Here is a 245,778-nt window from a genome sequence, read left to right on the forward strand (position 1 = left end):
AATGCAGTATGTTCATGTAGCTTTTGTTCAATACTTTGAAAGATTTAGAAACTTCATCAAAACCTTACATTTTCCTTTTCCTTTTGCAGGAAGTCAATCTGATCTGTTCAGAGCATGACCGAAAAGTGGAGGGAGATCTGGCCAGAGAAAGAGCCAAGGACATCTTTGATCGGTCCAAAGGGGAGCAGTGTTCAGTTAAGGTAATTCAATACACATGTTACAGTTCAATCTCATTTTCACAAAACAAGGTCATTTTTCTACTCCCAAAAATGACTTTTTCTTGTAACTTTCTTGTTACGCACAACTTTTCAAAAATAGAAGGCTAGTGGTATGGCATAACTTTCTCAATAATTATAAGGATGATGATGATGATGGTGGTGATGATGATGATGGTGATGATGGTGATGGTGATGCTGCTGTTGATGATGATAATGATTATAATAATCATTATAATGACAATGATGATAATAATTATAATAAAAAAAATAATAAATAAAAAACAATAGTAATATTAATAAAAATGATAAAAACAGCTCTAAAAATATTTTGTTTAACTCTATAGATGAGAGACCACAAGGTTGGAGGTAGGCGGAAGGGTCGCACGTGCAAAATCCAAGTACGCCAGATTACATGTGATAAAGGTATGTAGAATAATCTTACTATTTGTATTATCCCAAACCTTTTTACTCTTCCATGATAAATAGAAGTTTGCTTCAGTGAAATTGCATTTTTAACATTATGCATACATGTATGTGCAAGTATTATTTTTTTTTTTTTACTTCAATGCAACTTTGGTTCAGTGGAAACGCATGCAGATAATATTGAAGTTTTGTACATTTGATTCAATTTCATTTCAATTGCATTGCAGCTCGAGGGTGTTTTTCTCATACACATCTATTTAATACTTGTAATGAATGTACAAAGATATGTGTTATTAATTCTGCATTAATTTGTAATTTCTGCTCAATTCCCCTCCAGGATCGCAGGCTGGTGTCTTCATGAAGCCGACTAAGCAAGGTCCAGTGGTCCTCTACAGTGATGCAGCTGTGCAAACAACTGAGAGCAGTTTCTCTTCTCAGGATGAAGAGACAGAAGCAACTTCGGATGACTTTGAGGTGGTGGACGATGAGAGCAAGGATCCAGTCTACAGGCCCAGTGATGACCTTCCATCAGAAGAAGACATTGAAGCAGTTCATAAACAGTAATTCTTTTTTCTGATTTCAAACTGTTCCACAACCAAATTGTGAAGCATGATTAGTAATATCTGCTGGTGGTATTCTGACAAATCTAAGGTATTGGATTGTGTTATCTGTCATAACAGATCGAAATGGAGCAGTATAGCTTTTTTTTAAGATAACTTGTGCAGATGTTTTTAACATACAAACATACATGCAGTGGCAGTTTTGCAAATATTCAGCTATTTTATGGTGTTTTGCCATATTCAACGCAAATAAGATTACGAAAAAAATATTATCCTTTGTTTCTGTAAAATTGATTTATTTTCAATGCATACAGAGCACATCCAGACAACATCCTGGAAGAGGGGAAGTATATTGTGTTTGAAAGGAACCTCATCAGCCTGTTTGAGACTTGCCTCACCTGCCTCTCCAAGAAAGTGATCATCGAGAAGGTCCAACCCCAATCATATGGATCTCAGCTCAAGATTCAGGCTACGTGTGAGAGCTGCGGGGCATACCGCCAATGGTACAGTCAGCCCAAGATGGGGACTGTGATGGCAGGAAACTTGCTGCTCTCTTCTGCCATCTTGTTTGGAGGAGCCAGCCCCACAAAGGTTATCCGTGTGCTTGGCTTCATGAATCTGAAGGGGATATCACTTTCAACGTTCATGGAGCATCAAAGCACATACCTTCAACCTACAATCATCAGGGTGTGGGAGAGGAAACAGCGGGAGCTGATCAGGAGAGTGAGAGAGAAGGAGATCATACTAGGAGGGGATGGACGTGCCGATTCGCCTGGCCACAGCGCCAAATATGGAGCATATACCTTGATGGACATGGAGTCCAAAAAAGTCCTCAATATCCAACTTGTCCAGGTGAGATTGATTATCAAAATTACACAGAAACGTATTTATATTGGAGGAAAGTTTTTGAGGAGATTATTAGTACAAGTTTCAAGAATTAATGTTTCAGTTCATATGAACGTGTGTATGCTAGCATGTTAACCAATGCTGAATGGATCAATGTACATACCGGGTATTCATGCTTTTGTTCTACATGTATTTAGGTACATTGCCAGTCAGCTTGGACTTTATTTTTCGACAGATGTTTTTTTTCTGGTTCAATCAAAATCTGAATAGTGAGTTTTAAAACATTTATTCGATGTCTGTGTATTATACCTGACACAATCTTGTGCTTCTTGCTCCAGTGGTAGTCTAATTTTTAAGTCCGTATTTTGGATGTTAGGTTGGGGACAATGGCATATTAGATTTAGTTAAAATTCCAAAAAGGAGCTGTTGAAATTTAGGAGCAATATTCACTATGGAATTGTGTTTGTTGTTATTTTAAATGAGCTTATTTACTTACATATATATGGCAACATAGAAAATAAATTGGCTTGTTCATTTTTATGCAATTTTTCTCTTTACAGAGCAATGAGGTGACAAGCTCCAACGCAATGGAGAAGGAGGGGCTTGTTCGAGGGCTAGCGGAACTTCAGGAATCTGGAGTGAAAGTGAAGGCCTTGGTCATCGATCGGCATTCCTCGGTAGCAAAGTGGATGAGAGAAGAGCATCCAGACATCAAGCACCACTATGACATATGGCACATTGCCAAAGGTTAGCAAATGCAAACTATGTTTGTAGTTCTAAGCAAAGTTCAACGGACTTATTTTAAATGCATCTAGACTTTAGATATCAAAAGGTCTGTTGCCATGACATTAAAGGTGATGATAATAAAAGGCGACAGGCCACAACTTTATTAGGATCCCTTTGTTTCACCTTGTTTTTTGATATCTCAGCCATTTCAAAACCGATTTTCGTCAGATAAACTTTTGATACCCCTAAGAATCCCATGCTTTTTGACATCTCATAGAGTGGTTTCTAAATATCTCGCAAAACGTTAAAAGCTAAATCCTCACCTCGACCAGAACTGAACACACCCTTCAATAGCAGTTTTAGGGGAAAATAAGTTTTACAGTTTACAATTACTATAAATTGAAAATATTTGGTTCTAGTTTGGATATTGTCTTGTTTCTCAATGGAGTAACTGATTAGCGTTGTGTTTAGAATTGGCATCTCCATTTGCTCATGTATGAAAGGTATTGGTCTGTAATAGGAAATGCAGAGATGCGTGTTAAAAGTAGTCCCATATTGCACCGAATATATGAAAAGATGTGTCAAAAGATGGAGTGAGACACCTGGGAGGCATTTCATGAAGCGTTTTGTCAGATATTTCATCAGACAAAATGCTAAAAGCTACTGAAATCCTTGCATCTGATTGGCTGAGAGCAAATTTGTCCGACAAGTTGTCGGACAAAAATGCTTCATGAAATGCCCCCCTGATTTGTAACATACATTTGTATTTGACTTCCTATCATATTTGAACGTAAGCTGACAAACTTGTCCATTGACACTGTTTGTTTCAAATATGTTAGCCATTTCCTGAACAGATTTGTTCAAATGCATGGGATTTTTTTTTTCTTCAAAATTAGTAATCTCACAATGTAATTAGATACGAAGAGGGTTCTCTCTCATTAACTATAAATGTACCATTGCCATGTATGGCTTTCAGCTTGAATATTGATCAACTTGAAGATGAACAACTAAAGATAATTTATCCTTTCAGAAATACCTATCTATTTTATGTTTGTTTCTAATCCTTCAGGTATGCAGAAAAAGATTACCGCTATTTCCAAGCTGAAAGACTGTGACGTGGCTGGCCTGTGGAAGCAGTCTATCATAAGGCACGTATACTGGGCAGCTGCATCTACGCAAGATGGCAATGGTGAAATGATTGCTGCAAAATATGCATCCATTTTCAACCATATCCGGAATGTGCATCATCATGATGGCATCTTCAAGCGATGTGAGCATGCAGAGGACTACCCACAGCGTGAATGGATGAAGGAAGGTTTGTAATATAGAATGTTCACCCTATTAGTTAGTCTAATTACTTGAGACCATGTAATGTAATGTTATCACCGAGAAATATTAAAAACCAATACGAACTTACGAAAGAAAGATAATAAAATACATAAGTAATTTGGATTATAACACAAATTATTGGTGTATCTTTTTTTGTGGTAAATTTTCCATATGAAATTCTAGATTCATTTTGAAATGAAGTACAAAAGCAAATAATAATGAAACTAGAAATGTCGCTATGGCGACTGGTGTATGCCTCCGCCATAATGCATAGTTCTCCTAATAGGTCTATAGTGCAATGTCTTGACAATGTGTGATGACAGTTTCACACATTTTGCAAAATACTAAAATGACAGGTTTGCCACAAATGTGCTGAATGTTCACTTTCCTAGAACTAGGTTCTATTGGATGAATGATTAAAACGTCAGAGTGCAGGTATTTGGGGGAACTGATGATTTTTACTTGACTTTTGACCCTTTTATAAGTTTATGCATTGAGTAATTTTCAAGCTATTGAGAAAAAGTATGATTTCAGTATCAAATGGTAAAATAGTATCATCAAAACCTGGCCTTTGACCATTGACCTCACAGTTCCAAAGAGAATCACTGTTAGGTAGAACATGCATAAATATGTAAGTTTCATGATAATACCATGAGTTACTTTTGAGATATGGAGTAAGAAGTGCAATTTAGCACTTTCACTTGACCTTTGACCTTTGGGCAAGAAACTTCCCACAGAATATATATTGGGTTATACATACATACAGTGCATCAAGTTTTAAAAAAAATCCTTCAGGCATTGCATAAATATAAGGAAAGTAGTAATATTTTGAGGAGTTGACCTTTGACCCCTGACCTTTGACCCATGACCTCCAACTTCCCTAGATAATCACTGCCCATCGGTACATGCGTATATACTAAGTTCCATGAAGATACCTTGAACCATTTGCGAGATATGGAGAAAAACATGAAATTTCAACCTTTTTTTTCACAAAATACTAGTAAACTGTGACCTTTGAACTTTGACCCCGTGACCCTAAAATCCAAACAAAGTACTATCCCCCCCCCCCCCCAGGATATACCCTCATACCAAGTTTGATGCAAAAACAAAACGGGACGGTGTTATACGGACGGACGGACGGACGGACGACCCGAAAACATAATGCCTCCGGCCACTAGTCATAATCTACGAAATTTATGGCTGCCAGAATGGTCAGTTACATTATATGATATGTTATAAGCAAATCTGGACATTGAACTCTCTCGAATTTTGCCCTGGCAAGTTATGGCAGCCATTTCCAAAATGGCCGCCAAATATTATTGCACTTGCAGAAAATTGGTTATTATCTACATATTTGTGCTCGGAAAATTTAGTATGTAGATTCATCTGATATACTCTAAGCAGGTATGAATGTTGGTTGTGCTTTGATTTTCCGAATGAAGCCATGATAGGCCATATTCAAGATAGCCATTGTTATGTATGGCATATATGAGATATGTTCATATCTTCATAAGATCTTATATAGACAACAAATTTCAGTACCTCCCCGATTGTTGTGGACAACTCTTCCCCCTACCTTTTTCTCCAGCCTATGTGGAAGAACTGATGCATGAAGCCATGAACCTAGTGACCAGGAAACTCAGACTGCGGAGCGATATCCCAGCGTTAGAAGGCAAAGCTCCCCTCTGCTCAAAACACCAACGTGTAGACAAAGATGAAGCAGTGAGGCTTGCAAAGGCGAATCGTCGCTTTAATGAGTTCGAGTAGTTTGTAAGGAACAGTGCACCTAGTTCTGTTCGAGTATGTCACTGACGACTGATGAATCACCTTCCCATTCATTCCACTATATGGAGGGATTGAATAGATTTTATTATCACTGGTTCAAATTAACAGTGATTATGATGTGTTTATCTTGCAAATGCTAACCATCGCTGCAGAACTATACACAAAATAAATGATAAATCTGTTTGTTTCATGAAGCAAAAATTAAGTAAGTAACCAAGCAATAATGCTGTATTTGCAATTTTCATATGCTGTCAGATATCCTCTATCATGTAGAGATTTTTGGTGCATGATCGTAAAGGTGTATAACAGTGGTTGCTGACTTAACTGACGGCTCTTGGAGAGGGTCTTCAGTGGAGCGGGGAAGACGGCGCCATGTGATGCATCTTTGGCGATCATGGGAGTCTATCGAAGGCAGCGATGTCCAATGTTGGAAGGGGTATGGGGGTGGAGATTGGGTCTGTGGGGCTCAATTTCCTGGGGTTGTGGTTCTTGGTAGGAACTGGTGCCAATTTGTGTGATAGGGTATTAGCAGTCTCCATCAAAATGATGTGTTTCGTTTGAAGTTCAATAAAGCGTTACCTTGTTTTCAGTGAACACCAGCAATGTAACAAACTCACAAAAGCATGGTTATTTGCTTGACTGTACTCTTTAACATTCTATATAGTCTTTCCATCATGTAATCAGGCTTTGATGTATAAAGGTAATTTTCTTGTGCACAAGGTATGTGGTAAAATGATATTTCACTCTTCTGGGGTTGTTAATGTTTGATGTCATTGTGCATATAATGACTGTTCTGAATGAAATTGGATTCAAAGTGAGTAACATTTGAAGTGTGATTGCAGGGTCTGGAGGTTACCGCTTCTAATTGGGTATCTTCAAATAGATTGTTATATGTTATGAGAAAATATTTTTTCTCATAAACACATGGACAGTTAACAGGATGGTACTTGATTCCTATTGTGCTTGTTAGTCATTAGATCTTTCAGATAATTACTGATTTCCTCAAAGAAGTCAATTGCTATTTACACAACTGTGAGTAAATGGAACATTGCACAAATATTTAACCTATTATGAGGACTAGTCTTGTCCTATTTTCTGTGGAAGCATTGAAAGAATCCTTTACGAGGTTAATTTGTGTAAGTATATTCTACCAAGCTTACATCAAAATATTTTGATGTGTCACAGAATTGTGTCATGTGTAGTAGAATTCCAAATCATTATTTGGGAAATCTAGGATGATCATTGTATATTGTATAAAATGTCTTCAGAACCCTCTCAGGTTTTTTGCATCTCGTACTATGTTGGTTACTTCAATTATCTAAATTTGCATCTGCTGTCAAGCAATATAAGTAATCATTCTTGCCAAAGAAATTTGTCTTGAGTAACAAATGAAGCGACAACATTTGAAGACATCAGTGGAAGAAGAACCTACTTACACAAAACTACTGTGTATTTTTTCAGAATTTATGATGGCCTCAGACTTCTTTCTTTTCAAAGGGCATGATTTTCAACTTGTGTTTATCTTATACTTTATTTGCTGAGCATGAAGGAGTGGACCAACAGAAACATGACTTGCAGGCTTTCACAATGAGGTTTGAAAACATGATTTGGTCTGATATGATCTGTAGAATGGGTAAACTATACTTTTGCCTTATCTGGTCCCCAGTCTGATTGAACCATTAAGAATAATGTATCATTTTTAAACAAACAATAGCCAGCAAAAAAATAAATACATGTACATTTGACCAATGATGTATTGAAGGCTAGAACCAGATTGATACATGATTGTACTGGCTGCTCACTGGAAGTCCTTGCCAGATGAATTTCATGAACCATCTTTTGTATGACAGATGGTCACAGTTTTCATGAGGGATGTAAGTGCCAGGAGCAAGGTATTATTTGCAAGGGATTTCCCTTTTGAACATTGTTCTTGGAAACTTCTATGGTGATATTTCTGGAGCCTTCGACCATATTAGCCTATAATATTTTTTGAAATTTGCATGTACAGAAAGTACTGTTGGCTATATTTGCCAGCGTTCACTTTTTACAGATTAAACGAAGAAATTTTGTCAGTGCATATCTCTCTGTCTATATTTGCAGTGTATTCAGTGGAACGGAACAATCGGAAAAGGGTCTTCTCTTTGGGGTTGCGGCATTCACATAGGGGTCATTGGTGGTGGACAACCATACAATTTTTTTTTGTCCATACCTTGGTGTTGCTGGAATGAACAAACATTGCAGTTTGTTCAAACTAGCAACAGCTAACATATGTAATTCACATTCTGGCAATTGAAATGCTTTTGTTTGTTGTCAGGTTATATTTTGTTTTTGTGCACTTGACAAAGGTGCCTGTGTAAAATTTGACATAACGTAAAAGGTCTATTGATGACAATTTTCTAGCAACAGCCCTGAAGTTGCTTATCATCAGGACCAAAGCTACATCAACAAGCATGACCAAACATACAAACACAACACAACACAACACACACACACACACTCCACACCCACACACACTCCACACATATACAGTTTGTTGCAAATGGCTGAACAGCTAAAACCCCTTCAAATAAAAAATGATAAAGTGAATAAATACCGGTAAATAAAAAAAAAAGAAGAAGAAAAGGGCAATAAAAGGGTGAACAAACACATAAAAGGAATGCATTGTAGCAATTAACAGCTCTCATGTCAGATATCGATTTTATTCATACATTATGCACCAAAATTGTTGCTTTCACAAAATGTTAACAACCTGTGTCGATATTTAACAAGATAATGCTGTGAGATACAAAGATATTAGAATCTGAATCCTTGCTCACAAGCTGTGCGATAAATGGATCATAATGTGGATGACTTTGGGCAAGAGTAAGTCGAGCTGTATTATTGCTAATGTTGTGTTTCAGAGTTTATAATGATTCATCATCTGCATAACACGTAAAAATCTATTCACGAGGCAAGTGCCGTAATGTGTCTCTCCATTGACAACAAAAGAAGCAGAAATGAATGGAAGAGGAAGGCCAAGAGTGAGAGTGAAAAAATAGAAGGCAGGAAAGTGGAAATAGAGCGGGAGAGAGATTACAAGATATGAGAAGAAACATAAAATCACTTCAGAGAAAAAAAAAATCATTCTTGGGATCAGTTTCTGTCAAGCCTTCGTAGTCTCGTCCCCTTGTACACGTTGGCTCCGTCAGGGTAAGCATGTTTGATTGATGCCTGGACGCAGGCTGGCAGCTGAACACGGATATCTCGCCCAAGCCATCCCCAACACCACCGCACAAACTGTCTGTATGCAGTGTAGCGATACTTCCTGTATACACGATAATTGAAAAGAAAGGAAAAAAAAAAGACATGTTATACATGTAATAATAAGAAACTACACACCAATTACATTACTTTGACTCCTTTGAGCCTGAAGGGTTCTCGCATTGTCAAAGAGTACATAAATTACATATCTAGCTCCAACATGGCTACATTTTTTATGGTAGTTTGTGCAACAGAACTCAAAAGCTGGTGAAATTGTTTGGTTGTCTAATGAGTACCAGTTCCTCAAAATTAAGTTGATGAGTCGGGGATCAAAAAAAAAAAATATTCATCCCTCCAAACTTCCAACACATTTACAAAATTACATGGTACGTAACTTCTAAAAACATCAAATACATTCTATCCATTCTCACTTTAAACCTGTATTCATATTTTCCTTTGCAGTTATACATGTATCGTGCACTGACAAGTCAAACCATCCGCATTACAAACACATTTTTTCTAAGTTTGAAAGAAGCATGATTTTTGATGCAAAGCTATACATGTGCACTCACTCATTATTTCGGTCTCCAAATGACCTAGCTTGCTGCCTCCATCGCTCCGTAAACTGCTGCCAAGCAATGTAGAGTGTGGAACTATTTAAAATGGCAGCATGGTAGTCATCTGCGGTTGTAATGCAGATCATGTCATCACGATCTGCCTCATCCGACACCTCAGCAATCTCCCTACAGCACACACAATCCCCTGGCTGGAAGGAAAAAAAATATTTTGAACAATCATAGTTAATTTCAAAACAAAACATGTTTAACTAATGGTAAAATTGAAATGATAGTGGAAAAGTCTCATGATTTGATTAGTAATAGTAGGTCTTAGGCCTACAAAACATTGCAATCATTGATTATCAAATTTATAATTAAAATACTATTGCTCTTAGTGTGCGAATTGATCCAAATGTTACATAATAACTTCAAGGAAGCTACCCCAATCTTGCATGCAGTGCAAATCCGTCAAATCCATAAGTTACATTAATTGCTCCGGTGGAAAGTCTGTGTACTACTAGTAAGCCAAACTTCAAACTTTACCCCAAACCTAACCATAACCCTGGGCTAATCCTCACACGATTCAGAACCAAAATTCAGATTGCTACTCAATGTTTAATTGATTTGATGATAAAAACAGTAGGCCTAAAATAAATCGAGCAAGCTATATCTAGTGTAAGGCTCGGGTTCTCTCAGCTCTCTAGCACTCATCACACGTACACCAACAGCAGACTAGAGCAGCACACACGTGGTACCTGGAAGGAGTCCCCTGGCTAACTAACTTGTAGCCAGTTTATTCTTTGTAATTTAGCATGAGTTCACATGAAAATCCAGGTTGTAACATGAATATTCATATACAGAATCAACATAACAAAACATGCAAATAAGGAAACAAAGGTTACAGCTAAATATTCATAATATGTAAATGATGTGTAGGCTTGGGTGATTTTGGCATGTTTTCAGTATTACAGGGACCAATGGATGTGAAGTGAAAAGAGCGGGAAAATGTCATGTGATATGTGGTGTGTCTGTGATAGGTGGGGTGCGTGGATGCATGTGGATGTGAATATGTATGTAGTGTGGGTTGATGTATTGGTGAGTAGAGGGGTGGTACATGTTATAACAGAAGGGGGAAACACTGATAATAAATGGTTCAAAATAAGTCCCTACAAATCAGTCTTCCTCTTACAAAATAAAATGTCCTCATTTTCTTATACCTTTTTTTTTTTTTTTTCCAAAAAAATGAAATCAAACATATATCCTATTTTGTCAAACTGATCACACTGATCACATCAAAAACGCAATTCCTTCTTCTTTATATACTCCTTCCATCATCTCGAACTACTATTATTTCTTCTAAAATCAACTTTATCCACTGCGCTTACTCATCTTCTATCCTCCTTCCAAAATCACCAATCTACATACAATATATACTATAACACTAAACATCACTTTTCCCGTATAAATACACTTTCTCAGTCTATCTCCTACCCTAACCCTATTCATCACTTCCTTCTAATCTTCCTTCTTTCTATCCTAATCAAAATATACAGTAACATATATTCCTTCCTAACGACTATATTCTGTTAACAACAGTATATTCCATTTCTGTTCACAACAGTATATTCCATTTCTGTTCACAACCAATATTCTGTTTCTGTTAACAACACTACTTAATCCACTTTTACTAAATTACACACATATGTATTAAATTACCTCTCATAACTAATCAATTCTCTTTTCCGTACCCATTTTTCCATACTTCTTTCATCATATAAACACATCAAAATAATATCACCTTGTGTTATGCACTATACAAACACTGTGCTATACAAACACTATCAATTCATATACTATCATTTACTCTAATTTTAATTTGTTTATTTTTTTTCATCTATGTTACACCAGTTACCTTCCTGTGGCGTTTCTCATACTTATATAAATTTCAAAACCAAAAATAAAATCAATAGTTTTGGTTCATCTCTCTATATACACCCAAAATACAATTAATACTCTTCTCACTTTAATAGTGCTTTTCAACCACCATTAATCACTTACTGCCTTCAAAAACTAACTGCTAACAACTTTAACATAAACAAACTAATGCACCTTAATGTTCCTATTTTCTACCTTTTTTTTTCTTCAAACTTCATATTATCACAGTAATTACACTTTTGGCAAAATCTAACCAATCCTTCTGATAAATCCAAACATCTCACATTTCATAATCTCGAAATCTTTGCGGCCTATTAATCTGTCTACCATAACGAGTCTGGGTAACCTGTCTTTCCCTGGTTTCTCCCTGTGCTCGGGCTGCGGTTGGTTGGTGCGCTGTTTCACCAGATACCCGTTGCTGCGGTGTGGATTGCCCGATGTTGCCTTGGTGGTCGTCGATGTCCGGGCCGGTGGAGCTTTCCCGGGGTGGTTGTGGTGGGATGTTGCCTTGGTGATCGTCGACCTCCAGGCCGGTGGAGCTTTCCCGGGGAGGTTGTGGTCCCTGGTTGCAGTGGGCAAGGGGATGTGCTCGTCCCTCAGGGAGGTTGATCTGGCTGGGTCTGGGGTGCTGGATGTGCTGGTGGCGATGTACTCGTCCCTCAGGTAGGTTGATCTGGCCTGGTCTGAGGTGCTGGATGGGCTGGTGGTGCGTCTGCTGCCCCCTGGCCTGCTGGCGTGGTCGTTCAGCATCGTCTGGCTCAGCTCGAAGTCGAACCGGTTGGATTGGTGGCTGTGTGTTAGACTCTTCTGACCGTGACGAATGGTCAGAATCGTCTGCCGCCTGGTGATGAATGGATTGGTCATGGCGTTGATGTCGTGGAGCCGAGTCTGACCTAGGCTGTTGGTCAGTCTCGTCTCTGCCGGGGGGACCCTGGTGTTGACCTGCCGTCTGCTGATCATCTCGGGGCTGGAACTGGTCGGCTGGGTGAACCTGGCGTTGACCTGGAATCTGCTGATCATCTCGGGGCTGGAACTGGTTAGCTGGAGTTGGGGTGATGGCTGACCATGGTACCTCTATCGAAGCAGGAAGTGAAGTATATGGTGGAGAGGAAATTGTGGGTCTCCTCTCTTCACTTACAGGTGGTGATGAGGCTGGGGTGCTATTTTGTTGCTTACTCTGGTCACCTGAAGGAGGATGTGACACTGGTGATCCTTTACTCTGTAGAAAGGCTCTGGATCGAAACAGTTTGAGTCTGTTGTGATGAACCAATTTCTTCCAATTTTGGTTGTGGATGTCGACTATCTTGTAGTCCAAGCTGTCTGGTGATGCTGCGATGATGCTGTATGGTCCTTTCCAGTTTGGCTCTAGTTTATGCCTTGCATTAACAGGATCGTGTAGCCAAACGAGATCTCCTGGTGCATACCTGATGGTTCTGGTAGATGTGTCGTAGTCTCTTTTCTGACGGTGTTGGGCTTTGTCTGCATTCTGCTGGGCATACTGAAAGGCCTTTTTCAGTCGCGAACATATGTCGGTGACATACTCGTGCTGTGAATCGTATGGTTGAGTCATAACTGGGCATGTGGTAGTGGCTGGGGTTCTTGCTTCACGCCCGTGCATGATGAAGTATGGCGTTAAACCAGTACTGGCATGGACACTGGTGTTGTATGCTAGTTGGAGTTGATGTATGTGCTTGTCCCAGTCTCCTCCTTGGCCTGCTATGTACTTTGCAAGTTGATCTTTTATCACTCGGTTCGCTCTTTCAACAATGCCAGCTCCTTGGGGGTGATATGGTGAGGACCGTGACTTCCGAATACCAAGCTTTTGGCAGAGATCCTGAACTACTCTGGCTTCAAACTGCCTTCCTTGGTCTGTGTGAAGAGATTCAGGAACTCCATGTTCTTTGACATACTCTTCAAACAGGATTTTGGCTACTGTCTGGGCTGTTTGGTCTCGCATGGGGTAGATGTTGGTGTACTTGCTGAAGTGGTCGACGACAACCAGTATGTAGCGGTAACCATTTCGTGAAGTTGGGAGTTCGGCAATGTCGGCAAAGACCATCTGAAGGGGGTGATCAGTCTTGATGTTCTGGAGTGGGGCTTTGTGTTTGGGATTTGGTTGTCGGATTGACTCGCAGGCGATGCATGCTTTGCAGTGGTTGCTTATGTCTCTGTGCATGAATGGCCAGTAGCATGTTGATTCTGCCCGATGTAGCGTGCGTTGGGTGCCAAAGTGTCCCGAGGATGGATTGCCATGGATCTCTTCCAAGACTTGAGGGACTAGAGACTCTGGTATAACTGCCTGTAGTGTAGTTGACCCTGAATTGTTTTGCCGTCTTCGATACAAGATGTCATTCTCTAAGACGAGACGTGGAAATTGCCACATGAGACGCCGTAAACGAGGGGTCTGTCGACGAACTTCTCTCACCGTTGGATGATGTCCGTCATTGATATACATGATTATTCTCTGAATATCCCGGTCATGTTGTTGTTGGTATTTCAAGTCAGCATAGTGGTTGTCGAGGATGAAGTTCTCTGGCCCTGTACTGGATGTCATTTGACTTGCCTGTGGTTGAGTCTCGTGTTGGTCTGGCGGATGTGTGGATGACTTTCGTGTGGAGGACCGTGTGTTTACCATACTGATGGCCTGTGGAGAGTGCTCTGGTAGGCGTGACATGGCATCTGCATTTTGATGTGCAGTGCCTTTCTGATGTGTAATGGTGAACTTGTAGGCATTCAGCTCAACTATCCATCTCGCTCTGCGCCCAGATGAGTCGTCCTGGATTGGGACCTTGTTGTAGCTCAAGAGGGGTCGATGGTCTGTGATGATGGTAAAGTCCTGGCCTCTGAGGTAATGTCTGAAATGACGAATTGCTGACACAATTGCCCAGAGTTCCCTGTCATAGGTAGACCATTTTCGTTGTGTCTCTGTCAGCTTCTGGCTGTAGTAGGCAACTACTCGATCCTTTCCCTCCTGCATCTGAGAAAGGACGGCTCCGACTGCGTCTTGGGAAGCATCGGTGGCTAAAATGAACTTTTCGCCAAAGTCGGGGTATGCAAGAAGTGGTGGACTTGTGAGGGCCAGTTTTAGGTGGTTAAAGGCATCTTCACACTCATCTGTCCAGATGAACTGCCTTCCTTTGTGGGTGAGATCTGTGAGAGGGGATGACACCTGAGCAAAACCAGAGATGAATCTACGATAGAATGATGCAAGTCCAAGAAATGATCTTACTTGAGTCGGATTTGTTGGTCGAGGCCATGTTGACACTTTCTTGGTGTTGGCTGGATCGGGTAGAACTCCTGTCTGGCTGATCACATGACCCAGGTATGTCACTTCCTTTTTGAAGAGCTGACACTTTGCCGGTTTTAGCTTGAGTCCTGCCTCTCTGAACCGTTGGAGAACTTCGCGGAGGTTCACAAGATGTTCCTCAAAGTTTCTGCCAAGAATGATACAATCATCCAGATACACCAAGCATGTAGACCAATGTAATCCATGGAGGACACGTTCCATCAGGCGTTGAAAGGTCATTGGTGCATTTACAAGTCCGAAAGGCATTACGTTGAAGTGATATAAGCCAGTGCCCGTGGTGAAAGCTGTCTTTTCCTTACTGTCAGGGTGTAGTTGGACCTGCCAGTATCCAGATGAGAGGTCGATGACGCTGAAGTAGGACGATGAGGACAAGGCATCGATAGAGTCGTCTTGGCGAGGGATTGGATGGGAATCTCGCACAGTGACTGCGTTCAGTGCTCTGTAGTCCACACAGAATCTGAAGGTGTTGTCCTTTTTCTTCACCATCACGATGGGGCTTGCCCATGGGCTGAAACTTTCCTCGATTATGCCTCGTCTGAGCAGATCATCAACTTGACGTTGAATTTCAAGTCTCATGGTGGGTGAAGTTCGGTATGCTCTTTGCCGCACTGGGTTGTTGGTTGAGGTTGTGATAGTGTGGTATGTCAAGTCTGTCTGTCCAATATCATCTGCCGAGGTGCTGAAAACGTCTGAGCATGAGTTAAGTAGACATTCAGCCTTTTCGTATTCCGCCTTGGTCAGGTCTGATTTGGTGAGCATTGATGAAGCTTGGAAAGTAGAGTTCGGTTGTGTGACTGCAACTACATCATTTACGACTTCGTACTCCTCTCCTTCCTCTCCTGTGATCGAATGGAATTGCCCAAGGTTGGTCTTAACTGGTATCTCTACCACATCTGGTGTTGGGTTTATCACTCTGATCAGGATGACACCGTCTTGTGGTCGAGATAAGGACCGCGCACCTGCTATGGAAAGATGCTCATGGATGGAGGGCTCAAAGATTCCATCGTAGTCTCCTGGGATGATGTCAGGCTGTGATGGTACCAGTCGGCCATGAACATGAGTCTCACTCATTCCAGGGAGGACTGCCTTCCCGATAAGCGAAACATTGCACGTCAATGGAGTTTGGTGTTGATGGCGATCGACGAGTGGAATACTCACATCTGGCATGGAGAATGTTGAGGTAAGGGTGGATATGCAGGCATTATGTTTTGACATGAAATCCCATCCAAGAATGCAGGGGTGAGTAATGTTCCTTGCAATAAAGAACAGATGTTTGATGGCTCTGTTTCCAAGATGTACAGTCGGTGAAATTATGCCAATGGTGTCGATGGCTTCGCCTGTGACTGATGACACTGAGGTTGCGGCCTTCTGCAATGGACTTCGTTGTCTCTCTGGAATTGAGTAGTAGAAGTCTGAACTTATCAGTGATATATGGGCACCAGTATCAAGAAAAGCCAAAGTGTATGTGTTATCCACAATCGCTGGGATGTACGGAGGAGGAGATGAAGGATGACATCTGCCTCGTGTGTCATCTACAGACATAGCGGATGGCTGGCATGCTGGATTTTGGGTTTGGGTCTGTTTGTTCTGTGTTGACGTAGTTGATGACTGACCCTCATCACCAACTACCAATCGTTTCCCTGGTCATCGAAGTGTACTCTTCGTGAAGGACTGTGGTTCATGCGAGGATACCGAGGCTCTGTTCTGTCTTGCCGATGTCTATCACCCTGTGATGACTGCCAGTGTGGTGCCCTGGAGTACTGTTCCCAGTATGAACTCTGTGATTGGTATCTGTCGGGGCTCGATGATCTTCTGTTCCCATCAGATCTGTGTCTAGATGGGCTTGACCTGGGTTGTGGACTCCAATGTTCGTTGAAATCTTGTCGTCTGTGGTGAGATGGAGGGGGACTTGGAGACCGATAACGATGATGGTGTGAGTGGTAATGCGAGGTTGGTGACCTGAAATGACTTTGATGTACTTGTCCTGGGCCGGGTGATCTTTGTGGGCTGGATGACCGAGCTGACTGGTACCACTGGTCATTGGGATATCTGTGTCTCGGTCTGGAATGTCGTTCAAAAGTGTGTGGCATGGTTGGTTGCTGGTGAGGACTTCCAGAACGATGAAGGCTGGATTTCAGTTGCAGTGTTTCCAGCTTGAGTTCAACTTCATCCAAACGCTGTAAAACTCTCTCAAGCTTTAGCAACATGTGATCCTCTTTCTCAGATGTGGATGCGACTACTTGGTCTGGCTGCAATGCTGTCTTGCCAATGCTACTTGCTCTTTCCACCCGTACAGCGATGTCAAGTGCGTTTTCAAATGTTGTCGCTCCCATTTCATGGATTTTAATTTGGAGTGCCTTGTCAATACCTGCCACAAATCGTCTGAACTTCTCACCCTCTTTGCCTGCAGCATCATAGTTTGGAAATGCTTCCTCTACCAGTGTGGTAATTGCGGCTGCAAACACTTCGAGGGATTCATTTCCCCGTCTCTTGCGTGCGTCAATGCATGATTTGAATGTTGTGAGATAATTGGTATTCCCAAAGACTGCTGCCAATTTCTTCTTTACTAGGTTGTAGTCTTTCTGATCTGAGCTTGGGATACTTTCCCACACAGTGAACGCTGCACCTGCCAATCTAGTTGGGAGCAGGAGATGAAGCTTGTTCTCTGACTGGGGAAGGACTTCAGCTGCGACTTCAAGTCTACGTACCCATTGCCCAAAGTTCTTTCCATCTTCTCCCGTGAAGACTTCGGGGAGATCAAGTTTGAATGTACTCATATCAAAAGTGTGCCAAATGAAGTAGGGAGACCAAAAATAGCTGTACTGTATCCAATGCTTTCAGTCTTACTGCACTTAAGGATGTCCACTCAACCTCATCACAAGTCTCGTACCAGAAGGTAAGTATTAGGAGAGTGCAACAAGAAGCGGGAAACCAGCATTCATACAGCAGAGAAAATGTAGTACAGTCTTCCAACTCATGCACCCAAAGGGTTAAAATTCCAGGGGGGAAACAACTCTGAATGGCTCACCTCTATCAAAATTCACTCTTGTGTCTATCCTCACAATGTGTTGCAGTGATGAGGTACTTGCCTTCAGGTATATACTGGGTGTTCTCAACTGCTGTAGAGTCACGGTGTAGACACAGTCATGCGAACTCCAAGCAGAGTAGAATTGATCCTTCCAGAATTCACAGTGAAAACACACTTCCGAAATATCACCACTTTGCTCAAAATTCTGCCAACTCCTGGCAAAAGTGAAGTAATTCACGATGAAGGGCGAATTTCAATCACAGCAGGATGGAGTATAAATTCAGTATAGGTGTGCTGAACTGCATCCAACAAAGTGCGATGAAAATCCTTCAAAGCTGAGCAAAATTCACATGAAGCACGGTAAAATGCCAAAAATCGAAGAAGGGTGAAAATATAGCCTCAAATTTGGCTATTAGTGGCTGCTGGTCAACGCTGCCTGTTTCTCTGGGGAAAAGAGCGCTAGAAAAACACACCGCTGCCACCAGTTGTAAGGCTCGGGTTCTCTCAGCTCTCTAGCACTCATCACACGTACACCAACAGCAGACTAGAGCAGCACACACGTGGTACCTGGAAGGAGTCCCCTGGCTAACTAACTTGTAGCCAGTTTATTCTTTGTAATTTAGCATGAGTTCACATGAAAATCCAGGTTGTAACATGAATATTCATATACAGAATCAACATAACAAAACATGCAAATAAGGAAACAAAGGTTACAGCTAAATATTCATAATATGTAAATGATGTGTAGGCTTGGGTGATTTTGGCATGTTTTCAGTATTACAGGGACCAATGGATGTGAAGTGAAAAGAGCGGGAAAATGTCATGTGATATGTGGTGTGTCTGTGATAGGTGGGGTGCGTGGATGCATGTGGATGTGAATATGTATGTAGTGTGGGTTGATGTATTGGTGAGTAGAGGGGTGGTACATGTTATAACAGAAGGGGGAAACACTGATAATAAATGGTTCAAAATAAGTCCCTACACTAGCATGGTGAACTGAATCGAAGCAAGTTGACTCGTCCAACTCGGCTCGGTACGGTAGAGTCGAAGCTGCTTACATCCATTCACAAGTCACAGCTAGACCACACTAGATGGCTTTGAAATACAAAGTAGTTGTGTCTCTAAAAATTTGACTAGAATAAACAAGCAACAGTATCGGTATTAGGGGCTTGAAACTGACATTGTCAAAAGTGATTTGTTGAATTACGTACCAATTCGTCGAATCTAAGCGGGAGGTGTCTACCACTGCCGCTTGAGCATCACCGTCACCGCCATCTCCGCCCGCTCTACCGGGGTCCCGAGGGGCAGGTTCGTCCTGGTAAGGAAGGAGATGCAGCTGTGCTTCATCTTCAGCTTCCTCATCTTCGTGGTCTAAAACCTCTCCAACATCTCCATTGTCGTTCTCTGAGTCACCAGAATCTGACGAAGAAGCCTCTACCTCGAATTCAAGGTGAAGGGGATCGACAGGCTCGGGCTCGGTCATTTTCACGGTGATTTAGAAATGTGTCTTTATCTGGGCTGTGTAATGCACAAGTGAACGCTGTGAATGCTCTGGTACGTGTTCGTGTACGTGCACAGCTCCCTTCACTTACGTCATTAATCCTAACACTTTTCGCGCTCGTTCGGATTATTTCGGTAAAGTCCGGAGAAATCGCACTTTCTCGGCTTGCGAACGGGACTTTAAACAGAGCCCTTCAAACAAAAATTACCCCATGAACGTCGCGCATTTTTTTTTTTTTTTAACTCTGACTGTTAAAACGGTCCTCGTAGCATGTTGCTCGGACACCTTCTCTTGGAACAGTTAGTCATACAAACAGACAATCCAACTCCCTTGCTTTCGGAGAAAATGTCTCGCTCTGAGGCCATTTTCTCTAATATCCGCCTCCCGTCCCGTTCGCGAATATTTTTTCCGTACATGGAAACGCTACAGGACATGAATTATTCATAAGTTGAGCTGAAATTGGAAGTGCGCAAGCGCGAATGAACGGACTCGCATACTGTACAGTACACACAGTGTATGGTAAGGGTACACCACCTATCGGCAGGGTACCTTGACATCGGCACCCTGCGAATCATGGCTGTTTGCGTATAGAACGAAATGTACGCGTGGGATTAAAGTGCCATTTGCTATGAAAACAATAAAAACGAAGAAACGAAAATCAAACTCACAAACAAAATAACAAACCAGACTAAACACGTTTCAATTACACACCCGCTCACGGTAACGACGCATGGCTGTGAAATTCACGTGTATTACCTATGGAGGGAGGGGGTGCCGATCGTAAAAATGGTCACGACATTCAAAACTGCAGTACTTATGGCATATTTGAGATAAGATTTAGGCGAATTTGTTTTATACTTTTGGAATAAACAAGCTACAGATCCTTAGGGTGACGATAGGTGGTACCCTCAATCATACATTACATACAGTACATACGATTCGCAGTTCTTATGAGCGCCCTACGGAACCCCGCTGGTAAATATGCGGGGAGCAGATAGCATCGTGATTGTCAGCGCAGCCAGGGCAGCTGGCGTGGCGAGCATGAGCGAGCATGCAGGGTTCGAAGAAAGTGCAGTCGATTGTTGGAAGCAGGTACATACGCAGCTCGCGTGAAATGAACAGCTTTACAAGCTGCAACCTGAACTACAGCCACAGGCATGGAATTGATGCCACATTACCACTATTCGTATACCACTATTCGTACATGCATAAATGGCCAAATAAGAGTTCTTCCGAAATCTTTCGCACACCTTTTTTTGTCGATCGGGTACTCGTATTCGTTCGTAAATAAACCGCTACCACAGAACAGTAGGGCTACTTCGTACGTACTTGGCTATGAAGCGAATGTGCATTCACAATCGACTTCTCAGTGATGCCATGCCAGTGACTCGAGCATCGCGAGTGCACTTTCGAAATACAACGATAAGATCATGACCAATCCACATGTAAAGTAATAACAGTAGATCGAAATTCAGTAGAGTCTAGTTCTACGTTTTCAAACCAATTAGTCAATTAGAAGTTATACTGTATGTGAGCGTGATTATATCCAGTGTACAGAGGGCTACGTGTGTGCGATTAAAATGAGACGTGTGTTGGATCGCGAGCGACAGTGCAGTTTCCTGCAGCTGCAGCAGATATTGGTCGATTGTGCACAACACACACACACACACACACACACACACTCATACACAGGTACTAGTAGCTAGCTAGCTCGCTGCAGCATCATGTGCATGTGGCGTTCATTGTCCCAAGTCCATGCGCATGCGCATTTCATTCTTTCAGCTCATCTTATGAATAATTCATGTCCTATAGCGTTTCCATGTACGGAAAAAATATTTCGCGTCCCGTTCCTCCCGTTCTAATAACTACTATATGACATCGTGCGCATGTTCGTGCGCATGTTCGTGCAATCAGAGTGACCGTGGTCACCAGCGTGGGAGTTTCTGGAGTTATTGTGACGGGAAATATAGTAGTGCTACTGTACTGTGTACATTGCTCGCGAACTATAAGCTAATAAAAAAAATATATATACAAACCTACTTACCAAGCGACCTGCCGTGGAAAGACCCAACGAAGGTAAGAACCGAGAAGCTTGACCTACCCGGACTCTAGAGGGTGCAATTGATTAAGACGTTAAAATTCAGTGAGTAAAATACTGACAACAGTTACTGTATTAACACTGGATTTTATCAACAGGTTTCCCTTTTTCTTTGTCCATCCAAAAATACCTCAACCGATGTAACACAGTCAGTGTACAGAGGTGATTGCATAATGCACTTCCCCATGGTACATTGTTGCATTATGGGTCAATAGGTGTTTACGTTATTGGCTTGCGCCCCAAAAAAAAGGGTTTGATTTATTCCGCTATATTAACTCCGAATTACATTACATAGATAGGGAAACGGGGGTCTTTTGGTAGGCAAGGTATATATTATACCTCAAATATGATTTAGGTAATATCAACGGGTAATGTACTAAATATCAACAGAATAATATACATTCAAGGCAGTCTCTATCTATCCCATTAATGGATTTTTCCCTTTAGCAGCTCACTCAGTGATGCTGAAATCTGATTCTTGATGAAAGAGAGGTTAAGGTTATCTATGGGATATTGCTTTTACAGTTATCGTATGAACCAGAGCTAAAAACTCCTTCTGTCTCCGCTGCTTTCTTGCTCTCGCCCAAGGCACTCCTCTCCCCCTCCCCCCCCCCCCCCTCTCTCTCTCTCTCTATCTTTCATTTATCATTACTGCCCTCTTCTCCCAGAGAATTTTAACTACGAGTATTTCCAAGCGTTGTAGACAAACACACACAGAACACATACATACACTCTCACACACATATACACGCGTTATACAAACTCAAAAGAAGCTAAATAGGTTACTATCAATACATTGCCGCATGTAGTGAGTGCACATTGAGCGAGGATACGGATTAAAAAAAGGATTGAATAAGCAAAAAAAAAAAAAAAAAAAAAAGGAGTCTTACTTGATTCATCATGGCTGATTCCAGCTCCTTCTGAGTGGGTAGGGCTGTACCACGAGCATCTCTCTGAACAGTGCACCAAGAAATAAAAAAGAAACATTTGATGCCATCATTAATAACATTTAAGAAAGAACATTAAATGTGAACCAGATGAAATCTATGCCCAAAAATACCAAAATACCAAAATTTCACACTCTCTCCAGATGTGAGCATCTTTTTCACATATCTGCCCCACTTTATATAGCTTCCACATTACATGGGTATACATTCATACATACACAATATGTACATACGTGCGGACCACACTTTTTTGTTATTTTTTTTTTTTTGAATTACGTTTCAGTGCCACAAAATTCACATTCACCAAAACAAAACAAAACATTGCACAGTGATATGTCAATCTAACATTATAACTCATTTGACCGAAGGCGAAATCCTTTTATGTATAATATAAGCGAACACACACACACACACAATAGAGAGAGGGAGAGAGAAATAGATGGATATCGTCAGGTATTTTACAGTGTCATCCTGAGATTTTATGATTCCGACTCTTCTTACATTATGTAGGGCCTACTATGATTTTTATGGCAGTGGTGAAAGAACAGAGTGTCCGGCAGAGTGCAAAGGGGGTATCTCACTGTGTATGAACGGCTGGTGTTTGCGAACATTGCAAATTATTTCAATGAATTCAAGATTCGTCATTGCTCTTAAACAAAAACAACAAAAAAGTTAAATCAAATTCCTCAAGGGGGTATCTCACTGAGCTGCGAATGTTTGCAAATTCTAGAGAATTCCAGGGTTCTTTAACAGTTGCAATCAAATTCGTCATGTTCAAAATTTCTTTGCGACAAGAAAAATGTTTACGACAATGAAAACTGTTTGCAAATTTGATCGCAGTTGTTCACAAATTTGATTACAACGGTTATCGAATCCTGAAATTCCCTAAAATTCTCTACGCTCGTAAACATTCGTAGCTCAGTGAGTTCCCCAATTAAACAGTTGCAATTAAATTCGCCACAACAGCTTTCAATGTCGCAAGAAGTTTTTCTTGTCGCAAAAAAGAAAAAGGAAAAAGAGCATAATCGAAATTTCTTTGTGATATTGAAAATTGTTCGCGAATTTGATTGCAAATGTTTAATAAGATGATTGATGATGAATGTAAAATGTGTTACATTTGCATAAGGAGTAGGACAAACATACCGAGCTATAGAGAAATGCATGTTTAATAGCTGCTTCCACTGCGCATGCTCCACACATCAGTGTGTTCACATGATTGAGGCCTGGGGGAGCCACCTGGTGGAGAGGAGAAAAACGAACAAGATTTCTTATCAACCCTGTCAAAGTAGCATCATTCAAGATTTCATTCAGTCGAAAAGGCTGTTAAAGTATAAGTATGAAGTATAAAATGTATGTGCTAACAATGCGCCAGAATGTATATGTTGCAAGATTTATGTTGCAGTAGACAAAGTTTAGACAACCACAGATAATTTTCTAGACTAGTAATTCCACATAAATAGTTCTAACTGCATACCCTGCATGGGAACTCGACGAGTCCGAGCCTTTTCACAACTCTAACTTTGAGGTACACTTGTAAACTAACATTCCTTCTTTTTTATGCGATTGAACTAAAACATTTTTGCTCCACTCAATTCCCCCTGTCATAGTTAGTGGATACAGGGAGGAGAAGTCTCCTTGCAAGCCGCAGCTTTTGTGTAAGTCAGATAAATACAATGCTCTCACCGACAAAAGAGTGTTGGACATCCTGGCCAGGTAGTCTACGGATGGGTATCGACCCAACGACGGGCGATTTACGATTTCTGCCTGGAGGGACATGGGAACAGAGTGCATCAATGACGTCATGTCAGAATCAGTCATTCTTGTCTCTTGTCTAGTTTTCCTCTGATTAAAATATAAAAACTGCAGCCTCTAATAGCTCACTTTTTTCTTTTTCTTTCTTTGTTTTTCTTCGAATTTGGCTTTCCTCATAAATAACTGATTTAAAAACTAAAATTTCATACCACACGGGGAATTAAATAGACATTGATACTACTTTTTCCAAAAATATTGCATAAAATAATCCTAAAATATAAATTATATCCTAAAATATAAAATATATTACCATATCATTGCAATAATTGTTTCCTTGTTAATCAATCTTAAACCAAAAGCTTTGATGACAAAGTCACGAAAGTTTCAATTTTGATAAATATCAGAGCAAATTTGACGTTGCTTTTTCCGTGTGTGTCAGCAGGAGCAGCTCGCACGTTAGCTGGTCACATGACCATGATGTTACGCAATCATTATATTGACAGAGCAAAAAAATAAAAAAATGATGTTGACTTACTAAATTCTGTGGATTTGAAACAGCCGCAATGATGGCCGGATGGTTGTATCCTGGTAAAGGAAGGAATTAAAAAAGAGAGCTGAAATGATTGATGTTATACTGATGACAATTAGTATTGTTCGTGAGCAGCGAGGACATTATCCTCACAAACTACAACAGTCTCTCAATATAATAAAGAGACACAGAATGTTGTATAAATAACTTCAATAACTTTAGTAAATTAGCATTGAACTTGATTAGTGTTTCGAGAATATTCAAACAAGAAGAAGATCATTGAATATGTCATACTCTTAACCTTTTCAGTTATCTCAACGAAATTATCTTGCATAATAATGTATCTTTTTATTCGGAGAAAGTAAGAGAGATCTTACGACAGACGAGACCAAATGTAAGAAAAAGTTAAACAGACATACAGATAGACAAATAAAGGGAACAGATTTGAGAGCTGAATTTACCTAGAGATATAGAATAGATTTTACCAAATAAGTTTGTACATCGAATCTTTACCTAGAGGTACAGAAGAGATCTGACCAAATAAGAATGTACATCGAATCTTTACCTAGAGGTATAGAATAGATCTGCCCAAATAAGAATGTACATCGAATCTTTACCTAGAGGTATAGAAGAGATCTGACCAAATAAGAATGTACATCGAATCTTTACCTAGAGGTACAGAAGAGATCTGACCAAAGACATCAAGGAGTCTGTTTCCATCCACATCCACCAAGTAGTTTCCTTGGCTGGCCTGGTAATCCGCAAACACTTCCATAGTGTAAGTATTCTAGAGACCAGGGAACAATGAGAGCCTGTCATAACAATGATGGTTATAGCAGTGTTGAGGTTGCTAGTGAAAGTGGTAAGACAATCCTGTGGGCAGATGTTGTTTAGATTGTACAAATGTTGGAGGTAATTATTTTAAATTGCTGGAGATGGGTGTGTAGAATGCTTAGTATATTCTTCATTCTCAGTTTATTTCTTTTCTCAGAAGTATAAACAAACAAACAAAATATTGCACGACATGAGCTTACCTTAGTGACATCATCCAAGTGCTTGATGTGTTTCTGCAAAACGTGGAATAAAATGTTAAACAAAAATGTTAACATATGAACCGTAAGTGGAACCGAATTATACTCTACAATTTACAAGGCTAGTCAACAGGCCTTTTTTAGTTCATCTACTTTTATTCATTTATTTGGGTTAATACCTTTCACTGATTACTGCTAGTTACTCAGGGCGAATCACAAGACCTTTAGTGTTCATGCTCATTCCCTCCCTTGTCTATCACATGTCTGTGAGCGTGTCTTTTACTATTAAAAGGTGAGATCAGTATGTCACTCATCCACTTACCATGAGAGGTATAGGTTGAGTGAGTTTATTCCTCTTACAAGAGAAAATTCATTATCGAACAGTAGGACACATCCGGACACATTTGGAACTCTAATCAGAGCCTCTGTACTTTAAAACAGCATTATACATAATGCTAAAGAAATATGGTCGTCAAAGCGAGTAATTAGACTTTTTTTCACCTTGTGCGCCTATCCTAAACCTTCGGAAGAAAGAACACCACCCTTCTGATATAACCCTGGAGATTTCAGCGCAGTGAGACACAATTTTTCTTTAACAATTGAAACTCGTGCCTTCTGTAGACGAGAATCGTTTTTAATGGTTGACTTGGGAACCTTTCCTCTACATTGTCTTGCCAATCTAAGTTGATAATACATTCATGAACACGCATCAATACCTAAATAAACCTAACGCATACACAAATATTATCATCGTCATTATCCCCTATAGTAGAGCAGAAAAGCCGAAAAATTGCGCAAAATTTGACAAAAGCATGAAACTTTCACCAGTGTTAGTACATGTTATAAGATTCATTTTAAGATCGGGAGGTAAGTCTGAATTGACCTCTGATGACCTCCAAAGGTCAATGACCTCAAAATTTGATAAAAATAGATATTTTGCGTCATTGATGAATGTTAAAATGGTAATGATGTACTAAAAACTCATTTTCTGTTACAGTGGAATTGTCTTCATGTTCCATAGAACCCTGACAGATTTCTACCTTTGACCTCTGATGACCTCAAAATATCAGAATATTAATGTTTTGTCACTGATTAATGATAAACACGGCAATGATGTACTAAAAACCATGTTTGTTTGTTTGTTTGTTTGTTTACAGTGGAATTTCCTCAATGTTCCACCGATCCTTGACAGGCTTCTTCCTTTGACCTTTGATGACCTCCAAAGGTCAATGACCTCAAATTATCAGAATTTTGATATTTGGTGCAATTGGTTGATGATAAACATGACAACGATGTCCTAAAAATTCATTTGTGTTATAACTAAATCGTTTTCCTTTTCCTTAGATCAAAGGAAATTATTCTCATGTCTCTGCCTTTGACCTCCGAGGACTATGACAAGTCAATGACCTCAAAATATCAGAATATTGATATTTGACGTATATTCAATGGTTAACTGTATATCTGGTGTGCAATCATGCATTATACCATTAGCATTTATGCTACAATAGAAGTGTCTTCTCATTCCACAGAACATTGGTCATTACCCTGTGTATATCCAACTTTGACATCTAAGGACAATGTGAGGTCAGACTGTTAGAATATCAAAATTTGTGTAAGATTACAAATATTGATGTTTGGCTTCATTGGTTTAATCCTAAAAGTTTAATCATGTACAAATCACGCCTTGAAGTTATAATCAAAGCATGTATGCATATTCCACAGAGCATTGGTTCATAGTAAAATGCACATAAGGTGTGAAGCCAATAGTGGCAAGGGGATAGACAGAAATTGAAAGAGATAAGAAAATGAAAAACAGCTAGTAAACTACCTGTAACATGAATTGACAGGAAACAGACAGAAATATGGTTTAATGTACCCAAAAATGGAATCTATATAAATAAAAAGTAAAAGGGGTAAAAGCTGTGGGCTAACGGAGAAAAAAAAAATAAAGAAGAGACTGCGAGTGCAAAAATAAGGAGAAAAGGATACAAAGGAAAATGTTATTCATCTCGAGTTTTAACAGCTTTAAATCAACAGCTTTAAATGATAATATTAAATCTTAATCCATATGTCTCATTATGGCATACGGGGCAAGGCCTTGGAGTGGTTCAGGAGAACCGAAAAACAATATGTATCTCTGAAAGAGAATAACTCAGGTTTTCAATTTATTAAATGTGGCGTCCCTCAGGGTAGTATATTAGGTCCTTTACTTTTTATTGTTTATATCAATGACTTCTGCAAATCATCTGACATATTCTCATTTATACTTTTTGCTGATGATTCAAATGTTTTCTTTTCTCATCAAAACTCAGTTACTCTCGTAGACACCGTCAACTCTGAATTGAAAAAAAGTAACTCAGTGGATAAGATTTTCATAAAATCTTCAGAAATTTAAGTATATACTTTTTTTAAATCCTTAGAAATATTAATCACAGATATTATTTTTTATGATACTCGATTAGAACGTGTATCCCATAAATAAAATTTCTTGGTATCACAGTGGATGATAAACTTTCGTGGAGGCCTCATTATTATTAGCATAAGTAAAATAATTTCACGTAATGTTGGTATTATTAACAGATTTAAGTTTCACATTCCATCGTCTTCTTTGTTAACATTGTATTTTCTTTAATATTACCTTATCTCAGTTACTAAATTTTAGCATGGGGCAGCGCCCATCAAATTTTATTAGATAAATTATTGTTATTCAAAAAAAAAAGTACTTCGTTCTTCTGTTGTTTGTTTCATTTTGATTTATTTTTTGTATAATGTATTATGTACTTGTAATTATAATAAGTATTTTTGAAGATATTTTAGAGTGGTCCACAATCTACAAGCAATGCTTTTTAGTGGACCTCTCATTTTTACCCTTCAAACATAACTTTGTAATTCCAGTGTGTGCATATCTTTATTAGTTTGTTGATTACCATTGATTGTCATACTTTGTATACATGCTTATGATTGAATTTTTGATTTACTTTGTGTTATGTTTTGGTGAAAGAAAAATGAGAATGAAATAAATAAATGAAATAAATGCAATGAAATCAGCATGTATTGCTTCATTTTAGTCCCTTGCATGTTGATACACATTAACAATTTGTTTGCAGACTATAAGCAACATTCTTTTTTTTTTTTGAAGTACAGCTGTAACATTTCTTATCAGAACAAAGCTCATTGAAAAAGCATGTTTATCCACGCTGTACCCTACCAGCAAAACCTGCCTCTCTCTTCCTTCCCACTTCAAGCAGTCTCTTATAAATGTATAACTACAGTATTATCATGCTCTTTCGTTGAACTATTATTTGAAGTTTTATCTAAATAAAGGCTACTCGCATCACACCGTGACTGTCTGTGCAACGGCTCCAGATGATCGACTCGTACGTAACTATGTGTGCATGGTATTTAGCTAATACATTGTACAGTAATTCATTTCTTCGCGCCACTTGTTCGAGCGCAATTTAAGTATGAGGCTATAATATAATTCAGTTAAAGGGACATTATCAGAACGTAAAAACATGTTTGTCGTTGAAATTATTTAAGAAATGAAGAAATAGCTTGCTTAGATTTTTTTTTTCTTGGTTTGGTATAGGCATTCACAATAAACAGATAACATTTTGTTTTTAATGAGGCCTACTCGCACAACGCGGATAGGATCGGCGGTTGCGGAACGTTTCTGCATGCGTACTATGACATAGTATGGCAAGCCAAAGGAGAATATATTCATCTCTTGTATCTATATTCATCTCTGAGGAAATATATTCATCTCTGAAGAAATATATTCATCTTTTGAAATTGTTTATATTCATCTCTGAAGAAATATATTCATCTTTTGAATGTAGTCTATTCATCTTCAACACATATATTCATCTTCTAATAACGTTTGTCATTCTAAGATATCCATCTTTTCTATGTTCGTCTTTGAATTTATTCATCATTGTTTATGTTCATCTTATCACTATATTCATCTATTTTATTTATTCATCTTTCTAATGTATTCATCTATGGAATATATTCATCTTTTCAATATTTTTGTCTTTTTAATTCATTTATCTTTTCAATATTTTTATTTTTATTTATATTCATCTTTTTTATTTATTCGTCTTTTCATAATTATATTCATCTTTTAATTTTATTCATCTTTTTCTTATATTCATCTTTTTTATTTATCTTTTCAATTTATTCATCTTTTAAATTATATTCCTTTTTTTTCATTAGATGTCTTTTTGTTCGTCTGTTTAACATGGCACGAGATGGCGCTCGTATCTATGCAACTCCAAACCCCTTGATCTGTGCGACTCTTATTCATGCATTTATTCCGCCTCAGGTTTGTTCGTCTTTCAACTACGTTCAACTCTCAAATATCATTCGTCTTTGACAACATATATTCATCTTATCCAATAGGCACGAGATGGCGCTATACCACTCCGGAACACTCTCTAGGCCCGCGGCGCGGGACCTGCAAAATTCAATCGATCGATCGACGTCGCGTGGCGTCACGTCGAGCGAGCCGTCACATATCGTAAACAGATGGTTATTTCTGTCTACCTAAGTTAGCGTTAGGCTTGTCAGAGCTGACATAACAACTTTCATGAACGCTCCCCTGGAGTCTCCGAGACTGCTATTCTATTCTATTCTATTCTATTCTATTCTATTCTATTCTATTCTATTCTATTCTATTCTATTCTATTCTATTCTATTTTTTATTTTATGTGCTAGTAGCCATATGGGCTACAATTGTAAAACAGATATGTTTGTTTTGTACATCCTCTAAAGATCACCAGAGGTCAAAGGTAGAGCCCTGTCTGTGCTCTTTGGAATATGAAGACAATTTCATTGTAAAACAGATATGCTTGTTTTGCACATCTTAACCATGTTTATCATTAACTAATAACATCACAGATCAATATTATGGTATTTTGAGGTCATTGACCTCTAAAGGTCATCAGAAGTCAAAGGTAGAAACCTGTCAATGCCCTGTGGAAACGGAAGATTTGTAGTACAAATGCATATTTAGTGCAGCGTAACCAAGATCTAGGCCTATCATTCACAAATGCCTCCAAACATCAATATTCTGATATCTAAAGTTCATTGACCTCTGGGGTCATCAGAGGTCAAGTCAGACTTACCTCCCGATCTTAAAATGAATCTTATGGTATGTACTAACACTGGTGAAAGTTTCATGCTTTAGTCAAATTTTGCACAATTCTCATGATTTTGAGGGCTTAACTGCCCTACAACTATCAAACCCACTCACCGATGTCATAGGCCCTGGTATGGCCGTGCGGACGAGGGGACCATCAAAGTGATCCCTGGTCGGAGCGAGGACATGTTCCACGGCCGAGGTTCCTTGCACACGTACTGTGGAGTTAAATCAAAACCTTGTGTCAATATCTGCCTTCTCTGTTCTCGATCAAATCTTAAATTCCTGTGCAATATGTAAAGTATGCTTGAATTATCTTTTAATCTTTCTTAATGTTAACAGAATTGAAAACATCAATAATTTCTTTTAGAAAAGATAATGACAGTGCTAGAGAAGAGTATCTGAGTTCTCCGTTTACACTTAATAATCTTATCTTTCTTAGATTCCTTAGTGCCGTCCAAACGCCTTACTGGTTATGAAGCATTAACTACTTGATCTCAAACTGCTGTCAATCATTTTCTTTCAACAAAATTCATTAAGAATTATTTCTTTCTCTGCTCGAATATCTTTTTATAATAATGTCCCATAAACTAAATCGGTCCCTCTAATTTGGATGTTTGAGTTCTTTCTTATATATTCTCACACTTCCTAGCTTCATATAATTTTATCTAATTTCTCTGTGTTGTTTTATCTGTGCTCAATGTGTAGCTCTCCATCTTCCCTCAAGAAAGTTATGATTTAATGTCGCTTTATCCCTGACTCAGCTATCACTTTCTTCATTCTAACTGATATTCTTCATGCTACAGCCTTGACAGAAAGAGTGGTTGTAAAGCCACCACCAACCATCACTTACATTACTATCAGGATCACCATCATCATCATCATCATCTTCATCATCATCATCATTATCACTACCATGATCACCATCACCATCATTACGTCCACCTCATCAGCTATCACAGTATCTTCATCATAGACAGTCATCATCTGACTTCCACCTCTGCAATCATCACAGAACATGGTAATCAATACTCTCATCGTCATTGTCATCATCATAATACTAATCATCATCATTATCGCCATCATCATAATACTAATCATCATCATTATCGCCATCATCATCGTCATCGTCAATGTTAATTACATCATCTTGATCACCATCACCATCATCGTCATCGCCATTGTTATCAGGATTACTGTTTACATTGCTTCCATCATCATTGACATCATTTTAATCACCATCATTATTTGCTTTTATCAGCTTTTATAAATTTTCCTGAAGGAAAATAATAGTTAAGGGAGCATCATGACAACAAAAGTTCCCATTTACCCGACGGTGTTTCTGGAATATGCATTTGTTCATCCATGTAAATCTGATTTGCAGTCACTACGCTTTGTAAAACCAACCAACATTAAGCATGTTAAGAGAAGACTGGCTCTGTAATTGCCTCATAAGATATGCGTAGTAATAGGAAATCCTCTTTTAGACCGCCGCTGATCAGTGTCTTGTAAATAGAGCAACGGCTTTAGCATATTCAGAGATACAAGTTTCTAAAATCAGATTTCACACTTCTTATGATGGATTGAATGATTTTAGGAAAACTTTTGATATACCATTTCCACGTCAAGATTATATAATTTTGTGTTACAGAAGGTAATGGGCATCACACAGATGATTTCACATTTGCAGTCATGCCAGATTCAGTAATGCTCGAAAATGTGTGTGTGTGCGTGGGAGGGGGGGGGAGGTGGTAAATCAGGGCAATGAATCTTCTATCTCCAAACACAACTTGTGAACATCATTGAAAGTTATAGAATTTCCTTGGTTCACATGGACTTCATGCTATCATGAGGAAGAAAATTAGTGGGGAAAAAAGAGAGAAGTTAAGCAAAGCGATGATTTAACAAATAGAACAAAAACGAAGTTATATCATTCTCACAAATGAAATAAACTGAACTGAACTGAAGTTATATCATTCTCACCAACAATATGAAATAACATTATTATCAAACATACTTTGCGATGCAACGATAAAAACATTTGATTTTGTGTTCCATAAAACTACATAATTATCATTATCATTAGCATTATCATTATCATTATCAGCAGCGTTCTCATCATCGTCATCCTTCTACTAGTCACTGAGATGGCAACACCGTAATTTTAGCCACGTTGTCTACAGCATCACTGCACAGCACGTTTCTCCATCAGCACATGCGTTAGAAAAAAAATATTAAAAAAAGATTGTCGTCTAAGTTGCACTCCCTTTACAAGTGGAGTTCAAATTGGCAACGTCAGTGTGACAATTGAACATGAAGCATAAAAACAGTATCAAACTCCTTCTTCAAACTCGCCTTGGAGTAGACAAAACAAAACAAAACAAAAACAAAACGGGACTGAATGATGTAAACAAGACTGAAAATGAAGAGGAAATGAGCTGTTTTACTAATATTTTGGCTTTGGTGATGAAACGGCGGCCTATTGAAGAGCAGACAATTATTGACCGGTACAGTGTAGGTAAACGATCAGTATTTGGGGTCATAGAGCAAGATGTTACGTAATTTGATCATGCTCTCGTAGTATGCACGTGTGATGCTCGTGAGAATAGTTTGTTCTCCACCAAGGAGGTATTATACTCCTTAGCCCCTATAGGCCTGCAAAAAGGTTTTGAATAACGGCTCTCCCGTGAATCGGCCGGTAGATCGATAGAGGTCGATTAGCCGCATCGATCATAGAGTGCATAACAAAGGAGCAATAGAAATGCTGAAAGTTACAAACATTGATCAATCGTTCATGCTTGGGCCTCGTGACTTGGAAGGTAACTTTGTTGTGTATAACAAAGTCCGTCGGAACTTTCACAAGTATACACCAAAGATTTTATGAATGTAGGCCCTATATGATTTTTTCAGAGGTTTAAGAAGATTGAGATCGTCTTATAGCTGTGTTTCAAAACGCCTCTATTCATAGTGGATATGATCTTGAGATGTAAAAGAAAATAATTTTTTGGTTTTTAGCTGTAGTGTTTGTTGGTGTTTTTTTGCGTGAATCCTCCGGTACTTTTTTCTTTGCTCTCTTTCAGTGTCCAAAGAAGTAAACCTATTTCTAGTTATGCACCCTATATATCAGGGTGGAGAGAAACAGAAAATCATTATCATCATGATCATGCCTGAATAAATGAACTTACACAACTTTGTCAATATGACAAAAATGAAACATGATGTGTCGATTAGAATGGCATTATGAAATGGAATATATTGCATTATAATTTCTTGAGAATGTTTTGTCATGGGTATCATTTGAAATGTCACATTGTTGACTTAACATGGCAACTCAGAACACACCGTATTGAAAACAAAATGTACAACAATGTACAACATGAATACAACACAAGATATAAAAACAAGCAACTCAATCATACCACGCCCAACATTCGCCAGGGAAATGTCCTCCATTCACACCAAATTCACAATCTTACTGCTTCAACCAGTCGTTCGCTCGTTAACCAGATAAAAAGAAGTCGCTTCCTTTCTACACTCAGATCATCACCATTAACTCTAACATCGCACGGCTTGAAAGAAATTTCTCTGTCATTTTTTTTCTCCCCCCCCCCCCCATCTTTCTTGTTGCAATTCCAATCTTATTGAAACTTCTCCTATCCTGTTCGTCTGATTTTACTGTGTTTATCAAAGTTAATTCTAACAAAGTGTGGAATTACACGTTTAAAAGGTTTTGCTGCACATTAATTTGTTTTAGGCGAAATCAAATCCCCGCATTTAGAGAAATTTCGACACCAGAGCCGTGTAACCTCTGAACATTATCTCAGTGACAGGTCGCCACAAACCCATACACGAAAAGTTCGTCATCAGTTTTATCCTGATAATGTGGATTTCTTTCTAAGTTAGGAAGTAATCTATTTGACTGCTTCTTGATTTGTCAATGAATAAGGCCTATGTAAAGTTTTGTTTAATCATGTTTCGGAATAATATGTTTATTATTTCATGAACTCTTTTTGCAAAATTAGCAATTCTGACTTCATTTTGACCTATTCCTGGGATCAACGTGTATAATAAATAGCAAGTTGCAGTCGTATAACGTCTTGTACATCCAACGTGGAAGTATTGTGTGTCACTGTCTATGAATATTTTCAACTTCACGTATTACGTTAGACGATTTAATATACAGTTATAGCCTTCAGACATAAAATTTATCCTTCATCCAACTTACTTTCTTGTTCACGACAAGAAGGAAAACATAGAGAATTTTTGATCTCCTTCATCTCCTCAAACCATTCGGAACTGAGCTCCTGATAAAGTTTAATCTGGGTTTGTGACCAACCATGTCCCTCTCCACCAGCATTTCAACCGTCTGCTCGGATTGTAATGACAAGACAGTTACACACATCGTATACTCGTGTATTTCAAACTGTTTAGCATAATATACATACAGTTTTACAATTCATACAAGTTTCGATACCGCGTTATTAACAGATCATAATGACAAGCGCGCCACCAACAGGCTTTTAACGCCAAATGGTAATGTTCATATTGCAGGACCCTTACACTTCAATTAGATTTTCAGTTAGGAACCTATCAAGTTTTCGAGGGACTTATTCAATTATTTGACAGCTAGATACTCATTATTAACAAGCAATCATTAAGTTCTCTTAATAATCAAAGATAATAGATCGACGTGATTTTCCATCGCGGCTTCTTGCCGATTGAATACAGACACACAATTTCAATGATATACAAGTTATGGATTTTCAGAAGATTATACACAACATACTGTTTAGTAGATGTCATTGCAGGCTTGAGATGATCATTACCATACTCTTACGGGTCTGCACCAGTGCAAAGTGGCACGCCCTGCGGCCAGTCACTGTGGTGATATAGTGTGGTTGCGGCCGGGAAGCGGCCGGGTCTTTTGCACCTTCTTTCTACATCCTTTCCAGAGGACAGGGCATGAGGCTAGCCGAGTCCTCTATCACCCATGATCGCTCGCTGTCGGGTAAAGCAGGGCCACCATGGAGGAAAGGCCTCACCCGTACGCCGCTCTAAAGTAACATGCAGGCTGTTAACAAAAGAAACTTCAATGAATGCACCTCATGTAGTAGTTAAATTATGCTACGTTGAATTCCATGATTTTGTAATGCTGACATGAACCTACTGCACGGATACATACACATTTTAATCCATTGTCTCTGAATATCAAGTCAAATATGGTAACCTTAATTTCCGATGGGATACTTCTATTTCAGAATAATTCAGCGCCCCTGTAGCATTCGTGCGTGACCAGATTCCAGATACCGTTTGATACTGTCAAGCTGTATTTTACTCATACATTCCGTACACTTTTATTATCTAATCGTAGTATTTGCATTACGATGTATAGATTTTAAATGAAAATTGGTAAAAATGGCGAAAACTGTTATCGTACGAAAATACTTAAAGTGACTGTGGCACAAGATTATGTTGTAAGACCGTTGAGCTCTTTGATGGAGCGATATAACTGTTAGCCTTGAAAGGGGCGTGGATTACAAAGTACCACCTGCTGTAAACTTCAAAGTCATTGTTAGGTGACACGATACAAAGTAAACAATGTCCATTCGATACCATTAAAGATTCACATAACATACCACACATCTCTCATTATAAATGTGTCACAAAAATCGAACCAATCTGTGTTTAAAAATGATAAGAGTAGGAACTGATGGCAGGGGTATAAAATCTTGTGTCAAACATTGGCGCATTGTCATCTATGAGAAAAGTTTTTAAGTATCCATGTTTAGATCAACAAAAAAATAATAAGTAAATAAACAGCTACACAGAAAACCGTATGAATAGGTCAACAACAATATCCCATAGATTTGGTGATAGTACACTTCTGTCACATCAACGCATCACGCTCCTATGATCACACCATACTAAAAGACGGGATATCACCATCGACCTATCACATACGCCTTTCTGCTCGTCTTGGCGATCATTTCGTGCACCGTGCTCTGACTGACTGTTGGCGAATTGACTGAATTCAGTAAATTTGGTTCTGTTTTTTTTTTATATATATATTGCTTCTAAATATGAAAACAAACGCTCTAAAACTGGTTTTCTGCGTAATCAGTTTCTGTTTGTAAAACCGACTTTTTAAAAGTATTATTTCCATTCATATTCCTTATCTTGAACTTTTCATGTTCCGACAAAACTGGTATAGCTGGAAAGCTATCTCTAGAAAACAATTTTGGATCAAATTTAGGGAAATTGTACCTCTGCCATGTCTTGTCCATCTTATAAGGCTTGAATAGCTTCAGGAAACAAAAAAAAAATGAAATACTGACACATAAAGTGTGGGATTCAGAAAGTGGTGTTGAACGGTCTGGGTGGATTTTTGACAGCATCAAACATAGACACAATTTATGAATAATACTTGAGAACATGTCAACGCAAACGACGTAAGAGATGTAATTATGTTTTCTCTCCTATAAGAGACACCTCACTTCTTGATACATTGTGTATCCATATATGGAGAAAGCGCTAATTGATTCTCAGTCACAAGTGTATACAACGTTATCCAGTAGGCATAGTTTTATACAAGAGGTGCGATTGGGCTTACCTAACTGGGGTGTTGCCGGAAATTCCGGACTCCTGCCTTTCAAGAACGTTTGTGCAGCTTTGAGCCTCAAAACGTTCTTCAAGGAAGACATTTCTTGCGCCAAAGAGCAAATGTGATTAGCCAGAATGATGGTGAGAAAACTTGCGAAACTTTGAATTCCTGGGGTACCCTAAAGCCTTCACGAACTACAGTGAGTGGATGGTTTACTGCAGTGCTTCCATCGAGTAAGCTGTGCCTATGTAATAATGAACGACGAAGCGAAGTTTTCCCGCCTTATATCTGTTCAATTACAAGGCGGCAAAAAACATTATGATGGGACCTCAGCGAAAGAACTCTGACAATATGGAGTTTGTATGGTCAGTATTGATCACGAGGGACAATCAATGACATTCCTCTCTATATAAGCCAGGGAAGGGCAGGCCCTACAAACCCTTTATCACTGAGAATAGTAATCGGACATTCTATTTGTGTTTTGGTTGGCGAGTTCTGCTTTGTTTGTTGCATCTTATTGATATTTTTTGGAGTGTGCAGCCATGTGTAACCAAATTGCGGAGAAATATCAAAATGACAAGACTGCACCCAGCTGCAACGACAACAACAACAGCAACAACAAAAAGAATAGACTTGAACTCGTCAGTGGGACGAGTTATGTGTGATACCCCACAAAGGAACACAAACCGAAGGGGCTTCTACTGACCATGATACAGTTTATAGTATTTTTTGACCTTTGATACTATTTTTTCACAGCTATGATGGCGTGCGATCAATACGTCGCCATTTTATGAAATTATACATTATCCACATGAGATTGTGTAGAAAATATGGGGGAGATAGAGCATCTTATACTGAAAGGCAAAAGATAACAATTTTGACCATAGACCCATATTTACATAAGTCACAACCTAGATCGCATGTGATTAAAAAGTCGCCATCTTGTAACATGTCAACCACACACATGAGATATACATTGTTACGTCAGTAAAGGGATTCTGCCAAAGTTTGATTCAATCTCTAGTAACTCCCGATCTGTCAGGCAGCAGGCCTTACGGCGACTTCTTGATTTTGGACCGTTGGAGGATCCCGTCCGAGATGACGCAATGTTTATCTCGTCTTCTCAGACCCAAACAGCTCAAAAATTAGACGAGGAGTAGCGTGTCTTCTCTGTGACACTTATGAGTGTCAGCAGCGAGGTACTATAGACGAGCCTAGTAATGTACCTCCCTGGTTTATCTCGATTTATGCCATGAAGACTTAGGAAGCAGAGCGGATGGCACTCGGCAAGCGAATTTACGTGGCCTTATTCATTTGGTATGTAACCAAGGGATATAAAGAATGACTGTTCTACACTGTGGAGTTTGAAAGCATCATCATCATTCTTGTTCATACAGTTTGCTGTCAAGTGTTTGAGAGTCAGGACTCAAGAAAATGAGTCGCGTCCATTGTAAGCCTGTAATGTCACATTACTTTTACCACTGATTGGTTTTCACATTTAACACTGTGTCACATTTTAGCTTCTAACAGACCACAATTCATCGTGGATGAAATTGATTTCATTCATTGCTGCCCCCTTCATTTCTTTACCATTGCAGACCACATAGTGTGACAGCTTTGCACCTGGTCTGACACATTTTGATAATAATTTTTGTAGCTGGTTCTCAGTCGCCATCACTATACATGATCACTGAATAGTATAACAGTAGTGTCTGTCGTAAGCATAGTGCCCTCTCTTCAGACAGTGCCTTTCTTTTCCATGTTTCTCCCTATCATATACTTCCTCCTTTCATCCCCTTTCATTACTTGTTACTTCCTACCCATCTCTCTCTATATCTCTCATCCATTCTATATACTACCCCCTGGATGGTATTGATTTGCCTTTAAATCGACCTCTTGCCGTTGTTAGGGACGATGGGGAAGGTTGAAATCCCGCCTCCCTCCGGTGAGCCGACCGCGTCACTCTCAGGGCGTTATTTCTCATCGTGGTTTGACTCGCTGCTCGCTTAATTTGCTTTGCAAAATTCATAACTCCGTTCCTCATCGGTTTGCTCACAAAACTTATGAAAATGATGTGTGTGTGTGTGTGTGTGTGTGTGTGTGTGTGTGTGTGTGTGTGTGTGTGTGTGTGTGTGTGTGTGTGCGTGTGTGTGTGTGTGTGTGTGTGTGTATGTGTGTGTGTGTGTGTGTGTGTGTGTGTGTGTGTGTGTGTGTGTGTGTGTGTGTGTGTGTGTGTGTGTGTGTGTGTGTGTGTGTGTTTTACAATAACACATGAACTTTCTTCTGGAAGTCGTTGTTAGCTTATTCATTTATTAATCTATTTTGTCTTCCTGAATAAAAATACACAAGATCATCTGGTTCAGGGCTGAGGGGCCTGACCTACAACTACAATTGAGTAATGGCTTCAGAAAGCATAAATAGAACAGTCAAACTTGGAAGCATAAACCATTGGGACGAAAACAAAAGAACAATCAAGAGTACAATAACTGCAAAATAGCTTTCAGAATAAAAGTATTATGATAGAGAAAAAGGGAACGAAATGAAATAAACGTAGGGCCATGGCACGTTTAATCCAAAACTTACATACCAAACACGAAACAATATAGCATCAACACTCTCAAAACGCAAGCTTAACAGTAACCTTCTATGGCAAATAGGGCACAGCATATAATGGTGATAGAGGAAAGAAACGGCGCACAAATAAAACAACTATCATTTAACAGAAAGGCATGAATTGAATATTGAGTTTGCGACTTTAAATTCACATTGGTTCGTAAAGTTATCAGATTGGTAAGGGATGAGCGAGGTGCATCGTAAACTATAACAGGTTATCACGGCATGCTTTCTCACACACGTCTATATTCATGGTGGATTCTTGTATCATCGTTGCCAGATCATAACAAGACTACAATGATTTCATACAAGACGTATTCTCATATATTTCATGTCAGAAAAGGAAATTGAGTCACTATTTATGTACATTATGTTTTGTGGTAGATTCTTGAGATGGTAATATTATCACCTCCTCCAATAAAACGGTTTTTCCTTATTATCACTCTTTATAGATGTTGCTATCATTTAAAACATGGAGAAACCTTCACAGTTTTCGGTGTTATGTATCATCCTTCCTCAGTCTAGATGATATTCTGGATCGACTTCAGGTGTTTTATCCCACACTTGATATCTGATCCATGGTAGTTCAAGCCTCTCTGATAGCTTTGAAATATTGCACAAGGCAACGAACAAGTTTTCCCGGTCAATTTTATACGTTTGTCATTCAAATTCATTTAACGAGCATTCAAATTCACATAGCGCACGCATGCGGAAATATTCGGGCATTCAAATTCAGAATCCGAGCAATCTATTTCATTTATGGGCGTTCTTTTTCGTTTTCGTGAAATCAAATTCACGATTTGGCGTTCAATTTCCAAATGCGAGCATTGCATTTCCTTCTCGTGCATTCAAATTCACGCGATAGTCATTATTGTGATATAAGTCCCGATGGGCTTGTTTGGAGCGTTCAGGGTTTTAATTCCCTCCTTCTTTTGATCGCCACCTGTCTGATTATCAAGGTATTAGTAACGTGCCTCGTCTGGTATCACCATCTGGTTACAGTAAAGTCTGTACAATATATGAAAGTAGGATAAAAGATATTTAGGTAGGCGCAGGCTGCAATTATACGAAACACGCGTTTAATAGTGAGCATGTTTCCCACGCATAAGACATTGTAGGACGCGCAGACCACTTCTCTCTCCACTGTGGTGAGTTTAAAGCGATGACCCGGCGGCTTTCCCGCTTGTTGCTGGCCTGGAATCAATACCAATATTGGGCCATGCATTGGGTACATGCACACGTTGCTAGAGAGAGGCGCCATTTTGGTGTAACAATAGGAGGCTCTTTTATACGCAAGTCTTGTAGATGAAGGTTACCTCGCATAAGCTAAACCAGGGAGAGAACGAGTTATCAGTCCGCATATAAGTGCATGTGATCTTCAAATATACTCCAAGACAATAAAAAAAGGTTTAAAAAGTTAAAAAAAAAAACCTTGGTTCCACGCGTTATGCCCATTTTATAGAGATTGAAGGGTTTGGTAAACTCTGAAAGATGAGACATTCTCGCGCAAGTAGTTTTTCGCGCCCATTTTCGGTGGGGTAAGATGATTTTCACATGCTACATTCCGCGGAATCAAAATATATGTATACAATGTCAAAATAGTATTACATATACAACAAGCAAAAAAGAAAAAAAAAGATTAATGTCGTGCGAAATGTTCACATAAAAAAAAAAGTTTTACAGTGACTGCAGCATACAGATATCCTGTAGAAATGTTTTCATTTTTTCTTCTTTTTTGTGCTCTTCTTAGTTACTTTTCCATCGATGTTCTTATTTTGATATGGTACGGAACAGGAATAGTTAAAAGTCATGTTTTCCCCTCTTCGCAGACCCCTGGAGAAGGGTAGCGAGGGAGCTACAATGAAAATTTAGACCGTTCAAAAGCAAACCAGTCATACTAGTATCGCGTTATACATACCAGATTATCAATAGATCACAACAAAACAATAATGGTTGGTATTTATGTACCATCAAATAAAATCATTACATCAACTTGGAAACAATATATTTATTGAAGAGCAATCTGGACTGCTAAAACCGACGCCATAATGTTGTAGGTACAGCTTACTAGCGTGTTAAAGAGAGCTCGACGTCATTTTTTTTTCTCTCTGCTGGTCCGTCGTTTAAATCTTCAAATCTAAAAGTTAGGTGGCCGGGGAAAAAGGAGTGGTTCGACATAAACGGAAATATAAACAATCCATTTTGAGTCTTAGTTGTCCGACTGGGCCAGCAAAAGATAAATAATATTCTCATCAGATTAGCTAACTCTTTGAGGCATAAGACAATAGTAGTTGCAGTGTCGATTGCACCAGAAGTTTTTATCTCTCGTGTTTTAATCCTCACAAACCATGAGATGAAGCTCCATGTTGAAAAAAATTCTTTGATATTGTATAATGATGCTATAACCAAAACTCGCAATACCTGCAGTTATAGAGACGTAATATCATGTGGTATGATAGTTTAATTTGTAATATCTGTTGTTAAAGAAAACAAAGATTGAATGAAGAATCATCACAACATTGTGTCAGTTAGGTTAAGACCGCGTAGAGACGAAGTGTGTCAGGAAATAGGTTTATAACTCCATATATTGGATTTTTAAAAATTGAAATACATGTTGCGTTCAAGTGTAATAAGGTCTTTTATCATTGTTTTCTATGTAGACGTTTTTACATAATACAGAGATTATGTATTGATACCAATAATTATGTGAGAGTCAATATCGATTCACTTGTACAATGCCTTTGTCCTTTATTGTCCATGCATTTTCTATCTGCCTATGGAAGGGAAATTTCTGTATTTCATCAGACAATAAATAATCTTGAATCCTGAATCTTGAATATCTGCTTTAAAGACACATGTTCTCTAAAGTGTTTAACAAATATTGTAATCGAAACGTAAAAGTGTATATCCTTTTTTAAGGCTATGTAGATTTCTGTAGCATCTTGGCGTCTGCACTTCTGTTAATTTGTCGATATAACATATATACAACCATCACCTGCCATCTGGTAGTCTGGTTATAGAAGAGACGTTGTTTGGGAAGAATGATGTTAGAAAAGGATGAGTGTGGGGCCCAACACGGTGCCTTGAGAGACATTTGATGTGGCAATGGCAATCTGGGATTTGTTGTCTCCTCATCTTATGCTTACTTATCTTTTACTAGAATTTCCCCCAAAGAATGCTGCCGTAAGACAAGGAAAAATGAAATAGTCCACTAATCATTATAGTACATAACCTTTTCGGTAGAGTGTGTCCTAGCTTGTTCAATAGGCTAACTCCTTTGGAGACATTGGAACATTATCAAAATACTAGTAGTTGAGATACTGGAACATCAAAATACAACTAATCCTTACACGGTAAATTGGAATCTGTTACTAAACTAATTCCAGTAGATGGCGCTATAACATTCTGCTGTCCCCTCCAGAGAACCTGCATACCAGGGAGGCTCTCCCACCTCCAGAATCACTCTCGCACACCGTACTGGCTCTATTGTTCGGTACCAGTAGTCCTCACGCATTGCATGATTGTGGGCGTGTGGGTAGTCTGGCGGAAAGAAATCAGCCAATCGCACATTGTTCAGAGAATACGCCCCTACTAATCTACCAATCAAAGATCGAGACTCTAACACACCCCCATCGCACAAGCAACTGATTATCAATAACTGTTATTTATCTATCCCCCATTTGAGAGATCAGCGCTCGTGCAAGTAAGATAATTTACTGCGTTCCTTGTGTTTTATGTTAGGCGAATGTTCATTGACCACATTACTGTTACAGTGCAAACTTATGGGAGTTCAAACAGGGAGGTGTGCGCCTCCCTGGTTCAAATGGGGGATCTCAGAATACCGTATGGACTGGAAAATAATAATCATCAACATTAATAACAAGAACCAGGAAAGAAGTTAGAACATTACTTGAAATTATATTTATTTGACGAGGTTCTATTCATGATACGATTACATTATAGTATATAGGCAAATCACCAGCAGTAAGCTCACTCCGGACATCTTCACCAGTCCTTTTCTTAGTTTCATCCTTATCATCCTCTCTTCTTATCACAATGTATTTTACTCCGTGAAAACATTGTACAATCTGTGACAAAAAGTCTCTTCTGGCTGATTCCGTCGATTTTCGTGAGTAGTAATAAGTCAAGGTAAAGTTAGCAGTTGTGGACGGAGACCTCGACTGCTTCACTTTCGTGACCCAAACCTATTTGTCTGGCCAGTCACACAATGGACGTAGAAGTCCGAGCAATCTCTAGGCCGTAATCTTGTGGCTTCAGGGAAACTGGTGAAAACCAGAACTTCTCAGAACATCAAGTCTTCAACCCCATCCCCTTCCCTTTTTTATAGACTATAATTTAACTTTTTTCATTGTGTTGCATGATTACGCCATTAGAATGTCGATGTAAATCCAAGTTGTATTGTACTCCTTCTCATATCGTTCTGCCATTATCTGTTTGTTATCACGTTCTATCAGATTAGCACAGAAGTGAAACGTACATATACTATTGTGTGGGGCTATATGAAGACAGACCTATTAGGCTCACCTGTAATACTTCCTAGGTACTGACATGATCCAAATGTGTGTTGGGACTGTTAGTTTTAGTAGGGGGTTACCCAAACGTATGTGAATTCAGCGAATACAGGAACATTAAAACATACATTTTGGTAAAGTTTGAAGAAAATTTGACAAGTCTTTCAAAAAGTTACAATTTTCCAAGTTTTTGGGTACATTCATATGGCAGTTAGGCCTATGTGATGTGACAATATTGGACAACGATTCAAAGAATACAAAGATAATTCCATTCTTCAAACAAAAACTTATATGCACATTCCTTGGAATTGTTATTGACATAGTCATATCTGAGGGATATATATATATATATATATATATATACATGTATATATATATATATATATATATATATATATATATATATATATATATATATATATATATATATATATATATATACACATAGTCCCCTGCCTTCTCAACTAAATACAAGTAAATATAACCGCTATAGAAAAGTGAAAATATATGCTGAGTATCTGTAGCCTGGAGTTTATTCATGAAGTTGTTGTGTTTGGTCATAGCTCTAACCGCGGAGTTTCGAAAACGAACTATAGGCTAACCACCTACGGGAAGGAAAAGCTTGCAGATTTTGCATGCCTTGTAGAAATTCTCGAGTGACACATTTCTTTTACTAATCGGCCCACATAAATTGAAGTTTGAAGGGCAAATTCCGAAGAGATATGTAGCGATATACTATGCTCCCAATAACATCTCTTTGAACCAGGGTGGAAGAGGTCTCTCCTCATTGGTTCTAGAATGTTTAGGTAAACGTAGGATAGAACGAGAATAACGGGAAGAGAGATGAGGTCTATTAATCCACTCATCTCTAGCTTTATGATCAATGTAATAATATGTATTGCGCTGCAGGTGTGATTATAGGCATGCTATAACACCAACGGCAGTTGTCATTCCAGTGATGCCCGGATCGACAATAATATGACCGGATTTTTCTAACCCATGACGCATTAATCGCTTGATCAGCACTTATAACAAATCTGACAAACATCTCATTATGTCGTTTAATGCTATTATGAGGAGTTTTCCTCAAAGCATGCCAAATAACACTTTATATCCAAGATCGAACCCGTGCTGGTCGCTGTGACTGGCAGCAGGCCAACACAAGCCACAAGGCAGAGAGTGTGGCTCGAGGTGTAAACAAAGTCAACGTGCGTCCGTTCAGTAGATAGAGACCGCTTGTTGATAGTGGAACTGGGTTGTACCGGTTTGCCCGGGTTCGCTGACAAGTGCAGCAGGAAGGACGAAGTAGCATTGTGATATAACGTCAGGTAAACTGCACTCTAGCGAGTTAGACCTTTGAATTCAGTCCGGTCGCCTTCAAGCGAGGTTTTTGCTGAGTGTGATTACAGTTGTTTGAGTTTGATATCAAATGCATAATTTTCTTCCCTACCAACAGCAACAATTATAATCCGGCTCGTGCGTGTTGTGACGGGAGCCTGATAGTCAGCTGTGTGTGAACAATCATTGTTTACGGTGAGGATCGTGTGACCGAGCGAACAGAAGTCGACTGTCGTTCGTCAAGCATCATCACAGGTGGAAGAGAAGTGGTGTTTGGTAGGAGCAACCCGACGACTTGATCGAGCTTTGCGTGCTGTGCAGTCTGTGTCGCTGGTTGGAAAACAGTCTGGGAAACGTTGTGGTCTCCATCTCCACGCCGTTTACGATTTATCGTCTGCAAAGCTCATCATTTGAGTAAGACTCTGAGTATCATGGCATTCGTGAGCATCTTCCGTGCGAGAAACTCTACAGCACTTCAGAAGCTGATGAGAAGCGTTGTCCCAAACACAGGTAAACTAATTAATTTTAAACATTAACGATTAATATTCAATTTACTGTTTTATTTTTCATAGCAATATCTGACAGTAATGTTATGGCACACAAATACACGCATTTACACACACACACACACACACACACACACACACACACACACAAACACGTATGGTACATACATGATATAATCATAAGCTGGTATTATTATAATGTAGGCCTGTATCCCAGTAGAGTACTAATAGACTACGCTTGGACTAACTACACGCAGCCGCTGTCGCGAATCGCGACAGCACAGTGTCTGGTCAGGCTACGCTTGGACTAACTAGTACAAATGTGTCATTCATATATTATGCCACTTGGTGTGGCATAGTATATAGCCATTGGTGTTTCTACTCCTGTTAATATGCATGGCAGCCAAATTTTAAAATGAAATCTGTGTTACCCATTTCAGATCTTTTCATTCACCTAGTAGCATCTACAATGGTTCTGCAATCAATGGACTTGGGAATTCTGATCTATTCATGCATGCAATTCAATGCTTTTATCCATTAGGATCGACTTTGCATTATATTTCTTTTACACATTATCAAGTGGTTTACAGTATGATCAAAGGATCTACCCATACAAATAGTGCACACACATATACACATAAATATGAATTTTAAGCATTTTTTTATAATGAAGAGCAAGACTAATCAGCAGCATGGTGTGAGATATTAAAAATGTTGAACAGTTTTCCATTTGGATTGTATACAAAAATTCATCAAATGCCCTTTAATTCTCCCCAAGAAAAAAAAACATCAAGCCTATTGACATTGGTATTTAATAGGCCCGGGCCTGTATATATACTGGGAATCATTTTCCTGGTATGGCATTGCAATTTGCTGTGCATTTTTATACATCCTCCACCTAACCTACCTTATGTGTAGCAATTTTCTTCCATAAAATGAAGATAATATTTGAAATTTCATTCATCAGCTGAAATTGCTCATCAAATTCCAATTGAAAAATCATTCTCTGATATACATATTATAGTCAAACCTGTCTATAGCGGCCACCCAAGGGAAACGAAAAAAGTGGCCGTTGAAGACAGGTGGCCGCTATAGACAGGTTATCAACTATATGTGTGAATTGCCTGTACATACACACGTACTATCATTGTTGTATTAGTGTACATGTACATGCGTACGTATGCACACGTGTGTTTCATGCATTGAACAATGCCTGTGTTTATGAAATTGTTGCACAGTACTTAGCGTGTTGTACAGTCGTGAAGAAAGCTCTAATACTTACTAGCGCATTATTATGACTGAATGAGAGATGAATGCAGCGGTGGCGATCACTGAACGTTGCCCATGGATGACTGACACGGCCACAAATCAGAAAAACGCTATAGACAGGTTAAAATCGACCGCGGGAAACAAAATTTGTGGCCGCTGGCCGCGTTAGACAGGTGGCCGCTATATACAGGGTCTCTAACAGGGCTTTTCTCTCGGGGATTTTTCAGTGGCCGCTATAGACAGGTGGCGGCTATAGGCAGGTGGCCACTAAGGCAGGTTTGACTGTATGCCTATATCTTATAAACTGATGTGTTATAATTATGTATATATATATCTATCATGAAAACATACATTTAAATTCCATGTCTGCCTCAGCACAAAATATGTTTTGCCTGTGTCCAAACAATATTTGAGAATTTACTGAAAAAAATTTAAATTTTGTATGTACAAAATGAATGTTACATTGCTCACTACCTCCATCACATAGACTGCCTTGGTATTGTACTCTCTAAACTTTTATAATTGATTAATTCAAAACTTTTTTATGTGTCTGATTTTTTCTCTAAAATTTGAACTGATTTACTTTTCTGATTTTTCTATTTGATACAAAGCAACATGATATCCAGATGGAATCCCCCTTCAAAGAATTTCAGATGATGTTACAATGAATTGATTGAGAGAGAGAGAGACAGAGAGATTCTTTTTTAATATCTTGTAAAATCATCACTAAATATATTTCTATTCCTGATTTAGAATAAGAAATGCTAAAGGAGATTGTAGTGTGAATAGGTAACAGATTGTATGATACATCAGAGTCCTTCACATGAAAGGCCAAATTTACTCTAGTGCACTGTACCATGGTAACTAGTTAGTATTCAAATCACATATTGAAAACTTTTGCCCCAATTCATGCAGAAAATCCGAGGAAAGCACTGAGCGGACGCTCACGAAGGTGGATGTGTGATTCACAAATGATTGCGATCCAAGTTTCAAAATTTTTTTGAGAGTGAGAATGATGAATCAAAAAGATGCAACCCTGATCTCGACACAAATTTCAAAATTTGAACAGTGAGGACGTACCTCAAGAATGCAGGTGTGGTAAGATACTTCACGCATAGGTCTTCTACCATGACTACCTTTTCTGATCTTACTTTTGACTGTTTTCAATGATTGGTTAATTTTGTAATGTGTCATTACCAGGACAGTTATACCAGAGAGAACACCCTTTCAACAAGGCATGCTGACTTCAAGGCCCACACTGTTGTTTACTGAGATACATGCCTTGTGTAGAACTGTTGGTGCACATATAGATGATTTACGTTGTTAAGCTTTGAAAAGAGATAGGGGCCTACCAGCATATAATGCACCAACAATGGTTGAGAGTAACCTTGATTGTATTCACCCTATACTGGTGTCCAAAGCAGTCCTAATCATGGCTGTGATCAGATCTTTTCAATGCCTCTGAGGTCTATCATAGTTTTCTTTTGTTGTTGTTGTGTTATTTGTTTTCGTTGGAGGCCCTGACCTGACCTGATCTGAGAAAGAAACTCCTACCCCACTTATACATAAAGTAGGGCACTGGAACACTTCTGAAGCACTATACTTTTGCCCCTTTTCAGTTTGTTCATTGTAGAAAGTCACTGCTCATTGAGTGGCTGAGAGAGGCATTATAACTGTCATGGTAACCTTTGTGAGCGAGGGGATTATTTCATTTCAAAAACTTAAAGGAATAATGCAGCTTTCAAAGAGCACATCAGGATGGACATCAAAGCAATAGCAAAAACAACAACAAACAGAAAAACACCACAGCTGGACAAGATCTACTGTAATGTTTGCTTGCATTTTAATTTCCTGAATTTTGTGAGCGCCAAGATTTGCGAAAATAGACTGCATGCAAAAGTTCTTGTCTGAACTGTATGCATTGCATGCCAGTGGCAATTCGCGAAAATTTCATACCACAAAAGAGGAAGTCGGCTCCAATATGCGAAAATTTCATGCCATGAATAGATCATGTATGACAGTATCATTTCTTTTTTTATGAAGTTATTTTTTTCAAGGAACTGATTGGTAGCTGTCAAAAGGTATGAAATTATATTCTCTAAATCAAGTAGATTTTATTTGACTTTAAATTAATCATATGCAATCAGTTGTTTAATTAAATCTGTACAGTATATGCTCCTGTGTATTAAATTTGAGATAATGACGAAACTTAAAAAAATTTGTGGACTTCCAGACATCCTGTTGTAACTGTATGGCATACTTGCCAATGCCTTCAATAGTAATGGATTATCAAATATGCTTTTTTATGTTGGCAATTTTCTTGCAGAAATTGAACCCTATCTGTATTACGTACAGAATTTATGACAGCAATTAGTGCTTTGTAGATCATGTTACAGCATGTCTCATCAAAGCCTGGAAATAGCCAGCATAATGACATACTTCCGATATCATTTACTGTAAAAGTGGATATTTCTGGGCGAGTAATTTTCGCGCTCGGCCAGGTAAGATGGATTTCACATGTTTTTAATTCTGCGGAATCAGGACATTACTACTGGAACATATGGCATCCAAAAATATTAATGTGCTTTTATTTTCGCGCTAGCGTTTGGTTGCATGAAATGCGCGAAAATTTTCACACTGCGAAAATTTCTACTTTTATAGTGTGGGTGGCATTCCTAATCAATTACATAAATAAAATCCAAAGAGTAGTTACTGTTGGCTGAGTAACAAATACATGCATCATGCTATTCAAAGCATTGTGACATGCTGTAAGTACAGTGCAATTTGAATTCAAGGACTAGTTTATGCTGCAATTTTTGTATCTTAAAGGGATCGTATAGTTTTGGTTGAGACCTAGTTTCAGGTTTCTAACATTTTTTGTGAGATAATGAGAAACCTCTTATGAAATACGAAAGAATGTAATTCCATGAGGAATTCAACATTTATTTGATTAAATTGGTTTTGAAATGGCTGAGATATCCAAAACAGAGCGATTCTAATAAAGTGTGGGACCCACCTTTTATTATCTCTTTGTTTTACTTTGTTTTAGGATGTTTCAGTTATTCCAAGCCCGATTTTCATCAAATAAACTTTGAATTCCTCTTAGAATGGTATGCTCTGTACTATTCTAAGTGTTTTCTTGGTCGCGCAAAAAGTTGAAAACCCAATTCTCATCTCCACCAATACTGTACCATCCCTTTATAGTTACTCTACTGTTCAAGATATTGCATATTCAAAATGCCTTGTAATACATGTTCTGTGGAGCTACATAATGTGTTTTAAAATTTGTTTTTGCAGTACGACACAAGGCCTCAGCGAGTGCACCAGCTCCTAAGCTTGTGCCAGATGAGTATGACCTGCCCTATGTATGCACTGAGGTACCCGGACCAAAAACCAAGGTTAGTGTCCCTAAAAACTTCCCATAAAGAGAAGGGTTTATACTTCAAAAAAACTTATTTGGAAATGTATAGAAGCATGCGTGTGTTTATCACGAGACTGTATAAATCTGAAGGCAAACTGCACAATGTAGAATCATATTTCTCTCAAATTTACATACTGATCAAATCATGTGCAGCCCATCATGGTCCAGAGGTGCTGTTTAATTAACTTTTGCTTTATTTGAATTTGGATTTGAATTACAAATGTCCATGTGGATTAAGTGAATGTAGCAATATTAGTAGAATAGACCCTACAGAAGCGGATCTAGAGGGGGGGTTTGGGGGGTTGCAACCCCCCCCCCAAAAAAAAAAAAAAAAATAAAAAAAAATAAAAAAATCTGGGCACCATTTTTTTTTTATCTTATCTTTTTTTTTAACTTGTAATTTTATTTTTTTCTATTTATGGCAATGACCTCTATACCAAAAATAGTGGTGTTTTAGATGCAAGAAAACGCTATTTTCACACACAGATTTTCAAAAATTCTCCCTATGTGGGAGGGGGGACACCCCCCTCCCACACCCTCCCCCCCTTGCTCGCTCCGCTCGCTCGGGCTCGGTCGCTACGCTTCCTCGCATACCGCCCCCAACCCCCCCGTTCATAAAAAGCTAGATCCGCCCCTGCCCTATAAGTGAAGTTTAAAGAAAATCTGTTGAAAAGTAAAGAATATGTAAAAGTTTAAGTGCAGCCATTGCAGGATGAGAAGACTACTGTGAACAGTTTGTGACATCATATTTGTACATCTATAAGAAAAATATCTAGAGAATTCCATGAAATTTCATCTTTTTATGGAAGTAGGCACATTCCCTCAACTTATTAACTGACATGTTAATATTATTACCCCGGCTTTTTTTTTTTTTTTTTAACTTAGAGGTAAGTTAAGTGTTCTTATTATGCATGAAAAGTTATTATATGTGTTGAATTTTCTTTACATTTGAATATCTGAAATCATTCTGAGTATCATCACTGAGACTGGAGGGTGTTACCTTCTTCGACTTTCCAGAAAAAAATAATATATCTGGAAATTTCTGGGTCATTTTTGCTTGTGAAACAAATGATGAAAAGCACATCATATCCACACTCACTTTGTAGTGAGTTTTTAACAGTGTATTATGTCATATAGGCCTACTGCATTTGAAACAGTCAAACGATTGACATTTTGAATGATTTTTGCCATGATTGTAAATCACCAGCTGTGGTTAACTGAAAGCTTAATCAACCACCTTTCCTCTATGATGAACCTACATATTATTGTGTTCTTTGGTAGCATTGCAATACCTCTAAGGAATACCTCTAAGGAATCTATCACACTCTGGGTTTGGTATTTTTTTAAATAAAAAAGCAAAGGAAACACCACATTCATTGTAATTATGTTTTCAAATGAGGATACTTATGTTAAGAGATCTACTCCCCACAACAGAGATGGGACAGCAAGCTGAAGGGGAAGTCAAAGTTTGTATATTTTGAGTAGTCATGGCAATATAGGGTCTACACATGAAATAGGAATGAAATGCAAGTGTCAGATTCTTAATACCCTGTTTAAATTATACATGGTATGAATTAGATGTCGCTTTATAAATCATATTTCATCACAGTCATTCGGAAATCTGACTCTACGTCAAGAGAGTAGAGTTGTGAAATGGAGAAACAGAAGTGAGGTGGTCTGTTTGTCTAAGTAAGTTTTAGTCACAGGCCGTTCTGTTTTATGATACAGTTTCCTTGGCAAGTAGGCCTAAATACCATGGAACTATAGCTCCATGCATATAGGCCTACTGTGCTATCTATGTAGGCATTGATTCCCTACATGTAGTAACCAGTTAGCAATGTGAGACTGTCTTGTACGGAGTGGAGTGAGAGATTCATTCTGTGTTATACAAATGTCTGAGTGTGGTGTGGATGATAGGTGTTTGGGTCGGTGAGAGAAACGTCAAACAAGCACAGCTGTGTCAAGCTAGAGATGTGATGTACAATAGTGCACCAAGTTCCTTTAGAACCAGTGAGGCTACTGAGGTCAGGGCCAGGGCCAATTGATTGATTTTTCCCTTGCAGTAATTTATTCAGCAGTTCTCTTTTTCCCCCCACCAAACCCATTATAGTCTTTCCTGGCCAGCTAAGTTCATGGGCTCTCCCGCCCTGGATACTACCATAGTCTAGTCTATGGGGTCATGGGCTGTCAGTCGCTGAGGTTGCTTTGTGCAATTCTCAATATTATAGCTTTGTTGAACAACATATTATCTGTATAAAATGAATTGTAAAGATTTACAGTTAGAAGTGCAGTTTTGTAATCCATTCATAGATAATTTGTTTTCTTTTAATTCTTTTTTTAACATCTTTTTGATTCATTGTAATAGCTTGCTGTTTGCAAAGTCTAGAAATGAGACTACAAGGAAGATCCATGGGAAGCCTTTGCCTGAGAGTTTAGCAGGGACCTCTAGTATTTACACTGCTGTCTTTCTCGGCATTCCATAGTCTCAGTTCAAGGAACTAGTGGAGAAATTGTCTGTTCTATTTCTCTTTCTTTCATACATCTTTAGGCTCTCCTCCAGGAAATGGACTCGATAACAAAGGTAATCATGACTGACTTGTAACCATCATGTTCTGTATCTGAGCATTGCATTCCCATTTAAGTGACACTCTTGTGTGAGGGCCATTCATGACGCTCTGATGGCAGCTGTATCTCTACTGGAAATGCAGAAATTTCTATTAATTTTCACATATTCTGTGCTATACTTTTGGCTGGTGCAAATTCTAAAACCTGTGAAAATATCTTTACAATTCTGCACATTTTGAATGGGTTGATACTTGCTCATCACAAAAATTCAAGAATCTGCAAATATGTATGTTTATGAGCCACCCGGCATGAAAAATTAATCACGCAAAAAAATATTTATGTTTGTATTAAACAGTATGTTACTCTGTGAGTGTCAGAAATTAGGCTTGCATGCCTTGGATTCTCCTGCCAGGATCTACTTCAGCATAAATAAAGATTAGTGAAACATGGATAGCAAAAACTGATCAGATCACCAATGTTGGAAGTATACCAGTATTTGTACCTGAAAAAAAAATCTTGCCTCTGCTTAGAATCAATTTCAGTGTAGTCACCTTAAATTTGTGCCCAACTATGAAACCAACAATTTCAAATTAGTTGACACAAGAAGACATTGATTCACATGTGTATGCAGTTGTATGAATTTTGACATTGAAAAGGCATCATGAATCACTTAATCACTTAAGTTCTGAATTTGAGAAGTTGTAGAGACATTTAAAAAGTGTTTTGTGATACACATCTTTGCAGCAATAAATGGAGTTATTGGTGATGTGTCTCAATCGGTGGCTTGAATGATGCTGAGGATGTTGCCCCTGTACCTCAATGTTACCATCTCATCTAGCAGGGAGGATACATAGATCCCATCCCTCCAGCTAGTGTGCATTATACACAGAGAATAACTTTATGAGATGAGTGTAATGATAGATTTTTGCACTCTAGCTTGATGGTGATATTTCCTCCCAACCTATAGAACACGGGAACCATCCAGCTGTTTGCAGACTTCAAAGCCAGCCGAGGAAACTTTCTGGTAGATGTTGATGGAAACAGGTTTCTGGACTGCTTCACTCAGATCTCATCCATTCCTCTAGGTATGTCAAACTTCTTCATCTGGAGTGATTGGAATATTTGTTTGTTTGTTTGTTTGTTTGTTTGTTTGTTTGTTTGTTTGCATGTCTTTTTCTGATGGAATGGAAAAGAGTGGTTAGGGTACGTGATGTGGCTCTATCTGACTGTGGTATGTTATTCCTGTACCCTTCTTTAGGCTTAGGGGCAGTGCATCAAATGGATGATTTAGACGGTAATTCAGCAATGTCTGGTGACAGTTTAGTTAGAAATGTTCACATCAATTCTGCCCCTAAATATTTCTAATAAGGGCTACTGTCTGCATTTCAGTGTTTGTTTGGAGAAGTTCTTAAAAAGTTGACAGAGATCTACTGTCACATCAAACAAGCTTTTATCTACCCTTTTCTCTGAATTTGTATGTGGAAATTTGAAAACCATTAGATTACTATTCACATCTTCATAATAGGGAGATACAAAGGTCTTTTCTTCCACAATCTGCACCCCTTGGGTTTAAAGGGTGTGTACAGTTCTGGTCGAGGTGAGGATTTAGCTTTGAACGTTTTGCGAGATATTCAGAAACCACTCTATGAGATGTCAAAGAGCATGCAGTTCTAAGGGGTATCAAAAGTTTATTTGATGAGAATCGGTTTTGAAATGGCCGAGATATCCAAAAACAAGGTGAAACTAAAAGATCCTAATAAAGTTGTGGCATGGCTATTCATTATCTCACTTAGGAATGTTCAAAACATGAATCCCCACCTCAACCAGTACTGTACAGTCCCTTTAAAGTATACCAAAACTCTTCTTTTTTTTTCTTTCATAACCACGAGTATTCACAAACATTCCTTAACCCAGAATAATGTTTGGGCTTGCGTCAGCTTATGTTCTCTTTGCCTATTGCTCTATCAAGTGTTATAAAAAATATAATAATGACAATGAATTATTACAATCCAAGATAGGTGCTGCAGGTCATTAAATTCAAGGTATTTTGTGGCAATATAGTTCGTTGAATATCTCTGAGGACGGCTGATTCTTATTTTTACTGAGGGAGGTGTCTAAGGGAGAAAAAGTGTTGCCAATTTGATGTGTACACCAGAGCCACGTTAGCCTGAGCTCAAATCTGATGTCATTAGGCTGTAATCTAATTCCAGCACCATTGGCTGCCACTAATGCAGTTATGGTGGACGGCCATCGATCAGAGTAGCCGTGAGATGAGGTAAGAGAGCTAGCTGTATTGTGAGGGTATTAAACATATCTTCAGTGAAGTATGGATGCTGGATATGATATTTCAAACACAGAACTGCTACATGTTGAAAAGGCATAAAATTCATTTTTTAGAAAGGCTGGAATACCTTTGTACAATAGTTTGTATGTGGGTATACATGTATGTTTGTAGTATAAATTGTATGTGTGTTTGGGGTGGGGTAGGTTTGTGTATGTCTGTCACTGTCAGCTGTAAATGCATTGTGTGACCAACATACTGCAGCTTATCATACAGAGTGGTGCGTAAGATACAGTAGGCCTAAGCTTCCTCTATTCAAGTCTGTCAACACATATTGTGTGCGTGTATGTCCTTAAATCGAACCATTCACTTTTATGTGTCCTGTTGGACTACAGTAATTTTCAAGCCAACTTTTTGTTTCCATAAGTATGTGTATCATAACTGTCATCAATTCTGTATCTCAATGAGAGTGCAGTGCTTATATGACATATTGAACAGTGTGGATAAGAACCCACTCACTGTCGACACAGACATCATTTGTAAGCTGTGATAGAGAGCAATATGGCCTTTGCGACACAGAAACTAAAAACTTATCTCTGTATACCTTCCGGTAACAGGCAATATAAATGGACCTGTGAGAGAAAATTAAAAGCACAAAAGAAGAGAGAATATATTGCAATATGGTATAAAATCAATAGATTCACTAGACCTCATTTTACCAAGTTGAATTTCCTAGAAATGAATGACATATTCTGCTGTGAATGGCTTTTGTAATAAATTGTTTTATTTTACCTGAATAAATCATTGTAATGTTTTTGTGTATTCTCACATACACACATACACACACACACACACACACAAATGTAAGGTAAAATAAACCAACAAAATATATAAATGACAGACTTGGGAGCTGTTTAGAAGGGAGGATATGTAAGTTGTTATAAATTGGAGACACAGATGATTGCATAGATATATTGACAGTGGGGGAATTGTGTATTTCAAGGTGCATTCACTGCATGAATGCAGCAGTGCCTTAGTGCCTGAATTTGTCTCCAGCTCTGCTCTTGTTTTCCTAACATTTGCAATTGTTTCTGTCTCCAGGGTCTGTTGGTTCAGTGGCCTTCTGAACAAATAGCTCCCTGGAACCACAGACCTGTGATGCATAGAAATGTGTTCCGCTGAGATGAATTAGTCAATAACTTGGCTCTTTCCACCATTGGCTTGAACACTTATTGGGTAGAAATAATATCTTTTTGAAGCTAATACTAGAAAACTTACAGAAGTAGAACAGACAGCGAGAGAGAGAGAGAGAGAGAGGTGAAGAGAGAAAAAAAAAATTATAAAGAGAGAAAGAAACAAGAAAGGAAAAAAGAGAGGCTTAGAAAGTTGAGTAGTTGTGATCACTCTTAAAAAAGATTGCATGGTACTGCAATAAGGCAATGTACCACTGGAATTGTATTGATTTGGCAGTGTTCAAGGAAGACTGTGGTAATGACATGAGAGACACATACATATATGCCTACATGCATAATACATACATTGTACATGCATACAGTAGTGTATGTGTATGTGTGTGTATGTAAATTGAATTGAAAAGAACAAGCCAAAAAGATGGTGCACTGTAATTTTAAGGTACTATACATGAATGCTGATTTGGGTTGAAAGAGACAGAGTTCAGTTTGAGGACTGAAGCCAAGAAATCTACCAAGTATATTTCTGACAAATGTTAAATGCATTTAACTTTTAAAGGACAGATGTTATACACTCTTATTACCTGTATTAAAGAAAACTGCATTGTAAACAGTAAAAAAAAAACAAAATATAAAAAATACTTCAAAAATTTAGTAAACCATTATTTTCAGATATTCAGTTGTTCCACCTATTTCATATATTCTGTATCAAATCCTGAAAGGAATTTTAGATGGGTTAAAAGCTCAGTTGTGGTCCAAGATCATTTAACTTTGCCAATTTGCAACCAGACATATCTATTAATGGAAAGTGAGTGAGAAAGTGAGGACAAATCTTTGAGGTGCAAATGAGGTTTGGAGTGATGTGTGATCAGACATCTAGCCTTCAGTGTCTGATGATGCCAAACATGAACTGTAGTCTTCATTCAAGACACAGCTTAATCTTATAGAAGTTGGGGTTGCACGGTGTTCATCCCAGAAACCTCACAATTTTAAATGCTTGTATGGTCAGAAGCTTACTTAAACCAGACATAAACTCAAAGGATAGAAATCAATGTGGGGACAAATATGAGGAATCACCAAGTATAATTTTTGAGTATTGAGTAAATTCAAATGAAGGGAAATTGATCATGAAAATTTCAAACTAGGGCTTTCCAATGCTCAGTGGGTAAGAAGAGCACTGCACTAGCGATCAAGAGGTCTCGTGTTTGAATCCTCATGGAATCCCTTCTTTGCTCATTTTCATTTACATCATGTATCTTTCCAGTCAGTTTCTTTCTGATTGCTTTTGTGAAGTCAAAAGTTATTACCATGACAATAATAGCAGTAACTCTATTACAGCGCTTTTTAGGCACTTTGGAGTTATGAGTAGCAAGCCTTATCATGCAAATACTTAGTCACTTGCCTTTTGCTCTTTGGATTTTCTCATTTCCACTCTCCCTGCATGTTCTCTCTATTTTTCTCCCTCTAACCCCTTCTTTCCCCCTCTGAATCTGTATCTCTCACAGTCTGTCTGTTTCTCTCTCAGTTTTTTTTTTCCTTCTCCTTTTGTCTCTGTCTCTCTCAAGACTCATTGTATTGAATCCTGATTGTATCTTTCAATGCAATTACCAGAAAGGGTGATAACCCTATAAGTCTTTTCTTGAGAATAGAGTTAGATATAAAGACTTGAAGATGGAGATGACCTGTTGGAAATCAAATCAACTTTTAATAGTGCTTGAGAACTTTTCCCTGCTTTGATGTTTAAAAACTGAGTCTGCATCAGTTTAAAATTATGTGAGTCCCTATTGACCGATTCGGGTTCGTTGAGGGCAGCAGACATTTTATGGCACTGGGCGCAGCCATGAGCTCAAATTGCGGTGTCTCAGCCGACCCCCCCTGCTCTCCCCCACCCCCCGGGCAACAAGTTTATCGCGCACTTGTAACAAAGGTTCGCGCACTCAGCAAGCATTCGCGCACTCAGTGCGAGACGCCCATTGGCTAAAGCAACCATGCATCAGTTTTTCATTCTGCGCGCGTGCTAATGTAGGGAGAGGGGTGGGGAGTGGGAAGGGGGGGTCGACTGAGACACCGCGTAATGGCGCTGCCCATGCCAGAAATACACATAGCGCGTCACAGAATCGGTCAATACTGCGCAGTTTTCTGCATGTTGCATTCATACTTACATGTACTCATTCACTGTTTATTTTTTTCTTATTTCAGGTTACAATCACCCTGCCCTGCTTGAGACTGTCCTGAATCCAGAAAATGCAGTAAGTAGAAGTCAATTTGCTGATTGTAAATAAATGCACCTGTTTGAGGGTCTTGAATCAATGTTTTGAAACCTTTATATCAAAGCAACCATGTTTTGAAGTGGGTGTGTTTCATAAGTATGATCATTGCCCAAAAATATTAAGCATAAACTCACCCAAAGATATGTTCATGGCATGTACTCATACATTAGCACAGCACTGAGGAATTTATGATTTTGCTGTCATTCAATAAAAGTGAATTTGTGGCTTCATCACTGGAGGTTCTTGGAGACATTTTTTTTTTCTTTTTGTCATTATGGTTGTGTGTTCAGCATAATTTCTGTGGTGTAGTCATGTGTAAGGCATAATGCTACGATTAAAAACTTCAGCAGAGTAATATTTGATTGTCATCAACAACATAACAAGTTTCTGGTATCATAATCAATTATTTAATCGCTGTATGTGATATTAGTGTGTCACTAGCTGTGTTGAAAGAGGGTATTGCTGTTTGGTTAAGCTGTGTGACAATTTTTTTTTTGAAAAAAAAAGAGAAAATATCCATTCCAGCTTGTTTTCCCTTTGTCATGCATTGTTTTATATTCAGTAGCTATACAAGTATCTGTTTGATCTATTTTGAGTGCCAGTAATACCTAATTCTAGAGTGCTAACTGCTACAAAGGTTTTGGCTTTGTAATGAAAAAAATCTGGACGACTACAAAATTATGAATTGTCTGTTAAAATTGAAGAATTTGTGATTCATTAAATATTCCTAAAGTGAAATTTTGTGTACTGCAGTGGTCAACTGTGGTGATCTCAGGAGCTGAAGATCCCTTTAATGTGTAGACTGTGGAAGCATTTACTTGATTATGTGGTTTGGGGTGTGGGCATGATCATGGGGGGAAAATATAAACCGATTGACACCAATTTGCAACACGCAAAGGTACACAATCTTGGGATCCACACAAAGAGTTATCAAATATGTAAATCTATGGATCCACACTTGTACCCCCACAACACAAACTGTCGTATTGAATAAACCAGACAGCGACAAACAGGACAATGAAGAGGGAGATCAAAGGGTGAAGAGGGTGGGACAGGGGGAGGAAGAGGGGGTTGGGTGGAGAGAGGAGTCATGTGATAGTCCATATCCCACTGTAAAGTGATTTTAATCACAGCCGACTCTAGTTCCTCATATCCTCAAAAAGCTGCAAATATCCTCACAAAGCCTGTATGTTTGTACAAGTTGAAGGAACTATTTGTCAAGTTTTTTTTTATGTTTAGGATTGAGCAGATGTGCATTGTATTCAGAAGACAAGTACAGTTGTAGAGTATGTGCAGTTCTAGATAGCTTACTTTTAGTGACCGCTAAAGTGCACAGTGAACTTAGAACATAATTGTGTCACACAAGTAGCCAGAACACGTTCAAAGTTCTGTATACCTTTTCTGCCAACACAATGATATGATTATCAGAGGTGCGGAAGTTTATGGCAGTGATCCCTGATACTAACTTCTAAAGGTTGCACAGGTTTTGATACATTTACTTAACCATTGTGTGCTGAAGAGTTTTAGTTGTAAACACACTCCCAAATCCAAGCAATCAAATCACATTGTTTTCATGTTTGGATGAAAGTGGAGATATTTCTATTGTCATTGTCTGCAATGCTTTCTTCATGTAAATTGTGTCTATCTTGACCAGTAAATTCGTTCTGTTTAGACCAATGAATACATCACTCTTATCTTCAGAAAGCTGAGGAGATGTGGGACATGAAGTCCACTCGATTCCCATTGTCAGACCTTTCATCATTCATAATCAATGACACTGTACTGTGCATCCAACATTACAAAAAGTGCGGTGACATCCTCCATAGGAAACAAGCGTTTTAAAATACACCGCGCAGAGCGCACAATCAGGTATAGGACATTTAGACGGACTCTCGACTTTACGAACTCATATCTCCCAGAATATGTCTTTTTGCTTAAATGCACCTGGTTTTTATGAAAATCTAGATTTCAAGCTTGCTCTACATACCTCATTTGTAGAGTTTTGTGAAAATTCTACATCGGTACCTTTCAAGTTAAAAATTAGGTGTCATTTCTCACTCAAACGCAATCAGCTCTACCACAACACGCAATTTTACATTGACGGTGCGGTGTGCCAACTGTGAGCCTGAAGGCCATTTTGGGAGGGTTATTTTACTGCCATACCTGTTGTATTTGTACACTGCACCTGCCTAGTAAGTTGCAGCAAATACTCACGTGTATTCATACTGAGTTTGGAGGAATTTTGTGAAACTTCACCATCGGTACCTTTTCAATCTTCATAAACCATGTCAGTTTAGCCCCGAGTGAATAACCCACCAATATGTTCATACACTAAAGCAATTGCGTGCTTCTCACTTGAATACGCTACGCTGATTGGCTAAATGTCATTGGCCATACGAGGTCGGGTTAACGCGTGATTGTGACTTAGCGTGTATGCAAATTCGTGACGTGACAATAAGTGCGCGCGTCTATTACTATTTAGATTTCATTAATACATTAGCTCAACGTAGCATTTTCGGCGCGTGATTGCATCATGAATATGTATTATTCTTTAATGCTCAATGCACTGTGATAGGTGGTATGCAAATGACAGATCTATGTCATAGCTCATTATCTGTTTGTCACTGTTCACGCCATAGACTTTTTGTAATGACTAGAGATGTAAAATTAAACCCTAGAAATAATGACAAAAGCCCTGACTACTGTTTTTATTCTATTGATTGTCAGTGTTGTCATATTAAAGGCATTATATACCATTTGCAGATGAAACTAAAAACACAGGTTTAGTGCTTCAAAATAGTTCTGAAATGTGAGTTAGGGATATGAAGAGTTTGTGTGCAAAAACCGATAAGTCCATTTTTGAAGATTTTGAAGTACGGTCTCTGTCATAAAGTACAAAATAATACCTTTTGAATGATATATCGGTCACTACATATAAATGTACATTTTTAAAGTTATGGTGAAAAGAAGCAAAATTTTTCTTATTATTCTCTTTATTTTTCTTGACCTTTAATGGCAAATATCTCCATTTGACAAATATGGACTTATCGGTTTTTGCAAACAAACTCTTCATATAAACAACCAAAGTAAAAATCTTAATCAGTATAATCCATGTAAAGTATTGTTAAATATACAAAATGTGAACAGGAGTTATAATGAGAGCTTTTTCTAGAATAAACTGTCTATATAATTATTGTTTATTGACAAAATAGTGATATAGAGATGCTTATATTAGGCTTTATTTTGAAATTTTTATATGGTAGGATGTTTTGTGATACAACTGACCTACACATATGCATGAAATATGATAACTCAAACATTTTTTTAAATCACTGCTTCCAATGGTAAACAATACCTTGAAGTATTCAGGTGTTCTGCCTATGACACGTCATATGGTATGTTGACATTTCATAATAATCACTCAAGAGAACATGTGATATTGTATGGTCTGGTAATGTTTTGCAGTTGACACCATAAAAGTATTGAAATTGGAGGGTTACATAATGGAACACTTAACAATAAAGAGAGGAAGAAAAAGAGTAAATGAGAAGGAGTTAATCTAATTGCTTGATCAGTTCAGATATTGTGACTGTACAAATATTGATTATGATAAAGGAAAGACACTCGATGTAGTCATACATCCCATTGTTCTTCAGATGATAACAAACATCAATTTGAAATGAGGTCTTGATCTTTGTTTATGTTAGAGATAATCACTTTGAGGGTTAGCAGTGATTAGAAAAAAAAGCTGCAATAAGTGCAGTTTCCAGGATTTCATCAATAGATGACTAGTCCTCAATCTGTGAACCAGTTTAAGCTGGATTGTGGCCTATCTGCCCATAGAAAGTTTGTGTGTTTTCATTAGGAGACCTGTCACAGGTGATTAGAATGAAGAACCCACTTTATGATGTCTACGTGTGCCACATCCTTCAAAGATAAACCAGATTTGGTGAAAATCACCCTTCACTTCAGATAAGTGCAAAGTGTGAGGGTCACCAACTAGCTGGTAGGTCAGAATATGATGGCATGAAATCAGGTCAGAATATGATGCCAGGCATGAAATCAGGTCAGTATTTCAGGGCTAAGGACACAGTGCCTCAAAGCGGACTTTTTTTTTTCTTTTGCTGTGACGTGAATCATCTTTCACCTCGTGGTAAAGGACACTAAGTGGGCAAGTGAAAGCTCTCTTGGTCAGTTGCTCTCATTCTGACAATACACTGAGGCCCCAAAACTGAGGCCCAGTTCAAAGAAAAGGGTCATACTGGTGATTTCTAAGATTAATTTCTCTTCCCCAGTCAGAACTGGTTTTTTAATTGTGTGCTGGGGATGTATAATCTTTGGAATTGTCATAGATGTAGACTATCAGCAGTAGAGACTTGTGAACCATAGATACGGACCCCACTCATACCCTGGATAGCAAAGGTGGTTGATTGACAGTAGGCCTTGGATTATAGAAATTAGAAAGCTTAATAGTTAGTAGCAGGTCCTCAAATGTGATGGCGTGTGAAGACAGGTGCTTAGTTTTAAAGAGCAGTTCAACACCATGTTTTTAATTCAATATAAAACCAGATCTACAAAACATACAAAATGATAAAAGTGTCATCACAATCAAACAATATGTTAAGAAAGAACTTTATGAAACTTTAAATTTTCAAATGTTTTCACCATATACATAAATTTTAGAAGAGGTAATGACATCACTTCACACATTTCCTGATAGTCTGTGCACAAAAATATCATTGAAATTATGTGTTTAGTCAGTGATTATAGCAACTACAGCCTCTTTCCTTTATTTTTTTTCCCCCTTCTTGATTGGATAGAGGCTGTAAAATAATCTGATGCTAAGGATACATCTTATGATAAATATCAAATGTAAAAAAAAAAAGAATTACCATATAGTGTTAATTTGTGACCTGTTCATTTGGAAACTTATGAGATAAATGACATAATTGTACATGTATTTGAATATGTCTAAATATGTCATTTGTCTTAGACTAAATTTACCACTTGTTGTACATGGGGTAGGCCTCCCTAATATCAATTTTGTAACTGTTATTTTAGGTGAAATTTTGATGAAATGCCTTCTTATTTGTTTGTTTGGTTTTGACCATTTTTGTTGAATCCAACTATCATATGATGTGGATTTGCACTCTGGAATTCTCACACTGAGTCTAGGTGGTATGCATGGGGCCTACAGTATTATCATCCAGAATGGAGTCTAGATAAGTGCAGATGCACTGCTGATCAATCTTCCCCTCCTAGTGTAGTACCCTTCATTGATCATAACCTATTAATCAATCTAGGACCTCTGGCTCCAGTGAAGTTTGCCCGGCAGTCTGTCAAACAGGATATTTACCAGCAAAGTGAGATCTAATGACATGGAGCAAGTTGCTAGATAAAAACCTACTCTAGATAAACCTACTCTTGTACAAATTATTGAATGGTAACTTTCAAAATCACTGCACAAGCAAGAGCAAATTTTTTGCACACTGCATTATTGTAGCATGAAGTTGGAGCCTATATTTTAATAGCAGGAATGGTTGATATGCAGCATTTAGGAATGGAGATGTTATTGTTAAGAAGATTCACAGAATGTATCTATATCAGTATGTTACTGAATTCTAGCTTTCGCTGAATAATGTGAGCTTCCCTATATATCACATGCTGAATGTGCCTGTACAATATTGCCAGATACATTGTAAGACATACACAGGAGTATAGCCCCATCTCAAATACAGTAGCTCTTGCTGTGTGGAAGAGATCAGTTTTTATAAGCAAAAGTTTTTGTAAAGGTTTTTTTTTTTTTTTCTCCTGACCCTTCCCAGTGAATTACTGTAGGAGGTACAATCAAACCTGCCTTGGTGACCACCTATCTATAGCAGCCATCTACCATTTATGGTCACTGAAAAATCCCCTGTCCCAAGAAAACCCACATTATAGCTCCTTTGCCTCCTTTGCACAGCAGCCACCTGTCTTATGCAGCAACGGTCCACAAATTGTGTTTCCTGCAGAAGATTTTAAGCTGTTTATAGTGGTCATAGGCCCATAAGGACCTGTACAAGAGCCAGTTTTGAAACTTGTTGTAGTCATGCATTCTTCAGACATAGTAATTAACTCATGAAAAGCATGTTTGCTGAAAATGCAAGCCTAGTTGGAATAACCATTTGGTTAGTGTAGCTCCAAGGAATAACTCTATCTATAATGTTTAGTGTATAAAACATGCACACTGTACATGTAAGCACTTGGAATGATCTACACATGTACAGGATACTTTACTTGTATGCTATGTACACACAAAATTTTGGATGACATGTCTATACAGTGGCCACCTGTCTATAACAGCTATTTTTGTCTCCGTTGGGTGGCTGGTCTGGACGGGTTTGACTGTAGCTGATTGATGGAGTAAAACTCATCTGTGGCATTGTGAACTTTTCTTTGTGCTGCAGATCGCCATGGTAAACAGACCGTCCCTTGGTGTCTTTCCATCAGAGGAGTACCCAAGACGAATGGCTGCAGCTCTTCTCTCTGTGAGTTCTTTCTCATTACCATCATCATCATCATCGTCATCATCATCATCATCATCATCATCACTACCTACATTATCTTCATTACTGTCTTCTCAATATTATTGTCATCGTAATCATCATCGTCATCTCAACATCATCATCATCATTATCATCATAATATTCATCATCTACATCTTCAATGACAAATTTCATGATACCCCAAAACTGACTACAAAAAGATAGTTCCTCTTCCTTCATACACTGATAGTTCTCTTTTCGTTGGCATCATCATCTTTTTTATCATCATCTTCATCATCAATAAAACACAATACCCTGAAATTGACTACAACAAAAAAAAAATGTTTTAATACATGCATAGTTCTTTTTTCAACAGACTCCTTATTGCAGTACAGCTGAATTCTTCTCAGAATATACTTAAAATGAATTGGTTAAGATTTATCTGTATGCTTTTTTTCCCCCATGAATCCAACAGGGTCAGTTTTTCCCTTTTCATTATCACTCTCCTTTAGACACTTCTATAGTCACTCTCCCCTTTCCCAATTTTATCAGAACTTCCTTCAGTGTACATAATTATGTAGATGTTTATTCTCTTGTTCATGTCAGTGTTTCATATTTTTGTGTATCATGTTTACTGCCTGTCATTTAATCTGTATGTATACAGGGTGCCATTGAAAAGCAGTTAGCAAACTGAATGTGGTTGTCCTGTATTTGTAAAGAAAACATGAATGAATGAATGAATAAATTGTTGATTATGATCATTACTGTCATCCTCATCATCCTCATCATCCACATCACCACCAATATTTCTTGCCATCATTACCACCATTATTGTTATCATTTATCATAATCATGATATTTGTCATGATATGTAGCTTCATGATAATCTGTGAATTTTTCTTATCTCTTTTATAATATAGTGTTTAACCCAATGATCAGGAACAAAAATTGTAATCGTTTTCATCACAATATTCCCCAACTTTCAGAATAGTCTAAGACATTTGTATTAACAGCTGTATTACATTACATGCTTGTCACTCTGCCCATTGTGAATTCGCCTTTTGTTATTAAATGCCTAAGTACGAGTTTGCTGACTTTAAATATGCAGAAAGACCTGTTTGTTTACAACTTGACTTGGCTAGTGACTAGCCTGAAATCATCTTGATGGTAGGCTGTTCAGAATTAACAGGGCAAATTATGAATCATTTGGAAATGGATGGTAGTGTGCAAAATGCCTAAATCACAAAATGAGTCATATCATTGTTTGACAAATTCATTGGCTTTTGTAGCAACATGATACATTTATGAAGAGGCATGTTGGGGAAGGTACTGATTGTCTGTGTTCTAGGTAAAGATTATCAGTAATCAGGGATCAATTTTGTGAGATAAAAGTAATAGAGTGCCATCTTTTTTATCTCTCTAGCTAATCTCTTATTGCCTGCTGCATTATCAGTGCTTAACATCCAGTTTACTCTTGCCCTAAACCTGCTTTCCAGCTTTCGGAGTTTCACTTGGGAGTGATACATTGTAGCACAACAACTGTTGGTATGAGAGTCCTTGTTTACTGAAAGAAAAGTGTATTAGAGCTTTTTGATGGCCAGTTCAGTTGATTAATGGCTCAAATGGAGAGTGAATGTACATGTACATAATTAGAGTATATCATCCGATTCATTTAACATGTCTGTATTCTGTATCAAAAAGTCTGATTGTTTTGTTTGTTTTCTTTTCCTTTCTCATCCTTTTCTCTTACCTTCTTGTATTGTGTGTATATGAGTCCATTATTATCTTATTATTGTTTTTGTTTTTATTCTCTTTGTGTATTTGTCATCTTATCTATTTCTTCCCATATATTTTCTATTTCCCCCATATATCTCTTTATATTTCTTATCTCTGTGTATCTCTTTAATCCTCTTTGTATACTTCTGTCTCTGTATACCTCCCTCTTTCTATGTACCCCTTTGTCTGTGTGTTTCTATTTCACCTGCTGTGATACAGGTGGCTCCCAAGGGCCTGGATTGTGTGCAGACCATGATGTGTGGCTCCTGTTCCAATGAGAATGCTATCAAACAGGCTTTCATGCAGTACAGGGTAAGACACCTGCCATGCCTTGGCATCGGCCCACACTAAATATAACTGTTATGTAGCCACTTGCTGTGCTTTCATAACTAGCAGACATTTTCAACATGTGATGATTACCAGGTGCCATGATTATAAAATGCTGGTAACTCTGTTTTACTTCTCATGTAGATTGTGTTGAATTGCAGTGGTACAAATGTCCTTAAGATTACCTTAAGATTTTGAGTGTGAAGTTTACTGTACTAAAAGGTCTGTTACTGTCCTTCATCAATATACTCGATTATATCTACATGAGGTAAAAATTTGTGTTGTATCTATACCAGCCAGCATTTATACCGTTAACAAAAAACCTCCCTGTTCAGGTGCTCAATGTTAACATGATTTCCTTTACTATATACGGTATATTTTGCAATGTTTTTATTTGTGTGTTTTGTGTGTTGAATTGGTGACTCAACTGATGTACATAAAATAAACCATGTGTGTTATAAAGGAGGGAAATCACCAATTTTATTTTTCAGTTGTGATTAAAATTCTTCTTTCTCCATCATTGTGGTTTTATAAATCACAAAGTCAAACACTAGTAAATTTGCCTTACTCGTCACTATTCACAAAATGTCATACTTGCAAAATGTAGGCCTATGGCATATACAGTCCATTTTTGTTGTTGTTGTTGTTGTTGTTGATGATTTAATAGGTGAAGGAACGAGGTGGCCTGCCAAGTCAAGAAGAGTATGAGTCATCAATGCGTAATGAAGTAAGTCACTCCCTTTGGCACATTTTGTCGTGTTGTCAGCTTGCCAGCTTGTCTTTCTAAGCTCTGGTATTATCACTGTCTTGTGAAATCTGCAAAATCTCAGTGTCTATTTAGTCTTCAATTTATTCCAGCTTTCATGTTTGCACTCACAGGTTTGCCTCAATATTTATTTCAAATATTTATTTCAAACATTATAACCCATACTGCTTAATATAGTCACTACTCTGAAGCTTTAAGTTCATTTGTTTTATCTGTTCATGTAATCAGCGTATCTGAATAATGAGTGAATATCTAGATATTGATATCAGTCATTTGATGAGACGGCACTATAATGTTGGTAAAAAATTGAGAAGATAGACTTTGACCTTTAAAGAAGGATAGTCCCTTTTTGCATGAATCACTTTCTTCTAGAACTTTTATTCATTTCAGAAAAAAAGTCAAGCCAGTACAGATTGAAGTGTCAATGGAAATATGTACATTTGATTTGCTCTTGAGACAGTGCATGTACTACGAAGCTCTGTGAATATATATCAAATGCCTTTTCTTTCAGTCATGTTTTTAAAGTGACATGTCATGAAATGTTTGAAAGGATTATTGTTTACTGGAGGGATATGAAAGGCATATCAGCCCTATTCAGGAGAAATTTGTCATGTGTGAACCAGTCTCTGTGTGAATTGGCAACCTACTTGGTAGGCTTTACCACAAAAGCACATTGAAGGGATTTGTATGGATGCAATATGATCATTGAACCTGAGCACTCCCATGTTTCAGACAGCTTCAAGTAAGAATACCTCCCAGATCCATATTGTGAATGTATGTGTTTTTTGTGACTTGGTAAACAATCCTTGTTTATTTCAAACATATGAAATGAAATCTTCTTTCACCTTTTTTTCTTCTGCCACATAACATTGTAGGCTCCAGGCACACCCTCCTTGTCTGTTTTGTCCTTTAATGGCGCATTCCATGGCAGGACTGTGGGTGAGTCTCGTTCATATCAAACATCAAATAATGGATAATCTGCACTGAAAAAAACAACAACTCAAAACACATACTTATGATTATAGCAAGACTTGTACATTTTGCCAGAGATCTTGTTGATCTTGAACTCAAGTGTGAGGAAAATGTTCTGGTTTAAGACCCAGTAGCAAGGGGCTGCCATGGGAAGGCTAGCCCAGCTCAGATATTAGAGAATCCCCATAATTAATTGTGTAGGGGCTGCCATGGGAAGGCTAGCCCAGCTCAGATATTAGAGAATCCCCATAATTAATTGTGTACAGCTTTGTCACTGATCACTTTGTAAGTACACACATAACCAAGGAATCTGGATTGGAGTCAATCATTACCGGTAAGCATACACTTGAAAGTACATTGCGCAGTTCACCAAGTCCTATTTGTGGTTTTTGACTGTAACCCAGTGGGCAGCGAATGAATCCGGCCACCCATGAATCTTCATGCAACTGAGTCTGTAATGCATCTTAGTATTCTTTGTATCTGTGTGCATATCCAAAACTAATTTTTGGTCAGGTTATGCCAAACACTTTTGTCCCAACACTGAAATCTTACAAAAGTCATATCATGCCTTTAAACAAGGTGATTGCAAGAACAGCAGGAGAATGAACAAACAAATCACTGGAGCATTTGCAATAGTTAGAGATGTTGATGGAGGGTATAACCAGACAAATGTACAGTCAGTAGCCAGCTCCATAAGATGAAAAGGAGTCAGCAGCTTGAAGGGAAGATAGAACAGACGGGACCATGTTATTGGTGTAATGAAAATACCCTACCTTTCACAGGAATGTGAACATCTATCACTCAAAGTGACTGCTGAATAAGCTATCCAAAATGGGACAGATTGTTACAAAAACAGGATGGCTTTTCATCCACTTTATTTGTGTATGCATCAGTGATTTCCTGTTAGGATTTTCCTCTTTTTATGCCCCATTAGTGGAGGTCTGCATGGGAGATTGTGTTGGAAAGTAGTGTAATGCGATGGTCTCCACAGAACATGTCATGTCATACACATTAATAAGTGGAAATATTGTAATGTGTTATTGAAATATATCAATCTCTCTGTCTGTCTGGGGTAGATGCTTGTTTGTCTTCCATATATATATTTCCTTTCTCTTATTCTCTGTTTTTCCCCTGCAGTGACAATATAATTATAGTTATTTTTAATGTGGATTTACTTACCCAGGTACTTGAAAATGAATGAAATCTGGTAACTCTTTCCTTCTTAGGCATGTTGTCACTGACACACTCCAAACCGATTCACAAGGTGGATGTCCCAGCCATGGACTGGCCTTGTGTAGACTTTCCTCACCTCAAGTACCCCCTTGACCTTCATGTCCAGGAAAACCAAGCTGAGGAAGACCGGTGTTTGCAAGGAGTGAGTGGACATCTTCTTTATCCCCTTGGTACCAAGAGAAGTCAAATTTTGTGGAAACTGTGATATGGTGAAGGCACAGTTAAAAGTGTGAACTACTGTAGGGGGACCTATACACAAATATTTCACAAGGCTTTTATTTTTGCGAATTTCGCTTGTCAGGTGCGAATTTAAAGACAATAATGCAAAAACTTTTACTCTGACTCCCGATGCATGAATGTGACATGCACGTATAGAAATCTACATTTCTGCGTTCAGTACTGCACTCCTGATCGCAAATTTAACCACTTACAAAATCTTTGGGAAGTCCTAGTTCCTGAAAATTTAGACTTGCTAAATATATGGCATGTACAGTAAATACGTTTTGATCTAATGTTTGTATCAGCTGAAACAACACACATGCACACACTTCATACTTCACAAAGGTGAGAAAGAAAAGGACAAGCTTCACAGATTACAAGAGCTAGAAAAAAGGTATGTCATTTCTTCTTCTGTGGTAATCTCAGGTGAGGGACAAGATAGCAGAATACAAGGCTAAGGGCAACCCTGTGGCAGTCTGCATCGTGGAACCGGTCCAAGCAGAAGGGGGTGACCACCATGCCACGCCGTACTTCTTCAATGAGCTCCAGAAGATTCTCAAAGAGGTAAATGCAGTGATATAGCTTTAACAGACAATACTGAAACAATCAATTTATAAAAGTAGCAACAACACTTTGATTAAAAACTATATCAATCAACCCCTGAAGTTTGTAGAGATACAGCTGTAAACAGACAAGTGTTTTGCAGGGTTATGCATGAGTGCTTTTATGACATGAGACTGACGGGGGGGAGACATTACAAGACAAAGGTTCATGTTGACAAAGATGAGTCCCAGATGCTAGATAAAGAGAGATGATACGTCATTGCATATTTGACTTGTCATTGTATTCAATGCACTGTAGTATGCCATCATACAGTGTAAGATAGGTTGCAAGCATATGACATCGTTATGATAATTATGATATTGTTTTCAAGTGCTTCTATAGATATAAAGGAGATAAATGCCAAGTCACATGATTGTTAGCACAAATACTGATAAAAGAGATTATTCTTTGTGATAGAAGCCAGCTCTCTTGCAGGAAAGATTTAATGATTGATGTGTAGATTGACAGCTAGCGTTTGATCATGGGGTATGTTTGTCGTGTCATTGTTCTCTGCATTGCTTTTCTTTCTTATGGCTCGAAACCTTACTGTTCATGTCATGTAATAGATCCATGTTTGCATGAATGACTTCCAGTTCTGAAGTGAATAAGGACACGGGCGACACCGAGGCCAAGCCTGTGGGCGTGTCATGTGACCCTGTCCTCTTTCCGTTGTCCCATGTCAGGCTGGTGCTGCCTTCATTGTGGATGAGGTCCAGACTGGGGGAGGGGTGGCAGGAACCATGTGGGCCCATGAACAATGGAACCTTCCTGAGTCTCCTGACCTTGTCACCTTTGCTAAGAAGCTTATCACTGGTGGTTACTACTACAAGCCAGAATTTGCCCCCAAGCAGGTAGGCAGGCTCTTGAGGGAGCTGTTTGGTCTTGATGAAATCATATGAAAGTGGATGTGAGATTTTTAATGAGTACACATCTTTTACCTGTCTTGGTTTTAAATACAAAGGGCTGAGAACTCTCTTTCCATCTGTAATTGCTTGTAATGGAATGAGATGTTTTCACACCAATTGTACCAGCTTGTTTTGCTCCAAGGAATAGGCCTATCCTATTAGTTTCCTACAGACTGTTGCATGTACACCACTACATCTCTCCCCGCGTTCACATTGGTCCCCGCGACGCGGGGACAGCCACGAGAGATCTTATCTTTTTTACGACTGACCGTTCACATTGGTATCTCATCTGTCCCCGAGCTGTGGGGGCAATTTGGGGCTTTGAGCGAGCTCTGCCACTTGAATCCAGGCATAGCGCATGCGCACATTTGATGACCACAGCTGGACGCTATCAATTGCGCCCCAAGGTCACTCTCCCCTCCAAATCTTGTCCCCGTACCCGACTTGCTTCGCGGGGACGAGGGGACAAGTCCCAGCGAGCGTTCACATTATGGTTTTGGAGGAGAAAGTCCCACAGCTCGGGACTTTCCCCGCGTCGCGGGGACCAATGTGAACGCGGGGTGTTTGATATGCTTTTTTATGCCTTCGCCACAAAGTGGTGCCGGAGGCATTATGTTTTCGGTTTCCGTCCGCATTCGTTTACGCGATAACTTGAGTAATATTGATTGGAATTTTACCAAACTTAGTCCAAGTATGAAGTTTGATGGGGCAATTACTTGATTAGATTTTGGGAGAAATTGGCTAAAGGCCAAGGTCAAAGGTCAAGGTCAAATCATGAAATTGTATCTGTTTACGTGATAACTCAAGACTGGATCAAGCAAATTTCACCAAACTTTGTCTGGGGATGATGTATGATGGGACAATGACTTGATTAGTTTTTGAGTAAAATCGGACAGTGGTCAGAGGTCAACGATCAAGGTCAAATCCTAAAATTTATCTGTTTACATGATAACTCAAAACTGGATGAAGCAACTTTCACCAAACTTGGTCCAAGGATGAAGTATGATGGGGCAATTAGTTGAGTAGTTTTTTAAATGAAATTGGCAAGAGGTAAAGGTCAAAAGGTCAAGGTCAAATGCTAAAAATTTTGCTATTTCCCCCACATCTATGCAATGCCCCAAGGTATTTTGTTGAAACGTAGTGTAGACATGTACTACTGCGTATAGATTCTCGAGAGAGAGTTCCATGTCATAAGGCCAAAGGTCAAAAGGTCAAAGGTCAGGTGAAATGTTACAGTTTCACTTTTCTCACCAATTGTTCAATGTATCTTCATAGAACTTGGTACATATGCATGCACTGACTGACAGGGATTATCTAGGGAATTTGGGGGTCATTGGTCAATAGTCAGGGGTCAAAGGTCAAGGTCAACTCCTCAAAATTTCACTATTTATTTTATACTGTAATTACACTTTTTCCTCATACCTCGAAAATTACTCAATGCATAAACTTATATAGGGTCGGTCAAAACTCAAGTAAAAATCCTCAATTCCCCAAATACATGTACCTGCACTCTTAGACAATTATAGCAAACCTAGTTCAAGGAAAGTGAACATTCAAGACATTTCTGACAGACCTGTCATTTTAATATTTTGCAAGTTACATGTGAAACTGTCATCACGCATTATGAAGACATTGTACTATACACCTATTAGGAGAACCATGCATTATGGCGGAGGCATACCAGTCGCCATAGCAACATTTCTAGTCCTAGGGATAGAATGACATCAGTAACAAGATGTTGCCCTCTAGACAGATATATGAAGAATTTATAACTTGTCCAAAGACATTAAGATAAGATCATTTAAGGTTTAGTACCACAAAACTTATCTGGAGAGTTTTTCTGCTATGTACTAGACATGTGTCCAGTTTTCTTACACTCCTGAATGATGTGTAGGATAATGAACTATATGTAATATCAATGGTCAGAATGTACTGTCATGCCTGGAGTCTTTGCTTTGCACTGAATTAAAGCACAATTTTGCAGGACTTCTTTCAAATTTTCTGTATAGGTGAAAAATTAAGTCATTTTACAAGGATGGCACATGTCCTTAAATTACACACATAAAGTCACTCTAACTTTTCTCTTTCCTGGACTTCTGCAGGCCTACCAAGTGTTCAACACGTGGATGGGAGACCCCACCAAACTGATGCTTCTTGAGACAGTGGTCTATGTCATCAGGAGGGACAACTTGCTGGCTAACACCCAGAAGACTGGAGAACACGTCATGCATGGTCTGCAAGATCTCCAGGTTGGTGGCAGGGGAAGAAAGCTGGTTAAATAGGGCAGGCTGGTAGCGAGGGGTTAGGTTGGTAGAGAAGGGCAAGATTGGTAGAAGGGGAAGATTGGTAGAGAGGGGTAAGGTTGGTAGAGAGGGGTAAGGTTGGTAGAGAGGGGCAAGATTGGTAGAGAGAGGGGGCAGTATTGGTAGAGAGAGGTAATGTTGGTAGAGAGAGGTAAGGTTGGTAGAGAGGGGGAAGATTGGGAGAGAGGGGTAAGTTTTGAAGAGAGGGGCAATATTGGTAGAGAGGGGTAAGGTTGGAAGAAAGGGGAGGTTTGTAGAAAGGGGAGGTTGGTAGAGAGAGGTAATGTTGGTAGAGAGAGGTAAGGTTGGTAGAGAGGGGGAAGATTGGGAGAGAGGGGTAAGTTTTGAAGAGAGGGGCAATATTGGTAACGAGGGGGCAAGATTGGTAGAGAGGGGTAAGGTTGGTAGAGAGGGGTAAGGTTGGTAGAGAGAGGTAATGTTGGTAGAGAGGGGCAATATTGGTAGAGAGAGGCAATATTGGTAGAGAGAGGTAAGGTTGGTAGAGAGGGGGAAGATTGGGAGAGAGGGGTAAGTTTTGAAGAGAGGGGCAATATTGGTAACGAGGGGGCAAGATTGGTAGAGAGGGGCAATATTGGTAGAGAGGGGTAAGGTTGGTAGAAAGGGGAGGTTGGTAGAGAGTGGCAATATTGGTAGAGAAGGGTAAGCTTGGTAGAAAGGTAAGGTTGGTAGAGGGGGGCAATATTGGTAGCAAGGGGGAAGATTGGTACAGATGGGAATTATTGGTAGAGAGGGGTAAGGTTGGTAGAAAGGAGAGGTTGGTAGAGGGGGACAATATTGGTAGAGAGGGAGAATATTGGTAGAGTGGGGAAGATTGGTAGAGAGGGTCTATATTGGTAGAGAGAGGTAAGGTTGGTAGAGAGGGGTAAGCTTGGTAGAGAGGTAAAGTTGGTAGAGAGGAGCAATATTGGTAGAAAGGGGGAAGATTGGTAGAGTGGGGAAGATTGGTAGAGAGGGGTAACGTTGGTAGAGAGGGAAGATTGGTAGAGATCGGGAAGGTTGGTAGAGAGGGGAAAATTGGTAGAGTGGGGTAAGGTTGGTAGAGAGGGGGAAGATTGGGAGAGAGGGGTAAGTTTTGAAGAGAGGGGCAATATTGGTAACGAGGGGGCAAGATTGGTAGAGAGGGGCAATATTGGTAGAGAGGGGTAAGGTTGGTAGAAAGGGGAGGTTGGTAGAGAGTGGCAATATTGGTAGAGAAGGGTAAGCTTGGTAGAAAGGTAAGGTTGGTAGAGGGGGGCAATATTGGTAGCAAGGGGGAAGATTGGTACAGATGGGAATTATTGGTAGAGAGGGGTAAGGTTGGTAGAAAGGAGAGGTTGGTAGAGGGGGACAATATTGGTAGAGAGGGAGAATATTGGTAGAGTGGGGAAGATTGGTAGAGAGGGTCTATATTGGTAGAGAGAGGTAAGGTTGGTAGAGAGGGGTAAGCTTGGTAGAGAGGTAAAGTTGGTAGAGAGGAGCAATATTGGTAGAAAGGGGGAAGATTGGTAGAGTGGGGAAGATTGGTAGAGAGGGGTAACGTTGGTAGAGAGGGAAGATTGGTAGAGATCGGGAAGGTTGGTAGAGAGGGGAAAATTGGTAGAGTGGGGTAAGGTTGGTAGAGAGGGGGAAGATTGGGAGAGAGGGGTAAGGTTGGAAGAGAGGGGCAATATTGGTAGAGAGGGTTAAGGTTCGTAGAAAGGGGAGGTTGGTAGAGAGCGGTAATATTGGTAGCGAGGGGGAAGATTGGTAGAGTGGGGTAAGGTTGGTAGAGAGGGGCAATATGGTAGAGGGGGACAGTATTGGTAGAGGGGGGAGAAGATTGGTAGAGATGGGAATTATTGGTAGAAAGGGGTGAGGATTGTAGAAACGGGAGGTTGGTAGAGTGGGGAAGATTGGTAGAGAGGGGCAATATTGGTAGAGAGGGGTAAGGTTGGTAGAGAGGGGCAATGTTGGTAGAGAGGGGGAAGATTGGTAGACTGGGGAAGATTGGTAGAGAGGAGAAGATTGGTAGAGAGGTAGAAGATTGGTAGAGAGGGGTAAGGTTGGTCGAGAAGGGGAATATTGGTAGAGGGGGGAGATTGGTAGAGAGGGGTAAGGTTGGAAGAGACGAGAGGGTTGGTAGAAAGGTGGAAGGTTGGTAGAGGGGAAAAGGTTGGTAGAGAAAGGGTAAAGTTAAAAGAGAGGGAGAGGGTTGGTAGGAAAGGGAGGGTAGCTGTACAGGTTGAAGGTTGGTAGAGATTGGAAGGTCAGAAGAGAAGGCACTTGGGGTAAAGAGAGGAAGGATTGATAAGAGGGGGTGGACAAGACAGGGAATGTTATTAGAGAGGAGAAAGTTTAGAAGAGAGGGAGAAGGTAGGTATAGAGGGGAAGTTGACAAAGACGGAGTGGTTTGGCAATGTTAATATTTTAGTAATTCTCTTGTCATTCCATAGAGATACCAATATACGCTTAAGAAAAGCGTAACTCTGATTTGCAATGCATGAACTGTGGAGTGCCGTTTGTTGCTATCTTCCAGGAAAAACACCCACAGCTCATCTCAAGAGTACGAGGTATCGGTACTTTTATTGCATTTGATGCAGCAACCCCTGAGACTGCTGCAGACATTGTCGCCAAGGCCAAGAATCAAGGTGAGATTGGAATAGAGCAACTTTGGTTTGGTATGATTCTGATGGCAGAAGTTACCAATAACAGTCAACAGTTACCAGGATATCCCAGTAGTTACAAGTAACAAGTCTTAGATTGTAACTGGATGAAGAATACTAAAATCATGCCTGCCTGAATGATAGGGATTTTAGCTCACATTGGCATGGAGATCATATAACTGATGATAAAAACACTCCTTTATCATTAATTTGTCAGCAAACATTTGAATCATTAAAAAGAATCAAGATATGTGAAAACATGATTTTCCTGTCATGAAAAAATACAAATAAAAACCTGAGACACTTGATTTTCATTTACAGAAAACTCTCAAAGGACTTGACAGCTTGTAATGCTACCTTTATTTCTTCTAAGATACCTTTATTTCTCCTAAGATTTTCATCTTCATATCACATCATGAAGAAACGGCTAATATAGTAAAAATATCTGTACATTGTGTTCCATTCCTTGCCCCACCCCCACAGGTATCATCCTGGGACTTTGTGGCAAACAGACAATCCGTCTACGCCCCGCCCTCATCTTCCAGATTCAGCATGGTGACATCTTACTGGACACACTGAGCCACATCTTGTCTGACTTGTGAGAGAAAGAATCTCTGAGAGCAGCTGTCTCCCACCTTGCCAATTCTTGGCTCCAAAATGCCACAGGTATTATAGCATGCGGCTCTAATACATCTCAAAGTCTGCGAACTAAGCCAAGTGCACATAACCAGCCAAAGCCCGGTTTGAAAATAACAAAATTTTGTATCTATTCTGTATACTGTGATCCAAGATATGCAGGAGTAGCTTTATAAATGCCTTTTTTATTGCTCATTGCTTGTTTATCAATTTAAATGAGAGTCTATTCTTGGTCCCACTCACCAAGTTTGCTATGAAAGTTTGTATTGAGAGTTCCAATCTAAAGAACAAAAGCTCACTAATTGTGTTGTGTGTTTTCAAAGCTATACAACTTGATAACTGAAATTTGAACTTGTAAAGAAAGAAGGAAATAAGCTTTTTACATGTAATTGAATTGATATGTGTTATATTGTATGACTATATTTACTGCCTTGTACTTGTCTGTTTATTGTAGATTCTCTTTGTTGTACAGAGGTAATGCTTAATTTTCTTTAAAATGATTCAAATCTTAAAGATCCTTGAGAAGCCATAGAGCAAATGAAACCTGACCACAGGTTATCTATTTTATTGTGGTAAACATCTTTTTTCCTTGAGAATTAACTTGGTATCAAGGTTTCATTTCATCAAGCATTTTGTCAGATGTTTTTCCTGACAAACTGTTTTAAGCTACTGAAATCCTTGCATCTAATTGGCTTAGAGAAAATTCGTCAGGAAAAAAAAAATATCTGACAAAACGCTTGACGTAATGCCTTTCCAGATTGATGACTGTTGATACTGATCTAACACAGACTTGTCTGTCATTTATTTATCACTGTGCTCATGTTCAGAATTCTCTCTTCAATTTTTTAAGCATTCCTGTAATATGTAATGCACATGTCTCAATACCTCTTCCACAGCTTGTGGTTTTACAAGAATAGAAAATGTTATGGAATTTTGCAATTTAATTTTGCATGGAATGCTTTGGAGGAAAAAGAAGCAGGAGGGAATAAGTGGAAGACTTACCCAAGATTTAGAGATGAAGAATTTTAGGTCCTTCGGCTCTGTTGCCATCACAAGTTTTGAGATAAGAGCTTTACCATAGCTCTTGATGTCATGTTGATACTTCCTTACATGCTATGATTGATGTTTAGCTAGCAGTATATCATGTGTAAAGAAATCCTTCAGGAGACTGGTAACACAAATCCCAAGAACCTGTCATGCATAAAGCTGTAACTCAATCCCATGAGGAGAATAAAGTGTTGATGTGATAGGACCTTTCCAAGGCCTTGCATTGTCTGCCTGTGTGACAAGCAGTGTACCCAGTGCACCCAAGCTTGGCAAATAAATTAGTGATGGGGCAAGTCTCATTCCACCCTAAGCATCTAAACTAACCTCTTATGATGCTCTCAGATCTAGGATCCCCCCTCCTACTCCTTCAACCTACCAAGATAAAAATGAAGGATGAGTTATTGATATTACAAACTGCATCTTTACGCACATAATTTGCTGGAGGATCATCAGGGTCTCTTATGTAGGTTAGAGCATTACCAAGTATCCGTACCTCAAGCAATTTATGTATGCATGCAAAGTAGAAATAGCTTTTCTATTAAAGAAATGTTTTTAAGTATATTCCATGACACATAGTGTCTCTAAAAATGGAGCCATACCATGCATTCATATTTTTTGTACTTTGTGAATTTGTCCATTATAATTATGGATTTTAAAAAAAAAGAAAAAGAAAGAGCTAAAATCTGTTATCGTATAGCAAATATGAATAAAAATGATCATGTAATCACAAGCTCTTTTGATTCAGTAGAAAAGCAAAAAACAAAACAAAGCCAATCAAGTTAGCTTCTGCAGAACCACAGGGGAAATTGTGTATAGCCTAGTACTTTGCATCTACAGATATAGATATAGAGAGAAATATTCAGTTGTATGTAATACATGAAACTATGCAGCCTTTCATGAAAATTGTCCATTTGGTTTTTAGCTCACCTGAGCCAAAGGCTCAAGTGAGCTATTGCGATCGCCCTTCGTCCGGCGTCCGTCGTGCGTCGTGCGTAAACTTTTTACATTTTCATCTTCTTCTTGAAAACCCCAAGACCGATTTTCATCAAACTTGGCAGGTAGCATCCCTAGGGGGTTAGGAACTCAATTTGTTAAAATGGGCACCATGCCCCACCCAGGGGGCCCCCAGGGGGGCCCAAACCCCCCAAAATTAAGGAATCTGTAAAAATCTTCTTCTCTAGAACCAGAAGTGATAGAGCTAAGTTAATACTATGAGTTAGTACATTGATGACTGTAGTTTCAAGTTTGTTCATGGCAGAATCAGGGGTGCCCCCCTTGGGACCCAGGGGAGGGGGTGGGGAGGGGTCCTAATGGGGCCTAAATTGTACATTTTCATCTTCTTCTTGAGAACCCCTTGACCCATTTTCACCAAACTTGGCAGGTAGCATCCCTAGGGGGTTAGGAACTCAATTTGTTAAAATGGGCACCATGCTCCACCCAGGGGGCCCTCAGGGGGGCCCAAACCCCCCAAAATTAAGGAATCTTTAAAAATCTTCTCTAGAATCAGAAGTGATAGAGCTTAGTTAATACTATGAGTTAGTACAATGATGACTGTAGTTTCAAGTTTGTTCATGGCAGAATCAGGGGTGCACCCCTTGGGACCCAGGGGAGGGGGGTGGGGAGGGGTCCTAATGGGGCCTAAATTGTACATTTTCATCTTCTTCTTGAGAACCCCTTGACCTATTTTCACCAAACTTGGCAGGTAGCATCCCTAGGGGGTTAGAATCTCAATTTGTTAAAATGGGCACCACGCCCCACCCAGGGGGCCCTCGGGGGGGGGGGGGGGGGGCCAAACCCCCCAAAATGAAGGAATCTTTAAAAATCTTCTCTAGAATCAGAAGTTATAGAGCTAAGATAATAGATAATACTATGAGTGAGTACATTAATGACTGTAGTTTCAAGTTTGTTCATAGCAGATTCAGGGGTGCCCCTCTTGGGGGGGGGGGGGGGGGGTGGGAAGGTCCAAATGGGGGCCTGAATTGTATATTTTCATCTTCTTCCTGAAAACCTCATGATGGATTTTCGTCAAACTTGGCAGGTAGCATCCCTAGGGGGTCAGGATCTCAATTTATCAAAATGGGCACCATGCCACACCCAGAGGGCCCCAGGGGGCCCCAATCCCCCTGAAATTAAGGAATCTTAAAAAATTTTGGCCCTTATTGTACATTCTCATCTTCTACTTGAGAATGCCTGGTCAAATTTTAGTAGAGCTGTGAATAATTTAGATTAGTGACTGCGTGAAAGGTGAACTTGCGATACTCAGGTGAGCGCTAGACCCGCGGGTCTCTTGTTTTTTTTTTTTTTTTTTTTTTTTAGGGGACATTTTGTTTGTTTCAATTGTTTTTTTGTCTGTGACTTGCCAGACATTCATGTCTAAAATGATGAAAATATGAATTAATGCATTTAAATGATGGGGCTTCAGGAAGGAATCTCATTCAATTATTGATTCTGAAGGAATGTATCAATGTATGAAATTTGTATTTGGCACTGTTTTATTTCTCAAGATACTGTGTTGGAAAAGAGGCAAAGTTTTTTTTTTTTTTTTTTTTTTAACTCTTTATGTGCCACGTTCGCACGTCCGGCTCAGTCGACGGCGTGCCAACTTCGCATATTTGCTCAACAAAGAAAGCCGCCAAAACCGATCGATAAATCGCTAATCCCGCGGTACGATCAAAGCGTTTCTCGCGCTTTTGTTTCTCTCACATACGGCTTGCATTCTATGTGGTAATTGACTATCAAGTGGTGTTCCCAGCTAGATTTTCGTGTACATTCTAAGTTTCTGTCACTATTTTATGTGCAAAAGTCATGCCTTTACAGTAATGTAGCAACTGGTAATACAAAAGAAAAAATGAAAATAGAATTGTTGCCCATTGTATATGGAAGCAAAGTTTGGCATTTCTCTTTAACTTTGCTCACTATTATGTCCATCTTAACGGAAATTTGTAGAAGTTATACAAAATTGGAAAAACAGAATTCTTTCTCAAAGCATGACTACACGTACCTTCAGGTCTCAGAATAACGTGGCACACAGGGGGTTTCCAAAATGGCACATAAAGAGTTAATCAATATGTCTTGGAGGATAAGGGCTGAAAGAAATCGAGGTGGAATGGTAAGTGATGAACTCGGTAATAAAGAGGGAGGGACTTTGAAGCTGGATCACAATAATTGTAATTCTAATTTCATTTTATTTAAAACAAAAAAACACACTGCTCCATATTAAGCAAACCATCCGCAAGGAAGGTATGAAGCTGTTTGGAGTTGATGGCTGATTTGGGCAGTGTTGTTGTAGTTGAATGTTCAATATCCAAGATAGAGCTGAACTCAGCAGTTTTCATGTTTTCTCTTGTTGAAATCACAGAAAGATGGACACCATACACAAATAATGGTGGGAAATGAAAGATGGAAAGAGACATGGTACGGCTGGAAGATTTTCACTGTCCTTGTACATATTGACTTGCCATATCTTGATATCTGATTAGATTTGTTGTATTGCAGCACTGATGTACTCTAAATTATTGGTAAAACTCATTTGCACTGCATCCATTTAGTTAATTTTCACTAAAGGTTTATCATTGGGATGCATGTGTGTGCTTCCTTCTTTCTATGCTGACTGCAGTATAAATACGACATGTAATCACAATTCTTACAATATTCCTATCATACAAGAAGTGAGCTATGATTGGTATTCATGTCATTTGGAGGCCATTGATGGTTTATGATGTAGATGTGTTCAGGATTTGTATTAAAGGCATGATTTACCATTTGCTGATGAAACAAAAACCCAGCTTTAGTGCTTCAGAATAGTTCTAAAATGTGTTAGAGATAGAAACAACCAATGTAAAAAATTGAATCAGCGTAATCAATGTTAAGTTTTGTTAAATATGCAAATTGTGAACAATAGTTATAATAAAAATTGAGAATTGGTTTGAGAAAAACTGTGATATCTCCTTATACTTTAGGCTTTTGCAAATTTTTTACATGGTAGAATGTTTCGTGATACAACTGACCTACACATATTATGCATCAAATTTGATATCTCGGAATATTTTTTTAATCACTGCTCCCAAAGGTAAACTGTACCTTTAACAGTGGATGGACATTGAGAATAGAATCTAAAGATAATTTTGTATAGAGAAGTCACATGATGAGTTACAATAACATGTAGCATTTGTCATTGTTGAATTATCGCTGTACATCGATCCCCATGGTTGGACCTCATCCAGACAGCTAACACCAAATATGGGTCTGTAAACTGACCACATGAGATGAATTCTGGTTCTTCTAAAGGAACAGCATCCTCCTAACATACCAGCCTACACGTCCTTGTCATACTCGCTCTTTGTGTCATAAGGGATAGTCCTAAGTGACTTCTATCGCAATGTACAAGCTTTGTGCATTTTATCTTGATATTAAAGTGTGTATACTTCTACCCTATCTAATGTCTGTATACTTCTACCCCTATCTAATGTCTGTATACTTCTACCCCTATCTGATGTACAATGTGATGAGAGAATACTGTATATGCAGTTATTTTCGCGAGGGTTTTATTTATTATTTTTTTTTTTTTTTGATTACATCCAGCTATTGTAAAAGTCTTGATTTGTCTATATGGGGAATGAAATCACTTTGAAGTCACAATATGTATAAGCAACTCCACTTTACACCAATTAGCGAAGAGGCATTATGTATAAAACAGTAGCTATTGGGCAATGTCCAGTGTTTTGACATGATCTGCCTGGATGTGTTCATGAACTTGGTATGTATATAAGATTCAATTGCATCCATGCTTAACCGTTGTACTTGAAATTTATCTTGACTAATTCTGCTTGTGACTGCTTTTTACAAAATTGTACCCTTTACTGTGATGTAAACTCGGCAGTTTTGTACATACAATAAAGTGGAGAAAAGCACATAAAAGTTGTTATCATGATTCTGAAGTTGCATTGTACAGCATACTTTGATCATGGATACAAGATATCATCAGCATGAGAGGTTTTTATCATTTAGATTACTTCCCTTATTTATACAATTACATGCACACAAACATGTAGCGAATGCTGTATTTTGTCACACACAAATTAGAGGTACGCAACACTTACCATGCAGTGTATAATATGTAGAATGTTTGCATCTGTAGCATGCAGTTTATAGTGCATCAATTTACCCATGTGATCAAAGAAGAGAGTATTGCTGATTTTTAGGTTGTGACTAGCAGATGCTTCTGCTCCCATGCCATAGTACAGTGTATGTCATTAAAAATGGTATCATTCTCCCCCCCCCCCCCCCCAATCTCTCTTTACATTATGTATTATACTCACAACCTGCAAATAATCAGCGTACACCAATTCAATGTGTAGGATAGCGTTCAATCATCAGTTCTTTTAGCAACAAATGTCTCCTTTCCTTTTGAATGGAAAGCAGTTTCATCTGTGTTGAATGTCTATTCTACCAACTAAGACCATACACACTGTCCAAAATTACTCCCTCTCTGTCTCATTCTCTCTTAACACTGAGTAGAAAACGTACTGCACATACAAAGAGGAACAAAAAATATATGAAAACAAATGAAAGAGCATATGCTGGTGCTGCCGTACTGTTGAAGATGTTTTGACTTTTAATTCATAATCTCTTCTGTTTGTACAAAACTTACTATACAAATAATCATATCATGAACTTTCATTAATGTAAAGGTTGTAAAATCAAATAGTACTATGGCATACATATTTTGCTCCTGTATACATCACATTAACTAAAGTTTTGATCTACTGCTACGTGTAGTACTAATAATAATATAATATTTACTCATGCCAAAGACAGTTGCCTTTTAAATGCATCTTTACATTTTGAGTCATCCATCACAAAAGTTATGAAAGATGACATCTCTGGTAAACAAATTTATGAATTTTATTCCCTGCCAGTCAATATTTTGCTGAAGAATTCATGTTTTTTCAGACAAGTCAGAATTCATGTTAGAAGCAGCTCAACAGTCCTCTACAGCCAAACTTTTCAACCTTTTTCAACCTGAGGCCCACTTTGGCTCCCACCATTTTTTATTTATCTATTCATTTATTTATTTATTTATTTTTGAGGCCCAGCAAGATCAAATATGAACTTTTTTTTTTTTTTTTTCCTGACACTGCAGCCCTCCTGCGAGATTTTTTCGGCCAATTGGTTGAGAAGCACAGCTCTAGAGGATTCCCAACCAGTTCATAGGATCAGTTCACATCAACAGATCGACATATAATGGTCTAGTGAACGTACCTTTTAGCATACTGGTCTTGGGCTTTCTTTCATCATTCTTCAAGGAAGGTGTATGATTGTATATTTGGTACTGGAAAAATAATTTTCAGGCAATGACCTGAGAATGTACCAGAGTGTATATTACTGCAGACCAAAACATACCAGCAACACATAAAAACAAAAAAGAATGGACTTCCGTGTGCTGCCTTCTGGTGTGGACTGGGCTCAGTATGCTGGTTTGTTGTGTGAATTTGGTCTTGCTTGAACATTTATTTTACATGTACTATGCCCAAGCATGCCCCCCCCCCCCCCAAAAAAAAAAAAAAAAAAAAAAAAAAAGTGGAATTCCAAAAATTTTGGTAAACTATTTAATCTTCCCAATAGCAAATTAATTTCACAAGGCATACACCATACAGGCATTTACAATTCTTACTTATATGCAGTGTCTGCACAGTATGGCAGACTGATTTGTTCTCCCTTAACCCATTGAGGACTGACTGATTTTGCTACAACAAGCATTTCCCATAGACACCTGCACAAGTAAACTTGGGACTCATCCTCAACGGATTAACACATCAATCAGTCTCAAATGGTGTAGTAGCTTCTGCTACTAAGAAGTTTGTCAGTTCAATCAGGAGTGACGCTTTCAAAATGAATTATCACATGCATACATGTAATAACATTAGTTTCATCACCATAAACATGGAATTAATAAATTTGATGTAGCACAGTAAAAGAGGAGAAACTCAGGAGTTGCACAGTGCTGCAATGAAATCACACTACACATTATTCCATCTGCTAAAAGAAACAGTTGCCTTGATTTTAAACAACTGAAAAACATAGTGATGATAATAATAATGGCAATGATAATTATCATAATTTATCATGATTAACACAACAATGGTAATCATAGTAGCTGCAACAGTAAGGCTGCGTTCATGCGAAACTAGAATTGCGTTTCTAAACACGTTTAGTCGCTAAACGTGTTTAGTTGCATTGCGTTCATGCGATTTTTCCATTTAAACGCGTTTCAAAACGCCGATCTGAAACGCGGAAAAAAGGGCGTTTTGAATCATGATTCTGCCAGAATCACGATCGCAGAAACCGCATGAACGCAACCGTGATTTCAATCATGATTCTATGACGTCATTGTGCGCTGTGCGCATGCGTGTCTCATGGGGTATCCCACAGCTTCTAGTTCTGTTCGCGCGCTTGTGTACGTCTTATGAATCGTATGTTTTGATACCATACTTGCACTTGTCTGTTTACATCAACGCCATACACCGATTCTATGCTCGTATCTAACGTTAACTGTTTAATATAATGATACATGTAATTACTCTCCGATTGAGTTGATAAAAGTAATGGTTGCAGCGCTGTGACCAAGGGAAACAATTGGAGAGACGAAGAATTAGGATTATTCCTCGATCTGTTCCTCGATCTGTGGGCAGAGCCTGAATGCCACAGCTTATCGGAAAGTATTCACCGAAATAAAAACGTAACGGCCTGTACAGTTGGAATAAGGAGGTCTGGCTCGAGTTGCAGAGACAAGGTCAAACTGCGCAGTGCGCTGCGCAATGGCAAATGATGAGCTGAGCCAGAATCAGCGTTGCGAAAGCCCGCATGAACGCTCTTCCGCTGAGACCGTGATTTGAAACGCCGTTTTGAATCATGATTCATGTTTGTGATTCTGGCTACGAAATTCGCATGAACACGGCCTAAGAATACTAACAATGCTTATTAGACTGCAAAACTCTAGTGGTAACAATCACTGTGAAGTGAAATCAAGTTGCTTGAGAGTCAGTTCCTGGTCAGCTCCTAACCCCAGGAGTCACAGGGTAGTCACAGAGGTAATGGTGGTTTCTTTGCTAGAGTCAATTCCTGGTCAGCTCCTAACCCCAGGAGTCACTGGGTAGTCACAGAGTCATGGTAGTTTAAGCACAGACACTGATGAGCTAGTTTAACCACAACCACCTACTCTAGTATATTTAATTTGACATTCCTTCTTTATGACATACAAGGAAAGATTAAAAGCAAGCATTTTGCTTATTATTAAATGTAAATCAGATGGGTGCTACAGACAGTACAATTAAAGAGTAATGTTAATTGGTCTCGATGAGCACATAGAGTTTAGCCTATGACTAGTTACTCTACTGATGAAGACAGCAACCAGGAGAGATTAATTCATAAAAATAGTTGTGTGAGCAAAGCTCACAAATAGTCCTTTGTCAATACTACAGTACTTCTTTTGGTGACATTACTATTTTTGTAGCAGTTAATAGCATGGTAATAAAAGTGATGTTAGTAATGACTATAATGATGGTAAAATATTTTAATACGGAGAGGAGGAAACGGAGGACTATACCAAAGCATTTACTACAGTAATAATTTGAATTGGTGACTACAAATATGTTATCAGAATAAACTGGTTTTGCAGTTTGCTAACTGCCTATAGAGTAGAAAGACAATCTTCGCCACAGTAATACAAACATTCTTTGCAATTGTGTTTTTCATACATTTCACAAAATGTTCAAGAAGTGAAAGTAGAAAGTTGACGAAACTATTCAAATTCAATGGAGTCTTGACATTCCTATTTTTAAAAAGCATGTGAAATGCAAAATAAAATTCTGCTGTGTATTGACTGCATTGTACAATAATCTGGCAAAGAAACTGTTCTCTTAAACAGTGAACATGTTGCCCTTTGAAAATCTCTATCAAGCACTGGAGTTTTAAATGGTCATGTCATTTCATTTCATACATTTAGAACCAAAGCACAAAATTCTCAAATATTGACTGGTTCTGTCTCAATGGTATGGAAATTAGGTACCGGTATCTATAGCAGATTCTGTGCAACTTGGGAAATGCAAGCAAAAGCATAAACACAAAAGATTATGTATGCTCCAAATATGCATGTGCATCCATACACACACGCATACAAAGAAGCCATTAAAGCTGCCAGTATTTATACAGTCTTAGTCCAGTTTGTCCAGGTAATTTTGAGTCTGACAAAGGAAATGGTTGATACTTCTTAGCTTTGCTGCTTTGAAATGTATGTGCAAGGAGCTAGATATAGTATTTTACATGTATTGCTAGACTACTGGTACAAATTTTATGTCGTGATGCAAAGATCAGTCAAGAAAATCATAGATCAATAGATTTTTTGATTGGTAATGAACTAGAAGCCTATAAAAGATATGACCTTTGACCCTCATGAGAGACCAGTTTCCCTCACTTTCCTTCAGATCAGACAACCAAGACCATAGCTGATAGCATGGTACACACACTACTGGCTTCTTCACTGTGATTAAACCCTTGCCATGCCTTCGTAATGTAGCATGGTGCTCAGATTCAAGGGAGTATCTGTCCCAGTGTGAAAACACTCTCAGGTGAATAATGTGATAGGACACCACTCTCCCAGCTGGTTGGATGGCGATGGGGTGAAGAAGGTGGCTAGCTCTAATGTATCACAAGAATTCATCAGAGGTCACTGCCCTTTCTCAAACTGCCCGTACGTACACTGTACCTGCAGTATCTTACTCAGATAAATGTGCTGAAGGTAACTTCCACAGTTTTTCTACTGCTGTGCAATTCTGTACTTAACCCCTTCCACACTGAATTTTGAAATGCCCATAGACTTAATACACAGGCCACCAGGTTCCCGTACAGAACGGGTTAAGTCATATGAAAAATCTAAAACCTGAGATACCAACAGCACATCATGAAAATCACCAAATTCTTAGTCCACCCAATGTCTTAAAGAATCTTTGTAGGTCCTGTAAGCAGTGTGGGGAATTCTAGAATCTTGTTGCTACTGCCTACATCAAGTAAACAATGAGAATGTACGGAGAAAAGCATTACAGACATCTGTACAGACTAGACTGTGTTCTTTTTTGTTTCTTTGTTTCTTTTTTTTTTTTTTTTACTCCTTTTTTAGAAAGAAAGAGTCTAGTAAGTTACATATCAGAAATAAAATGGCAGGTTGACATATGGCAGACACTATTCATCTGTCACTCTTACTGTAGCTCTCTGTGATACACCACTGCCCTACACGATAGAGTGATGTAAGGTGTGTAATGTGATTTAAAACAATGACTAGAGTCATATATGCCTACACAACTATCAAATATATGCAGTTATATTCCCTGTACAGTGAAGATATAGATATGTACATTGCATAAATCTCCTACCATACAGAAATCCATCAGGAGAGTTGATACAATTTCCATCCATTACTTGGGCAGCATACAGATAATTGATTTCCAATAATTTGTCTTACACCACACATGATACATTGCCTTTTATAACTCTGTGATCACACTTTCTACATATGACATCATTATGGCAATTCTCACATTGTCTTAAGCTACTCCAAACCATGCACACTGGAAAAGTACAGTTCAGCCCACATCTCACTACCAGTAGCTTTCTCTCCATCTCTCTCTCTGTCTCTCCCTCCCTCTACAGTTACAACTCACAAATGTGTATCATTGCAGTGTGCTCTGATTACAGTCAATATAAAGACTGTACCTTCTTGAAACACTTGATAAATTGATAAAATTATGTCACATTCTACACATTTGTCTGAAATTGTTTTATTCATGAATGAAAACGATAATGGGATAATCAACCATATATTTTTTTTTTCCACTGGCTGTACTTCTCATGAAGAAGCAAGACTTGCAAAAAAGAATCTTTACTATATGATTTGATAAGTTAACATAAAAAAGCATTATTTGTAATCTGCTCACTAGAGTACTCACAAATTTATCTTTTATCTAATGCAGTTTTTTCCTTTCTGATTGGAAGTAAAATTGATGTGACTATAATGCACTGGCAGGATACGTTTGAGCCTGTAAAATCAAATAAGAATTCATCCCCCCCCCCCCCCAACCATTTTCCCTGAGATGCCATGGCGGTCGGACTATCTGCAATGTTCTCAAAACATTAAATTAGTGCCAACGCATGTCTAATATCTCAGTGTATTTTCTGGTCCCCAAAATGACACTAGACACATGACAAGGAGTGTATGACTGACCATTGTACTCATCAGTGATACACCTCAACACTGTCTGTCTCTCTTCTCATATTGTCTTCTTCTATTATCATATCAATATAGATTAATACAGCCAGTAATACAGCACAGCTCACACTGGAATGTACTTTCAAATAAAAAGACGAGCCCCTTATTCCCCCCCCCAAAAAAAAAAAAATAAAAAAAAATCATAAAACAAAAACATTAAAAAAAAGGAAAAATGACAATAAAGTGGCTATTATCTTTAGTATAATTCTTACTTCCTTCTGTTGGTTTTGTAAACCCCCTCTCTCTTTCATTCTCTCATGAAACACAAATACAAAGACATTCACACAAACATACTGTACCCATCTCCCTCCAACACACACACACACACACACACACACATACATGTACACACAAACACAAAAGTCCCACAAAGAGAATAACCTGAGCATCCGCCTGGTTGCACGTACATGTATGTCACCATAAAATGATATATCTTGGCACTAACATCCAATACGTGTCAAGGGTCTTGGACTGAAGTCGCAGAGAGTAACACATTCAAACCTTATACTTCCATCCTGGTACATTCATGGTCCACATACACATTTGGACTATTGAACCTAAAGTGGACTGAAGGCTCATTGCTTGCATACTGGGTACAATAGAGGAGGGCTCTTTAACACCCTAAAATGCTTCGAACTTCATCCTGATGACAGCACCACACTGAACAGCAAGCAGCCGCTGTAATCTTTATCCAGTATCACTTCTCCCTGATAGTTACTGATACAACATATACGGCAGAAGATACTTGGAAAGAAGACATGACATTTTCAGGGGCCATCCCCCTCTTCATTTTTTTTTTTTACAAAAAAAAAAAATATATAAAAAAAGCCCCCCCCCCCCTTAATTTTGTAAAGGCGCCTCCCCTTTATGGAATATATTTTCTAAATTTTGCTATATTTTCTGTTCAAAGCTCTTGAGATTAATTTGTCTGAACATCTGGGGTGGTATTCTGAGGTCGTACTTAAGTCCGTAATTAACTTCGTAATTAAGTCGAGAAGTTAATAGGCCCTTAATCATGGGCAAAATCGGTATTCCGAGGACGTAATTAAGGTATGATTAAGTCCCCTATAATTATCTTATGTTCCTCCCATCTAATTGTTATTCCATCCAATCAGACGTGTTGTTGGAAGCCAAAATGATGATTACGCACGCAAATATGCCATCAATGCGCGCTCCTCCACACACCTCCTGTAATTACAACCCAAGAGCTCCGTGCGCACACTTCGATCTTTGATTGCAACTATTGCAACCCTTCACCTACGCAGGCGAAGAGCTCGCATAAAATGACAAAATTCCTCGAAGATCGCCTATATTTCTTTTTTTTTCTCTGAATTCTATGGATACCATGACAAGAAGATTTAACCACTCCTCGGTTACCGAAGACAGTAAGCATCGTAGTGGCCGAGAAAATACGCTCTAATGCGTGATATCAGAGTAGTTAATGACACTCTTTGGTATCATTAAGTTTTCCATTAACTTTCGTACTTAATTACACCCTCAGAATACCGATTCGTCATTAACTCTGTGATTAAGTCCTCTCAGAGGTGCACGCGCATTGATACGCGCAAGCGCGTAAGCCTTTCCCGCCAAAACGCTTGTTGCTATAGTAGTTAATATACCCCCTACTTAATCATGCTCTCAGAATACCTATTCAGTAATTAAGTGCTAATCAGACACTTAATAAGCCCTCAGAATACGGCCCCTGCATTTACTCGACTGTGAAAGAAAATTTATGATAGCCTCATACTAGAGTAAGCCTTGAACCTTTTGTGTGCCTATGATGTACTTATTAGCAGGATTTCATCAAGCAAACATAGTTGGCATTTGGATAAATGAACTCACTTGCTTACAATTAGATGGACAAACCCACTGAGGTATAACAATGCATCATTCCCAAAGAAAGTATTAAAGTGAAATGCATCAGGGATTCACAAGGTTGTGTTGTCATCATTGGTTGGTTGGTAGTTTTAGGACACTTGCGACTGCCTAGCTCAAAACCCACAAAAATTAGGCTGAAATGAATTCACACTTTTCTGCATAGTTTAAAGAATAAGCTCTAAGCTTTAAAGAGATAACTTGTTGAAACTGGACCATCCTAAGCCATTCAAAGAGTGACTGACATAAGAGCAAGTTAGGAGGTGCAGTTTCATAGAAAAGGAAGAAATGAAAAGGATTTAAAGATTAGGGTCACTCAGAAGTGCTGTGCAGAAGTATCGGTATCAATCAAAAACATGTTTTATTTCACTCTGAAAGCAAAAAAAAACCTCCATAAAAACTGCTAATATAACAATTTTAGTTTTGTGCAAAGCCACCAAGTTTTGGCAGTAAGTACAGAACAAATTATCGCACCAGATGTGTCAAACTTGAAAAATTTCAGTCGGTCAACCCAAATGACATACCATTGGTACATATATTTTGGTCCCCTCCACAGAATTCTTACCTATGGTTTTTTGTGGGTTTTGAGCTGGGCGGTCACATTTGTGTGTATCAGAGAAACAGTATGCTGTAAATATCCATTAGCAAACAAAATACAAAATACAGTGAGAATTGATGGCTAGTGTTGGCTTATCATATGCTCAGAGCTAATACAGCTTTAGTAGGACGTAACACTGCACTGCCATTCTTCATTCTATGCTTTAAACCATTACAGCTTTAGCAGGGCATAACACTGCTTTGTCACTCTTCACCCTATTAAAATCAATAAAGCAAATAAGAGATTGGAAAATGCTAGTCTGCTAAACACGAAATTGGATGCTGCCACAAATGGACATAATGAATATGAATATATCTAGTGGACATGGACAGTTACCTGTAAAGTGCTGTGTGAAAACAAATGGTAGGGCCTACTTATGAGCCCTGCACAGAAAATATCGTCATTTGGTCAGTGATTTACTATGAAACTAAGGCGGCCTATTCTACTAACTACCACATATTTTTATGTACATGTGGCACTGACATGGCTTACGGCAAGATTTAAAGAAAATGCCACACAAAGAAATGAGCTGTTTGCAATGTTCATCACACGGTTATATTCTTTTGGGCAACATAGTACATCATCCTGTTGTAACTTTTTTGGCCTGATGTCCAGCATTATTCTACAGCAACAAGCTGTAACTCACTGTATAAATTATTTGTTTCTAAAGAAAAGAATAATTTTACAAATGTGAAAATAACCAAATATTACAAGAATTATTTGAAAAGATGTTAATCATTTAAGCTCCACAGCTTTAAATTATTTCTAAAACTCCTCACTTATGAGAAGCAATGATACCAATAACTATCAGACAAAATCTTCCTTAAATCTGTCTTTACAGAGTCTTTACAGATACCTTGAATTACTGATGAGCTAGTTTGCCATGTGAATCAAACCTTCTATGATTGTATGTAATGCGTGTTGCAGTACACTTTTGGCAAGGATTTCATACAACTAAAACTAACAAACAAATATATAGAACTGTCATAATCATCTTTTCTTTCTATCTTCCCCTATTATAATCTACAGTATACAATATCAGTCTTCTATGCTATGCATTTGTATATATCAAGCTTCAAATACAGCATATGAAAGAAGAAAGAGGGTGGTGTAATTGCGCCACATGTTAACTGGACAGAGCACATATTGGCTGATGCCTCTTACTGTGGGAGTTCATGTCAAACTGCAGAGTCTGTGTCTCACACTTTTCATGACCACAATAGTGTGTTTCAACAACACATACACACACACACACACCTACACTTCAGGGATAGATATCAATCTTGGTGACAGCCAGGAGGAAGTCAAGAACTTGGATCTCGCAACCAGGTGCGCAGTTCGCAAACATCTCGCTCCACAATAAGTAAGAGTTCACAGCCCTTTAGCTTGAGCTGTGAGCGCAAGAAGTCTTGTAAGGCAGCAGCACTGCCAAGTGCTTGAGGCTTGCCAAGTTTGGAGTCCAGGTTGTAGAAGACACCCTCAATCTGTCGCAGTGCAATCCAGTGCTTGCGCCGTATAGGCACACTGACAAAGCCAAGCTGAATCGGAGATGGCACATTCATGATGAAACCAGTGATGTTTTCCAGTTCTAGTTGATCCAGGCTTCTACAGACACAAGAATAAAGATAATTAGCCCATTACTCTCTGTTGGTAGGCAGAGGCCTACATTAGCTCTGTGTTTTTGCCTCCCAAATTGGGTTTGAGACAGAGAAAGGCTTCTCACTGCCTCAGCAGAAACTACAGGTACTAACCATTACAGTCTCTCTGACAGAACATTTGATTTCTACTTTAAAATATAACAAAACATTTATAGGACAAACTGAATATATTCATCACATGCCAAATAGGGAATTGTCATACAGTTCCGAAAAGACTAGAGTGAGTTTATGCCAAACAAGAGGGCACAATGGTCAGATATCGTATAACTGGCATTAAAGGACAAGTTCACCTTGATAAACATAAGGACTGAGAAAATGTAGCAATATTAGTAGAACACATCAGTGAAAGTTTGAGGAAAATTGGACAATCGATGCAAAAGTTATGAATTTTTAAAATATTTGTGTTGGAACCGCTGAATGAGGAGACTACTAAGGCTCATGATGTCATATGAGTACAATCGTATAAAGAAAATGTAAAGAAAATTCAACATATTTTCACTTTTTTCGCAAAATAAAAGAGCACTTGACTTGCCTCTTTCTAAAGGCAATGGGAATAATATTACCCATAACATATGTCAGTAACGAGTCAAGGGAATGTGTACTTTTTTCAAAAGATGAAATTTTGTGAAATTCTCTTTATATGTTCCTTATATTGTTGTACGCATGTGACATCATACACTGCAGTAGTCTTCTCATCCAGCGGTGACTGTTCAAAAATTCATAACTTTTGAACGGATTGTCCAACTTTCCTCAAACTTTCAATGTGTTCTACTAATATTGCTGCATTCACTCAACCCACATGTCTATGAAGGTGAACTTGTCCTTTAAGTATGAAAGTTAATACATCATGTGACTCACTGCCATTTAATTTCATCCCAATTTTCACCTCTTTGATACTTTGCATAAGGATTCTTTCAGTGTGTGTACATATATATGTCAACACATAAGTTGGTAAATACAACTACATGTCTACATGATTTATACATCAAACTAAGGAACACCATCAGTTTGTAGCTTCTATTTCTTCAAGTTAATCCCAAAGATATTTTGTTTTGATGAAAAAGAGGGGAAAAAATCAACAAAAAGAAATGGCTTGGTAATGTGGTTCAATTCTCTGAGGAGTTGACTAGTACCCACATAAAAATGCATAATGTGAATAAAGTAAATTGTAGTATGCATGTGTGTCTGTGTCATGCTCAGTAACATGCATGCTCAGCTGCTGTTGACTTCAGCCAAAATTCAAACTGGAGAGTTGGGGGAAAAATCCCGAAAATTCCTAGGTTTTCCATGTTTATCAATACTGGAAATAGTGCCATAGATGTTTAAGAGTGCTTGTTGTCTGGAAGGGAGTTTATGGTTGAAATGGTCGTAATTTGTATGTCTAGATTAAGAAACAGTGTTGATTGACACAGCTGATTGAGCATGTACTACACTGTATGTTGAAGGCCCAAAGGTCAATTGATATACAGTACTTCAAGAGCCATCGTATAACGCTATGCTTGCCTTTCACCTTTTTAGTCCATCAGGTTTAATCGTAAAGTGAAGACACAGAGATATCATAGACCTTACAATATCAGCAGTCAATTTCACACTATTGCCACCAAACTCTTGCTGGTCAACAACTGAAAATACAGACACCATAAAGGGGTTTTGGTTTGGGATTTGAGCAGTTTTAAAATGTTCATGGACGTTTTTTTTTTTTTTTTTTTTTGTTTCTTGTTTTTTGTGAATATCGTTAGTGAGAACTCATGAGAAACACAGCTCCGCTACAACTGTACATCAGCATCACATCAGAGCCAACTTACATCATACATTCGAAGACGGATGTCAGCTGGTATATGGATTTTACATCATAATGGAAGAGTATCTTGGTTCAATGCATCTTGGTGAGACCAAGGTATTATGCAATGCTGCACACTAGCACTCGTCTGACAGTCCTAGATCAGTAAAAATCACTGTTGGACCAGTAATTTTTTCAGAAATTGACCAGTAACAAATGGAAAAACTGGGTGCCTACAATGTGTACTGGTCTGACAGATTGGTCAGACCAATAGAAAAAATGGGTTAGTGTGCAGCCCTGGGAAATGACACCAATTGTCCATAAATGCACTGCTCTTTTTTGAGACTCATAGCTTCACTTGCCTTCCTCTTCATTCCAAATGTCACCCCCTCAAAAAGGAAAGGGAAAGAAATTTAAGGGGAATTCTGGTGACTGTTAAAATTTATTTTAAGGACTCATAGAGGTGTGTGGTGTTGTGTACAATGGCTCACATATGCAGCCCCTAACTCACCATAAAAACTAGTGTTTAGACTGTAAAAACAAAATAATCACAGCATGAAATTTTTCAGGAATCGGAGCATACACTTTGTACAGCCTTTTTCATGGCATGAAATTTTTGCAAATTGCAAAGGGCATTCAATGCATAATAGCATAGGCTTTTCATGCATTTTGATTTAGCAAATCTTGGCTCTTGTGAAATTAAAACGCACACAAATTTCTGGTTTTGCAGAACATATCACCCCACATCTCTCAGAGTGCCCCCCCCCCCCATGTCTCACTATTGGCGGGGGGGGGGGGGGGGGGGGGGGGGGAGGAGTAGGGAGGAACCTTAGCAGAAAAATGTGTTACCTCCTCTTGTCCCACCACACTGCTTCACACTCCTTGCGCTGCACAGCTGCCATGATGACATTCACATCATAGTTACCCAATCCCAGCATGCTCTTGTGAGGGTTGAGGACGGACCCTGGTGACAGACTGTGTGATGGGAGACATTCATACCTCTTGCTATTAGCTCTTTACTCATTTCAGAATAGTTTTAAAGTCTTTTTCTACAATGGTACAATATCAATTTATGTTCTATTCCATAGAGTGCAAACTTGCCAACAACAAAAATTTCAACAAAAAATAATCATTTCAGAATCAACAAATTTCACATTCCTAATTGCAGACCTACTCGTAGTCATTACTAAATGCTATGAACGAAACCAGACAGACATTAGCTTTTGAGCATAAAAAAAATATTCCACACTTGGCACATGCATCAAAGGCACATGTTTCTATCACATCAAAACCACTTGAATGACAGGCTTCTCTAAAAGGTTTTGCAAAGTTTTAATAAAACGTAATCACACATTACAAGACAAATTTCTAATTACAAGTATCCACAAATGAATTCTACACCCTTGTCTCTACACCCTCCCCTCAAAAAAAAAAAAAAAAAAAAAATCCTTAACCTGTTGAGGACGGTTTGATTTTGCTACAACACGCATTTCCCATAGACCTCTGCCCAAGTACACTTGTATACTCGGGACTCGTGCTCAACGGGTTAAAAACCTTTTATGATACATGTTAGAATAAACAGGATACCTTCACAAATGACAACATCAGATATTCTCATACAGACAGAAAGTGAACTGACCTTTGACACAGCTCATCCATTGACTGTTTGGTGAAGGCTTTGCCATCCTGAAACACATTATTGAGGGCATGGAGGGCACACAGCTCCCAACGCTGTTTCTCATGATAGATTGGCATGGCCACAATGGCACTGTCCTTGGACAGGTTAAAGGTCAAAGTCACAAACTGCAAGCAGAGGGCACAATTTAGTTGACAGCTATCTTCTCATGGTCATTTCTCATTTGCTGTCGTTGTTACTGGTTGGGAGGTGAACACTTGACGATAGCTTTAGAGAGGAGTTAAGCCTGACTGTCACACTTATCATGTCACATCTGCTAGGTAATGAGGCTTGAGGCGTGACAAGCTGAGGAATGTGAATGCTTGGTAATCCCTGCCACGATATGCTGGTGAGCCACAGAGCCAGCACGGCGGATGGACGGATGATCCCTGAGTTTAAGTCTCAAATATTCTGTATCCTACGCTGTAACATCTGGAAAAATCTGCAGAGGAAAATGACATCATATGATCAAATAGTTAAGTTCAATGAGATTACTGTCCTTAGTCATAACACATGACTTTTACTTCTGTTCATGACAGCCAGTGACAGATGCAACAGTGAAAAGTGCAAAAAAAAATAACAAACCAGTAAATATCAATGTTAGAACTACAATTTGTACATGACATTCTGCGGCAGCATTGAGTTGTACTGAATCAGATTTTTGTGGCAGCATCGAGTTGTACTGAATCAGATTTGTGTGATGTACAGTACAATTGTACATGCATGCAGGTGTATTGTGTGTCCAAGTGAGTGACTGTACACATGTATGAGAGTTTCAAAATTAAATAGTGTGTGTGTGTGTGTTGTGTGTGTGACTGTTAATTGTGCATGTTTATATTGGTAACTGAGTTTTTGTTTCTAATGAGAGGCTGCATTTAGGTAGTAAAATAGTAAAATTGTAATGGGTAGGGGTGGGAAGGAAGGGATAGGTATGGGCAAAGTAGGGTTTCTTTTTATGTGTTCTCTCTTTTTTCTGTAGTTTATAGTGACGTATAGTACCCGGTATATGGTTAGAAGGGTAATTAGGTTAGCTACATGTAGGTAGAATTGTTTTGGGAGATGGGTTTATTTCAGATATAATATACCTTCAATTCTTTTTGATTCTGTAATTGCTGTAATATTGCCAATTTATTTCTAATATTGAAACATGAAAATGCATAACTATTTCAGTTATCTTTAAAAGATTTATTCTTTTATGTTTTTGCAGTAACTAATACCAAAGCAAATTGGTATTTCTTGTATTATTTGATGGGAAGTGAATAAATATATAAAAATGTATTGCTGCAACAAGTCAAATGCACCGATAATGACAGGTAGACCTTTAATCATACTCCATACAATTTCCTAGCTTGTCATATGAACATATTGATTATAAAATTGTTAAGTGTCACTGATCCAACTTAGGATGGATCCAGATTGTGGTGTAACACCACCACTGCATGGTGGGGCCCTGTCATGTTTATAGTAGTACATATAGATATTTGGCATAATGAGTTGACTTTTTCTGGGAAAATCCAAGGTCATATGATTTCTAAAGGTAGAAATTTGTGGTTTTCACTGCCAGTATGCAGGGATTATCAATACAGGAGGTGACACATTTCATATCTAAGGTTTTATATTTCATATATCAAATCATAGCCGTTATGTGGGTGGAAGGGCGAAAAAAAATACTTTTCCCGGGAGGAAAAAAAAACCAACAACTCTCTGGAATATTTTCTAATGCCTGTCAGTGAGAAAGGCAAAATATTTGTATGTTGTCCCCCATTTACATCAAAGTCAGCCCTTGAACACTCCATCCTTGCAGGGAGCAAAATAGGCCACTTGTGTCTAGTAGTATCCAAGTTGTAAACAACAAGTCAGAAGTGGCCCCAAGTCTACAAATTTGAATACACCTAAGCCCTTCCATACTACACAAATCTGGCCTTGTACAGAGGAATGAATCTGAAGATTAGTGAATTATGTGAAACCAAAAACATTCGCAGCATGAAGCTTTTGTGAATTTCTTAAGTTTTGGTATTGGAACTGCTGGATGAGGAGAATACTAGAGATTGTGACATATTTGTGGACAACAATATAAAGAAAATACAAAGAAAATTCCACAAATATTCACTTTTCATGAAAATTAGACATTCCATCAACTTGATACTGACATGTTAAAGGTAGGGAATCCCATTTGCATGCCTTAAATGAAGAGTTGTATACAGTGGTATGTTGAAGAGATTATCATTTTAGAAACTCCCATAAAGTATTGAAAGTGGAAGGTAACATTTAGTACATTTTTATTGACCGTTAGATTTTGAATTGAATTTTTTTCGGGGCTCACCGTAAATTCCAGTACATTACTAGGCTACCTTTGCAGACCCATGCACTGCATGTGTGTCCATCATGTATATTTTGTGAAGAAAGTTCATCAAAACTTACAAACATTTCTATATACATTCTTGCTACACACTCTATATGTTATTACATCAGCTCTTATACTTTTAGATTTGTGTTTATAGATAAAAAAAATACAGAAGACTGCAACAAAAAGGCTTAAAGGTACTAGCCCACATTTGCAAACCCACGAAAATCAAAACTGCATAACACAGGTCCAATATGACTTCAAGTACAAGTTATAACAGTAACATACCTCACCTGTCGCTCTTTGTCTATACCATTCGATAAAAGAGAGAAAATCATCGTTTTAAAATCAATTTTCAAACCGGGTCAACCCGACCCAAAATCGAATTATGAGCACGGGCTATAGCTACGTACATTGTACATGTAACACGTACGTGGACCGGAGCTAGCGAGCGTTATACACACGTATGCATACGGATTACGGTGCATTTTCATTTATTTTTATGAAAGTAATGGACTAATTGGAACGAAATTTTGCACAGGTGTTACTGCAATCATGCCCAAACTCCATGCTAACTACAGTTGTATGAGACCAACTGCTGCAGGTTTACAAATGTGGGCTAATACCTTTAAGTGTGGCTGACACACAGAACTACTGAGTAGTTGAGTTTTGTGCATTATTCAAATTGTAGATAACTGTTGACTTCCAAATTTCTCAGCAGTGGCCTAAACAAGTGTTTAGTCCCCTGAGGTACATATTTAATGTTTTGCTGCATTTTGGGAGGTCTGTAAAAGGTATCCCCTACCTTTAAGGGTAGCAATTATATCCCCTGCTTTTTGAAAGCTGTTAGTCAAGTGTTCATTTCATTTCAATATGCTAGAAAATGAATTTTTTGTGGAATTTTCTTTATATTTTCTTTACATTTTCTTTATAGTGTTGTCCACAAATACGTCATAACCGCTAGTAGTCTCCTCATCCAGCGGTTCCAACACCAAAACTTTAAAAATTCTTAACTTTTGCATCAATTGTCCGATTTTCCTCAAACTTTCACTGATGTGTTCTACTAATGTTGCTGCTTTCACTCAATCCACATTGCTCTTTGGCTTTAGGCGGTCGTATTCTATCAAAATTTAGCAAATCCACAGGATTCCTCACTAAACTGTTTAAAGTCATAGTGACTGAATCATGGTGAATGGCCATTACAAAACTGTGTGTGTACATGATCTTAACTGGAAGATTCACTTGCATGCTGAGATGTAAACATTCATGAATTCATGTCACACATGAGAGGTGTAAGACGTCTCCCTGTGATACCCTGTACACGTACATGTGTACGCTGTGTATCCCAGGACGAATATACTGTACCTTTTTCTTCCCTTCCTTTATTCTTCCCTGTGAAAATATTTTGTTCTTTGCTTCTCTGCAGTCATATCTTCCATCCAAACCCTCATGGCCCTATCCCCCCCCCCCTCCCAAACACACACACACAAGATACATAAATGAATAATATGTTAAAATTAAAAAAAAAAATAATTAAAATAATTAAAAATATTAAAAAATAGATAAATAAAAAAACACAACAATCCAAGTCAGATGAACATGTGGCTCTAGGAAAGGCCTAATTTTGTCAATTATGCACACACATGGGTGGTTCTATAAGATACATGTAATAATAACAATATACAGCCTGTACATGTACATCAGGGCTCGACCTTAGCGGGAGCCCGAGGACCATTGGCTCCCCAGAATCGCTACGGGCTCCCCAGAAATGTATGAAAAAAGCCCGGCTGGCTCCTTAAGTTTTTTTGCCGTATAGCCTCACGTTGCAAGACAGAATCATAGTTTATGTACACACTCACAATATTGACGAGCGCGAGCGGCCCCGGCGCGCCCAGCGAGCCCTGACGCTCGAAGTTATTATCCCTGCAATTAGACTACACACTGTACATGTTTCATTTTCCAGCCGGCCCACGTTGCCCGCATGTGTTGTGTGTCTGTGTGTACCCGACGTGTGTGTGTTCGTATCTTCTATTGTAGAATAGTGTGCGCACATGCAATTCGATGCTTGCGTACTGTGTACACCGAACGGAACTTCGCGCGCCTGAATCTCTGTCGCCTACGGACCCTGATGTCTACATCGATCGCCGTGGTATCCCCATGTATGGCCGGCTGGGGAGCGTGAGTATAGTAGCTAAGCTACACACTGTAGCCAGCTGCCACTATAAACAGTACCCCGTTTCGTTTTGAGTCGGGGTAGAAGCGCTCCGTTGTGCAATTTCTGCTTCTTTTTCCCTACTTCTTCCGCTTTTCCCTTGCCTCCCAAGTACAAAATGATTTTTAGAGTGTTCAACGGTGTGTGTTTTTTTTTTGTGTAACGTTATTGCATCATTTTTCTGCAAGGAAGAGGTGAGTTTCTGTTCGTGTATTGATGTGCACTAGCTGTAGTATATGTGCAGGTGAAAAGCGTTCGAACTTTCCTTCCCGAGTATCGTGGAAACTCGATGTATTTCTAGGCCTATTGTTAAAGGAGATCTCATATAACAAAATACTTATAACAAACTATTTTCCGGTCAAAATGAATTAATTTCCTTTGTTTTGTATCGTTTATTGACGATCCCAAGGATCTCGTCGCAATACAGAGTTCCAATGTGTACTAATTTTTGCGTAGCTTTCGGTGCTGCAAACTTTTGCTGGGGCGTAATCCTACTTACTACAGTGTACTAAACTTATCGTTCTATTTCTTCGATTTCTTCCATTTTATATCACTTTATCCGTTCCCTTTATACTTAGAAATATTTGAACGTAATTCTTTCAAGTGTCTCGCACTGTTATTTTCGTAACGGCGATTTCTCCGCTTTGCTGCAATACTTTTTCGAATCGAAGCGACGTGTGTTGTCTTTTCTAAATATTTGTGTTAGAAGGTGTTGATACTTTGTATTTGTTATTTATTTTCCTCGGTTTTTATCTCGAGGGACTGTGCGTGTTTCTTAATGTTGATAGGAAAAGGCTAAAATGATCTGAGTGATGTCTGATATGTAGTGATGAAGAAAACTATGCTGGTAAAAAGACAGCTTACGGCATGCTAAGCGTACGTGCCGTTCGTTTTATTTCACTTTTCCTCTTATTCTTCTTTCCCTCTGACTCTTCTTTCCCCTCCAAAGAATGATAAAAAAAGAAATTACATACACCTCACAACGAAAAGATCCACGATCTACCAACCTTCGTAAAGTTAAATCTAAATGTTCAATATCAGCAAAGAATAAGGGGAAAGCATGAATTACAATAAATTAGAGCGAAGAGATTGTGAAATACTGAATACATGCGCGCAGTCTCTTCGGCTCGAAGAAACTTGACACCCCACCCCTCTCCCCTTGTGGAAATTTCCACAAAAGCAGGTGCCACACCCAGGTGCGTGCCAGACGAAAGAATGCGCGCACTGGAATAAACAGCGTGTAAATATCCTGGAAATATCGATCGAAGAACCAGCTCATTAGTTGAATTAAAGGAATCATTGCAAAGATATCGTGATTCTATAGCCTTTCTTTTGGCGCATAGCAGGAAACATCAAACAGTCGAATATAGTGTACTTAATCGAAGATCTTCTGTTCCCTGAACAATAAAAAAAAAAGGATCGATTAATCAGTCAATTAAAAAGGCAATCACAGAAATACTTAAAAGGTCTCGTATGCCCAGACAAAGTCACTATGAGTAGGTCCAATGAGATGCAGTCATCACCTGGTTAGACAGCAAAATATGACAATTAATTTCAGTTCATGGTCATCATAACTGCTTATTACTTTTCACAGTTTTGGCGATTAACATTCGTTCGTAGGTGTTTTTTGTTTGTTTTGTATGTTTTTCCTCGTGAAAGACGTAATGACTTCCTCGTATCGAATGTAAACTGCATGTTTACCGTAAACAAGCCATCAGCTCAGCTATGGCGCATTCGATCCATCGAACTTGCAGTAACCTCAGGCAGGAGCACATGGCGCATTCCTTTAAAAAGCGCATTCCTTTTAAGTACAACCACGTGTTTGCACATTGGCGCAACCACACACAGCGCGGCATTTTGCGATCATCGTTATAGCAGACTTTCCGATTCCATTCAGGGTAAAAGAAATTGGAATACCGGTACTTTCGGAAAATACTGATGTTTAAAATCCAGTAAAATTAAAAAGCCTGAAAACAAGGCATGATTATGTGTTATAGTAAACAATAAGTGGAAACACCGAACAGAGTTTTGCATTCACTCACACAGAAGCTTTCTTGAGAAGATGAAAGCATTCCCCCTCCCCTGCTAGATAGTGGAAGCTTCCATAACCAGCCCAGCAAGTTTCTGGAGGAACTTATGCACTTGTAGTCTTGTACACAGGCATTGAGAGAAATGTGCTGGTGACCACCTCGCACGCGCGCGCACACACACACACACACACACACTGTGTGTGTTATAGACTAAGAACAAGGTATCTCAGGCTTGTGTCTGTGGAGAAATGCATGTTATATCTAAAATCTTCTCCACCAGGTTGATACCACTAATAGACCTCTACTGCTGATTGTGACCGAGGGAAACGTGGCTCCCTCAAACTCAATTTGGCTCCCTAAAAAGGTCCCTGAGGAGCCCGGCTGGCTTCCTAGAAAAAAAGTTAAGGTCGAGCCCTGTACATGTACATGTATGAGACTTATTAGGCACAATCATGTGCAAGACACATTTACAAACAGGTATACAAACAGGTATTTAAGAGAAAGGAAATTAACAAAGTTAAACAGTACAGGATACACATGTACATGAAATAATCATAATCAATTATTGTAAGCCAAAATAAAGAAATACTTCTTAAGATTACTCTTAAATACTTCAACAGAATTACTGTTCTTAACGAATTGAGCGAGAGAGTTCCATTTTTTGAAGACCCAGCGTTTACCAAGGAAAAGTTTCTTCCCCCAACTTTGTGTGAAACCTGTAGGGATGACAAAGCAGGCTTGAATACTGAGAACAAAGATGTCTAGAGGGGATGTATTGGTTAACCAGGCCAAAGTTATACTGTGGAGCACAGCCATGTAAACAGTGAAATAAAAGCAAAAAATTTAGACTTTTGATCTATAGGCAACCAATGGAGAGATTTCAGAACTGGTGTGATGTGCATGTATTTGTTGGAAATGGTTACAACACCAGCAGGGTCTGCATTTTGTAATTTTTGAAGTTTTGCGAGTGAGTTGAGGTACAGAACAAGAGGCCATTGCTAAAATCCAGGTGGGATGAAATTAATGCACACACAATTTCCTCAGTGGCACTACAGTTAAGAAATTCACGGATGATACCTAAATTGCATACACTGTACTGTACAACTGCTGGATGCGTGTGACACTTGCACAAAAGGCGCCAAAAGGCTGAACCTGCATTACATATGAAGCAGGGGCGGATCCAGGAATTCCATAAAGAGGAGGCTCATTTACAAAATTAAAGGGGCACATGCCCCCCCCTCCATTTTTTTTTATTTCTTTTATTTAGTAAAAAGTAAAGTGGGGGGGGGGGGATGTGCCCCGTGCACCCCCTCCTGGATCTGCCACTGCAAAGTGATTATTTTATTGGTCTTATAGCGTGCAGTGGATGGGAGTATGCGTCGCAGGAGCAAATGTCATGGAACCCATATAGGCATATCACAATGGACCACAAACATACAACAAGAGAACCTGCACAGACTGGGAGAGGCAGGAATTCCATAAAGAGGAGGCTCCTTTACAAAATTAAAGGGGCACATGCCCCCCCCCCCTCCATTTTTTCTTTTTATTTCTTTTATTTAGCAAAAAGTAAAGTGGGGGGGGGTGCCTCGTGCACCCCCTCCTGGATCTGCCACTGCAAAGTGATTATTTTGTTGACAAATTCAAGTAACCACCTACTCTATTACTATCAGTGTGAAAAAGTAATTTGGAATTTTTATGCAAAAGATCAGGATAGTTCTGATTTTATTTCCCACTTTACGAATATTTCTGAAATGTCAGATTTCAGTTTCATGGGGCTTATTCATGTCCGCAGAGGTGAGAGCTGCAGAAAAAACAAGGCCGAAAGCACCAATGCTTGATGGGTCGCTGGCCATTGGTTGATTAAAACTTGTTTTTCTTTTTTCAAAATGAACAAACAGAATTTTTTTCTTTTTTTTTCATCATAGAATGTGGACATGTGTTTAACAGCAAATCACTGAGCAAACTTGCGACAACCTATGTGTCAGTCATGAGACTGATGAGCAGAGGAGGTCTCATGAGCATCCCCGGCTGAGGGGCCACGAGCGTGGTGCTCCAGGGGTGCTCATGAGTGGAAGATCTCTAGAGTATCTTATGAGCAGAAGCTTATAATGCTTATGAGCGGACTGATATGAATACTAGTAGGCAGAACACGGGTTGAGTAACTGCAGAATACCCCATCATAAGCAAGCACAGTGCACTTCCGTTATAACGAACACGGTTATAATGAAATTCCGGTTACAACAAAGTAAAAATTTAGGCCACAACATTATCCGCTCTATCTTTTTTTATTGTTTATTTGTTCGGTTATAACAAAATTTCGATATAACGTACCGTAAGAAAGGGAAGCATATATCCACTGCATTAGCAAATAAGGTTAGGGTACTAGTAACTACAGGTTTGTATCTATCTACGTATGGTAAAATTACGGCCTTCGCATCGTTGCTTCGTTGGCCAGAGACTTGGCATGGTAGGTATGTTAGTTTGTTGGCCAGACGGTCCACTGCAGGGCATGTATATCGTGCGTTAGCAAGCAAGGTTAGGGTAGTGTAGGGTTGTACAGTGTATGCTGAAATTATGGCCAGAGACTTCACATCATTGATTTCTTGGTTCGTCGGCCTGGCCACAGACTTCGGCAAAATTGTGAAATTGACTTAAAAGTATGTTTGTTGATTCATTTGCCACAGACTTCGGCGAAATTGTGAAAAAGCCCTAATCATAGGCTTGTTGGTTCACTGGATTGGTTCATTGACCAGAGACATTGGCAGAATCGTAAAATAGACTCCACAGCAAGGCATGTGAATCTGTGCATTAACAAGCAAGGTTAGGGTAGTGTATTTCTTAAATCATTTGAGGGATATTATTAGAATGGGAAAGAAAGATCAAAGGAAAGAAAAGAAAACAAGAAAGAAAGGACGGACGGAAGATGCTACAGATCGAGTAGAAGAAGCAACTCTGTTTGCAGCAGGATGCTCATTTCTGACAGGAGCACTTTCCATCCTTTAAACAGCTAGATCTAGATCTAATGAACAAGTAAACACCTGGGGTGGTATTCTGAGGCCGTAATTAAGTCTGTAATTAACTTCGTAATTAAGTCGGGAAGTTAATAGGCCCTTAATCATAGGCAAAATCGGTATTCTGAGGACGTAATTAAGGTATGATTAAGTCCCCTATGATTATCTTAGGTTCCGCCCATCTAATCGTTATTCCATCCAATCAGACGCGTTGTTAGAAGCCAAAATGATGATCACGCGCGCAAATATGCCCTCAATGCGCGCTCCTCCACTTGCACCCCCTGTAATTACAACGCAAGAGCTCCATGCCCACACTCCGGTCTTTGATTACAGCTCTTCAACTACCCACGCGAAGAGCTCACATAAAATGACAAAATTCCGCTAAGATCGCCTATATTTCTTTTTTTCTCTGAATTCTATGGATACCATGACAAGAAGACTCAACCGCTCCTCGGTTACCGAAGACGGTAAGCATCGTTTTAGCCGAGAAAAAACGCTGTAATTGGTGATATCGGAGTAGTTAATGACACTCTTTGGTATCATTAAGTTTTCCATTAACTTTCATACTTAATCACACGCTCAGAATACCGATTTGTAATTAACTCTGTGATTAAGTCCTCTAGAAGTACACGCGCGTCATTACGAGCAAGCGCGTAAGACTTTCCCGCCAAAACGCTTGTTGTCATGGTAGTTAATAGACCTCCTACTTAATTAAGCTCTCAGAATACCAATTCGGTAATTAAATGCTAATCAGACACTTAATAAGCCCTCAGAATACGGCCCCTGATTGTGCCTTTTCATCAATAAAATGGCCCCTGCCACAAATAGGCACCCTGTACAAATTCTTCTGCAAACGGGGTTCCTCTTCTAGAGTAATAGCCCCAATTTTCGGATGCTTAAAGTTTTTTTGCAATATTTGTTCAACTCAAATAATACTCTACAAAATTATATCTATAATAATGTATGTTGAATATATTAACCTACTTTTTCCCAATATTGATTTTTTAAATAGATCATAAAATTTCACAGAATCCCCAAATATTATCACCTTGTCAATTCCCCAAAATTCGGACAGCTCCAAAATTCGGACACGCGCCCAATGTCAATACGCATACAAGGCCGCTGAAAAATCCGCGTGCGCCATACCTTGTTGGCGCAAGGTTGCATCGGGGACGCTGCGGCGCTCATTCGTGTCCAAATTTTGGCGACTCTGCACTTGCATTCAGCCCCTGTACATTTATTCACTGCATCAGCACGTACGTAGATTTCGTTTTTTTTGTGTTTTTGAGGATACCATCACACTCTGAGCTTGCGATAAGCGAAAAATCTCACAACAGAACGGCGTAATTTTTCAATTTTTAGCGCTTTTTCGGCGATCCCGATTCTTTACACGGGACCTAAATCTGGGATTTTAGATGGATTTTTAGAGGTGACTCGGGCACTTTCCTGTGGTGAACGAGTGTGCCAGTATGTGAAACGATGTGATATGCGTGTGTTGTGACAGTAGAATTTGCTGGCTTGTGATTCTTCTTAGAACTCTCATGTCGCTACACTTTTCCCAGCCACTGCTGAACACAGCCTCTGGCACGTGGGTTATAATCATGGAGATCCTGTGATGTACAGGGTTCTAGTAGCATGGTGCAGTTTAGTAGGTGCTCCATATTGTCTGGGGAGCCTCCTGTCTTGTCTTCTCTTGTCAGTAATGCACCAACCGCCGCAGCTGGGCTATATAAATGTGCAGTCCCTCATGCATACAGTTGCAGCACTTTAAAATCTCATTTCATCAAAAACGCATTCGGTGGATCCATCACGGTTGTATTCCCATTTCTGTATCAGGGCTTTGCATCTCCCAACTCCAGTTCTAAGGCGATTCAGGCTTGTGATAAGTGGTAAGTGTCCGGATTTTGGAGGCCGGCCGAGAATTGGGGTTCTTACTGTAGGCCTATATCGTAGTTTTGTTGGTACCAGGTACGTTAGTCAGAGACTTCATATTGTAATTTCAAGTAGCCCCCGCCTAATGGCCAATGTTGCTAGTCTAACATTATGCACTTGTCAATGCAATGACGTCTTAGTAATCATGCAATAATGGTTTCGTACCAGAGCCGCCGTACGGCGGCGAGGTAGTACACGTATTGTACGAAACCATTATTGCATGATAACTGCGACCAGCAGCGTGCAGCCCCATACGCATACTGAGTAGCTAACTGTGACCAGCAGCCCCATACGCATAGCTAAATGGGGCTTCGCATTGTAGCCTACAGGATCATGACAGATTTAGTATCGCGGGTAAATATCAACTTAAAATCCAGAAATTTCTTCAATTTGAAGACTTACCAGTTAAGTTGAAGTATTGAAAACAGGCTTCGGGCAACGTTTGGTTTTGCCAATAGTCCCTTTCTGTTCGAATTGATGACTGAATGTGACTCGGTCGAGAGGACCTTGGGAGAGCTACATTGTACACTGAATTGACGGCCAGCGCATGCGCACACAAACATCTTATCCGTTCATGGATTTGAAATTTGTTCGCATGTGATGTGTGCGTATGCGCTGGCCGTAGTAATCAGTGTATGTAGCTCTCCCAAGGTCCTCTCGACATAGTCACAATCAGTCATCAATTTGAACAGAAAGGGACTATTGGCAGAACCAGACGTTGCCCGAAGCCTGTTTTCAAGACTTCAACTTAATCGGTAAGTCTTCAAATTGAAGAATTTATTGGATTTTAAGTTGATATTTACCCGCGATACTAAATCTGTCATGATCCTGAATGCTACAATGTGAAGCCCCATTACGCTATGCGTATGGGGCTGCTGGTCGCAGTTAATTGCATGATTACTCAGAAATGAGAGCACTTTGGGGCGAGTAAGTCTTACAGTGTTAGTTACATGAAAGGTAACTATACACAGCCCAGTCGCCGCTGTACATACGTAGCGCGACAGGGCTGTACCAACGAAGCTCCAAACACGAAGAGGGTCCAACGATCGCATGCGATCGGATTGAATTTTGATACTTTAGATCATTTTTTGCCACTTCAAACTCATCTGACGAACAAAATGATAATGAGACTTCATATCTATGCTATGAGTATTGAAATTTAGATTCAATAACTTACCTAAATTGATGGTTATATGCAGCATGTGTGAACGGTTCACGAACGGTACATCGTCTTTCACGCCAGGCCATTTCCAATATTCGGGAGGTCACATGATCTGAATGCCCTTTCAAAAGGTCGCACTGTCGACCGTGCTGCTACACCAACACTCAAGCAGCGCATCGCACGCACGCAAAAGATTTCCGCAGAGATCAAGGCGCCATTTTGAATTCTGCAATGATGAACCGCGACGGTGTTAGGGAATCCGCCGGAAAGTATCATTTTTTGGTTCCACGGACTTATCACGAGGGCTCTCAATGGACTTACGAACCTTCTGTAATACAAGCATGCACTTAAGGTGAGTAACGTTTGGTAACGTGTACATTGTTTATAAAGAACGTATAAATTTTCATAAGTTTTGTAGTTGTGTTGTGGTTCCCCACTTTGAAGGTGCCCGCTCGCTGGTCAGACGCTGTATTCGCGTAGCGTATTAACAGCGTCTGGTCGGGCTACATGAAAGGTACTTTAACCTGAAACACGGAAATTCAGGGAAACTTTTGAGGTACCAAAACTTTTTATTATCTTTAAGCTTTTTTGCAATATTTTTTAAACTAAAATAATACATACATACAGCTAGTGTACATCATATCTACAGCAATGTATGTGAAATATATCAAATTTCTTTAATCTCAACTTTCATTTCGTTAAATATCTCACAGAATTGCACAAAATCGCGAAAATATTTCACCTTGAAAATTCCCCAGTATACGGTCACCTGGTCCAGTATTCGGTCACGTGATGTGCGCGTTCAAAGTCAATGCTTGTTCAAGGCAGCTGAAAAACGCACACGTGTGCCACCTTGTTGGTGCAAAATTGCATCGGGGAAGTTGCGGCGACCGTTGGTGACCGAATACTGTTGCCTCGGCAATTGCATTCAACCCTTGTACATTGGGACACTGTATGTATCGGCACATACGGACATTTTGTTTTTCTTTTGCGTTTTTGAGGATACCATTACACTCCAAGCTTGCGAAAAGCGAAAAATCCTGCGAGAGAACGGCGTATTTCTCGATTTTTAGCGCTTTTTCGGCCACCCGTACTCTTAAAACTGGGCCTTATCCGCGCGCGCTTTTGGAAAGTAGTGCCGATTCTGCACTTTTGACGGTAAAATTTGGGATTTTGGATGGATTTTTGGAGGGGGCTAAGGGAGTTTCCTGTTGTGAATGTGTGTGCAAGTATGTGAATTAGTGTGATTTGCATGTGTTGTGACAGTTGAACTTACTGGCTGGTGACCAGTGATAAGTGACCGAATACCGGTGCCCGACCGAATACTGGTGCCCTTACCCTAGGGCCTGTATCTAAAGATTCTACCACGCCACGTAGACTGTGGTACAAATGTAACTAGTCTACAATCTAGTTTTTCTACCCCTCTACTAGTTCCTAGTCACTACTCACTACACTAGCCTAGTGCCGACATATCTAACAATATAACATTGGCTGATTAGCATGTAGCACACTGTGTAGACCCTAATATGTACTGTTTATTGGGTGTTGAGTTAGTGTGGTTAGCATGCATGGTCCTATAGTGGAATAGTGCGTATCAAAACATGCCACTTCACTGGCACCTGCAAACTGACTGGCACTTGTCTACACAGTACGGGTAACTATACACAGCCCAGTCGCCGCTGTACATACGTAGCGCGTCGCGTAGCGTATTAACAGCGTCTGGTCGGGCTACGGTACGGGCTGTTTAGTGAGTGTGAAGAGTTAATTAGGTGGTACACACTCGTAACACAGTACAGCACATTCCTGTGCAACTCAATCTCAAAGCTCGCAAATACGATGTCCAAATATAGTACAAATCACTACGGCATTACCTTGGTTTTCCCTGCCTCTGTAGTTACTCCTGCCACAGCTTCTTGATGTTTTTTTCAGAAGAAGGATCAATTTTGTTTGCATTCGTGACGGAGGACGACTTCACTCAACCTTCCATCATGTATTTTCATGATTGTCAAGTAACGAACTGAAGAGGGCGTTCTCGGGTGTGCAGGAGCCGATCATAGATCAACTCTTTGGTGAAAAATGGATACAGCACTATCACTGTGTTGAGAGTGAGGCGTTTTTAATGAGCATATATTGTGTTTAGGTGAAATGGGGGCTCGGGCTTTCGACCAAAATAGAATCTTCGTCATCAGATGCAAAGTGACAAACTATAGAAAAGCCACACTTGCAGCACGGTGACACGACATAATTTGGCTCCTAATGCGACATGATTGCCGGTCTTATTTCCACAAAGACATTGGGTACGGTTGTCATAGGGTATTAAGTTAAGTTTGATGTGAAGATTACGGATTAGGGTCCGGTTATGTTTGTGGGTAGGTATAACAATATGTTTGGTCTTATAGCGTGCAGTGGATGGGAGTATGCGTCGCAGGAGCAAATGTCATGGAACCCATATAGGCATATCACAGTGGACCACAATTTACATGCAACAAGAGAACCTGCACAGACTGGGAGAGGCTGGGGACACAGAACAATAAAACGAAAGGGCAAATTGGGTGTCATCAGCAAGGAGCCAATCAGTTATAGACAGGGATAAAGCAATTGAGGGGGGGGGGGGGGAGCAATCAAATAAAAATTTAGTGGTAATATCAGTAAGGCCGTACGCAGGATAAAGATAAATGGGGAGGCAACTGATCACCCAAGATCAGGAGCAACTCATAAGATGATGGGTATGAAGCGAGGTGAAAGAATAAGAACAGAATACCCATGAGTAAAATCAAGGGGGGGGGGGGGTCAAACATGCACACTGTGCAAAAGCCCATTATGCTGACTTAAAAAAAAAAGTGCACATGGCAGAGTATAGCTGTATAAAACGAATCATTCTTTAAGTAAAGTATATGTAAAGAAAACAAATATGAAAGTCTGAGGGGAAAGATATGAAAAAAATGAGGGGAAAATGAGTGCAATAAACAAAGCCTTTAGGAGATATCAATGGATATAATACAGCCTGAGATACTACAGGAAACCAAAGCCCAAATACAAAATGTGGATTGAGTGAAAGCAGCATATACAGTATACATATCAGTGAGAGTGTGAAAAAAAATCGGACGATCCGCTCTACGTTTTTAAATTTTTAAAGTTTCAGTACCGTCGTCGCTATGGATATAAGGATACTATACTATATAATGTCATTATGGACAACAATAGGCATATAGAGAAAAATGTAAAGGAAATTTTAACAAAATGTTATTTTTCATGAAATTCAAAGTACGAATTCCATCGACTTGTTACTGCTATATAAAAATGTGATATTTTCCCTGCTTTCTGAAAGAGATAGGTCAAGTGCTTTTCATTAAATTATGATAATTACGTCACACTCTTTATAACTTCTTTATGACATTGTTGTCCATAATGACGTCATGAAGTGTTAGCTGTCTCTTCATTGATAGACATTCTCTAAACCAAAATGCCGAAAGATTAGTATTGTGATATATATAGCCATATAATCCATGTCAGACGAACCGTAAAAACTCTATTATTGAAAGTGTGAAGAAGAAAAGGATGTTGGCCAATTCATGCTTGAGTTGCCCCACGTAGGCCCTAAATCAACGAAGAGAAGCCATTTAATTTGTATTATAATTATACATAAACATAATAATATACATCATATTTGGGATATAGGCCCTAAGTACTATCGGTATTTCATGTCATTGCTGACGTCACTATTGTAGACATTGTTGTCTTCAGTGGAGGTTCTGTGGCATCTGAAATGTGGATAAAACTCTTTGGCATTCAATCGGAGGTACCGAGTTCAAATCCCGTCAACTTGCCTCTGTCCTTATGATGGACGAGATGTTTTACCCATGGAGGAGTCGTGGCCGAATGGATAAGAGCGCACGTTTCTGAAACACATTAGCGTGGTTTGGGTTTTACTGTATGTCGATGATTGTCCTAAATCGATTATGATATAGGATAAAATTTTGTTGTTACCCTGACTCATCAAGTTTAAAAGTATCATATTTATATGTACACTTAGGTGCAATGTTTGTTAGTGTAATTAGGTGAGTATACGCAAATTTGCCACGCCAATGCTTGAATAAGATTATGTACCATATAGGTGGAAGTAGCATTAACCACAGTGGAATTAAATTGTATGTTTTCCTTTGTTGCAGTAAACCACCACCAACACCTCACCAAAACACACGTTCGCACCACCACAGAGTTCAAGACACAACATATCATAACACAACGACACCCGATTGAACTAAATTTCTCTCACCACTTTGGATACATATTGGTGTAGATACTATATTTGGTTGTGTTTCTTCAATGGAATGTTCCGATGAATCGAGCATGACAGCCCTTACAGTGAAGCAAACTATGAGTTGGACAATGTGTTCATTAATGGTTGGTCGTGTGCCGGTGTCTAAACACAAATGCAAGTGCGCGTTTGTAATCTCGAAACCCCTTCCAATAGTGCGAAGCTGCATTATCATTGTTGTTGTTGTTATTATTATTATTATTTATCATTATTATTATTATTATTATTATTATTATTATTATTATCATTGTTGTTGTTGCTGTTGTTGTGATTATTATTATCATCATCATTATTACTACTACTAATATTACTGTTATTATTCATTATCATTATCATAATAAATAATCGTCATCATCATTACATTAATCATCGCGAGTTGTCATGATAGTTACATCATGATTATCAACGTTAAAAGCATAGCTTTCATAGCAACGATAAATTCCATCAATATCCACTTTGTAAGAAAGATATCACTTGGATGTAGAATCTTAAGATTATTGTCACATGAGTTAATGAGAAAAAAGGTGTATAACATGACTAGAATCGAAAAACTAAGGCAGACAGTGAGAGACTCTATCGGAGATTCTGTAACGCACGCAGACAATGAGGGCGCTTCAACCTGTCAACTGTCACCGTTGATGTCGATGAGTTGCAGTTTATACTAAACGCCCTGTCACACTTTTCAGGGCAAGCTAGATACTATCATTTGCGGACCATCTGCGGGGAACTCCGGGTGGCAAGAATTGTCCCCCGCGACTCGGCCGTCCGGAAAGGTGTGACAGGTCCTTGAGCATGCTCAAAACCTGTTCTGTGCATATAAGTCGCGCAGGTCCACGTAGAACACCACTACTAGGAGGTCCATATAGCGGCAGCACCTTGAAGACAACTCCCACGCAGGTAACACGCAGTTAGCAGCAACGCACGTAGATAGGCCTACTTCGCAGTGCCCTGACGCGGCCAGCAGTCAAGACGCACGCAAAACTCGCCCCACACCTTGTCTGCCCGCAGAAGTATCCCGCGTGCTTGAAAATCTCTACGCAACAAGCCCGCGTAGTTTGCCCGGAAAGGTGTGACAGGGCCTTTCGAGCACATGGAGAAGAACGACCAAAAAAAAAAAAAAAAAAAAAAAAAAAAAAAGACGAATATGGATTTTTATAACTCAAAGCCTGTACAACTAGAATAATTTAATTAACCGGTATGATACAATAATCATTATTCATTTAGGTTTCATCAATCATAATTTTGTATTTATACTTTTTCCAAAGTTAGCTCATAGTACAATATTGTATCGCAACAACGGTATGACCCAAATTAATGTTGTATTATTGTATGTGAATGATTGCATGTTATATGTATCAGTATAAACATTATGACTGTATAGATGCATAAAGTGAGTGTGTGCGAGCGCAAATTTGTACAGAATATTGTATGGCTTGCATGGAAGTGTTTGTTTGTGTGCGCGTGAAGCTTCTGATGTATACCCAAGATAAGTTTATGTGTTATTTAAAGTTCATATACTAAAGATGAACCTGAAATCAATTTTTTAATGAAAAGATTTTATAGTTTTGATTACAGATTTAAGATACTTGGCCGTTTGCCGCTCGTAAGGCCTATATCCTCCGTATATAACCCCTCAACCGAAAGTCGTTTACCTTTCATTTATGTATGTGTGTGTACGTATATATATATATATATATATATATATATATATATATATATATATATATATATTATACGTAAGTGTTTCGCTTGCCGCCTGATTGGTTCAGGATATATTAATTGTACGTGTGGATGCAATAACGAACCATATGCGATACGCACAAGGTTAGTCAGAGATGCGATTTAAATTCTTATACCTTTGATTTGGTTATTCATGATAATTCAGCAATTCATAATTCTATTTACTGTGATTGTTGCCATCTATATGTATTCTTCATATCGTGAAGTAAACTTTCTATCCATGATCCTTTCACAGTTTTATCACTAATGAATATGTGTGTATTGCTATTATGTATTAAACCAGATTGAATTGAATTGATTTGAACTGTAAATCATACCTTGGTTTCAACAAATTTGTTTCGGCCCTTTAAGGAATTATAAACAGTGGCGTATCTAGGGGGGGCAAGGGGGGCACGTGCCCCGGGCGCCACTCCTTGGGGGCGCAAAAAAACGGAAAAAAAAACGAAGAAGAAGAAGGAAAAAAGGAAAAAAAAACGAAGAAGGAGAAGAAAAAAGAAAAGAAAAGGAGAATAAGAAGAAGAAAAAAAAAAAAACTCGCCCGGAAGGGGGGAGGGAGAAGGGGGGGGGGCAGAAAACCAAATCAAACAAGATAAAAACAAAACATGATGATGACGCGGACAAAATGACAATGTTTATTGTGTTCACACAAAAATTCCATGTTCTGTGAGCTGAAATACAAAAATTTTCGGCTCGCTCGCAGCGCTCGCTCGCCAAAATCTATATAAAAAAGAAGGTAAGAACAAAACGTGATGATGACAAAATGACAGTGTCTATTGTGTTCACACATGTCATTTTACATCTAGCAGGCAAAATGTTTCACGGAGCAGCGGCTGCAATTTCGTTCTGAAGCGATCGCCAATTAGATCAAAAGAAGGCGCCAACGGTTTCGAACATACGGGGGGGGGGGGGGCGCAAAAAAACCCGAATCAAACAAGATAACAACAAAACGTAATGATGACGGGGAAATATACAAATTTCGGCTCACTCACTCGTACTAATTTAGAGTATTTTTTTCAAGTCCTCATTTTGTTGGTATAAATCGTTATCTATAAGGCCGTCACTATATCTTGATTAGAATTGTAAGATTTAATAAGCAAAAAATGACAAGAGTTTCATGATTTGTAAGCTGATATACAAAATTTTTCGGCTCGCTCGCTGCGCTCGCTCGCCAAAATTTGTATAAAAAAAAAGAGAAGAAGATAAGAACAAAACGTGACGATGACGCGGACAAAATGATAATGTCTATTGTGTTCACTCATGTCATTTTATACTTAGCAGGAAAAATGTTACGCGGAGCAGCGACTGCAATTTCATTCGTTCTGAAGCGATCGCCGATTGGATCAAAAGAGGACGCCAACGGTTTCGAACATACGGGGGAGGGGGGCGCAAAAAAAATCAAAAAAGATAAGAAAAAAAACGTAATGATGACGCAGAAATATACAAATTTCGGCTCACTCGCTCGTACTAATTTAGAGTATTTTTTCAAGTCCTTAGTTTGTTGGTATAAATCGTTATCTATAAGGTCGTCACTATAATTGTGAGGTTTAATAAGCAAAAAAATGACAAGGATTCCATGTTTTGTAAGCTGAAATACAAAAATTTTCGGCTCGCTCGCTGCGCTCGCTCGCCAGAATTTATATAAAAAAGATAAGAACAATACGTGATGATGACGAGGATATATACAAATTTCAGCTCACTCGCACGCACTAATTTAGAGTATCTTTTAAAGTCCTCAGTTTTTTGGTATAAATCGTTATCTATATATGGCCGTCACTATATCTTAATCAGAATTGTAAGATTTGGTAAGCAAAAAATGACAAGAATTCCATGTTTTGTAAGCTGAAATACAAAAGTTTTCAGCTCGCTCGCCAAAATCTATCAAAATTCATTACATTTAAATCACCCTCAAAAGATCCCTTTTAAGTGCTTGAAAAAGCATCATATTGTGGACTTTGTTGAAAGTCCCTACCGGGATGGTGGTGGGGTTGAACACTTTTTCAGAAATTAGGGGCGCAATTTTCGTGCTTGCCCCGGGCGCCATTTTCCCTAGATACGCCACTGAATATAAATTATGATAGACATCAGCAGGTTGAAGTGATATGAGATGTGTCACCCTGAGTTGGGGCTCGTGTCTTAATTCCTTCGGCAATAATTACCAAATACAAGGGGTATAGAAGTAGGCCCCTATACAGATATTTCTTATCTTTCAATCTTTTTTTTATTAAAGAACATCAAACAAAATTACAGAGATCAAAAACATGATTATACAAATAGAAATAAACAAAAAAAAAAAAGAAAACAAAAATAAGAAAAAGCAGCATACAAAAACCAATCATGTCCATTATGAATTACTAAACAGTATACATTCTATCAAGTAAAACAGTGTTATAACGAGGTTTTTAGGAACATATTTTTACCATTAACCCTTTGCTTCATCAGGTCCGTAGTCTATGTCAAGATACAAAAACAAACAATAAAAGGGGACCAACAAAATAAGTGACACATCCGGGACTCCGGGTTCAACTACATAAATAAGTTAAAAATCCAGTCTCCATTTCCGAAAATGTAAGGCAAGCGTACCCTTTTTCTTTGCCAAAAAATACTCTAAATCCTTGTTAGTCTTAAGACAAGCTTTCAATCCCATGAACTCTGGGGTAGTACCCTGAAATTTACAAATATAAATATAATAATTCTTTGTTTCTCAGTGTACTGGTCAGGGCCGGCGCTATACGTTTTTCACAGTGAGGGCCCCATCAGTTTATGGGAACAGGGACGTCGATTCATTTTGAGAATGGTGGAGGGAAGGGAGGGGAGGAGACATTTTGACTGACAGTAAACTCTGCCCCAAAATCGGCTGGAAAAAAAGAAGAAAAGAAAAGAAAAGAAAAGAAAAGAAAGGGTTAGGGAACATTTTCTGGTGCCACTTCCGGGATTAATCAACTAAGAAGCAAAACTAAAAATAAATAAATAAATAAATAAATAAATAAATAAATAAATAAATAAATAAATAAATAAATAAATAAATAAATAAAGAAAGAAAGAAAGAAAGAAAGAAAGAAAGAAAGATCTTCACACTTTTGGATGCCATTTCCCTACCAAAATCGATATTTTTTGATGCCACTCCTCTAACAACATGGGCTCCTGACAAGCACAGATATAAACAACAAAAAGCAAACCCTGTATTTCCTGCCCCACACCCCCCCCCCCCCCAAAAAAAAAAGAAAAAGTGGGGCCCAAATGGTAAGACCCTTTTAAAAAAAAACAACAATCAGTCGTACGCGATGAGACTGCATCAAATTGCGTGCATTTGTCGACGGTCTCCCGCATGTACGCCATAATATTTATGGTTTTAATTCACACACGGGATGTTTCCTTTACATCATACATGCACTTTTATAGACTGATATATTTTCTAAAAAAGAAAATATATCAGTCTACTTTGAGTTTGGTGCTGAAAGGGGAAAAAAATCCCTTAGGCCCCTAAATATAATAGAGAGGTGGACGCGCTTTATACGAACACGAATGAGCACTCCTGTACTTTTTCTATCAATGCGACAGACATAAAAGAAAGTGTAGTATGATGATATTATTCCTCCCGGCCCTTTGTACCAACTGCGCTGAGAGAAGAGGAATTAAAAACAAAACAAAACAAAACACACATCTGAGACTTCTTGACTCGAACAGTGCTAGAGGATAGGCGGAGGAGAAGGAAGAAGAGGAGGAGGAGGAATAAGAAGAGAAGAAGAAGAAAGGAGGAGGGGTGAAGGGTATGCGTAATGTACGTGGGACGTTTACCGCGCGACAGCAGGAAGCTAACAGTCTTCAAAGCATCCGCGGGCTACAAACGCGCACACAGTGTGAGGTGCCCAAAGAGGTGCCCGAGACGGAGACCATACCAGACGATGAGCGTTTTGTATGCGCCGAGTGCAGTGCCGTACTTCCCCGTCCACTACTTACGGCTTTCCACGGGCAGTCTAGTCGGGATTCATCGAGATACTAGATACGTAAATGCACATGTACATACGCGCGGACGATCGTGATCGTGTCAATCCGCGATATACATACTGTGTACGTAGTATACTGTGGATGATGTATCTGGTCCTATGGTATGATGGTGGTCGTTGGAGCTGCTATGCTTTGACGGAGCATTAGCAGCAGCAAGAGTTCGAGCGCTGCGCTGGGTATGGATGATGCATGCATGCATGCTAGGTACATGCAGTAAATACGTGTAAACGTGTCGCGTCGTCGTCGATAAACGAAAGGCGCGGACAAAATACTCGGGAACCGATGGACGAATCTGGTACATGCGACTGCTTTTCTCTTCTTTTGGAGGATATGGACCTAAGCGATCAAAGTGTGTTACAGTAGTCCCAGCGATGTGTGGAGAAATTTAAGGAAAATATTTCTCATTGTTGTACTTCTGCAACCGATTGTATCTCTGACGTTATGCTTGGAATTGCTCCCTAACAACGCTTGCATTATTGACGGGTTAGGTTCGCAGATCCGATACCGTACCACGTTGCATGCTTGGCAAGGGTACGACGACACCAACAACGCGCATATTCACATCTTATGAAGATAGTAAAGCCCTGAAAAAAGGTGACGGATTGTTGCGATTGTACAGTGCAATTGTGCAAAATAATGCTGCAAAGCAGCAGTATCACATTCGAAGGATCAGCTTAATGCAGGTTTAAAACGGAATGGCATCGATTTGTTAAACATAGCCCTTGTTCTAACGTTACAGATAGATTTCTAGACGTTCGTCGAGAAGACTGGGGGAAACATGTGCGTACAATGCACTGTCATTTGTCAATGTACTGTCGTGAGTCGATCTGCAAATGACACAGAAATGCGATGTTGAGATGTTCGTTGATGCTGAATTCGAACGGGCTTTCTGTTATGTGACCTTCAGTTAACACTAGAATAGAAAGAGCTTTCTTTCTAACGTTTCACCTGTTGACCAAGAGCAAACCAACATTACACTAGTTTGGTGCAGAATCTCAAGAGTGCTTTGAAGTTTTGAATCTGCCCAGCCATACCCTGGGGTCCATGGGGGCCTTGCCAAGCGAGACATTTTAATTCTTATTCACATTCACTTTTTTTCTAATCTATTGGAACGTGATTGAGCAATATACTATTTAGGTAACGTTAGAGGAACTGAATAAGGCATCATCAATCATGAATACCAAGGCTGATGTGAATTTGGACCGCATCATTGAACAGCTGCTGTCGGTGAAGTCCACACCAGGAAAGCAGGTGAGGCTGAACGTACCGGGCGGGGTAATGGATATGTGTAACTAACTGTTAATAGTGTTTGGAATACATTTGTGTATACCATAGAGTCTCCCACAGTAGAACCCCTAAAGGGCCCTAAGTTAGTAGCAGAGAAGACGGGACACTTAACTGTTTGTAGTGTTAAACCTAACGTTAGAGCTCAATTACAATTCTAATGTGTTCTAGACACCACTGCTTTGGGGCAATTTTGTGTTTATCAACAGGTCTAACAGAGTTGAAAGTTGACTAAGACCCCGTTTACAGTGCGGGGCTGGGCTCGGCCGTGGCCGAGCCGCGGCCGAGCCCGACCTCAATTGCGCGGCCGAGCCTCGAAATTTTGTCTGTTTACACTGCTGGGCTCGGCCGCGCTTTTAATTCAAACCTTTCAATATTTTGTTGTAGTGGCGCTCTGCTTGTAAACAAACGCAATTTGGTATTGTCTGGTTTTCAGACCCTTTGCCAACTGAATTCTGTGGTGACGAATTCGCCGTTCGGGCAAAGGCCTTTGCCGAAGGAAAAAATCCTTTGCAGGACAAAACCACCTTAAACTAATTCTATACTAGTTTTCGACGTTTAGGGGATTAATATCCTGAATATCGAAATAGCACAGGCAGAGGGTTTGGAAGCCAGACTAAAATTGGCCGCGCATTTGGCCCAGTTTGCGTTTACACCAAGAAGAGGCCGGGCTCGGCCGCGGCCGAGGAGACCACCTCCAGAGCGAGGCCAAATGCGAGGCCAATTTTGGCCTCGCATTTGGCCTTTTGCGCGTTTACACTGAAGCGGGGCTGGGCTCGGCCGCGGCTTGGCCGCGGCCGAGCCTCGCACTGTAAATGGGGTCATAGACCCCGTTCTACTAACTGTTAGTTTTGAGCTTTTAATGTTCATCAAGATATAGAAGGTTCTAGGCCTAGGCCTAACGTTAGAAGGGATCTGCTATATCTAAACTATTCCAATAGTCATACTGTAGAATGTCCAGATAATACTGGAAGTTGGAGGCACATGATTGAGAGGAATGTTGGTCAGTAATAGAGATAGAAATCTAGGTCTACTTTCATTCATTGTTCTAAAGACTAGTTTAGGCACAGTGTCCCTATTCTAAAGAATCTTGGTCAATAAAAATCGAGACAGAATTTATCGGAGGGGAGAAAAAAGCCCAGAAAATAGGTCACTTGTGAGATACATTTGATGCATTAATTAGTACTCTAGGGTACCAAATAAAGATTTAACATTTTGAATTTTTTTCAGTGCTGTACCCTGGATTAATGTGTAAAAATGATTTTTATTAAGTCTATTATGCACAAAATTGTTTTTTGTTATGCAACAACTGAAACTAACTTATTTTCTTTCGTTATTCTTGCATTGAGTGAATGAATGATCAATTGTGTGTTATATCTTCACATGGATTTATGCGGTTGCTGATGATGAGCAAATAGTTGCCATGACAACATTGCACGACTGTATGATAATGGACACGAGATGACGCTACACAAAGCCGTGCCCCGGGATACAGCATGCTGAATCATTTGTGCATACATAACACTGATTGTACCACGGTATTACTAGTATAGTTGGACCTATAATACAAAACTATTTGTACCTCCGCCGAAGGAGGAGGTAGTAATGTTTTCCTTACCTTTGGTTGGTTTGTTTGTTTGTCCATGTGCAAAATAATCCAACTTGCAGGAAAAGTTGATAATGACACAAGGAATAAATCATACGGATTAAATTTTTGGTAATAGTCCGTAAATTTTATTTGATTTTATGAAAGATTTCTGATTTTTTGGCAGGCAGGGTCAATGAACTTGGGAGTTCAAGCTACATATTTTTTTAAGGTCTTCATGTGTGTACCAGAGGTGTGCTCTAGTTTCTGGTCCAGGGGGAGGCGTGACATGCAGCTGGCATCGACGTAACAAAAGGTTTCTACATTTGGAAATCATTCAGTATGCGCATGTATGGGTAGAAATCACTGATCTCCATGGAAGAACAAGATCAGTGGTGGAAATTAGCTACTTGGCAAAGGTCTGTACTCTCAGAGTGCTTCTCTTGCTGTTGATGTTGATCAAAAATCAATAGTTGGTTAATCAACCATCTATTCAGATATTAAAAGGAATCATTTTGTTGTGACACCCAAAGTGAGAACATTGTTCTCGTATGCCTGCAGATCTGTCCATTTTAGCAATAATACACATAAACATATTTGAAGGAAATGTGTGAAATGACGCTGTGATAACACAATTTCTATTGGGTAATGACGAAAACGTGAAATATTAGCAAAACAATTTTGTTGGCAAAACAACGTAAGCAGCGATACTCTTTCTTGCCTCTTCTCAACACGCCTCGTATGTATGAACTTGGCAAAACAGCCCATCTACAGGGTCTGCGTGAAATACGTTGTTTTACCAATATACAACACAGTAATATTCTGCTGTGCGCGGACCACAGAACCGTGCGCAGTCCAATGTGTTACATGTAGGCGCGCCATTGACGAGACTTACATGTACATTGTTTTGCCGTAGCAATAAAACAACAACGTAAAAACAAAACAACGTATGTTTCTATTTATGCAAATCATTCTAGAAATAAAAGGGTCTAGTGAACTCAGTTTTGCATGCAATACATTGTTGATACTGTTGCTCCTTTTTATAAGGTATAAGATAAGAAATACAAACAAAAAAAAACCCAGAAAAAGAGCTGTACCATTGCAAAACTTAAAACTCGATTCACAAAAAAAAGAGGTTCCATGTAGATACACTGTTTTGCCATCTCTCAGCTGTTGTATCCTTGCGAATCGTGTCAGCCAGGTAGGTTTCTTGGTAGACCCTCTCGATGTATCGCAAGCAAATTCCAAATCATAAAAGATGAATTTTGAACCCTTCTGAAAATATTATATATCAACAAGTATCTTTTTTTTTTTTGGTAAGTTAAAGCTATGGAAGACTTGTCTTGATTTTAGCCCTATAAAGCTCAAGGGGGGGGGGGGGCACATTGTGCCCCCTAGCATATTTTTCATCTGCCACTCCTACACCATTTACCCAATTTCAACCAAATTTGGTGACTTTTGACTTTGTAGAGTATGAGTTGCTCTACTTGTGTGCCAAATATGACGGTGATACATCATATAATAAAGAAGTTCGGGGGGGGGGGGGGGGGGGGGAGGGGTCAAAATGTGCCCCCCCCCCCCCCCCCCCCCCCCTTGGGCCTGGAAGGGGTCAAAATAGCTTGGGCTCTATAGGGTTAAACTGAAATCAGCCGTAGGACAGGATATGTACAAAGTCTGCATGACTGACTTCAATTGCATCTTTAGAGTTATTCAAATGGTTAATATTGAAGCAATTAAGCAATACTAAATGTAGTGTTTACCGGGGAAACCTAACCAATCTTGTCACAGGTTGGTGGAAAAACTGTACTCTATTCGTGTCGATGCAATGAGCAGGATTTCACTCGCTGAAATATGTGCGTGTTACATATTGATGGTACGTTTAGCAAATCATCAGTGTGATATAGTCGGGGTTTTTTTTTTGTTTTTTTTTTACTATTTCCCCAGGGAAATAGCTGAACTCTGATCGGACAAAGATTTTTATGGCAGAAATATGTTTTGTTGCTTTCAATGCTCTACATGTAGACAAACCAAAGGACAAGAAATATTTTGAGGGATATAATGCTTGATAGTGCATGCACTAAATTGAGTAGACTGAGAGGGCTGCATGATTTTCAACCTGCTGTTAGTGTCCATGTTATAATAAATCACATAGATTTTAATATACAATTATTGAAATGAACATTGATAACTCTTTTTAAAATTGATGATTTAGTCTTCTTTGGAACTGGACTATGGTGACAAGGACATGCTGTTTGAAACAGATGGCATTTTGTCTTAATGCGTTGAGGATGAACTGAGTGTTGAGGACGAACTGATTTTGCTATAACACACATTTTTCCATAGACACCTGCCCGAGTATACTCGGGACTAGCCTTCAGCGGGTTAATGCTTCTAATACAAAGATGTCTGTTGTATTTCAAGTTTGCATTTATGTGGTCAATGGCAATGCCTAGAAAATATTTTTTAAAGCAAGCATTCAAAAGGTGGTAGCTAAACACCATCAAGCTTGGAAGTGCACAGGTAGTGTTGAAATGAAATGTCACACAGGTGGGCAGAGTGTGAAGGTGTTACAGCCTAAAGTGACAATCGGTTGTCCCTTTATGAAGATGTACAGCAAACACACATTCCATAAAGTGTCTTTGCTTGTTTGCCCTCCACAAACACAATCCTGCTTCAACTGACTATGGAGACATCAACATCAAATCTACTTTTACATAAATTTTACTTTCTGAAAATGATGATTCACCAGAAAATAAATCACATGGTACATGTACACGGTAGGTCTACCTCTTGGATGATGAAATGGTATGAACTGTATGCATTGGTTATTTGATACTGAATCCTCCAATCTGTTATGCACTTAACTATGTGTTGACATTTACTAGTACTACTGTTCAAACATGCCTAATGCCTGCAAGGTGTCTCAAACTGGGAATATGGTCATGACATGTAGTGTCATTGCATACTGTATTTATAAGTGGTTATTTTTGCGAGGGTTTAATTTTCGTAAATTTCGCAAATCACAGTTGGATCGCAAATTTAACAACACACGAAAATGTCGCCATACACTAGGGTAACAATGCATGTAAGATAGCGTTGGTGTCAATTCATGAAAACAACATCTCGCGAAAATGTCTGTAACCTTCTAATTCGCGAAAATAACGGCTTATACAGTGTGTGTTGATGTCATTACTTGTGAACACTTGCGTTTCTAGCAACATTCTGAGTTTACAAACTTGCATTCAGTAGGTCCCTGTAGAGCAGTATTAACCTATTGAGGACGGATTGACTTATTGCTACATGTACAACACACATTTCCCATAGACACTTGCCAGGGTAAACTCGGGACTCATCCTCAACGAGTTATATCAATCTGTCTAATCACTTCCACATGCAGTATGCAGATCTTCTTTTCAAATGTTGTAGTGGTAAAACAGCTTGATGTTTTCCCTCTCTTGCTTGTAGGTTCAGTTACCTGAGAACCAAATTCGACACCTATGCCAACTATCCAGAGAGCAATTCTTGGAGGAACCCATGCTGGTTGAGCTTGAAGCACCTGTCAACATCGTAGGTGACATACATGGCCAGTATGGTGATCTGATTAGACACTTCGATAAGTGTGGTTTCCCGCCAGACACAAACTATCTCTTCTTGGGTGATTATGTCGATCGGTGAGTACCGCTAACATTGCAGAGTAGTAAAGGTGCATTTTTTTTTTTTCTGCAGTGAATATAAAGGCATTTCTGCTGTGTCATGCATACTAATACATTTGGTTTGTATGCATTACTATCGTACAAATTGCCTCTTACTTGACAATCTACATATCCATCCCAGGAAATCACTCCTCTCTAGGCAGAAAGGTTGTGCATGATTTAAACTTTTAATTTGATACTCTTTTATAGTAATCATTGATACCTAGAGAGATTTGATAGTCTTCTATAACATTAAATCAAAATCAAACTCTAAAGGATGAAGTAGGATTTTGTAGGAGGAATATCACATTTGTTTAGTCTCTTCAGGACAAAATCTAGGCTTTCTCTCTTCTTGTCACAATTATTATCTGATATACCAAAGAAAATGCTTCTATGTCAACATACATAGTAGTCTCCCCTATTTAGCAATGTACCCACCTCTGTTATTTTTTTTAATCTCCCATTGGTATATAGATATTGGCTGGTTCTTTGATGTTGTGATGAGAACAGTAGTCAAACCTGATCATATTATAAGTTCTGCAATAGTTGAGACAGTGCCTCTGAGCAGAGAGACAAAAACCTCAAAATGTTTTACATCCTACTGATATAGTAGCAGGCAAGAGACATGCTACCCATAGGACAGTTCATAGCACACAAACAACTCAAAGACAGATGACATGTACACAAATGTATAATGATGAGTGACTGGTACTATAACGAAGGCAGAAAATCTGTCCATCTACACTGATGTTGAATATTGAATGCACGTGGTATTCATTTTCAGAGCTTAAACCTTTTTGAAATAATGGCTACATCAAATGAGGGAATAATTTTTGTAGGGTGAGAATGCTTGAATGCCGATTGTTTCTAGTACATTTTTGATCAAGGTCATATGAAAATAGAATTTTTCATTCTGATATGCATGTGTACATATAGTGTAAGTGCTCGTGCCTCTAATGACTTGGAGGTATTCTCCTAATGCTTAGATTGTAAAATCATACATATGTACATTGCAAGAAAACTGGTGCGATGACCAAATTATTCTCCCACAGAAGATATTCACCCATACTTACAATCATAGTGATAAAACCAGAACAAACTTTCCTCTACATGTATGACCATCTTGACCAGAAGGACAGTGTAATGAGCAGTAGATATGGATGCCTTGCCAAGGACAATTGATGAAACTGCATTGGTATGCAGAGAAGAAGGTAACAGCAAAAACTAAGCAGCAAAGACCTCATTGCATGGGCTACCATGTTAGATGACACATGTAAGCTGGACACCATGGTGTTGAAGACATGCTATGACTATCTGTACTAACATGTTCCATGATGCATACATTGTACCATACTGGCCAGTGCAATGTCAACTCTCTAAACATAAAGTATTATATTCCACATACTAAGAATCTTGCTATAGGATTGGTCAAGAGCTGATCATGTGATAAAGCGTAGTTTTGCCCATCACATCACCTGAGAAGAAAAGTTTGTGACACTCTATGATGATAGTCCTTTTGTTTCGCTGATCTTTTAGTCCAAACAGTCCTAACGCGTGATATAACTTACAATTTTGATTACGCGCGAAATAAAAGTGCGTTGCACTGTGGTCTATCATATGACCTGGGTCAAGTGATAGACCACAGTACAACGCACTTTTATTTCGGTGCCACGCGCGGGGCGCAGAAAGTTTTGTCATCTACGCGCATACCATACGTCTAAAGTAAACTACGTAGCTTAAGCCCTGAGGATACCTAAAGACAGCTAAAACGGTTTCAGATGTGGAATAAAATGGGAATATCTAGGACCCTAGATGTGGAATGTAAAGCAAATAATCAACTTTTGGTTTCAGGCAGTGAGGCAAACTATCACTTCCTCGGCGATCTGAATGGCAATGCTATCTTTCCTCAGCTGCGCTTCGGAAAGATACGGTAGCTACATCCAGATCACCTCGGAAGTGATAGTTTGTCCCATCACCTTCACCAACGTTGATTATTTGCTTACTATCATTATGCCACATACATTGTATTTTCTAATCAGTACCATATGCTGTTTACATTCCAATAGATTTCAGAAGCCTTTGGCATTGGAGAAATTGACTGACTTAGAAATTGAGAGCTAGAGCTTACATGGTAATACAGTTGTGCATATAAAAGGGACAAAACAAAAAAGGAAATATGGATCATTATATCGTATGTTAAGATATACATGCATAAATTGATTGTCCTTGGTTTATCTGTGTGCTATGTCAAAGCAATGTGCAATATGGACAGAATAACTAGCGGTACACTGTTTTCCCCAGAGACCACTGTACTAATTACCAGGTCAGCATCTGTTGTACATGCATATTTTGCGTCATCTCATAATGTGCATGTGCAGAGATGATTTTTTTAGGGTGACTATTACTCAGTCACCACTTACAATAGTTGTAAAAGCTGTGTCATGGTAGTAGGACTCCCATGGAGTTATAGATCATGTATAAAATGTCCAGACTCACTCCATAACTTGAGCAAACCAGCCTGTATACATGCAGTACATTACAGCACATAATGTTAATATCCTACTGCTAATTTCAATCTCTGAAAAAGGGAAAAACTACCTGGTAGTTGTAATTCTGACAGGGTAAAGCATGAGGTGAAAGGACTTACGATTTTAATGGATGATCTTCTTTCCTGGAATACCAGAAAATATTGTTGCCTGTAGGTGCACATATTTTATCTGCTTCGAACTCATGCAATATTTTATACTTGTATGAGGCCAGCTTGTATGATTGTTGCTTCCCATCTATTGCCATCTAATGTAACGAATCTTGAGATGTGAATGTTTCCATACAAATAGATGGAGATGCTATGCAAAGTACTCTCTTGCCCTCACACCCAGGAAGGCAGACAGAGGATGGAATAACAAAGGATGTGAGTTCTGCATGCAGAATCAAACTGGTGAATATCGTGATGTAAAAAAAACTTCAGCAATAAAACTAAATCTGAACTTGTTTTACCATGTTTTTTGTTGCAGAGGAAAGCAGTCCCTGGAAACCATTTGCTTGTTGCTGGCATACAAACTCAAGTATCCAAACAATTTCTTCCTACTGCGTGGAAATCATGAGTGTGCTAGCATCAATAGGTAAGATTGGCCTAGTGACATGGTTTGATACTACATTTTGAATTGATATTCATTTTTATTTTTTATTTTCTTACAACAGTGAAATGTAAATTTTCCATTCCTAGTAACTTGAATATTTTTCTGAATAGCCATGTCAGCAATAGCTTTTGATGAATCTGGTCACAGGTGTCATAATGCATTGTGTCATCATTGTACCTCATTTTGTTTTTGGAATATCATTGTTGTTATTTTTTATGAATTTGTACTGACTCTTATGCATATCAAAATCTGACTAAACTATTTCATATGTACATGTCCGTGACTTGAAGTCAGAATGACCATTGAACTAATAAAATACAATAAAAATGGTAGCCACAGTAACGTTTATTAAAGAAATGCTTATACCAAAACAGTGAATATGAACTATACATTATAAGTTGAGTATGAATCATGTGTAGATGCATTTTATTCAGTGTTGCCTCAAAACATGGCAGTCAGTACAAGTATGTACAGAGTTGGAGTAGCTGCATGTGATTGCTGTGCAGCATGACCTGCATGGTACAGTGTAGCTGCACACTGGACATGGCTACATCATGTACTGAAGACCTGTCTTAGCTGATGTCAACTGTTAATAAATCCTGTCACTCAAGCTTGCAGTGTGTATTCCTGCTGGGCTCCTGAATGGAAGATGTGCACAGTATTGCCCAGCTACACCTATGTATACACATACATGCAGCTTGTGTCTTGGCACGTAAAGTGATGTTATACACAATGTTCACTTGTACACGCTACGAGTTACAATGTATCTAGTGTTAGCATATTCATATCTTTGCCTGATAAAGGGTTAAGCTGCAGATGGCTTTGTACAATCATGTCAGCTAGTTACCGTCTCATCAGATCTGATTATCATACGTGATGCACTCAAGTAGAATTTGACCATGACAACATATCAGGATAACCGGGAAATGGTATCCACTATTTTCACTCTTGTGATGTAATAAATCTACTGAACTCTTTTTTTCCTCATGTATTGTAGACTTCATGACAAAATGTATACTGCACAGTAGGCGCAGATGTTTATGAAATACACACCTTTGCAAAGTTTACTGAAATTTAATGTCTAACTACAGCTGTACATAAAGCTTTCATATTCACAGGCATACACATTAAAAAAATGTGCACTCTTTGGTCTCTAATTCTAAACTGACATGTCAATTTCCATACTGAGAGAAAATTCAACCACTCGTGAAATTGTTGGGAAGTCTTGATTGCTGAAAAACTAGACCCGCTATTAATGTGGCGTATACAGTAATTGCATTTAAAAGAGTAAGCACCATACAAACACACACACATACACACATATGTACGCATCATGCACATATACAATGATGGAGTACGAGGAAGCCTCTAGACAGATGTTCCTTTGTCTACTTTCGAGTTTCTTCAAAGGAAGCTGTGCAGGATTGCATTCCTTAGGGCAAGTTTTGATAGTGAGGAAAGTCAATAGAATGATGTTGATTGACATGGAGCTTTGGGTCTCAGTATTTAGAAAAGCTGAAACCCCAGGCAATTTGAATTATTTCAAAGTATACATTGTACATTGCACCTGCTCAGTCCATATCACATAATCGTTTCAGAGACTGAGAGAGTATGTGGATCAGTAGGCCTGCGATCGATAGGTCGTACAGTGTGCATGTTAAAGTAGAAACATCTATCAAGTCTGCAGAGACTGATGCCCTATCATTTAAACACAGGATGAGCAGTGAAGTGTATGTCATTATCACTGTGAAGGAAAGTAGTAATATCATGAAGGAGGACACTATCTTGGGATACGAGTAACACATGTTCAGGTTGGAATGTCAAATGTGTCTAATGATTGTCATTTCAAACTTCAGTTTTGGGGTAGGTAGCAAAAACAGAGGGGAACAACTGGTTGTCCATAAAAAGGATTCATAATTGGTGTCAGCTGCAGTGATAAAGAGAATGTAAACAGTATGTATAGTAAGAGGGTAGTTAACCCTTTTATTTTTCTGAAGAGTGTAGGTCTACCAAGCATTGGCAGGCATTATTGCCATGTGGATGTAATATTTAAACAGACTAAAATGGAGTCTGTCCAGCATATCATTTCTAGGAAAGATGATGTAATGAAAGCTGTGTAGAATAGTGATCAGTTTTGACAACTGTCTTTGATTTTGATAAACTGTAATTAAAATGAATTGAATTCATACACATTGGCAAATTTAACAACCTTTCTAACCCTATGGCTTTGACAGGAAATTTGTTTTTCTCCTTTCCTCCTTTGCCTTTAGAATTTGGGTTTCAGTTCTTGTTTTATTCATTAATTACATAAACATATAAGTATGATCTACAAATGTGAAATGTTGTGAAAAAAAGTTTGTCAACATCACAGATAGGATATGTAAGAACAAAGTGCGTGTTTCTATAGAACGATAATTTGAGGTGATGCGAGATAATGTGGACAATACCTCAAATTTTACCTCAGGAGAAACACGTCATGTAGTGGGTATAAATAAAGGTAATGCGAAGTGATTGGCCATTGTCTACCTTTTAAGGTGGTCGGTGTGATATAGTGCTATGAATGATAATGGTAGAAACATAGCGGTTATAAAATTTTGGAGAATTCTCGAACTGTTACTAAGAGATTCTGCACACTGCAGTCGTGGGTATGAGTGCACGTCATACCATGTAGGCAGACTTACATGGGTATTGTACATGTAAGGGTCAAAGGATCGAGGTACATTGTACATTATACATACTTTCTCACTGACATCTGGTGGTTGACAACAGTGTATTGTGAAATAGATTGTAAACCACAGAAAAGTGATGACCTAGTCAAAACATGATATCACCGTGATTACACATGTAAAGTCTTTGAGTTTAATACTGGTAGTTTGCACTAATTTAAATTGTACTATGCTGTGCATGCTCACTTGCAAGTGCCGGTTTGTGCCATAGAATCCCATCTGGCTGCACCGTGAAGTCTCGTGATAGATAATGTACTTTTTGCTTACTAACTATAATAACTCAATATCATTATTTGGCATGAAAGTATTGTGAGCATTATACAGCGTCGATGATTTCCAGTTGAAATATGTACCAAAGTGATCATATTACAAATATTATCAAGAGTTTCATTGTAAGCATGCACATGATTGTTAATAGATATTATCATGATATCCTTTGCACGTGTGTCAATATTGTAGTACATGGTACTATTTACCTTTTGATGCAATTGTGAGCTGTTCTTCTTTAGTACAGTTCTTCCATAAGAGAAAAATAAACATGAAAATGAAACATTACTGTTTTTGTAACTCAAGTAGTATCTCAAATTGTTTGGGGGAAAAAAAAGGAAAATGGATTATGGAAGTATGTATGAATTTGTGAAATGGGGAAAGGAGGAGGGTCTATTTAGTAACATGTATGGCAAACGATGGGTGCTCAAAATCATGACAAAATGCCTTATTTTATGTGATAGGTCACTTTGTTTCAGTTTAATAGTATTCAATGAAACCAGCCCTAACTGGCTCACCATACACTGTAGTTTTGGGCCTTGGTGTCTTCATTGGAACAGACTTTGCAAATACAGAAGACCAATTAGTTTTACATCGTTGGGCTGTGTTTGCATACACACACATCAGTAACAATGACAGGGAACTTGATGAGGGCCTATTGTGATACAGTAGATCATTACATTAACCATAACTATAGATAGCCAGCTTAGGAATTACACTTGTAGGATTCACATGGAAGTGTAGCTCCTTTAACTTCACACCCCTTGCAAATATTACTGACTCTTAAACGTCTCTGCCACAATGTTTACTGCAACATTTGATATCCAAAATATCAACAATGCGTATATTTTGTAACTTAGAGGTTTGAATGGTTTTCACCATGGAGGCATTATGTCTTCATGTTTTTGTCCCTTGCTTGACTTGACCTTCACTACAGTGAAGTAACATAGATCACAAGGACCTATATACAGTGTACATGCAAGAAATAGCTTCAAATTTTAGGTCATGCAGTGAGTACATACCTGGTGATGAGTGCAAAACATCTCTTGTCGGAAAATGTTGTACGATGTAGCCAATTTTTCTTTGAATCATGAAAACCGTAGTTGAGTAGTATTACTCTTATAATATCCCAACATTAAGAACATGCATGCAGTACCAGTAAAGATTCTCATGTGGTTATGAATAAAAAGCTGAAACAAGCACCCTACATACGCTATTGTACATAATATTCTGTCACAATGATAATGGCACAGGTGAATTGAGCCTTCATTTTGTCATCTTAGTATTCTATTCATTATCAATACACAGACTATACACGTTGGGACAAAGCATCAAAGTCTGTCTGTTGTCATGGTAGCAGCTGTCGATATTGATTTTTCCTTCATGTCCAAATATGGAATGGACTGTGCTGCTCAAGGATCTCTTTCATTGTACCAAACACACAGGCCATTTGATTTTTATCCAAAGTCAAGGGAAATCTGCACCATCGATCAAAAGCTCATTTTGTGCATTTTAATTGTCATGTGAAAAATGTGGATTTATATGATGTCAAAATTTTGCAAATTGCAAATCCTATGGTGGAGCTGAAGTGTGCAAAATTACCTACTTTTCACAATAAATTGTCTACATGCATTATCTGATAGCCGAATTTTGACCATACATGGCAGGAATCATGAATAGGGAAAGAGGATCATGGGTTACACAAATGATGGGAGTGCCCTCAGGAGCCCCTAGGGCAGGGCCCTAATATCCAAAATTAGGAGGATATTATTGTCAAAGAAGCTTGCAATATTCCATGAAACTCAATATATTTCAAGTAGTTTGCCTCAGGTAGAGTGCCATGAAGCTTTAAGTGCTCCAGTTGTTCAGGTAAGTGCTAGACCCACAGGTTTCTTGCTATCCTTTACTGATTTTTCACCATTATTCTCCTGATTTTTATATATCATTTGGTAAATTACTAAGTGGTGGGATTGGATGTTCCATTTTATTTGCAGGTGTACATCCTGTAAAGTTGGACGACATGAACTCAACATTTATCCATCAGAGGTGAACTTACTGCTTCAAAGGTTATTAGGCCAAGTAAAAAAAGAAACCAGTTTCTCGTCCTCGCGCGCATCGATTTTGGCCGCCGCATCGATTTTTTTACTATTTACTATTTTCAAAATGGCGCTGAAAATACCAAGAAATTCATAATTTTCGTCCCAGCCCGCTCCCCGCCCGCATCGATTTTCAGTTGCCGCATCGACTTTTTTGATATTTACTATTTTTCGGCCGCCGAAAAAAGATCGACAGTTCACCTACCAGTACCAATCGTGATGTCTCATTTCTAATTACGCCTTGCGTCCTCTACTTAGCTGTAGTATAGCTGTAGCTTCCGTAGTGCGTATGTAATAACGCATGCATTTCATACTGCGAGCTCGGCAAGAAGAAGGAATGACCCACAAAGCAGTCGAACTGTAGTTGGAAGGGCGCGGGCGGCCGCGGCCGCGGGCCTGGGCTGTGATGGATACAGCGCACTCGGTACGTCGTGAACGCGATAGCGGCAACATTTCTTCGAACAATCGCTGATATTCCACGCATATTTCGCGCATTGTTCGTATTTTCCCCGTTTCTCATATTTTAAGCGGATGAATTGTACTGTACAAATGCTTGTGAGGATTGTATCGAGTTTGTATACATGTTCATGTCATTGTGACTATGTGCATGTGTGTGCAGTGTCGAGGTACGGTGCCAGTGCACCGTGGCCGTGCCGGTCGCGTATGGCATGCGTGTCTGCACTGCACTGTCTATGTACCAGGCACCCCCGTACACTCTGCTCTGTAACGTTGCATCTGACGGCGATGACGGATTTGTTCTATTTTGAAGAGAAAATGAATGCGCTTTTCCAGCAAATGTAGAATTATTAAATGGGTGTATCCACAAAATAAATAACTTTTCCATGGATTCTGGTTTGTCTCGTATTTCTGCGGAATACATGTACTTTTCTTTACGATGTAAATTCAAGGACACGGCCGTGAGTCGTATCCCCTGTAGTGTAGTATACAATCATTCATCAAAATGTCGAACATGAAGAAACATCTTTAAAGGTTTAATGCTATAATGCCATATCAGCAAGTATCATTTTGACATCCATCTGCAATTGTACAAGCCAGTTTCCAGTTGAATGTTCTGCAATATATTTGTACTATGAAGAGATGCAGATATATACATACCAGCTGTGTGGACACAAAAAGTCACACTACCAATGATAAATAAATCAGTGTTTTGAATATCATGGAAATTATTTCAGTCGTACATTGGTATTTTGTTGAAAGACATATTTTATACCTGTTTCAATTAATAGCACAATACATCAGAATTGCAAGCTTACACTGGTACCGGGTATCAGAAATGCCATTACAACACTAGGCCTAGATACCATTATTAAGATGGTCATTTTCCCTTGACATCTGTAGTGGAAAGAAAAAGCACATGTATTCCTGCATGTATGAAGTTTCATTTCAAGTATGGTACATATATCTATTTGTTTGAAAAAGCACAGAGTGCAGGCAAGACATACACTTGGGACCTGGTCTCTCATAACACAGCTACCAGAGTGATAGTCATTTCATAAATTGGATATAGAAAATAGTAAAGCCCTCTCTCATTACCTTTCTCAAAATTACCGGACGAGAAACACATATTACTTCCATTTTGACAATCCTCGAAAAAATAGTAAGATATCAAATAGTAAGGACCTCCCTCATCGCCTTGCTCAAAAAACCCGGACGAGAAACTGCTTTCTTTTTTTACTTGGCCTTACATTTAACAACACATACATTGTTAACATTAATAACAAGTACCTATAACCCAAGGAACCCCTAATTTCACACGTGTATGCATGCAGGCAGAAAGAGAATCATGAATCAGTGTAAAAACTGTCAGAGAAGATATCTAAAAATACAGCATGTGATTACAACTTGATGGGTTCTGGTTTAGAGGAGTGTGTCTTCTGCATATTAAACTGATTCCTACTGAGATAATCCCAAGATTGCTGGATGTGACAGTTCATGTGCTATGTGGGAAGAAAAATTTGTTACCTTGATAGTGCAATTTGCAGCTTCATGAATGAATTTCTATGTCGCTTCTATTAGTTATCAATACTTTTTCCATATAATCTTATGGTTTTTGCTCTCCTAGTATACTCTGTACTATATCATATTGTCTCAGCAGCAGGTGAAATTGATGTGATTACATGGGATATTTGTCTTTCTTTAATAGGGGCTGAGTGCTAAAATTTCCACTTTTTCAGCATACAGCTGTAATTCAATCAGCGACACCGGCAGTAAATTTGCTCTCGCTATGGAATTGTGATGTAAATACATTCATGGTAGCATTTTAATACATGCAAGTATAATGTGAGGCAGGCACATACTTGGTATGATGCTAGAAAAAAGAGCATCGAAACTTGTGCTATCCCTCCCTCCCTCTCTTCCCACATGACATCTGACATACGTATCAGATGCTTAAGTGTTGTTACCAAGTGAAAGTCACGTATAACTCAACAGGCATCTGGGCAGATGTTTTGCTATCCCTCTGAGCACTGGATTAATAGTCCATTTACTTGTTGCCCTGTGAAATCCACAGATGCTGTCAGAAACAGCACTGGATGCTGGAGGCTTGTGAAGATGTCAGACCTCATCTATGTTTGGGCATTAAAAAGACAAAGTTATTCGGCTACCCATGTTTCTCCTCTTTTATGTTCCATTCAGCTGAGCTGCTGTCCTCTTTGGCACATATATAAAAAAAAAATCTTATATCCTTATTCTTTATCTAATGTGATTTATATCTTATCAGTTGGTTTTGATTTCTTTACTGCTGCTACTATCTTGTTGTTTCTGTCAATAACCGTAACAAAATGTATGTCAAAACTATGGATTGTTATTTCCATTTAAAGGTATTTATGTCACATTCTTATTATACCCCCGCCAAACGAAGTTTGAAGGGGGTATATAGGAATCAGCGGACGGTCGGTCGGGCGGTCGGTCCGTTGCAAATCTTGCGTCGCGAACTTCTTCCTCAGATTTCAACCGATTCCCATAAAACTTGGCACAGATGTGTGCCTTGGGTTGTAGATGTGCAAGACGTATTTTTTGACAGTACCCAAAAGTACGTTGCCATGGTAACGGCATATTATGGGTAAAAATGGGTACAAATCTTGCGTCGCGAACTACTTCCTCAGTTTTCAACCGATTCCCATAAAACTTGGCACAGATGTGTGCCTTGGGTTGTAGATGTGCAAGACGTATTTTTTGACAGTACCCAAAAGTACGTTGCCATGGTAACGGCATATTATGGGCAAAAATGGGTACAAATCTTGCGTCGCGAACTCCTCCCACAGTTTTTGATCAATTTTTATGAAATTAGGTACAGATGTTCATCTGAATATGTTAATGTGCAAGACACATATTTCCGCAGTGGCAAAAAGTGCGTTGCCATGGTAACGGCATGTTATTGGTAAAATATAGGGCAAAATGCTTCATGGCAAAACTGCTTCATCAGTGTTCTTCCAATTCTCATGGAATTCATATTGAATGTTTGTCTTAGGATATAGGTCAGCATGACACATCTCTTGACAGTTACAAAAAGTATGTTGCCATGGTAACACGCTCACATATTATGAGCCAAAATGATGGAAAATTTTGTGTTGCAAACTACTTCCTCAGTTTTTGCCCAATTTCCATGAAACTTGGTACAGATGTGTGCCTTTGGTTGTAGATGTGCAAGACGCATTTTTCGACAGTACCCGAAAGTACGTTGCCATGGTAACGGCATATTAATGGCAGAAGATCAAGGAAAGATCTTGCGGATTTAACTACTTCCTCAGTTTTTTGACCAAAGCTTATGAAATGTTGTTTTGACCAAAGCTTATGAAATGTTGTTTGGCGGGGGTATAACCAGTCGCTGTAGCGACATTTCTAGTTTCATTTGTCATAAGCTGTATATGGCAATGTTCAAATCACAGATTTATTATGCTTTGCAAAGAATATTTCCTTCTGGTAATGGTATTTCTCAATGAAAGAATTCTTTCGTATAAAAATAGAGATGTTTGAGAGTGCAGTACCATATAGTTATGATGGAAGAGATCATGTGCATTTTTTATACTACTGTGGACACTATCACAGAGTTTGATGGGATTAATGGGGGTATCTTTAAAAATATATTATCAACTCATTACAGTATACAGGGTTTGAGCAGGTGCTTGCTGCAGCCAGAGCATGAAAAGTTTATGCGCACATAAACTGTGTAGGCTTATTCTCTGACCCTATTTCAGTGTAGCATGTCTTGATTTCTAGCCATTTCCCCCCAAATATACCTGTACACATACTGTACATTGTATGTACTAATATGATGCGTGCTGAAGTCAAGGGGCCTAGCTTGAACAGATAGATTATTGTACACATAAGATTAGGCATTTTATTGTTCTGAATGTAGTTGTGCACATTTCTGTGCAGATGAGCCTTGTGTCCATGAAAGCAGGCCAGTACAGTTAGTCTTGCTAAGGTGGCTTGATGTAATGTGCATCCCTTGTGTCTCTGTCACATCTAATAAACCTACCTAGCTACCTTTGACTGAAGGATGTGATCATGGGTGCAAAAAGTGCACAAGGCATTTCATTCCCCCAGTCTTTTATGTCTATGAAACAACAGAATCCTTAAAGCATGTTTTAAGTACAAATTTTTTAATTCAAGCCAAAAGCAACTACACTGATAGGCTATTTTGTGCATGTGTAGAAGGTTTCATCATTATATTTATTACTTTATTCAACCCTAGATTATAGGCCAGATCTCCAGGCCAAGAGACAGTTATTAAAATATTTAGTTTTGCTTTAGAACACATGCCAAAGAAAGCTAGCAAGGCTAAGATTTCTGTGGAAAAAGAAAGTGACATTTAATTACATTACTTGCCTAATTTATAACAAATATATCACGTATACAGATTGTATGAAAATTTCCTGTGTGGCTATTGTCTATTCATGCATTTTCACCTGTCTGTCTCATCTCTTGATACTTCTGCAACAACAGCAGAGGTAGGTAAAATGCAATAGAAAAAGGAAATGTTGAGGTCTATATACACCGGTATTCCCCTCATTTATTCTGCCTTAGACTTTCATAGATCTGTACTTTTTTTTTGCATAGTATGAATTATCACAGGTGTACCACTGTGGCAGACCATGTAAATTGTTGACTTTGATTTGTTGATGAAAGTTCTGATGAACAAACATCGAATACAATCTATGTAATTATATGAGACTGCCAGTAATGTAGAAAACAATACTTGTGAAAAGGTTTCTTGGACGGGTGTAATCACTTACAAGTCACATTCAGTGTAGTTAATTCAACAAAACACAGGTAAATTTGAGCAGCACCAAGTTTACATCCCTCAGAACATCAGGTCACAACTCATGCACAAATGAACTGTAGATAAACTAGTTTATATCAGACATTTCTTTTGCGTTGTTTGCGAATGAATGCACGCAGGGCCCTGAAAAATATAGCCTTTGTTACATGATTGCATCAACTGATGTATCATTACAGGGTGTAAAAACATTTGTGCAAATGTTGTCCCATGAAGCTGGTAGGAATTTTTTAGATAAAAAAGAAAATGTGATATATGATTTTGAGCGTTGCACATGTGTATCTGTCATGTTGCAAAAACAAAATCTCAACATGATGGTGTCCTTTCATGGTACATGTTGTAAGAATACGAAGCATGAGGTCTTTTATTTTCTTTTAAAGAAAATGTGCATCACTTGAAATGAAAAGGGGGGAAAATGGTTGAAATACAATTAAATTGTACACAAAGGTATGTCCTAATGCTGTCATCACTGTTTAATTGGGAGTGAAAAGGGGAATCCCCTTATAAAGAACAAAATCAATTCAACATTTTCAAAGCATGTCACATTATACATTCTGTCTGACACTCGTGTTGAGCTACAACATGTCACACAACACCGTCAATTTTGAAAGACTTCTCATTCTGCCACCTAGTCACAAACTGCACTCAAAAGCTGGAACAGTATCTGTATTATGGCAGTATGACATTCCTATTATGAGAGACTGCAAAGAGGATGGTTATTTGTAAAAACATAACCTGAAGAGCAATATATCAGGGGTAATATGACAATATAATGATAAATTACTTTCCAGCTGAAGAGCAATAAAGATCATGTGTTAACCACAACATTGCCTTGATATTGCATCTGCCTTGTACACACCAGTACCACAATTTTCTCGGACCTGAAGAAATTACATAAATGTACATCAGATTGCACTCTCTTCTGTTACAGAGAATGAAGAGCTCTGATTACCTTGCACATTGGTCTTGAAAAAGAATCTTTCTTTTTTTTTTTTAAATAGAAAATATGTTCAGCTAGTAACAGTTCACATGTAGGATTAACTTTCATAGTATACAGAAATATATTTCACTTTCGTGTAAAAACTCATTTTCATGAGGGTTTGATTTTCATGAATTTTCCAAATCACAGTTGGGCAGCAAATTTTACAACATTTGAAAATATCACCACCTGATCTTGATCACATTAAATTTGCAGAGTGAATGGACAACTCATTAACTACACTTATGATAGCCTTGGTGTCAACTCACTAAAAAACAACATCTCGTGAAAATATCTGTGACCTCGTTCACAAAAATATCTGTACACCAAAATGACAGTTTTTATACACCATGATAATAATGGTAGCAAGAAGTAAGTATTTCAAGGGTAGGAGAATGGTTGTGAGTTCTTGCCAAATAAAACATTCATGAGGCAAAGTGTCATCATTGGTTGATGGATACAGATAGGAATTCTTTAATTTTGTTTTATGTGTGTGTTTTTGTCCAGTATTCCAGATTCCTGTTCTTTTTTTGACGTCTAGACTTAATGGCCCGAATTCAAGAAGGGGGTACAAATGAAACCATGGTTTAAACCATGGAGCACCAAGTGTCGCATGGAATATTTCGTTACGAAATCAGTCATTTCGTTGATGAAATAATTATTTTGTAACGAAATGAACATTTCGTCCACGAAATGATAATTTCATTAACAAAATGGTCATTTTGTCGACGAAATGACCAATTTTGTAACGAAATGTTCCAAGCAAAAAGGCGCTGCATGGTTTTTGTCCATGGTTTAAACCATGGTTTCATTTGTACCGGTACCACCTTTGTGAATTTGGGCCAATAAGAGTAACACTGAAGCACATGTACTGGTGTCCATGGGCAGTGTCATGAGTGTGTAATGACATCCTAGGTATACAGCTGTTTCAATAGAGAGGACAAAAAACAAGCAAAGTACAACCATGTGCATTGCACCACTTTGCACATTATGCATCTAGGATTCTTACCACTACATCCGTGGTATATAAAGTATGAAGATGTCTACTCACCAGATTATGTGCATATAACCACGTAAATGGTATTCAGGCAAATGTACAGTACAGACCGCCAATAGTTTTATTAAGTGCAAACGTGTTCCGTGCCTTATGAAACACTGCTTACTCCAACGTTAACCCGTTGAGGACGAGTCCCGAGTATACTCGGGCAAGTATCTATGGGAAATGCGTGTTGTAGCAAAATCAAACCGTCCTCAACGGGTTAATGCAAAAAGTTAATGTCATGTGTATCTAATATTTGTCATGACCCACAAGCTGTGATATATACTGCATCAAAGTGCCCAGACGTTCATATTGTCAGTTTGGTTATACACAAAGGCATTGCAAAACCTTCATCCATCTTAACTTTGTCCTCCCTTTCAGCCTTTCAAGGCTACATGATGCTATAAAAACCATGCTTTCAGGGTAGATGGACAACAGCATTGTGCATACAAATGGAATGCATGCACAGTCTTTTTCATTGTTTGGAATTATTGTTCTTTTTTCTTCACCCTGCATGGAGAATGCTGACCTGCCCTTCGCTCTCTCTACTCCCCCCTCTCTCCCTCCCTCTCTCTCTTTCCCTACTCTCTTCTGTGTGTGCACAATGTATGTGGATGCAAACGTGTGTGTACGTGCGTGTGTGTATGTGTGTGTGTGTATGTGTGTGTGCTTGTGTGTATGTGTGTGTGTATGTGTGTGTGTATGTGTATGTGTATGTGTATGTGTATGTGTATGTGTATACATGTGAAAGCGTATACAACTGTACTTCATGTAACCATCCGATTCGATTGAACGAAAACTGTATACTTTCAATGATTAGCTTGTACGGTACATGTATCGTTGTATTGTGTTATAAAGTCATATATAATTAATGTATTGTAGTAATGTAACGTAAGTGAGGGGACTGCAATCTATAAGTTCGCTTTTTAGTAGCCCCTCAATTTTCATTTCCATGAAGTTCTTTTAAGAACCAATATGTATTATTATGTTCCAATATATGTAATCATGTCAAAGTGTATTACCTGTGTTTGATTGGAAATGAAAATAAAAAAACATGCATGTTCAGTGTGAAATGAAAAATTGTTGCCGTTGTTCTTATAGATTCTGGCAATTCTCAAAATACTGTACACTGCATCATTTCCAGGCGGTTGATATACATCAGTGTGAATAAAAATGTTTTCTTAGAAACTTGCTTATGAATTGTATCAACAGCTATAAAGCTCTTCTAGTACTACCTACAGTAAAGTGATACATTTGATGGCACAATGAATGATGTACCTGACAAACAACTAGTTTGTACTTATCATCAATGTTTGCGTATGCAAACATTGATGATAAGTATCATACCTTGCAAGTATCATATAAGTATCATACCTTGCAAGCAATCAGCTATTATGTATTTAGATAACAGCTTACATGTTATTACCGGTAAACAAAATAATAGACATTGCAGCAGGAAAAAAAAATCAATCTCCAGCACATTTTATAGAAACTATGGTTAACTTGAGAACAGAAAAAGAATTAAATCCCATGCACAAGATATACACACTCGTAGCTTGTAGCAATGACTCTCTCCATTAGTCAGGTAGATGAAATGGTGTTATCTCAACAAACATCAGTCCAGCAAAAGCATTCCACATCCAGTGTAGATCAGAGTCTGGATACACCCCTTTTTGTGTCCCTTTGTCTATGGAAGCAATTCATGGCATAACAGTGTACGAAATGTATTCATTTTAATATCGTAAAATGCATCAGTCATCCTCACTCCCAATAACACAAAAATATGATAATTCTCTATGCTTCACAGGATATATGGGTTCTATGATGAATGCAAGCGGCGCTATAACATCAAGCTATGGAAAACCTTCACAGACTGTTTCAACTGCCTGCCTATTGGTAAGTTTATATAGGGCTACACACTAACCCATTTTTTCTACTGGTCCAACCTGTCTGTCGGACCAGTAGGTACCCAGTTTTCCCTGTTTTACTGGTCCATTCCTGAAAAAGTTACTGGTCAGGGACCGTCGGACCAGTGCTAGTGTGCAGCATTGGTAAAGCACACCTGGACAACCACTTGTGACAATGTTGCAGTCATAGGGATTTTGATGTAAAGATCTCATGTCCAATTTGTATCACACTGATCCACTTTGCATCATTCCTGAGAGTTGGCAATGTATGCATTTTGCATATCATATGCTTTATCAACTTTGTCATGCTAAACTGTATCACACGGAGAATACATTGATATAATTTGAAACAGAGTTGGAAATAATTTTAACAATCATTGAATTCAGGCACTACATTTGCAGTCAGTAGGAATTCTTTTGTTTTGATATGTTTTCTGGCTAAATGACCAATCTGCATGATGTTAAAGAGATGCTTTACATATATTGCATCCAGACAATTGTGTGGAATGGTGTGTACTGGTTTACTTGTGACTCTGTCCTCTGTCTTCATTGTATGTATGTTGAGTACCTTGTAACCTTGTAATGTGTGCAAAGCTTTGAAGACAAGACAAGAGTTACTACTGATTTGCAATATACAGAGGATGTAGTCTGTGAGAGGAGTTGATTGTATACTCATCTCCTATCATCCATTTGTCATTCAGTGAACCTCAATACTTTGGCAATCATTCTTCATAGTGGTTCTCCTAATTAGGATACATGATTCATGTGATGCTGATTAATCTTTAATTGACACTTGAGAAATAATGCATCACATGAATGCATGCATGCAGATCAGATGACAGAGTGTCTAGAAGATACTTTGGATTCAACAATTCTCACATGCATGAATTAATCATGCGGAAAAGAATGCAGTCCGGAGTTCTTTGATATCATGGTAGACTCTTTATACAGTAATCCCTAGATTGGGGGCCTACAACGATAAGTGATGTCATGACATTACAATGACAGAGAGAAAATATCGAGAATTCCATTATTTTTTATTTTTTTTTTTTTTTTTTTTGGGGGGGGGGATAAAAGTGCACATTTCCATGATTAGTATTTACTGTCGTGTGTATTGGGAAATATTATTCCATCTGCCTTCTGAAGAAGATATAATGTAAAGTGCTCTTTCATTATTAAAAAAAAACAAAAACAAAAACAAAACAAAAATCACCAAACCAAATATGTGGAATTCTCTTGCATAGCATGTTTTCTTTTTGTTTATTATTTGTTATTTTGCATCTGATTGTTTTACTGCTACTGTGGCATCATGGATTGTTGTGGTCTACGTGATACACTGATTACAGCACATAAGTTTAACCAAACCTGAATAAACTTCACATTTTCTCAACTTCCTCTAACTTCACTGATGCATCCTAGTAACTTTTCTGCATTTATGGAATTAATATGAATTATTCAGGATTCTGGTAAATTACTCTTTCAAGTGTACGTACCTACATTGTCAATGCTTCCCTCAACAATGGTCATTTCCCCGATTCTCTGAAGTATGCTCATATAGCTCCAATCCTGAAGTCATCTAAACTGAGTCCGGATGAACTTAGAGCTACAGACCGGTCTCTAATCTTCAGTTCCTCGGAAAGATTATTGAGAGACTCGTGTTGTCACAGTTTCAAGATCACCTTTCAGAGCACAATCTTTACTCTGAGATGCAGTCAGGCTACCGGCCATACCACAGTTGTGAAACTGCCCTGTTAAAAGTCACAGACGATATTCTTCTCTCTCTAGTCAAAGGTGAAGAAGCAATTCTGCTGCTATTAGATTATTCGGCTGCCTTTGACACCTGAGTCATGACGCCCTTCTTTACTAGTCATTTGCACGATAGATTTAGACTTAGTGACACTGCCCTAGAATGGTTCCGTTCCTACCTTACTAAAAGAACCCAGTCTGTCGTCGTTGGTGGTTCTGAGTTACAATTTACCTCCTCTAACTTCGGAGTTCCCCCAGGGTCTGTGATTGGCCCACTGGCCTTTACACTCTTCTCATCTCCATTAGAGGATGTCATCAAGTACCACGACATAATGTGTATGACTTATGCAGACGATACTCAAATTTACCTCGTGTTCAAGAAGCAGCATCAGTCTACTGCTATATACAAATACTCAGTGCATGTGTCTTATTGGACATTAAGAGTTGGTCAGTGGTTGGTTAAATGGTTTGAAGCTAAATGAAAGCAACACAGAATGTTTACATTTCTTAAGCAGGCACAGGATTTCAAGCCCGATTAGTATGGTTTCTTTAGATGATACTCGCATACAATGCTGCACAGATGCAAGGAACTGGGGTGTCATATTTGACCACAATCTGTCTATGAAGACTCATGTGAACATGTGAACTCATGTGTGCAGATCAGCCTCATATGCCCTACACAAATTTCTGACTAAAAGACAACCCAGGGACTCGCTCAGGCACTGGTTATATCTCGCATTGACTTTTGCAACAGTCTCTTGTATGGTCTGCCTGATGCGCAAATCAACAAACTGCAGAGAGTATAAAATTCAGCTGCCAGGCTTATTGCTAAACGTCGTTCACGTGAGTCGGTTACCCCACTACTGAGAGAACTGCATATGTTAAGAATCCGCGAACGAATTAACTTCAAGATTCTTTTGTCAACTTTTAAATGTTTGCAAAATATTGCACCGCTTTATCTTCAACAGTTGATAACGGAATACCTACCTTCCCGGAACTTGCGGTCAAACAACAAATTACTTTTAATACCTCCTCCTGTCAATACACAATCTTATGGTACTAGAGCTTTTCAGTCAGCATCACCTCAACTCTGGAACAGTTTACCTGAATGTTTGAAACAAACAGACTCGCTAGACAACTTTAAATCCATGTTAAAAACTTATTTGTTTATTGAGTAGTTTTATGACTATGACTGATGTCTTAGCGTCTCTGAAACTGTACCTTCTTCTTCTTTCTTCTTCTTCCTTTTGTATTTTTTTTCCCTCCGTAGCGCTTAGAGACATTTCATGTGATCATGCGCTATATAAATGTTGTGAATTATTATTATGATTAAGTGATACTTGGGGCTTGGTGACTGTGAAAAAGTAAGGGATCTAGTAACATGCTCCAGATAAATAAAAAGTTGAAACAATTTAATGCAGGATGCAGTTTTCTTGTTCTTTTCCGAAATGGCCTAAAGCAGGGTAAGATTTGTGACTCTAGTGACATTTTGCTGAGCAAATCCTCTTCCTCCAAGACTCCCACACCACTTAACATACCTTCAATGTGACAGATTGTCCTATGGCTCGTCCCCATATCCCCAGTGAGTGTGCACTCAGTTTTCTTCTCTACTCCACTATCGTTATAGCCTCCCTCATTCCTCCCACTCAATTTTCTTCCCATCCACACACGATTTAGCCAAACAGTGAAGCTCACGTTAAAGGCTTCTCTTTGGCAGAAAAGTGTCATGAGGTGAACCAGCTGCCTCGATTGAGATGCACAGTTTATTATAACACAGTAAAATGCTCTCTCCATGCCAGCTCAAGGTGCATTGTGGATATCATGGCCAGATTTGATATCCATTTTCTTTTCTTTTAAGCCTTTGAGCTGCATAACACTAGCAGTAAATAGTGATGGAGAGAGATAAAGATTGACCTAATAGCCAGCAAGGGGAAATTCCTGAAATAGAGTCATAAGGCAAGGAAGGAAATCCCAGTGAGTGGCTGATGGCTTTGTGCTGGCAAGCAGAGAAGACAGTATCTGCCTTTTGAGATGAGTATGCAGACGAATGTTTGAAGTGTGTGAAATGTAATTATTTCCACACCACTAGGTAATGAGCTAGTGAGTATCATCACACGGTTACTACAAGGCAAAGTTGTCAAAATTTGACGAGAAATCGCATGGAGTAGAAGCTGTAGAATGTATATTGATGGAATAAATCATTCAAGGTATTGGTATTAAATCCTCACCAAATTCAACATTCCTTTACCACTTACCGGTGTGATATATTAGGAACTTTATAGGCAACTGTGCATTCCTGATATCATACGTGTTAACTCTTATTGCGAAGCAATTCCTTACATGTACCTCTCTGCTTTCTTTATGTTGCAAGTATAAAATCTGCAACATGTAGATATCATGATTCAGCATAGGATTGCCACACAGAAGCTTTAAATTCACATTAAGGCTTGACATGAACTTGTTCTTTTTTGTCCACCCAAACCATCATTTTTTTTTCTTGGTGCCCCCCCCCCAAAAAAAAAAAAAAAATCAAGAAAAGCATTAAAATGCAATTTGATAAAATGTTAAGATAATGGTATACAACAACCATATGAGGAAGTGTGTCAAATACCATTTACTGTGACTTAGAAGTAAGGAAGTCAAAATTTAAATGATTTTGATAGAATATTGAAAATAAAATTTTAATAATTTATTATTACACGTATGCGAAAATTGGCAGGTTTGTTTAGGGGCTTCAAATGTCATGTTGGCTGACTGTAGCTTAGTCTAACATGTTTGATATTGAATGGAGGCATAAACATGAATCCATGACACCACATATAGTAGGGGGCCTTGCATGTGTTATTTTTGATTTTCAGTTCAAGTTGATGTAAAAGTTTAATTTTTGGTACCATTGTAAAGGTAATTGTATATAGATCAATTTTGGTTCGAGTGTCAAGCACACAAGTAAGAAATACTCAAAATGGCCGCCAAAATCCAAGATGGCCGCCAACTTCTAGACTTTTGTTAAAAAATTGGATAAAACTCTCCATTTGAAGTGATTTAAGTGCTGAACCTGATATTTTCAAGGGTAATGAGATTATTGGACACATTTAGAAATAAAAACAATTAATGCCTTTTGCTTAATTTGCATAAATTTACATAAATTCCATTTTCTAAGCTTTTTCCGTAAAAAATACAATTATTTAGAGACAAAATGTATATAAAAAATGAAATAATCACAAGGAAATGATAATAGGGAAAGAATTACAGCGAAGTCTTCCAGAAATGTCCTAAAATACATTTTCAGCACATCCGATGAATAGGAGGTCAATAGCTCCATGTTTTACAGAGGCATTATACTCCAAAGAAAGGTCTTGGAACTGCTAGCGCACCCATTTGAAGTGATTTAAGTGCTGAACCTGATATTTTCAAGGGTAATGAGATTATTGGACACATTTAGAAATAAAAAACAATTAATGCCTTTTGCTTAATTTGCATAAATTTACATAAATTCCATTTTTAAGCTTTTTTCCTTAAAAAATACAATTAATCTAGACAAAATGTATATAAAAAATGAAATCATCACTTTCAAGCAATGTATCAATACATTGCTTTGAAAGTGATTGCTATAGAGAATCAGAGCGTATGTGAGTTTTGTCCTGGCAGCTCATATTACAGGATATAACAGTAGTTGTTGAATTCATGTTCATGGAATACAGCAGTGAACACAGAAATGTACACATGCACGTTACATGATCAGGAGTTGATATTTTCACATGTTGTTAGATTTGCGAATAGTACCCAGATCGCAGAATTCCCACAAATAACCCCAGGAAAACAGGTACGGTATGAAGTCTCATTAATAAAGATTGTCTTTGATGCGTTTGAGGTGACAAAAAATGATGTCAAGTATCAAAACTAAATGCTGTCGCGATTTATACAGCGACTGGGCTGTGTATAGTTAGTGTACAGTGTATTTACATAATATGCACAGCCCTGTACAGTGTATTTACATAATATGTGTATGCACAGGCCTGTCACATCATTATCACAGCAAGTCATGACTGGTACTCTTAGTGGTCTCAGTCTGTTGGCCCCTGGCTGGGCCCCCTGCCTTGGGCCAGCACTTAGGCTCCTGGCCTCGGCCCGGCCTTGGGCCCCGTGAGCCCCTGGGCCCCTGGGCCACCGGGCCCCTGGGCCACCCCCCCCCCCCCCCCCCCCCCCGGGCCTGGGCCCACTTGGGCTCTGGGCCCCTGGTTCTGGGCTAAGGCCCGTGGCCTTGGGTCCGGCCTTAGGCCCCGCCTTTGGCCCGGCTGTACTTTGTACATGGTCTATGTGAAATCAAGCTTGTCTGTAACTGTATAATTACAAATAATTACAAATAATCACAAATGATCAACAGGTCCATAATATGAATATATAAATATATGAATATATGATTATATGATTATATGAATATGTGAATATATATGTGTATTATATAACTGTGATCAGGCGTTCTGTTACGGTGTCAGATCTGCAGTCATTCATGTATAGCAAATTTTATGCATACGTACGTATAAATGGCATACATTCATGTGTACAGTATGCTACACTACCGCTATGAAGTAACTGAATGCTCTACCGAGAAAACCGTTCCTTACTGGTAAAATATTGTCTTACCGATCTGCTTTCATTCAAGCATTACCGTTTGAAAACCGTTGCAAAGCTGACATGACTACCGGGAAAATACTCACGTAAAGAGAGGGCTTACCGTTGGCACAACTTTTACCGTACCGTACCGTTGTTACCGTACCTTTACCGATAGCGCACGAGTACTGCAGAGCGCGCACGCCCGCAAATCTGTACTTCTACCAAAGATAGTACAGTTGAACCTCTCGTATCCGGACAAGTCGGGACTGGGGCTCATCCGGATAAGGGATTTGGCCGGATACGGGAGACTCAATGCTTTATACATGTACAATGTACATAGACATACACATGTACTGATGTAGCCCATTGTAGTACCACATGTAGTAATGTGTATACTGCAACCTTTTCATTGTTACACTCAGTAACAGACCCCCAAATAGAGGTTCGTGTTTGCAAGAATGAAATCATTTTTAAAAATAAATTCTTGGGATGATTTACCTAAATAATTATTAGGAAATGTATCAAGTAACGTTAGATCTTGAAAATAAACAGTACGAGTCGACGAAACTACGCTTCAAAATTCGATCATCACGGCTCGGCAAAGTCGACTGTAGGTCGCCATTGTTAGATGGTCTCCCTCTCTCTCTTTGTGTGTACTGTGTGTGAACAATTTTTGAGTGTTCAATATCATTCGTTGCTCAGCCAATGACTCGAAACAATGCATGTCTATCCAGTCACATCGACGGCTGTGTATGGACCTATATGTGGCAATGCGATATGAGAGGACTCGAACGCATAATCTGTCCATGTTCTTGCGATGATTCGGGAATGTTTAGGGATGTTAAAATGTCTGAAGGTAGCAATTGGGAAGAAAATTTGATGTAATGTATGTTAATCATGTTGGAAGTAATGTGTAATTCATGTGTGTTTGTGTAGGATTTCTCAAGGAGTTGGGAATCCCCCTTTCCTCCCGTAATTATAAAAAAAAAAAAAAAACCAGGGGGAGATTGCGTCCAGATAATAGAGAGATCCGGATAAAGGGAGGCCGGATAAGAGAGGTTCAACTGTAGATAACAAGATACGAAGGCGCGCGATAAAAATGGACACATTATGGCTACCCTACATGACGATACAAAAGAGAGCTAAGTACAAACTCAGTACACCTAGGAACATCATTCATTTCCAAAGGTAGTGGTATCTTTATTATCTTAAAAAGATTTAAAAATCATAGTCGTAGCTTTTTTTCGATTAAGGGGATTATTTTGAAGAACGAGATTTTAGAGTAATAAGGATTATTTCGTGGAGGTAAAAAATTGGCAACAACATGATCTCACAATCAAAACGCTTGATAAACAACAACAACATCTTCAAAGACAGCGCGTCTCAGGCAAAAGACACACATCACCTGAGACGCGCTGTCCCTGAAGCCACTGCTGCTGTACATATCAAGCGTCAAGGCAGCGCGTATCAGGTGATGTGCGTTGAAATGATCATATTTAACATATTATTGATTAACTTCTATTGTTTGGTGGATAAGATTTAGAGGCAAGATAGAAAAAAAAAGAGCTTGTTAAACAGATTGAAATCGGCCCTGAAGATTATTTTGCAACACTGTACGTGGCAGCTGCTGGAATGCATGCAGTTATGATGCACTGAGCCATGAGTTATAAATTCTACTCCCCCTTCCTAAATGAGAAAAACACAAAATTACCAAATTTTGATGGCCTGCAATGCTCCCCTCTTCCTGATGAGAAGAGCACATATTCAGGCTCACATACTTACAAATAATCCACTGGTGGCCCCAGGCCACTGCTAAGTACATGTACCAAGTTTTGATTTATGGTTAGGATTTCAAGCTCCTAGAGTAAAGGATGCACCATAAAAATCATCTCCAAGCTGCACACTGTCTTGATATACCGTGGGGCCAGTGCTGGAAACAAAAGACTGCCGAAAACCTGATTATGGCTATTGTAATAAACATATTCACAACCATTCACCAGAAAGGAATCTGTAAAAGTAGAAATTTTCGCGGTGTGGAAATTTTTGCACAACCAGATGCTAGCATGAAAATGAAAGCATGCGAATATTTTTGCATGCCATATGTTCCAGTGCTGTTAATGTCCTGATTCTGCAGAATTAAAAACACATGAAATCCATCTTACCCCGCCGAGCATGAAAAATTACTTGTGCAAAAATATCCACTTTTACAGTAGCTTAGAACTTGGAGATACTGGTAAACATTTAATGTGCCTTGGTAATGTCCATGATCAATGCTATCCTGATGACTTTTGCTGCTACACTTATCAGTAGTAATTGTTTCATTGAGCTGGGCCCCGTCTTATAAAGACTTGTGATTGATTCAAATCAATCACAACTTTACGATTGAATGCAAATCCATCTTATAAAAAAGTTATGATTGAAATTAAGATGGAGAACTGCAATCAATCAATCACAGGTTGCGATTTATTGCAGCTTTCAAGAGATTTGTGATTGATTGATTTCTATCACAAGTTTTATAAGACCAGGGGTCTGAAGACAGGGCCCAGGAAGTGACTTGACACAAGAGAAGCTTTTAAAATTGTATAATGTCTGTTTTTCAGAATTTGAGTCCATTAGATAATATTATTTATAACCAAATCATCAATTCCATTGTATTTTCAGCTCCAAATGTTTACAATTGTTTCATGTAAAGTGTCTGGACCTCACACACTTTGATTGGATAAGCAATTTCATGTACTGATTGTATTGCTGAGTTACTATGACAGAAATCTATTGCAAAATTATGTTTATAGCTCCTATAAAAAATGTTAAAAAATTAATATGTGAATATTTTGAAGAAGCTGAATGAATCCTGCATAATCTTAACAATTATCTTGTAGTACATGTATGGCTGTTATGGTTGTATGGATTTTTTTTTGTGTGTCTTTGTTCATAATAAAGCATTTTTCACAATTTCTTCTGGGATTTCATCCTTCATTTGTGAGGTTTATGGCAAGAGGAATAACACAAGTCAATAGAAATAGTTCAGAAAGGAGATGAGGAAACCTTGACAGACAAGATTCATGAATGCCGGATAAAAGCAACTTTTACAAGTGAAGAAAATGACATGGAAGAGAGGGAATCAAATACAGCTTAGTGCTGTCAAATTTAGCACTCAAGTACAATCAAGGATCATTCAAATCAATTCCTTGGTAGCCCTACTGTGTGCTTCATGCAGATAGCTCTCTTCCAGCCTGCCTGCAGGTCAGTGCACTCTTGAGGAGGAAGTTAACAGCAGCTTGCAGTCGGAGTTATTGATATTTCAGTCATTTCAAATACTCGGCCATTTGTGCATGCTAGTGCTGGATGGGGTTTGTTATGTCCTTGAGTTTTCTCCTTTGAATACTATGATAACTACTTCATAATTGTTTGCAGTCTGTAAAAATATTACACTGTATTAGGTATTAAACTGCATCAATAGATTACACTGATAATTACAGTGAACCTTTGATAGAGATATATTAGCCAGACAAATCATATATATACACAAAGAATATACATAGGATCCAACTTCGTTGTCATGTGATGAAATAAGTTGTTTCTTTCATTTGTGCATAATGATTCTTGTTACAAATTCATATGTGACCCGCGACAACAGTTTCAGGCAAAAGTTGCATGAGCAAATTCCTTCCTAGGTGAGGTACAAAGATTTTGACCATTATTTTTTTTATTTTTGCAGAAGTAGAATTTTTCATATGTTCTGTACATCTATACTAAATTTCATGGCATTTAAAGACGTAGGTTTTCCTATTGAAAATGAAATTTTAAACACCCTATATTGGATCGCACTCGTCAATTTCGATCTTCTTTTGAACGCCGAGCGCCGAACGTTGCATCTCCCATGCGATTGGCTAGTGCGTCTCACACATTTATATAGTTTGGCTTTTGGAGACACGTCTCACAGCGTTTCGGGAATGTTTTGTCCACGCGTGCATGCTCCATTGTTGTTGCTACAATAGATACGCTCGCTGTGTAGTGTATGCTCTTCATTTGGCTTTCTGTCCGAGCTCATCTATATTGCAATGCTCAACCATGCATGGAAGTGAAACACAAAGTGAACAGTAGCACTAACTTCCAACATGAAAACATATACATGGGGAACATGGTTTGAACACATCAGAGTAGCAAATTGCCACACAAATCGTGCAGTGCGATCTGACACTCACCTGTCAAATGCAGCAAAATGACATAATCATGTAAAGAAAACTTATAAAATTCATGAAATCTGACAGTATGTGCTTGTAACCATTAGTAAATATAACAACAGGTTGACTGAAAGGACAACAGAGGAGAGGGAAGGAGCGCAGTTATAAATGACGCGATATTCAAATACAACATATATTAGTGCTAAAACATCAAGATTGCACCAAATTATAGCCATGTTTGTTTGTTTGTGTCTTTACACCCCCGCCACACATAGCGTGAAGGGGGTATATAGGAATCACCGTGATGTTCGTCGCTCGGGCGGTCGGGCGGTCGGTTGGTCTTTTGCAAAATCTTGCGTCGCGAACTCCTCCTACAGTTTTGAAGCAATTTAAATGAAACTTAGGGTAAATGATGATATTGAGGTATAGATGTGCAAGACATGTTTTTTTGTGTTTGTCAGACAATGCGTTGCCATGGTAACCATAGTTTTACCAAAACCTTGTGGATTGAATAACTTCCATAGTATTTAAGCAATCAATTTCAAAATTGGTATCTATGATGATCTTGACTGATCTATAGGTGTAGTTATGCAAGACACTCTGTGTTTGTACTTGACAAAGCGTTGCCATGGTAGCTGCATGTTTTCTTCAAAATCTTGTGGAGTAAACAACTTCCACAGTTTTGAAGCAATTGAAATCAAATTTGGTAGGCATTATGGCCTTGAGGCACAGATGTGGAACACATAATTTTTGTGTTTGTTTGACAAAGCATTGCCATGGTAACCATAATTTTACCAAAACCTTGTGGATTGAATAACTTCCACATCATTCAAGCAATTAAGGTCAAATTTAGTATGTATGATGATCGGGAGGTGTAGTTATGCAAGACACCAATGTGTTTAATATAAGAAAAATGTGTTGCCATGGTAACCACTCATTTTTGTATCAAATTGAACCATTTAATCTATGAAGGTGAAATTTGGTGTGTATGATGCTCTTTAAGTGTAGTTTTGCAAAATGTCCTTTGTATTTGTATCGGACAATGCGTTGCCATGGTAACTGCATTTTTTTTTTAAAATCCTGTGGAGTGAACTTCTTCCACAGTTTTCAAGCAATTGAAACCAAATTTGGTAGGCATTATGGCCCTGAGGTATAGATGTGGAACACATAATTTTTGTGTTTGTCACACAAACCGTTGCCATGGTAACCACAATTTTACCAAAACCTTGCAGATCGAATCTTTTCCATCATTCAAGCAATTAAAGTCAAATTTAGTATGTATCATGATCTAGATGTGTAGTTTTGCAAGACACAAATGTGTTAGTTTAAGGAAAATGTGTTGCCATGTTAACCACTAATTTGTATCAAAATAAATCATTCAAGCTATGAAGGTCAAATTTGATGTGTATGATGGTCTTTAAGTATAGTGATGTTGGGGGAAAGCATGTTTCCATTTGCTGTAAGTTTTATACTCGGTGTCAACTCTGTAATTGTAGAGTAAACTGAAATTATTCTGTTTCCATTTCGACAAGTGCACAAACTTGGTATTAACGTCATTACCCTTTATGACATCACATACTGTAAAGCAACACTAGGGGCGGGGGTATTAATCACCTTCAGTGATAATTCTAGTTTTATATGGTGAACAACTTCGCACAGTGCAACACATGCTTAAAGAAAAAAAATAACAGGAAATGTAACCCTTGTCAGCTCTAGCAATGTTTATTTTTTCTGCCTATGAAAGGGTGCTCAATTATGAAAAAAAAAACATGAATAAACAAATCAACCACAAAACGTTATGTGTAAAGATGTGGATACGAATGCGCCACATGCTCCTGTTACGTGTACACATGGGCATGACGTGTGGATGCCATAGGACAATGCGTGCACCATACACATGTACACCAGGAGGCTTGCAATTGAATAGTGCAATCATCGTATCCGCCATCTTGAAAGACATAATGGTATTAAACAAAGCCGAGCAAAACGCATTGTGCATTTCGGCTCCTTACGCTGAGTTCCGAGGAAATGTCCGAGAAATTTGACTCTCAGTGAGCCAATCAGAAGGTGCTGCGGTTGTGAGAGGCAGAGCTTAATCTCAATTCTCGCTATCGCCAATGACGTAAAAAGTACCCGAATGTGGCTTTTTCGTCAAGATTTAGTGCACTTCCGGGACTGGGGCACTTCCGGCGTGGGGCATATTTTGCACAGCGCTAGCGTGCGCATATGTGTACCTTACCTATAGCGCCGCGCCGACCACGGATACTAGTACAGTAGGCAGCTGTACCCGAGCCAGCAAGTGGCCAGGCCTGTACCGTGATACTCGTACACTGTAGCTATAGCCCCCGCATTGCCCTAGGCCGGCCTTGCATTAGCATGCACCACCATACAAGTTAAAGCTAACACATACCGGTACGTCGTACTGCTTGATCATGTGATCGATGTGCACATCACTGATCAGTCATCTCTGCATACGCTGAAAATATGCTGGAAAATATTCACCCACCTGGATATCGTCATGGAATGCCCATCTTTTTTTATTTGTTCTCTGTCGAGGTGTCGCGAACACAATTGGGAATGAACCGTGATCTCGAACTTATCCTGTCTCCGAAGCAATTTCTTCCAAGCAAGTACTACGTACACTACTGCGCTGCGCTGTAGAGTCACCCCCAAACTTCACCCAGGCGGCCACGTCACGTCTTGCATGCCAGTAAGGGACCTATTTCTGTAGAATTTGTTCATTTATTGTCGTGCGAACAACACATGGCAGCTTTGCAGTAGCAACCCATAGTCGTATTAACAGCAATTTCTTAAGAATGGAGAAATTTCAAATCATATTAAAGCTAAAATTCAAGTCGAGAAAACAGTAAGTACAAGTAGAATACAGTCGGTTGTATGTGTAAATAGCATTAGTCACGTATCACGTGCGTACGAACGGAAGTGACTTTGCTACCGGACTATCCCATAATGCACCATAAATGACGCTTAAATCAACATCCGGGTACTTTTTACGTCATTGGCGATAGCGAGAATTGGCACCAACATACGGATGGGTGATTCTCACCTCACATCGCTGCTCGGATATTGTCTTTGAGCAAGAGGAGAATCTTTAAAGCCTGTTTTCTCGCAATTTTGTCAGGCTAACAAATTAAAAAGTGCTTTGTATTTCGCTTTTGATGTGCCCACTTACGATGCCGAAGAATACAAGTGTTTTATATCAGTGCAAAGCTTTAGAAAATGGGCAATGTGACTCAATGAAAAAAATGAATTTTCAAAATTCCTGACTTTTGCCTCAAACTGTTGTTGCAGGTCACATATGAACCCTTTACGAGTGCAAGTGCTAAGCTTAACTTGCCAAGCTTTTTCAACAGCATTCAGGAAGCCATCTATACTGACTTGACCCTGTCGTAAAGGCGGGATGTAACAAGCTTAGATATACTACAAGAAAATAATATTTGCGTGCTTTTATTTTTGCACTAGTTTCATGTTGCATGAAATGCGTCAAAATTTCTACAACGCAAAATATCCACTTTTGCAGCATCCCAATTACGTGATGGCAAATGTACTTTAAAACTAAGCAACCATACTGGGCCAATTCTAGAGGATTCTCTCTTGTCTGTAATTTCTATAATGAGGTAATATTCTAACATATTTCAATATTTTCAAGAAATTTTAGTGTGTATTCATTTTCACATTACCAAAGAGCAAAATGTTTCTTGTCAGATTTTTGGATAGAGGTGATACTGGAGATTCTTTAACTATTCAATATCTATTTTCCACATGTGAAACCACTACACACATGTGCAGGTAAACGTCAGGTAAAAGTTTAATATTTGCAGTTACTTTTGACACTTTTTATGCATTTTAGAATAACTTTACAATGCTGCTGTCTGCGTTGTACGTATTGTTCTGACAGCTGCACTATCGTGTACTGTACATGTAATAAATCATGGACACAGGTATCATACTATGACCCACTGCCCAGTACAGCATACAGCTTCTATTGAAGCAAGAATCATTCTGTAATGTGTAAAAATGTCTTAAAATGTCTTCTACCAGACATTGCAGACTCAGATGTAAGTGTGATAGATTTGGAAATATCTAGGGTGAGTTTGGACATGTTTGAAAATCACTCATGAGGCGATGCGTCCTTGCGCAATGGCGCATGAGTATCCTTTGAAACCAAGCCAGGCTCATAATATGCATACAATGTACATAAGTGTGTGGAGACAACATGTCCATTCACAACGCACCGAGTACGTGCTGATGTTCTCAACAGCATGCCGCGTCCAGGCCCACAAACATTACATGTCAACGGCTGGTTTGTAGATCATTCTTGCCTAGCACAATATACACACTATCAGAATGCATGCATGACATCACAATTATAAGGTGAATTTCCAATGTTTTTTTACAGCTGCCCAAAAGTAGTAAATATCAAGAAAGTTGATGGCAACTCAAAAAGGATGTGGGCAGGGACATGAAACACACTTTTTTGTATATTTTCATCAGCATTTTGAAAAATAGTAAATGGTAAAAAAAAAAAAAAAAAATGGATGCAGTGCCAAAATCAAATGTGCATGGGGGCAACAACTACATAAACTTTATTCTAATTAATGATATATAATTTGTATTTGTTTTTACTGTAGTGAAGCTGTTGAGGGAAATTGAAGCATTGTTCCCTAAGTGTCAGTATTAAGGCCTTAGAATGGGAGTTAAGCACAAGGTCAACTACTCTAGAAGTGATTTTGTTTTTATCTTTCATGTGTAATTTGGCATTGAATACAAACATATTTTGAGGTTGTCTGTTTTTCATCCACCCATGCTTCAGTATTTGTTATTAACCCATTCAAACTTAGGAACGAGAAAGGAACCCCATATATTCAAAATCACAAAGTTGCATGTTCTTAAATAAACCACAAGACATCAATTACAGCCATTTTTGGACAAATCAAAGAAAGTCTTATATTTCTCTTTCTGTACAATGCTTTTAACCCGTTGAGGACAAGTGCCGAGTATACTCGGGCAAGTGTTAATGGGAAATGCGTGTTTTAGCAAAATCAGCCCATCCTCAACGGGTTAAGTAGATTTTAATCAACAGAACTGCCAAATCAAGCTTTTAGAAAAAGTCAGAAAATGTGTAGATGTTCTTAGTGGGATAAAAATTGTGCAAAATGTACGTGTCTGAGGCTGGAAGTCAAAAATTTAAAGTCCTGCAAGAATTCTTCATTATGTAATGTCAGATACATGGGGGGGAAAAAAGAAGTTTGATATTGAGAAAAGCTACTTTTAAACTAAATAGAAGTTGCATTACCAGTGATTCAGTTTTGGACTTAGTGTATGAAATGTTAGTGGTCAGAGGATGGGAATAATGTATGATGGAGAATTTGTGATAAGTTCGTTTGGATCAAAGCAAAAAAAAAAAAGAAAGACTTTTTTTTACATTTTAAAGCAGCTCTGCAATCCTTTGTTGGGGAGGGTCATCAACAAATTATGGATATTATTTGATTGGTAAATTCAGAGTAGGGGGTGGTGGCAGTTATTGAGCTGTGCATATGATGCAGGTCTAGCCTTTGATTAACAAAGCAGGTCAGTCTGCCTTTCATGGCCGCCAGCTTTATACCTTCTCATACTTCGACCGGAAAATTGAGAGCGGCCTTTCGTGGTCTGCGGGGTGCAATAATGCGGAATTCATGATGCAGTGAATTGAAACGGAGAGGTAAAATTGTGTGCAGCTTAGACTTTGCCAGACACAGAGGGCTGTGGCATGATTATTTAGGTTGCACGGCCCAAGATAGAATGGAGAGCCATGCATTTGATTTGTTTTCCTCCCACATTCATCATTTTGAAGATAATGGAGGAGAGGGAATTGAATTCTGAGTTTGATGTAGTGTTTCATTGTTATGGCCTTTATTTTGTCAATCTGGTGGTCTAATGAAAGCACTTTTGGGGTGTTTAAATATACAATCACTGGTCAAAGTGCAGTATGTCTTAAATGTATGATTATTAAGTGTTTTGAATGAAAAAACTGTATACTGACACAGAAACAGTGGTGGCATTGAAAAAACCATGAACACTGCCAAATGTTCATCTATTGCTGTATACTGTGGTTTGCATCTTTTCCTGTTGTAAAGAATAGAGAGGAAAGATGAGATTCAAGGGGTGTAGATACACATGTAGCTGTTTGGCGCCACGTGAATTACATTCAATGATTGACTGTTAGCATGATTGATCCATATGTTCAGTTTGTTTTTCAATGCAATGTAAGAGTACTTTTCTTTTTGCAGTGCACCTTGAATGCAGAAAGCAGAAAAAAGGGCAAAATACTATCAAACCAGGTTCAGTATATTGAAGGGAAAAAAATCAAAATAGAACAGTGTCTAGGAGATCAGTAGTTACTTGAAAATCTCCATCTTTGCAGAAACAAATGAATTAGATCAAACTCAAAAAAAAAAAAAAAAGAATCAATTCAGCCATTTCCATTAGTTGAAGCACCACATGAGGGTGTCATGTCCATGAGTTGATATGAGTAATGCTGTCAACTCTTATTCTTTATTATTAGAAATGGCTAACAAGGGTCATATATTGAGCATGACATTAAGCACATGTCACACAGTATTTGGATAGCTCTTGTATTCAAACAGCTTACCGGTATTCAATTTCTAAAGGAGATGTTTCTCATTGTTATGTCTCTACCCAAAAGGGTGCCAGAAGCATTGTATTTAGGTAGCTGTTTGTCCGTCTGTCCCATACATGTATCTTGCTATGCAGACTGAAGACAGCCTGCTCCATGGATTTTCTCCTACATTGTAAGTGGTACCTCTGTTAAAAGACTTATCTTATCACACTATTGTCAAAAAAAAAAAGTGTTGTAGAAAAACTACAAAAAACAAACAAACATGATTTCCCATTAATTTCTTTATCCCAAACCGTAGACTTGTGTAGAAGAGTAAATACATATTGACGAGGTTGACCTGTTTCACCTATTTTGAGTCCTTATGTTATTGTAAAATCAGGGCATGTGACTCTTTGTTGGTTTTGTGATGCATTGTCACACATTTAACTTAATGAGAAACTGGGAGAAAGTATATCTTAAGCGGAAGACACACAACTAGAGAGGGAAAAATTCAAGTATTAGGGTGGGAGATTTTGTGAAAATGGCATCAAAGCAGTTGAGTTGGAGTCTCTGCAGTTAAAATGCTATACCTGTAGCTTGCTTGTGTTTTGCACTTATGCTCCTGGTAACAATTTCTCAGAGTCAATTGTTAGTCATACAGGTATTCAATAAGACATATTAATCCATATCAACAGCCTTTCTCCCTATCCCATCACATTTTACACGTCCATCAATGGTTGAAGTGGGACCTTGTGTGCATGTTAGTGTACTAAGTGCAGGTGCTACCATGTGTGATGGATGGCAACAGCAACTGAAACCATGGTCAGATGATGATGTCATCACAGACCTGTTATGAAAACACACAGATTTATGCACAAATTAAACCTCGTGTGTCCAGAGTGGAGAAGATAATTCAGTTTGCATATTGTGCAGTAATTTCCTATTATATTTAGTCTTTAAGGATGACTGAAACATGTATGAGACAGTGTTTATGTGGTTGGCTGTTGTCTAATGAAGATGTGAAACAATGTAAAATCTACTGCAGCAGTCTGTTGTGACAGAAGATATGATCTATTCAGAGAAAAAAATACTTGTGCAAGAGCAAATCTATTGTTGAGTTCCAACTACATTAAGCCTCGACGAAAGCAAAACATGCTCTGTAGAAGTTAAACTACTTTGGAAATCTGTGAACTCTCCAATGTTTCGGTATCAGTTCAGCTGTACATTGTAGAAGAATCTACAGTATACTTTGCTTTGCACATTATCTGTAAAGAGTGTTGCCTCCTCGTATAAGACATAAATGGCAACTGTGGTAAGTACTTTGTGGTGTCTTGATTACATTGAAGTTGCTCAGACATATGATTTCAATTTATATTATTGACCTTGAGTGGGATCCATGTTTCCTGTGCATTAAAGATATCCCCTCATCTGTATTACAAAGCCCACTGATGTACATAACATAATGATTGTCTAATACCAAGACATTGATTCTTTATTCTACAGCTGCTGTGGTTGAAGGGACCATATTTTGTATGCATGGAGGTCTTTCTCCAGACCTCAGCAATGTTGATCAGTTGAGACACATCAACCGGCCACTGGACATCCCAGATCATGGGCTAGTTTGTGATCTGCTCTGGGCAGATCCAGATGAGGTAAGTAAAGAGGGTTTGTATGATTATCTATGCTGTTGTTTTATTTGGTTTTTATATTTTCAAGAATCATTTTCTATTAAAAATAAAATCACCCCCACCCAGAAAAAAAAAAACTCCCTTGAGAACATGCCGACAGTCGAAGGGTTTCAATCTACATATCAATTGTATTGAATGAGAAGTTTAAAGTTTTAGCCTTTTACAAACTCTGTGCTGTGTGGTAGTGTGCTACACAGGAAGGAAAAAAATCCTTGCACAAATGTTTTAAAACACTGAAAAATCATTTAATTTCCTTGGTATTTGTATGTAGCTACCATGGAATCACCACTTCTGTATGGGATATACATTTCATTGGATCAGTATTGTTTGATGGCATTGCCTCATGTGCAACAGTTGCTGTAGAATACAGTGTGCCTCATAAGTTGTATGTCACTGTATAGTGTACCCTATGCTTCAGTGGCGTAAACGGTATATGTTTCAAACCTGTGAATGCTGAAAGACGCAGCTACCTACATTGTAGTATTGGCAGTCCCAACCAAGCACTTCACACTGTATCAGATGTGTCCAAATAAACATTTTACCAGTGTGATTGAGGATTGGTGATAGCGATGCTGTGTAAATTGTTTAATGCAGTGGTTATCATTCCCAGCTGAATGGCTGCCCTGTTTACTGCAACGTTCCATCTGGAAACTAGATACCTGTTTGTGAAGGAATGACATTTAGGAATGCAGGGCATTTGTGTACACCACCAGGGAATAGTATAACCACAAGCCACCGTGTACTGTGCTTAGGCAGAGTACCCTTGTAAATGGACCCTGCTTTAGTTGCATCTGTGGTTTGGTGGATTCTCATACTACATAACAACACAAATCCAACATCAATATCTGGTGTGTGCTGCTCTTACCACACGTGTCATGTCATAGAGGGGAAAAGAAGCAGGGTATCAAGATAGTAGTAGACACCCCACTGCCTCTCATCAGGGAGGGAGACAGATGGATTGACTGTATAGGCCAGGATTCAAGGGAATGGATAGATTGGATGAGAGAAATGTACCTCTGGATTTAAAATGACAGCCAGTGCTTTAAAGAGAGAGAGAGAGAGGAAAAAAACTCTATTGTACACCATAGGACTGTGTTGTAATATGTACAGCGGTATAACAGTTTATACAAAGAAAGTACTTTCTGTGTGTAGATTAGGTGGGGAACTCTCCCCCCCCCCCCATATATATAAAAAAAAAAAATCCTTTTTTTTTTTTATATATAGCATAAACAGAAGGTGATACAGAATCTACAAGTGCTTTCACTATACTGGAATGATAGAATGTTACCAGTTGATAAACGACTCTATCATAGCCATCAAAAAATTTAGATTCAAAACCAAATATCGTCCGTGAAGAATGATAAGGGCGTTAAGTTGCCTCTAAACCCATAGTGTTCGGGACACCTTAACGCCCTTCTCATTCTCAACAGACGACATGAAGACAATACCCAGAAATTTATTGCTTGATAGATGAACATACACACATTTCTACTGTCTTGTGATCGAAAAGATTTAATGGGGAACAAACAAATTAAAATAACTGCAGGATGTGTCATAAAATATCTCACACACTTTGCAATATCAAAAGTTGTTTATACACATTTGTTGATACAGTTTATTTGGAAAGACAGACAGGACACTCTATACAGAAGTACAAAAATCTCACAGAAAATCAAGTACAAAAAAAAGATAAATGTGTACACATTCAATAGAAATTTCCCTGGAGAATGATTGAAAAAGGCTTTAAGGTGTAGATTTCCAAAGAATAGGCCATTGATCAAGGGGTAAAAGTTCTGAGGTCTTATAGAGAGCACCTTTTTGTCATTATGTACCTAAATTCACATTTGTCTTGTGTGTTGGAATGAGGCATGCCTTAGGCAATGGAGAAAAAATGTAAAAACAGATGTAAATTGCTCTCTAGGAGTGATTGCAAGGGCTGCAGTCATGACACATTGAGATATAATAGCTTTTATTGATAAGCTGAGAACCATTGCTTGATTTCCATATCTCAAATCACAGAATTTTCTGAAATCCATTGACAAAGACAACAGAACACAAGGTTGCGCCTGTTATAAAGACTGCATTTTGCTGTTCCTTGAAATGCAAGCAGTTCTTAACATAGAATAATATCTTGCTTTGAATTCAAAGGTATAGAATGAATGGGTGTGTGTGTGTGTGTGTGTGTGTTCTTATGCTACATTGCAAAATCTACAAAACCTGCCAGAAAAGACTTCTAAGTTAAAGTTAAATTCAGATGAAGAAATAGAAGAAGAAAAAAGGGATTCTCAGCATAAAAATCATATTCAACTCATCCAGATTGGATGTTTTCATCCCATCAAAATGTGTTACACAGGAGTTCTATTTATATTTTATAGAGAGTTTCAATTTAAGAGTCTTTTAGTAAGCCTTTGTTGTTCATGGAAAAATAGTGGAATTACCCTCTCTGAAGACTTGGTTCATTCCTGAGCAACATTTTATTCATGATTATGTCAAAATTTCATAGCTGCTAGTTATTGTAAAAACATGAATTTTTGCGGTACATATATATATATATATATATATTCTTTTTTTTTTTGCTTATTTTGTGCTTCTTCTGGTTAGCATGAATTTTAAAACCTGTGAAAATATCTTCATAATTTTCTCTGCACATTTGATTGGGTTGATAATTGCGCAGCAGGAATTAAGAACCCGCAAATATGTTTTTGATCACACAAAAATATTGATATTTTACAGTATTGTACTGTTTATATTTTGTAGATTTCATGCACCCTTCCAAATGTATCATGGCTGGAAAAAAGGCAAACTGATCTGAGACTGAATAATAAAGGGTCTTAACTCGCTGAAGACTAGTCATGAGTATTTGCGGGCTGGGGTAAATGGGAAGTGGGTTTGATAGGAAAATCAGTCCATCTTCAACGGGTGCAGAAACCTGTTAAAACTCTTAACATTGATTTCAGACCTTTAATTTCAGATAAATGAAATGTAACTCTTCAGCTTCCATGTATTTGTACTGTTTTGTTTTTCCATTTATTTTTTTTAAATTTTTTTATTCTTATTTGTGGCCAAGCATGTGCAATGAATTCTCTGCAAATTTTCAGAATTTGATTTCTACTTTGAGTGAACCTGGGATTGCAAAGGCTGGAAGTTTAATTAACTGAAATTTGATATGAGAATGTGCTGAAACGGGATGTCAATCCTTTGTAAAGGAACACTCCTATTTTTCATAAAATCCTCTCCTGCTTTGTTCTGGGTTTTTATAGAAATCTCCCATAACATGAACAACCATAGATTGCAAGTTATGAAAAGAGTCTTATAATGTACATGTAAGTCAAACTATTCAGATCGCATGCACCTGTAGCTCGTGATATGACTTGACAAAGGAATGAAAAGGCAACAATATATTAGCATGCATGCAATATTGAATAACACACAGTAAACCATGTTGGTAAATTTTTCTAGGGGGCACTAAGATTATCCAGATTTCTTTCCCTACCCATGCTGGTGGACCTTAAGTGCAGTACTAAATTTATTCAATGAGGGAATTTTCATCGCAAAGGAATTTCAGTATTGTTTGCATGCAGTGTTGTTTTGATTGACTGTACGCTTCAAACAAGATTGTTCAAATTAACTTGTTCCTTGAGGTAGACATTGAAATTCAAGCTTGAAAACATTACACCACTCTTATTACAAGATTGTTTTTTGTTGTTCTTTGATTATCAAAAGCACTGAAAACATATTTTCTATTTGCATGGTGTTTTTAATTACCTCTGCTGTTGGAAAGTGCTTTAGTCAAAGTATACTTAAATTTCATGCACAGTTATAATGATGGAGAGATTGTGACTATTCATATTGGAAGAAAAACAGAAATCCCTTCAGAACTTTACTGCAAATCTAGCAGCTTATGAGCTGAATGTGCAATGAGCTCTCTGCAGCTCCAATAATTAAATCATCAGTCAAGGTGAAACCAAAGTGCTGCAGTCCTCACATTTTTTTTTTCTCACACTGTGCATCATGATTCACCTATTCACTACCATAAAATTATACATTTTCTTTACAAGTTGGAATGTTTTAATCACTAAAATCTCATATCATCAGCTGAGAACCAGAAGGGCAGTATTACATTCTAATATTTCAGCACAAATAAAGCAAAACAATCACTTTTCATGAAATAAAAAGTTTACTAAATCAAAAGTGGATAGATTTATAAACAATGTTCCAAATATCAGGCAAAGTAATACTCTTGCAGGTTTTTATCTGTAACATTTTACTGAAAATGAAAACAATTTAGAATTGATGCCATAATGTAGAGGAGATCAAGCTCTACAGTGTGATACCAATATTAAAAACTCATTACCCCTCAAAGTGGGGTAACACAGGAACAACACACATACACTGTGAGGATGAAAAATTATGCATAAAGCATTAATACTGCATTCATAGAATCAACAGGCGCCCGACCGTGTCATATACCATTCACTGTGGTGTGTATCTCAACTTTCATGCGGTATGACAGTAGTATTCCCCTGAAAAATTTGATCACATGATTGTGGATCTAGAAGTAATTGTATGCTGCAGAGCATACTAGAAACGTATCTGTCCTCCTGCAGCTATATATAGCTTGTTCCTATGTAAACGGAGATGAGAAAGGCAAGGCCTACAGGCAAATGGTCTTTGCTCATCAGTTCATCTACATCTCCTAAGGCCAACCAGTCTATAGTAGGAAAAGTTGAGGCAGAGTTATTGAATACTTTACGATTTTGTTACACACATGACCTACAAGTTTGTCTAAGTACATGTATCATAAAGCTGTCAATGCAAGAATTGGGAAATTGATGAAGATTTTACACGATGTAAAAAAGAAGTGTCATTTGAAGGCATTTTCTGTGAACATGACAGTAACTGCCACAAACCTACTACTGTGCAATTGTTTTATTAGCTTTAAATTCTTTCTTTTAATTCTGGGGAATGTTTGTGTTGCTCTTACACAATTTGGCACATAACTGATACCTCAACAGTGTCCTCTGCTATCTAGATGGATACCAAGTTTAGTGCCCTCATAGATATACATGTATGTTACAATAAAGAATTAGAACATTAAAAAATCTCCTCCTTTATCATTTCAGTTGGATGCTGATTATTGCGATTCCACTGCTGCCACCATGCTAGTTAAGAAGGACACAATTAAACAATTTCATTGCAGTTCTCCAGGAACTTTAACACAAGAAGCAACTCACAGACATGGCCAGCATACAAAAGTGCACCATAACACAAGAGGTGACACAACCAATTGCAAAATATTGAATTTGCCATCTTATTTCTGTGTTACTTTGGTGTTTAATGACCAGATTGAGTTTCCCAAATGTAAACTACCATAAGCTGCCATTGTTCTGTAGAGTCCACAGGAGAACAGTATGAAATTGTGCTCTATGTTAGAGTTCATTGCAGTGTGACTTGTGATATGGCTACTTTAAGGCTGCTTCGACTAAGTGCCAATTTGTCAAAAACCTGTTACCTTTACTTTATCTGAATGACAGTCATTGTTTATGTAGCTCCCCTGCTGATTTACTATCGTCCATAATTGGCTAATTTGTCATAGAGAGCTTTTATAGGATAATTGCTCATAACTTCCAAAGGGTTGCGGCGTATATGCTATGCTAGCTAGGTGTGCTGTGAAACACTGCCCAGTTGGTTTATATAGCATGCTGTTTACCCAATATTCCCTTATCTGGAAACCGAACATAACTAATATCATACCCCCACCGACACATAGTGTGTATGGGGGTATGCTGTGGTTATTTTCGCAAGGGTTTGATTTTCGCAAATTTCGTGAATCACAGTTGGATCACAAATTTAACAACACGCGAAAGTGTCGCCATACACTAGAGTAACAATGCATGCAAGATAGTGTTGGTGTCAATTCGCGAAAACAACATCTCGCAAAAATGTTTGTGACCTTCTAATTCATGAAAATATCTGTACGCGAAAATAACAGCTTATGCAGTATAGGAATCACTCTGAGGTCGGGTGGCTGGTCAGTCAGTCGGTCCGTTGCAAAATCATGTGGATCAGACCTCCTCTCTCATTTTTTGAGCAATTGACCCCAAATTTGGCATGTGTGACCGCTATCATGTGTAGATGTGCAAGACACCCTTTTCGTTAGTATCACAAAATGCGTTGCCATGGCAACGGCATATTTTTTATAAAAACTTGTGGATCGAACTACTCTCTCATTTAATTACTAATTAACTTCAAATTGGGCATGTGTGACCACTATCAAAGGAAAATATGCAAGACACCTTTTTTTATTAGTATTGCATAATGTGTTGCCGTGGTAACATCAAATTTAGAAAAAAAAATTACAAAATGTTGTGGATCCAATTACTCTCTCATTTTTTGAGCAATTGACCCCAAATTTGGCATGTGTGACTGCTATCATAGGTAGATGTGCGAGACATCTTTTTGTGTTAGTATCGCATAATGCGTTGCCATGGCAACGGCATATTTTCATAAAAACTTGTGGATCAAAGTACTCCTTCATTTTTTGAGCGATTAAATCCAAATTTGGCATGTGTGACCGCTATCAAAGGAAGATGTGCAAGACACCTTTTTTGTTAGTATTGTATAATGCCTTGCCATAGCAATGGCAAATTTTAACAAAATCTTACAAAATGTTGTGGATCACAAAACTCGGTGGCCGGTCAGTCAGTCGGTCCGTTGCAAAATCTTGTGGATCAGACCTCCTCTCTCATTTTTTGAGCAATTGACCCCAAATTTGGCATGTGTGACCGCTATCATGTATAGATGTGCAAGACACCCTTTTCGTTAGGATCACAAAATGCGTTGCCATGGCAACGGCATATTTTTTATAAAAACTTGTGGATCGAACTACTCTCTCATTTAATTACTAATTAACTTCAAATTGGGCATGTATGACCACTATCAAAGGAAAATATGCGAGACACCTTTTTTATTAGTATTGCATAATGTGTTGCCATGGTAACAACAAATTTAGAAAAAAATCTTACAAAATGTTGTGGATCCAACTACTCTCTCATTTTTTGAGCAATTGACCCCAAATTTGGCATGTGTGACTGCTATCATAGGTAGATGTGCGAGACATCTTTTTGTGTTGGTATTGCATAATACGTTGCCATAGCAACAGCATATTTTCATAAAAACTTGTGGATCGAACTACTCTCTCATTTTTTTAGCAATTAACTCCAAATTTAGCATTTGTGACCGCTATCAAAGGAAGATGTGTAAGACACCTTTTTTGTTAGTATTGCATAATGCATTGCCATGGCAACAAATCAAAAAAAATCTTACAAAATGTTGTGGACTGAACTACTCTCTCATTTTTTTTTTTTTTTGCAGTTGACCCCAAATTTGGCATGTGTGACCGCTATCAAAGGTCGATGTGCAAGACACCTGTTTTGTCAGTATGGCATAATGCATTGCCATGGCAACGGCAAATTTAAAAAAAAAATATTACAAAATGTTGTGGATCGAAGTACTCTCTCAGTCTTATAGTAATTCAATTGAAATTCGGGATGTATGATCAAAGTAATTTGTAGCTGTGCAGGACACCTTTTTTATGCCTCCGCCACGAAGTGGTGCCGGAGGCATTATTTTGTTTGTGGATAAATCTGTTGCCATGGCAACAGTTTTTTTATACTAATCATACAAAAATATGAGGATTGACCTAACTCCATGAGTTTTTGAGTATTTGACGTGCATTTTGGCACATGTGACTACTACAGTATGTATACGTGCGAAACACATCTCCTTTTGATGTTGAAAAATGTTGCCATGGTAACAGCATATTTTGAATGAAAAATCATATAAAAATACTATGGATTCAGTTAACTCCTTCATCCTTTGCACACTTGATTTGAAATTTGGCACATGTGACCACTATGGTACGTAAATGTGCAAACTTGATCTTTCGTCTTTGTTGAACAATGCGTTGCCATGGTATGAAAATCATACAAAAATACTGTGGATTCAGATATCTCTCTCAGCCTTTGAGCATATGGCTTGAAATTTGGCACATGTGACCACTATAGTACTTAGATGTGCAAACTTATTCTTTCATCATTGTTTAACAATGCGTTGCCATGGTAATAGAATATTTTGAATGATAATCATACAAAAATATTGTGGATTCAGTTAACTCCCTTGTAAGTCTTTGAGCATTTAGCTTGAAATTTGGCACAGTGACCACTATAGTACAAAGAAGGCTTGTGCAAACTTAATATTTTGTCATTGTTGAACAATGCATTGCCATGGTAACAGAATATTTTGAATGGAAATTCATAAAAAAATACTGTGGATTTAGCTAACTCCCCGAGTTTCTGAGCATTTGGCTTGAAATTTGGCATTATATATAATGTGATTGCTATGGTATGAAGATGTGCAAATTTGTTCTTCTGTCACTGTTGAATAATGTGTTGCCATGGTGACGACATATTTTGATTGAAAATCATACAAAAATACTGTGGATTCAGTGATAACTCCCTCAGTCTTTAAGCATTTGGCTTGAAATTTAGCACATGTGGCTGCTATAGACCGATTCAAGCAACTGTTCATGGAAGTGCGCCCTCTTAAGGCGACGCCATAACTTGGGGCCAAACAGGCCGGGTCGGCAAGCGCCCTGCGTGGGTGGCAAGGGTGCCAGCGGCAGCCAGTGCTTTTACCACCCGGCGCCAGCCGGCCAGCTAGCTATCTCTGGCGCTGGCAGCGATCGACGCATCTGGATTTGTGACAACTAGAGTCTTCATTTTTTTTTTTCGCTAGCTAATTAAGAATAAATAAAATTAAACAACTTCTACCTACTATGAGCGAATGGGTAGATGACATACGGCTGTAGCCAAAACTTGAATTTCAAGGTAAATATCGGTACGATCCGTGAATGTTTGTAGACTCTACTTCTTTGGCGATGACTTGGGTACTCGCGTGTAGATAGTAAGCCCCGTATATTCACATTTGTGTAAGACTTGCAAGAGAATAAAAACCGCTGGGGAGAATTATTGCTAGTCGCAGGCAGACGTCTTGCTAATAAGCCTAGGCTGTTGACAAGTTAACTGATATAATTAAATACAAATAATGAATAAGAATCTTGAGCTAGATATGGCGCAATATTGCAAGCTATCAGTTAACTTAACCTTTTTAGGGCAGGCTTTTGCCTTTACTCGGTCGGGAGTGTCGGGCCAGCAGGGTAGAATCTGTCTAACGTTAGATCTTGTCTAGAAATCTAGGCAAGAGTCCAGGGGCCCGTTGCATAAAACTTACCATTGAATTTCAATGGTAACTACCGTCAAAATTAGGCATCACAGCCAATCAGCATCAAGGATTATAAAATTTACCGCTGATTTGAAGATTTACCGCTAGAAAGGAGCGGTAAGTCCAGCGGTAAGGGTTTTATGCAACAGGGCCCAGACTAGATTTAGACCTATTGACTTCTAGAACCCTACATCCTATATCATTTTCGGTTGTCGATAACTTCAGGCAAGCCTAACTGAGTAAACCAAACGGAATATAAATCTATGCGTTTCTAGCCTGTAGGTCTATATGCCTAAACTTAAGTTACGACTACGTCGCCTGATGTCTACAACCGAAACTTCTACTGTTTTAGGTCTAAGTAACCTTGCATAACATCACGTTAACGCCTAATATTATAATCTACAAAAGTGCTTTTCAAATCATACTTTCTTAGTATGATTATGAAACAGATGTTTGCCACCATCCATGGTTTAATATTTATAAGTATCACTTTATCAAAAGTCAAATTCAGAGTTCCAGGCCAAAATTAAATAGGCCTATGGTCAATTCAGTGCTGAACATTGAAGAAGTGAAAACAATATAAGAATTTAACGCATCTTGAAACATTTATTTAGCTGTAGTGTAGGCCGTAAAATGTTTGTCATAATAATAAAGTCTAGCCAGGAAGTGGATTCTAACTTTGGCAAGTAGGACACCAAGGATTAAAAAAAAAAAAAAAATCCCCCCAAAAATCGGTGAATTATCAAATTCTTTGATCTAAACTTGTCTTCCAAGATGAACAACATATTTTACGAATATGCAGTGATAACCTAATTAAATAGAGAATCTAGTAGACATAGTTTGTTTCGAAATCTGTGCATTTTTATATTGTTGTATTTCACTTAATTGTCTTTAATTTTGCCTTAATTTATCATGCGTCAGCGGTGTCTGAATTTCACACTCTGCCGTGCAGCTTCCATTTCCATTTTTTTTCTGTTATTTGTGCACCCAACAACTGCACAATGTGTTTTCCTGATCCTTCCTTTGAAGCTTTCAAAGTAGATCATTGTCAGAATCACTCAATTTGTCCAAAAGAAAGGCATTAAAGGCCGCTGAATGACTTTTCCACACAGTGAATAAACAATCACAATATTAGCGCGGCGCCCGCGGTCGCCGGCCGTGGCGCAGCGGCTGCGCCCGGCTAACTATGCGCGATGGGTACGCTAGGCCGCTGAGCTGCAAGTGCAACTCGCTGGGAAGCTAGCTCGCTGGAAGCCCCCGTTGGCCCCCAGTTATGGCGACCGTTATAGCGCCGCTAGCGGCGGTAGGTGAATAGGTCATCGAAATTGAATCGGTCTATAGTACGAAGATGGGCAAACTTTATCTTTCGTCATTGTTGAAGATTGTGTTGCCATGGTAACAATATTCTTTTAATGGATATTATACAAAAATTTTGGTTCGGCTGACTCAGGTGTTTTTTTTTTGAGCATTTGGCTTCAAATTTGACACATGTGACCACTTTATTACCTAGATGTGCAAAATTTATCTTTTGTTGTTGAAAAATGTGTTGCCATGGTAACAGCATATTTTAAATGAAAATCATGCAATAATGTGATTTCAGCTAACTCCCTCAGCTTTTGAGCATTTGACTTGAAATTTGGCACATGTGACAGCTATGATATATAGTTGTGCAAACTTTATGTTTTGTTAATGTCAAACATTGTGCTGCCATGGTAGCAGCATTTTTTAAATGAAAATCATAGAAATTGTCGATTTACTTATCTTGCTCCCTCAGGTTTTGAGCACTTGACTTGAGATATGGCACATGTGACTATAAGTGAGCAAAATATACCTTTATTCAATGTTAAGCAGTACATTGCCATGGTATTTTTTGCAATAAAAGGCATACAAAGTATATGTAATTGTTGGTAGAACTAACTCTCTCAGTGTTAGGTGGGGGTATTAATCACATTGAGTGATAGTTCTAGTTCAGTCAGGAACACATTGCACAGAAAAGATTGAAGCTAAGATATTGCCCAAAGCCCTTCTGCTTTTCTCCAATTTCATATTACATTCATTTTCCAAAATGAAAATCAAATCTAACTGATTTTTATTTTTAATTTTCTGTGCTATAGATTCCGTCAGGTACTGTATACCCCACATATTTTGAGAGATTTTTATTTCCATAATTTCACAAGTCAGGTGCCTTTCTCGAATTTGAAAACATCCAAATTTATTAACTCTGATCCCGACATGAATGCAACACGAACGCATACATTTCTCTGTTCATTACTGTACTAACACAACCATAAATGTAACAGCTCGCAAAATTGACAGGAAGTCCCGATTCACAAAAAAAAATTAGACTGGCTAAATATATGGTGTGTACAGTGACTCAAACCTAAAAGCATTAACCAAGTAATACCTACGTTGAAAAGAGAGAAAAAAAAAACCCAAAACAATATAGATGCTTGTAAAGATGGTGTTAAGTCAGTTCTTAACTAATTAAATCATAGTGTACGATTGTTCGTATGTTAATTCTCTGGTAGTAATATGATGTGTGCACTATGCATTATGTTCCCCCCCCCCCCCCCAAAAAAAAAAAAAAATAAATAAATAAATAAAATAAAAAAATAATAGAAATAAAAATAAAAAAAATACAATTGGACTTTCCGCAGCAGTACTGGTAATTGTAAATATGGTGAATCAATCCAAATGCAATTTCAAGGAATGAAACTATAACTTACTATCTACATCTATGCAGAAAACCCCATTTGATGTGCATCATTGGTCAAAGAGAAATGAGGATCTTTGCAAACATGTCAGGAATCCCTTCCTTCCAAGTTTGTCCATTGCGTTTACCGTTCCAAGAGCATCCAAGTGCTGAACTTGGAAGAAGTAGACCCATGACATGCTCTACAAATATTCACATTTCTCTGTGACCACTTAACCAAATTGAATGGGGTTTTCTGCGAAATGTAGGTAGGAAGATATAGTTTCATTCCCTGGAGTAGCATTCAGATTGTTCAAGTTATTTGCAATGTGATTAATGTGGAAATCCAATTGTAATTTTTGGGGAAGCATACTGTATCCAATCATCATGCAAGGGCAGTAGTAAAATACAACAGCACATTTATATGCAAATCAAATTCTCCATTTTGACAGAGCTCTGTTAGGAATCATGAAAAGAGTTTAGCTCCATGTCCTCTCAAGGTGTGAGATTTCTGAATCTGTGATGTTTCTTGAAGTTCAGTATTAAAATAATGCTGATATGGTAATGTGTGTTGGCAAGAAAATAGTATGATTCAAATTTGCTTAAATCTCAGCAAATCCTTGGCTTTTGTTCGATTGCATTACAAAGAAAACCAACTGTAAAGTTAGTCTGAAAAATAAAAACTTGCAGTAAGATACATTATAATATCCTGATGTGGGGAGAAAAAAAAAATCTGTTAAAGTTTTAGTTTTTTAAATTCATATACTGATTAAAAGCCTGCTTTCAGCTGGACAGCTGTTTTTCAGCATGTCATGAGTGTGTGATGTCTCAATGTTATTTCACATTTTCTTTGTGTCATCTTACCCTGACAGGACATCACAGGGTGGGGTGAGAATGACCGAGGAGTCTCCTACACCTTTGGTGGTGATGTGGTCAGACAGTTCCTGAAGAAGAATGACCTCAGTCTCATTGTCAGGGCACACCAGGTAAACACAAGCTAAGACAGAAAAATAACTCTTTGCTTTGGATAATGCACTACCTCTAAACTCATCAAGGTACATTGGACACAGCCAGACAGAGACATATATGTAGATGCCCACAATATATACATGCACACAAAACAAAAAGACACTGAACACACAAAAAAAATGCATTTTCTCACCATTGTTTCTTGTCCGCATCAGTACCACATAGAACAGAGAGAATATCTCTCTGGATACATATCTGAATAAAAGATTGCTAAATTGATTACCCGTTTAGTATTTACAAGAACTTTGTTTGAGTATTTTCAGCATAAAGCTATAGGAAAGTTAACATAGGACACAGGTAGTGATCATGATAGTACATAGTACTAACATTCACAAAGAAATAATCATATCCCCATATACAGAAAGTAAGGGGATATATATTGGAATCACTCTGAGGTGAGGTGGGGTGGCTGGGCAGTTGGTCGGTCAAGGTTGGACTGTAACAAAATCCTTGTGGATTACAGGGGTGGTATAGTTTTGGTTGAGATCTAACTTCAGGTTTCTAACACTTTTTTGGTGAGATAATGAGAAACCGCTTATGAAATATGAAAGAGCATGTAATTCCTAGAGGGATTCAACGTTTATTTGATGAAAATTTGTTTTGATATGGCCGAGATATCCAAAACAGAGCAATTCTAATAAAAGGTGGAACCCACCTATTATTTGGATCACTTCCTTTTACTTTATTTTTTGATGTCTAAGCCCTTCCAAAACCTATTTTCATCTAATAAACCTTGAATTTCTCTTGGAATGGTATGCTCTGTATCATTTTATAAATGATTTCTTGGTATCTTGCAAAAAGTTAAAAGCCCAATGCTCATCTCCACCAATACTAAAGCATCCCTTTAAACTTTTCCCCAAGTTTTTTAGCAATTAACCCAGGATTTGGTGCATGTGGCCTGGCTGTCACAGGCTGATGTATAGGACACTGATGTATAGGACACCTTTGTTGTCAGTATTAAGTAATATGTTTCCATGATAACAGCAACTTGTGAAATCACGCCAAAATGTTGCAAATTTAACTACTATCTTAGTTTTAAAACAGTTCAGTTGAAATTCATCACATGTAATCGATGCAATATGTACAGGTGTAGTTGCAAGGACTAACTGAAAACAACCCTGCCAATATAGGTGCTGTGAATAAATAAACTTACCATTCAAACACCATTTTGTATACAAATCATACAAAATGTAATTTATCAAAATACTCAGTTTTTTGAGCAACTTAGGGGCATGGAATTCGGGACATATGATCAAAATCATACAAAATTTTGATAGAAATACACTTTTTTTTTTTTTTGCATGGCAAGAGCATTTTATATGCAGTGAATCTTGTAGGTGGAAATGGTCAAAGTTTCAAGTAGTTGAGCTGGGATTTTACACATATGATTGCCATATTGAGCAGTTGTGACAGACATCTTTTTTGTCAGTCTCACGAAATATGTTGCCATTGTAGCATCTATTTTTGATACAAAACATCACAGTCTTGTCGATGAAACTGCATTATACTCCCTCATTTTTGAACAATTGATGTGTAATTAAGCACATGTGATCATAATGATATGTAGTTCTGCAGGATACCTTGTTTTCAATAGAAGCTGAAAGAATGTTTCCAAGGTAAACAACACTCTTTATTATACCCCCGCCACACGTGGTGTGAAGGGGGTATATAGGAATCACCGTGATGTTGGTCGGGCGGGCGGTCGGTCTGTTGCAAAATCTTGCGTCGCGAACTCCTACAGTTTTGAAGCAATTTAAATGAAACTTAGGGTAAATGATGATATTGAGGTTTAGATGTGCAAGACATGTTTTTTTGTGTTTGTTGGACAATGCGTCCATAATTTTACCAAAACCTTGTGGATTGAATAACTTCCATAGTATTTAAGCAATCAATTTCAAAATTGGTATCCATGATGATCTATAGGTGTAGTTATGCAAGACACTCTTTGTGTTTGTACTTGACAAAGCGTTGCCATGGTAACTGCATGTTTTCTTCGAAATCTTGTGGAGTGAACAACTTCCACAGTTTTGGTAGGCATTATGGCCTTGAGGCATAGATGTGGAACACATAATTTTTATGTTTGTCGGACAAAGCGTTGCCATGGTAACCATAATTTTACCAAAACCTTGTGGATTGAATAACTTCCACATCATTCAAGCAGTTAAGGTCAAATTTAGTATGTATGATGATCGAGAGGTGTAGTTATGCAAGACACCAATGTGTTTAATATAAGAAAAATGTGTTGCCATGGCAACCACTCATTTTTGTATCAAATTGAACCATTTAATCTTTAAAGGTGAAATTTGGTGTGTATGATGCTCTTTAAGTGTAGTTTTGCAAAATGTCCTTTGTATTTGTATTGGACAATGCGTTGCCATGGTAACCGCATTTTTTTTATTTTAAATCCTGTGGAGTGAACTTCTTCCACAGTTTTCAAGCAATTGAAAACAAATTTGGTAGGCATTATGGCCCTGAGGTATAGATGTGGAACACATAATTTTTGTGTTTGTCACACAAACTGTTGCCATGGTAACAATTTTACCCAAACCTTGCAGATCGAATAACTTTTCCATCATTCAAGCAATTAAAGTCAAATTTAGTATGTATCATGATCTAGAAGTGTAGTTTTGCAAGACACCAATGTCTTAGTTTGAGGAAAATGTGTTGCCATGATAACCACTCATTTTTGTATCAAAATAAACCATTCAAGCTATGAAGGTCAAATTTGATGTGTATGATGGTCTTTAAGTGTAGTTATGCAAAATGTCCCTTGTGTTTGTATCAGACAATGCATTGCCATGGTAACCACACTTTTTACCCAAACCTTGTGGAACTCAGTGTCAACTCTGTAATTGTACAGTAAACTAAAATTATTCTGTTTCCAATTCGACAAGTGCACAAACTTGGTATTAACGTCATTGCCCTCATGACATCACATACTATAAAGCAACACTAGGGGTGGGGGTATTAATCACCTTCAGTGATAAGTCTAGTTATTTTCAGCAGTGTACCAGTACAGGAGTGTTTGCTAGGGTGTAATATCACCTTCAGTGATATTTCTAGTGTGAAGTAGCATTCCAACATACCATGCTTCAGTTTCCATCATTTGATTTGGATGGTTAGAAGACCTGTGGGTCATGGTAAATAAGTTTACCTTTCTTGCCCCTGGCAGCCCAGCTTGTTATGTCGCGATGTACACGTAGGCCTATTTTTCCACTTTTGCTTTATTGCTGTGATATGATTTATTTTGATGTTTGTTATGCTGAATCAAATTTGTTTTTTGATTGTATATGTGGAGATTAATGAAATGCCAAATGATATTAATAGTGATTAAGATAATGATTATAATAATAAATGCTCTCCAAATTTAATGAGTATACTAAAGCTCAGAATCTCTTCTCTCATTATCTGACTTCAGCTAAGAATTCATATGTAGCAACTTTCACAACTAATAATCTTCATCTGTATTTTCTCTTGCAGGTTGTGGAGGATGGCTACCAATTCTTCCAGAAAAGAAAGTTGGTGACGCTGTTCAGTGCTCCAAACTATTGTGGAGAGTTTGACAATGCTGGTGGAGTCATGATTGTTACACAAGACCTCACATGCTCATTCTCCATTCTACAGGTAAAGAGGCATCTGTCTATTGTTAAAGTGAACATTTTTGTGTGGGTAATTTTCTGTGCTCAGTCCGGTAAAACAAAATGTGTTTGTTTTTTATTCCATGGAATCAAAGAAATGAATTATCATTTCATAATTCATTATTACAAGCAAAAATATCTGCTTGTTTTTATTTTTGTGCTAGTTTTATGTCATGTGTAATGCACAAAAATTTCCCACTTTTATAGTTCGATATTTGGGCATATTTCTTTCAGAAACATCCTACTGACTGTTAAACTCTGAATTATTTTAAGATGTCAAATGAAGGAAAGGAATATCCATATATTTTTTTTTATTTCTTAACATTTTTGCTAAAGTTCTTGGTGAATTCTAATACGTTTTCTCTTTTTTTTTTCATAGAAAACGACTTCAATCATACATATCACACCAGCAAGCTCTGTTTAAAGTAGGATGAACTTGAGGATAAACTTGAGGATAAACCTTCATGTGATTTAAATGCCGTTTGGCACAAAAAGCCTCATATTGTACACGCTGTCCTAAATCCGTGAAATACATATGTGTAGATTTGCTAAAACACTTCCTTTTTTTTTTGGTCATCTATGTCTAATACAGTAAAACATGTTATATTCATGGCAGTAAATTTTCGCGAATTGAAGCCGATGGCCTTTTTCGCGGCATGAAATTTTCACGAATTGCCACTGGCGTTCGATGCATATAGTGTAGACAAGAACTTTCACGTGCATTTTAATTTCGCGGATCTTGGCGCTCGCGAAATTCATGAAATTAAAATGCACGTGAACATTCCTTGTTTTACAGTATACATGAAAACTAAGTCTAGAGAGATAATCACAGGGATTTCATTTCCCTACCAGACTGAATATTTTCATACTAGTTTCAGACAGAATTGCCGATTTACCAACTACCAGTAGGCGGTAGTGTGTGGGACTTCTCAATATTGTGATGTGCTGGCAGTGATATCCAGCACAGGCAGCCCACCATTCACACATGCACTTCATTTTTATTGCCATTTTCTTTCTTGACATTGGACCTGCTGTCATTGATATCAGTTGGTAAAATAACTCTGCATGCATTCGTTTCTAATACACACTGCAGAGCTTTGTATGGGGTAATTGTTTCATTCTACACCAGCCATAAATGACCAATGACTTTATCAACCTCTTGTGGCTGGTCAAAAGAACAAAGAAAGAAGAAAAAATCCACCATATCTTTTTTTTTTTTTTGGGGGGGGGGGGTCTATTTTCATGTTCTCTGGTTCTCTCTGCATCCTTATTTTCTCTTTTTGTCAGCCACAAGGAAATGGACCAAAGCAAGAATCAAAGAAGAAATGATGTTTCAGCTTCTCTTGTCTACCTTTCCTGGACTTACAGAGGAATCCATCACATCAGCTGGGATTCTTTTGAGAATACTGACTAGAGTATGCCAGATTTAGCTGACATAATCTTTTCTTCTTTTTTTTTTGTCATGTCTTCTGCTGAAGTAAATTTTTCAGAAAAAGACACAGGTATGATTAATCTTTCTCTCTGCAATTGTATAACAAGGTACCTGTAAGAAAGTTATTTGACCTATTCAGAGTTTTATGAAAATGTTGATATTTTCCACCTTTTGCTCAGTGTTGATCAATACTGAGCATACTTTTAGTACACATTTGATCTGCTGAAGGGAAAGATTCAAACATGATCTGTGGTTCATTGTGAAAAGACATTCATTGTTTTGATTTACTTTTTGCAGTAAAGAATATCTCAGTTTACAAACACTCTCTGAATGCATAAATACTTGCGTTAATATAAACTTATTGCGTCAGTTTAAGAAACTTGGCATAAAGTGACTCAACAGCTTGGGAAAGACAGTGCTAGCCTAGTGCAAAATAAAAGTAGTGCATTGTTTTTCATCTTTGACAAAAAACAAAACAAAGCCAAAAGAATTTAAAAAGCAAGTAAACCTTTGGGATGAGATAAAATGATTTTTCTTTGATGTTGGCCTTTCTTTTGTAAACTTAAATTCATCTTTGAATATCTTTTTAGTTCTTTCTCTTATTATATTGGCTGGCTAGAAATGATGTCTGCACTAGATCTAAACAAGGCTGGTTTTCTCAAGAAAGCCTGGAGAAAAAGGTACTTTAGCTCTCTTTACCACTGTATTAATGGTACATTTCTGGTCCTGCATCAAGGATGTAGTGTCCAATCTGTAATTATTTATTGCTTACTCATCTGGAGATGAATATATCTGCGAGGTACCATGTGACCAAAGATGAACTCTGTTGACCGAGTTAGATTATTCATCTCATTTTGATGTGGGAAATAACTAGTGCTATCCTTTTTCCAGCATAGTTTGATGATCAATAGAGTGTTTGACCATCGATGTGTGGATTAAAAAAAATAGCAAATGGTAATCTATCATTATTAAAGAGATGATATTTCTCTATTTTCAAATTGCTAACATGCTGCAGATTTGCAGAAGATGTTAGTTGAATTTTTGCCACAATTTTTTTGATGAGCATTTCATCCAGATCTCATGTAGTAAGTTCTGCAGCAGTAAAATTTGAAGAATAGCAAATATTTAATTCATGTGTGGTTGTTCAGCATACCTTGTGTGGTGATTTTAGGTTTATAGTTGTTCATAATCAAAGGCTTTCATAAAACTTAGAGACCAATAAGAGAAGTGTGACCACAGGATAGCTTTATATATATATATATATACATACTATATACATTGAAAAGAAAATGTGTATTACATTGTACTAATTCTATAATATTCAGTTGTCAAGTTATCGATTTTGTTGTTTGCTGGTTTCAAGTTGAGAGTTAACAGTCACTTGACATATTCATATATGGAAATGACATCATTGAAAAGTGGATGGAATTTGTAGAGTTGGTGATTGTTGTGGTATATCAGTTTAAATTGATTGATTTAAATTTGAAAGTATGAAAGGAACATACAAATTGTTTGTCAGAGAAACAATTTTTATAAGTACCCATTACAAATGGACATAGTTTTCTAGTTGATTGAAAATATGAAACAGGTTGAACATGAGCATTAATGTACACTATCATTATCTTTCTTCTTCTTCTTCTTTTTTCTTTTTTTTTTTGGGGGGGGGATATACTCAACCAGGAAGTGTGAAGTATGTGTAAGGAAGAGATGATATCTGAAACTTTTTGTGCCAATATGATTTAGCATTTGATATTGAATATAACAGTTTGGCCTGCCGTGGTGGCTATCTGCACCTCTCATGAAATTGGAGCATGTGATGTTATCTTCCAAGATAAAAGTTATTAATGCTGGTGTTAACTGGTGACAAAATATTACCTTTATTCAGGCTATCACTGATATAAACTGGATTGTACTAAATTGAATGTTGTTTCAGAGTGCATCAGTACTGAACACTTCTTCCACAATTACTGGAACGTAGAGTGCAAACTGACTGAAAATTGAATAAATAGACCTAGTAAAATAAGCAAACATGGAAAAGAATAAATAAACCCAAGCATCATGGGCAAGGCTCGTATTACTTTATTGGGAGGTAAAGGTTTATAGCAAACCTCATGGCTATATTTGTACAAAATTTTGAGGGAATATTGGCATTTTCAGCTATTCACATTCAGGGCAGCAAGACCATGACACCTGCCCTTCTTAAAGGACAAGTTCACCTTCATAGACATGTGGATTGAGTGAATGCAGCTATATTAATAGAACACATTAACAAGAGTTTGAGGAAAATCAGACAATCCATTCAAAAGTTAAGCATCTTTGAAGTTTCTGCTTAGTCACTGCTGGATGAGAAGACTACTACAGCTTGTGATGTCACATGTGTACAACGATATAAAGAAAGTATTAAATTCAAGATATTTTCACTTTTCTTGCATAATAAAAAAACACGTGACTTCCCTCTTTCCGAAGGCTAGGAGGAATATTACCCTTAACATACGTCAGTGACAGGTCGAGGAAATATGCACTTTTTTCAAGAAGTAAAATTTTGTGAAATTCTCTTTATATTTTCCTTATATCATTGCACGCATGTGACATCATACACTCTAGTAGTCTTGACATCCAGCAGTGACTGCGCAGGTACTTTAAAAATTAATAACTTTTGAACGGATTGTTCGATTTTCCCCAAACTTTCACTGATGTGTTCTACAAATATTGCTGCATTCACTCAATCCACATGTATATGAAGGTGGACTTGTTCTTTAAAGTTTAACTGTGAATACTATTTTAATTTTCTTACAGCAGAAAAGGGATTATCAGAATGGTAATGCTGTATAGCATTGTAACCAAATAAAAATGGGAACTACTATTAGTGCAGTTCTCAACATGTTTGCATTGTCTGTACCTTAACCTGGTAGATTTTACTGCTGAAAGTAACTTTCGTCAAATATTGTTAACTGTAATCAGTAGTGTTAATCCAAGAGTGTGCACAATAGTTCCATTCACTTGGTATTTGCCACTCCAGTTTTAGATCTTGCCTGTAGTATTCTCTTGCATTTCACAACCTCTAAAGCAATATGTTTGCTGTGGAATGATAAGATAAACTCTGAAATATTTTAGAGTTTTTGATACTCTAGCATCATAGCTGTTGACAGCAAGTGCATGTTCTTATTGTTTTATTTAAAGTGCAATTTTCGTTTTCTTACAAATATATATGAAAACTTGGTACAAAGTACAATTAAAATAGAAGTGTTGTATACATGCAATTCAGTGATCATATTATCTTGGAATAAATTAATTCAATCTTCAGATTTAACATGATTCTGTTTATCACTCTTCAGTGTAATGTTAAACTAAATTTGAATAGAAAGTTCACTGCGCTATGAACATGGTAGTTTTGTAAAAACTACTAGCAGATTAAATAGCTTCAAGTTATTTTGTTGTTCATTTTTTTTTGCAAGTGTAACAATATACTTCAATACTCACATACCTTTCACCTTTTGTTTACTAAAAGCAAGTATGCATCAATGTTGATATTACTTTTCCCGCTTATAAGGGGTTCAGTTTTAGTATCAATAATCCTGTATAGTTGTTTGGCAGTGTGCTGTTTGTGTTAAATTCATATGCCTGATTAACTCGTGGTTGACAAAATGGTCACAATGCTACTTGATACCTTTCAAAATGCTAGAAGAATTTGAGTAGTGTACTATAATTGTTGAAATTTAAGGTAAAGCATGTTTGTGAACACTATTAAGCTGTTTCCTTCTGCATCACTGGATATGAGGTTTTGCCAACAAAACAGCAGCAATCGCAAAAACAACAGCAACAACATCAAAATTTCATTGATTGCTACCATTTCCTGAGAAAGTCCCATGTCCAGTTTGGTGTTGTGCAGTATGCAGCTGTTATTGTTTATTTCATTCACATACTGAAATGTAGGAGTTGCGTGGACTGGCATATTTCTATGTATCTTTCTTGTGTTTTCTTTACAGTTTGTTTTTGTGGCTTCTTCAAACTTATAATCCTACCTTGACATATTTGTGATGTCTATGTCATTTTAGAAACAAAAAGCAATATTGATGTTTCAGTTTTGTTTGAGAAAAATGAAGTACTGCCAATTGTTAAAACCACTTAATGATGACATCAAGGTGAAGAGCAAAATTGCCTGATTGATATTTATTTTTTTTATTACCTTTTTGTTAATGTAGAGGATTTCATAGATAGTGAAATTCAACACAGAAACAGAAATGTCAGAAAGGCATAGGCGTCAGCATGTTACACTGAATTCCAGTAGACGTTGGAATTAACAAGGCTAATCAAGCACTCTTGATCCCCACACACATGTTGGCATACACAGCTTGCTTAAAGTGATACATCATTATGAATTATACCATCCCTCAGATGTCTGAAGGCTATCTTTCCTTCAAGAGCCTGGTTTGTAATACCAGCTGTGTGTGATATTTGCAACAGGCAGTAGGATAACTGATTGATAGATGATAGCAAATTAAGACATGATTTCTTGTTCCAAATTCGTTTTAGATCCAATTCATCTTTTATTTGTGTGTGTGTGTGTGTGTGTGTGTGTGTGTGTGTGATGGACGATATTGTAAAATTATTTTAAATGTTAAAATCCTTTTACAGATACTTTGAGGTACCTCAATGGAAAGCAGTACATGGTAGTCTGTTCTGAATGTTTAAGACACACACACACACACACACACACACACACACATAGATACTTACCTGAAGATCCTTTATTGGGGGGGGGGGACACACATTATTTTGTTAATCTCTATTTTACTTCTCTCTCTCCATCTCTATGAGTAAGTGAGTGTCTCGTGTCCGTTTCAATCCTGATTAACACACTACACTTTTTAGATTAGTATAACGTCTATTTTCTAGGTTTTAATCCAGTGACAAAATGTTCAAGCAACAAAACTATTTGGGATAGATCATTTTTATCGTGATGTGAGTTTAAAAAGTTGTAAAGAGTTTTTCCAACAAATATTTTTGTTTCTTATGGAAAAGCAACCCCCGCTCTCATAGACTATTCCTTGACGTTCCTTCTGGTTTTCACGCATAGTGACTATATCTCAGCCAAGCGCTGTTTGTCTTGAATATGTTCTTGCATGTGTATAAGAAGTGTATTTAAAAAGTTTATGAGAAGTTATCAGATATATAAAAATTGTCAACGCATTTTCTTTATGGCAGTTTTAAAGATATGCATGTGTTTCAAATGGAACTGACGTTTAGATGTAATTATTGGAACATTTTAATTGGAAGTAATAATATTTCAAATTGTTCTGTTGTATTACTGTATACTAGGGTTAAATAAAACTGTAACATTGACTTACAAATGAGAACTGTTCTAAATAAATACTTTGAATTCCATCCTAATTGTCTCCGTCGTTCTTTCATGTTGAGACAGAGTAGAGGAGAACGTTCATGTGCGTAAAACAGTGAGGGGTGAGAGAGGCATGGGAAACCGAGTGTGAATAAGCTAGATCGTAGTTACAGTTTGTACATGAGCAGAACAAAAGGTCGTTTGTGCCAACATGTATGTTGGTTTGTAAATTTACTGAAATAAGAATCTGTGAAGCGATGATTATTCGTGTTATCCTTATACATAAATGGTGCTTGCCGACACATCCACCTGACGATTCTAAACCTGGTATTTGACAATATTGATATAACAAACAACTTGTTAAATGCATTGAATGCATACCAATGAAATGGATGTTTTCCAAGAGTTAATAGACGGATCATTCTGGTCATCTGGTCTACGCAAATTAATTCCATATTTTGACATGAATTCCATAAATCGTTACATTTGGCGAGCTTATTAATAATGTCGTTTTAAAAACGTGTGAAGTGCCTAACTAAATGAGCAAAACGAAAGGTCATGACGTGTACCAATGTGCACTTGGGCTAATTATGCGAACTGTCTTATTAGACACTACATGTGTGTGAGTGTATGTTTCTGTGAAAGGTAACAAATGAGACCAAAGTTTGACTTCCAATGCAATTTCAATCCCAAAGAAGAAGACATTTCTGACACATCGTTTTCGCAACCATGCATGCATACACTCGTAGGACCTTGAATGCAAGCCTACACTATGTTCAATTAAAGAATATAACTAAATTTATATCAATCGATGTTATCACAACTTTGTTTTACATCGGAGAATTGAAAGGACCCTGGCCCACCCTTCACAGATCACTTCATGACGTGTTAAGAATCACGACATGTATTATTTGACTGTCAGTTGCTTTATCTCTGTAGGAACTAACCTATCACTCGGTAGGTTCGATTGGACTTCAGTTCAACAACGATCCCCGTACATGGAAAACATTCCTGAGAACTACAGTACCCGATAAGGCTAAATTTTGGAGAGTAACAAACTTATTTATCTGCTAATCAGAGCAGAAAGAGAGAGAGAGAGAGACAGAGATTGGGAGAAAGGGAGAGAGAGAGGGAGAGACAGTTAAGTACAGAATAACATGCAACACTGTAAAAACATCGGTGTTAGATTTAACACCATGGGTGTTAAATTTAACACCGATCAAGTGTTAATAGAGGACCACACCCACAGGTGTAGAAAATGCACTGTGATGGTGTTGAAAAGTGTTCACCTGACACTTCGTGGTGTTAATTTGACACTGTACCTGGTGATATTTTGACACTGTACTGGTGTTAATTCAAAAATGACACCACACGGTGTTGATTTGATATTTGTTGGTGTTAATATCAATGGTTTAACACCCGTCCAGCTTCAATAAGAGACCACACCAGCTGGTGTTACTGTGGCGTAAATTCATTTTCACGTTTTAAAAAAAATCTAGTATTTTAATGTAAAATTCTTGATCGTCTTGTTTAAATTAAAAATCAACAAGAAGTGCAGTTACTAAGAAACTCTTCAAAAAACAGTTTTATATTTGGAAATGACACCCGTAGGTGTTAATTTAACACCATAAATGAGCACCGAAAATTTAACACCAGCTCGGTGTTCACTATTTAACACCGGACTTTTTGCAATGAAGCTGCGATTTTATGGAGTAAACCAAGAATAATATTGTTAGGAACGAGGATATTCGAAGCAATCTGTTTCGTACATGTACCGAAAATGAATAACACTTAGGGGTTGTCTCTCAAAGAAGTACCGGTAAACAGGAATTGTCAATGGATATACAGTGTAATGCTAGATTTACATTGTGCGAGGAGTATCATTTCAGAAGTATCAGTGCATAATAACTGCTTTTATAAGCATATAATTTGTCATTGTTTTTTGGTTATGTAATACAGTAGTCTTATACCATGAAAGATGTGTTACAATGTACGTATCATGACTTTCATATAGGTACAGAGGAGAAAGCCATATTTAGTGAAGCCATATGTTTGCAGCAGATGCAGAAGAAATTTGCATATCCCTACACTACATGGCTTCCATTCAATGATGTGCCTATGTATTGTATCAACGTCAGTCGTACCGTGCAATTTGCACAAAGCCAAAGCATAGCCTATTTGGTGCTTTCAGCATTCGTTATGTGAGATGTTTTCACTTCTTAGCGACTCCTTCAGAATATACACAGAATACGACTGTGGACCAAGTTGTCAAAACGCGAAATAGCTTTTATTGTACACCACAATCTTGCTTTTCTAGATAACCTAGAAGCCATTTTTTTTTAATTCGTCATCTCTTACGAGAAACCGCGGGAAGGAGAGATCGCAAACAATGAAGTGTCAATCTCAAGAGGTAAGTTCATCTATACATTTGATAACAAGGTCTAACAAGGTTTCATTTATGAAGGTTTTCTACCGTTAATTCGTTTCCTACGTTTGTTAAAAGACACAGTCGATTCAGAATCTTTGTTTCGGAAAGACAAATATTTTGTTTTGTTTGAAAATGATAATCTTATCATAATAATCAACACGCATGTTATTTCTAATTCAGCAAAATATATTTTCCCACTTCAATAGATTATTTTAGGTGATACAACTATGCTTGCCATCTGCATGATGTTATCACCGGTATTTGTTATTTTTTGTGTCCAGAATTAAAGAAAACGAATTTATGCAAAATGTATTTTTGGAGCGACGGTCATTAGGAATTAACTAATGTTTTTATTGCCAAAGTGATTTGAAATATAGAATGTTTATCACATGTTATGAAAACGCTTTTCTTTAGTAATCTTTAGTGTTGCATGTTGTTAACGTTTATATTCATGATGGCAAGCGGTTTGAATTTTTCGCTGTGTATGTTTAGTATTTCCTTAGTGTCTCCAACTTTGCCTTTTCAATTTTTATTATACGTCTTCTTTCAAACCCGTCTAAATACGCTGTCTACTCTTTACCAACCAACACCGCCATCTTTTTCTCTCCCCCCCCCCCCCTAGATTTCAAACCATTTTTCATCGTCATTGTTCCCTTTGCCAGCATTATCACACTCGCCATTATTGTCATTCATATTCGTAGTGTCAGATATATCCGACTTGACTGAAGTCGTTCTCTATACACACTTGACAGCTTCTGGTTCATGGGCAATTGAAGGCAGTCAAATTCGTTTGCATGGTGACGTTGGCTTCGCTGCTTTTCTCTGTGATATGGTATGCTCGCATGTACTCTGTCATATTTACTGCCCCAGCGGAGTGCAGCCAACACACACATTCCATCGACGTGTTTAATTGCCATGTAAGTACAGCCGTATTATGTATTATGAATGCATTTAGAAAAAAAAGACCCCAACCAAAACGATATAAACAAAGTCAGAACTTAGTTACTGTAGCTCGGGGAAGAAGAGTAGAGTAAGTTCTTTGATTTTATTTGTTAGTTAATTAGTTTAATTTGTACAAGAATGTAAAAAGGGACTTGCTGCGCTCACATGATATATCTGCAAACAAAGCCTTCAATAATTATTCATCGTTAGGAATACGCAATGTCCGGATTCTTTTTGTTGGATACAACACTGTCTGTTCATTGGAAGCCCCGGTCGAAGCCTCTCGGATAACGTTTCCACGTGCTCCAAGTAGACCTACAATGTATTATGTGTAATGAGTAATGTGTGATGAGAGTTTCAATGAGATTCTTCGTACATTGTTTAATGACATTTATGGCAAGGGATCTAGATCAATAATTCAATTCAACTCAATCCTGTTTTTTTTTTAGAAAGATAGAAACAGACATAGCAGTCATGACGAACAGATTATGATGCAAATTGAGACCCCAAAAACCTCTTCTGGTGGGTCAGGCTACTCCGGAGAAGGGTGGACACCTCGATCCCGGCTGATTTGGTTTCCAAGAATGAGTCCTGCATACAGTCAAAACCTGCCTTAACGGCCACCTGTCTATAGCGACCCCTGCGGTATACGGCCAATCAAAAATAACACCCCCAGAAAAGCCATGTTAACGACAGCGTCTATAGCAGCCACCTGTCTGTAACGACCGTTTTTTTCTCCCTTGAGTGGCCGCTATAGCCAGGTTTGCCTTCTGCTGAAAGTGAGGAGGTACTTCCAGTACCTCACTTTTTAAAGTGAATGTGAACGTCGAAGAAACGAAAGTGTAAGAGGTTGAATGTTTAAAAGATTGGCAATGTGTAATGGTATCGATTGACACTTAGCTTGCTAAGAGCACACACCACAGTAGGTAACAAAGGGAAGTCACTTTGCCTATTTACGAGGATAAAGGATTAAGCCTCAGAGAAAAATCATTTACACGGGTTTCATGGAGTATAATTTCAGTTCAAGTTTTGTCAAAATACTGTTTAGCTGATACGTATACGAAGTTAATGCTTCCTCCTATGAAGTTATGATGATACTCATTTTTTGTGACCGATCTGGGGTATCAAAACACGCCCAGAGTGAATGATGACCATATCAAAATACAATACATTGTATATTCGAGAAGTCTTATGTTCTTACAAGTTTACAGCAATTTGTTTCGTTTCAAAAGTCAAGGGGAAAAAGAACGAAAATGGGTATAAATCGCAGTGATTTACAAAAGGATGGTGGGTTCGGGGTAAAGATGTCAGCGTTAACTTGGTTAAAGACGTCACGAGAAAAATGTCAAGAGTAAAAATAAAGATACAGCACTGAGAATAAAATCAAGTATTGATACAGATGCAATATCCGCAGAATTCGTTATTTAGACGCAAGTCCTCATAAGCGCACATCAACGCAGTTACACATAAAGTCTGGTTTCACGTGACCCGACATGTTTGATTTGTCTCTTTGTGCAGCTCTCCCGTATTTCATACGCAAAATTGTACAGGATGCCTAATAGTACAACAGCAGAGAACTCCACCTTAGATGAAGATGGCATCAGCTTGTTGGCTATTCCTTTCGTTGGTTCTACCCCCGTCGACGCTCTTCGTATAGTTCATTATCATTCACAGGTAAAGATAGTATGGGTACCAGAGGTTGAACCTCTCTTTACCTTCTGCCCACTGGTTTCTGAGGGTTTGTCATGTTTCAAGGGTTCTGAATCCGAATCTGGATGGTGCAATTTACGCATCCCTGAGGGCTTTGAGATATACGAAACGCCCGCAAAATGGCTGCCAAAATCTGAAATTCCCATTATTTCCTTATAAATGTGAAAATTGAAAAAAAAAATCGAATCCTATTTCGGGTACTGAATCTGAACTTGGATGATGCAGCTCTTTCATCTTTGAATGTTTTGAGATATTTAAGATGAGCGACGAGCTTGTCACCAAAATGGCCGTCAAAATAGCTTCAATATCTGAAGATTTTATCTTTTTAATAATGGTGAAAATTGAAACACATTAAAGTTTTTACCCGTTTTCTATGGCGCTGAATCCGAGTCTGGGCGACGCAACTCTTTTGTCCTTGAACAAGTTGAAAGGTTTTGAGATATTCTCATGGCTTCTAAAACCTAAAATTCCTTTAGGCCCATTATTTCCTTACAAATGGTGAAACATTGTCCTCTGATAGAGTTATTCGAATGATGGAACCGATGATGGTATTTCATTTACATTCCAGTTTAATGAATTTGTCAAATCAGCAAGAACGGTATCAAAATAGTTTCCACAATGTTAATCTAATATTTCCCAGTCTTGAATGTCAGAATGTTTGCATGCGTATCTTGGAATGATTGATGTGAACATCCTCTTCAAGAGATGTCATTCCAATACTTGCGAACACAAATGTTTGGGATAACTTTATAATGGCCAAAAAGATGGCCGCCAAGATGGCTCCCAAGATGTGAAGTTTATTTCGGCTAGTGTCAATGACTGTGTGACTTTTTTGGTTTAAATGTTGAAACTCGTTTTGTGTTTTTATAAGACTTGTATGTTATCATAATTGTAGCATCACCAGAAATGGCGGCAATCAGTGGCGGCGATTTTATGAAACAAATGAGGAGGGGGGGGGGGGGGAGTGACATCGTATGCATATGATACCCCTATTATGCATACATGCGTGGCCATGCACAGAAAGTTTTCGGGGGGGGGGGAGGTATATAGGGGGACACACAAGGGAGGGGATATCCCACTGTCGCAGGAGGGAGCTTTTGCATTTTAGGAGTGAAATTCGACATTTTGATGCACACCCTCGGAGGAAAATCTGGAAAATTCCCAATCGAAAAAGTAAGGAAAATGAATATTCAGGGTAATATGAATAGTTAAAGTGATAGTAAAGTATTGGCGGAGATGTTGAGCTTTTGATTTTTTTGCGAGATTCCAAGAAAAGATTTATGAAATAGTACAGAGCATACCATTTGGGTTTGGAATGACTGAAACATCCAAAAGCAAAGTAATAAAAAGCGATCGCAATAAAAGATGGGTCCCACACTCACGTTTTTATTAGAATCGCTCTGTTTTGGATATCTCAGCCATTTCAAAACCAATTTTCATCAAATTAACATTAAATTCCTCATGGAATTGCATGATCTTTCATATTCTATAAGTGGTTTCTCATTATCTCACCAAAAAATGTTAGAAACCTGAAATTAGGTCTCAACCAAAACTATACGATACCTTTAACTAATAGGCGGTATCTGTCACCCCCAGATCCGTGACTGTGTGTGTTTTTAATGTATACTGTCTGATGGGGTGGGCCGATGTGGGGAGAGTGTTTTTGGTAGAATTTAGAAGCAGAGTAAAACTCTAATAGTTTAATGATTTATAACGTTAATTACACACATGGGATTTCAGATTTTGGCGGGCATCTTTGCAGTCATTTGGGTGGCCATTTTGAATGTGAAAATCCCCATGGGTACAAACGTTGCATCGTCCACTTTGGACCCAGCACCCTCGAACTAGGGTGAAACCATTTTTTAGTTTTTCACCATCTATAAGGAAATAGGTATATGAATTTCATGTAATGTCCTGTTATCATGGTGCAGTATGTTAGTTAGAACATCTAACTTGATACTCATTTCCTGACCATACAATAGAAACAGACAGACCCTATCTTTGCTACGCAGTTGATTACAAACACTTCGAGGTCGTCTTCTTGTCGGAAATAAGTAATATTTGGCATTCTTGTCTCCGTTTATTGATTTGAGGATGAAATTGAAACACATAGCTGCTTATAACAAATTAGATTTGTGTTAAGTTTTATTCCGATTCGAAATATTAGATTTAGACCGTATTGTTTGTGACCTCTACATACATCAATTGTACATGATGTAGTGAACACAACCTCCGACTTACTGAGGCTGTGAGAAACCAGGGGAGTGGCGCCCTCTTGTGAAAAAAAAAATGAATGCACCGGTCCATCACCATTGCTTCCATCATTCATTTTATCTCGTCAGTGTGTTTTGCGCCTATGCTTAAGAACACACATAAATGATGAAGAGGAGATCAACACGAAACGAAATATACAGGACTAAAACTAATGATGTTAGAAAACGTTGAATACCGCCAAACGTGAAGATTATTACTGTATTTTTCATGGGGTGACAGGTTTAAATAATGGCCTAAAATGTAAGAAAAAAAATAAAGGTGCGTTATGATCTCAAATAAATCCCCTGCTGCAGGAGTAGGACCAGGAATGAATGGAGTTAGTGAGCACACGTATCGAGATAATTATGTTTCAATCGGCAAAGCGGAAAGCACTTATGTTTGAGTTTGGGGTATGTTGTGAATGTGTTATGTGCAATTTGAAATCGGGGGCAAAAACGGGAGAGGGGTTGAGCTCCAACTCCTATCCCTCGTTTTTACAGGAATAAAAAGAATCGAAATAATAATATGGATAATAGGGATGATAAAATTCACGAACCCATAACTCTCCGAAATGTCATCCTGGAAATTGATTTTTTCATATAAGGGGGTGGGGGTGGTAAGTTATCATTAAATATTGTGTTTATTTTACACTATATCAAATTGTTCTTTTCTTATTACAATATCTGTTAAATGCACTATTAATACGCCTCTGAAAAATGCGGTGGTATGAATCGTATAAAGGTAAAATTCTAGAAATTTGAAAGGCTGCTTCCTACCTACATGAAATTCTTTAAAGAGCGTTAAAGGCGAAAGGTATGTCAGTCTTTAGAAGACACAACATTTTTGCTCCTGCAACAACTGCTGTGGTCTTATTTTCTTAAAGGACTTAGAGTTAGGGTTATGGTTGTGATAAGGTTATAGGTTTAGTTTGATATGAAGATTAGGATCAGGGTTAGGGTTATTCTATGGGGTATAATCTGTGCTTGGCTCAGCATGCAGATATTTCATGACAGTAATTATTGTCGCAGGAGCAAATGTCATGGAACTACTCTGTATTCGCTTATCATGTCTGTTATCAAGTACATGACACCGAACCGATACACGCGTACATTTTGTGAGAATGTTTTTCTTACAGAACCTGACTGTCTACAAACCTCGAGAATTCCTGATGGATGACAGTCCGTGCTTTCTAGACAGGTACCACGTGACAAACAGCTCAATACCTCGACTTCTTCAACTCATCAAATCTCACCTGGTGAGTGCATGTTACGCAGAGGTTAAATGCAAACATGTTTGCCGACCATGACCAGATGTAATGAAACAACCATTTTTAAACAAGATTGTGCATGCTATAAATCCTTTTGTGTCATGTATCATTAAACTTATCGATTTCATATGGAAATCCGTACTGCTTTAAAATAGGCAGCGTCAGAAAATTATTGATTACAGCCAATGCCATCACAATACACACTGTAATACTGTAATATGAAAATCTCGGCAAATATATTTTGTGTGGAATTCGATGCCTATTGCTATAATTGGGAGTTAGATCACTTCACATCAGTTTAATATCATCATTACCGTTGCTCAATGTTGATTTTGATATATGAAACTCATCGCTTGATTTGTCTAGACAAGAGCATCTCTCTCTCTCTCTCTCTGTCTCCTTGAATAGAAAAAAACCCACTTGCATTAACGATATAATTCACGCTTCTTAAAGTATCAATGGGTTCTCTCCTTGCTGAAAGAGATTCCATGTCTTTATTATCTTATTTGACCGAATATCAATGATTTAATATTAACTTAAATGTTGATCTTTCACATTATCCCTTAACTTCAGCATGTAAGAGTCAGACTCCAAATAGTCAAACTTTGGCTGAAATTTACATCGCAGCCAGCGGTTCTAATCGTATCACTCTTAAATTCTATTGAAGTACCGATTAAAAAAAAAAGTCACTGGTCTCTATGAAAAACAAATGCTTTTGTGGTTCTGTAAGATTTCTAATAAGTCATTTCGATAGACTATCATACTGCTATGAAGTATGTTTCTCAAGCTATATGAGCATTACCCATACATGCATAGATTCATTTTAACAAAGGACTGTAATATGGTTTATGTCCAAGTACGTTTTTCAGACTGTACACACATGACAGATGTCCTTCAAAATTACCAGACTTTGTCAACTTAAAGATGATTGCCAAAAGAATATTTAAACGTTAAGAAAGGGTGCTCTGATCACGTAGGAAAGTGTTTCTAGAATTGCAATAATTATGATGTGGCTACAAACGTGTTTCCCCAAGTGGAAAGAACACAGTGTCCCACAGTGTGTTCACAGTGTGTTCACAGTGTGTTCAAGTGGTCGACTACGTGAAAACTCTCGAATTTAACAATGTGAAGATGATTTCACACTGTGCTGTGGTCTCCTAATGCTTTGTTTCACACTGTGAACTGATGACTCACATTGTGCTCACACTGTTAAAACGCTCGAATTTAACAGTGTGAAAAGATTTCACACTGTGTTCACACTGTGTTTCTCGCACCGTGAAACACTGTGTTCTTTCCATCAGGGTCTATCCGAGACCCTGCTGATGACCTCTGTATTCTTTGATATCAAGTATTTATTCTCCCGTGCTATAACATATATTATTGTCACATTCGAGATCATGTTGGCCTTCACAGGGATCGACGCGATTTCATTTCCCTGAATCATAATTACACAGCGTCCTTTCTTTACCATGCGCTGTGCTTTATGATAAAAATGTACTTCATACCAAAGTTCCCCAAGCCCTCCAGCTACGTGGCAACTCTCTCTCTCTCTCATTATATATATATATATATATATATATATATATATATATATATATATATATATATATATAAATCGAATTAAGTTATTCAAGAGAAAATGTATTTCATTTCAAATGCATCTGGCATGCAATTTATAGGTCTATGCATGTGGGTTTCACTTATGCTACCGGTCTTTCCTAATTCATTATGTGTTCTTCAAGAATATCGCATCTGTCATGCAATTATTACTTGTCAGATGTTAAGGTTAACACTGATTTAGAAAATGTAGAACAATAAATATGAAACATCGGGGTCATAATACCAACACTTGAAATGCAACGTCATCCCTGTTTGACAAAGAGATTGTAACTGTGCTCAAGAACGTGGACTCTTAAAATAAAATCCAATTAGCCCCATTTTTACATAATATTGTGTATTCATTTCACAGCCTTTGAAGGAGATATACCTTTATATCGATACCCTTACATCGATATATCGATATTCAATCGATCCTTTGTAGATTATGTGCAAGAAAAATCTTGACATGTAAAGAACAAAATTGACATAGGAGAGCTCTCTGGCTTAAAAAAGAGAGAAAAAACAAGAAAAAAAAAACAATGACCTGGTCTAACTCATTACATAGTTTCAACGAAGGACTGATCTATAGTTTTGAGTGTATTTCCTCAGTGTTAGAAAGGCGCTTTCCCATTATTCATTTGAGAGGTCAAATGATCTATAAAAACCCACAGTGTAGCTGAAAAATTGCCTTATGCAAAAATCAAAAACATTTTCTTCATGATTTCTTTCTTCTTTTCCAGGTGGCCTTGAACGTGTCATTCGAGAGTTTCCGTATAGGGCGCCCCGAGCGACGACATGAGGTAACTAATCTGTGCGACATCGCTGGACAGTACGCTATCAACATGTGCAGCGAGGTTCCTTCTTACTGGCTTATTTGACCCAGGATAATTTCATAAAGCAATCAAATCAAACATTTCAGTTCTGTGACAGAAATCATTGGTGACCAACACAGGCATGCTGGTACAATCTTCAAAACTCACTAAGTCATCGTAAAAGAGGGTGGTAGTAAAGTTAAAACATATATACAAAAGAGTTTAATGCACAATTTTAAAGAGAGTGATGTCAGTGGATATTGTGAACAGTTGCTTAAAATCTCTGTGGCATTTGGTTCAGAGGACTTTTTTTTAAAAAATCACGGCTCTTTAATTTTTCTTCAACATAATAGTATTCTTTGTAGTGAGACAATGCCCTCACCCCATCCCCATACTTCTTTATTACGCGTGCTGGTGAAACGGCCCTAAGGTTATTCTGAGAACAAATAAGTAGGGCAAAATGTATAGGGTAGAATAAAGCATTGATTATCCAACATAAATCTTAACAATGAAAAAAAAAATCAATGATATCACAGCTAGCAAAGAGACTGGGAATCCCCGCTCTACATACATTTTTTCTTGCTGCAATTTTGCCCCCGACACATGTTGAATTCACAGAATCTATGCGTAAAGAATAATAGTAGGGGCCTATGTAGGCCTAAATAACGGATTGCGTGGGTTTGAATAGCTAAAAGTATGCGTCATTAACGACCAGTTGTTATCTATTTTGTTTGTTCACGACATGCCACGTAGCGTTGAAACGTGTGAATAAACATTATACATGTATTCAGATGATACTTGTTTACTCATGTCATCAAAAGAGCTAAGATAAATTGAAACAAAGTTAAATGAAGATTTACTGAAATTGTCACACTGGTTGTATAAAAACAAGCTTACGGTGCTTATAATACTAGTAAAATGTGCAACATTGTTTATTGGAACGTGCATCGCTTAAAAATTGAATTTTAATAAGATTGAAAGTTGTCGCATTTCCATGAATGGTAATGAGATAAAAAAAGATGGACTCCTGCAAATATCTAGGAGTAGATATCGACCAAAATCTTTCGTGGCACAATCATATCGAACATATCAAGAAAAAAGTTATAGAAAATGTACAGTTGAAGAGATAACGTCAGTTCATCAACCATCGCCCTGTCTTATATTCACTAAAACGCCCGAAACTGCCCGCGTCCGTTTTATTCAGTAGTTTTATGCGTTACCATTTTTTATGCCTCCGCCACGAAGTGGTGCCGGAGGCATTATGTTTGCGGGTTGTCCGTCCGTCCGTACGTCCGTCCGCTTTCGTTTACGCGATAACTTGAGTAATATTTACTAGAATTTTACCAAACTTGGTCCAAGTATGAAGTATGATGGGGCAATTATTTGATTAGATTTGGGGTGAAATCGGCGAAAGGTCAAAGGTCAAAGGTCAAGGTCAAAGGTCAAAGGTCAAGGTCAAATCATGAAATTGCATCCGTTTACGCGATAACTCAAGACTGGATGGAGTAAATTTCACCAAACTTTGTTGGAGGATGATGTATGATGGGACAATTACTTGATTAGTTTTTCAGTGAAATCTGACAGAGGTCAAAGGTCAAAGATCAAGGTCAAATCCTAAAATTTATCTGTTTACGTGATAACTCAAAACTGGATGAAGCAGCTTTCGCCAAACTTGGTCCAAGGATGATGTATGATGGGACAATTAGTTGAGTAGATTTTAGTGATATTGGCAAGAGGTCAAAGGTCAAAAGGTCAAGGTCAAATGCTACAAATGTTGCAATTTCCCCCATATCTATGCAATGCCCAAAGGTATTTTCTTGAAACTTGGTGTGGACATGTAATGCTGCGTAAAGATTCTCCAGAGAGAGTTTCATGTCATAAGGTCAAAGGTTAGATGAAAATGTTGCAATGTCACTTTTCTCGCAAATGGTTCAATGTATCTTCGTGGAACTTGGTACATACGCATGTACCGACTGGCAGGGATTATCTAGAGAATTTAGGGGTCATGGGTCAATAGTCAGGGGTCAAAGGTCAAGGTTAACTCCTCAAAATGTTACTATTTCCCTCATATACTAGTATATACAATGCTTGCATTATTTGTTTCAAAACTTAATACATGCATTACCTAATGGAGATTCTCCGGGAAATTTCGAGCCAGAAGGTCAAAGGTCAAAGGTAAAGAGTCAAAGGCCAGGTTTCAATGCCCCTCCCCCCCAAAAAAAATAAATAAAATAAAACCTATTTGTACTGTCATTACACTCTTTCTTCATACCTTGGAAATTACTCAATGCATATACTTATAAAAAGGTCCGTCAGAATTCAAGTAAAAATTCTCAATTCCCCAAATATGTGTACCTGCACTCTTAGAAAATTATAACAAACCCACTAGACATTTCTGACAAACCTGTCATTTCAATATTTTGCCAGTTATGTGAAACTGTCATGGATCACACATTGAGAAGACATTGTACTATACGCCTATTGGGAGAATCATGAATTATGGCGGAGGCATCAGTCGCCATAGCGACATTTCTAGTTTCTTATAGAATATATAATCATGTAATTTGTAAGACGTCAAAGATCAATAAAAGTATGTCAAAATATTTCTGAAACACACCATTCTCTTGGTTAAGTCTTAATAGATTTTCAAATGAACATAACTTATGATAGACAAAAATAAACATGCGATGAGCTAATTTTAATCAAATTAGAAAGTTGTCGAAATGATGTGCCTTCCAGGGAACCATAGGCCATTTTGTGCAGAATCTTCCGTTTCTAAAGGGTTATGTATCAGCTATATATACAATAATTCGTCTGGTCAAACGGCTCTAAATCCTATGTAAGTATTGCAAAACAATCGCGTCGCATTGTGGTGAATGTAAACTACAAATTTCCAACAAATGATTTGTATGACCCTAGACAGACTGCAGGTTCGTTGGTCTACACTTGCACGAACAATGTATCTAGCGACTCATTCGCTATGTCCTTCTTATTTGAGTGAATTATGTTGTTTTCGAGAATCTATATAATGTACACGACCTGGCCCGAGGAAATTATATCTTGAACAACCAAGACGAATTACGGTAAAAGAGCCCTCACGTACAGAGGTGCGAAACTCTGGAATGAATTCGAATATCCAGAGTCCGCATCTGTATCAATTGTATCATTTAAACGTAACATTTGTCAATTCTGCCCGTATGAATGAAAAACCATATTTATAATCCTAATTTTGCACAAAATATGCACCACATGAAATTTTCTATAGGTTATGATTCATCTCTTTTCTCACCATATTATGTTTTCTTAGTTGCTGTTACTTTTCTATTTTATTTTTGTTTTGTTTTGTAAAGTGTATGATTGAGGTTTGTTTTTGTATGGTACTATGCCCCTTACTCGCATAATAGTAGAGGTTTCCTTTTGATTTTAGTATCAAATATTGCATCATTGTATTTATCTTTTGTGTGTGTGTATCGACATCTTGAGTAAATGCACCGAAATTTACTGTATTTTGAATATCTATTTCTATTTATGAAACAATGTTATTTGTAGCCTACATTTGTTTGTTTTTTAGTTCTGAATATACGACAGGAACCCCAATGAAAATTATATATATTTGTGGCTGAAAGGGCAATACTTTTCATGAGTGAAAAATGAATAAAGAAAAAAGAAAAAAAAGTTATCTGGTGCAGAACAGAATTTCAACACTTCACAATAATGGCAACCTTTGTGTTAATTTTCGTGTATCTCTCTTTATCATATAGATGTTTATGTATGCGTATATGCATACACACACTCATAAATACTGTCTACATGTATATATATATATCAGGGCTCCACACTAACTTTTTTATTTGGTGGCCCAATGGGGCCACCAAAATCATCAATTTCAGATTTTTGGTGGCCCGAGAGAAAAATTTGGTGGCCCCCCAAAAACAATAAAAAACATTAAAATTCCTTCATTTTTTTGATAAGTCAAATATTTACGTTTTATCATAGTAGAACTGGAAGCTGGACATGATTGTCTACTCATAAGTAAACCTCAACAAACTCGCAACACTCACTCTCAGGCACTCATTCAGTCCTTTTCATCCATCCTCTAAACAAATTTGACTGCTGAATGGTAAGACTAAGTATGAATATTCATTGACAGGCACATGGGTTGTAACATCTTAACATAAATAAATGACACTTTTCAAAAAAATTTGGTGGCCCGAGGCGGGCCACAAAATTTGCCCTTTTTTGAAATTTGGTGGCCCGACTTTCATTTTTGGTGGCCCCGGGCCACCGAGCCACCGTTAGTGTCGAGCCCTGTATATATATATATATATATATATATATATATATATATATATATATACACAGTGCGAGAAGAAGAGCATTCGTGGACGTAGCTAGTGATCAACGTGCGTGTTTATTGCCGAGCTTTCGGTCTCATTAGGACCTTCATCAGGGCTGTAATGATACAAAAATGACTCACTCGTATGGGTACACTCGTAACAATATAAATCTAACTAGCGTGAGTCTATAATGGCTATGTCATCAGTAGTCTTGTTGTGCGTATAGATGGTTGAGAGTTGCCAAATTTCTCCTTATTGTGTTGTATAGTGAGCCATTGTCGTATCCTTTTGTGGGGACACACATTCACATTCACACACATTAAAGGGAACACAAACCCAAAGAGCAATGTGGATTGAGTAAAAGCAGTAACATTAGTAGAACACATCAGTGAAAGTTTGAGGAAAATCGGACAATCGATGCAAAAGTTATGAATTTTTAATGTTTTGGTGTTGGAACCGCTGGTTGAGGAGACTACTAGAGGTTATGACGTATGAGAGGACCACAATATAAAGAAAATGTAAAAGGAATTCCACAAAAATTCACTTTTCTAGCAAAATGAAAGAGTTCTTGACTAACCGCTTTCAGAAAGCAGGGGGAATAAGTGCTACCTCTAACATATGTCAGTATCAAGTTGATGGAATGTGTAATTTTCATGAAAAATGAATTTTCATTGAATTCCCTTTTTATTTTTTTTTATATTGTAGTCCACTCATACGTCATAACCTCTAGTAGTCTCCTTACCCAGCAGTTGCAACACCAAAACTTTAAAAATTCATAACTTTTGCATCGATTGCCCGATTTTCCTCAAATTTTCACTGATGTGTTCTACTGATATTACTGCTTTCACTCAATCCACATTGCTCTTTGGGTTTACTTTCCCTTTAAGGTAAATTCTTTATTGTGTCTGTTCTTCACATGTATAGTGTGTGTGCTTGTGCATGTGTTTCAATGCACACACACACATATATATATATATATATATATATATATATATATATATCAACAACCGTAAATATTTTCCAAAATTGACCATATATATATATATATATATATATATGGTCAATTTTGGAAAATATTTACGGTTGTTGATAAACTTTTACCGTATTAACTAAGTCAAACTTAAATTTTAAGACCAACTTAAGATTATGGTAGACTGAGTGTGACTTCCTTTGTCTTGTAAGTTTCGTTGTAAGAATGAGAATTGGGAGACTTTTTCGTGCAGGCATCAATTAGCAAAATAAAGTAAGAGACAAAGGATTGTTTTGTAAATTTTGATTAAAGTTTGAAGTGGATCATTGCATAAAACTGAAAAGGGAAACCAACGGCATACCACAATTTTAGGTCGATCTTAACTTTTAAGTCAGACGTAAATTCTTCGTGAAACACTCCCGAGATCACACAAAGCGATTCCTACATACAATGACATACTAATGACCTTGCTCTTCTTCCTCCCGCGAGTAAGCACTCAATCTGTGATCTTGACTTGTCTTGGCGAAACCCTGTAGACTCCTCATTGACAGCTAGTAGTTCTTCTCAACAGTCCTACATATTTAATAATCCTGCAGCAGTTGTTGCCGAGTTCCAAACGAAAATCAGCAACCAATTTCCAACTTGCAGACCATAGTTGGTTACCAGTTGCTGACCATTTGCAAAATTTTCTGCCAGCAGTCGTCAATTCATCATCATCAGGATTGTTATGGTTTTGTTGTTGTTGTTGTTGTTGGTAAAACGTTAGCAAGGCGCTCGCTAACTGGTCGTCAAATGGTTTGCAAACGGGCGGCGATCGGTCGACAGTAATTGGTCTATAACTGGTCTGCAATCCGCCGCCAATCAAAAATTGTTGGGCTTTGTCGCCAATAATTTTTAGGTTGATGGAGGTCCAATCTGTGTATGTGTGACCAGGCCCTTAGACCCACGATACCGTACACAAATGAAATACTTCGAATAAATCCGTGGGAAGGCCTTAGAGTGGTACGGCGGTTATGCATCCAACGGAAAACAACTTGTTTCTATCAATGATGAATAATAATAAAAAAAAAACATTAAATACGAACATTACCCAAGCAGCCTACTCGCAATTCAAAACTTCACTAATTAATTGATGTTCAAATACATCAGTTGAAGGATTGCTTCATCTTCTACATAAAAGCAGGAAATAATACTACCCATAACACATGTTGATAAGAAATATGTATGTCTCATTATAAATGCATATTTTATTTAATTCCTTTGTATTTTCTCTCAATCGTTGTATGGCCGTGACATCACGCACTGTAGCCTTCCTATCCAAAGATGATGAGATATTGATTAACTAAAAGTTTAGAATTCACAACTTTGACCGCCTCATTCAAATTTCCTCAAACTCGAGTGAAGTGGTTTCTAATCTTTCTGCATTCGTCACTGAATTCATATTTATCCATTGTGTTATAATTGTGGTAAATTTCTCTGCACAAATAACTTTCACGAAAAATAATTGTATATCATCTGGCGTGTGTAAGGCAGGAAGATAAAATCATTCTTTATCCACTTTGGGGCGCTATATTCCGACTAACAGGTGTTCATTGTCAATTGCGCAATTTTAACTAGAAATGTGGTTGGTTCGTTCATAAAAAGATATTGATTGATGCCACAGTTGAGCCCAGTAACGCCCATAAATGGACGAAATAAATAGAAAATGGATCAGACGTGTGAATGTATCGCCATCCTTTGTATTGCGCACGCGCCAATCATCAGATTTGCATTCATTTACATGTACGGTAGTAAATGAAGGATAATGCTGGCAGCTTTTAGGACCCCTACAAGGGTATTTATATTATTGGCAATATAGGGTTCGACCACTCCCCAGCGATTAGCGAGCTGGAGAGATGGTGGAAGTGCGACGGTCTCTTTGCTGGAGAGGAGCAATGGATGCCTGCAGCAAGGGACGTCGGTCTGGCGCATTAATCTGCGTCATTCTGGTATCAATAGTTCTACCGGGGTTAGTTACGGCTCAACAAGGTTAGTACTGAACGTTTTCTTTTCATTTCGCAACAGTTTGATAGAGATCTATAAATATCTGGACAAAAGAAAGATAGTAAACTACCCTGCAGTGATGTTTTGGAAACAATATATTGGTTACGCTATTTGATGAAATTGAAAGGTATCGGGAGATAAACAGTAGGTAAAAGTAAGATAACCAGATGAAAGGATAAACGAACGCTGAGGCTAAAACACTTCAACAAATAATTCACCACATAAAATCATTTGCCACTTCATAGATTATTTCACTGTGAGATATTGAGATCCGGAATCATATGTAATGGCAAACATTATTTCAAGCTATGAGGTGCCAATACACATGGCAATAAAGTACTTTCCCTTGTTTTTTATTTCAATGTTCTTTAGAGTTGTGTGATCATTTTTTTTTATACCCGAAGACTTTGTGTTTATTATATCCACATTTCATCATATAAAACAATGCTACATTAATGTTAATTTTGATTCTTTGCTGCCATAGCTCCACGGGATGCATATCTTCAGGGCCACTCATACGACTTCTTCACAGTGTCATGGACACTCCCAGTAAACCCAGTTATCGGGTTCATTGTGCAATACAACATAGGCACAGATGTACTCATCTTCGACGAGTACATCCTCGATGGGACCCGAACAACAGTCACACTACGCAACGAAACTCTAAATGGAGCTAGGCCTACTAATGTTTTTGTTGTCTCCATCACCACTGGAGGTATCTTGCCAGAAAATTCCGTGCAGGCCACTGATATAACAACTAATCCGCCGGCTGGTCGTAAGTTGTATTTTGACATTTAAAGCGTGAGATAACAGATAAAGGCATCCAGATTTAGATTTTATTCGCTTTGTTGAAAAAAAAAGAAAATCACCATCACTGAATTTATACTTTATCATACGATTGGAATGTCGACACTCATAACAGCCACCTTCATCTTCACGTAAAGGTATCCCGGAATGAGTAATGTATATTAATGCCAAAGTTGTTTAGTACTAACGAAATTTACAGATGTGAACTGAGTAGTGATAAATACGAAATTAGCATGGAATATTATACAGTCTACGCCCGTATGTCATTTTTAGCTAAAAAACCAAAGACTTAAATATTTATTGTTTTGATTACATTTTCATAATCCTCATCTCTCTGGCAGCTACAGATGTCGATGTTGTCGTTGTATTTAGTGGGGTTTTTTCTGTAACAAGAACAGCTTTAGGAAAAATAATGTTGGAGCATTACAATCATAAAGGCTGCATGCGATAAACTGCTGTTGCATGATGAAGTCGACGAAAACATTTTCATCTTCAATATTTTCTGAAATAAAGTGTATGAAAAAAAAACAGAAAAATTATACCGTGCATGACAGATATTATCGAACCATAAACGTTAGTTTCTCACAGGTCATTCCCGCTCTTGTATCTTGAGAGGCGGTCCAAAGGGTTTAAGTCTTGTATAGAGGATCGTCTGTATCAGAGATATGAGTCTTATCAATGTTACCTCTATCTAACCCAGTCCTGCCGGTCGCTCCTACCGGTGGAACCGTACAACAGGTGTCTGAGACAAGTTTTGAAGTCAACTGGAACATACCTGCAGGAGTGGATGGCTTTGTAGTCGTCTTTGCTACCTCCACTGGAGATTCTGTAACCAGTGTTGACCTCACTCCTACGAGAAACTCATACCTAGCTACAAACCTGATCGCCAACTCTGACTATCAATTCGAGCTTTATAGTCAGAGGAATGGACTAAGAACGCCTGGACCTCTTCAAGTCCTAGCTCCCTCTTTCAAATCTTCCAAAGGTGAGAAAGAATGATAAAGATCAGTTAACATTAAATATAATGTGTAAAAGAGTACAACAATGAAAAGACTCTGTTTGCCTTCTGTACTGTTTTAAAACAATGTTATGACAAGGAACTTTATTTCCCCAATGTTTTGCATATTTCTGCACATTCAACATTTGTTCAATACAAACTCAATAATTCTTTCACTTATTCTAATGCAATCCTTTTATACGATCCCATTTATGTAAGAAACAGGACAGAAATTAAATTCTAGCCCTTAGGATTCGTTCCAATATTTATTGACGGTGCATTGTGAAGTGGAGTCAGCTCAGTGGATTCATGTTTTGAACATTCTGAAGTGAGATAATGAGAAACCTCAATATGAAGGAACATGTAATTTTCAAAAGGATTCAACATTTATTTGATGAAAATTGGTTTTCAAATGGCTGAGATATCAAAAAGTGATAATAATAAAAGGCTACATGCCACGCCTTTTATTAAGATTTGTTTCATCTTGTTTTTGGATATCTCAGCCATTTCAAAACCGCTTTTCATCAAATAAACTTTTGAAACCCCTTAGAATTGCATGCTTTCTGACATCTCATGGAGTGGTTTCTGAATATCTCGCAAAAAAGTTAAGAGCTAAATCCTCACCTCGACCAGAACTGTACACACCCTTTAATTTGTAGCCTATGAATCTAAGAGAGTTACTATAGAATGGATAGGGCAGATATTATAACCTTAGTGTTACATTTAGTTTCCCGTAAAAGTTTATATTTCCATGTGCATAAAGATTTAACCGAGAACCCGAGGAAGAAAAAGTGTATGTCTGAGCTGTGTGAGACTAGTAAAGTTCGATATGCGCGCGCGTGTGTGTGTGTCTGTGTGTATATGTGTTTGTTAACAAATTCATATTTGCAGCTAAGCCTTGTAAAATGTACCTTGAAGATTGGACAATACTTTGGACCAGACGTTTTCTTCCGTGATATCGAAATTTCGTGAGAACCGATAAAGTGTATAAAGAATATGTAGCTGATAATATTTTGCCTTTGATTTTATTTTGTTGTATCCGGAATTTGTGTATTCCTTTGCAGCGAGTACGTTGATAACAATAGACTTCTACAACACAACATTCATCAATATGGTCTGGGAGCACAACGCGTCTCTTCCTATTACCTCCTACATCATCTCGCTGTTGGACGCCAACGGGCAGGTGGTGAGAGGACCGACGAGTCGGACACCTCAGCCGAACATGGAGCACTCTTTCGAAGGACTCACACCGGGGACCCAGTACACCATTGACTTCAACACTGTCATTGGCGGAGCAACAAATAGCTTTGCTAGACAAACTACATTCACATGTGAGTACAGAACCGAGATGTATATTTTATCTATGAATATAGTTAAAATAAAAATAATTATTTCGTGTTGAGGAAATCAACCTGGACATAATTGAATCAATTTGCCCTTTTGCGCCATTCAATGCAATACAGAAGCAGGTGTGATTATCTTAACTAATGATAATGTAAATAATTATGCAGTTGTTTTCCCTAACTCCGTTATATACATTTCTTTCAAGATTATAACCAAGATTTTTTTTTTCTCGAAGAGATTTCAATGTCATTTACTATTTGACTCGTTAAGGATTTCCAACAACAAGCAACGATAGTGATTTTAATATCTACAGGACAATTTTTCCATCGTACATGCGGGTTGAGAAACTGCAGCAATATCAGTAGAAAACTTTAGTGTAAATTTGAGGAAAATCGGACAAATAGTTCAAAAGCAATGTATTTTTGAAGTTTCTGTGAAGCCACTGCCAGTGACTGCTTGATGAGAAGATTGCTACAATGTAAGCTGTCCCATGCGTAGAACGATATTATGAGGTATACATAAGGAGAGTTTCACAGAATTTCACAGAATTTCATTTTTATTTTTGGAAAAAAAGTACACTTACACTCGACTTTATACTGACATATGTTAAGGGTAATATTGTTCACCCTGCCTTCTGAAGGAGGCAAGTCAGGTGCTCTCTTATTATGCAAACTATGTGAAAATATCGTTAGTTTTCTTTGTATTTTCTTTATACCGTTCTACGCATAATGACATCACAAGCTGTTGTAGTCTTCTCATTTAGCTACGGCGGCATTAAAACTTCAAAAATTCATAACTGTTGAACAGATTGTCTGTTTTTCCTCAAATTTTCACTGATGTGATCTACAATATTGTTGCATCATCTTAGACCTTTTGTATATGCAGGTGAACTTGCCATGAGTAATGAGATGCGTCCCTCTATGATTACTTCTTTGCGGAGCATCACATGTAATGGGCTCTGTATGTCGTGTATGGTATGTGTAAGGGAATATAAATAATATCTGCTATTCCTTTCTTTCACTTTTACCTCCAGCACCAAAACCACCTGAAAACATACGTGTGTACCAGCTTCCGGGTTTCACATCCCTCCTCTTCAGATGGGACCCTCCATCTCCACCAAACAACTATTTCATTGATTACGTCATTGCCTATTCTATTGCCGGGTCCAACGATGCAATTGAGATTGTTCGACCCCAGGATACTAGCAGTGTCCTACTACAGGGATTGACTCCAGGAGCTTCTTATTTATTTTCTGTTTTAACTAACATCGAACCTTTCAGAAGCCCCTTTGCTCCGTTTACTCCAGTTACTTTGGGTAAGATGTTCGAGGTTCTTAAAGGAAATATGTGGATACTTGTTTACTCTCTTTCAATTTTCAATCTGTCTGCCTGTAAACCAGCATACACTTTAACATCATTCAAATCAATTTGATGGTATAGCCCTAAATATTCACTGTATTCTTTGCGCAATTCTTCGTTCAAACTCACTTTTGACAAGAAGCGTTAAAAAGAGTTTCACTTTTCAATTATTTTCTTGTCGTATCTAAGGTGCTTTGGCTGGTGTAAGCATCGGAGCGGTAACAGCACGGAAAATGGAAGTCTTGTGGACTGTTCCTATTGCTGGTGTCCAGTCCTATCGGGTGCAATTGTTCAGTGAAGACGGGACGCAGGAACATACTCAAACGGTGGCTGCTGACCAGTCTTCCGTGGTTTTTCAGGGTCTCACACCAGATACCCTCTACACAGCTGTGGTGGAGGCCGTCAATGCTTCGGGCTCAAGTGTGGCTGGGTCCGACTCGGCTAGAACGAGTGAGTTCATGCAGGGGTATTGGCGGAGTCAAATCTAGCCTGATCGAGTACCTTTGTGCTATACATTGTAATTACCTTGAAAAAAAAAGTGATAAAGAGAGGGAAACTTTATTAATCAAACCGCTCCTATTTTAAGCTCAGGAGCAAGATACTGCAATGATGAAGCAAAAGAGTTTTGACGACAAAAGCGGCGAATCGTTTACATATATACTGCCTTATTACGTCACTTTTATCAGGGAAAAGTATGCAATTCTTAAAGTTCGTAGAATATTAGAACATGGTTATATCCTGATACGAAGGTTTTTTTTTCATTATGACCCCCCCCCCCCACACACACACGCACACATACACATACATTAAAAAACTAGTTTATTTCGTAAACCAAAGTATAAGCATGGAGGTGTTCTCACCTCCCTGATCAGATCACGTACACTTCTGATAACTCACGGGCTTCACTAGTGTCTGACGGAACGAACTCAATCATTATCCCTAACCTCATCCCCGGGACGACGTATAGCGTCAGAGTTGTGGCTTTCAGAAATGATGGCTCCCAGTTGGAGGTTGGCACAGACACTGCCACTACTGGTAAGAAAGGGGAATTATTTGAAATAAGGAGGCTGAATCTGATTAATAGATAACAGCAGACAAACAAAAACTACCCCATCCCACCCATGTAAAGGTTATAATTCTATCATGCTTGCGCGGAAACACCTGTTACCCGTGGGCTTCGTAGAGGTATGCGACAACTGCAACTGCTTTGTGTGATATTTTCACAAAGCAATAATTTCTTATCCCTTCATAAAACTCATGAACTGGTAGAAAAAAGAAAACAAAAATAAGAAACAAAAACAAAAATCAAAACCGCACAGGCCTTGCTTATTTCATATTATTGAAATGATTAATCTGGCTAATGCCTCCTTCTGCTGACAATATGGAGGCTCATCTGATCCCCTAAATGCATAACTTTCAGCGTTCCGAAGAAATCTGAGCCGAGAAGCATATTATAGGGGCCCTGCGGTAAAGATTCGACATTGATATGGGTTATCGGGTGAAAGACCTGGTAACCGCCCGATATATCTGACGGAAGCTTTCATCCGAAGCGTCCGATTCATCTGATTGTGGGGTGGGGGGGGGGAGGTAATTCTTGGATGATCGCTCACTATTGAGTTCGACACTTTCGACAAATGGCGAACTGATACCACCATTCCACAGAGGTTTTTTTTTTTTTCTCTCATCGGTCAATCGTCGGAAGCAAGGTTTGTTGCTTTCAGTCACTCATCGAAGTGTATCGGATCACAGTCTGATGAATCCGACTTGTGTTGGTAGACTATCGGGTCAGTGTCATAGATGTCGGGTGTGTTCCGATGAGGCAAGATCGTCCGATGAAGGAACTAATCTCAGGGCTTTGATCGTCATCGGACGCCTTTCCCGATCGCAAGTCGAATTAGTGTCGGATGAGTGTCAAGTCAGTCTGTTGTGTGTCAGATTGTATTGCGCAGGTATCGGGCGTGTCTGGCTGACTTCCGGCAACAATCTCTGGAGTGTCCGATAATTAACCGTCATCAGACGCTCATCTGATTCCAATCTGCGGTCTGCCCGACGTGTTCGAGAGTCGCCCAGCCCAATGCAACACTCATCAGAGGGTAAACGATATTCTGCACCGTTCGATTACTATACCTGTTGTGAGATCGAAAGGTTAAAAGTTTATCAATTCAACTGTCACCCGACACTCATCGTACACTCGTCGTACAAACCTAGTGACATCCGTTTGCCAACGGTCTATAAAAGGAGGGTGATCCCACAGTCAGCCAACACGGGCGCCTTGGCAAAAACTGTTAGCTACATCCTGATCGTGAAGATTGGGAGTCGACAAGTCCCCTTCTGTGTTCTAATACGAAATGACATACAAATACAAATATAATAGAAATATAGATTGAATGAATGTAGCAATATTAGCTGAACACATCAGAGAAAGCTTGAGGAAAATCGGACGATCCGTTCACAAGTTTTAAATTGTTTCGGTGCCGCTACTACCGCTACTCATGGATAAGAGGACTACAGCATTTTGTGACGTCAAGTATAATTATGGAAAACAATATAACCAATTCCACAAAATTGATTTTATTTTGTGAAAAGTTCACATTCCCTGGACTTGTTGCTAACATATGATAAGAGAAAAATTATTCCCCTCCCCCCCCCCCCCCCGCGTCTGCCTTTCTTTGTGAGGTAAATAAGTTAATTTTATTTAGTTTTAGTTTTTTTTTTACTTCGGTTTCCATAGGCGACGTCACAAAATGTTGCAGACTTCTCATCCTGCGTTAACAGCACCGAAACCTGAAGATTCAGAACTTTTCAAGTGATGGAACGATTTTCCTCCAAATCATTTCACTAACGTTCTCTACTAATATTGCTGCATTTACTTAATCCATGCATACGTTTGAATTACATTCTTCTTTAAAAAGGAAATCCAGTCCAAAAATAAGTTTGTCTGATAAGAAAGAGTACAATTTTGCGAGTTCAAAGGTAAACATTTGACTGAAATTGGATGAAAAATAAGGAAGTTACGAAATTTCTGCCAAACAGTTCTCGTACAGTGGAAATGAATATGCAAATGAGTGAGCTGACCATGTCATAACCTCCCAAATTTACATTGATCGTGTACAAAAAATGACGAAAATTCAATGTTTGCGTCATTGAAGTCTCAAACATGTTATTCCTGGTTGAATAACTTCAGAATATTGTGGTCACTTAGATATATCAGAATTTGAGCCTCGGGCATAATTGTGTTTGAATGAAAAACTGAAAATTTCAACATTTTATGTACACCTATGACAAGTTGTGAGGGGATGACATATGTTCACTTTGCCATTTGCATATTCATATTGACCATTCAAGAACTGTTTCCTCAAAAATTAGCGAAACTTCAAAATGCCATGTAACTTCCTTAGTTTTCATCCGATTTCGATCAAAATCTTACCGTTTAACTCGAAATATTTTACTTCTTCTTATCAGACTAACTCATATTTGGACTGGATATTTCCTTTAAGAGACTGCAGACTCCTCGGAAGACCAGCACGGCCATGAAGGCCGAGCTGAGCAGGGCAATCCATCCGTTTTTCTTCAGTTATATATCCCAGTTGAATTGTATCATTGTTATTTTTGTGATTTTATGGTGAATAAATAAACAAACAAACAAACAAACAGACTCTCCTGCGCCACTACAAATCTAAGTGCCGGTGGACAAGATCGTACTCAAACACTTCCACACCTATACAGGCCTACGGCTCCGGAGGATATACTACTCTGGTCCATGTCACCCCTTATGCGCTGGGAAGTACAGTGGAGTTTACGAAACTAGAATAAAGAATAATAATATAGGTATCTGTTTATAATACAAATATTGTATTTTTTGATGTTATTTAGTCTTTTTGTCCACGAGGAGACTGCAAAATACAAGCTTGCTTTTTAGCATGTCTCCTCCATTTCCTGCAACTTTAGTTTCAATTCAATTTTCATTGTTCACTTTGCTTTTGTGATGCGTAGTATTGTCAACTCCACGTATTTTTCTTTGTTACTACATTGCATTGATGTTGTGTTATTTTGTGTATGAAAATGTTGTTGGAAATGAAATAAATGAAATGAAATGAAAAATGAAATTGTTTGGATTGTTTTTGTTTCTTTTTAATCTAAAGACTTCAGAGATACATGGAATTGGCATTTCACTTACACTATCGTCAGGAGGTGTACTGGTTTGGAGTCTGTTTAACCCACTTACATACACAATTAACGGTTTTGGCGCAAATCAGCCGAGTATCTGGTCTCAGTCTGATTGTCATTCGATATATGAACGATTAGTTGAACTGGTGTCCTGCGATTGTTAGAAGTGTTGTGTCAGCGTCAGATCCTCCTCTATAATCATAATCAGATGAACAGATAACAGATATCAGGCGGCTACCAGACTTCGATCCGACTACCCCGATCAAAGTCAGATCTCTCTCTCTCTCTCTCTCTTTCTCTTTTTTTTTTTTTATTTGCTAGGAAACAGGAACCATAAATACCGCTTGTCGGCTCAGATTTCACCGGAACTCAGCGGAACGCCGAATTTTTGGCATTTGGGGATCAGATGAGCCTCCGATGGTCAGTGGAATTGGGCCTTAAGCGCTGAGCTAGATTCAAATGTCGGACAATCTTGCCTATAATCGGATCATGCCTGATACCGGTACGTCTAGAACTCTAAGACCTGGTTTTCGACCAACACAAATGGATTCATCGGACTGTGATCTTTCATAATTCACTCGGTGAAGAAAATTCAAACAAGCGAACTTTCACGACTGAGGAGAATTAGGTTTGAAATGGCATGGCGATATGAGTCGTTTATATCCATATTCTCAGGAGCGAGTAAACTGATGTACAGTGTATCTTGAGTGTAAGCTAAAAATAAGAGAGACGTTAACATGTTTCGCGCTAGAAACAGAAAGAAAAGGAAAACGGCAGTAGTTTTCATCTCCGTTCCACAAACTCCGGTGAACTCAAGTGAAATACATTGTAGATATCTTGTCGAACAAAGTGCGAAATGTCTGTTCGCCACACCATGATTTTCATTGTCATGACCGTATCGAGAAATATGAAAAGACGACATTCGTGGTTTATCTGTTTATCAGGCGAATTATACATTTTAGGAATTTGCACACATGCACATACTTGTTATTGCACAAATACACACACACACACACACACACACACACACACACACATGTATGACATAGACTATAGTTCTTCCTGTCAGTCATGTGAAATAGAATCCTGTTTTCTTCACAAAATGCAGCAGTATTTAATTATGACTTTGTATGCGGATAAACTATTCACGCCAAAATGTGTGTGTGTGTGGGGGGGGGGGTTCTCTGCTGGTATCAAATGCAAGATCAGGGACAAATTTAGTCATGATTGTAATAATGCAATCGATCCACTTCTCGTTATTTTTCTGATGATCGCTCTGTCACAAGAACGTCAAACATCGGTGGCTATTCAAAACATTACGTCGGACACGGCTGTATTGGTGTGGGATCAAATAGCAGGCACTGCGTTCTACACAATCACCTACACAGACGGGGTGACCAGCGCCACAGTCCCGTCAACAACAGAGAGTGCAACCATCACCAACTTGACCCCGGGCAGTACTTACACTTTCACCGTACAAGGCGGCCCTCTTACTAATCGCATGGATGTCGGCTCTGCTACTGCTACAACACGTAAGTCTCTTGAATCACGAGGCAGGAGTATATTTTCATTCAACCAACATCTCCCTTGAGCAAAACGTACATGTGACAACCCAAAGTTGGCTGACATATTATTAAAAAAAAACAAAAAACAAAACATGTGAGTAAACTAGACAACCACATTTATCGTGTTGAGTCATTAATGATTATACATTTTCACAATATGCACGTAAAGGCCATGTCACACTTATAAATCAGCGAATGCCTAGCGGATGGGCAAAATTTGGCAAAGTCCAGATACGCTCGAATCCGCTCGAATTCGCAAGCAAAATGTGGTTTTCGAACGTTCGCCTAACGAATGATGAGCATATGCTAACCGTGTTACGAGTGGATAAAGTAACGAATGAAAGCGAATGCGTACAGTCCATTCAACGGATGCTGAGCGGACAGAGCGAATGAGCAGCGAATGCCCAACATATGCAAAGAGAGTGGTTGTTGCAGAGGACAGACTTTAGTCGATATATAAAGCTTTTGTAGCAATTACATGATGGAGATGTCAAAAGCTTCATGAACTTTCTATATGACAAATTTCTCTTAATGGGTCAATTTTATATAAGAACCATATGGTTACTTGTTGGATAGCAGTGGCGAATAAAAAAAAAAAATGTTAGCGACACTGTATTCAACTGTTTGCGAATTCTTACGAGTGTTTTGCTTTGTTTTGTTGTTCTCTTTTTTTTCAGCTGTCTCACTCTAACTGTCAACATGAGTGAAATAAGGAGGATTTTCGGTATTTAGAAGGTTCGTTGTTCCGAAACATACAAATTCCCTCTAATTAGATGTTCTTTAATCTGAAAATGACAAAAAGATTTGTTATTCCGAACATTTGTGGCGTTATTCTGAAGGTTCGTAATTCCTTGTTTCGTTCTCGGAATACCAAGTCTTCTTACATTTTCTCATTATCAAACCTCGGAATAACGAATCTTTATTCTTTCTTATACTATTAACGAACCTTCGGAATAAGGAGCCTTTTCATTTTCTGCTTAAAGAACCTTAGGAAGAACACATTTCAGCTTTGCGGAAAAGTGAACAATCAAAATAAAAAACTTTCGAAATAAGGAACCCTTTTCCCTTCTCATATCAACGAACCTTCGGGATAACAAACCTTATTTCCTTTGCTTATTAACGGAACTTAGGGTTAACGCTGTAAACGTAAATTAAGCCACCTGTCTGGTAATGACCGTATAACGCAACATGTTTTGGTTAAAACAGTTCCAGTGCTTGAAGTCATTTCTCAAACTCCTACGACCGCCACTCTGAACTGGACAGCCATACCGAACAACATCGTGTATCTGATCATTGTGTCGGGTCCAGAAGGCTCTCGGCAGCTGGCCACCACCGACAATTTTATCACAGTGACAGGTTTGACACCACGGAACCAGTACCAAGTGAACGTTTTCGCCAATGCTCCAGGTCCGGTAAACGTAGGAACGGCAACAGTACAAACAGGTAGGTTCAATGGAGAGGCGTGTATGGCTGTTGAGCGCTATTGAATGGAATTACCAGACAAAGCATCAATGCTGACATATTATATAGGCCTTTGTCATTAAGCTCAGAAGTAAGGTTCTAATTCTCGGCAAAGGGTCAGTGTGTACACACATGTACATGACGTAACGCTTGTAGGAATTTGTGAATGAGCGTCAGAATGTAGGATGTTACATCTCGTAATATCATAAACCAGGGGCGTCACCAGCTTTTTTTTCAAGGGGGTGGGGGTGCGTTTTGACACTAAATGTAACGAGATTTTTTTTGGCAGACATTTGGAATTCAGGAAGCTCTCGATCCCCAGACTTTCAGGGTTTTTTAGGGAAACCAAGCGGGGAAAGGGCACGCTGTTAGAAGCGACCGAGCCCGAGCGAACGGAGCGAGCAAGGGGGGGGGGGGGGAGGGTGTGGGAGGAGGTTGTCCCCCCTCCCACGGTGAGAACTTTTTGCATTTTGATGTTGTAAATAGTGCAATTTGATGCATGTTTTTGCTAGTTTTATTGACTTGAAACAGTCCCACTTGTTTAAGGTAGCAGTATATTTTGATGTTGATATTATTGAACAATTTGCCTATAAAATAGTATCATCCAAATAAACTTCCTGTTTTAATATTTACATTGAATATTACGAACGCGACCAAGCAAGAGCGAGCGGAGTGAGCAAGGGGAGGGTGTGGGAGGGGGTTGCCCCCTCCCACGGTGAGAACTTTTTGTATTTTGATGTTGTAAATGGTGCAGTTTGATCCAGGTTTTTGCATGTTTTATCGACTTGAAACAGTCCCACTTGTAAAGATAATTTACATCAAAATGTACTGTTACCTTAAGGTAGCAGTACATTTTGATGTAATTGTTGATGAACAATTTGCCTATAGAATACTATCATTTAAATAAACTTCTTGTATTAATTCTTGGTGATGTCATGAACGCGACCGAGCCCGAGAAAGCGGAGCGATCGAGGGTTTAGGGCGTGGGAGGGGGTTGTCCCCCTCCCACAGTGAGAACTTATTGCATTTTGATGTTGTAAATGTTGCAATTTGATGCTGGTTTTTGCGTGTTTTATCGACTTGAAACAGTCCCACTAAAATAGCAGTAAATTTTGATGTAAATCATTATTAAACAATTTGCCTATGAAATGGTGTAATTGAATAAACTTCTTGTATTAATTCTTACACTGAATATTACGAACGCTGTCTGTTAAGCAATCAAACAGAAAAAAGCATGCACACGAGAGTGTACATAAGAGGCATTTCTCCTCCCAAACGAAGATGATTTTGTATTTTCAGACCTGAAATTCAGCGATCTGGTGCAAACTTTTGGTGCAATACAACTGTACTTGAATTTGCAGCCCCCTCCCAAAAATAATTGTTAAAAATTGGTGTTCGGTGAAATGTTAATGGCTCTTATTCCGAGTGTGCATAATCTCTGTGTATGTACAAAGTATAGTGAGGTAGAGCTTAGGGGGAGGATGTGGGAGGGAGATACCCCCTCCCGCTCGACGGAGTTTTGAGTTTTTAGAATTTAGATAAAGCGATCTGAAGCATACCTTTCGTGGAAAATCCGGAAATTGTCATTCCCCATAGTGTACTCGATCAGTATTAGAAGGGACAAGGCAATGGGAGGGTGGTAAGATACCTCTCCCATATTCTATTATATTTTTTCCGCCTTCCAAATCCCCGGTCAAAATCTTGGGGGGGGGGGGGGTGACTGCCCCATCGCCCCCCCCCCCCCGGCTACGCCATTGGGAAAGGGTTGATTGTCAATTGAACGGAGATAATATCCCCTCCCCCACGACGGAACTTATGCATTTTTTATTCATTAAGTAAAGTGACAGATTTGGTGCACACTTTCGATGAAACATTTGTAAATCTGTCAATCTATAGGTGTATTAAGTCCATGGAAAATAGACCGAACGGGGGAAGGTGTGGGAAGAGGTATCCCCCTCCCACACGAGAAAGACTTTGCTTCACAATGCTTAGAACTGAAATTCAGCAACCTGCCATCTAGTGCACACTTTGGGTGAAATAATTGGAGAGATTTCTTACAAAAAAGCAAGAATATCTTTTCATCTCGGGAGTTATAATCATGAGAGGTGGGGCAGATATGGTGCGCTTACCCCTCGAACATTTTTATGGAGGCAACTTTTTTTTCTGTCAAAAAAGCAAGAAAATCTCATCTCACTAATCATTTCTTATGGGGGGGGGGGGCTAAATTAAAATATGCTTGCCCTTCCAATGTTTTTATGGGGGTAAACTTTTTTCTGGCAAAAAAGCAAGAAAACCTCTTCCTCTCGGGAATTATTTGGGGTGGGCAAAATGATATACTTGCCCCTCCATTTTTTTTTTAATTAGGCTAAGGCTCGCACTTGGGCTCGCATTCATATCAATATGGATTGGTCAGAAGTAACGTGCTGCACATAGACCCTACATACTTGTAAGTAGCACACGTACATGCAAACGTGTGCGTGCTCCGTACCGTGCGGTCGATAAATAGTAAACACTGATGTAGAACACTCGTAGATATGTATAAAATGAGTGCTGACAGAGCCCAGGATGAGAATTGTTGTTGCCCACGATTTTGTTGTCACTGATGCAAAATTAAGAAAAAAAGTAAAAAAGAAAAAAACCCAAGAATGATTATTTAGCGTCCGGCGTTGATGTCGGGGGGTGCGTCCGCACCCAACGCACCCCCCCCCCCCCCGTGACGCCCATGTAAACATTGATAAATGGGTGTAATGAAGGTCTGTATATAAAGCTCAATGTGCTATTCAAAGAGATATTTAGACTGAAGGTTTTATCCATTTTCATGGATATGGTATGAAGTAAAAAAAATCTATTAATTTTAACTTTTGTTCCTGTTCCTGTTCATATGATTAATTATTTTAGTTTGTGCATGTCATAATCATCAGCACTATTAGAGGATACTCTCCTGTCGTACACAAAGGCATTTTCATCACTTCTACACATGTGTGCTTTAAATGTAAGAAACTAACGAAATATTAATTCATTTCATTTCATTTCATTTCATTTCATTTCATTTCATTTCATTTCATTTTATTTATTGCCCATAAAACGGAAACTCTTCATGAATCAAGTGGCATACATAATAACCCATACATAAAGCACACCATCCAAAGTGAAGCACAAAGGATAATTAAACAACACACAATAATAATTCATTGATTCAGTATATAAATAACACAGAAGTCATTATACCCAATAACAAAAATTACATCCACGACATAAGATGTTGCACCTGTTGCACCTGCACCCAAATGCATAGGCGTGGCACAAATGTATCCAAATGCATAAGTGTGGCACAAATGTATACAACTGTATATTTCCCTATCAATGATATACACTGTACCTGTATGTTTTTAATACGTGTAAATGTATGTTCATATGCCACATTATTACCTGAAGTGTTTTTTTTTTCAAACCTTTTCTCTAGCAGTTGTGTATGATGAGAGGTTAATTGAGTAAATGAGTTACTTAGCCTCTCCTGGTCTTATGAGGCTTCATTTTAGGCCATTACGTGGCAGAAGGGGTGATTTGTGTGCCACTTAGTGGCTCTATAATACTTCCACGATTAGATGAAATCACCATTCTTATCTATCAATTGATTTGTTGAAGTCTTTTGAAATTTTCGACAATTGGGCAGTTATATAAGTGCTACTTCAATTCTAATTGATTTCACGAAGTTTTAAAATGATTATTATGATGTCTATGTAATGTGCATATATGTGTACGTTTGTACATGTATACATTATAAAAAAGTTCATAAGAACATTTCATAAGCATATACGTATTTCTATGTCCTTTATTGTACTTTCCGAAAATGCCTTTTTACGTGCTTGTACAAACGAGTATTGTTACTTTATAATGACTTTGTATTATTTACAATGGAAAATAAATGAAATTAGCTGAAATGAAAATATTCGTGAATGTCACAATAGTACAAGAAAAATATGTTGTTTTTTCTTAAATTGCCAGGTCTTACTTTTTCGATCAAGATAAAGAATATTTGACGTTTTATTGGCAGACCTTCGAAATGGCTTGTACGTGTAATATTCAGAAGAAAGGCAGCCAATTACTTGTGTGCGTTCCTCCTTCTTTAGAAATTATTCATCTTAGTGTATGTGAACCTCTCTCTCTTTAACAGAACTGAATTCTGTGGTAAATGTGTTGGGCACCAGTGCACAGACAGTAAGCCTCGACTGGACTCCTATAAATGGCGCTACGTCCTACCGCGTTGATTATCAGGCTTCTGGTCAGACGACCCCAACATCGATAACAACGACCCAGCCGAACGCAGTGATCGATAATTTGCAGCCAGGAACAACTTACACAATCTCTGTGGTTGGTCTCATTGGAACGACAGAAACTGTTGATGTGGGCTCCGTGACTGCCACTACAAGTAAGCGAAGGGCACATCAAATATACTCCTAGTTTACCTTACTAAGATGAATTATTTCCTTGTTCTCTCACCCTATTAAACGAAATTTCTTTCAGATTTCTTCGCATTAAATTTGTCCTCATACGACTTCACAGGTACACTCTTCAATCTCACGCCTAACATTACTAACTTCCAAACTACGAGCTTTGACATCGGGTGGAAAGACCGGGCCGAATTTGGCTACCCACTGTATGAAGTGACCGTCAGTGAAGTTGGAGGGACGTTGAGGCAAACATACAACGCAGTCGCAAATGGAGGAAACTTATGGGTGAATGCTGTTAACCTGACGCCAGGCACACAGTATGCAGTCAGCATCCAAGGCGTGACACTCACAGGCCAGAGAGAAGAACAAGTTTCACGTAACACCTATACTAGTAAGATTATATCTTTATATTTCCGTCTTTTCTGTAAAACAACTTGTACAATATTGTTACACACGCATTTTGTGATTATTACAGCGCATCAGAATTTAACATCTGAGAAACACATAACACTGGCTCTGTCGAGTAGCTGCACTCATTTTGGATTTACTTCATAACAAAAGGTACATTGTGTGGCACACACTTGAATGATCAGAGTATACATCATGGTGATGAGTGATGAATGTATTCTTTTTTTTTTTCATACCTGCCTGTAACTTTTGCCGTGAATTGGAGTTATTCATCTATTTCAAACCTATTTATTATCACATGATCTTTGGAGACTGTAACAAAGGTTCGTGGACTGCCCCAAATCATTCTCTCTAACGCATTTAACATCGTATAGTTCATGCTATCCCGTTTTTATTATTTTTAGCTGAGATCTTATTTTTGACTCTCAGCGTCCAACTTAAATTTGATGTTCACCGAAGAAAAGTTCAACATTTCTTTCGAATGTCGAAAGTACACTGTAGTGATCAAGCAGTCAACAGTCGAGTTTCCTTGGTCCTTTTTGTGGTCTTATTTTCCAGTCACAGTCAAACCCAAACATTGCGCATTTATCAGATTCATGCACAATAGTATGTTGCAACATTTACGAAGATGATTCGAAGCAATATCAACACTTCCCCAATGTGTGATTAGCGATTGCCTTAATTTGTCCGAACAGGTCATAAGAATCGAATTCTATGTGTTGTATACATGGGAAAGAGATGATAATCTTAGCTTGACTCTAGACACTTGACAATAAAGTGGGTCACAAATCTATAACTTTAACAATAATTATCAAAATCCGTATCCAAGCTAGAATATTTCAAAACGGGTTTAACTAGAACATTCATCGACCGCGAGGGAAATTGGCCATTTGCTAATGAACTGATGTCCCTACAGGAATCAGTGCGTCATCACGTTGTACGAGGATCTTTGGAGGCATTTTGTCTAATGCGCACAACTATACCAAGCTTATAGATATGAGGAACTCTTGCCTTTGAGTTTTACAACATCATACTTAAATGTTGGTGCACCGTAACGCACGACAAGAATATGATCACTCAGCAGAAAACTATGTGGCCAAAGCTGGCCAATTAGAATATCATCTGATCGTCGACGTATCATTGATAAAAGGCATTATTTACCATTTGCAGATGAAACAAAGCTCAGCTTAAGTGCTTCAAAATACTTCTACAATGTGAGATAGTCATTAAAACAACCAATGTAAAAATTTGAATCAGTGAAATCAATGTTACGTATTGTTGAATATATGAAATGTGAACAATAGTTATCCTATTAAACATGTTTCTAGACTAAACCGTTTGCAGTCATGGTTAAGTGAGAAAAATAGTGATATCTCCTTATGTTATAGGTTTTATTGCGAAATTTATGTGTGGTATGATGTTTTGTCATATAACTGGCTACACATGGGGTCATTGATAGCCATGACTCTACGAGGGTTCAACCGGGAGATTCTTGTAGAAGTGTGAGGGACCACCATTGATGTTTGACCCCTCTTTATAGACCAGCATTCCCTTAAAAAAAACCCAACAACAACAACAACAACAACAACAACAACAACAACAACAACAACAACAACAACAACAACGGCAACAACAAAACCTAATGCTACAGTCACACACGGCCGGATTTCGAACCAGGTCCATAAGGAATTAAAACGTATCGAACCGGTTCGAGCTGTAGAGACCCGCATCGATTGACGCGCATCGTAACCTGTGTCAATTCCTGATGGATACCGGGGGCTACGATCCACGGTGGTGAAAATTTTTGGTTATGTTCAAAATTTTCTCCCGGATTTCAATTCCGTATTAATATAGGAATAGTCCCGGTTCGAACCGCATTGACTGGCACCGAGCGTAAACCCATATGGATCCTTGCCGTATACAGCACTGCCTTCATGCAACTTGTGATAAAATACGGGTCGGTACCACTGTGGTCGGTACGGGTCGAAGCGGGTTGGCACGGGTCAATATAGGGGTCGAAAAGGATTCGGGTAAGGATTTAAAAGCGGATTTTTATATGGTTCGATACGGGTGTCTACGGTTCGAACCGAGTCAATACTGTTCATTCCTTATGGACCCGGTTCGAAATCCGGCCGTGTGTGACTGTAGCATAAATAACCCTCCATTCCGGGAATAATCCGGCTCATTTTCACCCGGATCATATCCGTTTTTGTGACCCGGCCGTGTGTGACTGTAGCATAACAAACAACAAACGTGCCGCCGCGGCGCTGCCCCTCCAACAAGGATTCTTATATGCCTCGCCAGCAGACTTTGTCTATGTACAAAAAAAAAGTGAAAAGTTAAAAGTAAAGAATAAAAGAAACCAGCATTTGGTGATACATGTAATTGTATGGTGTGTTTGCGCGAGGAGAGGGAGGGTAAAAGCAACGATGCTTTAAAAACAAAAAGAAAGCAGAAATGTGGCCATGAACGTTGAAAACTAATGCTAGTGTCACACAACGGCCGGATTTGTCTGGGTCCATGAGGAATTAAAAGCGTATCGACCCGGTTCGAGCCGTAGAGACCTGCATTGACCTGCATCGTAACCCGTGTCAATTCCTGATGGATTCCGGGGGATACGATATGGCGGTGAAAAATTTTTGGTCATGTTCAAAATTTTCTCACGGATTTCAATTCCGTATTGAAATCCGAATTGACCCGGTTCGAACCGCATTAACTCGCATCGACCAACTGCAACCAGCAGCGTTAAACCGTATGGACCCTTGTCGTATACCGCATTGCTTTGATGATAAGGTTTACATCCGGGTCCGTACGGGTTGAAGCGGGTTAACACGGGTCGATAGAGGGGTCGAAGGATTCAGTTGAGGATTTAAAGCGGATTTTTATCAAGCTCGAACCGGGTCGACACGGTTTCAATTCCTTATGGACCCAGTTCGAGATCTGGCCGCGTGTGACTGTATCTAGAATAAATCACTCTCCATTCCGGGACCAATCCGGCTCATTTTCACTCGGATCAAATCCGTTTTGTGAGTCGGCCGTGTGTGACTCTAGCATTAGGTGAATGGACATCAGTATGATAATGAACGTGTAGTGTAATGTAATGAGACATAAAGCATGCAGAAGAATAGACTTCTTATCTCCTCAAGCGCATATTGTATGTGATATGACTATAAATATGATGAAAGTATAGGAGAATGCCTCTTTACCTACGTTGTTTGCAAATATCTTTAGAAATTAATTCACACATTACACAATACATGACATTGGTCTTTTGATATCGATCATTCCAGGAATGAAAGTATGCCAAAAACTGAAAAAGATGAAAACTTAAAAAAAAATAAAAATCACGGAACTCAATACCTCCACCACTTTGCAGAGCACATCCCCCCCCCCCCCAACAATGCGGTCAAAGTTTTTGATCGTTTCACTAAGAATTTCCACAGGGTTGATTTCAGGCTGTGTGAACACCATTATTTGAAGACGAAACGAACATCTTTGTATGCATGATTAAAGTCCTTCTCTACATTCGTCACAGGACCAGATCCTCCTACAAACGCGCAGTTTGCCGAACAAAACAGCGACTTGGTTCTCTTGTCGTGGCAACCCCCTGCAAACGGACGGGTAGACGGTCATGTGATTATCTGGGGTCCGGAAACACAGCCAGCTGAAACATTTAACCAGGTAGACAAACACAGGGACTACAAACTAAAAAGTTGGACAAATAAAACCACAGGAACTCTTGAGTACGCAGTGAAAGTCAGTGAATTTTCAACATTTCTTAGTGTCGCCAATTCAAATAGCCCTATGTTTACCTTCAAAATGACGTGTTTTGTACGTGTAGGTCATTACATTTGCCTCAATTGATTCTGGACGGCTGATTTTCCTGCAAGGACACTCAGCACATCAGTAAATCTGATGAAGTAATCATTGCTCGCATACTAATGCTGTATGTATCATTACATTGAAACTGTCTATCTGCTACGTAATCCACTGTTTCTCAACTGCAATCATTGATCGTTGATAAAATTTATCTAATATTTTAGGATATAGATTCTTGTCTGTTTGACTGACTCTCTCCTTGGAAAATTCGATGTGATATCTGGCATCAATATGTATAGTTTCATCTGCTATAGGTAATTTCATTTTCGTACTGTTCGTTTGTTTATAATAAATGTGTGTGTGCGTGTGTGTTCCTGTGACTGGGGCCGCGAAACGTTTGATTTGTTTTGTTTTGTTTTGTCTTGTCTTCTTAAAGAGGGAGAGGGGGCAAGGGTCTGTGCAAGGTTTCCCCCTAATATACTTGTACGACTGTAATTTCGATATTGACCAATTGCCATTGTGACTGTTATGTGTATATGAATATTTTTTGTCCGTTTGCACTGGACAAGTACATTGTACAATTATTAGTGCTCCTACCATTTTACAATGTAAGCCGTTCTGAGAAATATAAGAATGAATTTAATTTAAAAAAATGAAAATGAGACAGATTGATTGTGTATATTCAATATTGTTATTGAAATGTGGTATTCAAAATGAAACACAAAGGAGTGAAAATAATCTCAGTACATTTACCGCTTGACTTGTGAACTCACTGAATCTTGATGAGGTCATTCCATTAAAACAGCAGTTCGCCGTCTGAGTAAATATTTTGAGCGCTGTGTTTCATGCCTTCTACAGGTTATTGTACCAGCCAATCAGCTGTCGTTTTCGATCACGGAAGTTGGGTTTATTGAAAATTACGTAGTTGACCTTTTGTCATACGCTGGAACCTCTGACAACCTTAGTGATTTGGCAGAAATCCTACAGCAGGGCAATTCAGATATTGCCGTCAATATAAGTAAGTAACCATTCTACGTGATATACTGCAATGTTAATGATACATGTATTCTCGTCCATTGCATAAGATTGGTTTAATTAATTTTACTCAGATTCCCGTTGACAGATGTTCTGAAGAACTTCATTGTTACTGATCTTTGAAAATTCTTGCATTTTCATATAGGCCATCGTGACTTTTAGAATCATGAACACCAGGGCCATATCCATAGTGAATAGTCAAGAGAGTCCATTCACAAAGTGCTGTAAAAGATGAATGAAATTTGAAGTCCCTTGTGATAAACTACTCCATTCTCTTCACTTCTTTCACTGTTTTTGTAATTATGGCAGACTTGCTAATCAGATATTTGCTTCTAGCAATATTCACTCAGGTCCAATAACTGCTATAGGATCACACTTTTTCCGGATAGGCAAATGAAATAATTGGTAAGACATAATCATTTTTTACCCAGAAACCAATCCGTGTGCCATCGGTCCATGCCAGAACAACGGGCAGTGCTTTGGGCTACCAGGCGGCTTGTACACCTGTCAGTGTGTAACCGGCTTCAGCGGAACAAACTGTGAGATTTCACAGGGTAAGTTCAAGGAGAATAAAAACGACAGGCCATAACCAGCAAATTGATTCTAATGACGATCTTTTTTTAACCTTTCATTTGAATTTTTGCTACGGTCACACACGACCGGATTTCGAACTGGGTCCATAAGGAATTAAAATCGTAACGATCCGGTTCGATCCGTATAGACTCGCATTGACCCGCATCGTAACCCGCGTCAATTCATGATGGATTCCGGGAGCTACGATACGGCGGTGAACAATTTTTGTTCATGTTCAAAATTTTCTCACGGATCTCAGTTCCGTATTGATATCAGAATTGACCGTGTTCGAAACGCATCGACCCGCTGCGCAACCCACAGCGTAAAACCCGTATGGACCCTTGCCGTATATATCACACTGCATGCAACGGATGATGACAAGGTTTACATCCGGATCGGTACGGTTCAAAGCGGGTTGACACGGGTCGATAGGGGTCGAAAAGGATTCAGTTAAGGATTTTTATACCGTTCGATAAGGGTGAATACGGGTCTCTGCTGCTCGAACCGGGTCAATACTGTTTTAGTTCCTTATGAACCTGGTTCGAAATCCGGCCATGTGTGACTGTAGCATATTACTCCTCATTCCGGGACTATTACCGCTCGTTTTCACCGGATCAAATCAGTTTTCTGACCCGGCCGTGTGTGACTGAGATAGCATTAGAGAGTTGATAGCACTGAAGGCACATCCCTCAAGACTTTTTACTCCCAAACATTCAGTCGTACAAACTTAGAAGAGTTACTGCATTATTATTCATTAAGAGATGTTGGTGATTCGTATGTATGAACATGTTTATGTTTGTATCGATTCCATGATAATTATCCCGCCTGAGACAATTGCTTCCATGAATAATGTGCACGTTTAGTCAAACATAAATTCTAGCCGCAAACAAACCATAACCCTAATCCAAATCCTCACATCAAACTAACACTAAAACCCTATCAAAACTTTACAAGTCCTCAGAGAAAATAAGACCGGAGTTATTGTCAAAGGAGAAAATGTCATGTCATCATTTGAACCCTTACATTGAAAACTGTATCTTCTGGGTTATTAACTCCTTTCTCAACATTGCAATTGATAATGTCAGGTAATTTTTATGGTTCATAGATTTGCCAGTACAAGGTCACAACCGTTTGTGGCAAGCCAATTATCCCTCCCATAAACGCGATAAGCTGAGTTGATTGTCGACTCAGTTAACAGCTAAAGGAAGTTATTTTTCGGGATTTGTTTTAAAGTGAAAAACTGAATTTACCACGACAATCTTACCTTTTCACTCGATAAAATCATTATTGATAAACAGAGTTTCTCTCGAAAAAACAACAACAGCAACAACACCAAACAAAATTACTCTGTACCACTCGATCAACTAAGTTTTTCAAATTATGGGGCATTTTTAGCTTGCCATAACTGTCAGCAAGAAAAATGCGACGAGATGGCCGTCACCAGTATGAATCATGAGGAATATGTATGATCAGCCTGCTGATTACATCATTGTGCTGTTCATTTTGATTGTTTGTTTGTTTGTGTGCCGTGTTTGAGGCCATGTGATATCATTTCCAATCAGTCCTTGAGAGTCCAAGACGTAGGCCTACGTCCAGAGGAAAAGCACAGATGCAGTCAAACTGGCAGTGTTATTATTGGAATCGTTACAGATACTACTATCACCTTTCCTACACCAGCACAATGACTGCGAAAGTGTCTTTCTTGTTATTTATATAGATGGATGCGCTAGCTCTCCATGCCTTAATAATGGAACCTGCTTTGACCTAGTACTTACATACTTGTGCAACTGTCCCTTCGGCACCATTGGCATCAACTGTGAAACAAGTATGTAAATAACTTAGATATCTAAATTATGTACAAACATGTAGGGGTCTAAGTGACCGTGCATCACAAAACGAACAAAAAGTCGCTCCCCTTGATTTACATGAGGACTCAAAAAGGTGAAACAGGTCAACCAAGTTAATGTCAGGTTTTTCATATTATATGAAAGAGCTACCTTTCTTCTCCATCATTCTTACGTTTGGGATCACAAAATGAATGTTAAAGTGCATTTTCAGCAGTTTTTCTACAGCCTCTTTTTTGTAGAGTGGTGAGATCAGGTTTGTCCCCTTTTCAGTGCTTTTATTATTACCATTATTATTATTGTTTCGTTTTATTTATACAGGGTGGCCCCGTCAGTAATCAAGTACTGTTTTCCAGGGGGCCCTGTAAACACATACATGCAAGGTAACAATCACAACAAATAACATTAACATAACACAATAAATCGTACATCATACAGAACAGAACTGTTCATGAAAATGAGAAAAATAAGGAATGAGACTAATGTATCAGTTTGCAACCAGGGTGAAAAGAAAAAATCTAACTTATTGACTGAGTTTATAAAAAAGAATGGACCTTCTATAATGAATATAAATATATATGTATCAAAATATACGTGCCTAAAAGAATAACACAACCTTTGAATTTTTTTCCATCAATATACCAAATCAATAACTATCATTTATACTAAACTCTTAATTCACTTATACATTATTCTATTCTATACTTCAAAATTCAGCATTCATTTCTAACAACAAAAATCAATAATAAACAACATCAATCATCTTACGATATTGAACAGCATCTGCTTTTTGTCCCCGCCGAACGAGTTCGAGCAGGGGACTATGAAACGGGCTCCGTACGTGTGTGTGTCCGTGTGTCCGTGTGTCCGTGTGTCCGTGTGTCCGTCCGTGCGTCCGTGCGTCCGTGCGTCCGTGTGTCCGTCCGTGCGTCCGTGCGTCCGTCCGTGCGTCCGTGTGTGATCAAAATGTTCAAAATGCTACTCCTTCGCCATTTCTAACCCGATTTTGATTCTGTTTGCTTTATATGATAGCACTACATGGGAGCTTTGAAACTTCTATAAAGAATTTCAGTTGTGACCTTTGACCTTGACCTTTGACCTATATTGTACATTTTGCTTCAAAATGCTACTCCTTCGCCATTTCTAACCCGATTTTGATTCCGTTTGCTTTATATGATGGCTCTAGGTGAGGGCTTCAAAACTTCTACACAGAATTTTGACCTTTGACTTCTTTGACCTTTGACCTTGATTTTTTGCCTATATTGTACATTGGCTACAAAATGCTACTCCTTCGCCATTTCTAACCCGATTTCGATTCCGTTTGCTTTATATGATGGCACTAGGTGAGGGCTTCAAAACTTCTACACAGAATTTTGACCTTTGACTTCTTTGACCTTTGACCTTGATTTTTGACCTAAATTGTACATTTTGCTACAAAATGCTACTCCTTCGCCATTTGTAACCCGATTTCAATTCCGTTTGCTTTAAGTGATGGCACTTGGTGAGGGCTTCAAAACTTCTACACAGAATTTTGACCTTTGACTTCTTTGACCTCTGACCTTGATTTTTGACCTGTATTGTACATTTTGCTTCAAAATGCTACTCCTTCGCCATTTCTAACCTGATTTCGATTCCGTTTGCTTTATGTGATGGCACTAGGTGAGGGCTTCAAAACTTCTACACAGAATTTTGTCCTTTGACTTCTTTGACCTTTGACCTTGATTTTTTACCTATATTGTACATTGGCTACAAAATGCTACTCCTTCGCCATTTCTAACCCGATTTCGATTCCGTTTGCTTTATGTGATGGCACTAGGTGAGGGCTTCAAAACTTCTACATAGAATTTTGACCTTTGACTTCTTTGACCTTTGACCTTGATCTTTTTACCTATATTGTACATTTTGCTACTAAATGCTACTTCCGGCGGGGACATATATTACGCACCGCGTAATTTCTACTTTTCCTTGTTTCTACTACCCTTCGTTGTGAAATGAATCAGCATCCAACGGAAAAAAGATAGCAGTTATGACCCAGAACACCATTTCAAAAGCGTAGAAAATTCTTACTCTGGACATTTCGCACTGGGGGTGGCAGGCTATTCCACAGTTCCCTTTTCATTTCTTGATAACCCTTCGCCCATTCTTCACTCTCAAGTGGAATAACTTTTGAAGGGACAATGCTACTGCTTTGAAAGTTAGCAGTAATCGTGGCCAGAATGTGTGAATAGAGCATATTTAATTTCAGCCTAATCTGATAATCTCTTCATTGTTGCTCTAGAGGTTTAGATCCTGTTTTTTTTTTTTTTTTTTTTTTTTTTTTTGGGGGGGGGGTTTGGGGTTGTTGTTTTTTTTTGTTCCATTCATCGCACAGCTAGCACGATTTTGTAAATATTAAGCTCTTGAATAGACCCTGTACTTCAGAGCCTCTTATCTTGGTTCACACTTTTCCAGAGTGTATGTTTTCATTTCAATATTAGATAAGTTAAGAGAGTCCATTTGAATTGAGCTATACATCATTTTAATGCTTAGAGTCTGCCCTTTCAGAATCTGCTTTTAACTACAAACCCATGTCTGGCGACTTTTTGTTGATTAGTGGTGCAGGGTCACCTATGTAAAAAAACTTTAGATATTCTGCAAACTTATAGGTTTTGTATATTGTACATGGTTATGTATTTTATGCATCCAACTTTTGTAATGATAGGCCTATTGATTATGTTTCTATCGGTAACGGAAAAATGAATGAATAGATAAATAGATAAATAAAATACGTTCAGATATTTATGTATTTTTTATTTACATGACGGTAAATGATAAATATGTTAACTTTTTGTGCTTCTCGTTGAACACAGATAATGAAAGAGCATGAAAACGAAGGCTAAGTTCAAATGTCAATTAATGCAAGCTTTTATTGGTAAACGTCTGTTAATGAAAGTCATCACTGAAGTCAGTCATTTAATCTTCCAGTATTACAAATCAATGACCTCTGTCAATTTTTCAGTTAATACATGTTATCACTCACATCTGCATTTGGTGATTCAAGACACTTCTTTAATTTGGGGATCACAAAAACCACGCAAGCGGCATTTTGGTAATGATCGCTCAAAAGCATTATTACATTTCAAAGAGGTGAATTGTCAAACAAATCTACACAACGTCATGACGGAATTAAGGCATTAGGTAAAAAGAAAGAAACAGAGGCGAAAACATCCATAACTTGTTCATTTCATCAAATTATGTTGGGGGTTTTTACAACTTATACTGAAATACAACTTGAAATGCAATTTTTTAATTGTTTTAATTTCTCATCTTTTCTGCTTTTGCAGATATCAACGAGTGCGCTAGCAACCCCTGTGCAAATGGAGGAACTTGTACAGACCTGTTGGGTTCATTTATCTGTACTTGTTTACCTGGGTTCAGTGGCGTGTTATGTCGTACGAGTAAGTAATCTCTCTCGGCATCATTTTGTAGTTCCTAATTTTGATATGATATCAGAGAAGCAACAAAAATGTAATTAATTAATGGAAAACAATTTAAATTTATGACTGTGAGGGGAAAATACGGAAAATAAACGCAGACGTGAAGAATAGAATGGGATAATTGGAGTTTAGAATATTTGAGGGAATCGGAAAACATTGCTTCCGAGCTGAATGGCAACGTCAGTTTCACATTCAGTGAGCGTCGTTGCTTTTTGATTAACCTTGCATATATATCTTAAGGTGTCTACTGAGGGCTAGAAAACAATGCAATGTATGGATATATTATCGGAGAAAGGTTGCCTCAGTACGTTCCCGATATACTTTCCTTCTTTTAGTTAAAGTTATTAAAACACTTTTGTCTTGATAATTACCACGAACATCATTACTAACACTTTCCCATTCATATCAAATCAATACTGGTTGCCATCTATGATTCTATACTATGTCTTCAGCTTTCGTTTAAAACTAGAATTGGTGTCGGATTACAATTTTACCGTATTCCCTGTCACAAGTCATGTTTGATATGACAAAGTCTTTTTTTTCGGACAGATGAAAATGACTGCATTGCCAGCCAGTGCTTAAAGGGATTGCACAGTTATGGCTGAGACCTAATTTCAGGTTTCTAACATTCTTTGGTGAGATAATGAGAAACCTCTTATAAAATGTGAAAGAGCATGTAATTCTATGAGGAATTCAATGTTTACTTGGTGAAAATTGGTTTTGAAATGGCTGAGATATCAAAAAAGAGCGATTCTAATAAGATGTGGGACCCACACTTTATTACGATCGCTTTGTTTTACTTTGTTTTTGATGTTTCAGTCATTCCAAACCCAATTTTCGTCAAATAAACTTTGAATTCCTCTAAAACGGTATGTTCTGTACTATATCATAAGTGTTTTCTTGGTATCTCGCAAAAAGTTAAAAACCCAATTCTCATCTCAACCAATACTGTACCATCCCTTTAAACGGAGGTATCTGTGTGGATCAAGTCAACAGCTTTAACTGTTTCTGCATTCCTGGATTTTTTGGGCACTCTGTGTGAAACATGTAAATTGTTAATACTAGAAATGTTTCCTCTTTCAGATTTATATCAGCTGTGCAGTATTGAAGCAAGAAGAATAATGTTGTGATAAAAAAAGAACATCGTAATAGAATAATTTCTCACTTCCCGTCGTTACTTCTTAACATCTTAAATGACAATTGTCAAAGGAATTCTATACAAACTTCCTCGGGGTCATTTTCCCCGTTGTACCTTCATAACATGACACGGTAAAATACAGCATAATTCCACCGAAAAAAAAAATAGAAACAGAACAGAGCAATTAAAATGATCAGTAATATCAGCTTTTGTAACTTCCAACTTTACAAAACCGGGAATTCTTTAATTTTTGTGGTCCATGGTTGAAGAGGAAGTGTTCTACTGTCTGTTTGACATGTACGAACCTGTGATCTCGTTCATTACACCATATGAGTCCGTGCCAGTATTAGGGCCTAATTGCATTAAATGCCATTTGAATGGCGATTCTGCTCGTATAAATCGGCTAGCAAATTTGTAATTTTGTTGTATGTTTAGCACAATGTATACAGCAAATGGACGCTTCTAGTGGTATGATTCACTTCTTTTCTGACCACATGCTACTCTATCTTTTTTTTTTCCTTTTCCTTTTGCTTGTATGACTTGCATCATTGTTCTTATTTGTGTGTGTGTGTGTGTGTGTGTGTGTGTCGATTTTATTGTCTGATTATTTGTACCACAATTTATTTTGTGTACTTTTACAAGTAGGGCAAGGTCCCCTTCAAAAATCAGTGCGAGCTATGGTTGAAAGGGCAATTTTTCCCACGAGTGGAAAATAAATAAGTAAACATATTATGTGTACCCATATATCTTCTAAAGTTCAATGTGCACTCGGCTGCTAAAAATATAAAAAACATTATTTCACTAGAAACCATCCAAACAAGTAAACAAAGTACAACTACACGAAAAAGGGTGGATAGACTGTGTGTACTACATGTGGTGGTGGGGGGGGGGGGCATCCCACGAGACCGACACCCATCAGACGAGTCATACGGCTCAAGAGTTCGACATTTCACTTCAGTCTTTTATTGTCCATATCTAGGATATTTGTTGTATTCACATGCTTTTTATAAGAAAAAAAAGACTATATAATTACATAAACAGGATTCAAATGACATATAAGACATGAAAGAGGCATCTTTTGCCATTGTCATAAAACAGAAAGATATCATATAACATATCTTTTATCAACATCAATTTTCAAACATTCAACCTATTAATGTATTTGTATCTTTATCTTTAACTATGAATACAACAATAATTCACATGGGTGCTTTGTTTCCGTGTCTTGGGGGTACAATATGCAAAATCCTGGAAATTATTCATTTGTAATCACCGGATAAAATAAAATACATAAGCAAATATTCTTACTCTAACCAGATTCAATCTCCTCACCTGCCAACTTTTCAACATATTGCATTAATCATAAAATAAATAAACATCATCAACTACACTAATCCAATACCTTCCCTACAACCCCCTATCCAATCTATGGTGTCTTTACAGCCTTCAAAACCTTCCTAAACCATAAAACATTATCAATCAATCCAATTACTCATTTCAAAATCCAGTCATCGTCATAACCACGATTTCGACACTAATAAAAAAAGGCCCACGAGTTCGATACTAGGCTAAAACGGCCCACGAGACCGACATTACATCACGGAGCTTAATGTGTCGGGTTCGTGGGCCTATTCTTCTCTCAGCCGTTTTCATCGGCGGTATCTGATTCATCTGGGTCCCGTTGCATAAAACTTTTTTAGCAACCTTAAAAAATTCAGGTTGGGATTTGCCCAACCTGAATTTTTTAAGGTTGCTAAATTAAGAATGTAAAATCTGTTGCATAAAAACTCTGGTTGGGAGCTTCCAACCGGAATTTTGTGATTTCAACCGGAAAAAAGTCCGGTTGGAGTTTTATGCAACGGGCCCCTGATTTGTAGTCGGGGATATTCGTGGGCGATCTCTGGCACTTCGACACTCCGACACTTCAAACAGTCGCCAGACATATATCCGACTAATCGGTTAGTAAGTGGACACTGACCCAATACTGGACTGATTTTTTTTCTCTGTCAAAATCGGAAATCCTGTATCACATCAGGTCAAAAGGACCCCCCCCCCCCAAAAAAAAAAAAACAACAACAACAACAACAACAACAACAACAAAAACAGAAACAAAACAAAACAAAAACAAAAAAAAATCAAAACAACCCCCTCCGCGTTTTCATGCTACAGCAACAAGCTCCGAAGTCCTCGAGAAGTCCTTGAGTAAGCAGGTAGAGAAGTCCAGATCGTTACTGACTGCGGACGATGGCTGCACGCTGGTAGAAGGCTGTCATATGGGCACTGCACTGAATACACTGAGGATGGAAGATACGTCGTTCTTCAATTTCGTGAAAATTACACCATTTTTTTTTTGAATGATCTGCTCCAGAGGCTATCACCGAGGCTCACCAAGGGTGTTACCAATGCCGGAGGGCCCTATAGCCTGGACTAAAGTTAGTCTGCACCCTAAGACGCCTTGCAACTTGCAAGCGCGATACATGACTGTTGTACAACTTCAGGGTTGGTCAAGAAATCATCTGCATGTTTACCCATCAAGTGTACCAGTTAACCCAAAGTGAATGAGTGGCGTCCGATGATGCACCCTTCCAATGCCCATCGGAGGATCATCCAAGTGATCTCCCAAAGGCAAAACATGTGTTCCGATGAGTTCCGATGAAATCTTAGCCGACAATCTCCAGAACCTCGGACAAAAGTTCACTAGGAGTGATAACAATTCCCGAAGAAAGCTAGAATCTGGTCTCAATTTAACTTGTGCGAAATGGTTTATCATTAGACTCTCACCAGACTATCTGAGGACGATAAAAAATCACAATCTTAACTGTCAGCTGATGTATGTTTTGAAAGTCTTTTGAAGTCTTTTGAAACTCGTCGATTATTAGCCATTGAATATATTAATGGACGTCACTTCAGTAGAAATGACACTGTCTACAGTTGTAGCCGGGCCTTACCAGATCAATCAAGGCAAAGCCTTCTTGGCATACCATGTTGAGACACCTGCCAAGTGGTTTTCTGTGTGACATCTTAAAGAAAGGTAGCCAATTATTAAAGGCGAAGGGTTTGTGTTTTTGTCCCTCCATTCTGCAGAAAACCTTTGACTCGTTATTCTTCCATGCAAACCTATGTTTTTGACAGAGCTGGATAATGTAGTTTATTCATTGGACACCACACAGTACATACGCAGTCGGGCTAGACTTGACACTTATTACTGGCTCATACCGCGTTGATTATCTGGCCTCTGGTCGGACGAACCCACCATCGATAAATACAACGGAGCCGAACTAATTTATAAATCTAAGATTTGCAGCCAGGAGGAAGAGGTTGGTCTTATTGGAACGACAGAAACTATTAATGCAGGTTCCATGACTGCCACAACAAGTAGGTGAAGGGAAAATTGAATATACTTTTAGTTCACCTTGTTTTTGATGAATTGTTCACTCTTCTCTCACCTAACAAGACGAAATCTTTTCAAATTTAGTCTGAACTTTATGCGACAGTTATTTTTGAAACTTTGCACATTTGCAGATACACTCCTCGATCTCACGGCTGACTTCACTAACATCAGGAATACGAGCTTCGACATCGTGTGGGAAGACCAGGTCGTATTTGGCTACGCACTGTATGAAGTGACCGTTAGTGAAGTTGGAGGGACGTTGAGGCAAACATACAACGCAGTCGCAAATGGAGGAGACTTATGGGTGAATGCTGTCAACCTGACGCCAGGCACACAGTATGCTGTCAGCATCGAAGGCGTGACACTCACAGGCCAGAGAGAAGAACAAGATTCATTTGATGTCTTTACAAGTGAGTACCAGGCTATATCAAACTACTAGTACACCAAATTTATGTCAAAATTCCACCATTTCATTAAAGAAATTTGTGGTACATGTAAAAGTTTCCCGTAGTAAACAGTATAATGTAAGTGAATATTCAATAATCGTGGTTGTTACATCCGGGCAACACTTATCAGCAGCTCAATAGTCTTCCTGTCATACTCGTTTGCGTCCCCGTTCAAACATCGCTTATAATGTACACGATGTTCATAGGAGTTTTCCAATGTCTAATTATCCTAAATAAAGAAGTATTAATTCTTTTATCTATATATTTCTCGGAATTGCATCACCACTAACAACCACAAAAAATAAATGATTTTTCTGTTCTGCAGTAGCCTGGTAAGCTGGCTGTGAAAAGGTCATGTCACATACAAACAGGTTGTGTGCCTCTGTATGTCTGCATTTTGCTTTTTGATTTACTAACACTACAGCAAAAACATCTATTCATAATAACTCTGGAAACCAGTTTTATGTCAATTTGTATATTTTTCTGCCTGCTTTATAAAGGGATATACATTGTAGTTATAGTATCTAGCAGTAGGTTGGAGAACGAAAGGCCTCAGGCAAACCTGGATGGAGCTTGGGATTTTCCACACGGCTTGGGGCAGCATAACGTGCAAAGACCTAGAGACACTTTTAGTTCAGTTTCATTCAATACCATTCAGTTTTCCAGAATTCTTGGAAAGTTAAAAGTACAAAAACTAGACTCTTTGAAGTTTAATGAGGCATAGAAAGATATTTCATATCATTGCCCACTTAGGCGTCAATTGGTTGTATCTGCATCATTGAACATACAAAATTGTAGTAAACTACTATCTGCACCCTTTGGGTTTTTGTATAAAATCAACCTGACGTATAGACATACGTAGGAAAAGCAGATTTAGCACAAACAACACAAGCGAAAAACTGTACAAGTGAGTGTAGTCAGTATAGTTGAACAGATTATGACTAGTCAGTGGCACCGAGAAATGTATGCCAATGTTTATGAAATTATACCCTTTTATGAAAACAACCGCATGAGGTCAAATTGGGTGATGAGAAAACTATCAAAGCTTCGAGACAATAAAAGCAAACCACAATAAACAAAATCAAAAATAAAGAAGTCCTCAATGAAAGTTCGCCCGCGATATTGGTACTGTCATATCGCAATTCCTTTCTGTGTTTGTTTTTTTTTTTTTCAATTCGTACAGCCTATTTACTGTTGAGATTTGGATGGGATGGAGTTGAAGGAGCCAAACGGTGAAAGTTACAGTGCTGAATGAGATAGCAAACGGAAGTGTCGATAGCTTCCAAGAACAAGGCATCAAGAATGGATCGTTTTAGAGTGTAATGATATGAATCATTAGGCCTATGTGTGTGCTGGTTGGGGGTCTTGATTGAGTCCAGCCTTCACCGGCTTTGCAAACACATTTGAATGTGATGGATGTGTCACACGATGCAATGATGATGGTGATGATGATGATGATGGTTTCTTGTGCAGCGCCAATATCCGCCTTTGAAAGGAGCTCATGGCACTTGATCTTAATGACCCTGATAATGACATGACACAGAGGAAAAAAATGTTGCAATTTGATTTCGCTAGCGATACAGTGCCTGACATATTTCTTCCCCATAATAATGTCACAGGACCAGATCCTCCTACAAACGCGCAGTTTGCCGAACAAAACAGCGACTCGGTTCTCTTGTCGTGGCAACCCCCTGCAAACGGACGAGTAGATGGCTACGTGGTTATCTGGGGTTCGGAAACACAGCCAGTTCTTTCGTTTAACCAGGTAAACGGTAATATAAGAACGCGAAAACCATTTAACTGGGTGAAAAGACCTTTAACATTTGCAAATCTTTTGCAACATAAGCAAATCAGAGCAGTAATCTGTATGTAAACTACTACTGATTGTCATCGATCACATGTATTTCTATCGTTTAGTCGGGTCTGTGTGTGTTTTGGGGGAAAATATATATATATATATATATACGCCTATATAAGCCGATAAAGATTTTTAAAAGAAAATCGTCGAACACCAGAAATATTCAACCAGCTTTATGAAATTCAAACAATCGAGACATTTGCAAAGACTCTATGGACACCAGTAATCATACTTGACGCATAAAATTCAAAGCATCTAATAATGTACACGACAAGTAACTAACAGGTGACTGCGGAGCTAGCCCAACGAGCCCAGCGATGGATTCATTCTAACAAAATATCTTTTCCCATCAGACTTCATTGGCAGTATCCATTGTCTTATGTCTTCTATCACTTCTAACAGGTCATTATACCTGCCAACCAGCTATCGTTTCCAATCACAGGAGTTGGACGTTTTGAGAATTATTTAGTGGCCCTTTTGTCATACGTGTGGTCCTTTGACAACCTTAGTGATTTGGCAGAACTCTCCCAGCATGGAAATTCAGCTTTTGTCATCAACAGAGGTAGGCAATTATAAAACTATATGTTATGTTCATTACAAAGAATGTGTTTATACTTTGGTATGACATCGACGGATAGTTTATACTTTGGTGTTACAGCATTTGCTGATAACCAAATATTTTTAGAGACAGTGTCTTCCACCTTTAAAAAGAATGCGGTTGCTTACTTGTTGCGATTTCTTTATTCTTTCTGAATCGGTAACGCCACGAATATTGTGAGCAAATGTCATGAAAGATTAATTGTGATATTCCATGGATTAAACGCCAAATTTGTCATTATTTGTTTTCTAGCTTCGTATCCTCTTCCTTTGATTAAGGCAGACTGGCTTTAATCAGATTTCATTTCGCCTGGCAATTCAGTCGGTAAAGATGACTTTATAGTAAGGGAGGCGGTTTGTTTGTTTTCCCATGAAGGGGACCATGAATTCGGACGTCATAATGAAATCAATTGCTAACGACTTTTTTTTTTTCAATTCAAATCCAGAAATTAATCCGTGTGCCATCGGTCCATGCCAGAACAACGGGCAGTGTTTCGGGCAACCAGGCGGCTTGTACACCTGTCAATGTGTAACCGGCTTCAGCGGGACATACTGTGAGACTTCACAGAGTAAGTTTCAAGGGACCTTTATTGACATACTAGTAGTAGAAAATTAAGTTCCAAAAAATAAAGTTTGCTATGCAACTGGCATTCCCTTACTGTGACGTGCACCAAAATCCACACGCAAACCCCAGATTAAACATGGGCAAATGACTCCGAAATACGACCAGGTAGAGGTTTGAGACGATCATTAAGCTGCATGTACACCATGTTCCCGGCGGCCACGGCAGCCCTGTTTGCCTGAAATGTAAGAGAGATATTCTGTTGTTTTTGTTGCGGCATGTTATAAACTGCCACGTTTTACTGCGTTCACCCATGTTATGACGGCCTACAAGGTTTCTCATAGCACAGGGAGTGCCGTGGCAAATCTTGTCATAGTTTAAAAATCTGAAAAAACGGTATCAACGGCAAACACGGCCTGTTAATTTTGCATATATCTCCACCCCCCCCCCCCTCCCGAGTTGTGCCACATCCGTCCCGTTTTGTACACGGTGGCCTGAAACGTGACTATAAACATCGGTGGTGTAAACATGGAGTAAACGTAGCATTTCATCTCACCCTTAAATTCACTCAGGTCAATAATGTCAAGAGGCAAATAGTGTAGTACCATCCATATCATTGAGGATAACTACATTAACAAGAATAGGTTTCTGCTCTGTCATACCACATACGAGCTGTCCGAATGACTTATTTTTCTTTTATTTGCGTGTTCAGAGATTCGAATTTCCCTTGTTTTATTTCCAGTCTCTCTGGTAGAAACAACAGTTATCGAGATTGACGACCTCGGGATGACCTACATCCATCTAGTATGGCTGCAGCACAACAACTTTATCCAGATCACGTCTTATACCATCTCACTTCTCGACGCCAATGAGCAGGTGGTAAGAGGACCGACGAGTCGGACACCTCAGCCGAACATGGAGCACTCTTTCCAAGGACTCACACCGGGGACCCAGTACACCATTGACATTAAGACTCTCATTGATGGTTCAACAAATGACTTTGCTAGAGAGGCGATATTCACGCGTGAGCATAGACCGGTGCACTCTCCTGTATGTGGTTGCAATTAAATTTTCATCTCGGGAACGTATCAAACTTATATAGATTATATTGGAAGAGCCGAGAAATATAATTTATCTCTGGACATAGAAATATTTCAAACATTAAGTCTGATAAATATATCTTGGAATCAAAGGGTCCTAAACTTTCGATTCTACCAGAATCTTCTTCTGTGTTGAGGATTCTGCTAGGACCCAAATCTCAGGCCCCTTTTGACTTCAATTTTTCTCCATTGGCTCGGAAGTATTGAATAAGCAATTTTTACAGCGCTTAACACTCAGCAGCTTTTTTTTTTTTTTTTTGCTAAGTATTACTATATCTTGATTTGAAAAAAAAAAAAGTTTTCTTTTTCCCTTTTTCTGTCTTATCTAGGACCAAAACCGCCCAAGGATATAGTTTTGTACCAGCTGAGCTCCACTGCTCTTCTCTTCAGATGGGACTCCCTGTCTGCTTCAGTCACCAGTTTAATCAGTTATGTCATTCGGGCTTCGAGGGTCGGGTCCAGCGAAATGACCGAGATTATTCGACCCTACACTTCCACAAGTTCCATACTACAAGGATTAAGACCAGGGGCTGATTATCAGTTCTCTGTGTTTGCGAGCATTGACCCCTTCAGGAGCCCCTTTGCCCCATTGACACCAATTACACTGGGTAAGATGTTCATAGAGGGTTTAGGAATAAGTCCTCTCCGTGTCCTCTTGTAATATCTCAAATATCAAAACAACTTACGTATTTACGGACTTGAGAGAGATAGCTTGAAGGAATGATCGATTTCACATATATAGGAAAGTCAGAGATATCCTTAAATGATAACTTATAACGACATCAAAATGATAAGTGGCATCATGTTTCTACTGACGCACTTTGCCTGAGAAATATGGTCAAAGATAAGTGCTTACACACACACACACACACACACACACAAAATCTTGTGTCGGCGAAAAACAACGTCTTACGTACGCATGATCCTTTTCTTTTCATGTATCAGGTGCTTCGGCAGGCGTAAGCATTGGAGCGGTAACAGCAAGGGAGATGGAAGTCTTGTGGACTGTTCCTATCGCTGGTGTCCAGTCCTATCGGGCGCATTTGTTCAGTGAAGACGGGACTCAGGAATATATTAAGGTGGTAGCCGCTGACCAGTCTTCCATCGTTTTTCAGGGTCTCACACCAGATACCCTGTACACAGCTGTGGTGGAGGCCGTCACGGCTGCGGGCTCCAATGTGGCCGGTTCCGACTCGGCTAGAACGAGTGACTTCATGTAGGAGTTTTGGCAAACCAGTCAAATGATATCTAGATAGCCTAGTTTTATCAATTGCCTTGATTCAAGGAGAATTACGTGGAGGATTACTATTTGGCAACTATGCTATTTAGTCTTAGATGTACTGACAGCCTTTGATGCCTATTTTGTGATATCGATTTGGTAAACATCCTGCTTTTGATGTCTGAAATGTTATCTCACAATGCTTCAAGTTTTGCAGGGTTATGATCTAATGAAGAGTAAGCAGCTAGTATAATGATAATGATAATTTGATGAAGTTGTCTCATAGTGTTACAAAAATATGTTTCCAAAGGATTGCTCTTCGTGTTTCGTCATATATATTGATGACAAGCCGTTTGAACCGGACGAACTGATCTCTACGTGGAATAGTGATGGCGCCATATATCACATTATGTTAATGCTCTTTCTTATCAGCTAAGTTCTGCACTTTGTAAGGCGCAGTCATAATTACCTTCTGAAAAACATTGTTCTACATTCATAATTATGATGATTGCCAATCTATCAAGGAATACGCCAAGTGAATGATGTAATGTTTAGTAAAGTAGACACCTCGATCAAACGAACAGTTACTTGCTTTGTGCTGGTCAATGACCAAAGGTGTTGAATTGATAAACAAGTGCAAACATTTGTTCATTATATATTCTATTGAACTTACATTTAATGCTAACACAATTTTATCCTTTCAAGAGGATGAACATTCTAAGCATGTTTGATATCACAGTTTCAAATCTCGTTGTTTAATGTACTCTTGGAGACTTTGTACCTCTTACTTTTTGATAAACATTATATTACTCTGCGTTCAGATAGATTTGTCTATAATTGTATACTACACAGGACAAACCGATGGTTTTCATGTTCGATTGTCAGAGAATTTGGAACAAAGAGGTAACTTCTCTCTTCCTGGTCCTTAGATATAGAATTCCTTAGCAGTCATGGAAAAGTGTAAAAGGCGCTCATGTGAGGGAAAATCAGAAAAAAAAAAAACATATCCCTTTGGTAGGTCAGTAGGATTATACTATTTAAGTGATGTCCATCATGTTTTACATAATTTTATGAACTTATTTCACCTTCCTTTCGATACCTTCCCAACTGAAGCACGAACGTCAATGCACATGCCATCATGGGTAATATGCAATCACACAGAAGCATTATACCATACAACACAAACACACACACACACGTTCTTATTCTTATTCTCCATTATTCTATCGATTATCTTTTTCTAACCCAGTCTCCTGTTATCTGTTCCTGTACTTACAACCGTCTGACGTTCCTGTTTACTGGGTTTGTTATATCGCACATTGATATATCTATTAAACAGTGTATGATTTGCATTACTAGATTTTAGCTATCATTGTCCATCAGTTCCTGAAGCATTTGATTGCAGCATTGATGATATCATCACTTGTAATTTTTAGGATTAATTCTACAAGCCTCTTGAATCATTCGGTTATTTTTCTTTCATATGAATCTCAATGCATATCATTTGTACAATTACATCTATAGTCACATCCTGTATAGTGTATTTTTCGTGTGGGTGAAATAAATTCAGTTCATTTCAATTCAGTATATAACAAATCATATATTTGTATTATAAAGAGTCAATATCTCCGCATAGGTTCAATCAAGTGTCAGAATAATAAAAGTTAAATCAGTCAAATCAAGAATTTCGAGTGCAGTGTATATGTGTATATGTATTGTGTTTGATATCTTAACCAACGTAACATAGGTTTTCTCAGCCAATTTCATAAAATTTTCATCCATTTTCATCCCATGAGCATTCAATTTTGTATGTTTTAAAGGTAGGGAATCCCATTTGCATGCCTTAAATGAAGAGTTGTATAAATACAGTGGTATGTTGAAGAGAGTATCATTTTAGAAACTCCCATAAAGTATTGAAAGTGGAAGGTAACATTTAATACATTTTTATTGACCGTTGGATTTTGAATTGAATTTTTTTCGGGGCTCACCGTAAATTCCAGTACATTACTAGGCTACCTTTGCAGACCCATGCACTGCATGTGTGTCCATCATGTATATTTTGTGAAGAAAGTTCATCAAAACTTACAAACATTTCTATATACATTCTTGCCACACACTCTATATGTTATTACATCAGCTCTTATACTTTTAAATTTGTGTTTATAGATTTTTAAAAAATACAGAAGACTGCAACAAAAAGGCTTAAGTGTGGCTGACACACAGAACTACTGAGTAGTTGAGTTTTGTGCATTATTCAAATTGTAGATAACTGTTGACTTCCAAATTTCTCAGCAGTGGCCTAATCAAGTCCCCTGAGGTTCATATTTAATGTTTTGCTGCATTTTGGGAGGTCTGTAAAAGGTATCCCCTACCT

General features: G+C 38.4%; 7 protein-coding genes and 1 long non-coding RNA gene across 11 annotated transcripts in view; 5 read left to right on the forward strand and 3 right to left on the reverse strand.

Annotated features, from left to right (window-relative positions):
* The window catches only part of LOC140232330 (uncharacterized), a 9,331-nt gene extending 1,374 nt beyond the window's left edge, over positions 1-7,957 (forward strand). The window contains exons 2-8 of the mRNA XM_072312460.1: positions 90-200; positions 563-641; positions 979-1,201; positions 1,516-2,053; positions 2,608-2,794; positions 3,843-4,088; positions 5,691-7,957. Of these exons, the coding sequence (XP_072168561.1) occupies positions 90-200; positions 563-641; positions 979-1,201; positions 1,516-2,053; positions 2,608-2,794; positions 3,843-4,088; positions 5,691-5,869 (1,563 nt within the window). The 3' untranslated portion in view covers positions 5,870-7,957. The remainder of the gene's footprint in view (positions 1-89; positions 201-562; positions 642-978; positions 1,202-1,515; positions 2,054-2,607; positions 2,795-3,842; positions 4,089-5,690) is intronic.
* Positions 1-31,936, reverse strand: part of LOC140231680 (4-aminobutyrate aminotransferase, mitochondrial-like) — a 40,815-nt gene extending 8,879 nt beyond the window's left edge. Inside the window, exons 1-8 of the mRNA XM_072311834.1 lie at positions 31,868-31,936; positions 25,816-25,848; positions 25,451-25,568; positions 24,784-24,837; positions 24,184-24,260; positions 23,644-23,736; positions 22,444-22,506; positions 21,500-21,563 (exon numbers count right to left, since the gene is read on the reverse strand). Coding sequence (XP_072167935.1) covers positions 21,500-21,563; positions 22,444-22,506; positions 23,644-23,736; positions 24,184-24,260; positions 24,784-24,837; positions 25,451-25,568; positions 25,816-25,848; positions 31,868-31,936 — 571 coding nt within the window. The remainder of the gene's footprint in view (positions 1-21,499; positions 21,564-22,443; positions 22,507-23,643; positions 23,737-24,183; positions 24,261-24,783; positions 24,838-25,450; positions 25,569-25,815; positions 25,849-31,867) is intronic.
* Positions 9,754-21,055, reverse strand: LOC140232331 (uncharacterized). Of its 3 annotated transcripts, none has more exons than XM_072312462.1 (3): positions 20,981-21,055; positions 19,166-19,472; positions 9,754-9,893 (listed from the first exon to the last, which is right to left on the reverse strand). In XM_072312462.1, exons 2-3 carry the CDS (start codon positions 19,435-19,437, stop codon positions 9,827-9,829), a joined length of 339 nt encoding a protein of 112 aa, XP_072168563.1. In that variant the 5' UTR covers positions 19,438-19,472; positions 20,981-21,055; the 3' UTR covers positions 9,754-9,826. The 3 variants fall into 3 exon arrangements, with proteins under 3 accessions (XP_072168563.1, XP_072168564.1, XP_072168562.1); XM_072312463.1 differs by lacking the exon at positions 20,981-21,055 and adding an exon at positions 20,392-20,410; XM_072312461.1 differs by lacking the exon at positions 20,981-21,055 and having other exon boundaries at positions 19,166-19,655.
* A 14,096-nt stretch (positions 31,937-46,032) lies between the features above and the next one.
* Positions 46,033-84,396, forward strand: LOC140231637 (4-aminobutyrate aminotransferase, mitochondrial-like). 2 transcript variants are annotated; one of them, XR_011901450.1, is made up of 16 exons: positions 46,033-46,546; positions 51,109-51,209; positions 53,781-53,813; positions 54,765-54,882; positions 59,468-59,517; positions 65,985-66,065; positions 68,058-68,150; positions 68,833-68,892; positions 69,807-69,870; positions 71,130-71,278; positions 71,782-71,919; positions 72,642-72,809; positions 74,966-75,112; positions 77,682-77,793; positions 78,292-78,474; positions 82,850-84,396. XR_011901450.1 is itself a non-coding variant. In XM_072311787.1 (15 exons), exons 1-15 carry the CDS (start codon positions 46,468-46,470, stop codon positions 78,408-78,410), a joined length of 1,512 nt encoding a protein of 503 aa, XP_072167888.1. In that variant the 5' UTR covers positions 46,033-46,467; the 3' UTR covers positions 78,411-80,161. The 2 variants fall into 2 exon arrangements, 1 of the variants encoding a protein (XP_072167888.1); XM_072311787.1 differs by lacking the exon at positions 82,850-84,396 and having other exon boundaries at positions 78,292-80,161.
* A 2,130-nt stretch (positions 84,397-86,526) lies between these two features.
* Positions 86,527-89,165, forward strand: LOC140231653 (uncharacterized). The gene is made up of 3 exons (XR_011901451.1): positions 86,527-86,660; positions 87,455-87,581; positions 87,656-89,165. It is a non-coding gene; the product is annotated as an uncharacterized lncRNA (long non-coding RNA).
* A 5,177-nt stretch (positions 89,166-94,342) lies between these two features.
* On the reverse strand, positions 94,343-113,088 carry LOC140231921 (josephin-2-like). Its single transcript, XM_072312068.1, has 4 exons — positions 112,960-113,088; positions 98,362-98,839; positions 97,572-97,697; positions 94,343-94,889 (listed from the first exon to the last, which is right to left on the reverse strand). The coding sequence occupies exons 2-4, from the start codon at positions 98,475-98,477 to the stop codon at positions 94,589-94,591; spliced, it is 543 nt and encodes a 180-aa protein (XP_072168169.1). The 5' UTR covers positions 98,478-98,839; positions 112,960-113,088; the 3' UTR covers positions 94,343-94,588.
* An 8,313-nt stretch (positions 113,089-121,401) lies between these two features.
* LOC140232051 (uncharacterized) lies at positions 121,402-183,333 on the forward strand. The gene is made up of 8 exons (XM_072312203.1): positions 121,402-122,402; positions 127,486-127,691; positions 130,727-130,834; positions 145,069-145,157; positions 163,832-163,980; positions 176,863-176,976; positions 180,500-180,643; positions 181,945-183,333. Exons 1-8 carry the CDS (start codon positions 122,325-122,327, stop codon positions 181,984-181,986), a joined length of 930 nt encoding a protein of 309 aa, XP_072168304.1. The 5' UTR covers positions 121,402-122,324; the 3' UTR covers positions 181,987-183,333.
* Positions 183,334-192,348: 9,015 nt separating this feature from the next.
* On the forward strand, positions 192,349-243,576 carry LOC140231681 (fibronectin-like). The gene is made up of 21 exons (XM_072311835.1): positions 192,349-192,448; positions 205,604-205,705; positions 206,273-206,563; positions 207,296-207,580; positions 208,657-208,923; positions 210,484-210,744; positions 211,204-211,329; positions 215,748-215,993; positions 217,233-217,469; positions 221,662-221,916; positions 222,051-222,290; positions 225,882-226,027; positions 227,024-227,183; positions 227,632-227,754; positions 237,754-238,032; positions 239,688-239,833; positions 240,329-240,488; positions 240,970-241,092; positions 241,828-242,109; positions 242,515-242,793; positions 243,131-243,576. The coding sequence occupies exons 1-21, from the start codon at positions 192,349-192,351 to the stop codon at positions 243,403-243,405; spliced, it is 4,383 nt and encodes a 1,460-aa protein (XP_072167936.1). The 3' UTR covers positions 243,406-243,576.
* The last annotated feature ends 2,202 nt before the right edge of the window (positions 243,577-245,778 follow it).

This window comes from Diadema setosum, chromosome 8 (assembly GCF_964275005.1).
Source record: "Diadema setosum chromosome 8, eeDiaSeto1, whole genome shotgun sequence".
Classification (NCBI taxonomy): domain Eukaryota; kingdom Metazoa; phylum Echinodermata; class Echinoidea; order Diadematoida; family Diadematidae; genus Diadema; species Diadema setosum.

Bases quoted from the DNA above. Each gene is read 5' to 3' on its own strand.
- LOC140232331 (XM_072312462.1), bottom strand. From the start codon at position 19,437: ATGACCGAGCCCGAGCCTGTCGATCCCCTTCACCTTGAATTCGAGGTA. The intron at 9,894-19,165 runs GTACGTAATTCA...TTTTCCTTCCAG, and splicing joins CGCTTAGATTCGACGAATTG to CCAGGGGATTGTGTGTGCTG.
- LOC140231637 (XM_072311787.1), top strand. From the start codon at position 46,468: ATGGCATTCGTGAGCATCTTCCGTGCGAGAAACTCTACAGCACTTCAG. The intron at 51,210-53,780 runs GTTAGTGTCCCT...ATACATCTTTAG, and splicing joins TACCCGGACCAAAAACCAAG to GCTCTCCTCCAGGAAATGGA. The intron at 68,151-68,832 runs GTAAGACACCTG...ATGATTTAATAG, and splicing joins AGGCTTTCATGCAGTACAGG to GTGAAGGAACGAGGTGGCCT.
- LOC140231921 (XM_072312068.1), bottom strand. From the start codon at position 98,477: ATGCCAATCTATCATGAGAAACAGCGTTGGGAGCTGTGTGCCCTCCAT. The intron at 97,698-98,361 runs GTCAGTTCACTT...CCCATCACACAG, and splicing joins ATGGATGAGCTGTGTCAAAG to TCTGTCACCAGGGTCCGTCC. The intron at 94,890-97,571 runs GTAACACATTTT...TTGTGTCTGTAG, and splicing joins GTGTGGTGGGACAAGAGGAG to AAGCCTGGATCAACTAGAAC.
- LOC140232051 (XM_072312203.1), top strand. From the start codon at position 122,325: ATGAATACCAAGGCTGATGTGAATTTGGACCGCATCATTGAACAGCTG. The intron at 122,403-127,485 runs GTGAGGCTGAAC...TCTTGCTTGTAG, and splicing joins AGTCCACACCAGGAAAGCAG to GTTCAGTTACCTGAGAACCA. The intron at 130,835-145,068 runs GTAAGATTGGCC...TATGCTTCACAG, and splicing joins GAGTGTGCTAGCATCAATAG to GATATATGGGTTCTATGATG.
- LOC140231681 (XM_072311835.1), top strand. From the start codon at position 192,349: ATGCCTAATAGTACAACAGCAGAGAACTCCACCTTAGATGAAGATGGC. The intron at 215,994-217,232 runs GTAAGTCTCTTG...TGGTTAAAACAG, and splicing joins CTCTGCTACTGCTACAACAC to TTCCAGTGCTTGAAGTCATT. The intron at 217,470-221,661 runs GTAGGTTCAATG...TCTCTTTAACAG, and splicing joins AACGGCAACAGTACAAACAG to AACTGAATTCTGTGGTAAAT.